The sequence below is a fragment of the Plectropomus leopardus genome, chromosome 17, assembly GCF_008729295.1.
Source record: "Plectropomus leopardus isolate mb chromosome 17, YSFRI_Pleo_2.0, whole genome shotgun sequence".
Taxonomy (NCBI): domain Eukaryota; kingdom Metazoa; phylum Chordata; class Actinopteri; order Perciformes; family Serranidae; genus Plectropomus; species Plectropomus leopardus.
In genome coordinates, this window is record NC_056479.1 from 24,787,313 (window position 1) to 25,041,453 (window position 254,141).

General features: G+C 39.1%; 15 protein-coding genes and 2 long non-coding RNA genes across 25 annotated transcripts in view; 10 read left to right on the forward strand and 7 right to left on the reverse strand.

Moving 5' to 3' along the window:
- The first annotated feature begins 3,100 nt into the window (after positions 1 to 3,100).
- Positions 3,101 to 39,080, forward strand: usp7 (ubiquitin specific peptidase 7 (herpes virus-associated)). Of its 3 annotated transcripts, none has more exons than XM_042504281.1 (31): positions 3,101 to 4,067; positions 8,292 to 8,396; positions 8,654 to 8,852; positions 10,589 to 10,727; positions 10,971 to 11,059; positions 11,190 to 11,298; positions 12,222 to 12,352; positions 12,684 to 12,738; positions 12,829 to 12,909; positions 13,382 to 13,472; positions 14,595 to 14,677; positions 14,968 to 15,077; positions 16,350 to 16,527; positions 18,776 to 18,920; positions 19,184 to 19,314; positions 21,629 to 21,763; positions 22,269 to 22,370; positions 22,912 to 23,017; positions 23,484 to 23,576; positions 23,693 to 23,760; positions 24,020 to 24,120; positions 26,440 to 26,593; positions 27,215 to 27,282; positions 29,435 to 29,543; positions 30,794 to 30,871; positions 30,962 to 31,062; positions 33,000 to 33,099; positions 35,062 to 35,181; positions 35,310 to 35,381; positions 36,430 to 36,520; positions 38,604 to 39,080. In XM_042504281.1, exons 1-31 carry the CDS (start codon positions 3,977 to 3,979, stop codon positions 38,708 to 38,710), a joined length of 3,342 nt encoding a protein of 1,113 aa, XP_042360215.1. In that variant the 5' UTR covers positions 3,101 to 3,976; the 3' UTR covers positions 38,711 to 39,080. The 3 variants fall into 3 exon arrangements, with proteins under 3 accessions (XP_042360215.1, XP_042360216.1, XP_042360217.1); XM_042504282.1 differs by having other exon boundaries at positions 29,441 to 29,543; XM_042504283.1 differs by having other exon boundaries at positions 16,350 to 16,506.
- Positions 39,081 to 41,444: 2,364 nt separating this feature from the next.
- Positions 41,445 to 52,324, reverse strand: LOC121956163 (lipopolysaccharide-induced tumor necrosis factor-alpha factor homolog). Its single transcript, XM_042504286.1, has 5 exons — positions 52,289 to 52,324; positions 43,376 to 43,431; positions 43,199 to 43,276; positions 42,923 to 43,118; positions 41,445 to 41,605 (listed from the first exon to the last, which is right to left on the reverse strand). Exons 2-5 carry the CDS (start codon positions 43,425 to 43,427, stop codon positions 41,467 to 41,469), a joined length of 465 nt encoding a protein of 154 aa, XP_042360220.1. The 5' UTR covers positions 43,428 to 43,431; positions 52,289 to 52,324; the 3' UTR covers positions 41,445 to 41,466.
- On the forward strand, positions 44,612 to 78,062 carry LOC121956166. Its single transcript, XR_006106680.1, has 3 exons — positions 44,612 to 44,664; positions 45,728 to 45,810; positions 78,002 to 78,062. It is a non-coding gene; the product is annotated as an uncharacterized LOC121956166 (long non-coding RNA).
- On the reverse strand, positions 54,657 to 62,835 carry LOC121956164 (cell death-inducing p53-target protein 1-like). Its single transcript, XM_042504287.1, has 5 exons — positions 62,747 to 62,835; positions 57,078 to 57,121; positions 56,862 to 56,951; positions 56,311 to 56,512; positions 54,657 to 55,181 (listed from the first exon to the last, which is right to left on the reverse strand). The coding sequence occupies exons 2-5, from the start codon at positions 57,115 to 57,117 to the stop codon at positions 55,064 to 55,066; spliced, it is 450 nt and encodes a 149-aa protein (XP_042360221.1). The 5' UTR covers positions 57,118 to 57,121; positions 62,747 to 62,835; the 3' UTR covers positions 54,657 to 55,063.
- LOC121956165 (cell death-inducing p53-target protein 1-like) lies at positions 63,791 to 70,054 on the reverse strand. Its single transcript, XM_042504289.1, has 5 exons — positions 69,948 to 70,054; positions 65,992 to 66,035; positions 65,757 to 65,837; positions 65,407 to 65,608; positions 63,791 to 64,321 (listed from the first exon to the last, which is right to left on the reverse strand). The coding sequence occupies exons 2-5, from the start codon at positions 66,029 to 66,031 to the stop codon at positions 64,204 to 64,206; spliced, it is 441 nt and encodes a 146-aa protein (XP_042360223.1). The 5' UTR covers positions 66,032 to 66,035; positions 69,948 to 70,054; the 3' UTR covers positions 63,791 to 64,203.
- Positions 76,997 to 83,706, reverse strand: slc2a6 (solute carrier family 2 member 6). Its single transcript, XM_042504285.1, has 8 exons — positions 83,487 to 83,706; positions 81,900 to 82,171; positions 81,404 to 81,500; positions 81,136 to 81,235; positions 80,794 to 80,987; positions 79,642 to 79,817; positions 79,204 to 79,502; positions 76,997 to 78,249 (listed from the first exon to the last, which is right to left on the reverse strand). Exons 1-8 carry the CDS (start codon positions 83,538 to 83,540, stop codon positions 77,921 to 77,923), a joined length of 1,521 nt encoding a protein of 506 aa, XP_042360219.1. The 5' UTR covers positions 83,541 to 83,706; the 3' UTR covers positions 76,997 to 77,920.
- A 1,735-nt stretch (positions 83,707 to 85,441) lies between these two features.
- On the forward strand, positions 85,442 to 92,049 carry LOC121957082 (pentraxin-4). The gene is made up of 4 exons (XM_042505593.1): positions 85,442 to 85,738; positions 87,101 to 87,279; positions 88,360 to 89,396; positions 90,859 to 92,049. Exons 1-4 carry the CDS (start codon positions 85,457 to 85,459, stop codon positions 91,536 to 91,538), a joined length of 2,178 nt encoding a protein of 725 aa, XP_042361527.1. The 5' UTR covers positions 85,442 to 85,456; the 3' UTR covers positions 91,539 to 92,049.
- A 1,087-nt stretch (positions 92,050 to 93,136) lies between these two features.
- clcn7 (chloride channel 7) lies at positions 93,137 to 112,846 on the forward strand. 4 transcript variants are annotated; one of them, XM_042504845.1, is made up of 26 exons: positions 93,137 to 93,378; positions 95,691 to 95,768; positions 97,591 to 97,656; positions 98,380 to 98,445; positions 98,623 to 98,755; positions 99,310 to 99,419; positions 99,946 to 100,026; positions 100,160 to 100,222; positions 101,033 to 101,116; positions 101,527 to 101,620; positions 102,299 to 102,363; positions 103,275 to 103,391; positions 103,493 to 103,547; positions 104,004 to 104,064; positions 105,735 to 105,876; positions 107,142 to 107,235; positions 107,427 to 107,599; positions 108,088 to 108,139; positions 108,326 to 108,453; positions 109,065 to 109,150; positions 109,324 to 109,456; positions 110,183 to 110,242; positions 110,332 to 110,508; positions 112,121 to 112,201; positions 112,354 to 112,486; positions 112,543 to 112,846. In XM_042504845.1, the coding sequence occupies exons 1-25, from the start codon at positions 93,265 to 93,267 to the stop codon at positions 112,438 to 112,440; spliced, it is 2,400 nt and encodes a 799-aa protein (XP_042360779.1). In that variant the 5' UTR covers positions 93,137 to 93,264; the 3' UTR covers positions 112,441 to 112,486; positions 112,543 to 112,846. The 4 variants fall into 4 exon arrangements, with proteins under 4 accessions (XP_042360779.1, XP_042360781.1, XP_042360778.1 ...); XM_042504847.1 differs by having other exon boundaries at positions 112,354 to 112,469; positions 112,526 to 112,846; XM_042504844.1 differs by having other exon boundaries at positions 112,354 to 112,846.
- A 4,166-nt stretch (positions 112,847 to 117,012) lies between these two features.
- arhgdig (Rho GDP dissociation inhibitor (GDI) gamma) lies at positions 117,013 to 152,469 on the forward strand. 2 transcript variants are annotated; one of them, XM_042505865.1, is made up of 6 exons: positions 117,013 to 117,090; positions 134,610 to 134,783; positions 136,116 to 136,199; positions 144,948 to 145,024; positions 148,119 to 148,182; positions 149,321 to 152,469. In XM_042505865.1, exons 2-6 carry the CDS (start codon positions 134,615 to 134,617, stop codon positions 149,518 to 149,520), a joined length of 594 nt encoding a protein of 197 aa, XP_042361799.1. In that variant the 5' UTR covers positions 117,013 to 117,090; positions 134,610 to 134,614; the 3' UTR covers positions 149,521 to 152,469. The 2 variants fall into 2 exon arrangements, with proteins under 2 accessions (XP_042361799.1, XP_042361798.1); XM_042505864.1 differs by lacking the exon at positions 117,013 to 117,090 and adding an exon at positions 122,419 to 122,708.
- A 5,598-nt stretch (positions 152,470 to 158,067) lies between these two features.
- On the forward strand, positions 158,068 to 161,346 carry rpusd1 (RNA pseudouridine synthase domain containing 1). 2 transcript variants are annotated; one of them, XM_042505267.1, is made up of 6 exons: positions 158,068 to 158,177; positions 158,843 to 159,087; positions 159,598 to 159,721; positions 159,872 to 159,974; positions 160,146 to 160,247; positions 160,685 to 161,346. In XM_042505267.1, the coding sequence occupies exons 2-6, from the start codon at positions 158,897 to 158,899 to the stop codon at positions 161,095 to 161,097; spliced, it is 933 nt and encodes a 310-aa protein (XP_042361201.1). In that variant the 5' UTR covers positions 158,068 to 158,177; positions 158,843 to 158,896; the 3' UTR covers positions 161,098 to 161,346. The 2 variants fall into 2 exon arrangements, with proteins under 2 accessions (XP_042361201.1, XP_042361203.1); XM_042505269.1 differs by having other exon boundaries at positions 158,854 to 159,087.
- Positions 161,347 to 162,721: 1,375 nt separating this feature from the next.
- On the forward strand, positions 162,722 to 169,510 carry slc25a17 (solute carrier family 25 member 17). The gene is made up of 9 exons (XM_042505751.1): positions 162,722 to 162,930; positions 163,383 to 163,443; positions 163,545 to 163,611; positions 163,772 to 163,923; positions 164,258 to 164,374; positions 165,803 to 165,951; positions 167,542 to 167,637; positions 167,846 to 167,931; positions 168,750 to 169,510. The coding sequence occupies exons 1-9, from the start codon at positions 162,874 to 162,876 to the stop codon at positions 168,901 to 168,903; spliced, it is 939 nt and encodes a 312-aa protein (XP_042361685.1). The 5' UTR covers positions 162,722 to 162,873; the 3' UTR covers positions 168,904 to 169,510.
- On the reverse strand, positions 165,920 to 169,598 carry LOC121957220. Its single transcript, XR_006106739.1, has 3 exons — positions 169,510 to 169,598; positions 167,608 to 167,669; positions 165,920 to 166,003 (listed from the first exon to the last, which is right to left on the reverse strand). It is a non-coding gene; the product is annotated as an uncharacterized LOC121957220 (long non-coding RNA).
- Positions 169,599 to 170,844: 1,246 nt separating this feature from the next.
- Positions 170,845 to 184,009, forward strand: znf598 (zinc finger protein 598). Its single transcript, XM_042504883.1, has 12 exons — positions 170,845 to 171,180; positions 173,153 to 173,265; positions 174,530 to 174,659; positions 176,345 to 176,556; positions 176,671 to 176,888; positions 177,013 to 177,106; positions 177,271 to 177,458; positions 177,783 to 177,861; positions 178,320 to 179,191; positions 180,357 to 180,540; positions 180,696 to 180,843; positions 181,027 to 184,009. Exons 1-12 carry the CDS (start codon positions 171,007 to 171,009, stop codon positions 181,399 to 181,401), a joined length of 2,787 nt encoding a protein of 928 aa, XP_042360817.1. The 5' UTR covers positions 170,845 to 171,006; the 3' UTR covers positions 181,402 to 184,009.
- A 5,747-nt stretch (positions 184,010 to 189,756) lies between these two features.
- On the reverse strand, positions 189,757 to 197,986 carry syngr3a (synaptogyrin 3a). The gene is made up of 4 exons (XM_042505443.1): positions 197,813 to 197,986; positions 194,391 to 194,625; positions 193,345 to 193,490; positions 189,757 to 191,294 (listed from the first exon to the last, which is right to left on the reverse strand). Exons 1-4 carry the CDS (start codon positions 197,912 to 197,914, stop codon positions 191,085 to 191,087), a joined length of 693 nt encoding a protein of 230 aa, XP_042361377.1. The 5' UTR covers positions 197,915 to 197,986; the 3' UTR covers positions 189,757 to 191,084.
- A 2,310-nt stretch (positions 197,987 to 200,296) lies between these two features.
- Positions 200,297 to 204,131, reverse strand: gfer (growth factor, augmenter of liver regeneration (ERV1 homolog, S. cerevisiae)). The gene is made up of 3 exons (XM_042505453.1): positions 203,727 to 204,131; positions 201,935 to 202,149; positions 200,297 to 201,147 (listed from the first exon to the last, which is right to left on the reverse strand). The coding sequence occupies exons 1-3, from the start codon at positions 203,937 to 203,939 to the stop codon at positions 200,985 to 200,987; spliced, it is 591 nt and encodes a 196-aa protein (XP_042361387.1). The 5' UTR covers positions 203,940 to 204,131; the 3' UTR covers positions 200,297 to 200,984.
- Positions 204,132 to 204,144: 13 nt separating this feature from the next.
- drg2 (developmentally regulated GTP binding protein 2) lies at positions 204,145 to 211,609 on the forward strand. Of its 2 annotated transcripts, none has more exons than XM_042505451.1 (14): positions 204,145 to 204,232; positions 204,441 to 204,533; positions 205,773 to 205,933; positions 206,155 to 206,244; positions 206,322 to 206,382; positions 206,599 to 206,689; positions 206,810 to 206,882; positions 208,119 to 208,209; positions 208,367 to 208,464; positions 208,700 to 208,776; positions 208,887 to 208,975; positions 209,090 to 209,148; positions 209,297 to 209,350; positions 211,234 to 211,609. In XM_042505451.1, the coding sequence occupies exons 2-14, from the start codon at positions 204,470 to 204,472 to the stop codon at positions 211,318 to 211,320; spliced, it is 1,095 nt and encodes a 364-aa protein (XP_042361385.1). In that variant the 5' UTR covers positions 204,145 to 204,232; positions 204,441 to 204,469; the 3' UTR covers positions 211,321 to 211,609. The 2 variants fall into 2 exon arrangements, with proteins under 2 accessions (XP_042361385.1, XP_042361386.1); XM_042505452.1 differs by lacking the exon at positions 204,145 to 204,232 and adding an exon at positions 204,234 to 204,307.
- Positions 211,610 to 233,476: 21,867 nt separating this feature from the next.
- The window catches only part of myo15aa (myosin XVAa), a 35,130-nt gene continuing 14,465 nt past the window's right edge, over positions 233,477 to 254,141 (forward strand). Inside the window, exons 1-32 of the mRNA XM_042504448.1 lie at positions 233,477 to 233,559; positions 234,367 to 234,430; positions 234,599 to 234,708; positions 235,089 to 235,163; positions 237,679 to 237,769; positions 238,895 to 238,998; positions 239,199 to 239,262; positions 239,351 to 239,464; positions 239,565 to 239,726; positions 240,651 to 240,764; positions 243,585 to 243,643; positions 244,089 to 244,212; positions 244,331 to 244,426; positions 244,649 to 244,780; positions 244,876 to 245,001; positions 245,574 to 245,651; positions 245,779 to 245,933; positions 246,023 to 246,068; positions 246,184 to 246,308; positions 246,593 to 246,710; positions 246,794 to 246,969; positions 247,876 to 247,960; positions 248,099 to 248,152; positions 248,269 to 248,354; positions 248,742 to 248,868; positions 249,614 to 249,709; positions 250,022 to 250,257; positions 250,710 to 250,900; positions 251,498 to 251,570; positions 251,848 to 252,039; positions 252,193 to 252,305; positions 252,457 to 252,551. Of these exons, the coding sequence (XP_042360382.1) occupies positions 233,477 to 233,559; positions 234,367 to 234,430; positions 234,599 to 234,708; positions 235,089 to 235,163; positions 237,679 to 237,769; positions 238,895 to 238,998; positions 239,199 to 239,262; positions 239,351 to 239,464; positions 239,565 to 239,726; positions 240,651 to 240,764; positions 243,585 to 243,643; positions 244,089 to 244,212; positions 244,331 to 244,426; positions 244,649 to 244,780; positions 244,876 to 245,001; positions 245,574 to 245,651; positions 245,779 to 245,933; positions 246,023 to 246,068; positions 246,184 to 246,308; positions 246,593 to 246,710; positions 246,794 to 246,969; positions 247,876 to 247,960; positions 248,099 to 248,152; positions 248,269 to 248,354; positions 248,742 to 248,868; positions 249,614 to 249,709; positions 250,022 to 250,257; positions 250,710 to 250,900; positions 251,498 to 251,570; positions 251,848 to 252,039; positions 252,193 to 252,305; positions 252,457 to 252,551 (3,564 nt within the window). The remainder of the gene's footprint in view (positions 233,560 to 234,366; positions 234,431 to 234,598; positions 234,709 to 235,088; positions 235,164 to 237,678; positions 237,770 to 238,894; positions 238,999 to 239,198; positions 239,263 to 239,350; positions 239,465 to 239,564; positions 239,727 to 240,650; positions 240,765 to 243,584; positions 243,644 to 244,088; positions 244,213 to 244,330; positions 244,427 to 244,648; positions 244,781 to 244,875; positions 245,002 to 245,573; positions 245,652 to 245,778; positions 245,934 to 246,022; positions 246,069 to 246,183; positions 246,309 to 246,592; positions 246,711 to 246,793; positions 246,970 to 247,875; positions 247,961 to 248,098; positions 248,153 to 248,268; positions 248,355 to 248,741; positions 248,869 to 249,613; positions 249,710 to 250,021; positions 250,258 to 250,709; positions 250,901 to 251,497; positions 251,571 to 251,847; positions 252,040 to 252,192; positions 252,306 to 252,456; positions 252,552 to 254,141) is intronic.

Here is a 254,141-nt window from a genome sequence, read left to right on the forward strand (position 1 = left end):
CTTTCTTTCTGTATTTTAATTTTTATTATTATAATTAATTTTTTTAAATATGCTTATGGATGGAACTGACTTTATTTTGCTTAATTCACATTTGTGATTTCATGTGACAATAAATTAAATATGTTTTGAAAAGTGTCTTATATTATATAGTATGAAATATTATGACATTATCAAGGACACAGAGAAAGGTCCATAGTGTTTTAGATTTTTTTATTTTTAAACAGTGAAAGTCTGTACAAAAAATACAAAAAATGAAATAAATACAATAAAAACAAGGAATAGATAACAATATATTAGATATAAATAAACTTTATCATAAATCTAATCTTTTATTAGCTTATTCATCTATCCCCTCTTGTTAATTGAGAGCCTTCAGGCATAAAAAAACTGTGTCAATGATATATAATATCTTTTGACAACACAGAGCCAGCCTCTAATATTAAGTGACACACAGTCTTAGTGTTCATACATGCAAAATAAAATTAGGCTAAAATTAAAACTAAAAAAAACTAAAAATGAAAAAACAGATCAACAAAAAATTATAGGAGTCTGTCATGAAAAGCCCACATGTGGCTGTGTCTAAGGCTGAGTCCAGGTGTAATACTGTTGTTATGCACTGAGTGGTGCCATTTACTTAAGTCTGAGGGCTTGTCTTATTGTCTGGTGTCAGCACTGCAGATATGGACCAACTAGGTGATAGTAACATAATAAACACTGCCTTGAGAGTAACTGGTAATGGTATTTGGTATTATTTTTTTCTGGTGAGTTTTATCAGTGAGTAAAATGACTTTTTCATTCATATTGGGGTTTTTTTTCACACCTGTGTTTAATTTGTTGTGTACTTGACTGATATTGGCATAGACTAATTTAAAAAAAAATCTGCATTCATTTAATTTGAAGAATCATGACCCTACAATAAAATGCAGATCACTTTATTGCTCCTGTCTCCTGTTAATGGAAACAATGTGTTTTATGGTGTTCTACCAAGGCATAATTGCTCATATGTTTTGCATACAAAATTTAAATTTGCAGGAATAACTACAGCTGCTCAGAAAAAAAAAGTATTTTTTGTGTTCACCGGAAAAAAAGTATGAGGTATTATAAATTGAATCACTTGAGTAAACATATTTTCCGACACTTATGTTCAAAAGATTGGAATCTCCTGCCCCAAAACTTTGACTCTACAATCAAATGGCTGAGAAGACTACTCTGTTTATATTTGAGAGGTACTTTAGTGTTGTAGAGAGTCCTCTTTCAATAGGCGTTATTTTATGTGCAAAAAAAAAAAAAAAAAAAGTAATGTTGTGTACATGGAGAACAAAATACTGTACAATGGCTTTACCAGACAGACAAAAAAAGGAATAAAGAGACAAAGATATCTCTGAACAGTTATATAAGAGGTGAAAAAATCACCGGTCATTGGTAAAGAAATTGGAAGCTGGAATCAAAATGTGTCCAGATTAAAAAAAGAACAGGTTCCTGTTTCAGTGCCAAGTGCACAATAATGCCAAAAACAAGCTGGAGTTGACTATAGTCTGTTTCTTCAGTCAAACTATTTTTCAAACTTCACAGTAAATAAAATGTAAGGTTAAAACTGGATCTGGGAATATCAGGTGAACATGGAAACTTGCAAATCACAGTTAAAACCTTTCAATCTAACCACTGTGCAGACACTGCAGAGGGCAGAAAACCAGCTTCTCAAATGATTTGACCCCAACTGCACCGCTGTGGTTCTCAGGTTACTATCACTTTTCTGAACTGGAGGACAAATTCAAAATCAAAGGGTTGTAGGTTAGAAAAAATAATTTAAGCCTCTGTTGTGCAACACTATGGGGACTTGCACCAAGAGGGAATGATAATAATTTAACCCTTTGAAACCTGGAGCGACATCACTTTCCTTGTGCTGCTATCAGACGCTTTTTACAAGTATTTAAACCATTACATTGTTTGCAAATTTGTGCAGTTTCCTCCAAAAACATGGGGAAAAAGGCAAGAAGCAACAATAAATGTTACACAAATTGAAAGAAATAAGTAGATTTCAGGGATAATAACAATTTATCAATAGATGAATTGCTTAAGAATTTAATTGAACATGTCAAATTTGAAGGATTACTCAGTAGACTATGCAATGCTGTCAAAGTATATGCAAAATGTTGTTGTGAGCTTTGATTGAGGAAAAAACACATTTGGTATTGTTTGAAATAAGCAAAGTCTTTATGTTTTGTTTTTTTCAAATAGTGAGTAGTCTGTGTTTAATTTTACCACTAATCAATTAAGGAAAGTGCTCACAATTTGCAACCTAGTAGATTTAAAAATTATGTTAAAAAGAGCTAATGAAAAATATCTATTGAAAAAATAAAAATACTAGGGGAACAATATAATTACAATTACATATTTATAATTATATTCCAAAATTATTATTTTTCCTTGTTTTTTTTTAACTTTCTTTTTTGTTTTATTTTTTATTTATTTACCTACTTTTCAGGTAAGTTTCTTGTTCTTGTTACTAATTTGGTCTTTTTTTTCGCCTTTATCCCATGTTTTGAAAGAAATCCAGCCAATTTGGTTAGGTGCCAAAGAGTACATATTTAAAACTATGTTACATATTCATCATTTTTCCTGTAAAATTTTCTTATTCGTTTTATTTTATTGGTCTAATTTTCAGGTAATTTTCTTGTACATTTTACTAATTTCTTCATCCCTTTGGGCGCCAAAACTTTGTCAAATCTGAATTTGCAGATTTTTTAAAAAAATATATGTTAATTTAAAAAAAAAAAAAAAAAATACAGGTGATTCCAAACTTTTGAACAGCAGTGAATTTCAGCACCACATTTACACAGCGATGTTTCCATTGTAAATCACCGACTGGGCCCTCAATACAACATGCAGCCATTAGTGTGCTCGGGCCTATGTTGTCATCGCTAACATTTACATTCATGTAATAACTGTCCGTACTTATATTTTTATATCCCCCGTACCCGCCGCGCACGCCTGATCCCTATCATTTCACATGGATGTGAACCTGGCCGGGGATGGGCCAGTGTTTGGATCTCCATGCGGATGTGACATTTCAGAGAAGAGCGCGACCGCCATTTTGAGATTTACCTCAGACTCAACACACATCACAAACCACGGGAGGAGCGGGCTGAGAGAGAGCCACACAGCAGCTCAGGCTAGCGTTGTATGACCGGGCACATTCCTCACCGAGAAACAAGAGGTTATAGCTAGAAATGCAGCGAGGTGCCGCGTTTGGTCGTTCAACGTGTTAGGGTGGTTTGGAGGATTTGTTTTATGTCGGGCCGTGGCAACTCTCGTCTCCGCGAACTTCCAAATTCGTATTGGAAACTGGTTTGAATGGATAGCTTTTTCCTCCGCTCTTCCCCAGACGAGGGACAATCGGAGGAGCACACGGACTGGGGATATCGCAGGCAAAGTTGTTGAACGTGTGTGTATAGCAAATGAACCGCTGTTTTCATTGTTGTTGTACCTATATCAGCAGTTGGCTGCCTAGTGTCAGGTAGCTTAACGCTAGCTATAAACAGGGTATTTGTTCCCCCAAGATACAGGTCGTGCTGTGCGTTGTCTTGTTGCCCCACATTTTAGCTCATTTCAGCGGGCCTCCCTCCTCGGAGCCCCCGGTCCATCCTTCCAACCCCCCGCCGTCAGCCAGCGACTCGCACCCACCAAAGGCGCCGAGATTGGGCGAATAGCGAGCAAATACGTCCGCGTTTCTCTACCCGCTCCCCCGCCGACCTCCCCTCCTCACTCCCCGGCGCTGACAGCGGACAAGGCCGAGGTCGCAACAGAGCAGGCCCGGCCGCCGAGGCTCGACCTGTCCACCCCACCTCCGCATCTTACCACACCTCACCAGCAGTCCAGAGCCCGGTTCCCCGCCGAACCGACCCTGGACAAGGTCGAGGGTAACAGAGATAGCAGGGAGCACCGCATCACCACCACCACAACAACAGCTGCCAACATGAACCACCACCATCACCACACGCAGCAGCAGCAGCAACAGAAAGCCGGCGAGCAGCAGCTCAGCGAGCCAGAGGACATGGAGATGGAAGGTATGTAATGCTCCTAAGAAGCGTCAACACACACTTTACAACCTATTTTATCATAAGTTAACACCTGCACGAAATATGCATGCGGTTTTATTTGTGCAAACGGAGCTCAACTTTACAGTAAACACGAAGGCCCGAAGCTAGCTAGGATAGCCGGCTGCGTTTTTGCTGATTGTGCGTCCGTTGCAGCATACTTGTGTGGAGCTGACCTCATTTTTTTGCGTTAATGGAGCTTGAATTTATCCCCCCTGCAATTTTCGATTGCTTGTAAACAGTCCTTAAATGAGCAGGTAAACCTCGCTGTCAGATATTAGCTACACAAATCATTCATTCTCATCGGTCACCGTATTTCCAAATAAACGGTTTTGGTCACGGACGTTTTTCGGTAACAATTTCTCAGATGCCAAATCATCGCAGTTTAAAATCCACATGCAGCCGTGCAAATCCAGGCCTGCTGATTGTTTTTAATGCTAAATGTTTGTAAACAGTGTGGCTGTTAGTCTGCAATTAAACATGGATCCATCACTGGGTAAATTAATCTTGCTAAGTTACTTTGACTACACAGTGGGTTGATTTTGACAGTTACCGACAACCGCGTTTTTCGACAAAGTTAGCTAAAACGCTTATAACGTGATCGTTGGGTTTGTAGTTGACAGCATGAAACAATGCACCCGTTTAATAACCGTTTGACAGCCTTTCTAAAAGATAGTGTGCTAGCATCGTGATGGCTTGTGCATTAAATACGGGCCTGCAAAGTACCGATATCGGTCAACAACAAGGTAAAATCTTTCCGTTTGGCATTTAAAACGCGACGTCAGTACATTTGACTGATTAAAATGTGAAGTAAATGTGTTTGATTTGGAGAGCGCGGGGTATCTTTTATCTCTCTGTGTGTTCGTTAAGCTGGTAAAACGCAATGCTAACGAGACAGCTAATTTTAAGCTAGTCAATTAGCACCGAGGCCCGCTTCTTTACATTGATTTTCTGGCTAGCATGCTAGTTAGCTGATCAGCTAACACTCACGGAGGGGGTGTGTGGCGATCCAAAATGGTGGCTTGTATTTTGCAACGTTCGATTCGGCTACTGCATAAATGTTAGGCCGCTCGCAATTTAGATTTTCCCACTTGTGTTAAATTGATGTTTAACGGTAAAATAAACTCATTCTTAGTGATTTTTTTGTCTTGCATTAGTCTCATCTTGTTAGCTTGTACTTGTGATTCCGGCTAATGTTGGCTAATAACGGCCTGCAGATGAATATGTGTGGCTAGTGTTAGCTAGGTGGCTAACGCAGATGCGTCAATCGTGATTTGCTAAATTGAGCGCTATAACAAGTTTAGTCATGCCAGGAGAGCAGATGACAATGTGACAGACGGAATGTAAAGTGTGCTTGGGTTTAGTTGTTTGCGAGTTTAATATGTTGATATGTCAAACGGCAGTGCTGGCAAGTAACGGTAGTCGCCGCTGCGGTAAGCCAGGCCCGCACAGAGGCAGCGCGGGGATTTGCTGCTTCATTGTATGGACGACCAAACGGCATGGAGCTCGCCATTTTTAATGATCTGTGTTTTTGTTAGTCAGCTTTTGTGGTCCGAGCCACCTATCTCGCTGTTTAGCAAGCGTTTTACCCACAGAATATCCACTCGATCATTGTATAAAGTTTTTATTAATGTCAACTTTGGGCACAGTGGAGGCTAGAGGAAGCCTTCAGCATCACTGCGTCATTTAGTCCCAGTGATTTTATTATTTGTTCACACACACACATCGTTTTTACTCGGCTGCACAGATCATATAGCATAACTTCTTTTTTGCACAAAAATAAACAAGTAGAAAGAACTCCAGGTGTCATTAACATTTTTTATTGTTATTTTTAATACTTGGCTCACTTGTAGCAGGTGCACTCACCAGACTTCCTCACCCCTTAGTTGCTGGTTCACCCTTGCTGGACTCTCTCCCAGTGCACTGCAGCCTTACAAGGACAGTGAAAACAAGTCGACATAATAAACTGTTCGTGTTTTTCCTGCTGCTTATAGCAACAGATACCAAATTTCCTTCATGGCATAAGACTCCATATAATTTCAGTGCAGTTAATCCATCATCTGCTCTGCATATCGCAGTCATTTTAGCAATTTTGTCATAGCAAAATATGCCAGGCTGTACCTGCCACACAATCAGTCTAGCGTTTGTGTCTGTAACAACTCTTCAGACATACAGGAAAATAATGGAGAACATAAATAATGCTATTTCTCAAAAGATACCTTTCTTTTAAAACTGAATTAGTCTGATAGGACAAGATTAAGGACTAAGATGCTTGAAGATAACTTTAAAAATCAAGGTTTCATCAGTTGGCTTTATATGTGACATGAAATAAATTTAGGTACAATTCCAGTGATATTATTTCAGGAGTATTTTGTGCTTTATCAGTCAAAATTACAGTCAAAAACAACTTCCAATGCATCTGATGCTTGAGGTTTGATGCATCAAACGGCATTTCTAGTGCCAAGTCAGTGCAACAGAATCAGCTGTGCTGTGTTAACCTTGTTGCTGTAGGTGAAAAGCACATCTGGGGTTGTTTTTCCTGTTTGCCTAGCATACAGTTATGTGACAGAAGAAAATTTGTCTTGATGAGGATGACCTTTATTTGCCATTTTCCCTCCAGATGCTGTGGACTTTGAAAAAATAGGAAATATTAGGATAATTCTTTTGTTGCTTCTCACTTGAACGATAAACGTTTTGTTTTGTTATTTACAGGAAATATATGTTTAAAAAATAATAAATCAGTGCCTAGATTCTTGTGATTTTCCTCTTCCAGACACCTGCGTAGTTTGAGTGACATGTAGTTCTACTTTAAGCCTTTGTAACATTTTTGTCCAATGTGAAAATATCTGAACTCCATCCAGCTCCAGATTTCAGTGATCCATTGGGATATACCTCTCAGAGGTTTCAGGATACACTGACACAGTAGGCGGGACAAGAAGTTGTCATGGAGTTGACTGACAGACCCCATTAGCAAAATGTAATCCACTTGAGGAAACGAGGTCAGTCTCCTGTAGGACTCGGTCAGTAACGTTACCTGGAGACACACACACCCAGCTGACATCACTGCGTCTGTCAGCTCGGGCAAAGACAAGGATCACAGATAACACATGAAATACAGTGTAAGAGACAGACTGACACATCAACACATTTGGAGACATACGCCTCGTATCACAGCTGTTGTTAATCTCAAGTCTGGCTTCTGTTGCTTCGTTGTCATCATCACAGCATCCAGATTTCACTCTGTTCTTGAAGTCCACTCAAAGCTCCTGTGTTTCACTGTGTTTTGATAGATGAGGCTGCATGTCGAGCCGTCTCATTATTCGGCTGGGATAATTGTTGTCCTCTGCGCGTGTGTGTTTTTGTTTGAGTGATGACTTGCAGTCTAATCCTGCATTGTGTCCATAATTACCCGGCCTACTGTAATGTCGCATGGTCTTTGTCACACACACACATACACACACACACATAAATTCTCTCTCTGTTGCCCTCTCTCTGACACACAGACTGGGAAAGAAGACTTGTCATGCTGCCTCAGCAGGGTTTTCCCAGGGAAATGTATGAAAGGGCAGAGGAGGGATCGTTATGTGTGGAGATGCAGGAAATAAAGACTGAGACTGTAGTGGCAGAATTATTTTTTTTTTCATTTTTAGTACAAAAAAAATCAATCTTGGTTATTGCAGTTTTTTATGCCTGATGGGAATGATCAGATTATAAATATGTCCTGCTCTTTAAAGCATGCTTATATTCACAGAAACCTAGCAAAGTAAGCTTTTAACAACTTGACTAATCTCCCCTTAAATTTTCCATCATTAACACAACCAAATTACTAGTTGCAGAAATATTGTAAGATTAAAAGTGATTTGTACTGATTTGTATAATACATTTTCTTGAAATAAAATGGTCCAGCGGTGGTGAAGAAGTAATCTAGGAGCTTGTCTGTTGACACAACTTTCACTTTTGTCCAATTATGACTTGTAAACATGGATGAAAATGAACATAATGTAAGAGGAAGCCTTTTTGTGTGGCTGTTTTACGTCTTGATGCCATAATCTGTTGATCTCGGTGGGATAGAGTGATGTTTTTGACACCTTGTTCCTGACTTGCTGATGTCACATAGTTGACAGAACATAGTCATCTTTCCAGCTCTCTGCTAGAATCATACAGTCTCATCATGTTGTTTCTCTCTTTGTACAGCTGGGGACACAGACGACCCTCCAAGAATCCCGGCGAACCCAGTGATCAATGGCAACGTGGCCATGGCAGATGGACACAATAACACAGAGGAGGACATGGAGGATGGTGAGGATGATGTGCACTTACATCAACAAACAAACATAACTACAAAAACTTGGCACTTTTGCTTGTTTTGTAGCATGTGCTGTGAAAGTAATTGTCATAATCCAGGTTCAACATCATCCTGTGAATTACTAAGTTTTATTGGCTGTGGAGTTATTAGTCACCAGTTGCACCTGGGCTTGTCAGTGAAAGCTGGAGGAAACCTGTTCACTCTCTCCAGCAGCTAACATGCCCCCTTTTCTTCCTCCGTCTTTACACAGATACCAGTTGGCGATCAGAGGCGACTTTTCGCTTTGTGGTAGAACGCTTCAGCCGCCTGAGTGAGTCTGTGCTCAGCCCGTCCTGCTTTGTTCGAAACCTTCCATGGAAGATAATGGTGATGCCGCGCTTCTACCCGGACCGGCCACACCAAAAGAGTGTGGGCTTCTTCCTGCAGTGTAACGCAGAATCAGACTCCACGTAGGTGTCTTGATGGGACATGGGATTTGGGGGACATCACAGAGATGCACAGCTCACATCTACACAAATTCATTTTTTTATTTTATTACAATCTCTGTACGCACAAGTGTTTAAGCATCATTTCAGACATAATCTCAGTCTATACTAACATTTCTGAAAACCCACGACCATTCATGAACACTGGGCGTGCACATGCCGATGTAAACAGGAAGCAGATTGTCTACTCTGCAGGTGGTTGCTTAGCTGCAGAAAAACTACAGAGATGGCGAAAAGTAAGACCAGAGATTTCACTGCCTGGACCGACAATGAGGTGGAACAGTTACCGAAAGTAACACATGAGTATAACGGACAGGTCACGCTGCTTGTGTGAGCAGCGTGCAACAGCTACCTCGCTAAACTGCTGTGATTCGCACACGTCTTGTTCACACAGGCTGTGATGCTGTTACGGCGCTGCAGCAGAGCTGCCTGCTGCTATGAGTGCTGTATTTCCACAATTAAAAGCCAGCACCCCACTCATTAATGGAGTTAATGTAATATTAGTTTCAACAGTGTCTTTCTCTTTGCTGGAACTAGTGAAGCACCAGTAAAATAGTTATCTGTGTAACCCTGCAGCTCCTTCAAAATTGCCAAAAGCCTCCTGGTGTCCTCACTCACTTGTGTCCTTTTCACATTTGACAAGCAGGGCGGCCTGCTCTTTGGAAGTTCACAGCTGTGACATATTCTATCCATTTTTTAACGATTGTCCCACTGTACTCGGAGAAATATTGAGTAGAAATGTGCTTCCATCGGTCCCTTAATTAGTGCTTTTTCAGTAACCTTGTCCGAGCTTATTTGGAACAGTCTTTTGTCTTTATGATGTAGTCTTGGCCAGGAAACTGAAAGTTGTTGGACCGTCCAGATGTCACAGCCTGATTACACACAGATGATCATTCAATTTACAATGCATTTTACAAAAACACTTGACTGCATGTGTGTGTTTTAGTAGATGGGGTGAATACTTGTGCCGACACTTCATTCAGTGTTTATTTTTGATTTACATCAGTTTCTTGCTGTGGTTTCATAGCTGAAAGAGATCCTCATGACCTTATCCTCTAGTCAACTAAAAGATGTAATCTCTATAGAACTGCCCCAAAGAGCAGTGAGGAGATAAAATCAGCTGTTGAGACCCTATTGCCATGTCATTCCTTTTTGGCTTTTAGATCATATGATAGTTTGCCGTGTTAATTTGCTTACCTGGCTCACAGTTCACTACAAGTTTGTTTTGCTACATTATAGATGCAATAAATCAAGATCAGAGTCCACTAACTTGGTCATGTGTTTCAGCTGCATCAAAACTTACTTGATTAAAAATGCGTCGTCTGTTTCATGCATTGCTGAATTGTTTCCAGAACCTACGGCTTTGAATTTTCTTGAGCGGGCTGCACATTAATTATGTTATGTGAAACACAGGATGACGTTTATAATTTCTCATGAACTTTAACAGATTCTAAACTAAATAACACTCATCTAGATGGCTCCTCCCTCCAACATGTTCACAGAATTCTTAAGAACAGAATGTGTTAATCTGACACTAGATCCACATCTGTTTGAAAAATACCCAGGAGGATGCATTTTTTAGAATTTCTTTATGTAAGGAAGCTTGCTTGTTTATGAGAAAATGGTAAAATAAGTTAAAAAAAAAACCTTGCAATGTTTATAAACTTTTCTAAGATACCTGGATTCTTGTATTGTTTCAGGTCATGGTCGTGCCACGCGCAGGCCATGCTGAAGATCATCAACTATAAAGACGACGAGAAGTCTTTCAGCCGCAGGATCAGTCATCTGTTCTTCCACAAGGAGAATGATTGGGGCTTCTCCAACTTCATGTCCTGGAGTGTAAGTACAGACACAGACAATGTAATTGATGGAAGATTAATAATATAAAACATATATTTAGTTATTTGTTTATTTCATGGGTAGAAGAGGTCGTGCTGCCATAGCTGTTGTATTTTTATGCAGCATAATGCTGTTGGTCATAGTCTACTTGAACCTCTTAATCATAAATAAATAAAAAAAAATAAGAAAATGCTTTTACATCTGGCTACTCTTTTTGATTTTAACTGTTTTGTTGTGTTTCAGGATGTGACTGATCCAGAGCGGGGCTTCATTGATGACGATAAAGTCACATTTGAAGTCTATGTCCAGGCAGATGCCCCACATGGAGTGGCGTACGTAACTCTTTATTTCTTGAGGGTCTTTTCTCTCTGGTTTGGGATTTCCACAGAGGTTCCAGGTTTAATTTTCTCTGTTGAGGTTTTATGAATTCTAATAATAACATGAGCCTTTTCCTGTAACCAGATGGGACTCTAAGAAACACACAGGTTATGTTGGGCTAAAGAACCAGGGAGCTACCTGCTACATGAACAGCCTGCTACAGACGCTCTTCTTCACCAACCAGCTACGACGGGTACGCTTTCGTCTTTGCATGCATTTATAAATTTGCTTTGTGTTATGTGCTGTGTGTATTTTACATGTTATTTGAGTGTGTTGGCTTAAGCTGAGCAGATCTGCATTTTCTTGTGTAATTGTGCACCAGAGCTTCAGTTCAGTGCTTGCACTCTTGTGTGTTTGTAGTTTTTGTCCGCATGTTGACACGTCACACAAATATTGAGGACCAGCCTCAAATATATTAGGGGTTCTGTATCTCATAAATAATGTTTTTTGACTGGAAAAAAACTGTTTAAGTCTGACATATTTAAACCTCTCACATGATATCGTCAAGGGGAAAACATTTTCTCAGAGATGCAGTGTTGTAAGTGAAAGTGACGCAAGTGAGCATCAGCAACAAAATCAATTTTATTGCATTGTTTTTTTGTTGGAATATCCGGATTGGCTGCAAGTGAGGCAGCCCTGCTGTTCTGAGCTGAGCTTTTGTTGGACGTTTCTATTTATTCCTGTCGCTGGCTTTGAAATGGATGAGGAACGCTGATTCATGAAGTTGAAATGAGGAGTTATCTATATCATACTTCCTCACTTCATGGCAAAAAACAAAATAAAGAGGCAGCTGGCTGAAGGGAGATTGCCAGGGAGCTGAGAGTTTCTTGTGAATGACCATCACTAATAATAATCCATTTGCTGTTACTTAAAATGTAAATGTGTATAGTCAATTTCTGCAAACATCACAGTATAAAACATGTTTTACACATGTAGGAAGAGAGAAATACTCACCCATCTTTACCTTTTCATGGCATGTAAAAGTGTGCACTTTACTTGAAATTAAATAAGAATGAAAATAAATAAATACAGTGCATTTCTTCACTCAACAGTAACAATTAGTAACCTTCGTCAGTATTATTGCCTGAACTAATCCTGGTGTGACTCTCTCCACAGGCGGTGTACATGATGCCCACAGAGGGAGATGACTCGTCCAAGAGCGTTCCCCTGGCACTGCAGAGGGTTTTCTACGAGCTGCAACACAGCGACAAACCCGTCGGCACCAAGAAACTCACCAAGTCCTTTGGGTAGTGTTGACTTTCTTTATAGACACCTCACCTGTTATTTGTCTTAAGATGGTACAGATGGAGGCTAGAAATATAAAGTAAAATCAGCGTTTAGTGTTTTTGACTCGTGCTGTAACATTTTCTCTGCACTACTTTGTTGGCTGTGTCCTGCTGTTGTTCTGTGACTTGGTTTGATGTCAGCGTCCAAATCTGGCAACAGATTATTTTTGACACATAAAGACTGTTAAATATTATTTTTAGTATAATTTTAAGTGGCTACCAGGCAGATATTTCCTGCTTGTGCAAGTAGTGTATCTGACTGTCATGCTGTTTTTCTTTTTCTTGTGTTAAGATGGGAAACACTAGATAGCTTCATGCAACACGATGTACAGGAGCTGTGCAGAGTGGTGAGTTCTCTCATACTCTTGTGAAGAATGTCAGTGTGTGTCTGCTGAATAATGACTGACTGACTGTGCGCGTGTGTGTGTGTTTTGCAGCTCCTGGACAATGTGGAGAACAAAATGAAAGGCACTTGTGTTGAGGGAACAATCCCTAAGCTCTTCAGAGGAAAGATGGTGGTATGTGTTCGCTCTTTCTACCTCCTCTTGTCATTTTTTTTTTACAGAAGTCCAGAAAGTCAAGACTGGTTTCTTTTCTGGTCTGGGCTGGTTTTTTGTTTTTAAATTTACTGTGGGGGAAAAAACAAAACAAATGCAAATTTTTTTCCGAGTCATTCTTCTTTTATTTCATCATTGAAAAAAGAATTTCCCCATTTTTCTATTTCTTTTCACCGTTGAGGGGAAATAAAAAGACAAAATCTTTAAAAAAAAGTGTGTAATGTCAGCCCTGCATGCATCATGTAAATACTGCCGTAGATGTTGTTGACACAGTAATGATGTGAAGTAGTCTAACTGAGCGCAGGATGTAGCCTGGAACAAGGTCAGTTTATTAATAGAGGAAGGTTAAATCAAGATGTGACCCTCTTAGAAATACTATTTTTGACATGATTATATGTATCATACAATCTGACCCGTGTGTGTTTCTCTCCAGTCATATATCCAGTGCAAGCACGTGGACTACCGGTCAGAGCGGATAGAGGACTACTATGACATCCAGCTTAGCATAAAAGGAAAGAAGAACAGTGAGTAGTGACATCTACACAACATCATGGCTTTGCTCAAACAGTGAAACACTGGAGCTGCACCCTCACATGTTTTCATTGGCTTAACTTGTTTTTTCACTCTGATATTCATGTTTATGCTCTCAGGCCAGTGTTAAAATGTGCACCTTAGAAGAACAAACCGCTACTTTAAGTCTTTCAATCCTGACCCTGTCAGGCTACTAAATGCTGACTATAGTCATTTAAAGTGACCTCTTTGAGGTCCCCTTTTATATTGATACTATTAGGGGTGACCCAAATTGTCAACTATTCACCGATTCAATCTAAGGAGCATGATTCGACTGCCAATCTCACAGCTGAATTATCACGGTTGGGCTAATTGTGGTCCTGAAATAAAGGGTCAATTTAGGCTATACGGGCGTGCTGAATGTGCTGAATTAATGGTTTCTGTCTAAAAGTCATAGCCTTTTTTTTTCGGTATAAATTTGTTGATCAGAGAACATGTGCGTTAGGTGCAATTTTAGTTAATTTTCATCATTGCAGTAAACCAAAACTAGAAGAAATACCAACATCAGTTCTGACTTTAAGTTTTGGAAGGTCCTAAGAGAAAGACTAAAGTTCTGCTTACAACCACAGAAAGCAAGCAGGAACGAAACTCAGTGACGTGTTGTGTCTGTCTATCGATTTGCTCTGTTCACTTTCAGTACTATGGACAGCGCTGCTGATGCACCTACACACACACACCCACACCCCCGACACAAAACCAACAGCGCTGGATGGAGCACGTCCTATGACAAAATACATTCATTTACCAAGTCAAGAAGAGAAATTGTTGTATTGTTTCAGCTCTTTTGTCTGGTGAAGGGAAAAAAGAAAGAAAACGAATGTTGCAAAATAGATTTGGATCAGTGAGGAAAAACATGATCTGGCGACAATAGGCAACACTTGACAAATCACATTTGACTGCTTAAATTCTACAGAGACACCCCTAATATTTTTTTTGTGTGCGTGTGCACACACGTGCGCCAAGAGCCATTTTATTTTATTTTGTGTTATTTTATATACAACACACTAGAAGCTGTTTTTCACCTTACCAATATGGATTTCTTCATGATCTCGTTTATTCTTTCTGCTCATTTCCAGTCTTTGAGTCATTCAAAGATTATGTTGCAACCGAACAGTTAGATGGAGACAACAAATACGACGCAGGAGAGCACGGCCTGCAGGTGAGGCTTCACAGAGACTGTATCTTAATTATTGATGTGTCTTTTTGTTCAAGTATATTTCAGTTTGCATACATTTAGTCTTATGTTTTATTTATGTACTCTACATTATAATTGTTTTTTAAGCCATGTCATTAATTGATAAAACTGGACCCTGCTGCCTTAACAAGGATAATGTGAAGTTCTGATTAAAATAAGTAGCCCAGTGCTGCAAACGTCAAGGGTTGCACCATGAATGTCAATGAAATGTCCCAAACAAATGACTGACATGTTTTTTTTTGTTTGTTTTTCAGGAAGCAGAAAAGGGGGTGAAGTTCCTTACCTTCCCTCCAATCCTCCATCTGCAGCTCATGAGGTTCATGTATGACCCACAGACTGACCAAAACATCAAGATTAATGACAGGTAAAGCAAAAACACGACACTCTCGCACAGCCGCATCTTTTTTTATGTTTACTTTCTTGTGCTACCTTACAAATATACACACACTGCCCTACTTGAATCAGATGTCTCCCTGTCAAGAAATATTTCAGGCGGCTGATGGTAAGATACAAGTCTAGAGATGGTCTGGTCCATATTAACCCTTTGAAACCTGAAGCGACATCAAAATCATTCAAATTCATCAAAAACATTATTCAAAACCATTGGGAAAAAAGTAAATGAGCAACTTCGTGAGAAATGTTCTATGAATTGCAAGAAATTAGTCAATTTAGAAAACTTTTTAAAAAGGGCAAAATGTCTAGGGAAAAATTAAAAAGTAATGGAAAAACTATTTAAAATTATGTTACAGAAATGTTCTCATTTTTTGAAGCGGATTTTTCAAGTCATTTCATTGTTTGTTTGCTTTTTACTTTTTCAAATAATTTATTTGTTCATTTTGCTAATTTTCTGGTAATTTTCTTGTACTTTTTACTGATTTCTTACAACTTTTGAGGTCATTTCCTCTCTTGTTGCTCATTGCCTGCTTCCCACGTTTTTGGAAGAAATCAAGCCAAGTTGCTCAGGGTCCAAAGGGTTAACATAGGTAAAAGAGAAGTCTTTTTCCCAAAACGGCAACCCAACCCATGCTCCCTGAACAGCATGCCCTGACCTCCTGCACTAAAGCACTGAGAGAGTGAGTCAGTGAGAGTGTTTCCTGCAGCCCGTATCATTCTGCGCAAAGCTTTGTGTGAGCTAATGGTGTTTTAATAATCCGCCAGGATAATGTGACACTTTCAGAACGCACACACACTCGCGCAGCCATCCAGAATAGCTAATTTTCCTTTTCACCAAGCTCTGAGTCATCGTTGTGACGCTGCCACTGGCACCTGGCCCCCTGAGGGCTTTGTATATGTACACACACACACACACACACACACAGCCAGTGTGTGGATGTGCTGTGTTGAACTTGAATCATGACAGCTTAAACTCTTGCTTTCTTTCTTGTATGAATTTTCCTCGTCTTAATATTTGACCCATTTCCATCCTCTTTTCTTTTTTTTTTAACCCTTTCATTTCTGCCTCCTTCTCTTTTTGTCCTTTTGCCTTTCTGTCCCATTTTCTCCTGCCTACCACTTCCTTTCCTCTCCATTCTCTGCCTCTCTTGTCCTTGTTTTCCATCTTCCCTTGCTTCTTCTTCGCTTACCTCCCCTCCATCTTTCCTCTCTGCTTCTCCTTTCTCCTCTTTCTCATCTATAGGTTTGAGTTTCCAGATCAGTTACCCCTGGATGAGTTTCTTCAGAAGCCAGACTCAAAGGACCCGGCCAACTACATTCTGCACGCCGTGCTTGTGCACAGCGGGGACAACCATGGCGGTCACTACGTCGTCTATCTTAACCCAAAAGGAGACGGCAAAGTGAGTGTCAAGGAGCCAATAGTGAGGACAATTTTTTTATTCACCTTACACCAAAAATTCTGTGGGCAGGGTTGGGGGTTTTGCACAACTAATACTTCTTTACTTGGGGTAGGCTAACACGGGGGTGCTCAGCTTCTTAAGATACGAGATATAATTTGTCATTATGATGGCTACACTTAATTTGACGATAGACTGCTGCACTGGTTCACTATAGAGGAGGACTGGGCGATATATCGATAGTTTATCAATGTTGTGATTGAATCTGAGTATCGTAATATTCCAGGTGTGTTCTTTCCTGGTTAAAAGGCTGCATTATAGTAAATTGATGTAATTTTGTGAAATAACTAGACTGTTCTGTTATTTGTCTTAACACGCTTAGTCATTTTATCCACATCGGTGCTGATGATCAAAAACACATTGTGTAAATATTTTGTGAAAGCATTATTGTTGCAAAATGGAGGTATGTGGTCAAAAATATTGTGATATCTGATTTCCTCCAAAGGGCCCAGCCCTACTGCAGAGTAGATTAAACAAAAAGCCACTAAAAGTAATCATGTTTATAATATTAGGATTTTTACCACATTTGAAGAGTGCATAACACATTTTATTGTATGGAATTATCATTAGAGATAAGAGCTTACCTGATGATTGCGCAGAAACAATCAGAGTCGAAGAATTCTGTCCAACTGAAGTCATACTCACTTACATGAAATAATATCCATAGAACTTTGTCATTTCTGCTTATGGCCTTTTAAACATAAATGCCAGAGCCTGGATAAAGAATAGATGCTGCCAGCTCTTTAGTGACAAATTATTCCAAAGATGTTAAAAAAACAGATGAAGCATTTGCTGAGCTGCCCACTCAGACTCAAAGCTGAGAGTTAATGGTCAGACAAGCTACTTGCCAGAAGGGCATCTTACCACTTAATGTCAGACCCGTGTTGAAGCAGCGACATAGGAGGTAAATAAATACTTTATCTCAGGAGGCTGCATTTGCACCAAATCAAGCTGCGGCAATTAGCAGCAGGGTTGTGCGGCGGTGTGGGAGTGTCACTCGATGCCCCATCTGTGGGGGAGTTGAGGGTTTAGACCAACTATAGAAAGCCAATCTCCCCATTCTCAGTGACTGAGTTTATGTCCAACAAGATTGTTTTTGTTGGCTTAAAAGAACTGTTGAATTTCTTTTGATTATCATTATAATATCGTTTCTGTCACAAAAGACACACCTGCACGTGCACAAAAACAAGCGAGTGCTGTCCTTTGCAGGAAAGGACACACAAAGTGTTACATATACTTTATTTCTTTTACTCATTGTAATATTTAACAATAGAAAGTGACTGTATTACTTGTTCTCTCGGTCTTCGGGTGTCTTTCAGACTGATTCCTGGTCACAAGATTGACCACTGCAGCATGACATCAGGTTGTGTTTCTTTTAAAAGTTGATACTTTTTCAACTTTTCGCCATAATCTTCGGCAGCCCCTTTGACCCCACCGTCACAGCCTACACACTTCCCACACTACCCACAATCAAATGAAAGAAAGCACTGGTGTTGATTTGGTGTGACTGCATCACTTAAGCTTAGGCATTTAATGTAAGTTGTAATGATAATAAACTTAATTTGTGTAGCAATAAAGCACAGTTACTTAATGCTTTCAAAATAAATATCTCAGAATATAAGATAAAGCAGAGTGTAATAAAGATAAATAAAAGTTATAAAATAGGGACATAAACTGGACAAGTAACACAGTAAACTTTTGTAAATGTGGGTTTTGAGGAGTGATTAAAAGAAGGTATTAGGTTCTTCAGGTAGGGTGTTCCATAGCATTAGGGCTCTAATGTAAAAAGTGCAGTTCATTTATCTGTTTTTTTTTACACACAGAATGTTAAATGTAGTAATCGTGCATTTAAAACCAAATCGCCTACTGTGAGCTAATGACTCCCACATTTACACTGAAGTAAAGTATAATGTTTATTTTATGAATGATAGATAAGGTCAACTGGTTGAGCACCCCTGCGCTAGTTACCCTTATAAGGGGAGGACAATGGGAAGTTTATGGATATAAGAACATAAAGTTATCTCTTGAGCATGAATCATTTGCATGTTTTGAGACTGATTGAAAGCCTGACATAAATGGTTGTCTTAAGTGCTCTCTGGTTTTTCTCTTTTTCTCCCATCTCCCTCCATGGCTTCATTTGCCCTTGTCCTCATCATCCCCTCTTGTCCGTATCCTCTTCCCTCTTCCTCCTCTCTTCTCCTCATCTCTCCAGTGGTGTAAGTTTGATGATGACGTGGTGTCGCGGTGCACCAAGGAGGAGGCCATAGAGCACAACTATGGTGGACATGACGATGACCTCTCAGTGCGTCACTGCACCAACGCATACATGTTGGTCTACATCCGTGAGTCCAAGCTCAGTAAGTGACATACTGCCTCTCCTTCCGCCTCTGTGGCTAATATTAAACAAAAGCTGGTGCTAGAGAGTCCTTAACAACACATGAACCCCACATGAAGATTCCCCTCAAATGCCTACGTGAATCAGTCCTTGAGTACACTTCATAAATATGCAGGGAAATTTAATTCCTGTTTCCACTTCATTTTGGTGACTGATTTACTCATGAAATGTTACTGTTCTGCACTCTGTCTGCTCTGTGATCCTCACTCTTTCCTTGTGTCCCAGGCGAGGTGCTCCAGCCAATGACTGACGTGGATATCCCTCAGCAGCTGGTTGAGCGTCTGCAGGAGGAGAAAAGGGTGGAGGCACAGAAGAGGAAGGAGCGCCAAGAGGCTCACCTCTACATGCAGGTCCAGGTAGGAAACCACGACTGCTGTTACGTGCTCTTAGGTGCTGTTATGCTTTACAGAGTTTGCGGGTGCTTTAGGAGTATACATCTGCCATTCTGGCAGAAGGAACCTAGAGGCTTTACAGACATTGTTGCAGCAAGTTGTTGAAGAAGTGTGGAACTAGTGGTGCCAAACCAGCAGATTGGGCTCTGGCAGGCTCTGATCTTACATACTGTGATGTGAGGGATGTGTTGCTCATTACATTAAGTCTGCAAGAGTCCATAAGTGCTAAGAGTTTTCAGATTCTTTTTAAATGTGGATTTTCTTGACCCTTAAATATAACTCTACAGAACAACAAATAAAAGATAAATGTCATAAAAAACGGATAAATTATATATATCAGGGCTTACCAATGCATTTATTTTATCGATTAATTCGAATTTGTGGTTTAAATTTAAAATGAAAATCTAGATTTTCTCTTAACCTTTGTCTGCCGCTCTCTCTGGGCTTCCATAGTTCATAGTGGGCTAGCTTTCTGTTGTTTTTAAGAAAAAAATGACTTAAAATTGTGAATTTTATTTTTAAGCCATATGGCCCATCCCTAAAACATACCACATCTGTTGTAGTGGCAAAGTATTAAGCTGTAGACACATCGTTAGCAGCCTCCTCGCTGCATTTATTATGCAGGGCAGTCAGTGAAACATGAGTGAGATGGTGATGTGATGACGCCAAACACATGTTTTTACCAGTTTCTTGAATCCCTGGTTGCTAACGGTACTGTCTGGGAACATGTCTTTTGCTGAAAAGAATGTGATGGCGTCTATTTGTCTATATTTTTGAGAGCTGGATGGTTAGGCAGTTATGTTATAAAGAGTGTCCTTCATAGATGTCTGTGTTGCAGTGAAAGCAGTCAAACAGGCTTTTCTTTTCACAGTTTTTGCTTCTTTATTGTTTTGTATATTGAACAAATTGGTCATATTGCCATGTGGTGCAGACAACACCGTGCAACAAATCTTGCACAGTATTTGTTTCTGTTCCTTGTCTGACTTCTTGAATCCAAAGTCTTTCCAGACAGCTGTATTGCTTTTACCTTTGTTGTCGACCAGAGGCTCTCTTTCTGTCATTTTGGCTAGAGGTGAACTAAACATGCCACACAGGCCGCAGCCTGGCTGAGTGTGAGTTTGGGCTTTTTGGAATGGCCGAAAGCACACTGGTCAAAGGAAAGGGGTGCGTTGGATTTATGTGAGACAAAACAAGAGCATCATTGAGAAATGGAATACAGCATAATCATTTTATCTTGATGATCATGTCGTTTTTTTAAACACTGAAAGCCAAAATAGTAACCTCTTGCTGTTCTTTTATTTGTCCTTATCCACTTAGTCATTATATATCCACATTACTGATGCTTATTTACCAAAAATCTGTGAAAGCACCAATAGTCAACCCTACAGTATCATTGTAATGTTGATATATTGTGATAATGCATTTTTCCATATTGCTCAGCCCTAATGAAAAGTGGCAACCTGTGTTTCATAGTTAGATGAAAACTATAATTTATCTTACCAGCAGGTTAGAATAATCAGCCTTGTGACAATAAAAGGCTTATTATGGGTGTGCACAAGCACCCAATCAATACCTCTTAAATGGCACCAGATTTACCAGTTTTATGTTTTATGAGTCAACAGTTGTTTCCTCTAGCTGAGGGTGATCTATCAGCTGCAGGCAGGAATGTGGGCTCTTTGAGCTGTGGCTGTCACAATGTTGTTGAGATGGTGAGAAGGGTGATAATAGAGAAACAGCTTGTTTAAATATTAGAAAGCTTTATACTGTTCAGACATGTCTGCTGCTCTGCCTTATGTTATTTGGTCAAGAACTAAGTCAGATAAAATGTCTATTTTCTCTTTATTACTTTTAGACTTTATTTTCTCTGGAGAGCCAGTAGGAGGAAGAATAGGAAGAAACTCCTTTTCTCTGTTGTTTAAACTGATCTCAGCAGTCTAGACAAAATGCGCGCCAGTAGTTCTTTTGTGCACGACACTGTGTCATCAAGATTAAGTCTGAAAAGTGTATTATGTGCCCTTAGTTACTTACTGACTGCTAAGTCATTGCTTGATGAAATTATGTGCAAGATACGGGCATTCCTCTTGCAGTTTTTATAAATTAAATATGTGGAAATGAAAAAATAAATAAGTGCAGTTGGAGTGTTATGGAGAAATGTTTGCTCATTATGTCGCCTTCTCCCCAAAGTTTTTGATTCTCTTTTCATTTCTTGCTTCTGTGTCCAGTTTTCCTGTCAGTCGCTAAGGTTGTTTTCTTCATGTTGTTTTACTCCCGTGGACAGATAGTAACAGAGGACCAGTTCTGTGGTCATCAGGGCAACGACATGTATGACGAGGAGAAGGTGAAGTACACAGTCTTCAAGGTCCTGAAGAGCTCTACGCTGCAAGAGTTCGTCCAGACCCTCTCCCAGACCATGGTGAGATACTCAGGAGTGTGTGTGAGATGAGAGAAATACAGGATGCTGTGTGTTTTTAATGCATCTCTGCATGACTGAAATGTGGTCATCCCACATACACCGAGTATTAAGTCACTGCTGTGCTCTCAGCATGTGATGCTTTGAGAGAGAAGGCTTGTTGATTTTCCTGTTTGCTTATAATGTGAAATCTTGACAGCCACTCACCAGTGTAGAGCGAAACATGTATACAGATGAATACTTCCTTACATTGATCAGCAGTTGCTAAGAGTATATCAGGACAAATGATATTTGGAAATGTCAGTCTTAAGTGGTCACAAAATGCAGTGAATGGTTAAAATCTGGAGTCCTGCCGTGACTGTTTGTTTCCTCCTCTCCTGTAAACCCCTCTTCAGTTACCTCCTTCATTTGTTTTTCTCCCATCCTGTTGCCAATTTCCTCCTTTTAGCTTTTTTTTTTTTACAGCTTCTCACAAATTAAATTAAAGTCACCTTTTGATCTGCTGCAGGGTTTTCCACAGGACCAGATGAGGCTGTGGCCCATGCAGGCCCGAAGCAACGGAACTAAGCGACCCGCCATGCTCGACTACGAGGCCGACTGCAACAAGTCTGTAAGTGTCCATGTCTGAAAGACCTGTTTGTGGGTTTAAAGTGTACTTACGATCGAATATGCATCTTCAAAGTGGGGTTTTAACCGTGACACACAGCCTTCTGGGTGTTGCACACAAGCCAACTTGCCAACAGTTTGCTTGGCTGTAGGGTAGGGATGCATGCCCCAAAAAAAGCCCACATTTCTGGTAGGAAGAAGAATCACATCTAGGTTTAAACATTATGAAAGATATGAACAAGGTTTTGGTTTGGCTGGCGCAAATATCGCTATGATGAAGCAAAATGGCTCAAACAGCCCCAGCTGTTCCACTTTTTCCATATTTTAGAGTGATAAAAGTTCCCTAAAATATTGTTTATCAGAGTGCGCACGGCTGCAAAATATCGTTGTGCACGTAAACATAGTCACAGATTCATGGCGCCCCTCCTGGTTCAGAACTTGATCCCTTGTGTCCATGGATGTGTGTGCTGGTCTGTGCATGAGAAAGGGTGTTCCACATTTGTCTGTAACCTATTTTTTAAAGTGAGTGCATGTGTGCGTTTCAGATGATTGACTTGAGCGACAATGAGAACCCCTGGACAATATTTCTGGAGACGGTGGATCCAGAGATGGCAGCCAGCGGGGCCACGTTACCCAAGTTCGACAAAGACCGTAAGTCTCACTATTTAACTCTCATCCAGCTCAGTGTCAGTTTCAGCAGCATTTCACAAATTGTGGCACTTAATTTTGTTAATGGAGTTTGATTAAAAGAGCTCAGTGACTCCTCCTCCCCCCTGTACAAGTCTGTCAGTCTCAATTATGATTTCTGTCATTTCTCCACTTAATTTTCAAGGTTTTATTTTTTTCAAACTGACTTTGTATTAAGTTTGTGTTCCTGCAGAACATACAGCAACTTATAAATGCTGCTTCACAGATTATGATCAGTGGTCTACTACTGTTAAAATTGTGGGACATGCTTATTAATATAAAAGTAGATTTACGTAGTTTTGTGTACTTTGAACAGCTCTTGAAAGTTAAAAGAAAGCTTCTTTTTGCTTGTTTAATATTTTAACTTTAACACTAGTTTTGGTCAAAAAAGCAATTTCCTTCATATGTATTGTTGACTCTCTTTTTTTAGATGATGTCATGTTGTTCTTGAAGATGTATGACCCCAAAACCAGAAGCTTAAATTATTGTGGACATATCTACACACCTATTTCCTGCAAAATAAGTGAGTAGCTGCAACATCCAAGTCTGTTTTAAGCACAGCACGTCATATTTTGCATAAAATGTCTGGAATGTAAAGATTAAATCATGTTTGTTTTGCTCTTTTCTCCTTGTAACCAGGAGACCTTCTACCAGTCATGTGTGAGAGAGCAGGGTTTCAGCAGGAAACTAGCCTTATCCTCTATGAGGTGATCTATTTTTGTATTTACTGGCACATTGCTGTGTCTTTTTCTCACTTGTTCTCACTCTGTACTTACTTCACACTCGTGCTCTTCTATCTAGCACACAAGCTTTATCTCACAAACTCTCTGTTTCATGCAGCATCTCTCTTTTTCTCGCATTTACACTTCTGTAGCTGCGCGTTTACACATCCAAGTGAATACTCCTGTGCATTTACCAGGCAGTGTCATACTGACTACATTTCCCATGATGCCTTGTGTATTACAGGAAGTAAAGCCCAATCTTACAGAGCGGATACAGGACTATGATGTCTCTCTGGACAAGGCCCTGGATGAGCTCATGGACGGGGACATCATTGTCTTCCAGAAGTAAGAACAGTTTTGTGTGTGTGTTAAATTTGGGATGTGTGGAGTGTGAGCTAAATTCTATCACAATATGTTTTTAATTTTAACAACTGCATGACTGAGTTGTTTTGATGTTAGCTGTGAACATTATAGCAGGGCAAACAAAAAGAATCAAAGGTGTGCTCAGTGCATGCAAGACCACACAAGTTTGCATCCTGCTGTCAGATTTTAATTCTGCAAATTGATACCTGTGTTTACGATGTGACTCCAGCTGAGCACTTGTGTTCAGATTTTGTTACTGTCTACATCACTCATGCCAGAAGGTCAAAGGGCTCAGGACAGCAAGACTCTCACTAGCATGCTGTCGTGTTAGCAGTTGTTTCAGTACAGCTAAAGATATTGATGTCGGCAGAATTCATCACAACCCCCTTCATATGCTAAAGCAATGGACTGTCACACAGCACTTCCTCCAACTCATCGTAAAAGTTATAGAGCGCTAGTGAACTGTCACCAGAGTAGCCTACATCCTGCACTGAGCTTAAGTTATGATAGAGTCCATCAAGACTCATTAGTGTTTCCACTACAAATGATATGCTGTCAAATGCGCCATTCACCATCTCGGCAAGTGGGTTTATCGATTGGATTTCAGTGTGTTGGTGGTCGTTTGAGCCGTCCCCTGCTGATCAGATCCCCCAAGACTCATGTCAGTACCAGGTGTAACAAAGCAAAAGACTGCAAGCAAGTAAACATGAATGTAAACAATTCTCAGTTTTTAAAGAGAATAAATAAATAAATGTTTAACCTTTTAAAACCTGGATCGACGTCAGTTTTCTTGTGCTGCATTCAGGCCCCTTTCACAAGCTATTTAACCCTTTGAAACTGAACAGATTGGTTCGGTTTCTTTCAAAAACATGGGAACAAAAAGGCAATGATCAGCTTGGAAAGAAATGTCCCACAAAGCTAGAAATTAGTAAAAGGTGACAAGAAAATGAGGTGAAAATTAGTTTTAAAAAAGGGGGGAAGAATTATTTTATCAAAAATCTAGGAAAAATGTCCAGAAAACGACATTTATAATCATTATAATTATACATTTAAAATTATGTTACAGAAAAGAATTATGCATATAGGTTGTTATTTACATTTCGTCTTTTGCTTATTTTCAGGTAATTCTCTTGTCACTTTTTATTCATTTTCTTCTAATTTTAGGGTCACGTGTTCATTTGCTCATTGCCTGCATCTCATGGTTTTGAAATAAATCAAACCAATTTGCTCAGGCTTTAAAGGGTTAATGTGGAAAGAAATGCTTTCAGCATGTTTGTTAGACCCCAGAGACACACACAATCTGTTTTGGTGAATGAAAATGGACTGTTTTGTGGAAAGAAAATTCTAAATGTCAAGTTAACCTGAGCTTACATGATTTGATTTAGCACAGTATCCCCTGTTATATTTGTTGTAATAAAACACCAGAGAGACAGGCAGAGGAACTACATGTCTCTGGACTCTTATTGGTATTTCTGATGAAATACAGAGAAACAACAGAGAGGTGGAAGAGGAGGGTTGTGTGAAGTGTTTGTGCATTTAGAGGAAGTTCTTTGTTAAAAATCTCGTCAGTAAGGGATGTGATTTTTCTGTGGAATTCAGGCATTCCCAACCTCAAAGTGTGACTCATGTGAATCATACAAATCCGTATTTTGTATCAGTAATTTATGTTTGTTCAAGTGAAATCAAAGAGGATTTGTGGACTTCCATATGCTTAAGTGTGTGAAGATTTTTGTTTCCCTTCCAAATATAAACAAGGAAATTTGTTTGTGTTTAGCTTGAGCTAATCCTGTTAAAATGCAAATCAGTTGAAGGAGAAACTCAAGCTACAAACTACCTTCATCTAAAGGGTCGACGCAAAAAGCAAAAAACCCTCAATTAACATTTTACAAAAAAAATGACAAAAGATAAACGACAACAAAGAGCAGAAAAAGAAACCACTCAGTAAACATTAATATAATGAAAACCAAGAAATATATAGAATACATTACAAAGTGTAAAAGAAACAAGGAAACATAAATACACATCCAGATAACCCAAAATATCTGAAAATACTGAAGACGTTACAGCTGGCATTCTTCCCACTTGATGGCGCAGACTATTTCCTGGCTTTTACCAACCCAGTGGGGCTGTAGGTGCAGGTCGCTTTTTTGTCCTTTGCACTGAGTTGTTTCACACCCTCTTCTTTAAGTCTCTATCGACCTCTCACCTGTAACTCTTCCCTCCCGCTGTCTTCTCTGCCCTCTCCTGTCATCTCTGCACATTCTGTATCTCAATTTATGCATTTTCTGCCCAATCACTAAGGGACGACCCAGAGAACGACAGCAGCGAGCTGCCAACGGCCAAGGACTATTTCCGGGATCTCTACCACCGGGTGGACGTCATTTTCTGTGACAAAACCATCCACAACGACCCCGGCTTCGTCGTCACGCTCTCTAACCGCATGAACTATTTTCAAGTAAGGGCCGATTCAGGCGCTCTGAATGAATGTTTGAGGTTTGGGAGGTGGGGTAAGGTGGCAGTTTCAGTGTGTTTGCATCAGCTTCCAAAAATAAATTGATATTCTCTTTATTTGATATTGATTTCTACTGATACTGAAGTGTCCAAAGAGATTTTATGCAAAGAAATGTATCCACGTTTATGTCACAAGCATCCTGAAAAATGGATTCAACAATCTAATTTTCATGTGTTAGAGTGGTCAATGAAACTCTGGCATACATCATTTATTTTGATTATTTAGGGACATTTTATGTGAAACTCCAAAACATCAGGTATAAATCACAGGAGAAAGGGCCTTTTGGGGATACTTTGGTTTCCAAAAACACTGTCAGGGAGTGTATCTGTACAGTATCTGTTGTAAAAAAAAAAAAAAAAAAAAGTTCTTTTGCTTGATGCTCTAAATGCTTCAAACCTGCCGAGTTTTAAACCTGATGTATTTTAAATCTCCTCTTCAGATGTTCGTTTTTCGTTTTTCCTGTTAGTCTCCCTGCTGGTGTTTCAGTTAGCAGACACAGATGAAGTCTGACAGGCCTGTGGTGATCCCTACTTCTAACATTTGTGTTGTTTGTTTGTTTGTCAGGTGGCCAAGACAGTAGCACAGAGGTTGAACACAGATCCCATGCTGCTGCAGTTCTTCAAGTCACAGGGGTAGGAGGCTTGTCTCATCCACACACACACACGTGTGCGCACACACACACACACACACACACACACACACCCACACACGCACTAGTCATATGATCAGTGGTGTTGACACAGACTCAAAAAGTGCATACTGTGTGAATGTAGTAAAGCTGTGTGTAATAACATTAAAAAAACAGCACTGATACTAGTCTTTCTCACAGTGTATCAGGCCAGGAGGAATAAAAATATGTCATATAAAACTGGTGCAACAGACGAGACATGGTAAAAAACAAAATAGGCGACGGGGGAAAAGCTTTAGTATTTGTTTTTTTATTGACTTGTTATTGCTTTTGCTGTGCACTAATCATTCCTGCTTAAAAAGCTTAACTTGCAGTGTTGCTGTGGTTGTTGTTTGAATGATGATTCACAGTGAAGGAAAGAGGAAATGTGGTTTTAAGGTCATTAGGGATATACCTGCATAAAATTTCCATGCTACAATTATTGTGGCAAAGAAATCAAGATAAATGGTTTCATCACAGTAATGATCAGATTTTTCTGAAATACTGCTATTGCTTCATAAAGCTGCAGTGTTTTTCCCTATAGTTGTTCAGGTCTGGCGGGCAACAAAGCCAACAGGAAGCCTAGCCGGGTCCACAATTATGTTTTAATGCCTAAAAGTAAAACTAAATATCCATTCCAGTGTTTTTTTTCCATTCTGCAGCAGCACACCGCTGTGGGTCTATGAACGAGACAAGTGTCTGGTTAGTTAACTTGTCTGTAATAACAGCAGGGCAGTTATGTGTTTGTTCTCTCAACTGCTAAAGTGAGTTGAAGTGAACATAATATTGTCTGAACTGGTTATGAACAGGCTCGGTGGTGAATAACACACGAACATGCTGACGGGTTCAGTGTTTTTGTGTTTTCAGTGGAGCTAGACCAGAGAATATTTGCTTAAAAGCGGATCTGTGATTCTATTTTACCCTCATTGTTCTCCATGAAGTTTGCTGGAGGTGAGCGCTGGGCTCGGTTTAAAAAATAGCCTTTTAAATGCCACGCCATTTGTCAGCAACCAGTCATATGGTAACTCTGGGCGGCAGTTTGGCGTGCAGTTAACACACCAGTCAAGATTTTGTTTGAACAAATTGCTCCTGGTGTTATTCACTACTTTTTTGGAACAATGAAATAACAGAAGTGACAGGCGAACCAGCTTTAGAAGTGGTGCACTTTCTTTTTAAATAACTACTGTGCGGTGGATCTAATTTATGCCGATGTGAAAAGAGCTTCATATGGATTACGACAAATGATAGATAAATTGTTAAATTGTGTCGGGGTGGATGGCTCATCTGCAAGGCCACGGCAGTTACAGCTGGATGGTATACCTGTTCATCCTGTTTTTGTCTTTAATAGTTTGTTCAGTTGACTGGTGAAATATATTATTGTTGTCATATCTCACTGGTTACTGCAGTCTACTATTTGAGTTTGTGAATGTTAATGACAGTTATCAGGACATAAAACCAATGATCTGCTGATGCTTACAAATCCACAATCGATAGTCCAACAGCGGCAATTCAGTGCTGAAGTAACTAAAAGCATCACAAACAAGAGCAGGTTGGTAAAGATTTCAAGACAGGTGACTAAAAGTAACTTTATTTTAGACTCTTTGCACCCATTTATGTTGTCACACATTACATTATCATATATGTAAGGTAAAATTATTGAAGAGTTTATGATCCAGCACACTTGTTTATATGAGTTTCTGCATTTGTAAATAATTGTTTTGAGATATTTTTCTTGTTTGACATATAGAAAGAAATGCATAGTGCAGTACATTTATATACCGTGTTTTCATTGTCACAGCTTGTGTCATGTTTGCCTTTAATTTGATTACTTGCAGTTGTTTGTAGAAATGTTGCGTAACCTGTCCCCCCCCACCTTTCTTTGTTGTTTTCCTCTAACTCCTCCCACTCTGCCTCCCTCCCGTCCTCATTTCTCCCCCCTCCATTGCTCCTCTGTTCTGCCTCGACATCTTTCTGAATTTTTCGTCTTTCCCTCCCGTTCAACCACCTCTTTTCTCTCCTTCTCTTCATTTTTTTCCACCCTCTGTTTCTCTTCTCCTGTCATCTTTCCTTTGTCCCCTTGGTTGTCCTCCCCCCCTGCCTGGTGGTGTGGTGGCCAGGTACAGGGACGGTCCAGGGAATCCTCTCAGACACAACTATGAGGGAACGCTGCGGGACCTGCTGCAATTCTTCAAACCTCGGCAGCCCAAGAAACTCTACTATCAGCAGGTAGGAAGTGTCTGCCAACTCTGGGACTTCTAGGGGGTGTTATATGTAGTGTATTTGTTTCCTTTCCTACATGTTTTTGGAAGTATATTTTGGCCCAGGACCGCCGCTTCTGCGCCAAAAAGAAGTGGCTTTAATGTCTCAAATAATTTTTGTTATCTGTGGTTTTCTTTTTTAATTTACTGTTTTTCACACTTTCTCATGTTGCTCATTTCACTCACACAAGTTTCTCAAATGTGTGAATTCGCTGCATCTTTTTTCTTACATTATAGTAAATTGAATATTTTTGGCGTGACTGTTCAACTTCTGTTCCAAAATATTGTGATGGGCCTTTTTTTTATAATTGTTTTCTGATGTTTCATCAACCAAACGAATAATAGTTTAATTGTGAAAATATGATCATTAATAACTCCTAATGTGAACTTCTGTCAAAATGAGGTCTGATTTATGCTTTATCATTTCTCTTACTCAAAGTTGCTTTCCTGAAAGTTCAGAGGGCTGAATCAAACCTGCGGCTGCTGGGACAAGGACACAGCCTCTGTATATGGGGTGCCCACTCTACTATCTGAGCTATTCGGCGCCCCCTTTCAATTTATCTTACTGGACAAAGGGGAAAAAAATCCAGTGACGTAAGGAGTGCGCCCTATATGCTGAGGCCTTTACAGCAGCCTGGGTTTGATTCTAGCCTGTGGCCCTTTGCTGCGTGTCGTTCCCCCTCTCTCTCCCTCATTTCCTGTCAATCTACAACTGTCCCCAAAAAAAGGGAAAATCGCCCAAAAAAAATCTTTAGAAAAGAAAAAAAACCGTGAGGGGCTCAGCATCACTGAGACCGTTATAAAAAGCCAGGCTGTTACAGCACGCTGATCAGGGCCAGATTACAGCCGTCAGCTAATGTATCAGAAAAAGACAAATTTTCAAAAAAGATGAGTCAGGCATTTATCACCTTTCATCAGTATTGTTTTCTAAAGAAAAGTTTGTTCCGGCCGTCTCCGTGGCAGTTTAAAGAACTTATTTGTAGCTGTACAGACGAGTGTGAAGGGAGATCTTTCTGCAAATGATAAACTGCTGTATTGTCTGCACACAGCTGGACCACTCATTCAATTTTGATTGGAACTAGTCGGATCTAAATTATGGAAACACATTTGACCACAGCACTGCTCGCCCACCATTAACACTTAACAGCTTCCTGCGTGGAGCTCACAGCGCAGCGCAGCTTCTCTTCTGATTGTTTCTCTGTCCTGCTGCATCCACAGTTAAAGATGAAGATAACAGACTTTGAGAACAGGAGGAGTTTTAAATCCATATGGCTCAACAGCCAGTTCAGAGAGGAGGTAACACACACTTTTAACACTCTTTCATACACTTGCATTCCCCCTGAGAAATGTGTCACAACACGTAATGAGTTTGTGTGTTTTTTGCAGGAGATCACCCTCTACCCTGACAAGCATGGCTGTGTGCGGGACCTTTTGGAAGAATGTAAAAAGGCAGTGGAGCTCTCTGAAAAAGGCTCTGAGAAGCTCAGGTAAACACCTTGCGGGAGAGTGTGTGTGTGTGCGTGTGCGTGCGTGCGTGCGACATTAGCGCCCTCCTCAAGGTGGGAATTCATGCTGATTTTTGACAACATGTTATGTGTGTGACCCACTGCTGGGAGATTTTTCAAAAGCTTTTAGTAGCAGTTAGCAGCTAACTCATAGATGAAGAACAGCGGTTAAAAACACCTGCAAATTGGGATATTTATTTATTTATTTATTATTTCTTTATTATCATTTTTTTAAATGCATGTCTTCCTTCCTTTGTATCGTTCTGTGGGTTTTGTGGGTCTGTGAATACAGTGTGGGTGGAGCTCTGTGAGATCTTTTTTCCTAAGCAGCAATTTGTGACAATTAACTGTTGATCAGATCAGTGGATGACAGAAGTAGCTGCTGCAAGTTAAAGCAAACGTTAAGGCCCAGCAGAATCAACGGTCCAGCTCCAAAAATAGAAAACCACTTTGTGGCTGCAGATACATTAACCGTGACGAGCTGCTACAAAGTGAATGTGTGGGAAACCTTGATTTCTCGGGGTCTTCCACAGTTAAGGAAAACCTGAAAAAGTCACACAAAAAACTGAAAGTTTCGGAAAAATCGTGGAATTTTGTAGTTTGTAGTAAAATTGTTTCAGTAGTCTTCCTTGGGTAACCTTCCGTGTAATGCAGCATAACGGCAAAACTTTTCTCTGAAGCTGTCGATGTCATGTAGCTCTCATGTACACTGATGTGTGACGGTTTGTTCCTCGTGACATTCATGTCTTCATTTTCCCCCCATGTTGTCCTGGTAGTTGTTTTATTTTTTTAAATCTGATTGGATTTTAAAAAATGTCTGACAGGAACAGAAAAAAACATTATGGTTCGCTGAAAAGTCATAAACAATTTTTGACATTTAGTCTGTGAAAATGTGATGGAGCCCTGAACGGAGATGGTAAATTATAGTTATTTCATTGTGATTGTTCATACTTCACTTAGAGGGCAGTACTGTTGTTTTTTGAATCACACCTCTTTTGCTTGTGGATGCCGGCATGCTGCCTAAAATCACTCTTAGGAGCTGCATGATGATGCCATTGTTTGCTTCTGTATAAAACCGCAAAGGCGGTGTAACAAAGCGTCGTTTTTGTGCCCTATTATGCAACCTTTTTGTAAAAAGGGTTACAGTTTCAGTGCTGTCTGGGGAAGGTTACATCCTTAAACCGATGCCCAGCAGTGGGTTTAGCCCAAATAATGACCACTGATCTCCAAACTTTAAGGCCAAGTGAAATGAAAAGTACATTTTACAAGTTTTAATCATGTGTCGCTGTGTTAATTGTCGATTCGTCTCTCGTCATATGTCAAATCATCATTATCGGAGCGTAAAATCCCATATCTTTTCTCTCCCTGTAAAAATGTTTGATGACTCATCCTGCACTCAGGGGAGCTTACAAAAGTTCATCCAATCAAAAGAGACTCTGGGCAAATAGCTAGCCACTCCGATCATAGAAAAGCACACCACCACCCCTCGTGTATTTTGGGGGAGTTTGGAGAGTGCAGTCTGGCCATTTTTAGACACTATAGTTGGCTGTCATTTTGGATTTTGTTGAACCGTTTTGATCTTTTTTTCTTTTCATGTAAAGTCCATCACTGTGTGCAAAATTTACTTAAAGCTCATCAGCAGAGTGACGATTACCCCCCCCAAATAATAATTTGTTAATTTTTCAAAGATTTTTACGGGGTACTTTACAATCATGGCCTCAGAGGTACTTGTATGTAAGAAAGCACCCAAAGACATTGTCTTTAACATCCCTGGGATTTTTCATATCTGCTTCCAATTATTATTTTTGTTGACTAATTCATGTTATCCCCTGTTTAATGTGATTTTCTGCTCTGAAAAATCGGTTTCTTTGCTGTAGAGTATAAATCCTGTCTCCCTCTGTCTCTCCCTCCCCCTGCAGGCTGTTAGAGATAGTAAGCTATAAAATCATCGGGGTTCACCAGGAGGACGAGCTGCTAGAATGTTTATCTCCGGCTGCCAGCCGCACCTTCAGAATAGAGGTATGTGCGTATGTGAGGCGTTCCCCGTGTCTCTGTTTTTAGTGCCTCTTCTCTTTTTGGGTTATTTTTAGTCATTTTTCCTCCTTCAGTCACTTCTCCACTTAACAGGCCTTCAGTGAGACACTTATAGTTTTTGATCTGATCAGTCAGTCTGTCTACACATGCAGACAGTTTGGCAGCCATCTCTTGCAGGGTTTAACTTTTTCAAAAGAATCTGTAATAGATACTTTAAAAACCAGTCTGAAGCACAAAACTCTCTTTGGCTGAAAGTCTGATGCACTTGAACTGCAGCTAACAGTAACGTCCACTTGTTCTGACAACATGAGTGACGCACAATGAAAACTTGAACCACTGGAGGTCAACATTAACACCATTTGTTAAATTGCTCTTGCGAGTTGCAGATAAATTTTCAGCTGACTGGCTCAACACACGTCATGGCCAGTAATTAGAGTAACCTGCTCTGAAGTTAGTAAGTGCAGAGTTTCCCACAGAATTAGATTCTGTTTGTGGCAGTAGCTGCCTGGGGGTTTGATGCAAAACTTTCTTTGATCATGAAGCTCAACATTTATGTATAAATCTCTGGTTTATCAGTGAAGTGACTCAAGTGCACTGCAGACTGGAGTCTACTCACAGTAGGCGGCTCTCATACTGCAAATTGAAATTGTGAATATAAAATACACCAAATGGAAACACGTCAATTTAAAAAAAAAAAAACGCTTGAATGAGGTGATTATAGGCAATTCTAAAAAGCCATATTTTGCAGACTGCAGTGGAAACACTATTTTCACATGATGCTATGGCTATGTGCTTGTCGGTAGGAACTGCCTCCCTCAGGTGTTATTTCATCGCATAACTTAAAAAGTTGAAGTTAAAAAGTTCCACAATTCCTCCACCTCCCAGAGATCCTTCACATGTGGCCGCTCCTACTTATAACGGGCTCGCCTTTCCATTATCGCTCACGTTTCCACCAGCCTTGGATTGGAAAAACTGACGGCAGAAACAAAGCTGCATGTTTTAACATCATTCTCCATGCTTCTCCGAGTGTTATCATGAGAGGAGAAGTCGCATAACATCACTCAGTGGAAACGCAGTATTCTAACAATTGTGTTAAATCGATATTTGGAAAATATCGCTTAGTTACTGCACAAATCTGTAATGGAAACCTGCTTAGTGACAAACAGCGTGACAGAATAGCAGACTTGGACTGAATGCAGATCGGCAGGTCCACGTTACATAAGTCTGGTGTATCAAATGTCTGTATCCTTATGAAAGACAACATAATTTACACATGAAATAAATATATAAATAATTCTACCCAGTTAAGGCCAGTGAAGTTTAAAATTGAATCGACTAACACATAAAATAGCAAAGGGGATAAGTTAGGCTTCAAGTCTGTCATTCCAGAAAGGCCTTTCTGGAAGACTTTTTTATTTTCAACTTAACCACAGCAGTCAAACATGCAGCAACAACATAAGTTAACAAAAGTATAACATACAGCTTTATAACTGTACAAGTTCATAGACAAAACAATTGTTAATGTTGCTATTCACCCATTATTAGCTTAAACACATCTACATTGCATACATTAGCCTGGTGGCCAGTGGGCTTTTCCTCTACTCAAAACTTAACAAATTCAATGTATTTTTTAAATAATTTATCTCACTCACTGTCGGTTAACGTCACTGCATCTCTCCACAGAATAACATAGCTGTATTTTAGGGTACCTGCTTGTTTTTTTTTCGCCTAATATTGTTGAAACAGAGCAGCTAATATTGCCATAGATGAGATGCCCAGACAGGCAGGTTTATTGTGCCTCATGAGTATTTTATCTCTTAAAGATGATGGTATGGATCGATGTCTTCACTTTGCATCAACAATTTTGGATTGTTGATCAATGCAAAGGAAACGCTGAACTGACTTGACTAAATCCCTTCACTCTTCATATTTCCCTTTTTCCCTCAGGAGATTCCTTTAGACCAGGTGGACCTGGACAAAGACAGTGAAATGCTAATCCCTGTCGCTCACTTCCACAAGGAAGTCTTCGGCACCTTCGGGATCCCCTTCTTGCTCAAGATCAGACAGGTGTGTGTGTTTGCACGTGTGTTTTCATGAGTTTCTAGTCTACTTAACATAATTCATGATTCAGTCACCTAACTTGCTCTGTGGGTGTTTGTTTGTGTCCTTCCTTGACCACGCCTGTCCCTGCACAGGGTGAGTCATTTCGGGAGGTGATGAGGAGGATCCAGACCATGCTGGACATCCAGGAGAAAGAATTTGAGAAGGTACAACACCACACACAACGACCGCACACTATTGAGTGCATTTTAAAGGACCTACTTCTAATTACCAGCCACCCAGTCCAGCTGAATGGGGGGGCAGTCCTTCACCCTATAAATGAGCTGTTTGTGATTCAGTCTATTCGATCAAAATAAGGCTGTTATCTTACGATCTTCACGTGTGCCGTTTGTGTATAGTTTACTTCATAGCTTACTTCGCTCAGTGTTAACATCGCCACAATAACAAGAAAACAGTCACATCGCTCCATTTAAAAGATTATCGCGAACCGTAAGCCTTTGTGTTGTCATTAGTTACGTTACAGATATGTTTTGGCAAATAGTCAATGTTAGATGTTACCAGTCTAAAAGAAACTTTGTGAGTTCAGCATCAAACCACCTCGTTTTACTCTCCAAGAGCTGTCTCCAGCGTTGGGAAGCCACACCAATATTTACTCTGGTTGTGTTTCTTCTTACATCGCTTCTTTTCTTTCCACGGAGCGTTGCTTCTCTCCGGGAGCTGCTTGTCACGGGGATAACGGTCGTTTTCTTGGAGCCTCTGCCATCGCGGTGTTTCTTACACACTTACAAATGAACTGAGACTGTAACTTATACGCTGTATCCATTGACTCCACTAGCCCAACTTCTTCATCCTCTGCTGCGGCACACAGTGGCTGCAGTGACTCAGGGAATCGCCTCTCAGACAGGATGTATTATTACAAAAGGGACAGCTGTCCCCGGCTGCTTAGCAGCACATATCTCTGCAATACTATGCATAGGCATTTTGGACAAAACATCAAAGGTGTTACTTCTTCACACTCTGTTGATAGGGTTAGTTCATTTTTTGAATGTTTAACAAATTATGACCAAATCTTACAAAATGCACCTTTAAATGTATTTGGTGTATTTGGATACATATGTTTAAAAAACAAAACAGAACTGGGTATAAGACTGAAGTGTGACAGAAATCTACTTCTTTTACAGTATTTAGTGTTCTGCAGGGAAACAGTGTTGGACTGTTGATTGACTCGTGTTTTTTTTGTTTGTTTGTTTTCAGTTCAAGTTTGCGATTGTGATGATGGGGCGGCATCAGTACATCACTGAAGACGAGTATGAGGTCAACCTGAAGGACTTTGAACCACAGCCAGGTATTTAATGCTTCTGCTGCTAACGCGGCTGCTGCGGTTGTTACTTTTACTGCAGTAAAGGCACACGTCATAACCCAGAAAGCGTAGTTTTGTCTATAATATTATGAGTGCAACGGACTGGAACCGAGCAAAAGGGAAACAAAAGCTTGGAAAAGCATCATAAAGACAAGCCTGTGAGATTAATCATTTGACCCTGAGCAAACTGGCTTGATTTCTTCCAGAAACATGGGATTAAGGTAATGAGCAAATTGCCAAAAATAGCAAGAAATTACGAGAAAATTACCAGAAAATAAGAAAAAGGAAAACGTTTTAAAACAAACAAGAAAAAAATGTATGCAATTTACAGGACATTTCTTGCAAAGTTGTTCATTATGTTTTTTCCTATTTTGTCAAAAGAAATCACAACAGTTTTCTCAGGTTTCAGAGAATTAAATGCTTGTGAAAAGTGTCTAAACGCAGCACGATCCAGGTGTTCAAGGGTTAAATGCACTGCATTGGCACAGCTCAAGGAAAAAAGGTTTACCTTCTGGCCACTTATTCTGCAAACTTAGTGCATCATCATCCAACACTGCAGCGTGTTGGCAAGAGCACATTTCTGGTAGATTCATAGGAATCAAAACTTCCTAATTTTGTACATTTTTACTGCTTCATCGCTGTGACAGAGAAAAGATTAGTTGGTGTCATCACAACTCTCACATCTGTGTCAAGCCCGCACCAACATGGCCTCCCGGAATATTTTTTGGGAATTTTTTTCCAGAGCTTTTTGCGTCTTAAAGTCTGTCTGTACACATCCTAACAGAGAAAGCTTGTTTTTGCCTGTAACTAAGATTTATGCTTTATTCGCATTTAGTTTAAGTGCTTTAAAGGGAAAATTCACCGCCTCTTATGTGGACGTCCCATCAGTGTTGATGGGAATTGTAGTTTTTCCAAGCCATAAATTACAGTAGTGCTGTATTGACTGAGAAAGCAGAGTTCTCCCGCTCGCAGACCCGTCCCGGCAGTACCTTCATCTACCAGGATGCATTGCAAGCTCCTGACGCCCTAACAGGAGTTATGGTGTGTTCCATTTGCTTTTGAGGATCTTTGTTTCCAGTCAGAAATTTCAACTGGATTGCCCCGAAGTCAGATTTCCGACTCAGAAAGTCTGACGAACCTCACCAACCCGAGCTTAAAATCCACGACGGTTTCTTTGTGCATCAACAGTGGTGAAGCAGCAGTAACAGTCTGTTTATTAGGTTCTCTGTCTCATTCGTGTCTCAGCGAAATTGCAAAACGCGGTACTGAAAAGTGCTTCCAGCACACCTGTCCATGCATAGCAATGCACACACAGGCGTCCACACTGAAACTCATTCCAGCACAAAGATTCAGTTGCTGGTGGCATCGGAGGGCGATCTGAGCAAAGGTGCAATCAGTCGGTGTTTGATCCCGGCAGCTCCAGTTCTGGAAGCTCCCCGCCGGCCTCTTTTGGGGTGTTTCCACCAGCAGGTCGGTCCAGTTCAGTTGAGTTCGGTACGCATTTTTTTGCATTCTCATCATGGACTGTATATAAAGATGAAAAACATGACAGTGTAGCTTTTCTGTCTCGGTCGCCCCCTGGTGTCTGACTGCTGTGTGGGTCATAAAGCCCGCCCCTCCACGTTAGTGAATGGGACATAGGCCAAACTAAAAACTCAAAGTACACGCCAAATACATTTTTCCCAAAGATGGTTTTTGTTTATTTGATCGTTTTTATGATAAGCGGGGGTAAGCAGGGGCACGCTGTTCATCTTTATTGACAGCCTATGGTCCTGTTTGGGGTGGTACAAAGGGACTTTGTTGGGGCCCTGTAGCGCGATCTTTGTGTAAAAACAGCTAAAGAGAACGCAGAGGTTATGTTATTGCATCCTGAGCATGCCCCTTGGTTCTTGGAGGCTGAAAATCCACTCTGAAACAGCCTGTAGTTCCTCGACCACATTTACCATCACCAGGGATCGGAAATTCACGTAAAAGATGGTGAATTTTCCCTTCAGATGCTCCTCAGTTTCACAAAGATAATAACTTATAATTAGAGACCTAACGATGTCCTTTTTGACTTTCCTCCCAGGTAACATGTCCCACCCGCGCCCCTGGCTAGGGTTGGATCATTTCAACAAAGCTCCAAAGAGAGGTCGCTACACCTACCTGGAGAAAGCAATCAAGATCCACAACTAAAAGCAGCCCGCCCTTCCTCTTTGTCCTCCTCCTCCTCCTCCTCCTGCTCCGCCTTCCCTACTTTAACACACCATAACCACAGACTGTAACCAACCGTGTGTGTGAGTGTGTGTGTGTGTGTGTTTGTGTGTGAGACTGTGTGGGCGTGCGTGCGTACGTGTGTGTGATCATCACTTTTAACACCCTGCCTGGACACCTCTACAGCTCTACACCGGCACTATGTCTTCAGCGATTCGGATCTTGCTGCAGCTGACGGATTATTCTTCAACCACAAAATAAACTGCACCAACCACCTCCTGACTGTCGATTTTGTTGTTTTTTTCTTTTTTTTTTTCTTCTTTTTTTTAAATCGTCTCCCTCCACTTTTTTTTTTTTTTTTTTTTTTTACCTGTTGACTGCCTGTTTTTTTGTTGCCTGTCTGGAAGTGGGAGAAATGAAATGGGATTTTAATATAAAATAAGCGGAGAAGGGAGAGGAAGTGGACACAGTATAAATACAAGTTTTATATATATATATATATATATATATATATATATATATATATATATATATATAAATTATGAACTTGTAGACTTAGTTTTCCTTCTCCCACCTCACACCAGATTTTTTTCCCTTCATATTTTTTGGGGGTTGTTTTAAACTAAAGAGTTGTGTGAAGAGGCGTCATGCTGCTGCTGTGTGGAGAGTTTGGAGGATGTTTGCGAGGACTAACTGACAGAAAAAGAGGCGAGCAAGGGTTGATGGTCTTTTTTTTTTTTTTTTTTTTTTTTTCAAGCTGCGAACTGGCGTCCATCCTGAGGCTCACTAGTTGCCCTGATGTGGTTCTTTATATTTTCTGCTCCCATCCTTTTAGTGCAACAAAACAAGTATTCCCAAGTTTACACGCAGTTCTTTCTCACTTAGTTTGGTTGGAGGAAAAATGAATTAATTTTTTGTCTCTTTCTGCAGATCTTGTATAATAAAATAAAAATCCACAGCATCTGTTTAAAAATAAATGGGGGAAAAAACAAAGGAGGAAATTTGTCTGTATTTCATCTTGCACGTTGGCACTTAATGTCAGAGGTTTCTCAGGACTGGCAAATGTACATTTCGGTTGTGGTTTGGAGTTGCTCAGTGACTTTGAAGGAACACACACACATGCACGGACATTATCCCCCCATGACTTCCTTTTTTTGTTGTTTTTCAGGGGGTTTTAATGTATTTCTCAGTCATTCCTCTGAACGCGCAAACACACACACACACACACACACACATACGAGCTTTGTCATCTTGACTGAAACTGTCGCCTCCAGGTGGTTGGGAGCAGTGACTGCGCTGTGCTTGCTAGGGAGCTGCAGACACTTCGAGCCCGCAGGTTTGAGGATTGTGTAGAGACAAAACCAGCATTGTAAGAAACACTTTAAGCCCTATGAATTTATTTTTTCTTTTTGTTTCTTTTAAAGCACAGATGGAATGCTCCCCTAATAGCGCATAGCTGGCTCTGTAAAGACAACATTTAAGAATTGTATATTTAAAAATATGAACGTGTAAAATTAAAGAGAAACACACGCCTTTGTTGTTGGGTACAGAAGGAGCCAGGTGTTCATATTTCTTGTGTGTAGGGTTTTCTTTTTTTCTTTTTTCTTTTTTGCGTTCCTGATGTACCATTGACGATTTTTCTTTTCTGTTACATTTGGATTTCTTTTTTTGTTTTTCTTTTCAAAACTAACTGCATTGGTTTTGTCTTGTTAAAAACGTGCAGTACAAAGATGACCTGCAGAATCACACCTTAATTTGATCTTTTCCAGTTTAAAATCCTCAGTGTAGCAGCAGTGTACGACAACTATTCCTGTATATTGCCTTTTTGCTGGAAAATGTATGTTGAATAAAATTTTCTATAAAAACAAACAAAAAAAACACCACTCTGCTGCTTTTCCACACCAGTGTTTTGTCTGAAACACTGTGAAGGAGTAGTCCAACATTTTGGGAAATACACTTTTTCACATATCACTTTTTTGATGGAGAGTTGGATCAACAGCCAGCAATAAGTTAGAATACCTCACAGGGTTCCTGCAGATCTCAAAAAGGCTTAAAGGCATTGAATTGGTATTAAATTGACTTAAATTAATAATTCAGAATGCTCAGACATGGGAAGTAAGATTTTATTTATCTTTCATTTCTGACATTTAACTACACTTAACAGTAAGAATATGACAATTTTGTTTATACATGTGTATTTTGGACTTATTGTAGGAGCTGAGCTGGAAATGACAATATTAACCAAAAAATTACACAATCTTGCCAAAATGTATGTCATATGCATGAACAGCCAAAATTACCAAAAAAAGGAAATCCCTTTTTGCCAACTGTCCACTCTAATCCCCGTTTTGTCTGTCTTTGTCTTGTTGAAGCAGTTACATCCAGCAGGTTCGGGTTTGTGGCTGTGACCTCTTTGGAAGACGGCAAAGAAAAAAAGGCTCAAAAACAGAATTACAGTAGTGTATACCTTATATATATTCTACTTTTATTGAAAAAAAGTTATAAATAGTACAAAAGAAAAGAAAAAAAGTCCAAGCAGTAGACACACAAACATTATTGTATTAGGAAAGAGGAAGATTTATTTTTAACTAGACCAAAAATAGAAAAATAAAATTTATTTCTCAGTAAAATACTTGTGACTTACATGACCAAAGAAGGATTTTAAACACTGTAAGTATGTTATATAAGACAAAAGTAACGGGATGTTATTTTCTATTTCTATGGCTCCGTTTTTGTTCTCACGGTTGTTTACAGCATTGTCTCTTTTCAATGTGCAGCACTCTCTCACAGCGGGGACACGTGTGGTACGCATCCTTGCAGCTTTTCACGCAGAAAGGAATCGGAAGCAGCAACATGGGAACAAGGCACATGAGTAGTCTGCAACACACACACACACACACACACACACACACACACACACACACACACACACACACACACACACACATTTTGCTTTGTTTTGATCATTATGCATTTGTAAGCATCTTGGTTGTAGTTCTGGCCATATTTTGCCATGACTCAAGTGGACCTTTGAGTTTTTACCTACAACACAGGTGCAGATTTAGGGAAAAACTCAGGCAACACACATCCCCCCTTGAAATTTAGAACATGACCCCCCCCCCCAAAAACACAAAGGTAGAAGACTGTAATAAAACTAAATTACCACAGCATTTCTACTATAAACGGATGCTTAAAAGGCTTACAAACGAATTCATTATAACTCAGGAAATTAAATATTTGAGATTCAGAATTTACTGGACTACGTACCCTCAGGCCCCCCAGCTCACTCTGTCCTCCCAAATGTTAAAAACAAACCCTTTGACCTGCCTTTGACCTCAATAATAAGATAGTTGAATTTACATCTTTGTAACAGTTTCAACAAGGACTAAACATTATAATTTTTTTAAGAGTAGAATCTGTTGTATTGGATATTAAATCATATTGGACCTAAGAGTATGCCAGGGAGTGTATGTTAATGTTTTGACATGTGGGCAAATTGGCTAGATTTCCTTGAAAATTCAGGGAAGAAGGGAATGTGAAACTTAAGAAGGAATAACCCCCAAAATTAGCCAAAAATTTAAAATAAATAAAAAGTATAAAGTACAAAGAAAATTACTTGAAAATTAGCACAAAAGAATAAAAATAAATAAATTAAAAACCTCAAAAAACCTCAAAAATAAACTATCAAAAAGCTGGACAGTAAAAAAAAAAAAAGCAAAATCAAAACAAAAAAATAATGAAATTGAAAAATATATAAAAAATGAAAATTATAAATATTTTTTCAAATAAGTTACAATTTTAAATATATAACTTTTTTAAACTGGAAATATGTTTTAGCTTTGGAGATATTTTCACGAACTTTATTTTTATTTTACAAATTTTTTTTTTTGCAAATTTCTTGCAAATTGCCAAATTGCTTATGCTTATATTATTATTATTATTATTATTATTATTATTATTACTGTTAATAATAATAATATAATAATGATGATGATGATGATTATGATAAGAATAATAAGAGTAATTTGTTATTATTATTATTTTATTATTGTTGTTGTTTTTATTATTATTATTTTAACCATAAATACATGTAGCCCCAGACTCATCACAGGTTTACGGTGATCTGTAGGGGCCACAAACACATAAATGTGGCCACACAAAAGGGTCAATAAGCTCCCTGAAACACACACTCACCCGAGGACGATGATGGTTGTGCACAGTATCCAGGCAAACTGTCCTGCTTTGAACGTGACGTTGGTCATGACCTGCTGCTGGCAGTGGGTGCACGTCGTCATGCCAGGATGACGCCCCAGATCCCTGTCGTCAATCACAAACATCTCATGGCCAGTTTTGCGACCTGCTGCCTGCGTGTTTCCTCCTGCAGTGTACACTGATGGAGGGGAGACAAGAGGGAGGATCAGACGGGGTTTTTGAAGTTTCCAGGAAGTGTAACATCAGGTATGAGTTCACCTGGCAAGGCCTTAGAGGGGGTCTGCGGAGGATGTAAGGGAGGGTCCAGTGGATTGTCGTAAACAGGCTGACCCTCATCTGGACCACAAGAAAAGGACAGAAAGAGACGAGTGAATGAGGCAGTCTGAAAATGATGATGATGATGATGATGTGTGAGCACAGTGTGTTCAGGTTTACCTGGTGTGAGGTACGTGTAGAGAGGAGGCTCTATTTGTACATCTGCACTCATTGTGCTGCAGAGAGACAAAGAGAGAGCACAGATAGAAAAAAATGGTTCCTTCTTTTCAAAGACAGAATACACTAATAGGGATAATTGGCTTGATTTCTTTCAAATAATTGAGAAGATGGCAATGAGCAACTAAAAATCTTAAAACTTAAAAAAAAAAAAGAGAAAAGAATGAAAGAAAATTACCTGAAATATAGCAAAAATAAACCCCCAAAAAACAAACAAACACTAACCAAAAAAAAAAAAAAAAAAAAAAGAAAAAAGAAAAGGAAGGGAAAGTTAAACAAACAAACAAACCAAAAATAAAGACAAACAAAACAAGGACGTTACCTGGGGGGAAAAACTGTTTAACTATTAGAATAATTCTATAAAATAATTTAACAATATGTAATTATGATAATTTTTAATTTAGTGCTCTGGCAATTTAAAAAATGATAAATGATCAGTGTCGAAATCTACTAATTCCTTGCATTTTTTAACCATGTTTTTGTAAGAAATCCAAGCAATTTGCTCAGGGTTAAAATGTTTAAATACTTGTTTACAGCAAATGCATGGCAAAAAAAGTGATGTTGCTCCAGATTTCAAAGGGATGCACATCCTATGATCTGATCTGAGAATTGTAAGAATTGTTTATGAGACAAATATGATGCTGCTTTCTGCCATCAGATGGAGCCAAAACCTGACTTAAAACATCTGTCAGAGCTTTCAGGACCTTCTCAACCATAGGGCTTATATGCATATTTCTGGTCACCTCTGACAGATAAGAAACTAAAGAATATGAATTCATTGTAAGTAAACTTAATTCTATTATCATTCCAGAGTAAATATAGATGCAAGAAAGGATGGCAGTATCACCAGTATCACCATTTTATATATATGTGTGTGTGTGTGTGTGTGTGTGTGTGTGTGTATTTAATTTTAAAGTGTTATTTTTATTTTATTTTTTTATGTATGCATGTGTGTATATAAAATTCATTAATTTATTCGTTTTTTAATTACTATTTTTTTTTCAATATGTCGGTGAGATCATTTCACATAAGGAGTCAAACGTAATTTTCACATGTCTTTTTCTACTTATGTCATGGATCATACCTTGAAAGTCCCCCCCCCTTTTTTTTTTAATGTGGATTTGGTTTCTTCCAAATGGTGCCACAGGTGCGCATGCACGCGGACACTGCTCCGGTGCACACATCCACGGCAGGAAACGTAAACCGCGGCTCACAGGTGTGTTGCTGAACAGGTTAGTAGAGCATCAGTCCTTTATTAAAGCGCGTAACAATTAAAATGTGATAAGTTACGCAACTTTATCGCAGCTGCATTTATAGTTGAGGAGAAAGCGGCTGAAGTCAGCAGCTGTTTCTAAATCCGGTGATTTAGCCTTCAGTTCTGCAGCTAGCAGTGACCTGTGATTTAGCACAGCCTCCGGTTACACATTTACTCAAGTACTGTACTTCAGTATGAATTAGAGGTACTTTTATTTTCATGCTGCTTTATTTTTCTTTTACCCCACTACATTTCAGAGGGAACTTTTGCACTTTTTACTTCACTGCTTTTATCTGACAGCTTTAGTTACTCTAGAATATTTTTTTTGCCTTAAAAAAAGCATGTGAGGAGTTCATATATGTTTTGTGATAATATAGACCACCAAACAGTTTGTACAAGTACAGCTGTAACTGTCAGTAAATCAACTGTTTTTGATAAACATATAAGTCAAACAGATACAAAAACAAACAACAATAGATGTACCGATGGTAATGTATGGAGAAACATAAAAGGGCACAGATTATCAGTGTGTGAAGAAAAGAATAAAGAAAAAAAATTCAAAATAAGGAAGAAGATGGGGAACATGAAGCAGAGGTTGGGGAACTAAGGTGAGTAAATGAGGTCTGTTTGGGTTTGGATCTATTTCAGGTGAGTTAAGGATCGGTTGGATTTAGTATTATAATTTCGTACCATATACACACATTCACTCTCCCACATAGACACGTTTCCCCAGTCGCTGAAGTTTCCATTCATAACTGGGTTGTGGCATTAGCAGTCGGATAGATTTGATATGTTGAATATATTTTATTGAACTGTTGAAGTTTTTTTTTTTTTCGCAGGGCTGCTTGTTGTTGCATTGTTTTCTGTTGTGTAAGTAGATCCGCTCAATGTGAGGATTTAATTTTTTTCCCCAGTTTTCCAGTTTACGAGTATTGTTGTCCTGGTGACAGTTAGGTACCCACATAGAGTTATTGTGATTTATAGTGAGCATGTCACAGGTTATATTTAGCAAAACACTGATTTCTATTTGACATCTCCAGGTCAAAATGCAGAGGAAAAACTCGCCATCCTTTGAAAAACTACAGAAAGTCCTGCCATGTCCTCAGTCAGGAGGCAACAAGAGGTAAGTTAACTTTTAATTTGAAGGCATACTTTGTTGATTTTGAACCAGCTTTGTGTCATAATAATGTGGGTAGTATGTGTAAACAAACTAAGGTTAAACATTTTTGTACGCCTGCTCGTGGTGGGCGATATGGCCTTCAAATGATATTAGGATATTTTAGGGTATAAAACAAAATACCGATAAATATTTTTTTTGATAATTTCAAGAACAATTGCAACAAAAAAGTGTAATAGTTTTATATGTCAACATAAACATAATGTTTTGCTTTCAAATATACATAAAAAAGTAAATAAAAATTATCATTTCTTTAGTTTGTAACCAACAGTAAACTCAGTGAGATTCAGATTCTGTATTAAATATAAATAGCACATCATAATAAAAAATGACTATAAATTAAACATCTAATAGTGCACAAGGCTTCAAAGCTTCATAGCTGCCAAATAGTATAATTACATTCATTAGGAGATGCCACAAAATGGCGATATGATATAATATGTTATGATACGATATGATATGATACAATACGATACGCAATAGTACGATATGATACACTTTATTGTCACCGCAGGGAAAATTTGTCTTGGAGTCAGTGCCACAGTCCTTTTTCTGTTTTCTGTTACGGCAGCCTAATTATATATAAAGATGCCACCTTTTTATTAGTGAAATTATGTCTATGTGCAATTTAACCCACTTGATGAGAGCCTTGCAGACAGACGGTAAGGTAGGCATGAAAATCTTTCACCTGGCTATTACTGTTGAAATTTATAGAAGGTTAGTTCCCAAACAATCTGATTGGTCCATAAGACATTTAAAATGTGCTCAAATTTGCATGTCGTCACACCTTCGTCATCAATAAAAAAATAATTACTGCGCCATTTCTTACTCATCGCTCTTAAATATATGTGACTATTGCTCCATTTATGGCAGGGGATGGAGGGCATTTTGGAATAGTATCCATGAATATCAATTTCACTACATTGAAAAGTGGAAACACCTGAACACCTAAAAAGCAAAAGCCAACTCACTAATGACATAAACTATACATTAAGACAAAGATGACAATATCCCGCATGAACCACCGTGTTGTGAACAGACACATTATAAATACTGACAAAAAGTCACGTTTGCGTGTATGAACAAAAAATGGCGAACTTTACTGCAAACTAAAAACTATGTCCAGATCTAGGCATGATGGGAAATATAAGCTAAGTGATTGAGACCGCAGTGAAATTTTTTTGAAACGCGAAACGCTTGACGATGATGCGCAAACGCCTCGGTCCTAATCAAATCACAGTCGTGCTTAAATGATATTAAAGCACACCCTTGTGTGTAATATTGCATTTTTCACATCTGGACCACATTGGACCAGGTTCTGATCAAAGGATTTAGACTTCTTATAGTCTTTTTTGCTTGAAGTGACGCTTGCGACTATTATTATAATTAGAGATCAAAAGTATAATGGTGCCGGTACTCAACTTGATTTTTTGAGATATTTTTTACTAATTTGAGCAAAACTCATTTGTTACATTTATGTCTTGACTGTAGCGCGTTGTAGATTTGAGTATGTCAGATATCATGCAATATACATACCTAATGATGTCTAAACTGCTAAAATATTAACAGATCAATAACTTCACACTGTAAAACGGGACTTTCACAAATTACCGCTTGTTTTGAGGCCCATGTTTTGAGGTCATGTGACCAGTCTGATATAATAATCCCATATAAACCGGCCTAAAAGATGCACATGACTCCACCTCTCTACATTTCTCTCTTCTTCTTTTGTCTCCCTTTTCCTTTTGTTTCTCTTTACGTCTAAACTAACACAAAAACACTAACATGACTAAAGCATCCGTTTTCCATCTACTTGCTTGACTATCGAGTAGCATCCTCTCTGTATATTCTACAGCTGAAAATCAAATCTCACAATGTTTTTGACCAAATACCTCAATATTCATACTACATCAATACTGTTGAGTAGACTACAGATGCTTTCACATAATATTCACACAGTCAGATTTTTGGTAAATAATTTTCATCCAGGAAACGACTATGTTTATGATATTATAACATATCCGAAATCTCAGAAGATATCTAGTCTCATATAATAATATTTATATAATATAATATATATTGCCTAAACTACTACATGACTTCAGATTCTCTCTCTCACACACACACACACACACACACACAGACAGTCAGGTTTTACTAGCACAGATGCCTTAAACATGACTCAGATTACGTGTCTCGGGTGATGCTTAGCATCAGGAAGAGGAGGGTTCAGTGAGATTGAACATCTGTGATCGACTCTCTGCCAAACTACCGGCTGTAGATAATTGCTTCATAACTTTCCTCTTTTGTGGTTTCGTAATTGCAGATGAATCTTTAATAGCCGTACCCATCAAAAACACTAATATGGCAACTATTAAGCTGCTGGACCTTCATATTCAGCTCAGCTATTTTCTGGCTCTGTTTCATGGTGATAGACAAACTGTTGTGATTGTTTTTAACATTCATACTTTAATGAAAGTAAAAGTATGAATTATAGATTAAATTCTCTTTTATTCAAAGGGATCTTAAATGCACCGTGACTGCTGCTGCCGCTTTGCAGTGCTTCGCCAAATATTGTTATTTCTCACTCATTGAGATAAGAAATTCTGCCAAACAATCAATGAATAGGGCTGTACCTAACTCAGAGTTATGTCGGTCAGATTGGATTTGACTGTTCAATCTATTTGAGTATGAGAATTCAAACAGTGACGTTCACCTAATACAGTAAACAAGCCAAACTATGCAAATTAAAGATTGGAAATGTGCAACATTTTTTGCAGATGTTAGATATCAAACCAAAAGCTAGAGAATGTATCATCTTAAGTTATTGTGAGCTCTGAATTTACCACTACTAAGCAGAGGATAAAGTTATATCTGAGCCTGACTATGCGAGGCCTCTCTGCCTGCAGACAGCAGCATCTGTCTCACTCAGACCCACTCAGGGCTTAGCTCTGCAGCATAAGAGTGCACTGTATGACTGTTCCCAAGAAAATTACACACCCCACAGGGGGTCCAGCACTGAGTCCAACCAGCAAAAGAGAGTTTGCTTTCACTCGCCTCTACAGCAGCTGCTCCTCTAATCTGTCGATCTGATTGATTAAATCACAAACTGAGGAAGTCTGGGGCTTGATGGCTTATTCACCACCAAACTGCTGCAGAGTAAAAAAAAGTAAACCCTGTGAAGAGTTTGTGCTGCGTTCTGCAAAAAAATCTGAGAGGGGACACAAAATGATCAGAAAAGGACACGCAAACAAGACAGATTGCCAATCCAGTGCAGATTTCTTAGTTTGATACATTTTAAATCAGACTTGACATTCTCAAAACTACTTTTTCAATAATGCTTCGGTGCATTCATGCAAATGAGAGGGTAATTTTCTGCAGTTTCATACATTATCAATTGCCCATATAATTCTGATAAAAGCGTATTACACTGGTCCTCTGTTGAACTGTCTTACACCCCAAATAATTCAGGCATTAGGACATTGCACAAAGTCGCAAAATTATAGTAATCTGTTAAGCAACGTTTTAATACATTTGAATCAGACTTTCTTTTGGGAATGTGTGACTTTCGTACTTTCACTGATTAAAGAAGTAGAGGACTTGACGACATCCTTCTCCTGAATGTCAGCAAAAGTAAGGAGACAATAGTGGATTTTCGGAAGAAGTAGCAAAGGAACTACGCCCTTTTGTATCCAAAAGTTTAATATTTTATTTCTAAGGTCACAGGCTTTTGCAGGTAATAAAATGTATGGTGCTGTTGGTACAAACTGTTTTGGGAAATGCAGTTAGTATTAACTAGATGTTAAAGATTATTTAAAATGTAACAAAGCTGAGAAAAAAGGTAAACAGAACTGCACAAGCAGCGCTTCATGGGGAGTTACACTGCAGTCTTTCCACACCTCCTGACATTCTTGTTTGTCAGGCATCAGATTTAGCCACAACATAACTACCTATCTCTTATACATACCTCCTCTTGTAATGAAATGCGGAAAGAATTTTTTGGAATGTTTAATTCATTAAAATATGTAACACACACCCATGAGCGATTACAAAAACTGCTTTAGAGAACTGGTTGATTATTAATTGGTCACACAATTCACGCATTCTCCTTCATGGGTGAAAGTCAAGATTTACCTGAGAGCAACTCATCAATTCAGGACACGTCTAAAAGCAGTGTATAAAATTTGTGCTTGACAACAACTGGTTCAACCATTTTGTGTCTAACTAGTCCATACCTGGGAATATGTGCACTGCAACTACATACAGACTCCAGGGGATGTGCAAACTCAAACCTTGTGCAGACCTCAGACTTATATGTGGGTGCAGACTTTGCCAAACACGCAAATAAACAGGCTGGTGGAAAAACTGGTCTTAGTAGTGGTCTGCAGCTTGGTAGGCATTTTACCAATGTGTCACACTGTCCACTGTCCCCTCCATCTCCCAATGACAAAACCAGGTCATATCCTACATTACTTTGCAATTGTTGATATGCTACGTATAAAACATACAAAAACAAAAACATCCATGGTTTGCAGAAATGGCAGCTGGGTTGAGCAATTGATAATGTGGAAAACAGCAGACAATCGGACACGGTCATGTGCATGAACGTGCCAATGACAACTTGTTTAAAAGAACGAGAAGATGCTTTTATGATGTGCACAAGTGAATAGATGATGTGACTGTTGGACACGCAATTTTGAGAATTTTGATTCTGATCTGAGAAATGTACTAAAGTGACTACCAAAAACTGTGATGTTGCACCAGCTGCTTATTGCACAGTGGAACCGCAGCCAACAAGTGAAACTCAGCCAGTTACCTAAGACCTGTGTTTCACTCTGACAATTAGCTTTTACCGTAACTCATCAGAACAGACACACACGTTGCTGCCGAGAATCAGGCTGGAAGAAATGCACTGTGAAATATTTTAGCCGCAGGAAACGAGGGAAAAACATTTTGGAAACACGTTTAAATCAACTTTTTTCCAACTGACGTATTTCTTAATTTTCGTGTATATTCCGTCATCACTTTCTAGGTGAATACTGTCAGCTTGATATCAGGTTTTATTTTTCTTCTTGAGATGAGCTCACTTGACAGATTTCAGATGCATTTGTGCAAGGCAGCATTGACACACAGAGAAGCATGCAGCGCGGTCGCATTCCTGCACCAACTTGTGGCATTTTCGGAAAGTTATGACATTTTGGCCGGTCCTTCACCTTCGGGCAGATTTTCAGAGGCCTGTCTGAGGGAGAAGTTTGAAGGTTCAGGTTACGATTAGGCTTAAGGTTAAGGGCAAGGGAACTGATTATGTCAATAAATGTGCAAATGTGTGTGTGTGGGTGTGTGTGTGTGTGAGAGAGAGAGAGAGACAGAGAGAGAGGTGGTTAATAACACATTACATGTAATGCACCTTGGGAAAGTGGGGAAAATTTTCTAAATGTAGCATATTGATATATATATATATATATCTTTTTGGTGGGCGTTTTTAAGCTGCCTAAAAACTAATTAAGGCAGTTCTCCACAATGCTGATTGATTTCATCCACCTGACACGAGGATTTTCTTCCCAGAAATTGTTGTAAATAAACATTTTGATTTGGTCTATAAAAGAGTGCTTAAAATTAACACACAGTCCAGTTAATGCAAGAGCATGCCACGTTACATTCACAATCACCGTCACAAAGTTTTCACTGCAAAAATGAACACGTTAAATTATAAATGGTCGTCAGAAGATGACGGAACGAAGCCTGGATACTTCGCTGCAAATTTTAGTCATATGACATCAGCTGATGTGTCAGAGGTCCAGTTTGTAAGATTTAGGGCAATATATTGGAAAAAATGGATATATCATATAATAAGTGCTGTCTTAAGTGTATAATCATCTTAAAATAAAAATGCAGTTACTGCCTGCAGCAGGAATGACAAAACACACATGCACTCAGAGCCTAACAGGTCGTCTTAGTAGTTTCACTTTAAACCGAATACCAGAGTCCCACAGAGCCAGAGCTGCGTGCACCCTGGGCTACACCCTTGGCTGTACATACTGTTCAAAACTTCAAGCATCAGTAAGAAAAGTAACAAAAGTGACTGGGAATAATTATCAAAATCAGAATTACCTACTGCTTGTAAATATTCCTGCAGGCTGAGCCAGAGCTAATAAAATAAATTTAAGACTCAATTTAATTTAAGTCTTGAAGCTAAACATTAATATTATGTCCTTGAGAAACTATATACACTGCTCTTGACAGCATTTTTTGTCTTTTATCTTGATTTTTTTTTTTTAATAACTCCTGATCCTTTCCAACCTGAGCATTTTATGTATTGATTATGTATCCAGACCTTAAACCTGTAAATATTGACTCCTGTTACGTGTTCAGCTTTAAATCCTGTCTTACAAAGTCAAGAAACACAGACTATGTGCAGTCTTACCTTGGTGGGGTGCTGCAGCCAGTTTGCAGAGATGTGTGTAAACTGCGGCTGATGTTAGAGTGCAGAGAGATGACTGTGACGTCCACCTGTCTCACCTGTACCTCTGCAAGTCTCCTCATGGACACGCCCACAGTCCCACCCATCTGCGGACTGCGCAGCACTTCCTTTTCTGCATGCTGGTACATTTTTTTGCACCAGTTTGTGCTCTCTCTGCATCAATTTATGTCGGAAATGTTTGTTTAACCAAAGAAAAACATTGTTTTCATTCTTGTAAGCATCATTGTAACTGATAATGATATTAATTCTGTAATACTGTGACACTGTTAAACCGCAATATTTTCTGATCTGGTTATCACACCATGAAAATCTCACACCTTTCCAACCATATGAGCATGTGGCACTTATTCACTTCTGTAACACATGAATTAATTTCAATTATAATTTTTATTTTAAACCCGTGGACATTAATAGCTCATATTAGGACTTCACAGTTATTTTGATTAATAATGAGATAACAATTTTTTATCATATTTAATTGATTTTAATATTTTCACGGCACTTTCACAATGAATAGAGCACTTTTTTTTGCTTCCACGGTGTGCTACAATTCTTATTAACAAATCTTACAAATCTTAACATGAAAGACTTAAAATAAGGTTTTACTTTATCAGGGCATCTCCTAGAAGCAAATAAATTGAAATTCTGCCCAAAACGTAACCAAAAAATAAACATGCCACCACAAATTAAGACAATGTTTATGAGCAGAACACACATGTTAAAAACATTAATTTCGCAGTTGATCATCTTCATTTAATTGTGAGAAGACAAGATTGTCGAATACTGTCGTGATTAATATTTGATTAATTGTGCAGCCGTAGCTCGTGTTTCAACAAGAACACTACTCATTTTCAGAACTCTGCACATTTAAAGCATTGCCCACATATCTTTGAGATTATAGGAATAAAGTTGTAATTTAATGAAAACAAAGTCATAATATAACAAAGTTTTTTTAAAAAACAAAAACAATAACACACATCTTCATGTCGGTTTGATGCATAATATTATTCAGATATTCCTTAAAAACTTAAGGTTTCCTGAGAAAAAATTCACCTTAGCAGTGTGTGGTATTTGGTGGCATCTAGTGGTGAAGTTGCAGATTGCAACCAAGTACAATTATTTTTTTCTTGGGCCTTCCTGAGAGCCTGGGGAAAAATATGTGACCCTCCCTCTACCATAAAACCTATATTCACATCAAGCGTAGGATTTAGGCCAATGCAATGAGCAAACAGCAAAAATGGAGTGAGAGTTATTTCCAAAACAAATTTATCTCCGAAGCAAATAAATCCTCACTTACAAATCACATCATCACATAATCTGTCTTTGCAGAATATGGGTGCATGACAGCCTCCTGTCCGTCCACACGATATCAACAAATTTAGTGTGCACACAGCCAGCATTAATGACGTGCAAAAAATGACTGTTTTCCCATATAAATACAACAGTGGCAGCAGTGGCGGCACTACCAGTATCTCTGCACAGTGACAGTTATCAGATTTAAAAACTTACACTTACACACTCAGTCCTGATTCCTGATTTTGAAAAAAAGCGTTGGTTTTTCACTGTTGTCATGCATGCAGGAGCGCAGAATTTAGTGTCTTTTTAAAGGATCGGGTTCGTGTAAACAATACATGTTTGGCAAAAATTTAAGTTTGATGTATAAAATGATTTTGATGAGATATCACTACTTTAAAGGGATAGTTCACCCAATAATGAAAATTCAGTCTTTATCTACTCGTCCTCATGCCAGTGGAAAGTTGGGAAAGTGTTACAGTCCACAAAACACTGCTGGAGGGTCACAGGGGAAAAGGCGCACTCATCTCCCAAACAATTGAAGCAAATAGTGGCCAGTATTCAAACGTTTCAATTATGTTCAAATTAGTGCAAAGCCTTTTTCCCATGAAATAGTAACACGATAGTGTTTTGTGAACTACAAAATTTCACCTGATTGAGGGTGAGTAATGACTGAATTTTCTTTTTTAGAAGAACTATCTCTTTATGCTTAGATTTGCATTTTGTCACGTATAATTTGGTTGTGGACTGTTGGAAATTTGAAAATTTGATAATAATGAATGTTTTTACTGCATATGACTAATAAATGGTGGTAATTGGCATATGTATATTTTTAAAGAAACATGCCATTAAAACCTGACAGTTTTGGGGTTCAGAGGGAACTTAAAATTGATGCAAAAAAGTAGTAATAGCCATGACTGCGCGAGTACTCGATCAGCATATGGATCACTTTCTTTCTCTCTGTTTATCATGAGACTAACGCTTTGTCCAAATTTCAAATTAACAATACCATCACACATCAAGTGTTTGATCAAGTTTATTTACAGTCCTTCATTTTTAACAAAATAATGTATGCAGCAGCAGTTTCTGTAAAAGATAATAGAGAGATATTTCTGCTGGTATGGAACAAAAATAAAATGGCTCCCACGAAGTGCATGGGGTATGCTTGACTTAATTTGCAGGATCTTTTAAAAACAAAACAAACAACAAGCGAGCAGATAATATTAAAGCTCTGACAACACAATAATTCCCAGTCTGTATGCTAATAATAAGATTTTACTTTGGCCAATTCAACGGCTCCATAGAAGTAAACTACATTTAAATTGTTACCCATCTTTGTCAGGTTCATAAAAATGCAGCTGATAAGACAAAGGTGGCAGGCTGTTATTTCTGACTTTTATGGCTCATTTTCTGCCCTCATGTTCGTCATTTACAGCATTGTCTCTTTTCAACGTGCAGCACTTTGTTGCAGCGGGGGCATGTGTGCCACGCATCCTTGAACTTGTTCATGAAGAAGGGAATCAGGCAGCAGCACAGGACTAACCTGCAAAACCCGCGTACACACACACACACACACACACACACACACACACACACACACACACACACACAGTTAGTGTCATGTTGCTGTATGCAAGAATCGGCTTTGTTTTGACCATTATGCATTTGTAGTTTTAATAATTTGTTGTTCACTTTTTTAGGGACTGTCCCAAAATTATTGGGGTTTGGAGGAGGACTGAATAATATATATTTTATTCTTTAAAAAAACAACTAATTTGTTTTGGAAAATAGAGCTCTGGTGCAGAGAAAGGATTGTTTCCTGATGCATATGGCAAAATGCATCTCAGGGGTCATTTATATGGCCATGGTTCTTGCATGAAACATTAAACTTTTGTTGCAGTTTGGCCTTTCGTTCACACAACAACAGCGTTTTGGGGGCCTGAAAACGTAAACTTTTGAAACCAGGTCCCAGAGTATAAACTTTTGAAAGGTAACCCCTTCTATTGCTGTGTAAACTTGCAATGCATGGATCCTTTGAGAATGGTGACGTTACGGCTGCACTTAATGCATGCACATGGTGTTATTCTCGTTGTGTCAATACAAAGTTACATTGTCAACACGTGGTCTGGAATGCATAACACAGCGTTTCCGGTTGTTTTTGCAGATCTGTGTGCACAAGGGTCGTTCTCACAATGTTATCATTTGTACAAGGATTTCTTTAAAAACACAAAGGAAAGACTTTTCATTTTTAGTTGGGCTGTTCTTATTGAAATGTGGCCTTAATTCCTTTTTTTCCCCCCAAATCTTGGGAGGGATGAATGAAATATAAATCTTTATATTTATATTTTAATTTTTGTGAGAGATTTACTGTCCAACAAAATGACACTTTTTGTCCTTAAACCCTCAATTTGAATTAGGAAAACTGCAGTACGATCTCTGCTAAAGCGTCCCTTTTCTCTGGTCATGCGCAAAACAATTTAGTATTTGCATCTTTCTACCACAAAGACATCCTAGTTATATTTAAAGGCCATCTTTCCAGCAGAGAAATACTTCTTTAATAGAAACTTGGAGCTAAAAATATTTCGTGTAAGTAGGTCTGCAGTCCAGCAGACACCAAACTCATCAATGTGGTCATGCCAAAAGGGCGAGATGCTCCCTGAGTGCACACTCACCCGCAGCAGATGAAGAGTAAGCACATCAGCCAGGCGTACGTCCCTGCTTTGTAGGTGACGTTGGTCATCACCTGCTGCTGGCAGGAGGTGCAGGTCGTCATGCCGGGAGAATCACCCAGAGCCCCGTCATAGCTCACAAACTTCTTTTTGCCATCTCCAGGTTCGAAACCCGCATTGAGGTTTCCTCCTCCGCTGGTGAACACTGATGGAGGGAGAGGAGAGGGAGAGTAAAGGAAGGAGGGTTGGATATGGGATGGGAAAAAAAGAGGATGAGAAGGCCAAAGGGAGAATGTTAACTCTGAAACAGAGCAAATTTTCTTGATTCAGGTGTCCAAACTTCTTTGAATGACAACCGGATTAATTCATTCAATCAACCGGATTGAATGAAATCAAACTTTTTTAAAAAAAATTAAATTTTTTTTTAGGATTCACAGGTTGAAACTGAGAATAAACTGATGATGATCCAGGTGTTGAAGAGTTAATTAGCTATGTGCTCGAGTAAGATTTTAGGCGTGTGTTTCCTGGAAGTGTAACATTAGGTGGGAGTTTACCTGGTGTGATAGTTTCGCTGGACGGTGAGGGTTCATTAGCTGGGGAGAATGGCGAGTGGAGGTGGTAAACCGGCGTCTGAACCGACTCACCTGGACAAGAAGACAAAGACAGAAAGACAAAAGGCAGAGGGGGAGAGACGGAAATGAGTTTAGAGCCAGGCGGATAATGATGAAGATGATGATGATGATGTGTGAGCACGGTGTGTTCAGCTTTACCGAGGTAGGGAGGAGGGTGCGTATGTTCAGGGTCACCCATTGTGCTGCAGAGAGAGCGCAGACAGAAATAGATTATAACAAATGTCTTTGTTTTTCATTAGCAGTGAAGAAGTTTGAAAAACATACTTTATTTTGAAGTGCAGACCTACAGATTTTTATTTAGATGTTTCATGCTGTAAAATACAGCTTTTTGATACAATATAACCAAAACATAACATAAAATTATGTCTTAATACAGAACAAAATAGAAAGAAAAAGAAAATAGAAATTGAAAAAATAAATGAATTCATACATAAACCCTTGACCTTTTAACTCTATGACACCAGAATTTATATCAGTTGTCATGTGCTATATTAAGACAACTTTCACAAAATTTTTAAAGATTGTGTTTGATTTCTCTCAAAATCATAGGAAAAGGCAATGAGCAACTTGGCAAAAAATGCTGCAAATTTTAAGAAATTAGTAAAAGGTGACAAGGAAAATAACCTGAAAAAAAGAGACAAAGACAGAGCGAATTATTGGAAACTTATCAAAAAATTGGGGAATAATGTAAAGAAAACTAAAGTTAATTCCACGTTTAAAATTATTTCACATATATGTGTATGTATGTATATACATACATACATACATACATACATAGTATGTGCGCGTGTGTGTGTGTGTAGTACACACACACACACGCACACATATATATGTATGTATGTATGTATGTATATAGTTTTTTGTGCAGTTAGGAAAGTTCTTTGAACCTTTATTGATTTCTTCCTAATTTTCGGTCATTTCTTTTAAAGCTGCTGCATTTTCTTTAAAGCTACATTTTCTGAAATAAAACTGAATATGTTGTAATTTATTTTAAATGTGGACCTTGAGCTAATGACAAAGGAGAAATCTGCCCCCCATGGCTGCACCAGTTAGGAACCACTATACTAATACCCTGTTAAACATATAAGTACCTTCTCAGTACTGTAATAATACTTTCTCATCACTCTCTCCCTCGTGAAACAAATGTAATGCTGCTTTCTGCCACAAGATGGAGACAAAGTGTGACTTTAAACATCTGTCAGGGCTCTGATGAAAATGTCTGTCATCTCTGTCAATTAGTCAGTTCAGGGAACTCGTTCTGCATTTTATGGATGTTTCTTGTAAGTATACCTTGTGGGCGGGACTCTGTCTGGTGTTTGATGGCTGACATGAGTTTAAAGCTTATTTTTTTTCCCCTCTTTGTTCATTAAACCATGAAGACTGCTGAGAGGACGCAGTCATACCTCGACATCTAAATCCGGTCTGATTTCCTCCTGATTTTTCTTTGATCTGTGTCACAATTGTCATCTTCTTTTTGTTAATATAACCTTTATAATACCCTCAATCTGGATTACAACTTTATTTAAATTCTATGAGAAGATGCCACAATATTCTGTGTCAAACAAAACATTAGAGAGAAAACAGTTAACCATCATTTATATGGTTTATTTTCTTGCTGCATTGTTGCCTGTGAAGCACGCCAAATGATGGACTCTGCCACTGTTAATGAAATCTACAATATAGACAGGGTCTCCACAGTCATTAAAAACTGGAAAAAAGGTCAAGGAATTTAACAGTCACTTCTTCCAGGCCTGGAAGAGTCACAGACTTAGTCAAAATCATTGAAAGTTTTGGAAAAGTTTACCTATTTCTAATATTTTTCAATTGTGTTTTACAGTGTTTTTACAGTGTTTGTAGTTTTGACGTTTAAGACGTGCGACCATGATGTAGTTCGTTTATAGCCTAACAAAAGCTTTTTACTTCTGGGGATTTCATTTATTCATTCGAAACACACAAAAATTGTGTTCATCTGTGAAGATTATCATGCTGAACAAAACGTGTAAGTCTCATAAACGCATGGTCATCACAGAGCTTATTTTTGGCAATAATCAAATCCCATTCAAACATCCCATATGGTTTTGGACGAGGGAACCAGTGTGATGCTAACTTCCTGGCTGGCCTACAAAAACACGTCATCCCTTCACCGCTCTATTGCATCTCAATCTTTCTTTTTAAAGTGACATTTACAGACTGCCGCCCCCTGCTGGTAGACAGAGTTATTTCCTCTCACACAGGCAGAGGACGGACACACTCGCTGGCCGTCGGCTGTAGTCTTCGTGGTGTTTAAGTCCGACTTTTTGGTTGACATACATGTGACGTAATGGTACGCAACAGTCAGCTTCCATCGCCACTATTTGCACAACTGTCCCTTGCTACCTCTTTTGTCCCCCTTGTCTGGTTGTGTCTTTCCTTTCATATAAAGAAACACAAAAACACACTAGCATGACTAAGCATTCATACCCACACAAACACACACAGTGCACACACCTGCTTATACTTGCATACACACACCCCCACCCACACAAACATGCACACACGCTTTCCTCCCGCTATTCATTACATGCTCTGAGGTGTAGCAGCAATACTTCTTCACTTGAGAAGATGACTGTTGTTTCATTGTGTCTCTCTCGCTCTCCCACACACACACACACACACACACACACACACACACACACACACACACACAGAGGGCCTGTATACACCCATATGTTGGTGCAGGAATGTGACTGAGCTGCATGCTTCTCTGTGTTGCAGTCCGAGGGTGTGTCGCTGCTGCCTCGCACTAATCTATCAGAAATCTGTTGAGTGAGCTCATCTGAGGAAAGACATCATGTTGACAGTTTTCATTTAAAAAGTGACGACTAAGTATACCAGCATATGAAAATTAAGGGAATACATCGCTCAAAGAAGTAAATTAAAATGTATTTCCCAGATGTTTTTGTCCATAACTTCAGCATTTTACGGCTCATTTCTCGTGGCCTGATCCTCGGCAGCAACCCGTGTGTCTGTTTTGATGAAGAGCTACAGTAAAAGGCTGATTGTCAGGGTGGAAGCACTGGTTTTGGATGACTGGCTGAGTCACTGAGCTGCGTTGCAGCTGGTGCAAAATTAATTGGAACGTTTGGGCGTGTTGGATTCAGGTTTGTCAAGGAAGTAGATGTTTCCAGCATATTCCTGTTTTTATGATGGTTTGACTTTTTTATCTTAGTTAGCTGTAGAAGTCATGGTGCGTTCAGGACCTGAAAAAAGAGTAAGTGTCAATCAGATCTCTCAAATAGTCGAATAGTCTACTCGAGGAGTTGCTCTTCTGGTGTTTCTGTCATCAGACTTGACGTGAGACTGCTGATGGAGGCAGCGTCTGGGTGCGGCTTCCGAAAAATTCATCTGCCACATTGCAGAGATTTTTTTAAATCCACAAAAGGGGGAAAGTTAGAGGCCGCTGGTCAAACAATGCGTCCTCTGTGAGAGAAGACCGAAGCACGTGACCAAGGCTCAGACGGCTTAAACTCTGACGCTTCATCACTGAAGCAGGTGGAGAAATGGAAGAACTGGGTGCGGCTGATCGAGAGAAACTGGCACACTTAATGAACCAGTTATGAAGTATAACTGTCATCCATCTTATTCTGGTGACAAACTAAAGAAACATCCCAAAGCAAGTGGATAAGTTAAAAAAATAAAAGGACGCCTGCCATTAAGACTTGTCTTTGTTGACATTTTTTCAACGTATTTAGTCTTAACAGCAGCCGTTCACACAGTCATCTTTCGTTAGATATTTTTGCGATCCATCTGTTCAACTTTATAAAGTGGGAATTTTTTAACACAAAAATAGAACAGAGGAAGGGTTTTTACCTAAATTTTCACTTGACTTCATTAAGTTGCAGGAACATGCTGTATGTGATGTTGAACGTTTTAGTTTTGATAAAACATTTGCTAAAGGCATTTAAACAACGTTTTGTGTTGGAGTTTGTTATATTCCAAATTTTAAATATTAACAGAAAGATTTCCATTTTTATTCGAAATACATATCTGTTCCAAATATCGGCTATCGGTCTCATTAACTACTAAAAATCTGTATTGGTAACCAATACCAGTCGACCCCTAAAATATACTATATTAAGTATGTTTTCTATAGTGTATAATCACCTGAAAATAAAAATCATTGTGTTTTCGTTGCCTTATTATATCTACATAGGGAGATGGTCCTTGCCCAAGTTTTTCCAAAGCTGAGTCTCTTTTTTTGGTCTGACCGCCATTCTGATCCGACACCAAATCAGCCAGTAACGCACAGAAAACATTTAATTTATTAAAATTTCACTGACACTTGAATGACATGTCAAACTAAACCAGGGTCCCGGCAGATCCGTAAAAAGTTTTAAAAGGCTGTTTTGACAGTGGTCTCTCTTTTCTCTTGCAATAACAAAAGTAACGTTATCTTTTAAAAAAATCCTGAAAGGTCTTAAAAATACTAAATAAAGAGAAGTAGGATTTTATAAATCTTTTTTTTTTATGAGATTGTATTGTTGAATTTCAGAATAATAGGTAAAATTGTTTTTTAATTTTATTATTAATATGTCCCCAAAAAAGTCATGTTTTATATTCTGATAAATCTTTGGGCAAAATTGTCCCTTCATTCATTCATTCATTGTCCATTGTCCATCTTTTTCTTCAATTTAGATTATTTTAAAATTGTATCAAATTTCCTTCTGAGTTACATTAAAAAGTCATAACAAGTCTTAAATTTAGCTTTGGGTACCCTGAACTAAACAGTGACTTTGTGTTAACTTTTAGTTTTTCCTCAACTCAATGTACCGCCTTGACTTTTTTGTTAAACACTAATGTGTCTCAGGACAGTAGCATGATATTTAGAAAGATATGGTTATAGTTTTTTTTTTGTTTTGCACTAAAACCTCAATCTAACAGCATCAAACAAACCAAAAAGTGGTATATGAATAACATATATTCTGGTATAGAGCTGCCGTTACCAAAAATACTGTGAAAACTACTATGATGACGATATTTCATATTTCTTTTATATTTTCTACACGTTAGGCATTCTGTGGACAGCAAAGTAAGAATTTCATTGTACAGGGAAACATGTTTCCATACTGTGCATATGACAATAAACACTTTGAATCTTGAATCTTTGAATCTTTGAATCTTGAATTTGTCGTAGTACCACTCCTGCTCAAGTAAATTTAAGTGAACATCTAAAGTCTGTTTTTCCTTTGTGTTGATGATAAGATTTGACAACAGACACGGTTACTGTCTTCAGCAGAAACATCATTCACACGTACATTCACTAGGAGCTTAATGTGTTAATAGTAGTTGAGTTTAAAGGGACGTTCACTGTACACCTGGAAAAACCAGAGTCTAAGCCACTGAACAAGAGCTGCATGTCCTCTGGGCAACACCCATGGCTGCACATACAGTAACTGCACAAATCAAAAATAGCAGAGCCACAAATGATAAAAGATTGCAAACAGAAACATAAAGAAAGAGTACACAAAGAACAACAAAAGTGTCCAGAGCTAAACCTCGAAATTAAAATAACTTCCTACTCAAAAATATTCCTGCAGGCTGAACTGGAGCTGATAAAACCAGTCATGTCTGTCATCCTGTTCCAACCGTAAAAAGACTAATTAAGAGTGATTTAAAGCTAATTTTTTGTCTTCTTCTATCCCTACTTTTTAATTATTACCAATCATTTGCATTTAATGTAGTATTGATTGGCTTCAAACCTTACACCCGTAAATATTTAATCCTGTTCAATTTTAAATTCAGTTTTAAACTCAACAAAGTTGACTTACCTCAGCGGGGTGCCACAGTCTGTATGCAGAGATGTGTGTAAGCTGCTGCTGGTGTTTCAGCTGTCACGTCCACCTGTCTCTCCTGTCTCACCTGTACCTCTGCAAGTCTCCCCTTGGACACACCCACAGCCCCTCCCTCACCAGGGGCTGTGGAGCGGGCCGTCAAACACATCATTTCCTGCATTCTGGTGCATTTTTTTGCACAAGGTGCGTCTAGAAGCTGGTAAAATAGTGCAACACCTGAATCTGAATCTACACTTGCAATACAGGGACTAAACTCAACAGTGGTCTTTATTTATTTATTTATCTATTTTACCAACACCAAGAAACAGTCTTAAAGGGATAGTTGTGGATTTTTGAAGTGGGGCTGTCTCAGATACAGTACCTGGCGGTCGATGCGCCCTCAGTTTGCAGCACAGGGTCATTTTCCTTGTCACCTTTTACTAATTTGCAAAACATTTTTTGTCAATTTGCAAAACATTTCTTGTCAAGTTGCTCATTGCCTTTTGGCCATGTTTTCAAAATAAATTAAACCAATCTGCTTCAAAGGTTTAAATGCCTGTGAAAGGTGTCTGAGTGCAACACAAGAAAAATTATGACAATCCAGATTTCAAAGGGTTAAAAACATTCTAGACTGATAATATGATTTTTAGATATGCCTTTATTCAAATGGAAAAATATGTTTTGATATCAACCCCTCTATAAAGCACGGTAACACTGAGCCGTCTGTTTCTGCAAACCAGGAGCGCACCAACCACCAGCTGCTGTGTGTAATGCACTGACTATACATGAACTATCACTGTAAGCATATTTGGATTACACAGGAGAAGTATAGGTACCAAGTTAAGAGGGTCTAAAAAGTCATGAGAAAGTTGGCAACACTGGTACTGCACTCTTCTGCTGCTGGCTCCTTCCCGTCTGTTCTTGGTGATGCTTTTTCAGTGCATTAATCCACAGTGTGCAGGGTTGTGCACAGAGTCTCAAATACTCTCAGTTATGTTCTGAACAGCAAAATTCCGAAGAACGATACCTTGACACGTGAAGTATTTGATCAAATTTATTTACAAGCCTTCATTTTTAACAAAATGTTTGCAGAAGTTTCAGAAAAGATAATAAGGAAAGATTTTTTTCTGCTGGTATGGGGAGAAAAAAAAAACGGCTACCAAAAAGTGCATGGTGTGTGTTTGATTTAATCTGCCAGAGCTTTAAAAACAAACAAACAAAAGAGCAATATAATAATATTTAAACTTCGACAACACAATGACTACCAGTCTGTTTGCTAATAATATGATGTTTGATTTTTACTGCGTCCATTGTAACGGCTTATCCATAAAAACAAGATGCTTTTGAACTGTGACCTTTCTCTGTCAGTTTCGTGAAAATGGTGCAGCTGATAAGACAAAGGTAACACAGTGTAATTTCTTATTTCTATGGTTCAGTTTCTGCCCTCATGTTCGTCATTTACAGCATTGTCTCTTTTCAACGTGCAGCACTTTGTTGCAGCGGGGGCACGTGTGCCAGGCATCCTTGAACCTGTTCATGAAGAAGGGAATCAGGCAGCAGCACAGGACTAACCTGCAAAACACACAGAAACACACACGCAGTTAGTGTCATGTAGCTATATGAAAGAATTTGCTTTGTTTTGAATTTTATGCATTTGGCTTTTCAATCCTTTATTGTTCACTTTTTTTAGGGGTTTTACAGAAATGATTGGATGTGGGTGAGGACTAAATCTTCATAAGAAAGCAAGACTCTTCCTAGTGTTAAAACAAAGTCCTTGTGCAGAGACAGGATCATAATAATAATAAGAAGAATAGCTTTATTTATATTGTATGTACCTGTTAAAAACAGCGTTTACAAAGTGCTTTGGCAAACAAGGCAAAGCAGAAGCAAAAAAGCTTTCTTGCAGAGGCCATATGACTATAAAAGCCAAACAATAATGCCAAACTAAGGCCAGACAAACCTGAAAGCAGAATTAAACAAGAGATATTTTTAATCATATTAACTGGACGACAGATGATAATGACAAATAGAGATAAAGCTATTATCAAACAAAAATAACAATAACAACCCATACCAATAAGAATAAATTCAACTACAAATGTGGAAATAAAAGTAATAATAGTTAGTGATTTTTAGTTGTTAATGAGATCAATAACAGATATTTAGAGCCAATATGAATTTACAATAAAAATGAAAGTCTTTGTGTCAATATTTAGAATTTGGAATATATCAAACTATCAAACAGACTTTATTTAAATGCCTTTTGAAAATGTTTAATCAAAACTGAGACATTCAACATCATACACAGCAAGTTACCAGCAACTTAATAAAGTCAAGTGAAACTTAAAAATTAATAAATAAAAATAGCTACCTGAGGTTTTACAAAGTATAAGTGCCTCCTTTGTGGACCTTTCTTTGCACTTTTTAATTAATACAAAAAAAAAAAAACCAAAATGCAAAATGCCAAATGTCAGCCCCCAAAAATCGCCAGGCCGATACTCTGGCAACCCCTAATAATAGATTTAAACACAATCAAGACAGAATAAATTAAAAGACAGACTAAAATAGATGAATCAAAATAGATGATTGTTTTGCTGGAGGTTAACCTCGTCAGTGTGGCCATGCCAAAAAGGAAGCGCTCTGACGCGCACACTCACCCGCAGCAGATGAAGAGTAAGCACATCAGCCAGGCGTACGTCCCTGCTTTATAGGTGACGTTGGTCATCACCTGCTGCTGGCAGGAGCTGCAGGTCGTCATGCCGGGAGAATCACCCAGCGCCCTGTCATAGCTCACAAACCTCTTTTTGCCATCTCCAGTTTCGAAACCCGCATTGAGGTTTCCTCCTCCGCTGGTGAACACTGATGGAGGGAGAGAATAAAGGAAGGAGTGTCGGAAATGGAGAGAAAGAGGATGAGAGGACAAGACGGACGAGCTTAATTAGCTTTGTACTAGAGACAGGTGTTAGATATGCGTTTCTAGGACGTGTAACATTACGTGTGAATCTACCTGATGGCTCATTTGCGGTCTCTTTTGTGGGGAATGGAGGGTGAGTGTTGTAAACTGCCACGTTACCCGCACCCTGGTCACCTGGACAAGCAAGAGAAAGACAGAGGAGGAGAGACAAAGACTAGTTAATGAGCCACTGTTATGATGATGATGATGATGGTGATGATGATGATGATGATGATGATGATGATGGTGATGGTGAAGGTGTGTGTGAGCACAGTGTGTTCAGGTTTACCTTGGTAGGGCGGAGGGATGGTTGGTTGTCTTTGAGCCATTGTGCTGCAGACAAAGAGCACAGAAAAATATTATTACAGCATGGTTTTTCTTTTACATCAGCAGTAAAGACAAAATAAACCGAAACCCTATAGAAGATCTTTGTCAGCACTGTAACAACACTTTCTCATTCTCTCTCCCCCGTATGAGACAAATGTGATGCTGCTTCCTGTCATTATATAGAGCCAAAGACTGACCTAGAACATACGTTAGTGCTGTGACAAAAATGTCTATCATCTCGTACTGGCACATATTCAGTCAAAAGTGATGCATTATGGATGATTGTTGTCAGTATCCCTGGTGGGAAACCAGGAACACCGGCTCACGCTTGCACAGTATGCCTGAATGGTCATGTGATATGCATTTTAAGGAGTGTTAGTATGGATGGAGATTAGAGCAGCTAAAACGCTCATATGGACGGGGATTGTTTTTGTTTAAAGACTCTGTGCCAAAGTGGTGAACTGGCATCTTGGCAACCCTCCGGTTCTCAAGCCAAGACCCTATGGACTGAGCTTCTGTCACCACAACATGCCACCCATTTTAACATGTTCACATGAATTAAATTGGTGGCAGAGGCTACCATACAAGGTGCCACCTGCTCATCAACTACACGCACTCACAATTTGGGGATCAGTATCAAGCCCAAGGATACTTTGGCATCAGAATTGGAGGAGCAGGGGATCGGACCAGTCTACCCCCTGAACCATAGCCATTCCAAGTAGCACGTAGTAATCAAAACTTCTTCAGTCAAACTATGCTTAAATTGTATCTTTTTTGTACCCAGATTTCAGAAAAACTCAGAAGAAATGATGATTTTTGTAGGGTTTTGCTTGCATGTTATCGGCTCAGTGCTGCAGCAGCTACAACCCATAGAATCTGTTTGCAGCTGTTTGAACAATTTCTATATGTTTTTGTATAAAAATCGTTTGAATGACAAGGAGTGTTGATGGCATTTTGTGCAAGTAAATGCTTACATTTGTATGATGGTTGTTGAATAAAGTAGAAAATCCCTGGCTGCGACTGAAACTGGCCCAGCTAATGAGACAGTAGTGAAGTATAACTCCCATCATTCTTATTCTGGTGACAGAAGCATCTCAACTCAAGTGGATAAGTTAAAAATATAGAACGGACACGGCCAATTTATGTCCCTGGTGTCTGTTAGCCATTTGTCAATGTTGGGCCGTTGATAAACATCTGTCGCCCTATATTTTTTCGGTGTTTCCTGCACCATTGTCTGTTGTCGGCACTTGTTGACTGTTTTTGCATCACGGATGGCAAAACAAGTTAGTGAATGAAATCAGTCTGATTGGCAGTTCAGCTGAGCTCAACAGAAGAAAAATATAAGTAAGGAACTCCAACAAATGGATAAACAAGATCTAAACACTTGTTTTATTGGGTATGATTATTTTTTTAGCCACTGGGGTCTTTTGCAGAAACTGCTTGTAATTATTTGTGTTATTGTTTTCTAGCACACCGTCATGTCATTTGTTCTCTCAACATTGGGTTTTGTTGTTAACATTCATCCTGAATCCGTCCTGTCGGTCATCGAATATCCCTTTTTGAATGACAAACACAGACTATCGCCGCCTGCTGGGATGAGTTATTTCCTCTCATGCAGGAGCAGAACAGACATGCTAGTTGGTTGTAGTCTTTGCTGTGTGTTCAACTTTTTGTCTTTAACATTGGCAACGTTAGGAGATGAAACAGACAGCATTCTTCGCCACTCGCTCTTTGATGACGATTTGTTTGGGCCTTGAGGGTGCTGGCATTGGAATTTTTTAAATGATGAACAGCCGTGGGTGTGACTGATCTAGACATCTGGCCCAGTAAAAATCCAGGTATGAAGTATAACTGCCATCTCTGTCATCTGATATATTCTGGTGACGAACTCAAAAAAACATCCCAAAGCAAGTACATGAGTTAAGACTATGAAATGTACTCCTGCCAGTTTAGACTTTTAGGTGATTAACTGATGTTATAATGTAGTTTGCCAGAGAAACGATGTTGAGTTCAGTGAAGCTCGCTCTTTCTGATGCTAACCTCGAGGCAAGTGAACACCCTGAGACACAACTATAGGTGTGGCCTAACTGTATGTAGCGTCTGTGCTGGTCAAACCTGACTCTCCCTTTGTGTCTTTTTGTGTGTGTGTGTGTGTGTGTGTGTGTCTGTGTGTGTGTGTGTGTGTTTTCGAGAGAGTGAGAGTAATATTCTCATCATGTTAACCTTCCTGATGTGTTTTAATGAGCAGCTGATGAAGGCAGGGGGTAATTTAGTGGAAATTAGTGGAAATTACCCGATAGACCGCTCACTGTCACTTAAGATATGGAAATAATCCAACAGCTGTTGGGCGTAAGTTTAACTCATTCAGAGCTCAAGAGTTCAACCGAAAGTCTGCTATTATAAATCTGACCTCAATTCTGAGTTGACCTCAAAAAACAAAATAAAAACAAAACAAAACAAAAAAACACACTCAGAAAATCCCCCCAAAATAAAGATTCAGCCCACAATGCTGGGCAGTATATTTACGTTACATTATTATCTATACCATCACAACGTATATAAGGTTAAAACTCACAGTCAGTTTAGACATTGTGCTCTTTTTCTTTGTGTTATTCATGTGACTACAGCTCTTCTTTTATATCCAGTATATAACGAAAAACACCAAACCATTTTTAGTACAAACATTTTGCTCAAATTCTCACCAACGTTTGAATGAGATGTCAAACTAAACAGATTTTTAAAAAGTCAATCAAATATCAGATTCAGTCAGATCTCTGAGTGAGTTTGTGGTAAACGCTCTGATGCTCTGAAAGAATGATGTTTGTTTTGAAGAGGAGCTTTTCTTAATTCGCAGTGTCGCCTTGCCTCTCCCTGAACTTGACATTTTGGGCACCACCCTTAGAAAGAGACAGTCACATGTCATTGGTTTTATGCACGGCATAACACCCTTCCTCCACTCAATCGAAAATATTTATTGATCTCTGGGGTGGAAAATGTAATTTGTTACAGTTTGTTTACAATTTGTTCAGTGTAAAGCATGTGGAACTAATAAAGTAGAAATAATTATGTAAATATGAAATAAAACAGATGCATTGTTTAACACTAGTGTGTAAAATATTAAGAAAATAAAACGTATATAATGTGCTGAATATGGAAAGTGTGTGAAAAATATAGAAACGTGCATTGTGCAACATTACAATGCACAAAACTAGAATGTAAAGTTTCAGAAATATAAACTTATGTATTATGTTACAATGTTCAAATAATGTATACGTCAATAGAGTTAATAAAATAAGAAATGTGCACAATTTCTGCATTATATTTTAAATATACATTTCAAAGATGTTGGTAAGAATAAATTAGTATACTGAAGAAATCTGACAGTATCGAACAAACAAAACATATTTTATCCAAGTGACCCAAGTGATATCCGATTATAGAGCTGCCTCTGCCAGAAATGCTGCAAAAACTACTACAACAACTTTATTACTACTGCAGTTACTACTATTCAAGTCCATTACAGTTACATCTTCAATTTGTTTTTGTGAAGTGCAGTCAAAATATTTGATAGCCGACACTCTCTCGTTAAAAATGCAGTATCACTGTCTGCAGCATAACAAGACACACGCACATACATTCACCAGGAGGTTAACCTCCTAAAAGTAGTTCAGCTGAAGGGCACGTTCACTTTAAAGCTAGAAATACCAGAGTCCAAGCCACTGAACAAGAGCTGCATGTCCTTGGGGCTACACTCATGGCTACACATACTGTTAAAAACCGTAAATACCAATGAATAATAACTCCTGTTATGTCATCATATTTAAATCCAGTCTTTAAAACTCAAGAAACACAAAATCTGAATCCATACAATCAAATCGTTTTTTTCTTTAAATCCATATTAACCTCTGACAGTCTTACCTCGGCCGGGTGTTGATGTCTTTATGCAGAGATGTTAGATGTTGCTGCTGATTAAAAATCCAGACAAACTGTCACTGTGACGTCCACCTGTCTCACCTGTACCTCCACAAACCTCTCCCTGCACACGCCTGCAGCCCCACCCTTACCCACAAAGACATCAATGAGTCACTTAGGTGTAACTATCAAAAGCTGTACTGGTCGTCCTTTTAACCCCATCTTTGTCTCTTGGAGATTATTAAGTGTGTGTGTGTGTGTATAACTCTCAGAATAGCCAGTTTCCCTCCTGCTGTTTCATATTCCTAAAGCAGACGATTTGACCAGACACATACTCGAGCCGATCATAGTTGTTGACCTGGAATGTGACCAGAAGGCCGACGACAACGTTTGAGTGACATAAGTTTACATGTGTCAGTATAAACTTATATTTCAGACTTTGAAACTTCGTATGGAAAACAAAACAAATCATCAAATATTTGTATTGAACCGCCAAATCTGACTGGACCGGCATAATTCTGAGTCCAGTATTCGGATTTGCTTTCAAAATTGAACCTTTTTTTCCTTGTCCCATGCGACACCCTTTCACCAAGTGTCAGGAAATTCAGGCAAGTAGTTTTTCAGAATTCTGCTAACAAAGAGATTATCAAACCAAACTGGAAACAAAGCTTCTTGGCGGAGGCAGTAAGGTGTAGAAAGAAAATAATATGAAATTCTGTTCTGTAAGGAATCAGAAAATGACCACACTCATTCGACCAAACACACAGTTTGCAAAAAATTTTAAGCAGGTGGTTTTTGCACCCAGGTGTCTGTAGCCAACAATGCTATTTGCAACTGCGGGTGAAATAGCCAATGGGGCTGATTACACCCCTCGTGTTATCCCTGGGCGTTGTAGCAACATTGAAATATGACATAAACACAAACAGGTCTAGTCGGCAATCCTTTAAGGTGTATGTACACTCTGTGCATTCAGCAGCTCTTTCTTTGCTTAAAATGGAAAATAATATGTCAACATTTGTTAATATTTTGTAATTGACATACCAATGCAATCTTAAAGAATATCCAAGATTAACCCTAACCTTTACTTTTTTTGCCTTTATCCAACCTTGGTGCGTCAATGTGACGGGTACTAGCCAATCACAGTACATAGTTGCATTCATAATAATTTGTTGTAGGGCCCGGTGTATATAGCTGAATAACTTCAATCTTTCTCACCTGAGTGTAAGTAGTGTAGTGAAGATTTTGTCTAAAAAATCCTCTTCAACAAAGGCTTTTGAGATTTTGTATGATTTTGTGAGGAATTAGGTAAGTGTCAATGCAGTTACTGTTACAATAAGACAAGAAACATTTGATCATGCAACTATTTTGTGGTTTCCTCTCATTGAGTATGATTAGGATCCCTAAGCTGGAAAAATGAGGTTAAAGTTTGACCCTTCAGGAAAAAGTGCTTATTTGCTTTCTTGTGCAGATCATTTGAGAAGATTGATACCACTCAAAAATCTGTTTTCTTAAATATAAGGCTACAAGCACTAATTGGTTATCCTAGCTACCCAGAAGCCTGGAAACAGGAAGACATAGCTCGCTAGGCTCAGTCCAAAAGTAATAAAATCCATCTTCCACCACCCTCAAAGCTCCCTCATTAACACATTCTGTTATATGTTTCATCTGTACAAAAACTGAAGCGTAGAAACAACCTTTTACTGTTTTTTAGGGTGTATTGTACCAGGATATTTTTTCCCGGTCCCAGCCAAGAAATAGCACAGGGTGGCCTTTTTACACTTTGTTTTTTTGTGCAGATTAAACAAGATATAACATTTAACTTGGCGAGCCTGATTCCGGTCTTTTTGCTAAGCTATTCCGAAAGCAGCTGACTGTACCTGTATACCTCACCCAACAGGTATGAGAGTGGTATCAATCCTCTCTTCTGGCTCTCCACTGAAGAGGGAATACGTTTATTTACAAATCTCAAACTATTCCTTGAAGGCTGGCATGATGCTTTAAATGAAAATTGAATTTTGCTTCACTCAAACTTTTTTTTATCATGATGCTGCAAGCAAATATTATGGAAGTATAACAAACACATGGCCACACATTCGTAGAGTATGTAAAAATACAGCTAATACCATGACATTATTCTGCTATATGTAGATAATAGGCTAGGCCAGGCGAAGGCATCTACGGCAGCGGAGCCTCATGCAGCTCTTTAGCCCCACTCCAGTGACTCCCCATGGCTCCCTGTGGCTTTGACAAAAAAATCATATGGAAATTTATAATGGTTATTTTTTAATCTGTCATTGTAGGTCTAAAGCGATTCATACATTCTCAGACTGTATAAATGTGTAGCCTATACACCAAATAAAAAGAATATTTTAACATGTTGTCAACCAAAACGTACGGCATACATGTATGACCTGTGGCCTTTAACTCTAAATTTTGCCAGACCTTTATAGCAGTGGTTCATCTTAAGTCTCCCTAACAAGGCTAGCTGTAGATATTTAGTCCTGTTAGTTATGTTGAGTAATTTAGATTTAATAGGCTGTGTTACTTTAATTATGAGGCTCAAATATGTTTTGCAGCCCCAGAGAGAGCATTTATCAAAGATCGCCAACCCCTAGGCTATGATGTGGTAAATGATGCTGTGTTGAAAAGTTTGACTATATACCGCAGTTTCCCCCCAGGGATCAATAAACCATCTTTATTTCTAATTCCGATTCTGATTCTGAAAAACTTCACATAATGCAACAATTGATGCCAAATTATGCCTTTTGGTTGCATTTTGCATGTGTTAATATGGCACATTTAGTTTAATGTGGAATAAAAACACGTATCTGATCTTCCTTTTGTCATTTTAACATCATTGAGTTTAATCTCAAAAAATGATTGGGAAGATTTGCATTTTGTTTCAGTTAGCTGGGAGCTGGCCAGTTGAACCACATTTTTCCGCTGGCGTTTAAGTGCCTTACCTATAAGCACACCCTAAGTGTACGTTAGTAAGGCTGGAGAATAATTGTATTAATTATTGATTTCCGTCATGTGCAGAGAACTGAATCAACGAACTTCCAAACAGAGCCCATTTCTAAAGGCAGACTGTGTCAGCCCCACAGTAATGCCACACATGTACACGTGCAAAACTATTTTTTTTCTGTAAGAGAGTAAACAATAAACAAATAAACAATCATCATTCCAAAATTTCCCTTCACCCCAGAACACCTCAGCTGGAGTTATGAAGGTGTTTGTGAAATAGTCGGGTGTTGCCTCTGCTAATGATGTCAACTGGGTGAGGTAGAAGTGTGTGTGTGTCTGCATTTGTGTGTGTTTCGATGGGCCTGATGAACAACATTCCAGAGAATAGACTAATCCCTACAGAGTTTTACATTCCATAAAAGACTGAGGTGTGTGTACTAAAATGTTTAGTATAAAGTGAGACATTTTTAAGTGATTACAGGGCCGGGGTTGATCCCTTTTCCCCTTAATAGCTTTATCGCAACATTAATGCTGATATTAATTCAAATGCCAAGAATGATTCGTCATTACTTTTTCATATCCAGTCATTTCTCATAAGGAGAGAACGGGATGACATTTTTGTTGGTCCTTCTGAGATTAGAACCAATTAATATATGGGGTGTCATATTTTAAAATTCAGTAATAATTTTCTAGCTGATATTAAGCTCATCATCCTCATTTCTTTCATATATAACAACATGCTATTTGCAATTGTTAACAATAGGTTTATATGTATATAAAAATGTTAAATCCAAATTAAATTTAGAAAGTTCCATTTAAATTTAAGATTCAGATTTAAAGATTCAACATTAGATTTAGCATTTAAATTTAACATTTAGATTTTACGTCTAGATTTCACACAAACATATTGGTAACAACTACATATAACTTTGTGTTACATGATGTGAAGAAAATTAAATCTGAGGAAAGTGTGCTAAATATTCAAAATATATCCACGAGAAATTTTTAACCAAAGTTTTACATTTCACACCCCATGTTAGTGATAGTTATAAAAAGTAGCTTTATCCATCTGGTACTTTTGAAACTGCAAGCAGGTAAAATTTATACCCATATTGAGATAGAAATAAAAAAAAGTTCAATATGAAAAAAAAACAACAAAAAAAACAAACAAAAAAAACAAAAAAAACAGCATGTTTGTAACAATGAAGACCTGAACTATGTGGAGAATTACAGTTTAGACAACCCGGCTCTGACAGCAGGGTGATCCATCACTTTTAGTTTTTTGTCTTTTGTCTTTAATCTCAGGTTGTCAGAAAAAGGGATGCCCAAAGCCTTAAAAACACTCTCTGATTTAAAAGGTATTTAGAAAATGTGTGATGTAGTTTTGAGTTCACCCCAGGGGAGTCTGATGGGTTATCAATAAAGCTACTGGGCTTTTACAGTCCTTAAACATCTATAGTGGCTTGTTTAAAGTGAATAAGCAACAAGGGGAGAAATTAAGTTGCCCATTTACAGCTATTTTTTTATACAGTATACTGCCTTGGTATTATTGTATTTGTTAAGATGCCAAGTGTCTGTGAAACTAGTATTGACATGAATCAAAAATGTCTAATATCAAAAAAACATAAATTAAATTATATTGAACAATTGTTAAGATTTATTGTTTTTATTTATTTATTTTTTATAATAAAAATAATAACAATTAACAACAATATTGTTAAAATCTGGCTAACTTGAGAGGTATAGTTGAGTATCGTCTGCATAACATTTGAGGTAAATACTTTAAATTTTTTCGTTTTGATTGTTTTTCACATGAGGTGTCCTTTAAAAAGAGAGCTCAATGTTGTCGTAGATGCTCTTAGTGCTGAAATATTAGCACATTTATCAGCCCATTGATTGTAAATATATTCACCTAAAAATATCACCACATGAGATTATTCTTTAGTTGTTTTGTGCTAATTTTGTTTTTGGAAAATTTAAAGACACTGGGCATTAAGCAATAAGTATTTGGTAGTTATCTGAATTAATGACTTGCAGTCATACAATTATAAGTAGCATTGTTTATTAGGGAGCACTTAACTTAAAATACTGAACTACAAAATGATAATTAATGAATACTGTGTCAAATACAGGCATAAATGTATATCAAACAGGCCACAATCTGACTCTCTAATACCATAATACCATATTACTCTCTAATACCATGATACCATATTACTCTCTAATACCATATTATTTAATAATTTAAGTTTAATGATTTAATGCATCTTTTTTGATGGTGGAAACGCTTACAGGCATCATAAAGGTCATCCACTGAAGGCAGCAGGCGGGTGGTGAAAGAGGAAGGCATTGATTAGGGGAAGGAAAGAAGGAGGAGGGTATAAGCAGAGATATAAAAATAGCCTCTGACTCAGCAGGTATATAAATACTGAATGAACAGGAGTTGAAATCTGTCTGTCTACTCACCTGTTTGCCTTCTAGGTCTGTCTTTTCGTTTTTCTTTTGCTTTGATGTGGAGGAAAACACAAAAACTGAACTCCTGGCTTGTTAGAAATGATCCATGCATTGTGTTAAGTACTACAGTTAGTTTATTATTGATTCCAGATTTGTTTTATGTGAAACAGATTTCTGAAACTTCTGAAAATAACACTGCAAAAGATATAAGTCTTTTCACGATGGTGTTGCTGGATGTTGCACGCACGAATCACCTTAAGAGATTCACATCTACCAATGCAACAAGTATCTTTTAGCAGTAGGTTATGTGTGTGCGTTTCTGACTCTCACCTGAAGGGTAGCCTATTATTGTAGGCAATGATTTCAAGAATGTGTCCTGTCTAACAAGCTGATTTAATGATAACCTGATTTTAAGGACAAGCTCAACATGAGTGCCAGTCTTTCCACTAGCCTCGGCTGAACATTACATGCAATTTTCTCATCAGCGATTTCTTTTATTGATCTTAGTCTAAGCTAGAGAACAAACACATGGAGTCTATACAGGTGAAGTAGTAAGAGTTCAATATACAACAGATATCCCAATAGTAATTAGCAGTCAGCTACTATTAACATTTTGTATGTTATTACATATTTGTATGTAACAGTAAACCTAAATTTAAATTAACCTAAATTTAAATCTGACATTTAGATCGCAATTTATTAGCCTGTTAAGATTTAAAATAGATTTTAGATTTTTTAATAAATATAAAGACATTAACAATTACTTATAACATCTTCTTTTATGTGCAGTGTGCAAAATACTCAAAATATATCAGTTCAAAAATTTTAACCAAATGTTCATATTTGGTGCCCCATAGTCAAGCAGCTATAGAACTGCACCAGTAAAACCAGTGCTTTTGCTACTAGCAACAAAACACCAATCTAAAACCAACTGCCTCTGCTGTGGCTGCTGGAGTAACAACACCATCTTTATTTGACTGTTAATACAATAAGAAAAATACACTGTCATGTGAGCTCAGAAATAAAATGTCACATCCCTTTCACTAAAAAAAAGTTTTTTTCCTGCTCTTATTGCGATGCATTGTACAGGCTATATTTCATTATATTCACTGTGTAAGAGCACAATGGTTTTGCAATCTAAACATTACTGCACTGATGCTGTATTAAAGCTTTTCTCTTGCCTGTCATAATTGTGCACAATGCTTCAATAAGGTGCGGCCAAAGGGATTAAAATATCACAAACAAACACACACACACACACACACACACGCACACACACACACACACTGAAACCAGTGCAGTATCCATCTTTGATAATTCTTGCCATGTCACTCAAACTGTACAGACTACACAGATTTGCTTAACACTGTGTTCTCAGCATTGTAAGTGCATTAATTCAGACTCTCTAAAGTAATATCTACCTGAAAGTGTAATCCCATATTTTGCAATATTACTGCTACAGAGCTTTTATAAGGCCACTTTAAAGAGGTGTAAAATGTTGCCCATTTTATCCATTAGTACTTCTAACTATGTATTGTTTTCTTCTAGCTAGTATAATCTACCTTAGGCTAACATACAATTTTTCTACTTATTACTTTATTATAATCTTTATTATAATTATTATTTTTTCATATTTGCTTTGCGTTTGCTTGTATGGTTTTAAACACACATAGGCCACTGTATTATAAATGGCAGCAATAAGCACTTGCAGGAATTCTTGTAACATTAGGCATATATATTGCTCATAATTGGTATATTGTGCACTTGTGTATTTGTGTCCAATTCAATACTGTGCCAGGTTGATTTTTTGTCCAAATTTAATTTCAGTGCCCGTAGTCCATCCCTACAGTAGTTAACTGCTTTGAGTTGGCAATATGGAGATGAGTGTTATGGTATAACTGGGAGGAGGGGCGGCATAAATGTGCATCAGTGGCTGTTAGTCAGACTCAAATCTATGACACTGTGGCATGCGACCTGGCCTGCTCAGCCACCAGTGCGTGCCAGCAGCATCACTTCCTGTCCTCATTTTTTTAGGTCCACAAAAGATGATGACCCAGTTTGTTTGTTTTTTACCAGACAACTGGCAACTTGTTTGTTCAAATAGTTAATAAACATATCAGGACATTGTTTTATTTATTAGCTTTACATATTTTATATATTACACATATTCTTTGCGTTTTGTAGCTGATGTTTTGAAGTCAGTTGTCAAGAAATGCAGCCTATATGATATGATAATACAGAGAATGTCTGTGATACAGCAGCTTGTGGAGTGTTACTGTTCAAATTAAGTCTGTTAATTTTATAAACAAAACATTTGAAAATAGTTTCGGTTCAAACACCGTTTAGGCACCCGTGCAGTTTTAAAAGTGAGTCTTTGACAGTTGTCCATCTGTGTTCGGCTATTCTTGAAGTCCTTTCTCAGACTGTGCAACATGGGTTAGGGTTAGGGTTAGCCTTAATACTGGTTGTTATATACTGAATTTAAAAATCACTTTGCACTGTCCCTTTTTCAAGGTCTGTTATTCAAATAACTCATTTTTTGATCAAAGAAGTCTTTAGGTTCAGCTTGACTGTGCAGTGGAATGACTCCGGTTGATCGTGAAACTACGTCCCGTCCTGAAATAATTCTCTATTTCCTCCAGCGAGCGGCCACGAGTCTCTGGGATACACACGGCGTTGAACAGCAGACAGAGCACACACACCACCGTAAAACCCAGGAAGGGCACATACAGGCCGTACTTGTCCTCCAGGTGTGTGAAGGCGTGTGTGAGCATGAAGGCCGTCAACCAGCTGACAGTGACACACAGACCTGAGGCCACACCCCTGGCAACCAACGGCAGCACCTCTGACATCAGCAACCATGTGATTGGGCCCCATCCCATGGCGTATCCTAGGAGACAATGGACAATGTGGTAAAAGGCAAGCAGCTCATATTAAAGCAGGTGATGTCACGTACAACAAAAGCACAGGAAGTCATTGATATGGCATGACCACATTATGCTCCATTTTTCAGACTCTTTTTGCTTCATTGGCTCTAAAAACAACAACTAAAGTGATTTGTTTTGTCCATTAGTCTTGATTTTGGACAGACGAGAGGAACATCCTTGAATCTAGGTAGCATCACATAACCGGGCTGTGTTGTTTTCTCAATTAAGGCGTTTTAGGAGTTTGAATGAGGAGATTGATGTTTACGTGTGACAGAAAGCAGTGAATCATGCTTTAAGAGCAATGACCTGAGGACATAACAGCTCTTAACATGTTGGAACACGATGGAAGCTGTGAACAACACATGCTTCGTTAAATACATAAACACATGACTGACAGGTTATTACGTCTTTGCCCGACAAACCAGCTGCTTGTATCTATGTATCCAAACGATGAGGCCAACTCATTCTTACTCCCAATGTGTCAAATGCTTATGTCCAATCAAAGGCAACGTAGGCTTGTTATGGTAACGATAATGGAGAGGCAAGCCCACTTATGGCCACTTATCAGGGGACAGTCCACGATTTCACAGAGGAATTTTGCATTCAAAACTTGCGGATGACTTTTGAAGAGTTGTGCGATGCATCATGCTAAAGGGAGCCAGTTCCCATCGACAAGCGTCACCTGAAATACTACCTTATGCGAGTGTAAAAACTATTTTTTGCGATAAAGGGGAGTATTTTTCGAAATTGATGTGTTTCTACTGGGCATATTTTATATTACATTTGTGCAGTTCAAGGGTTAATTGAAACCCTGCCTACTGCTCTCCATTGAGCCACTCTGCGAGCACAGATAAAAGCAAAGGTTTTTTTGGGTATGGGATGGATTTTCAACAAAATGAGTTGCATGCAGCACTCACCAAATATAAATACCATGGTGCTGATTAGAGGAATGAGGCTTGCTGCAGCTTGGTGGCTGGCAACAATAGTGTTTCCAATGGCATCATGGGAGCTGTAGTCCAAACTGACTGTGAGGTTAGGAGGGGCGGGGCCTGGAGGGTAGGGTGTGGTGTGGGAGATCATGGTCAGAGTCAGAGATGACAGGAACATCAGCATGCTCGACATGTACAACAGGGCTTTGCGTCCTGCCTTGTCCATTAAGCAGGCTGCCACGGCAACAGAAAAGAGGCGGACTGCACCCACAAGGGCGGCATCATACCTGACGGACACAGAGAAAGGAGAGGTCAGTATCTGGGGCAAAGGTTAAAATAACAAACAGATTTGAACTTAAGTGTATTTTATCATCATCACTAATATCATCCGAATCAAGATATAGATGAACAGAAAAGATGTCTAACTTTGGCTCCAGGGTAACTTTGAATTGGGAGAAGATGGGCTCCAGGTAAACCAGGATGGGTGTGATGCCGGTCATCTGCTGCAGGAAACGCATCACCACTGAGATGATGATTGGTCGGTAGTAGTTGGGAGTGGCCAGCTGTGACCATGTGACTTTACCCTGTGTGCTGATGCTGTGCTGCATGGGGAGGCAAACGAGCAAACAGACAAAAATAAAGTGTGTGAAGTAGCTTTTTAAAAAACTAAAATGGAATAGGTCTTTGTCTCTAGCACGTAAGTCATTGAGTAAGTATGACAGCCCGGGAAAAAACATTTTTCTGGTGACTCATGTTTCTGCGAACCACGGATATGTTATATTTGTACATTTCAGTCGTATCATATCAACGTTTCTAAACTGATGTAGTTCTGATTACACATACATTAGCTGACTTTGCCATCATAAGGTTTAGTGGATGGTGGATGGCGTGGCACCTACATCAGACAGCTGTCCGATCACTGTCCAAGACCAACAAACAGCAAAACAGGTTTTTTTTAGTAAGACATTGATGGCATCACAAGCCATGTTTTCACCACCAAAACTGTGTTTTTTAGTGTTTTTAGTAGGATGTTGATGGCACCAAATCAGGTGTTTTTAGTTAGACATGGGCGGCATTTCCAGTTGCAATTGTTCCACCTAAACCAGGATTTTTTTTTCGCCAAAATTTCCAGCCATCCATTTTCAGACTTTGGACTGAAACTGGCTTTCTAAGTGTTTTTAGCAAGACATCAAGTGTATTTCCAGTGTGATGGTGCCCCCAAAACTGGATGTTTTTTAGTGAAACATTGTTTGCATTTCCAGTTGTGATTGTTCCACAAAAACTGGCAGTTTTTGGCAAGGTTTTGTTTGCATTTCCAGCCATGATTTTGCACCTAAACTGGGTGTTATTTTAGTGTTTTTAGCAAGACATTGAGGGCATTTCCAGCTGCGATTGTGCCTCCAAAAATAAGTGTTTTTTTAGCAAGATATTGCTAGCATCTCCATCCATGATTGCGCCACAACCGAGTATTTTAAACACTATGTTTTTCTAAAAATAACCATATCCATGATTTGCAGAAATGTACAATGCCAACGTTTATTTGGGGGATTTGGTTGAGGATGATGTTAGACCTCTTACCTTTATGGCACTGAGCTCAATTTGTGTGTCATAGTGTTTTCCCCTCAGCCACTGGAGGGCCTTCTCAGCCTTCTGGTCTCTGCCCAGAACCAGGAGCCTCCTGGGGGAGCTCGGCATGAACGTCAGCAACACGACCATCAACACAGCTGGCACCTCCCCCGCCACTGCCAGCCACCGCCAAGGTACTACCAGACCTGCACATCATACATGTTACTCAGCTTATGATGGCATGAGTAAAAGCAGGAGGTAGAGTCGTGCCTCTACATTTTAAGGATAAGAGTTTCAGCTAAATGTATAAAAACAATGTGGTAAACTGTTATTTATGCAGCAGTATGTTCTTACCCATGGCATAAAGCGTCAGGGCCCCAAACACAGCCGTGATCTGAGGACAGGAGCCCAGAGCTCCTCTCACTGCTTTGTGGGAGATCTCAGAGATATATACCTGTGACATAAACACACCAAAGACACGTATATAGTCACATGAACATATCAATTCAGGTTAAAAATCCATGATACAAACATGAATATTCACATAATTGTTGTCAGAATTGTCATACAAAACTATGTGGGGAAAAAAAGGAAATTAGTTTCTCTAACTGCGATAACTTACAGGAATAGATGCTGCGGTCATTCCCCCGGCAACGCCTGTGAGGAAACGGCCCACGTGGAGCATCCACAGATTAAAAGCTCCTCCCATCAGCATGTATCTGAGACACATGATGTGAGTTTTTAAAACAAACAATACACGCAGACTTATATGTAGACACCATGACTCATTAATATAAAACAATCTATGGATATTAAATTACTCAGAATAGACTATAAATCTGTGCAGTGGTGAAATGTAACTAAATACATTTAGTAAAGTACTTAACTTAACTACAGATTCTAGGTACTTTACTGGTACTGTCCTTTACTAGTAAAGCCACTGTAGATGTCAAAACTGTAGTGGAGTGAAAAGTGCCATAACTCTCTCAGAAAGAATAAAGTGGCGCATCCTAAGAAATACTTAGGTAAAGTAAGACATACTTAGTATCCTGAAGTACTTAAGTCAATGTACTTTGTCACATTTAATCACACTTTGACATCTGTGTTTTGTGACTGACCCAATAGTCGACGGCACAGCCGACATCATGATGCTCAGCTTCCGTCCAATCATGTCGTTGAGCAGCATGGCCCCCAGCCCTCCGGCTGCTGCACCCAGTGTGTAGATGGAGCCGAACCACGCCGCCTGCTCCGTGTCCATCCTGAGCCGAGGGTCGGCATCGGGGCTCTTGAGCTTTGGCAGGACCGGGGACGAGTACACCAAGGAGTAACCAAAGCTGAAGTTCCCCAGGACGGCCGAGAAGACGGCCAGGAACAGTTTGGAGTTATTGATCTGGGATGGAAGGATGTGGACAAGTTAAAATCAGTGAGTAACCTGAATACAGTAAGTAGATACTATATTTTGTGATTCAGAGCTAATTTATTTGCACTTAAACTGTCATTGTGTTCAAGTTAAAGGGAAGTTGATTTTAGTGTTTGAAAACTGCTGCCTGACAGATTGTGAGGTCTAAGAACACAGAGGGGAAGTGTGTTTTTCGTTCCTGGTTTGACTCAAAGTTAACTCACAGAAAATGTAAGTATGAACTAATGACAGAATTGCCTGCATGATGACATGTGAACTCTGGGAAATGTCGTCAAAAGCTTTACAGAAACGATTACTTCACCAATATTTTATGAAGATAAAGAATAAGTGAGCCACAGTGTGACAGCAGGTTTTTTTTAATTGACTTTAGGCAGGTGCATTTAATTTAATCCCTTTTACTCCTGTGAAAGCTTCTGTTTCAGCCATGATGCAACATCTTAACCAGAGTTAAGCAACTGCAATTCAGCATCACTTTTAAATCCCGGTTACCAGCAGAATCTCGCAGTCTGCAAATCAGTTTCAAATGGGATAATCAATAACAGCTCAGTAATAAGCCAAATAAATTTAGCACTTGTACTTTTTTGAATTTCTAACAATGCATGCTTGTTTATTTGTTTTTGCCTGTACTCCAACTCCCTGATGAGAATTTGATTCAGTAGATTGTAGGATCTGTTTAAGGGAGTTAATGTTTAGGGAAGGATGTCCCTGTAGCTGCGTGCACGTGATTGTGCCTCACTTTTTGGGTCTTACTTTATATTTAAATCATTTGCAGTTTTTTGGGGGGTTTTTTTAGGAAAAAAAAGCCAAATTTTTCTGAGCCTCTTAAATTTGATTATTTTCTGGTTGGTTTCTTAACTCCTCTATTACTGAATAAACTGAATATCTTGGGTTGTTGACAAAACCAGACATTAGAGGACATCATCTTTGGCTTTGGTAAACAGTGACTGACATTTTTCAGCATTTTCTGAAAATGCTGAAAAATAAATTATTTGGTCTTTTAGACCAAATAATTTATTGACAGATTAACTGACATTAAAAATAATCATTTGTTGCAGCCCTAGTCTTGCAGATCAAAATTAGAACTGATCTAATGTTACAGACCAGTCTAAAATAACTTAGGGAAACTGGAGCCGTGTCAGACGCCCTCACAATAAATCTGTAATCCTTCAACAAGTGATGGAGAATTAATTTGTTTTTTGTTCATATGAAATCAGTCAATCCGAATAAATCTGTGGGCTATTATTGAGATCTGAAGATCCATTAAAATACGTTGAATATTTCCTACCTTTGATTCAGATGATGTTGGTCTTCTGTTCAGCAGTGGAGTCTCTTCTTCCATGTTTGCAGTATGCACAGAAAAGCTTTTTATCAAAGGTGTCTGATTTGTAAAATCTTTTTTCAGGATCTGTTTGTTCTCTTGGCGAAAGGATGAAACGTCACTGTCAGATAAAGTCCATCCTGTTCCAATGAAACTTCTAGTAAAGATTATCCTTCTTTGCAGACTAAGTTCGAAAAATCAGCTGGTGAAATAAAAAAAACTGTAGTGTTTACAACATCTGCACTTTTCCGGTGATGAAGCTGTGTGCGGTTCAGGGTTTTCCAGGCTGATAGACTGAACCTGAGCGTGGTGAGCTGCAAATACAGTCACAATGAAACTGAAACTAACAGCTGCCTGCGCTGGACTTCCACAAGAGAAACTGAACTACTGAATATTTTGAATAAGATGAATTTAGTAACTGTATAAAAGATCTGTTATTAAAAAATTAGTTTTGTTTTTTATTATTATTTTTGGCCTTTTTACCTTTAATTGACAGGACAGATTCAGCATCAGAGAGGGGGGTGACAGGCATTAAAGGGCCGAGGAGGGAATCGAACCTGCAGCTGCTGCTGCAAGGAGACATAGCCTCTGTACATGGTGCGCGCGCTCTACAGGTGAGCATGTCGGCACCCCCAAAAATGGATTTTTATTCAGAATTAGAATAATATCACAGAATTTGGATTTAAAATATTTGATATATTCCACTATTAATCCGAAAATGATAATATTTTTTGATGTGCATGTAAACAGCATAATCTGTTTGGAGTTTACAAATTAGGCTTTTTTTTTTTTAATTCATCATTTTCAAATTAAGACATGTAGGATATTCTGGTATTATTCAAGTTTCATTAGCATTATTTGGGCATGTGCACAGAGCATCTATATGCATATATGCATCTATATATTGGGTTATTTACCACAGTTTGTGGCACACGACCTCTTGCCCGTTTACAGTCAGCTCTGTGCGTTGCCATGGATACACTGTACACTAACCAAATAACCAAGAGTTTGCACGACTGGTGTAAAGATGCATGCCCCCAAAAAGGCTTCGATTTCTGGTTGAAAGAAGAAATACACCGTCATTTAAACATTATGAAAGACTTGGATACAATAAGATTTTTGGATATGCCCAAATATCGCAGTGCTGACCTTTTCAAGAAGGGAAATGAGTTTGATGCAAAACTTTGATAAAATCCTATTTTGGTTCAAAGAAGCAGACAACGTACAGTTTTCTATATTGTGCCGTGATGAACAACATGTTAGAGTATGTTGCACAGCTGCATGTATACAGTGTTATTGTTATTATTTTTATTATCATTATTATTATTATTATTATTATTTATATTATTTCTTTTTAAGCCCAGTGCAAATAAAGCCCAAGTGTTGCAACCTGGACATGTGCAGAAAGCAGAAGGGAGGGATGTACAACATGATTCCTGGATTGGGTGAGTCAAAGAGAAAGCAGAAGAAGACAGAGGTCAGATCCCCACCAGTTGAGTAAGGAGTAAGAGGAAAGTACAAGCTGCTTCTACATCAGCCCACGCATCATGACATTTATGGCTGTTATTAATGACACACACAAGCACACTAACACACTAACACAAGCTTCATCTTCTTGTGTTTAATGATATAGAATAGTTATAATTTGTGGTACAAATGTAATGAAAACATCTTTTTTCAGCTCTGTCAGCTGAGTGAAATTGGGATGATCCACTATTCTAAGTTTTATTGAACGCTGGACATTTCAGCTTTTTAGAAGTTCGCGTTTCTTTGTGTTCATTTGTGCAGCAGAGTGAGAGAGAGGCAGAGAGAGTACCTGTTAAATCCATCTGCATTTCCTCCCAGCTCCCCAGTGATGTTGTGGAAAATGGAAAGTGTGTTCTTGTCCCAGCGTGTGGGTGTGCTTTTGTGTATTATGTGTGTTCGTGTGTGTGCATATGTGTTCATTGTGTGTATACAGTTTGTGTATCAAGACCAGCCCTTTTCAGCTTTATCTTTCTGTCCTCTATTTGTTCTGTTTGTTCCTTCCAACCTCCAATCATCCAGACTCTGACCCAGGCTCCCTGCTGCATCTATCCCAGATCCAGTGCACCATGGGCAGCCTCAGGCTCGGCCACTGGTCCCTTATCCTGGTCTACATGCTTCTGTTGCACATTCAGCTCGTTCAGGTGCAGAGAGTCGATCCGGTGTCCCAGAAACTACGACGACTCAGTGAACAGGTCAGTTTGAATCAGACTGTGTATGTCACTGTGTTATTATTTTGGCTTTTTTTAAAGTATGCAAATTGATCGAAGGAGCAGTTGTAACAGTGCATGAAGACTTAGTGCTGAAGCAACTATAATCTTGTAACTATGTATTTGTTAGTTACATCTTTATTTTGAACATACCAAATAAAATAGGAAAACAAAGTAAAATATAAGCAAGAAAAACAACACTAGAATGCCCAGCGGACATATTCATGAAATAAACCTAACCTAAATTCATGTCCAAAAAGGAGTAGGAGGAAGTAAATACATATCAAATCCTACTACCTTTTTTTTCAATTTGACTTTCCTTTGCAAAAATGTGGCTCCCTCCACCTTCCTCACTGCTGAATTTACTTTGTTTTTCAATGGCTTAGGCCTATTTAATGTGTTCATACATACTTTAATAAAAGTTTAAGTTAGAGTGCAAACCCACATTCACTATAAATGCAAACATGCTGAACAATAAGTTGCAACTTTGCTGCACTACCCCACTGTATAATCTCTAAACCCTACTTTCCATTTTAAAAACCAAACTAGAATTTCACTAAAACAACAAACAATACAACTTTTAGATATAAATTATCTTAATTGTATGTACTTATATATGTACTTCTAATTTGGGTGCTGTGGATATAAACATACACACTCATGGAGAGAGTCATGGTAGCATGTGGTATTAGACTTAATTGAGCTGCCTATTTGTAAAACCACCAAAAACAGTTTGTCATATCTGCCCTACAAAGCCAAAACACAGTAACTATATATTCATTACATATTGGCTTTCTGACAGCTGTAATTATGTAAAAGTTAAGGTTATGACCAGGTTAGGTTAGCTGGTGGGATAACATTTTAGCTAAAGCTAATTGACCTGCTTTTTGCTGTTTCCTGTTTAAAAAAGTGTTTTCACTGTCCAACATCACCCAACACCATTTATAGCTTTAAAAACTAATAAAAGGATCTTAAAATAGATTCAAATGTATTTTGTAATTTGTTTTATGTCAGGTCTGTAACACTGATTAATAATCAGCCTAAAAGGCATAACATTCTGGTTTTACCAGTAATACCTCTGTTAAACAGCTAAGATAGGAGCTTTAATTTTACTCCCCGTTTACACCCCGTTTCTGTACACTTTATTTCTGTAGAGCACATATGTTATCATTTTGTAAAGTCCTGCAGGTATGCAGCTGAGATGATGATTGCTCAAGAGGAAAAGTCATCACAGAAGTGCATTGTATTTTTTTTTACCGTATTGAGATTTTGAGTTTTTTTCCTGTCCTTCAAATCAGTTACCAAACAGCTGCAGAAAGACTTGTGAAAACACATTTCTTTACACAGTTCCAGCAGTTCCAGGCGCTGACCCAGGCCCGATTGGACATGTTGGCCCAGAACCAGAACAGAAACTTCTCCGGGGGGCTGGAGAGCCGAGTTCAGGCCCTGAATGACCACTGGCACGACATGTCGCAGGACCTCGAACAACTCAAGCAGAGCACGACGCAGGAGATCGAGGGTCTCAGGTAAGAGCTCGGGTATGATTGTAAATATATGTTGTTGAGACAATTCTGGCAAGTAAAGGCCTCTTGGAAAGTAAAGAGTAGACTGAAGACAACAAACAATTGAAGGTAAAAGGTAAATCCAGTTTACTGTAATCTATCTTAGAAGATAAAACCCTTTTTCATGAAAAAACTAATGTTAATACTCAAACATTAGGTATAGTGAAGTTTAAAATGTGCAGTGTTGAGTTGGCTTTTCCTTTTAGGGAGAGTGAGAGGTAACAGAACAGCTTTTGGACAGTATACTCTGACTGGATTTCTTCTAATGTGTCAGAAATATACAGTATTTCCACATTTAAACATCTAACCTGCTGAGATATATAGAGAAGGTAGAGGGTATATTTATTGGTCATTTTTCAAACAAACATACAGCAACAAACATAGAGTTGTATTTGCATGTTTTAAAGTTTTTTGGAATATAAAAAATATTACATATGTAATACATTTCAGAAAAAAATTATTGATGCTTCTCATATATTATAAAATATATAATTGTTATGAAATACACAAAAATGGGTGTATGATTATCATGTTTTGAAGTAAGTCTCTGAGAGGGAGTGGAATGATATTTGCGCCTATTTAAAAAAAAAGTCTTCTTGTGTGTTTAAATGTTTTTAATGACATAATATTTTTCTAAAAATGTCAATACACTATAATTCCATAAATACTGCAAAATTTTTAATGTATTGCAATTTAAAAATCTCTCAAATCTAGTCTTCCAAGTGAGGCAAAATGATGAAATGTTACTATTTGGTTCCGGTCGGATTGTGCTACATTATGCATTTTCAAATATGATAAAGCTATGGAAAAGGGGAAAATGTAAGTGTATACATCTTCCTACTCCTTGTTGTACATGTACATATTTGACAATGCTTATTTATATCATTTATAAGAATTTGTATCTTGAGAGTTTGCTCTAGAATTATTGCTAATTTCTTTTTGCTTTTTTTATTTTTATTTTTTTTACATGTTAAAAAAAAACCCAAATTAAACAAAAATAAATAAATAAATAAAACAATGTTTAAATGCTTATTATCATATCAGGGAGTGGAGTAGAAAGCTTGAAAAGAAGAGTAAACGAATGGAGGGTCGTCTGGCTCTGATGGAGAGGAACCTGAGAGAGAACCGGCGCCAAGCCCAGAAACAGAAGCCTGATCCCGGTCAGGATTTTGCTAACCTCACCCTGGAGCTCCAGAGCCAAGAGGAGCGGCTGGCTGCCCTTCAGATCCAGCGTGATGAGCTGCTCATTGGGCTGAAGGGGCTACAGGAATCCCTGAAGAACCAGGCACTGCGTGTGACCCGGCTGGAGGGCCGGCTCGGTGAGATCCTGCAGCAGAACGGAGGAGGCAAAAGCAGAGGGTTGTGGAGGGCGGGAGAGCCCTTCAACTCCAACGTCACACCTCAGGAGTACTATGAACCCAGCAGAAGAAGCCAGACACAGAGAGGAGGGAGGCCTGGGAGGATACTGGACCCCCAACACAGATCAGAGGATATCAGCTATTCCAGGACTGAAAATCCTCTACAGCCGTATCAGTACCAGGCAACACCAAACCAGCCCAAACATTCAAAGACCCAGAGGATGAGACCTCAGCCAGAATCTGCTGTCCAGTATTCAAATCATAATCCCCCGTCCACAGATTACCTGCCCCAGCCTGAACCTTACCCTCCCCAGTCACAGATCCAGGTCCGAGCCCAGACAAGGCCTTATCCGATCCAGCAGGAGCAGCTCCAGTCTCGCCAAAACACACCTTATCGTCATGTCCAGGTCCAGCAACGATCCCAGCCTCAGTTATATCACCAGAGTCAACCCCAGTTACACAATCCCAGTCACCACACTTGGCCGCAGCCCCTTCCTCACACTCCAGCCCATCCTGAACCCAACAAAGACGGACAGAGCAGGACCAGTCCGGGGTCTCCACAGCCCCAGTCTGAGTCTCATCAGCCCAGTGTGAACAGGTGGGATGGAGGTGAGGAGGAAGAGAGTGACACAGAGGTAGAGTCTTCAGTGATCCACAGCTTCCTCCAGCATCCTCTGAGGCACAAGATCCCTGCACGACCAGTTCCCAAAAAGGATGCAACCAGTAAGTAGCCAGTCAAAGTGGGCTACCCTGGCTCTAAGGAAGTGCACCACATTGTAGTGGCCAAACTGAAATTACAGCTCCCTCACTTATGACGTGATGTCATGGGGCCCAAAAAAAGTTTTTTCCCCATTGACTTACATTGGGAAAAAGACAACAGACATAAGTGTATACATATTTTTGAGTGTCAAACCTCTGCAAAATGACTTGCTTTACTATCAGAATTTGATCCATTTGGTCTGAAAACATTTGGAAGGTGTTGAAACGCCGCAAAATTGAATCATTTTATCCATTCAAGTTAATGGATTGCTCAACAGAGTCTCAAGTGGGCTTGCTCTATGGGCCTAATAATGCGAATATCTGGGTAATTTAATACCACGGAAAAAAAGCTTTTTTTTTTGGCTTCTCGCACCACTGAGCAAATTTCACAGGAATGAATGGAGCCCTGCCACAAAAGCTGTATCCAAAAAGCTGTAGCCAAGAAGCTGTATCCACGAAGCTGAATAGCTTACAGGTTTATTTCTGCGGTATGCTGCCCACTGAATATCTGCAGTAGTGTTTTTTCCTGCTGGCCCCGCCCACGTGTTCCCCCTCGGCTCATAGATTGTGATAACGTCACTGATTTTTAAATTGTTTTACTCAACTAAAGGAAAATTTTACAAATAAAACCTTAATGGAACAATAATTCATAACTGAGAGATTCATATTTTTGGCTTTATTTGATAGGACAGCTTAAGTGTGAAAGGGGGAGAGAGAGGGGATGACATGCAGCAAGACAGGAATCGAACTCACAGCCACTGTGGTGAGGACGCAACCTCTGTACATGTGGCACCCGCTCTACCAGCTAAGCTACTGGGCACCCCAAGAGATTCGTCTTTTATATTATTGTTCTATTGGGAACATTATTTTTGGGTCCTGGGTGATTTTTTTCACTTCAATACTGCGAGTGGCCATTCAGAAAAATTGGAAGCGAGTCTGAGTGGTGTTCCTGCAGTCCTGTGTGGCACCAATGCTGCTTTGAAGAGCTGCTTAAAATATTAAAGTGACTGACATACACTGACTTGCAAAAGTGAGCAGTGACGCTCCGTAGAGTTGACGGCCCTCACAAACTTGCTTTTCTTTGTTTTAGCTTGTCTAGCCGACTGGTCAAGCTTGCTATTAAAATGATTTTTAAAAAAAAACACTACATAAACAAACAGTAAATATTATTAACAATATGTACAAAGCTAACTGTGAAAAGTTACGTGACTAACTTTTTTAATGAAAAAAACACTCTGATCACTAAGGCTGGAGTCAAAGGTAAAATTATTGTAGAGTTCACAGAAAGTAAACAGATGTGAAGTTGTAAATTACATGTCACACTATATTGTGCAAGTACAGAAATCTTTATTTTTTTGTTCTCTTAACTTTAGCCACCACATTTTTTATTAAATTAATGATGTCTTCTCTTTCCTTCTTGCTGTAGTCTGTAACGTGGACTCCATGCTTTTCTTCCCTTCGGCCTCAGCGGAGAACTTTGTCACCTTCTTCCAGACTCTCCCCGACCTTCCTGAACTTTCTGTGTGTTTGTGGCTCCGTGTCGAGGCCTCACATGTCGGCACGCTGCTTTCGTACGCCACAGACGACAACGACAACCAGTTAGTTCTGTATGGACGCAACTCCTCTGCCTCCTCCTCTGCTTCTTCATCATCTTCCCACCCCTTCTACACCTCCTCCTCCCTGGACTTCATCATCGGAGACCCTGTCTACCGCCGTCTCCCTGCGTCGTCACTCCTGGACGCTCGCTGGCACCATCTCTGCGTCCTCTGGTCCTCCATCCAGGGTCGTTTCTGGCACTACAGTGACCGGCGCCTCGCCTCCTCAGGCTCCAACTTCAGGAAGGGCTGGGAGATTCCCGGAGGTGGATCAGTGGTGCTGGGGCAGGAGCAGGACACTGTCGGTGGAGGGTTTGACCCTGCAGAGGGGTTTGCTGGGCGGATGGCGGGGTTCAGGGTGTGGAGCCGGGTGCTGAGTCCTAAAGAGGTGGAAGGGGTGGCAGAGGGAAGAGGTGTGCCCAGAGGAGTGGTGCTAGGTATGGAGGACATAAAGGAGGTACACGGGGAGGTGCAGCAGGTGGCGTGTGAATGTTTAGAGCACTGTGTGTGATCACGTTACAGAGGAGGATCATTTCTGCAGGGAATGCTAATTGTCTCTTTTCTTGCGTGCCTCTTAAAAGGCCAAATAAACACATTCTTCTCTCAGATTTTTTTTTTTCATATTAGCTGGATAAACACACAGCATTATATTTTTTTCTGGAATTATAGGCTATGCAATAATAAACTGAATTTGATACATCAGTCAGTTAATACACTACAAAGGATCCTAGAATAATACAAATGTGCTTGTATATGTGATGTTTATATTCATTACTTTCATGTCAGCAATAATTCTGAAGGGTGAGTATCACACTGTTTACAATAGTCGTCTTCTTTGGGGTTTTATATCCTTTAAGTTGCATCACTGCGTCTGTTTTCAAAAGTGGATAGTTAATTTGGAATTAAACTCTTCAATTAGTGGACTCGGTGTTTTAATCTGTATTTGTCACTCATCTCTGTATTTCATCAAAGACTTTGTTTTTATTTAATCTTAGATTTAAAGTTCGCTCATTTCAGAAACACATTGTTTTTCTGATCCTTAACATTATAGATTATGTAAAAGAACAGCCTATTATTATTGATATTTAGTGTGACTAATTTTGTTAAACATCATACTATTAAATGACCTTTTTGTGGAAGTCTCTGGACTTATTTTTAATTGATAGCCACTGTATGACTGTAGTTAAAGATATATGTGAATCTGTCTTTTGGATTGTGAATAGAAACTTATATTGCATATTTTTATATGAATAAATTTGTTAAAAACACCCACTTTGCTTTTGTTTTATCCTTTTGCTGCATCGATTGGTTAAAAAAATCCAGCAAGATTAAATGTGTGTATGATCTGGACTCCAATAAATGAATGATGAGAGCTTTACAAAATAAAATGCCCTGCACATTTGTTGGCGTTTTTACTTTCTGTCATAACCTAATAATAATAGTGTGATTTTCATTTAATTTAATGTACTTGTATATATATATTGATGTCTGCTTCTGTGTGCTGTTTCATTGTCTTTCTCTGATTTTTGTAATATTTTTAGTTATCTACAAATGGATTAACATACACACTGGAGGATGCCTTGATCAAGCCCCATTGACAGTTTTTTGCATCCCTCATCACATTTTTGTTGCTCTATATTTCATTTGTATATGAAAACACATAAACTAAACTAAATTCATCACATCTCCTGAACCAAGCATGATAACAAAGACAAGGTTATGTGTACCCCTATGTTTTAATGAAAAAAGAAAAAAGTATCAGTAGAAAAATAAATCTTAGAATAATAAAATAATATAATAAGAAGAATAAAATATATAGAATATACAATGTAAAGAATATGCTATAATACACTGTAAATAAACTAATGCGCATAAATCCTAAAAACATTTTAAATATATCCCTTGAATAACACACATATTATCCATATACATATATATACACATAAATCAATAAAAATACTTAAATGCTTGGTGAACTTAAGGCTTGTTGGCACTGGTTGTTTTCGCACTCAGACTTTAGTTTTCTACCAAAAAAACGGTAAAAACTACAAGTCCCAGCAACCAACACGCCTAGCAGTTATTTTGGCCCTACACGCGAGCCGTACAAAACGTCACGAGGTACCGGGGTGATCATGGGGAGCTGAGGGAGAATAACAGTAGTTAGCTAGCAAGTGCAACAACTGAAATTAATGAAATAAATCAGCGGCAGTTTGGGCGGCGAGCTACCGGAGGCCACCATGGCGAACATCACGAAAAAAGTGTCATGGTCCAGCCGGGCCGAGGAGTCCGGGGCCGCCGGGGAGGGGACCCCGCTGCTCAACGGCTCCGAGCAGCCGAGACACTCCAGACAGGTAGCTACAGCTAGCACGGTTAGCAACGTTAGCTAACAGCTGCTCCTCTTACGGCGTTAAAAATATGCTGTGTCATGTTTTTAATAACCGGTATAAGGTTACGTTGAGTCATGTTTTTATATGCTGCATGGGTCATGAATGCTTGAAGTTAATTTTTAATGCACTGCCGCGTACACAGCGTTCATTTTGGGGTGTGTTTTCATGTAATGTGTTATGGTATGTTTGCAGTTGGGCATCAGATGCAGCAACGAGCTTTGTTTGGGACGGAATGTAACTGCATGAAAGTGATTAAATTAGTGTTCACTAAATTACTTACACGATGCACGCAATTAGATTAAGCTGCATAGTAAAATAATAAAATTAGAGAGTTTTCAATAGCCATTGCTGATAGCTTTTTATTTGGCTTATTCATCAGCGAAATATTTATCATTATAAACATCTTACTTTCATTAGTCATAACCTTTGAGAGGGTGATGATGATATTATGTTTTATTTGTCATTGTGACAGTTCTCCAAATGGAGTAAAATCACAAGTAATAAGTCAAGTTATATTGTCTCACAGGTAATCTACCCGTGTTATAGTAACTACTCAAATGCTGTGTAAAATTGCTTTTAGTATGTTAGAGTGCAGTATAGGTTTTAAAAACAATAGTTAAAGGATAGTTCATTTTTAAGTGGGGTTGTATGGGTTATATATCTACAGACAGTGTATTATTACATTTAGTAGATGTTAATCGATACAACCCCAGTCTGGAGAAGCAGGCTGGAGTCCAACAGGGAAGCTATGCAATTTATTGCTGTTGATAAGGTCTGCAATAAAAATGTATTTTAGTCACCTAAAAAAACAATATCAATTTAATCGTGTGCTATGTTAAAAGTATTTTCAGCTTTAACTTTCATTCAGACTGACTGTTTAGATGGGGGAGCCGTTGATGGCTTCTTTTTCTCGTCTGTGCTCTCGTCAAATCCACCAGACTCCATAGAGAACCCAAATAATGAGTCCCAAAACCCAGATATGAAAAATGAATTAGCATTTCAGCACCTTTTGTGTCAAAGTGAGGCTAATATAGACTACAAAACATCATTGAGCCACGCTGCTTCGTAATGGTGGCAATGTAACCACACTGTAGTTTTTTTATAGGTAATAATAGCTTTTTACTTCTGGTGATTACATTAGGCTTCAAAAATCCTAAAAGTGGAGTTCATTTGTGAAGATTATCTTGTTGAACAAAATGTGTTAGTATCATAAATGTTTGTTAATCACAGATATATTCTTTTTCTGCAGTAATGCCTAATCCAATGGAAAAATCCCATAGGCTTTTAAACAAGGGAAACAGGGCATCATTATTATTAACAACAGTAATTTTAGCTTGCTTAATACAGATCTGCTGCTGCCATGATTTGTTTGTTAGTTTCAGTAATTGTGTGACTGATGAAATCTGAACTTGCAGTTTTACACACTAAAATCACACGATAACACAAACAAAATAAGTGTTAGAGACAGCAGTAGACAAGCGACTCTTGTGTTCAGTGATGTTAAATCACTGTTATTCTCAGTGGAGTCTGGCTTTGAAGAGAGTGATCAAACTGCTTCATTCAACAGTTGGAAATCACTGTCTGACATGAAGGTAAAACTTTGAAAATATTCTAAATATAGTGTATGTTTAAACTGATATTGATTTTTTTTTTCTGTTTTTTGATGGGACTTTTAATAAGTGGCTAACATACGTTTTGTTGCTGACCCCACAAATCCAACAGCGGTACATTTGCTTAGCTTCTGTGTCCGACTCCTATCTGTTTCTCCAAACTGGGGGCGTGCAGCCTGACATTTACTGAATGTGATATACTGTCAATGAATAAGTAACTCCTACAACCCCACTTCAGAAAATCTGAAAAAACTCTTTAGACTCTGATATGTGTAATGAGTTAGTAGACCTGCTGTCTTTAGACTGAAGGAAGTCGGCTGTCCAACTAATATAGAAACACACTGGAACATCCAACTTCCTTTTTCCTTCAATGGCACCAAGATTAGCCAATTACCTTCTGTACCATCAGAACCAAATGTGGAAATAAACAAATCACACTTCTTTTGTTTATGTACCTTGGTAGAAGATGATTTAATCTCAATAAAATAAACAGAATTTCTGTTTGAGTACACCTTCACAGTTCTCATTTGTCAGAAGAGTGCCATGTTGAACCCCGTTAACATTATTTAGATATCAACATCTGTGTGGTGTCAAAACATCAGCCTGGAAACTGCTACACATAGCCATACATCTATATATTTCTGTTGCTGTCTGTGGTGTCTGTAGCTGTCTGGAGGAGGCAGTATATTTCAGATAGGCAGACTCAGCACGGTGGATTTGGAGGAGGAGATGACGTCAGATGAGGTAAAGTCCGAGCCACGAAAAAAACGTCACCGCACTCTTTCTCTCTTTGTCTGTCGCTGCTATTGATCATCACTCCATCACGACCCCTTTTTCTTAGTTTGTAGTGATTTCATCAACTATAATAATTAAACTCCCACCTATGTACAACTGAATTAATAACATCTGATCAGTTATATTTCAGTTATACAAACTGAATTTAATCTCAGTTGCTCCCTTTCACAATAATTGAATTTTCCCTATAAAATAAGTGGGTATTCTTAAAATTATGAGTTAGCATCTTAAAATAATGTGAAGCTTTCTCAAAATTATGAGATGGTATCGAAATAAAGGGAAACTTTTTCACAATAATGATTTTTTAATGAGAAGCTCTCTGAAAATAATGACTTATCTCAAAATAATTTAAAAAAGATACTACATCATTATTTTGATAAGAAGTTTCTAATTTTGAGATCATGAGTCATTTCGAAAAAGTTTGTAATTACAATGACGAAATAGGATTTTTTTTCATCACAATGGCAGAAATGAGCTTCCAAACTAAACAGTTTATTCCTGATGTGGAAATCCCACACAGAAGTGACTCATTCAGTGTGCATGAGAGACACGTGTTTGGAAACTGTCTGAAGGTTTCCACTGTGATGAATCACAAACGATGTCTTAGAGGAGACCATGTGCTTGACCCTGTCCACTCAGCCATTTGGTATCTTGAAAGGATTGATCCCACACACTGCTCACTGATGAAAAACAAACGGATAAAGAAAGAAGAGCAGAGCAACAGATACTTTATACAAGACCTTATCAAAACACCCTCACTTTTAATTTGGAGCCAAAAATGTTTAAACCTGTTTGATAAATCAAGGGTTTTTTTGTATCAATTTTAACACAGTGAGTGAGTTTAATCAGGCAATAAAAACTCCTAGAAATACTGACATAAATGCCAAAAAAGTCACTTATTCAGTGTTAGATGCCTTTAATGACCAAAAACCAGAATGAGAAGCTTCAGGCCACAGTCAGTGGTGACCGCTCAGTACAGAAAAATAATACGACTGATGCTTGAAGCTGTTTTGCCGTCACTTAGTTTGCAGGACATCACATTCTTTTCCCTGCGTGAAGGAAACCATCAGATTCGGTTCTGTTTTCACTCCCTGATGGGAATGTGATGCCATGCTTATGATCGGCATGGATGCTGCAAACAAAAGTGTATTTGTTCACAGTTTTTTTGCTTTGTTTTAGTGAATGTTAGTCATCTCATGTAGTTTGCTTCATGTGCTGCTGATTGTTGCTGCACAGACGGGCCACAACTGTGACAGAAGCCGTCCTCACAATGCATGTAAATGTGATTTTAAATTGCCTGTAGCTCGCTTGTATGCATGTCAGGATGCACTCTTTTGCACCAGTGTTTCCTTCAACATTATATCATTTGCATTAACATTGAAAAACATGCAGTAATTCCCCTTTTCTTCATTTTGCTTATATTTTAGAGATTTTTATGCATTTTTCTGGAGGAAACACTGATGCTTTGTTTTTATTCACAGTCACTGCATCTTCATCCGCCTCATTATTAATGCTCCAGTGTCTGCATTCAATAATGTCTGTCAAACATAGTGCTTCTTTTGAAGTGACTTCTGAGAATAAAAATGGCTTTCTCGTGTTTGTTTAAGTGCTCATGAATTGCTGTCGTTGTTTCCAAAATGTTTGATTACTCTGATATCAGTAACTTAGTTCCCAGCTCCCTGTGGTCCCTCACATGATTCACCAAGAGGTCAGAGGTTATAGGTTAGTGTCGGTATTATGACCTCTGTTTTTTTCTGTGTTTTCCCTGCAGGACTCTCTGAGGGGGCGGCCAAAAGAGATCCCTCATAATGAGAAGCTGCTGTCACTTAAATTTGAGGTAAAACCGTCCACTTGCCGAAAAAAAGTGTTACATTGTTCAATGATTCTAAAGACCCCAGATTTTATTGGTCAAGTTTTTTATTAAAGCCTTGTTTATTCGTGTAGAATATTGAACTTTTCTGCATTCGTGACACATTGTAGGAGTTAAAAACCATAAAACAGGTATTGCTAAAATAAAGGAAACAATTAAACCATTGTATTGTATATTCTTAAGGTTCACGTTTAACTATATTATGTGCCTTTTTATCTTAATATTGTTTGTCCTATCCATTGTACCAATTGTACTTTTTTGTTATTTTAACACACATGACATGGGACATGGGACTTAAGATCTAAACTAGCACCCCGGTTAACTTGGGTTCATTTACATTTGTTTAAATGTGGATTCATGTGCATTGTCCCTTATTACATAAATACATTAAAAATGACTTATTAAATTAGTGACAGCTATAGAAAGTTCACTTCAGACCATGAAATTTAAACAACATGTTGGGGCAACCGAGAGGGCAATAATCTTAAACAGACCAGAAACCTACAACTGCTGAAAAATCAGCTTTGTATTAACATATTTTTGCTTTGCTGTGAACTTGCTGGCATTAATCAAATTTATGACATGAACACACAGTCACATTTTCAGGATCTATGTTCATTATGAAGCATAAAAAGAAGAACCATCACATTTATCTTTATTTTACTGATGTATTTGTGTGTGTTGTTCCAGAGTCTGGACTATGATAACATTGAGAACCAGCTGTTTTTGGAGGAGGAGAGGCGGATGAGTCACATGGTAAGATGAGCACGAATCACCTGAGCCTATGTCGTGCTACTTATTATATTTTAATGTATATAATTTCAGGAATTTGCATCTCCTTCTTTTTGTCTGTGCTTCTTTTCTATCTTTCTTCTGCTGTTTATTTAAACTCCTGTACTCTTCTCTCATCGCTCCCTCATCTTGTGTTTTCAGGGTTTCCGCTGTCTGGAGATCAGTCGCTGGGTGGTCTGTGGTCTAATCGGCTTTCTGACCGGCCTCATTGCCTGCTTCATAGACATCGCGGTGGAGGAACTGGCTGGGATCAAATATCAAGTGGTCAAACAAAGTATCCTAAAGTTTTGTGCTAGTTCGTCCTCAGTGTAGCTTCCTGGCACTTAATGGTGGAGCTTTACTGCACAAGGACAGCACAGAGACAGTGGAAAAATATATTCTAGGTATTGGAATTGCACTAATTTCCAGGAGGTCAGGTCAGGAGGTGAGGACATTGTTTGATACATTGTTTCAACTTCTGGGGTTTTTTTTGTTTTGTATATTTGTTCATCCACTGTGTGTACTTGTTGTAGAAATGCAATTCTCAGGAAATACTTAAGCATCTTATTTTTTAATTCCTGAAAACACTGTCTTTAACTTGTCAGGCTATTCGCAGAAATGTCTGGCAACTATTATGCTTAGCCTTGTTATTAAGAGTACAATTCAGAGCCTTTGGTATTATGTACTGAACCGGGTGATTGTTATTCATCTTTATAGCCCATCCTCTTAACATTGTTTGTTCATAATAGCTACCTAAACATCATGGGTTTCCTCTGAAAAAGTGTGGCAATGTTTGGTTAATTTCAGCCCCACTTCCCAGTTCTTTCCTTGACCTCTGACGCCTCACAGACATAGAGAAGTTTACAGAGGTGGGCGGCTTGTCGATTTCTCTCATCCTCTGGGCCGTCCTCAACTCTGCCGTGGTCATGCTGGGGGCCATTATAGTTGCATTTTTTGAGGTAAGACTCAATGAAAAATGATGTGACCTTTAAATTATCATCATGACTTCTAATTTGGAAACACAATCTGTATTTCAGTTGTCTTCCTCTTTTGTGTATTTGATCACATTCATTGAGTAAGAGAGCGAATTTGAAGAAGTATGTCACTTGTATTTCTGAATTATACGCCATTCAAACACAGGGAAGTGAAATCTTATTAGGCAACAGCATGTCGGCACCGGTTTGGCTCCAGCAGTGCGTAATACTGAAACTTTATTAGGATGAATGTGATTCTCTATTCGTGCCATTCTGGTCAACCACAGTTTATAAGATGGTCAAAGGGGACAGCTGAAAGTTTCCTCCAAAAATCAGAAGGATCAAAAAAGTGGTTCATTCATGCTTTTTATCCCACAACGTCTGCTGGTCATACCATTTCCACTTTCAGTCACATCCTCTGATATCATAAATACTCCAGGTCTCTTTATTTTCCATCTTCCATCTTTTCTTTCAACATAACTCTCCTCTATTTCTCTTTTGTCTCATTCAGCCAATAGCAGCAGGAAGTGGTATTCCTCAGATAAAATGTTACCTAAACGGAGTCAAGATTCCCAGGGTGGTACGACTCAAGGTACAGACACACAAAATACACACACACACACACACACACACACACACACATATCAACTGATGCATTTAAGCATTTTTTTTTTTTATCAGGAAGGACTTTCATATGCTTTACATGTGTGTTTGTCTCGTCACAGACGCTGGTGGTGAAAGTGTGCGGTGTTATCTGTTCCGTGGTCGGCGGTCTTGCTGTCGGGAAGGTAAAAAAAAAAAAGTTAACCCTCACTGACTGCCCCAAATGTATATTAAAATGTTCTCTTGGCTGAAAGCTCCTGCTAAGGGTCGACTTCGGTCAGCAGAGACAGATTCACAGCAAAGACCAGACATGATGGCCACCAGAGTTTAGCGATATGACTGTATACACTGTGTGATGGTAGAAATGTGTCCTCCGGTAGAGATTGGGCGATACTGTTTTTACTGCTGGAGCTATTCTGGGCAGGGCTGGATTCACGCATTATTTCATGATTTTCGCAAATCCAGCTGCTTTGCAGGGTTACTTGTTTTGGGCAGACATAGAGGAGGAGAGTGAAATTGTAAATGCAGAAACCTGTAACACTTGACGTTACAGTTCTTAGGAAACTTAAAGCTTCCATTTAGATAATGTTTTATTTTTATGGATTTGAGTTTTGGTTTTTAAATCAGGTGTTGTCTCATGTGAGGCAGTTGTTTTTCAGTTCATATGAAAGTGCCAAATAAAAGTAAGGATGTACCAATACTGAAGTTTAAAACAGCAGTTTGGCCAATACTGTTTTTTTTTGGTTGTTGCTAATTTTGTTTGTTGTGTAAATTACGTATACCATAACAAAAGTATTTGGCCATATCGCCATTACAGATATGTATGGATCTTCCCGTCCTGATGTTTTTTGTCTCCATGCTTGGAAATGTGGCGGTTTGCAATGATTTAGATCATTTCAAGTCCAAATATTATGTATTGTGTTTGTGAATAAATGCCAAGTCCAGACAAGAATTCCCTTTCTCACCTGTCTTCTCGTTTACCCACAATCCTTCAGGAAGGACCCATGATTCACTCTGGTGCTGTTGTAGCTGCAGGAGTCTCCCAGGGCAGGAGCACGTCTTTAAAGAGAGACTTTAAGGTCAGTGTGTGTAGTTTTTATCCCATGTGTGTATCAGGCTACTCAAAGAAGTATGTTTGATAACAATCATATTTTTTCTTATAATTGGAGTCACGTCATTACTAACATTCAATATATACTTGTTTTACTGAAGATGTTTTGAACAGTTTTTAGAATTTGACCCCGTGTCTAGACTGAAAACTTCTGCACGGAGCAGATTCAGACCGCTGCAGAGACTGAAATTAGATCGTGTCTGTTGCTTGAAACGCACCAGTGAAAAATGCTTCTGATGCGCTTGCAGTCTAGACACAGAGTTAGATTTCCTGAGTTCTCAGTATGATTGTCCATTGGTCACTCATAGGTGTGTACTATTGATAAGTTGTTAGAGTGTGTTAATAAGTAAAATAATAAGTGTGTGATTGTGTTTGTAGATCTTTGAATACTTCCGAAGAGACACAGAGAAGAGAGACTTTGTGTCTGCTGGAGCTGCTGCTGGAGTCTCGGCTGCTTTCGGAGCACCAGTCGGTAAATAACCTCACACCAGAGCGCAGTAAAAACATGCACTTTCTTATTAATCTGCCTTAGCTGTGTGGGCAGTTTAGCTGCTATTAAACCAACAGTCCAACCAGTGTGGCTGCATGCCCAAAATTAAAAACAAAGAAACCTATGAGGAAACTTTTGTTGGACTGGATTGTATCACCATCAGGCCTTTCTGAGAAAAACACTTAATTAATTGCCCTCAGTGAAGGTCATGGCAGTATTAAAAAAGTCTCATTTAATTAAAAAATGCTGTTTTCTGTTGCATGTTGTAATGATGGTCCTAAAATGTTGCATACTGTGTGCAGTCAGGAGACATCTGTAAACAAGGGAGCTGTAAGCTGTAGAGAAAAAGCCAGCTTGTAAATACAGATGTTTTTCTTTCACCAGTAGTGTGGGAATTCTTCACAGACTGGGTCTCAGTCTGTTATGTGTTGCTCCCATGTGAAAAGACTGCACGCAGTTCAACTGGTGTGAACCCAGTAAATGTTCAGCTCCTGCTGCGCACTAATCGGTCAACACACTGCGAGGAGGATGTCGTGTGATGGTGCCAGCTGACTTGGCACTGATGCTCAACTCCAGACAACTAATAAGAGGATCAAAGGGGTTGTTGAGTTGAAATGCTGCTGTGTTTTTTGACTGTGATTTTGTGTCCTTGGTCGACAGGCGGCGTTCTGTTCTCTCTGGAGGAGGGTGCTTCTTTCTGGAACCAGATGCTGACGTGGAGGATAGTAAGTCACTCTGTATAGCCCCGTCATGTCATTATTAACGATCATGTGAGGTTGTCGAGTAAATCAAATCAATTTGTACCCTGAATACCATCAGTTGAGAAAGCGAGGGAGATTAAATGCAAGGTTGATGGAGCAGGATGTCAAATGTTTCTAAATTAATTAATTTATTATTATTATTGCTTATTTAATTATTTCTGAAATGGGCTCATGTTTGTTGTGCTTTTTTTTTCGTTTTCTCTGTGTTGACCTACAGTTAGGTCGACTACAGTTACTGTAACATTACATGTTGTCTGTGTCACAGTAGGGTGAAAGTTGCGAGAGATGAACAGATGTTTGTGACTAACGTTGTTGAAGGGGTGCATTGGTCAGTGGTTTTCAATTTTGATTTTAGTTTTGGTTAGGGCGGTGGTTAGAAATAGGAGGACTCACTTTCCTAGAGCAAGAACAAATATATTCCAGGAATTAGGTATTTTAGGCATATATTTGCTTTTGTTCCATTTGCAATCAACATTAACTTGCACAATTCTTACATGCACTGTTTTTGTGGCACTTAAGGCTCTTAGTGATTGGAAATGACTGTGATCCCTCCTTTTATTGACACTTTTAGATGACTTTTATAAATAATTTTTAATGGGATTGCTTTTAATTAAGTTTGTGCTGCTATGATGTTCTGTGTGCCTGTTTATTGTATTTTTTAATTGTTTTGTACCTCCAACTGTAGATCAAATATCTCCTTGAAGGATAAGAAAAGCTCTGAACTTATATGCCGACGAATTGCTCGAATTGTTGTTTTTTTTCTGTTTGTGAGTCAAAAACATAAATAAATGTTTTTGATTATTTTTTTCAGTTTAGTGTCTCATTTCCTCCCTTTTCATTTCTCTCCATTATCCCTCTTTCTTTCTCTCCCCCAGTTCTTTGCCTCCATGATCTCGACCTTCACCCTGAACTTCTTCATCAGTATCTATCACAAACAGCCAGGAGATCTCTCCAGCCCAGGTCTCATCAACTTTGGGCGCTTTGAGAGCGATGTAAGACACTTAAATATTAATACATTGTGTATTTTTTCCAGCTTTGTGTTGTTTGTTAGTCGATGTAAAAGATGACATGATGAACTTTATTCTTTTTTCAGAGTGTGGCCTATAACCTCTATGAGATTCCCTTGTTCATTGCTATGGGAGCTATAGGTAAAAACTTTTTTTTAATGTGCCTGGAAATATGTGTAATTCTTTGCAAGATGCATTTAATTCTTGCATGACTGCATAATGATATAATGAAATGTATTTATTTATACAGTTTATGACTACAGGGACAATGTTCATTAATAATCAGTCATATTGTGCCAGTTTAGCCAGGTTGGTTATTTTTTTTACATTAAAATACATTAAATACATTAAAGCATGAACAGCAGTACTGTACATAGGACAGAGTATACTTCATAAGAACCCATAAAATATGTAAAAACAGGTTCAACAGTACATGAAACACATTTCAAGTTTTAAAAAAAGTTACAGAGTAAGGTCAGACACTTGATTGTCTTATAGTCATGATTTTATTTTATTATTTTTAAATAAACAGAACAGTTTATTTGATTCAAATACTGTTCGAAAGTCTGACAGTCTGTATGTATATTTCCTGTGCAGGCGGCTTGCTGGGAGCTCTGTTCAATGTTCTCAACTACTGGCTGACAATCTTCAGGATCAGGTATGAATAAACAAATGATCATATGATCACAAGTACAAAACAGATTTTCCCCAGCCTGAGAAGAGAATTTCAGCAAAGGGTCAGGTTACGAACAGCATGAGGAATTGCTTTGTATTTGTAGTGTGCCAAGAAAAACAACACATGCTGGCATTAAGGCTTTGCTGCTCCTTGTCTAAGACAGGGTGGGGTGCAAGATGAGGAAGTTTTCAGATGAACATTTAAAACAGCTTCTCAGAATGTCTTGTGACTGAATTGTGTAAAAATAGTCGCAGAGTAAGAACAGGTATAATCACCGGGAGACTGACTGATCTGGGAGGAGACTGCCGCTAAGATATCTGTGGTTTCTGCTTCCGTGTCTGTACTTGTATGACAGTAAATTGCTATGGCTTTGACAATAAGAGGAAAATATTGCTATATTTGTATGCTACAGGCAGATTTCTTGGTCCTGCAGCTTTCCTGAGAACCGCTCATCCAAAAAATATCACTGTCAACACTGCAATTCTCTGAGTCCTGAGCAGTACACCTGAGCCACAAACAGCAAGAGATTTATTACAATGTTTACATATGAAAAATATTTATTTATGTTGCTCTCCTAACCCACTGTACTCAGAAATAACTCAAAAAGGCCACTAAAGCACTTAAAAATATGAAACTTAACAGTATAATTAGTATAATTAAAGTGTGTACTTCTACTCCAGAGGAAAGCATTGCACTACATGATGTACCTGACAGAGAAATGTTACTGGTTTTGTTGCAGATTAAAATGGTGAAATATGCGAGGTATTAATTTTCCAATTAGCTAGATGAGTTGCTTGCTTTGGCACAACCACAGTGGTTATTAAGTAGTATGGATTAAATCAGAACAGAACAGATCGCCTTTATTGTCATTATACAGTTCATATATGGCATATGTTGCTCAGTGGCAGATGAGATGTTATTTTGCTGGTGGTGACATTATTTGTCATAAGGTAGTATGGCAGACTTGCACAATGAATGTAAGTAGTTGACGTGCTCGACTCAGTCTGCACCATTGCAGTTATAAAGTCTTGCATGTGACATTATTTTGCCAGTGGTAACGTGATTAGCATTATAAGTTGGCAACGTCCACAGCACAGGTCCTTGGGTTTCACGCCGTACACCCACCGAATGTGAAGTGGATCAGATGAACTGTTCCCAAGATATGCAAAGGATTCACATATAGAGATTCTTTGTTTTATAGTTAGATGAGTAAAGTGTGCAAGGAGATATCAACTGGAAAATTAAAAAATGATTCACATTAATGACACTTAATGTTGAAAATAAGACACTCTACACAGTATTTTCTTAGCTTTAAATTGAAAATCAAAATTAAATCATCTGACACAGTGAGTGAGTATGAAGATAAGGTCTGTGTTTGTGTCACATTTTGTCACAATAATTAGATCCTGCTTGGCATTTATAGAGTCACGTCGCCTGAAGGCACAGAATGGCATAAGTTGGCATAAAAAGTTTTGTTTTCCACTCTGCTGTTTTAATTGCACCAAAAGTTTCCTCGTCATGTTGGGAAAGTCCGTACTGAGGCGGGTAATAGGTCAACATTTTGGAAGTTTCAGGTTATTAAAGTCATCATGTGTGGGATTTAAAAATGTCTGACTTGAGTGCTATCGTGTTTGTGTGCGTGCGTGTTTCAGGTATGTTCATCGGCCTTGTTTACAAGTGATGGAGGCCATGTTGGTTGCTGCAGTAACCGCAGCCGTATCATTCACCATGATCTACTTCTCCAATGACTGTCAACCTCTGGGGCCGGAGCACACTGAGGAGTACCCACTGCAGGTACACGCACGCACGCACACACACACACACACACACACACACACACACACACACTCACACTCTCACACTCTCACACTCTCCGACAAACGTCAAGTATTAGCAGTCAGAAAACAATTCCCTCCGACTTTTCTTGTTTGAGATGATGACCTGTAATAAAACTTTAACTGGGGAAGTCACATTTATGTAACGTCACAGGCAGTCAGTTATAAAATGGACAGTTGGATGTGCGTGATTGAGCAAATTCACACGACACAAGTGCAGATTCAGATAAGATAAGCCCTTCTCATGGTGGATCTTGGTTCTTCCTTTTTTTGTAGACAGAGCAGTTTCAGTTCAGCAAGCTTCACCAACATTAATATCATGAGAACAACACTTCCAAAGGATCTCGTACAACATCTTTGACATTTTTGTTCCCCAGAGGATGAACGTCACAGACTGTAGTGATGAAAGAAGAGAAGAAATTGCAAAGAAAATGAAAATGCATTTGTCTTTATCAGTAACATAATTTTTAATATTTAATTAAGAGAATTACAAAGAGAGTTTTCTGCCCATTTTTTCGATAATATTTAATATCCCCCCCAATCTTTTTTTCGGATCATTTCCATGTTACCTTACTATTTTTTTGCAGTTTGTGGAACTTTTCTTGCCAAGTTGCTCATTATGTTGTTTTTTTTAAATTCAAACGCCATTAAAAGGCATCTCAAAAGCAGGGTAATAAAACCAGTATTGATCCAGGTTTTAAAGGGTCAAGTCATTTGGATTTATTGTTTTCATTTTGAATTTCTGGTGTTGTGACATGCCTCGTTTGCATTGTGAGCAAGTTAACATGCTGTTTTTGGGAAGTACAGAGCTGCTATCATGGCTGTACCCTTTCTTGGTTTTGTTTAAATAGCAGAGGCAGTACTAAACAGATTTAAATATTAAACATTATTACATCTTGGTTTGCTTTTTTCCCTCACCTTTTAATAGACGGCCTGAGGGAGGACATGTTGGGAGACAGATGGGAGTGGCATGTGACAAAGAAAAGATTCAAACTACATTTTCTGCACTTTGAACTGCTGATGCATGAAAACACCAAATGTAGTTGGCAATCCTTTACTGATTCTTATCTGTCTTAGTGCTCTTTATTCACAAATTGCAACTGTTACATAGCATGTAAAAGCTTCAACAACAACAAAAAACACCAAAACATAACAGGAAGTAAGGTTCTTTGTGTCTCCTTTTTCTCCTGCTGTGTCACTGCTATCATTCTCTGTCTCTCTCAGTTGTTCTGTGCAGATGGGGAGTATAACTCCATGGCAACAGCCTTCTTCAACACTCCCGAGAGAAGTGTTCGCAGCCTCTTCCACAACCAGCCAGGTAAAACTGTTCATGAGGGCAAGCTCGCTAAAAATAATTATGTACAAACATGATTCTGCACCAGCCATTTCATCTCTCTTTTATTTTTCACAAGGGCCCAAGTGGAGGGAAAGTGGATCATAGAAAATAAAAGTGGAGACATTTATGTGTTCATTTCTCATTTTCACCTCCCATCTCGGTCTTTCTTAAAGGGACCTACAATCCTTTGACCCTGGGTCTGTTCACGCTGACTTATTTCTTCCTGGCGTGTTGGACGTACGGCCTGGCGGTGTCAGCTGGAGTCTTCATCCCATCTCTGCTGATAGGAGCAGCCTGGGGGAGACTGTGTGGAATACTGTTGGCCTCCATTACCCCCGATGGCTCGGTTAGTGTGTGTGTGTGTGTGTGTGTGTGTGTGTGTGTGTGTGTGTGTGTGTGTGTGTGTGTGTGTGTGTGTGTGTGTATGTGTGTTTGTGTGTGTGTGTGTGTGTGTGTGTGTGTGTGTGTGTGTGTGTGTGTGTGTGTGTGTGTGTTATGGATGAGGGAAAGTTGACACCTTTTTTAAATCCCATTTTTTTGAAAACAGAACTTATTATAGTCTAGTTAAAGGGGACCTACTACACTTCTTTTAGTTCCCTGTCCTATATATAATGTTACAATGTTGGATATTTTTATCAAATGTGGCTTAAGTTTTAAATAATTAGATAAACATATGTAAATAATCTCTCTAGCTTGAGAGCATTTGGACGACTTTTATATTTCTACTTTTGTGACAAGCTGTTTTACTTATATTTTTGAATTGGCTTCCCTTTTAACATAACTATTATACCAGATGTTTTTGACGTACTGTTTGACTTTTCTGTGTGTTTTTAGATCTGGGCTGACCCTGGTAAATATGCTCTGATTGGAGCTGCAGCTCAGCTAGGTGAGTAGGGTTCATCTTACCAAGAATAGGACCATATTTTTCTGACCAATCACAGTGACAAATACACAGCCTGTTTTGACCTATCAATATTCTAAAATTGTCCTTTTAAATAAACTGCATTTACAGTTCTCTCCAGTTAAATCAAGACAATGTTCAGTAGCAGTAATGATGCTCTTATTTTCACAGGCGGCATTGTGAGGATGACTCTTAGTTTGACCGTCATCATGGTCGAGGCTACAGGAAATGTCACATACGGTCTTCCTATCATGCTCGTCCTCATGACTGCCAAGATAGTGGGAGATTATTTTGTAGAAGTGAGTAAACAACTTTCCAAGTTCAGATGAGACACAAACACAATACATTTATGTCCCAAATCCATACTAGCACATTATTTCTCAGCAATATTATACACGTTATAATATGTAATGAGTCCTATGTTTTTTACGTTTTGAGTATGTAATACATTAACACTATAATAGTGACAGATATTCTAAGACATATAATAATGCATGTAAAAACTGGTTAATTTTTGAGTGTGCTGCTGATGTACACTATTGTCCTAGAATACAATCCACAGGGGAAATGTGGGAGCCGCTTACAGCTGCAAAAAATAAATAGACAGCAGGTGGTGAAATGGCTCCTTAGATTTCTTAGAAAACAAAAAATCTTCCAAAATATAGTTTTCTTTCTCTTAGCGTAACATTTAATTGGCAGCGTTATACTGAGGTCACAGTTGGATTAATTTCTGATGGCACACATGTAGCAAAGTTTTCTGTTAGTACAAATCAGTAAAGTATGTTGATTGCTTGTACAACAGTACTAAAACTAATACAACACAGATGAGTATTTAGTGCATACTGTAGTTAGCATGTTGTATAAATTTTAGACACAGGCAGAGTCTGTAAATTGTGTCTTCCTGCTTCAGGGTCTGTATGATATTCACATCAAGCTGCAGAGCGTTCCCTTCCTGCACTGGGAGGCTCCTGCCACCTCCCACTGGTTAACCGCCAGGTGAGTTCCTCTCTGAGCGACAGCAGTGTTGATTTGATGATTATGAAATTATATTCAATTTGCTTTTTCTCAATTCTTGCTTTTTCCCGTTCTCTCATTACTGTTCCTGCGCTCTTTGTTTCCCCTCTGTCATCCACACTGTCCCTCGCCCTCTGTTTCTCCCTCACACGCAGAGAGGTGATGAGTTCTCCGGTCACCTGTCTGAACAGGATAGAGAAGGTGGGAACCATCGTGGACATCCTCAGCAACACGTCTACCAATCACAACGGCTTCCCGGTCGTTGTGCAGGTCGCTGATAGTGATGAGGTATTGTATGATGGTCGGGCTTCTGTATTTTGACTACGTTTGTTTTTTTATTTATAAAGCAATGAACTGAACTCGAAAGATAAAGATCATATTTTTGGATCCATCCATGATAAAAATGTATCTACCAGATGGTGCATTGAAAATTTTGGGGCTTCATGTGTCTTATTCCTTTGCAATGTGTGAAGTCATTTTCCAGTGTTTCTAGTACAGCTGCAGAGGAGTTTTCAGATGTAATAGAAAATCACTATCCTGACATCAACAGGCCATTTGCAAATATGAATAAGTCTGGGACCTCTCAGTGAATTTTTGATTTACAGCGGCTGTTATCAACCAGTTATCGACATGTGATGTAGCGTTGACGTAGCGCTCTGTGTAGATGGCCAATCACAGCGCAGTACAGCTGGACCCCTAATCACAATGTCGTGCAGACACAGGAGGTGTTTGAGGAAGCTATGGCTGCTCCCACGGCCCGCTTCCCTCTTGTACAGAGTCCACTATTGAATGGAAAAGGTCCAGTTCCCATTCTCTGGATCACATTGTGGCAACTTTAACAACGTAGATGAAACACCACACCTCGAGGCACATAGTCAGAGTACTTTCAGGATGACTTCTGGCACTGAATAACGTCATAAACGAATTATACTTTACCAGAAAGGGATAGAGCTCCAAGTCAAACAGAAACTTTCTTTCATTAATGACACCTTCTTTTGTTTGTCCCCAATTTAGCCAGCGAAGCTCTGTGGCCTCATCCTCCGCTCTCAGCTCATCGTCCTCCTCAAGCACAAGGTAACGTCAGCGATGGGAAGAAGATGTTTATCACTGTTAAATGATTTAAATGGAGTCATTCAGTGTTTGTTCCTGCTTCGTCTTGGCAGGTGTTTGTGGAGTTGGCCCGCTCCCGGCTGACCCAGAGGAAGCTCCAGCTGAAGGACTTCCGGGACGCTTATCCTCGCTTCCCCCCGATCCAGAGCATCCACGTCTCCCAGGACGAGAGGGAGTGTATGATGGACCTCACTGAGTTCATGAACGCAACGCCTTACACTGTACCGCAGGTAACACACACTGACACTCACTTTCATTCAATCAACCACCTGTCATAAAGCGCTTCACAGATGACTCAAAACAAAAAAGACAAAACATTTAAAATGATAAGACCAATGCAAGTGAGACAATAAAAATGATGAAAAGGAAATTAAATAGATTTAAAAGCCAAAATAACAGTAATAGTAGTAAAACAGGGCAATTAAAGCTAGATTAAAAAAATGGATAAAATATGTTTAAAAAAACAACAATATAAATGACAGAAACAAAATAGATGTTAAAGATATAAAAATAATAACTATAATGAAATATTAAAATAAAAGCTAAACTTAAACTAGATTAAATTGATTTTAAAAACAAAGACAAATAAAATCGATTAGGAAAACTAATAACATAAACTTAAATGGAATACAATTTTACAACATAAAGATAATGAAGTGAATAAAAAATATGTATATAATAAATAAATAGAAATTTATTTATATCAAAGTTTTTACAAGCTCAAAGTTTCCTCAGTTTTTAACTTGCAGCTGTTACACAGATGCTATATTACAAACTGATTGAAAATATTTAAATGTATGGTTGTCTCTTTCACTGTTCTGTTGTTTATCGTAGAACAGTAGTTGTGGGATTTATTGAATCTTGTGTCTTCTGTGTTCTTGTCTGCTTTCTCCTTTTGTGTCTCTCCATAAAAGCCTTTTTGAGATTTTTATTTTGAGGTTTGTGATATGGCTGGTTGACTGAAAGGATCTCAATAGGGGCTGCAATGAAAATTTCTGGAAAGATCTAACAGCCTATCACATCAGTCGGTCTGCTGCCTCTGCTGCATCACTTTAGAGCAGAGACCACAGCGGACGCAATAAAACAGACTACAGAATATATTTTACTGGAGTCAATGACAACAATGATCAATATCCATTGAAGCAACAAAAGGAGGAGCATGTGATCGATTTGTCAAAGAGCTGTTGAACAAGCAGAACACAAACTTGCAGAAATGTGACGTCTTCGGGTCGCTCTGCGCGCAGTAACTTCCTGCACAGCGCATCGGGTTTGTTTTCCGCGGCGGAGATTGTTGCCATAAAAAGGCAACTCCATGAGAATTATATGAAAGTCGTTTGGATATGTCAGAAGCGACGAAGCACAGATTAAGGCGGTCTGCAAAGTATGCCGTCAATCAGTGCCTACCAAGACGGGAGACAACAAAATTTTTTTCATCGTCTGAAAAGGTACAATCCCAGCGACCACACCAATATTTTAATAACTTTTAAGGCAAGATCACTTGTATTGTTTTGTTAAGGCAGCTAAATCATGTCTGCAAAGTTAAATGTTTACATTTAGATGTTAATCAATATATTCCTTTATCATAAAATACATTTAAACCAAGCGTCGTTTACACAGTTAAATGTTTTTTTATGTTATATAATAAACTATATTATAAAGTTTAACTAATGAGCATTTTGGTGTCTTCAGTCATCACCAGGATCTTCTTCAGACTAGCAGAATTATTAAAGTTCATATTGTTGATGTATTGTAATGTTGATAATTATGTAAAGATAATTATTTGGGTTATAGCTGTTTATTAATGAATAAAGTTGAACTAAATTTGAGGTGGTTTTTCTGCAGGAAACATCTTTGCCTCGTGTGTTCAAGCTGTTCAGAGCGCTGGGACTCCGACACCTAGTGGTGGTGGATGATGAGAACAGGGTAAGAGTGTGTGTTTGTGTTTATGTCTGAATGGCCTTTTTTAACATTTCCCCGTGTGTTTTTGACCTTCGCTATTCATATAACGATTAAAGTAAAGTTTGATCACACTTTTGCTCGGTGCCTTAATGACGACAATTGTTCTGAATCTGCAGGTGGTCGGACTGGTGACCAGGAAAGACTTGGCCAGATATCATATGGGCAGACACGGACTGGAGGAACTTCAGCTGGCCCAGACATAGTGTGCGCGCACACACACACACACACACACACACACACACACACACACACACACACACACACACACACACACACACACACACACACACACACACACACACACAAACACAAACTACGACCACCTGATGCCTCATAAGCTCTATGCAGGACACCATCAAGGGCCAAGACATACTTTGATGCCAAAATGGTCTCCATGACAACACAAGGAAATCCCGTGTACAGACCCGGGTCATAAACAGAAGACACTTTTAAAAGTCAAACTGCTCTTGGTGTAAAAAAGAAAGAAAAAAAAGACATCCCCAGGTGTGATTGAAATATTTTACTTTGAAAGGATTCTGACTTCCTTTATTGTTATCACGGTTTGTTTGGCGACTGCTGTGCTGAGTCAACAAAAATGACGCCCTCGCACAAGGCTTTTATATCATTTCTTTGTCATTTGGTTATATGAAAATAATGTACAATGGTCAGAAAAGGAAAAAATTGCCTTATCGGATGATTTATCCTGTGCGTACACAAATTTACAAACCTCACTCCAGACATTTTACGTAGAGGCCAAATAAAGTCAGAGCGACGGGAAATTTTCAAACTAAAATTAAACAGCTTGAATAGCAGAAATCAGGTGAGAGGAATCGGTTTGATGTACATTACCTGGTAAACAGGAAACCCTCCTCTTTTTATTCATAAAAACACACACACATACAGTTTGTCACTCAGTCTATTCTGAAGCCCTGTTCACACGGGACCTCATGTCTGAGATCTCGTGGCAGAAATTAGCCCCTCATGCCTGCAGGTCCAGATGTTGTGGAGAGTCATTTCAGTACCAGTATCGCAAATGCCTCTGATACTGCTTAAAATGCAGGATTCGATACCTAAAGTACTTCACACATGTACATAGTGGAAGGTTTCCTGGAAATCAATTCTTCTGTTGCTCTAACACAGAAGCAGCAAGTTACACTGTGCACCTTCTGGCAACTACTGTATAATAGCGACAAAAAAGATTTTCCAGTGAATGGTGTAACGATTGCTGTGAGCAAATGTCAGCAATGTGACAGTATTTTACTGTAGAGTCCCACCAGCTTAGAGTTTAACCTGAGCCATCATAGCAATCATTTCACGGTTCACGGTAAACAGCTGTTCCTTTTTTTTTTAACACAATGGGATTGGAGCAGTACTCTGTATTCACTGATACACAAGTTAAGGTACTCGAATTAATATTGGGCATAAAAAGGGTATCAGAATATCTCTACTTTTGTCAGGCATATTTGTATGGATTAACTGAGGTCTGTGTTTGACTTGAATTTACCGACATCCCGCAGATCATCCCGGTCATGCACAGTGCTAACCTCTTTATGTTAAACATTTATTCAACAAATATTAAACAAACACAACCGATGCTGCTGCAAATTCTCACATTTTTGAGGTTTCACTCTTCTGGTGAATTTGAGCTTGTTCTTTATGTGAATGAGTGTCCATGCTGTTTAGACCTTTAGACCTTCTTACACCCAAAATGATGCCAAAACTTCCATCTCACTTTGTGTAGTTTTTGACCGAGGAGAGGCTGAAGCGATGCACGCAAAAACAAAATCTAAATTTGACACAATTTGCCATGTCTTTGATAACTTCAGACATGGCAGATTCACACCGCATAAGATCACAGGCAACCTTCACAATCACTACAGTTTACCAGAAAATAATTAAATGACCCAAAAGAAGAAAATTACACCATAAAAAGAAACAACCTTTAAACCTTTGAGGCCATGTGGCTGGTCATGACTGATCCATGTTAGCATCGTTTCATGAGTATAAAGAATAAACATTACAGAAACCTCAAAGTGACCAAAACCCACAAATCCTGTGTGAATAGGGCTTTATTGTGTCCCCTCAATGTCATTTGAACGATATGCAGTGATGAATTATTGATCAGCAATGAATGACATTTTAAAAGAATTCAAATGGATGCTTTTTATGTCTTGGTTTTGAATTCAACAAAACATTTAAGCTAGTTTGCTTTAAAAACCTGATTTTAAGCCAGTGTTCAAGAGTCTGTTTCTTCACTGACAATTTAAGGTCTTCTTTTGGGTGTCAAAGTTTTATTCTCCATTCTTGGGTAGTTTTGCACTGAGCGAATGCTTTTATTTATTGTTAATGTTGAATATTTTGTGTGGTTTGGGCTCATGGGGGGTCAGGCAGAGTTTGGGGTTTTCATGTGTCACAAGTGCATTTCGAAAAGAGGAGAGACTGCCTGATTATTTTGAATCTTGTCTCTTTTGGTCTATTACATGAAGATACAGATCCTTCCTTCCTTCTCTTTTTGTCAGCTTTACTGAACACACACACACACACACACACATATAAATATATATGTATATATATATATATATATATATATATATATATATATTTGTACTACTGTCAGTGAAACATGGACTTATACTTAAAGGTACTCACATTATTTTTAACACCTTCAGATGTTTGCACTTTGCCTACTACTGGAAAAAAAAAGTCTCTTTCTGTTGAGAAATACCCACAAGTGTCCCTCATGAGACTCTATATGAATGTAAACCGTTGTTTACCACAAACCTTCTGTGTAAACAAATCAGTTAAATCCTACGTTACTCCAGTTAGCACACAAAACACAGACTAATTTAGTTATTTAATTTTTCAACTTGTAAATCTAACATTTCTTCAGTGATCAGTATTACTTGTTTTTCTTTGTGCAATTCACACATTTTAGTCCGATTTTGTCCTCTTTGTGGTCTTTGTTTTTGTTGTACAGTTCTAGATGTTAAAATATAGACTATGCTCTATTTTATAACCACTGGATGAGCCTTTTGTGAATTAATAAAGTTCAAATTTATCTATTGTTACATGATTTGTTTGTCTGTTTGTTAGGGAAATGTTTAAAACTTTTTCAAAACAGCATTTTTTTTTTCTCATGACAGTTTTTTGGTATTGTGGTATTAACACACACACACACACACACACACACACATATTTATATAATAAAGGTCATTATTCACTTTGGACAAAAAAGCATTTAAAATCTTTGCAGATTCACAACGTGAGGTGGAAAAACTCTTCCCGAAAATCCCTATAAAATGAAAAATACATTTTCTGAGTTTTACTCCTGTGTTAACTCTTTAAAACCTGCACAAACATCATTTTTCTTGTAAACCATTGAAACTTTTGTCCTTTTTTGGAAAATAGATGTGCGTAGTGAACACAGTGAGCAGCGGAAATGTAATCTTACAAGCAGTTCCACAAGAGAAATAATGCATCACTTGTAGCATTTTCTTACGCACCTGACTGGAATACAAACGGTTATATCCTGAGGAATTTTGTTATGACTATGCATAATAAAAAAAGTTCAGACACATGCACTCATCTTCCCATCTCTTCTGTCACTTCTCTTAGTCTCCACTAGATGTCAGAAAAAGTCCAGATAAAGACATGCTGATTAGACGGAGCACGCTAAGTTACTTCAGTGACAAAATATATGCATGTTTAGATTTTACATGCATGATTTTCAGCTTATATTGTTTTTAAGTGGCAGTCCATTAATGTTTTAATGTGGAGACTCATGCACGCATTCACACACTATAAAAAAATCCACCTAACACCTTCTCTAAAGCTCACTTATTGACATGTTTTTGTTAAATCTGTGCTTTGACTTTATTGGCTGAAGCTGCATAATGTTTCAGTAGCTTTTGTTTTGAAGTAAGTCTATTTATATAAAGGACAGAGAAATTACCCTTTTGTGGTATTAGTACACAATCAGCTAAAAAGAAACATTAAGGACAGTCTGACTGCCGCTGAGCCTTTTAAGCGGCCTGATATTTATGGACAAGCTGCTGTTAAGATGTTAGGTAATGGACACAACTGTCAGGTATTGAACCAGTGCAGGACATCAGCGTTACACAACAGAATGACTCCTCCAGTCTCCGAGGAAGCCCTGAGGATGAGTTAGCTTCGTTATGAGGTTTAAATTCTGCTGAAGACGCAGAATGCATTGATGAAGCCTTTTGTCTTTTGTTACATTCCTGCCCTGAAAACAAAAAAGTTAAGTTGCATTTAAAAAATGCAGCAGGAAAAGCAAAGGTTGTAGGTGTTACTAACACTGATGACAGCTCTGTAAACCAGTGTGACAGCATGGACCATACACAGACATAAAAAAATGAGCTTAAATAATAAATAAATGAGATCTTTTTAATATGTAATTATAATACTTAGAAATATAGTTTTCTGGACATTATTCCCTTGTTTTTTTTAATTTAATCCTTTCTTAAACTATTTTCAGGTCATTTTCTTGTAACTTTTCACTAATTTCTTGCAATTTGTGGCTCACTTCTTGCCAGGTTGCTCATTATTGTCTTTTCCCCATGTTTTTGAAAGAGAAATCAAATCAGATTGCTAAGGTATCAAATCATTTAACAAAGACAGGATTTTCTGTGACTTTTTTTAGGAACAAAATGAACAAATGTTTCCATTGTGTTTTTTACTGCAGTTATGATGAAACTGCCCTGAGGCCAGAGAGGGGAGGTCCAGCATTCAACTCTCATGTTTAAAAGTCTCCTGTCAGCGTGACGGCTGAGCTACGAGACCAGATCTTTGCTGCCAGAGCAACTTCTGAGAAGACTTTCTCATCTGACAAGGTAAAATTATTATATCATCATTATATCATCATATTAAAAGTTTGTTGACTTGTGCAGGAAATAAGTGACTTCCTCCGTATGTAGTAAAACATGCATGATATTATATATTATATGTGTGTGATGTAGTACAGTAAGCATTTCCAAACTATTTTCTAATTCCAGCTTCTCAAGTGTGAGAATTTGCTGCTTTTCTAACATTATAAAGTGAATATGACCAAACAAGCTATTTGAAGACCTCATCTTGAGATTTTGGATTTTGTGATGAGTATTTTCTGACACTGTAGACTTAAACGGTTAATTACTCAATCACAAAAAGCAACAAACATCACTGATAATAATTATTGGTTGCAGCCCTGATCCAGACATCTGTCACAATTTTCAATCTCAACCTCATGTTCCCCATTAACAGTCACCTCAGCTCCATGTTCCCTCAGTCCTTTGTTTCCTCAGTCTAAACCCTACGTTCTCCCAGCCTCATTTTTCCTACTACTATGTTGCATTTGTGTTGAGTGCGACTTTGTGTGTGAATGTGCACATTTTATCATGATATAGTCTGTTTTTGTGCCCCGTTATTGCTAATACAAGCCTCAGAAACGCCTCCTTTGCCTTTGATAAATTGAGTCATATACGTACACATAATGCTCACTCATCACCTGACAGAAAAAGCCTTTTACTCATTTTTCATCCCCTGACAAACTTGATTACCACCCCTGATCATCTCCATACTTATTCAATCATTCCTTGACAAACACCTTTTGTATGTATTCATTCATCGCTGGCCGGCAAATACCTTTACCACATTAAATTATTATTCATTCCCTCAGAGAATTAACGTCTGGGATATTCAGTCATTCTCCGTCTGACTAAATCAGGCGGTTATGGTTGAATGGGCTGCAAATGAGACGCGTTATTCTTTCTACACTAAGCAGAGATAAATGCTCCCCACCCAATACGCTGCTGGAAAACCATTTAGACACTTTTTATGCATGCAGACCCAATGTATAGCTTACATACTGTGAGTGTGTGTGTGGGTGTGTGTGAGAAAGCAATTACCAGACCTCATGTACCTACAGCTTAATGGAATAACTTGCCAAATCAATGCAGATTACACTTGCAAATCCATGTGATATCAGTCCGTGAATTCAATTTGAGGTGTGTTACTGTACGATAATTGTTTTTCTTCGGCCGTCAGCAGCACCCCTGCAGCTTTTTGGGATGACGAGCGACCTTCTCTTCAAAATAACTTTTGACTGTGAATTTTAGAAACAGCAATATAGATACAGTAGCAAAGATTATTTGTCTTTCTGGTACCCAGGAATAAGTAATAATGAGAAGAAAACAGGAACTTTAAATTAACAAGGTATTTGTGGTTTTAGAAGACTCCCACATATAAGGGGCTTACCTTTCCATTATTGCTCGCATCATACTCCTACGTCACCTTTTATTGGAAATAATGACTGCTAGTTTGGGGGCTTCAATAGAAATAAACCTGCTAATGTTTTGAACATCCATCGCCATGCGTCTTTGAATGTTATCGTGAGAGGAGAAGTCGCATAACATCACTCAATGGAAACACAGTCATCTCACAATTGTGTTTAATCGACATTTGGAAAACACGGCTTAACTTTTGCACAAATCTGTAATGGAAACCAGTCTAGCGAACAAGCGTATTTCCCTAAATGTCGTCTTTATTTTTGCATATATTTATGTTTAACTGAGTAAACTCAATTTAATAAATTATCTGCTGTTGACATTTTGCTAAGTCTTTGTTCGATGAGTGATGGACTTGTTGGACTTGATGGACTTGTTCAGTTGAGGGGAGAGCTATTGACTTCATGTTATCATGACATTACCTCAGCACAGCCGGTCCTCGGCTGCTGCCTGCAGAGCTTTTTATCAGGTTCTTCCTGTTTGAATAAAAAATGTGGGTCTGCGTGTTTAAACCCTGGAGGGGCTCCTAACGCAGAGACTCTCTTTATGACACCATCCTTGTTCAAGCACACATTTTTATAGATGCCACTCATCCCACCGGGGACCACTGCTGCTGATGATTTATATTTCCATAAAGCAATATGAATATAATGGGTTTATAGCACAGCTTGCTTTAGGACAGACAGGAGAGAGACCCACTGCTGCTGACACTGACAGGGTGATTGGTCGGGCAGGGCGACGATATTAAATCAGATTTTACTGCCGTTTACCATTTTAGGATGATGGATTTGTACAGTGAGGCTTAAAGGGATAGTTCAGAATTTTTTAAGTGGTGTCAGTAGATGGCTGTCGGCGCACTCCCAGATTGCAAAAACAGGGGTGCACACTATATTTCAAACATTTTCACTGCTTTACCATTGTGATGGAGCTGAAGCCGTCACATCCAGATATGCTTTCTTGAAGCCACTACACTCCTTTGACAAAAAGAGTAGTTTTACCTCACAGAAAACATTAGTTGCTGGTCTACTGCTGCCTCGATGGGTTGTTGTCCGTGCCAATTATTCATCCTACTATAAAATTAAGAAAACTCCTTTTTCTCCTCGATGGGTTGCCCAATCGATCTAAAATGGCATGTGGACACTGAAAATTGTCACATGTGGGGACTGATGAAACCCTTTGTCTCCTTCACTCACTACCCGTGCCCGTTTTTTTATAAAAATACTTCACATATAATGTTGGTCTGCTTCTTCTTCTGACAGCGCCACTCTGCCATTGTAACACACACTGTGGTCAAAGGTGGAGTTGCAGCTTGAATGACAAAAATAAAGCGCAATTCTTTCATTTTTTGTTGCTACAAAGCAGATTTCTTTTAGCCTGTTTATTTGCATTTTTGGCAAAATCTGCACCAACATATAGGTCTGTGGTCTGCACGAGGTTGTGCTGTGCACATTCCCTAAAGTCTGAATGCAGTTACGTTGTACATTTCCGTGGATATGGACTAGTAGGTTTATATTTTAGACATTTGCTTGGGCTCTGCCTTTTAACTTTCAGCTCAGTGTGTAAACTCTCCCAACAATAGTCAGCTGGGAATGTCCCAGTTTGTGCAAAATGTGATAGGATGTTACACATACTGGAAGTGTGCAAATTAAATGCTCTAACTTGTATATTTTCATCTCCTCTTGTAAAATACACTCATAGATGCTTGACGTGATGCCACTAGGGTCACTATTTGGAGCCAAGAAATTAGAAATAAGTGCCAATGTATATCATATTTCGTTACTTAAAGTTGTTTTCCCAAGAAACCTAGAGAGACTGTAGGAGAAGAATCTAAAACGTCAGTGTTGAACCACAGCTGCTATCTATTATTCAATGAATGACCTATATTGACCCATATACAGTGGTGTAGCTCTCTCGCTCACACCTATAAGTTTTCTGTCTGTTTCAATATGAGCTCACTGTTCTTTGCTGGCAGGAAGACAAACTATCGCCAAATTGAGTCTGTATCAAGACACAGCCTCTGCTCCGTCTCTCCTCTCGCTCTGTATTTTTATCTCACTTCCTTCCTCGCTAATTTTCATTTTCTTTCTGACCACATGAGCCGACGTCCCTCATTTATCAAACTAGCCTGTTTCACTAATGTCAGTCAGTTCCTCCAGTTGAAACATTAATTGTAATGTGGCAAAACAAATCTGGGTCAGTTTCATGTAAAAAAAAAAACAACAAAATAAAAAACCTATTATTTTCGTGACACTGCTTGTCTCATCGGGGCTGCTGCTGGCTGACGTAAAAACACGGAGCCAGTGTTTGGTTTGTCTGTTCTGGGCTACGGTAGACACATGGCAGTGCTACATGATGATAACCTGCTTATAAATGGCTCATACTACGGCAGCGAAAACACAATTCTTATTTTCTGGTGATTATAATAATAATAATAATAATGGATTTTATTTGTAATGCACTTTATATTTGAAACATATCTCAAAGTGCTACATGATAAAATAATTAGAATTAAAACTGATAAAAAAACAACGAAAATAACAGATAAAAAACGATCAAAAATAAAAGCATATTAAAAGTCATAAATAGGAGCTAAACACACCAAAGAAAGCATATTTATTATATTATATCCCCTTTCTAACAATATATCCCCCTAAATCTTACACACTAGACCTTTAAGTCAAGTATTATAAGCGCATTTTTCAGGTTTTTGACTACATACTGAATCCATACCACCAAAATTGTATTAATGAAAGCAAATGTATATATGTGACTGTAACGTAACACCATGCTGAGGTTTCCTGGAGTCTTAGAGAGTGAGGGACAGAGGAAGAGAAAAGTTGTCTCACATAACATGTTACACGACAGCTTCACAACCTGTGAGTGACAGATTAACAAGGTGTGTGTGTGTGTGAAAGGGAGTGTGTCTGATTGTCAAGTGGGGAGAAGCAGCCCCTTTTGTATTCTACTGAGAAAGAGAGGTAAAAAAGACTGAGTGGAGAAAAAAAAGATGAGAGTCATGATTGAAGCATACTGCTGACAGGGTGTGGTCAGTAAAGACAGAGGGAGATAAAGAAGAAGATGAAGGGGGTGGGAGGAGGATGGGGAGGGGGGATAAGATAAATAGAGAGACACGGAGAGAGATGGCGTGACACAGTGATGAATGGCTGGAGGAGAGAGTGGACACCGCATGTGAATTTGTGTAAGTGATGAAAAATGAAGAGGAAAATAAAAGCATGAAAGAGTTGGGGGTGGGGGGGTCGGTGGGGGGGGTGCGTGAGAAGAAGGAGGGGAGGCATGGAAGCGTGAATTGGGGGAGGGAGGGGGGTAAAGGATGAGCTCATTGCAGTCTCTGGGCTGATGACACGAGGAGGAAGGATGCAGGGGGGGAGGAGGAGGAGGAGGAGGGGAGGGGTTTCGCTGCTCGTCTGCGAATCGATAGCCAGCGTCTGAGTAACACACACACACACACACACACACACACACACACACACACACACACACACACACATACACAGACACACACACACACACACACACACACACACACACACACACACATACATGCTGCTGCAGACAGATCTGCCGGCTGAAGCAGCCACCGTCAGCTCCCGGCATCCTCGCTGCTGCTGCTGCTGCTGCTGCTGCTGCTGCAACATCAACACAAAAAAACCAAACAGTTTTAGCCTTTAGATTTCTTTCTGTTTTTGAGGTCTGACAGAGAAGAAGTGTAGAAAGCCGGCTGCCTCTTGCTGCTTCTCCCTCCTCGCTCTCTCACTCCCCACCCCCCTCTCTCTCTCTCTCTCGCTCACACACATCCCCATCACATCCACACCCACACCCAAGGATACCCTCCCTGCCTCTCAGCCTCTCTCACGCCCAGCTTTTTTTCCTTCTCAACAACATTTTTTTTTTATTATTTCCTCCCGGGAGGAGATGCTCGTCTGACCCCCACCACCTCCTCCGCCTCCGCGTTTGCCTTCCAATCCAAGACTTTTGTGGATGGTCTCTTCTTTAACCCATCCTTGTTCTGCTACTTTGTTGCTACCTGTGGAGGTTTCCCCGGTTTTCTCTCTTGCCAGCCGTCGCACAGAGTGCAGCCCCGCAGAGAGGCACCATGCTGGGATTGGACGTGTGTGAGTTTGGGGGTCAGGTGCTGGAGCTGCTGTGGTTAACTATGTGCTACAGAGGTGAGGCGATGGAGGAGTGTGTGTGTGTGAGTGTGTGTGTGTGTGTGTGAGTGTGTGTGTGTGCATGCACTAGTGAATTGGTATAACTTCACTTATACAAGTTATTATACTGTGCATGAGTGATCTATTTTATAGTGTATAAATTAAGCCAAAATATAGAAAAAAATCATAATCATGGGCATGTGTGTTTGTCTTTATGCATGTTCTTCTGTGTATGTGCTTGTGTGTGTGTGTGTTTGTGTGTGTGTGTGTGCCATATGTCTCTATCCTGGCGGGTGTGGACATTTTTATGTCTAACATGAAGCGCTGCCAAGACAAGCCAAAGGTGGCAGATCAATAGCTATCGATCACATCCTACACTATCTCCTGTACGTGTGTGTGTGCGTGCGTGCATGTGTGTGTGGGTGACTGCATGTGTGCTGCCGGCTTTTGTAATTATGTTTCTGCTCACATACATGCACACACACGCAAAAGGGTGTGTGTTCATGAGAAATACTAGCGGAGGGAGCAGCTCTCTGTGTGTGTGTGTGTGTGTGTGTGTGTGTGTGTGTGTGTGTGTGTGTGTGTGTGTGTGTGTGTGTGTGTGTGTGTGTGTGTGTGTGTGTGTGATGACACAGCGTATGTCAAATGATGGCACCATTGTCTGCTGTTAATTTGTAATACACCCACACACACACAAACACACAAACACACACACACACACACACAAACACACAAACACACACACGCAAAAGGGTGTGTGTTCATGAGAAATACTAGCGGAGGGAGCAGCTCTCTGTGTGTGTGTGTGTGTGTGTGTGTGTGTGTGTGTGTGTGTGTGTTCACTTCACTGCAGTGCTGAGCAGTTACAGATGGTGGAACAGTCTTGGGGTTTCCCTTCACAAAGGTGTGTATGTAAGAGTGTGTGTTTTCTGAGATGAAGATAAAAAGGCAAAAAGGGAAAGCGAGTGAAGTAATTTGAAAAGAGAGATTCAGAAGGAGAGAGAGAGGGAGAGGAAACCACAGTGACAATTACGAGAGAAGAAACAGGAGAAAATGAGAGATCATGTTCAAACGAAGGTCTCCAAAGTGGAAGCGAAATGTGATTTAAGATCTAAGGCGGCCGTGAATAATCTGTTCCATTAACTGTGTGAATTTCAAACAGCGATTTGAATTGATCGCTCAGCTCCAGTCAGGATCCAGAGAGTCACCGACAGTAGATATTCACGTCAGCCGATTTCAGTCCCAACTCCCTGAACTTCAACCATTTCTAATTTCTTAAAACATCTCAAAGAACCACATTTGAACCATCAAATCATTCAATGGGTGATCACTCCGAATATGTCATGACAAAAAAAAAAATCTGCTCTTTTTGCATCATTTCATCATGGTCAGAAACAAAAAACAGCTTCAAGCAGTTGCACACAGGGAATTAAAGAAGTGTGTGAGATTTAGGTATATTCAGTGGCATCTAGTGGTGAAGGTTGCAACCAGTGGAAACTTGTCCTGGTCAGAATTCCTTCAGTGTATATTTGGTTAGTAGGTTTTCACTGGGTGCCAAGTTATCCGCAAAGGTCTCTTCCTCTCCAAAACAAATGAAACAGGCAATTTAAACCAATGAAAACACTGAATAAAGCAGTTTTACCTTACAAGCCACTGTTTTTCCAGTGCTGTTTGGCATGTTGGATACAGGCCACTAGCACAGCACCAGCTACTGTGCTCATCCTTTTTCTCCTGATTCAAGATCCAGAAGTTCAAGAGGTTTTCACAGGGAGTCAGATAACCAGCCTGTTCTCATTCCCAACTTGTCAAATGCCGTCGCATGGTCAGTAATTTTGGGGTCAGACACTGACGCAAAAAGCCACCTTTCATGGATGATTAGCTGGTTGGCACCTTTTGCGGCAGTATGATAGTCAGTTTAAAACACTGCCAGTAACGACATAATACAAGGAGCTGGAAAGTCCCTTTAGGATGGGCAGGAAGAGAAGTGGGTGGGTCCGACAAACCCCAGACTTTCTCTCGGGAGCTTGCTGCACAAGAAAATAAACATAAATACAAGGTGTTTTACTGATATTTTAAGTTTATTTTGAAGAATACTGTTTGCATCTAAACAGGAAGAAACTGTACATCTCCTGTCAAAACAGCAGTGTGTTTTGAAAAGACCAAATGCATTTAACAGGCATAAATGAGACGCCGTCCTTGAATGTCAACAACAGATGCAGGAGGATACCTAGTGCATCATATGTAGATGTGACCAGCACTGACCAAGTGGCGATATTTGATGAGTTGAGATGAGACTTTGTTGCCAAAACAAACAAACCCAGTAATTTAAACTGGTAAAAACACTGAATACAGCAGTTCCATGGTTTAAAAAAAGTGTTTTTCTGATGCTCTTGTCATGAAGGAGCCGCTAACTACGATGGCTGGCGTGAAAACTTGAATGGGCCTATCTAGAGCCCGTGTTTGGTTTCATTCTGGGCTACTGTAGAAACATAGCAGTGCAACATTGCTGACTCCATGACAAGGACTAGACCCCAATGTAGATATGAACAGCTCATTCTACAGTAACAAAAAAATCTTATTTTCAGGTGATTATACACTAGAAAACATACTTGTTATATTATATTCCATTTCTGCCAATATATCCCCCGAAATCCTACACGCTGGACCTTTAAAGTGAATTTTGCCGCCTGTGCTGTTTTGCTGTGAATATATATGACACATCGAATCTTGTCAAGAACATTTGGCTGAGATTGAGTTTTGAAAAATGAGGAGGAGGAGGAGATTTTTGATGGCAACGTGGGAGGTGACTGAGTGGAAGATAAATGGCAGGAGTTGGGAGGTGAATGACGAAGCGAGGAGGAGGGAGGGCGAGAAACATCGAGGTAAAGAGGGTTTTTTTTGGAGAAGAGGAGAAAAAAGCAATGAGGAGGAGGGGAAGTTGTACAGAGAGGAGGAGGGAGATAAGTGGATAGAGGAGGATGAAGATGTGAGTAGGTGGAAGATGAGAAGGCGAGGAGGCAGGAGGAGAGGAGGAAGATGGGGTAAACACAAAAGGAAGGAAACAAAGGGAAAATGTTGGCGGTTGAGATCGACATGTTCTGTCAGCAGCTGTTACTAGGAAAGAAACTGAAGAAAGTGTGTGTGTGTGTGTGTGTGTGTGTGTGTGTGTGTGTGTGTGTGTTTGCGTATGTATGTGTGCGGGTGTGCGTGTGTGTGTGCGTGCGTGTGTGTGTGGCAGAGAGGGAGTGAGTGGGTGAGGCCCATGTGGCAGCACGCTCTTCATGAGCTGTCAATCAGCAAAGGCAGCGAGCAGCAAGCGTTCAAACAAGCTAATTGAAATCCCTCTTCTCTCCCTTATTTTTCTATCTTTCTATCTTCATTTCTATCCTTATTTTTCTATCTTTCTATCTTCATTTTCTCTCTAATCCTCCCTCACTTTTTACCTCACTTATTCCCTATTTATTTCTCTCTTTTTGTCTTCTTCTCCTCTTCCCTCCATCTCCCTCTGTCAGATTAAATAACCTCCATACCTCTCTCTCTAACCTCTCCTTCCTTCCCTCCTTACGTTCCCTCTCTCCTGTCCTTACCTGCTCACTCCTGCTGTCTTCGCACTCTCACTCCTGCCGTCAGATTGTCAGATGTGTTTAAGAAACTGTATCTACTCCTCATGTCATTCCTCCTCCCAATTTTTTCTGTCCCAGCAGTGATAAATGAGGTTGAGTGGGTGAGCAGACACATACGAGACCAATCAAGTCAGTCAATTAGACAACCTGCTGTCTCTACAGGGCTGACAGAGCAGCTGAGGACATATTACTGTGTGTGTGTGTGTGTGTGTCTCAGTGAGGAGGAGGTTGATTAAAGGGGCGAATTGCTGTCCATAGAGAGCTGTAGTGATGACGTCATGAGCGGGTTAGCCTCTGTTTCACCTGCTCCTGTAACTCGATGCAATCCCGGAGTCGATGTATAGATGTACAGTATTTAATCACATTTTTTTCCATACTGCATTAATACTGCACCATAAAATGCGAAGTGGTAAAACTGAACTGAATAACGAAAAAAAAAAAAGAAGCAATAAGAGTATTCAGATCAATCTCAAATTGAAAATAAGATGACACATTGAATTTCGATTTATTTCTGACTCGTTACAGTATGTTTGCTTCTTCTTTTGCTTAGTGATAAACCCACTGAAATGTTCATCTTTGACACTAAAATGTTGGCTTGCAATGATGAAACATAAGCCTCCCCATGCCAGAAAAGCTGTAGCAACAAAAAAATTAATTTAATTTAATTTAATTTTTTGCATATGAATGAATTCAACTATAACTTCCGTCACATATATTTACTGGTGGTCATTTCTTGGTGTTGAGTTTTTTTTTGTAATTTCTGTGCGACTAATTGCATAATAACAAAACCGCATGTGAAATGGATCACTGCAGCATTCAGCAGATGGATAATGGCGTTTTCAAACCGCAATAAAAGACATTTAAATGTGAGATGAAAAGCTGCATCATGCTACAATCACTATTGACAACTGCACCATTACGAGCAGAGCATATTTAATAGTGAAAGTGTCAGTTCTGCAGTTATACAATATGCCACAGAAGCTGTCATGAGCGTGTCATAAGACATCCTCGGTGTGTTGATATCACCAATAACAGCAGCTGGTATCATTTGTTTGTCATCGCGGCCTTTCATCAACACGGAAACATGAGGGAAATGAGATCTCAGTGATTTGCTGTTTAACATGATGAAGTGTCATGAGTATCTGCAGTGCTGACGGGGTGTCTGCAGCCTTACATGGAAATCTTGCAGGTGACATATTGATTCTGGTGGTGTTGTGGCGGAGAAGGCCACGCACTGACAGCAGCCTCAGAGATGGAGGTGAACCCTGCTGTATCATGGCCCGCTGCTGGGATGATATTATTTTGATCGGTCTTCTTTGACTGCCTTTTCCTTCACTGTGAGAAGGTCTTACTGGCTTTGCGGAGACCTGAAAGATCCCTTCTTATCTTCTGCTGCATGTGTGTTTTTTTATGTGTGTTTCAGTGTCCCAGCAGTCTCGTTATAGTATTAGAACGGAGCAGTGACAGCGGGCCTCGGAGGACTATAAAAAACAGCAAATCAACGCTTAGGGCAAAAACACACACATGCTAGACACACACAGTGAGAGAGAAGTGTTTTCCTGACACAGTGAACGGTTATCTGGGTTAAGGAAAGAGGAGGCAGACAGGGAACGATTATTTAAACAGATTAAGGCTGTTGAGGGAAAAAAAGCATTTGAATCTTGATTACTAATAATGCCCCATTTATGATGCAGTTTTTTAAATAGATGTCATAACAAGTGTGTGTGTTTTTTTTAAAATCCATTTCAACTTGATTTCATCCCTGCTTGTCACATTTTAACGTTTGAGCAGAATTCCTGTCATTATTATGATGCCGGAGTGTGTTGTATTTTGTGTTGTATCTTGATGCAGGGGCTCGGCAGTTAGGTTTTGGCTGCTTGGTTGGGCTCTGGAAAAGATCTTGTTCATGTTAGTCAACTCACTTGACAGCTGACTCTCAGGACTAATGACTGTCCGACAAGTGACCAACTATTGACTAACAACTCACTAATGAGCAACTAAAGACTCTCCTGACAGAATAATACTGACTTTTAGATCACTTTTCCACCCAAATTGTGTACGCAGGTGTTTTATACACGAGTAAAACTGCTAAAAATAGGTGATAGACTTTAAGAGCAGAGCTGTATAAATGGCTTTGCAGCAGACATACTGTATATGCCTTTCTGTGTGTTTTTTTTTCTTTTGGGTGTGTCACATTGAACATTATGGACAGGCTGGAGAACAGGTAAACATTAGTGAGCAGTATAGATGGAAGCCAGTGAAAACTTTACTCTGGTTACCTCTTTTTCTATATCTGTTACTTATTTTAGTGTCTTTTTTCAAACTCTGTGCCAACTACATTTGGGTCAGTGTTTGAGATCTGTTGGAGTGGAGACCGATAGTATATTGTGACGAAGCGTCCTGCATCTCGACAGTTAAGGAGCTCAAGGAGAAATTGCCGCATTCACCTGAATGCTGTCATCAATGCTGATCAGAGCTGGAGCGGATAAATACCCGTGAATACTGCAGAGTATTTTGACCCAGGTCTGAATGCTGATTGTTACCTTTCCAATTACATACAAAAGCCAGATGTTAGCTGTTTTTTTGTGCAGTGAAAAAGTGTGTTTAGCATTACACGGGACACAAACACCAGGTCAAGTCCTGTACTTGGCCGGCCTGACCTTTGCAGACTTTTTTGTGTCTTTATTGCATTCATTGCTCTGAATGTCAAATACTGATGCTGATGGGTTTACATAAAATTAAGTTGAAAACCCAGTGCATCTCATACAGACACCAAAGGGTGCATTGTGTCTGTTTCTGACACTGAGGGTCACTGCTGATTAAATAGCTCAGTGTGAAGGCTGGAAACAGCAAACCAGGCTCTGTCTTAAGATGAAAAAAATGTGCCAACCAGTTATGATAGATTTAGTCACAATCTGCATCCAGACATTTGTAAAAGTCTCACGTCAACACGGAACCAACAGAACAACATGTTCAGTGTGTGTGTGTTTCTGTTCAAACCTTGTCTACAGGAGCATACAGTGTGGTTGTCTGTGTGTTTTTGAGGTCTCGTGTGAGCAGTCCTCTCAAATCTGTCTTCCCCCTAAAGCCACCTCTCCTCTGCCAAGACAGCTTGCTGTGTTGGTTTTCACTAAACATGTTGGTTTAGTTTTAAATGTCAGCAGATGAACACTGAGTCTGTGTCTTGTAGTTGTACATACGGGCTGTGGATCCTCTGTCTTAGTGTAAAAGCTGTTCAAAAAATTGCTCTGCAAATGTAGTTTGAATTGGCAACTATGTTTTAACTCAGCATGCAATAGGTAAAAGTCTGAAAGATGTAAATTGATTTTATAGCTACAGACAAGAATATAAATCATTTTGCATGTAATAAAATAAGATCGACTGAATAAATTAACCCCAAGATTTTTTTTTTTACAGTTTTTTAGGCATTCACATGACACTGATAGGTGCCTAAAAATCCACATGAATAATAAATGCTCACTCAGTGGCGCAGCGATCAAGTCTTTTAGAGGTGACAAGGCTTGTATGTTTGTTTTCCAGTAGCATCCCTCCTCAGACTCATGTTCCTTCTCACTTTCTCTTGGGGGCAAAGAAAAAAAAATTCTCACCATTATTTTTTTAGCTTTTCTGTAACAACACAGAGCGCTGATTTACACTTGTAGCACATATTTTACAGCAGGCACGCGTGTAATGATGCAGAAGATGGTTTCAGAAGCTGCTGGGGTAATGAGGCAGTTTTATGGCCATCAAAGAAAATCCACCAGTTAATATCACATCACAGATGGGGGGCTGAACCAGTTGGAAGACCACTCACACACACACACACACACACACACACACACACACACACACATGCAAACACACTGCTGGCTTTTTGCTTGCTTGGTTCTAACACCAGATTCACACAATATGGAGGGTTTTAGCTGTGCATGTTTCAGCTTAAGACGGCTACTATTATGTTTGGGCAATAAGAGTAGTTGACGCCCCCCTGGTCTCCCCCAGAAAATTTTTGAAAAGTGTGTGACGTCTTTTTGGAGGATGAAACTTGTATCAGCTATCATTAGATCAGTATCAATAAATCAATATAGAATGTAGATAAATATGGGGATAAGTTAATAAATAGATATATAAATAAATACAGACATAAATAAGGCAGAGATAAGGACCTGCTACCTCATAAACATACTAAAAGAAAGAAAAAATGTAGCAATAAACACATACCAACAAAAATGAATGCAGAAATATATAAACATGGAAATAAATGAATACATGGATAAATAAGGGAATAAATGCAGAGGTTAGGACCTCCTACATCAGAAACATGTAGACATAAATAGATAAATAAATGTTATAAAAATGTTTTATTGTCCTGTTAAATTATTTTCCTTTATCAATTAATTTCCAAATGTATTTATTATTTTTAGCATGTATTTATGATTTTTATTCATTTGTTTCCATATTTATTTATTCCTGTATTTATTTACAATTTTTTCAATTTATTTCCACATTTCTTTGTTTATTTCAGTTTTGTTTTCTCCTAATGGGTCATAATTTGCATGTTGGTAATATTTGTATTTGTATACTTTTAAATAGTAACACAACAGTCAGTCTTTAGATCAGACTCATTGGTACAAACTTTGTATCTGATGAAACTAAAACTAAATTTACCTGGTTTAAACCATGGAGAAATTCTTACTACTATCACGTACTGCAACTTAAAAAAAAATCCATATTAAACACTCAGTTGCATCTCTGTGGGCCAAACCCTGCCTTTTAAAATAAATGTTAATTGATACGGTTCCTGTGACAGGTCAGCAGTCTGGAGATCAAAGAGGAGCTCTCAGATGTCAGAGCGGAAACTGGTTTTAACAGCAGCTCAAACACGTTTTACGCTGCAGTGTGCGTACATGTGTGCACATGCACGCTCCTGTGGGGGCGGGCTGCAGAGTTTGATATGTAGATACAGCTGGGTGAATCATTTATGAAGCCATGCATAGCCTACATATCGGACATACTATGGAGAGAAATGTGTGTGTGGATGGATAAAGGAGAAATCTGCACAAGATTTTTGAGTTAATATTTCATATTGTTTTCAGCTCATTTTGTGAATCAACTGGATCCGACACAAAGAGTGCGGATCCAGATCTTAAAACAACATTCTTTAATATTTCAAATATGCAGATTCAAGATGTTAATTTATGGCATTTTAGGTGTGAGTATTTAATCTCAGAATCAAAGATTTCTTTGCAATGTTGTGGAGGTCTCTCTCTCAAAGACAAAAGACAGCATTGAAAATGTGAAACCTCTCATCATCATCTCTACATCAATTTGCATTTCTTTTTTTTTTTTTACTGTAAACGAAGGAAACTTGTGCAGGGATAATGTCAATTAAGCAAGAAGTATTCAATGGTTTGGTAAAGGCAACAAAACTACTATACTACTCAACTAATATTGCAGATGTTGCTAAAAAACACCTGGCTTAGAGTGGCACAAATGTGGTGGGAAAGACAGTGAAAAAGATCATGGATGTTGCTAAAAAAAAACCTGGGTTTGAAGGGCACAGTCACTGGGTTAAGAAGAGGTTGGTGTTAAGGTTTAGGTCACAAAACTACTTCGTCATCGTAAGAAAAAGTTTGCAGATGTTGCAAAGATCCCCGCTCTCCTGGGTCAAAAGCAGGTGTTAGTTGGACCCTTCAAACTCCACTGTCACCCACAGTGGACTTCTATACATGTCTGTTGCTCTGAGCGTTTAATAATGATGAGTATTGGTTTATAGTAAAGCTGGTGCCCAGGCATCATTATAGTGATGCCCAAGACGCTGTCAAAGCGGCGTGGTTTTGATGCTCTGGGAGTGAGACCAGGCTGAAAAATTTTAAAATATTAAAGTATTATACAAAGCTTGTTTTATATTTTAAAAAAACAAAACATCCCTGTAAAAATTCACTTAGGTTGATTACCGATGGAAAACTACAACCAAGAGATTATATACATATAATACATATACAGTATATACATTTAAGGAGGAAAGAAGGAAAAGTGTGTGTGTGAGTGTGTGTGTGTGTGTGTGTGTGTGTGTGTGTGTGTGTGATGTACTAAATCTGATAAACCATGAATCTCTCTTGCTGCAAACAAAACCAAATGCTCCACTGTGTATATTAAGTCCTATAAAACGGATCCACAGCAAAGGTGATGTCACCGTGTAGTGGGTCATAACGTCCATTTGATTTTCACTAATGTTTACAGAATCCGTAACTCTGTTTGACTGTGCATTTATATGGTGTTGGGTGGGTATGTTTGTGACTTAAGTTTGTGTTTGTGTGTGGTGTGTGTGTGTGTGTGTGTGTGTGTGTGTATGTGTACTCTGTGCCATCCAATTACCTCAACACACAGCTCTGGGCTGATGTACACTGAGCCGCCTCATTATGAAGAGTAAAAACAGAACCAGAGGCTATTACACGAGGCTGTTACAGCACAATAAACAGATTTGCACGGCACAGTTTGTGTCTGTGTCCTGTTCTTCAGATAATTGGAGTCTAGAGGTATGCATTGTGCACTAGTGTCAGAGACCATGTAACATTATATAAAGTATCTTTGTGTGTGTGTGTGTGTGTGTGATGTTGATGAGGGAAGAACACTAAATAGGTAATTTATCTGTGTCTTCCACAACCTCCAAAAAAAGGACTTGCATGAGCGCTTTCTTATCTTAGCTCTTAAATTTATGGACAGCAAGTAACAGAGGAGCTTGAGTTCATTTATTATTTAGAATATGTTTTGGTCAGTTACAATATTGGTAATGCTAAACGTGCAATGGTGGAATGTACTGTACTCAAGCAGCCTACAAATATCAGGTACTTGCCTTACTTTACTTGAATATTTGCTTTCCATGCTCCACTACATTTCAGAGAAAAGTATTGTACTTTTTACTTCACTACATTTATCTAAAAGCTTTAGTTACTAGTTACACTACATGTTTTGCATAAAAACATTGGAAAACTAAAAAAAAGTTTGGTTTTATATTAAATTACCAAACAATTTGTACAAGTGCAGCTAAAATGGTAAATCAATTAGCCAGTTGACAGAAAATTTATTGCCAACTATTTTGATAAACTTTTTCTTTTTTTTCATAATTTTTAGTTTTTGGGTATTGATATATATATTTTTAACTTTAGATTTTTCAGACATTAATGCCATAAACTGAGGCACAAAGTGGTACTTGAAAATACATGATAATGCAGAAAATTAAGTGTTTGATGCTCAGAATTTTCTGGCAGGCCCCCAAACTTGTTATTTTAATTTATTATTATGTGTCGCCCTCAATGTTGAAATGAAGCCTAAATCTTTGTAAATGGGAGTCTGCGTTTTGCATTCTCTCTTTGGAAGAAATTTCTCCCCATTATTGTGATACAGGTTAAAAATGCTTGCTGTTCTGTCTTTAGAAATGGTTATTTTGTCGACCAGTTTTCATAAATCTGCCATGTTTTTTAGTGACTGTTTTGTCTGGTGAAATCCTTCCAGTCTACAAGTATTCACGCTCTGGAGGTCGGATGAGAGGGGGATGCTAAAATGAAATTTCAGCTTGCAGAACACATTATCGAATGTCTGTAAAATTCAATATCGAATCAAAATCCCTGATGAAATCAAACCCCGGATGGCTGGAGCTGGCCTACATAGAGTAATGTGCATCTTATCCCAGACAGTAAAGCAATCCTGCCTGTGCCGGTTGAGTTTTCAGTCACTGAAATATCACAGAAATATTGACTGCAGATGAGATCTGCTGCAAATACCATTTGCCTTTCCCTCTTTTTTTCATTTTCCAGGGTACAGTCAGAGAGAAGTCAGCTTTTATTTTTTTGTTTTTATCTTTTTCATAGTGTAATCAGAAGGCACTTATTATCTTTTTTAAATGTTCAATGAATTCAGATGGTAAGAAAACAGTTTTGAATTCAGACATTAAGCTATAAGCTATAAGTGCATGCTTTGTCAAACGGAAATTAGAGCAATAGATCAGAGTCAATTTATTTGCCATTTGCGGTAGAAACCACATCGGGTTTCAATGGTGCATTTTTTGCAATTAACAGTATGAATGTAACAATTGTGTTTACATAGTGTATTTTATTGTCGGAGCTGAGCTGGAAATTCAAAAGATTCAAAGATTAAACAGAAATAGTGGGCTTGCCAAAATACATGCCATATGCCTTAACATCGCCAAAAATATCAAAAAATAAAGAATGAAAAGCGCGTAAAATGGGCCAAACAGTCCCACAGGATTAATGGTCTCCTCTCTTCTCTCCGGCAGGTCTAATGGGTGACAAGAAGGATTTGTATTTGGAGGATGAAGAGGACGACAGAAACCTAAACTACGTTGCTCCGGTCCAGAAAACTTTGGAAGAGATTCAGCAACTGGACAAAGATGACGAGAGTTTGGTCAAGTACAAGCAGACCCTGCTGGGGACGACTCCCATGCTGGCAGGTGTGTGTGTGTGTGTTTGCTTACTGTTGAAGCGATGTGATAGAGGAGCTGGTGATACACCGTAGTATCCAATGTTACTGCAGCTTTAGTAAAACCATTCACTCAATATAACGACTTGGCGCATAGTTCCTCCTAGTCATCAACTTCTGATAACACATACACACACACCCACACCCACACCCACACACACACACACACACACACACACACACACACACACACACACACACACACACACACACACACACACACACACAGGACCAGACCTGCTTGCCTCAGCATCTCTAATCCAACAGCCGGCCCATGACAGCTGATATCAGTAGAATAGCTCCAACTCCCCCGCTGCTGTAACTCAACACCACCCCATCTACATCTTAGTAACATTGGAAACAGAAAGAATGTAATAAGAGAAAGGAAACGCAGAGAGGACTTTATTTTCAAACAGAGACTGTTTATTTTAGATCTGTCCATGCTGAATCCCGATGGCCAACACTACTGAAACTGAACGTTACCTTTTTTCTGCAGTTTTTGAAATGTTGATGGACTGTGTTACTTTAATTAATGAACAATTTTTAGCCATTTTTTTAACGGTTGTAGGAATTGTATTAGTCAGTCCACCACTTTGGTTCAGACTGAAATACATGAACAATTACATAGATTGCTATGATTTTTTTTTTCAGATAAACATGATTTCCAGATCCAAATCCTAATGACTTTATTTTTCCTTTTTTTCTTTTTTTTTTGAAGTTTTATTTACAGTCACAAAGATACAGGGATGACATACAGTTGTGGGAGGGTTTTGAGTCATTAATAACATTTGTGGTAGTAATAATAATGTAAATTATCAAATGGGCAGTCAGTAATACCTACATTTATACACACATATGTATACATACAGTATATGTATGCATATATACTTACTTACAAAGACACACACATAATTTTTTTTTTTTTTTTTTAAAGTTCCTCTTTTTCTGTAGCACAGTGATACACAGTGGCACAAAGCTCAACTTGACACTTAAAAGTTTTAACATCAACTTAAGCAATGGTTCCAGTATGCAACCTCCCACAAAACTACAATTTCTCACTGTGACATTTCAGTTTACTTATGGATTAAACAAATGTGCCTGACTGGCTATCCCCCCCTGCTTCCAGCCTTTATGCTTAGCTAAGCTAATCATCACCTGGTTCAATCTTCTGATATAATTCTGCAAGAAGGTGAATAAAGTAATTTTCCAAAATGCGTTACTATCCCTTTAATAGAATTATTAAAAAGCAAATTAAAAAAAAGAATGAATGCTTTTATAACCACTGACTGTTTTTTCTCACCAGACCCCAATGTGCCTAACGTCCAGGTGACCAGACTGACCCTGCTGTGTGACGATGCTCCGAAACAAATCACCATGGACCTGACAGGTGCTTCACTCTCATCACTCTTTTCTTTCTCTATCCAGCATCACTAGATGTGGATTTGTTTTGGTGCTGCTATACCCTCACACCCTCTATGGTGACACAAGTCCCTGACATGCTCCAGAGTGAGGCGCCTCGCCCCACATACTGCCTTTAGCGTGCAGTAAGACTGCAGTGGGTGGTCCGCGCTCCAGAGAGGAGAGACAGTTAAATGTTTGCTTAGTGGGCAGTATTGACGTCTTCCCCTGGGTGCAGGTGAAAGCGACATTCAGGGAAGGGGAGTGAGGTGTCTGTAAGTTTGTGTGTGTGTGTGTCGAATCAGACCTTATGTGTGTGTGTGTGTGTGTGTGTGTGTGTGTGTGTGTGTGTGTGTGTGTGGGTCTTTGTCTGTGTCTGCAGTGCATGGTAATCAGGTGGTCTCAAAGAGATTATGTCACTCAGAGGATAGAAGAGGATCGATCTGTGTGTGTGGGTTCACCTGTGTGTGTCAAGGTGTGTCACCATGACAACCGCTGCTGTGATTGAATGTGTATATAAGAATTAGTCAGTTGGATTAATGTAATGGCTGAGTACATCGTCTGTTTTTTTTTTTTTTTTTGGGTGGCTATTTTGCCAACAAGTGAGAGCTGCTGCTCAGCGAGCAGCCGAGAGAGACAGCAGGGAATCAGGGCTCAACATTTAGGGTCCCATATGATGCAAAATACACTTTTTCAATTTTCCAATGAAAATATGTGTCCCCAGCCTGTTAACAGAACCCCCGAAAATGAGAAAAGTGCATCTTCTCCCTGTCTTGTTTGCTCCTTTTTTCAAAAAATGTCTGGCTAGTTGCGAGCAGTTTTGCTCCCCTTGTGATGTAGAGAAGGGAATAGCCACCCCAGTTGACACCCCTCGTGCTTGGTGTCTGTGCCGTCTCCTGAATCCTTCTCTTCCTCTTCAGACTGTTTTCGACACACATAAATGCAACAGTAGCGAGGGCTTGATTTGTTTGGTTACATTTTGCTCTTACCACTACAGCAGTATAGATGGATGACGCACACCGATGATGGTTTTTTTTAATGTGAGTTGATGTCGAGGGACGTAGGTCGTAGCCTGTGATTCAGTAGTTGATGTCAGTGGACAGTCTGCAACATCAAACCTGATGTCGTACCCAATTTATTAGATCCACGTTGCTGAGCGTTGCTTGCACTAAACTCAAAAGATTGCAAAAGTCTCACAATCTGCAGGAGGCTTCAGGATTTCCCTGCCTGTCACATACACAGTTGCACAGTTGCACACAAAAGACACAATCACAGACTGCTGATAGGAAAGGTCACCTGGTTGCTAGGCAATGCTGACTTTGTACTACGCAGTTCCCTCTGATTCAAACACAGTGAGGGTATCGAGCAGCCTTTAATGTGCATGTTTCTCTGTGTAATGGAAGATCTGCTGAATTGCACAAAATGGAAAAAGCACAGCGCTGTTCTTCCACACCAGAAGGAGCTAATGCTTTCAGATCTGATCTCAATCATAGATGATGGAGGAAGTGAAAGGTGGATGAAAAAAATCAATTGAGTAATCTCAGCTTTGGCAATACAAATTTTAAACAGAAAAACTGGTTCTAACTGAGGGCGTGGCGTTTAAAGGGGCAGTCCACGGATTATATGCGTGAAGTTCATTTCACTCGTCACAAGGAGTACTTATCAGCCAATAAAAAAGAGTTGTATTTCGACTTCTGTGGCGCTGGAGGAACTTAGTATTGTGTGAAAAGATAACCCTGATGATGTCATAGTGATGTCAGCCTGCATTACAAACTGCAGATGGGGAGGTTTACCAGGCCAGGAGGATCTAATGAAAGATGTTACCCACCTGAATTATGGGAAATGCAGAATGCTGTGTTTTTGGAGTTTGACATATTCTAGTGACTTAAAGACATATGGATATCTTTGCGTCTGCTGCTAATTAGAATAAACAGCATATTTGTGGCCAATGCATGAGCTTGTGTGCACTTTGGCAGACAAAAAGTCTTCAGTGCAGTGTAGGAAATACTCTTTGACACTGTGGAGTTCTTTTAGAAAGACTTGATTTCACTGTTTCTAAATAACTGTGTGTGCAGTGTTGTTTATCTAGTGTCCATCCGACTGCTAAAAAAATGGAGAAATCTTATATGGTCCCTGGAAGCCGTTCAAATGAAGATTAGGTTTAGTTCAGATGGATGTGTGTGTTCATGTTTTCGAGCTAAAGAGAAAAAGAGAAATTGCTGAATGCTGCATGTGAGAAAAGCTTCTTTCATCATTAATCTACAGAATAAGCAGCGGCAGAGTAATAATCGGTCCTGCTGGTGTATCATGTTGCAGTTAGATAGCCGAGCCGGCACCAGGCTGGATGTGAAATGGACTTTCCATCGTTGGCTGAATGCATTAGAGACCTCATTATACGCTATAGGCTGTTACCAATGCAGCATGGTGCCCTAAGTGATGACGAGCATTTACTGCTCTGCATGTATGTGTGTTTATGTTGGAGAGAAAGAAAAAGTGGCAAAACAGGGGGGTGATACATTGCACTATGGTGGAGATGATTGCTCTGCACTTTGTAAGTGTAGCTGAGAAAAGAGATTCTCGCTCTAACTGCACGCTTCACCAGTTGTCCCATCAGAGACCTTTAACTTCTGCAAGGTTGTCTGGGTCCGTGTCAGCTTCTCAGTTCATAAGTGTTCCCATGTGCAGCAGGAGGTGTGAACTCTGTGAGTACATCCAGCAGCTGAGTCCCTGTCAGCGCTGACTACAACAGGACTCTGCTTTGTGATGTAGCAGTCCAGTCGCCGAGTCTGTAAAGCTGTAAAGGCGGCGAGTGGGTTAATGAGTTTCTGTGTCCGCTGTGATGACGTCTAACGTCCCCGACAAACACTGTAGTCCCATTTAGCCACTTGTTAGCAACCACCTTTTTAAAGACAAGTAAAACCTTGAAAGTTCAAAAAAATGGGTTTAAGCGGATGTATTTTATGTTGCAGAACAAAACATCTCAATATCTTTAGCCTGTGTCAACCACAGACCTTATTTAAGGCATTTTACCGAAAACCCATTCAAAAAACCTATAGACTTTAAGACAAGGAAACAGGAAGTGCTAAAAGGCTGACGGACTTCCGCGTTTTAGGACTTATTACTTCACCACTCTATAACCACTGAGAACACTCATTCAGTCAAGTCATAACAATCAAAGCGGGTGCTAATTATGTGACTGCTCATATTTTTCTTGCTTTAGATAATTGCACTGCCTCTTTCTGAGGTCATCACTTAATTTTTGCTTTAGATATCATCTTGTACATCACTACCTTTTTATTATTATCAGCGCTGCTAAACATTGCAGTCTCTTTGCCATTTCAGTTGTTGCTCGTGCTTAGATCAATGGCTTGTACATTGATCCATTGAAACATGAAAAATGCTGTTTTCCCCTCAGGCTGAGCTCGCAGCACACAAACATTTTTTATATGTCTCAGTGGATACAGCAATATGACTACCAGAGATAAGGATTCTCTGCCCAATGGAGCCACCCATGCAAAAATAATACGCACAATACTGTGACCTAGTTTGGCGAAGTGTAAGTTAAACGTCAAAGAAACGTAAACATTCTCTACGAAACGTGTGCTGTAAACCATCATTTCTGTTTGAGGTGATTTCTCTTTCATAGAATAGTATATGTCATCAATCTCCACCAAACTCACTTAATTTACATATAATTTATAGAAATCGTTAAGATGGCAACGAACTTATGTGAAACAAACGTAATTGTATTAAGCAATTATCTGGTCAACTAAGGCCAAGATAAAGACATTTTATTATACTGACTTAACTCAATTATGTAAAAACAACTCAACAGCTGGACCTGTGTTAGTCAGCTGTATTTAGTAATTAAACCATAGTTTCTACTTATTTGACTTAAATAAGTGTGGTAAGCATTGGATTTTGTTTTAGTCAACTAACTTTAATTGTTATAATGGTAATAATTTTAATTGGAATAACTAAACCTGATTCTGTAAACAATTTTCACACGTCACGCGTCCCTTTATGACCAGTGAAACACAATGATTGGAGTACACTAACATGTGTTTTGATTTTCTAATTTTGTCTCAGTTGATAAACATAAACATTTTTTCACGCTGTAAGGTTTTACGGAACATTTTGGTCTATGATATATAGTGTGTCACACAGTGTTCTGGCCTGCTGCCAGACTGCAGCACTCAAAGCAACATCCTTTACCAGACTTTTCAGTGCCTTGGTGCCCTAAATGTAAGCACCAGCTTTGTTAAACTTTCATGTTCCTGCAGGGTTGTTGTGCTGAGCACGCAGGCTGCTACACATTTACTCAGACACAAACTCACGCCAAGCCGGCGGCCTCACTACTTATCTTTACCCCACATTTATTGTGTGCTTTTGCAACAGTATTATTATATCCCTAGAACAATGTGATTGTATATAAAAGTTAAATTGTGCAGAATGGTCTTTAGAGAGTTAAATCGTTCTATGTTTTATAATACTGGATTTTTGCAGCTGATGCATCACGCGGACATGCTAAAGTAAGATGGTAAACATTACACCTGCTAAACATCAACATGTTAGCATTGTCATTATGAGCATTATGAGCATGGCTGCAGATTTTTACTTTTGTTATGTTGTTGCTGCTAAAGTGGAGCTATTATTATCCACTTTATGTCACGGATATAAAGAGATCTGGACGTTATTGGCGGGCCCCCGTTCATTCGTGTAAAAGCTGCTTAATGGTGCATGATGCCAAAAAAGCTTTATTTCTATAGTATGAAATTACCCAGATCTTCTGAGTTGTGCGTCCATAGAGCAGGTGCACTTTAGAGGGTGTGTTATGAATTGCATACTGTTTTTTTACTTTGAGTTAGTACTATTTTTGCCCTTACATAGTATATACCGTTGCATTTAGTAACTGTCCAAACGGGACATTACACCTTTTCATAACTTTGCGCCCTGAACTTTGAACCGCTTGCTTATTATTAAGATCAGAGGAAACTTAATTCACGGGGCTCGTCAGGGACAGAGATCAACCTGGAGAGCTCTGCTGTTGGTACTTTGCAATGTATGTAGTTTAACCCTTAAATTATAACTGTGTACATTGTGGATTCAAATATTCTATATTACTAAAGTTAGCCAAGATATCTCTCTATTATTGCTTTGTTCTGTTTTGTTTTTTTTGTTGGTAATCTTTATGATTATTTTGTTCTCTTAAACTATTAACATATATTACAGTTATATTACTATTTGGCTGGTCATCAGTCACTTTAACACGCTGTCATACGTCAGTGTGGCTTCTGTCAGCTGTCAGTCAGCTGTCACCTGTTTGCAGCTCAGTAAATGTGATGAATCTGCCACTGTGCAGAGAATTTGGGGTCAGAAGAGCCAGAAAAGCATGCTGGCTTGCATTCTGCAAAATCTGACCAGATGTAGTAGAACATCCTGGTATTTTTGGCATCTTACATATTATGTATTGCGACATACTAAATCTTTTCTGGCATGCTACATAGTATGGTAGTTTGGGTATTGGAACGCACAGAGAGACATACGCCGAACAAGTAGCTAACTTTCGGTTTAGTGCTCTGCTAACTGCAGCTTTTCTAGATTCTGGAAATGTTATCAGATGGAATGGAACAAATCTCAGTAGTGAAGAGAGTCATTTAGTAGACGCTCCCAAAAAATGAATCTACTGATTGACAAATGTCTCTTCCACAATGTGTGTGTGAAGAAAAACTCTTTTGGGCCCAATGGCGTCACGTGATGGACCTGCAAGTTGTATTTCCAATCTTTGACTGCAATTATCAAACTGGTTTCAAAACTCAGCACTCTTCCTGGAGTTTAATGTGCAAGACTGCATCACATTTTTAAGCAAATTAAATTTTGAATTAGGATTTTCCTCTAGGGGCTTTGTTCTTGCCGCAGTGATGGCGGGTTCGATTCCACTCTCCTGCCCCGCCCTTTGCACCATGTCATCCCCTCTCTCCCCCATGTACGCTGAAGCCATCCTGTCTCTAATAAAGGCCAAAAAATCTTCCCAAAATATAATCCTTTAATTTATTTATATTTTACTCTAAAGCAGCGGCTACAAAAATAAAAAATAAAAATGTTAAAACAAAATATGAATAAATCAAACATTTGTCATTTTTTGGCACACATTGTTAAATAGGCAACAAAGCAAACTAGCAGTGTGTAAGGGGCATTCTTCAGTTCATTTACTTTTTAACTTTTTCAGGATTTTCTGGCACCAGTACTGTAGGCGTATTTCAGTATTTGCCAAGTATGATCCTTGCGTGCATACTTGCATGAGCACAGTCTCTCACTCCCTCTGTGTGCGTGCGTGTGTGTGTGTGTGTGTGTGTGTGTGTGTGTGTGTGTGTGTGTGAGGAGAGCAGGTAGACAGCTCTCCACACTGACCTATTTTCTCAGTCAGACGCTCCGGGGGGAGGCCAGAATCTTTCCTCTTTTCTGTCTCCAGAGACGAGAGGAAGGAGAAGAGACAAATCAGAGGGAGGAGAAGCGAGGGGAGATTTACATACCACAGTTCTTAGAGGGAGATCGACCGAATAAAATAAAATGAGACAGCAATAGAGCAATAAAAATTTAAAAAATCTCCAAAATATCATCAATGACATACCTGTTTGATTTTTCTAATGGGAAATTGAAAGTGTTTTTTCTGGTGGTATAAAGCTTCCAAACCACAGGTAGATTTTCAATTAAAGTGAAAAAAATGTCAACATAAGCAGAGTTGGGAGATTTTTATCTGTAGCAATATGCCAATTCTTGGATGCTTTTACTTAAAGTGCCTAAATGTGCCAGAGTGCATATATATTTGATATAGGTGACACCATTGGGAATTAAATCTTGAACTTTTTACAGCGCCTCTGAGGACGTTATATGCTCTGTTTGCGTGTGTTATCTGTAGGTCGCTTCCTTTTTTATCCCTGTCTTCTGCATCTCTTCCTCCAAGCGTCGCCGCTGTCTGTTTTGATTCTTCTATCTCTCCTTCATCTCCTCTCCTCTCCTCCTTCCTCTGCTCCTCTCTGTCCATTAGGAGGCACTCAGGACTGATGGTTGGCTTTAAATTGAGATATAAAGTGATTAGACAGTGGATGCATTTCTGATTGCTGTGTGCTTTTACAATGGCTCAGGATGCTTTTGTTCCCTCAGTATGAATCCATTCAGCCCAACACAAGACAAGGACAGTTTTATTGTACAAAGACGCCAATTGTGGTTTTACCAGTAACTCTAAATAACCACAATGTCAGAGATTTAGTGGCGTATGAATGCAAAAGGCATCCTTCATTAATAGTAACTTTGTTTGGGGTTTTTTCAATCTGGTCCTTATCATGCCATATTTTTGTGACTAATGGGAACAACCATGTTTGAAACTGGTCCAGTATTGAGCGAGAGGGCTGCAGCCAGCAGCTGCAAAACAGGCTGCAATGTAATCCTTAAAGGCATTTGTGCATCAGTTTGCAATCACTAAAAGTGCGTGTTTTTTGCACTGACATGCTCAGATTGTTATTTTATGTGTTGGATGACATTATGAAAAGGATCTTTACAGTGAAAGACCTTTTTGGTGTTTTTGTTCAACCAGAAACAGCCCTGAAATGCTACTGCTAAAACCCATCAGACTCCATTTAAATAAAGTTGTTTTTTTTATTATTATTTATAGTGCCAGCATATTTTCACATATAACTGACTGAGGGGGTTATTCAACCAAAATAGAGCTGGTGATTATTGGAACAGTGGAGAGATGAACCAAGATTTACAATGATAAAATTGCTATTGTGTTGACAATAGCAATTTTGGGGCTCTTTTTGGTTCAATATAAAAGATCTTACTCTTAAACCGAAATCTTTATCTCTGTAGGTATTCTTCCTATAGGGTTGTCAGATACCTATAATAACAATCTGAGCCTATCATGGGCAAAAACAAGCACTTTTAGCGGACTTAAATTGACGAAGCCTTGTAACACTACATTTCAGTTTCCCTGCTACCAGCTGCAGTGATCTCACTCAGTACTGGAAGACTTTTGTCTCCCTAAGTCACCAAAACATGAGAAAAGAGGGGCCAGGTGGAAGAGTACCTAAGTTACCCTTTAAGCATGACTTTAATTCCTCTTATTTAGCCAAAAACATGAATGGGAAATGGTCGTAATCCTCTGAATTTATGTATCTTTGAATGATTGTATTTTTTATATTATTGACCACTAATAAAACTTGTTCATTGTATCATTGCTGTTGTATCAAACCCAAATAAGAATTAGTAACAACGTCTTAGAATGACAAAACTTTATTCATATTATGTATTTTAAGTTAACATAGTGGGATTAAATATGCAACTTTTTATTCCTCGTCAGTGACAAAACCCCTTTTTTGTGCATGTATTCTGTTTTTGTCTCTTTTGGCCATTTACGTACCTTTTTTCACTCATCTGTTCTGCTTTAAAATCTATTTAAAATCTTAACTGAAGCTCAACATACCACCTGTTATCTTGCATTTGCTTGGAAATCCAATAAATAAAGCCTGGAAAGAAAATGAAAAACAGAAGTACTGTCGAATAAAAACTAAAAAATATTTTTTATAAGTACATTTCAGGGAGTGAAGTTTAGAAATTTCTGCTTTATTTCTGTGTAAATCAGCAGCAGTGAGATCATGCAGTGAGTCATATTGAGATGCTGTTGCAGATGATGTCATTACGTGTCATATTGACCATGAGTGTTTTGTTGTCTGTGCAGGAGATCTGAGCGCTCTGAAGGAGAAGACTTTCTGCTTAAAGGAAGGAGTGATGTACAGACTAAAGATACACTTCAAGGTAAGACGGATGGATGTAGTCACAGAGGAATATTAAAGATGCAGAGATTTACTGTACATTACAGCATGGACGGATTACTGCTGTGTGTGTGGATGGAGTGAACAAACAGGTGGTCAGGTATTTACTGTAAGTGATAAAGAGGCCGTGCTGAGTAAGCCACCACGTACTGTGCAATCAAGCCACAATATCAAACGAGCCCATTTTCATATTTAATGAGTCTTTTCAGTGCTGTTTCATTTTATAGTGCCAGTAAGGATTAATGCTGAGAGGCAACTTGTCTTTTAACTCCAGAAGTTTCTGAAGTCTCACTATTGATTTGATTTTCTGAAATTAGAAATTCATTACCTTTTAATTGTTTGATAGCATTAATTGTCATGCTAGGCTCTATGGATGACAATTTAAGTAAGCTGAAATAGCCTTAATTTCTTTTAAAACATGGAAAGCAGGCAATGAGTAACTTAAAAAAATGACCAATTATCAAAAAAAATAGTTACAAGAAAATTACCCAAAATTAGTCAAACAAAAATAAAAATAAAAGTAAAATAACCAAAACAGGAAATTAAATAAAACTAAAATAAAATCAGAATTTCTGACAATTATTATAATTATAAATAGAGTTTTTTGGTATTTTTCTTTATTTATTTCAAATAATAATATTTTCTAATAATTCTTTCTCTTTTTTTTAGCTTATTTTTGAAGTTATATTCTTGTCACCTTTTACAAATTTTTCACAGTTTGAGAGACATTTCATGCAAAGTTGCTTATTACCTTTTTTCCCCATGTCTTTGAAAGAAATCACACAAATCTGCTTAATGTTTCAGAGGTTTAAATTCTTGGGAAGGGCACAAGAGAACTGATGACGATCCAGGTTTTAAAGGGTTAAATGGACTGAGATAGAAATAGACACCCAGAGGATGGCTCTCGCTAACGTTAGTGATCCCCCTGACTTTTTCCTCTAATTCCACCAGCAGGCTGACAAGTTTGGCTTTAAGTGAGATATCGCAGCAACTATTATATCGATTTCGTGTCTCACTTTTTGCTCCTCTCCCTCGCATCACCTTTTTTCCTTTCTCGGCTTCATCTTTTCTTGGTCTTTATCTTTTCTGTCCCTGCTCATCATCACTTTCTCACGCCTCCGTCCCCTTCCTTCTCCGTCTCTGCTACAAATAAACTTCTCTGCTCTCCTATAAACACACAGCAGCGATTTCCCACGCTGAATCTCCATCTCATGTCCACTATAAATAAATACAGACAAGGGACGAAGAGATTTTGAAAGGAAACACAGAGCAGTTATACACAAAAGAAAGAGCGTACCCCGAGGATTTAGAGAGGATGTTTATGGAACTGTTATAACATTAAGAGTTATTAAGTTTTCCTACATTTGCCCTGTTAGTTAGCCACAAGAACAACAAAACAAAGAAAACACATACATACAACACAGAACATGGAGGAGATGTTCACAGTAAATTCACATACTTATCATACTTTTGGCCTTTTCATGTCCATCTTCAATACTACTAAGTACATATTCAGTGGTAATATTACTTCCCAGAATGTACTTATTAATTCAGCATATACCTCCCACTTTGCGGTTCACAGTTTATATAAAAGACCACAAGAAATATGAAATATACAAATATGGCAAAACAACAACAATAATAATAATGATAATAAACTAAAGTTAAAAACAAACAACAAAACAAAACAGAAGCAAGGGGAAAAAAGGTAACTAGATTCCTGATCCTATTCCTAGTAACCTCTTAATTAGTCTTTTCGTATTTTTCCAGTAGTCCTGGATTTTTGGCCAGTCCCAGAATATGTGTGTGGTGTCTGCCACCAGTCTGCAGCCCCTCCGGCACATTTCAGATGTTTTACTGTGTTTTGAAGTAATTAATGGAGTTTTCACCTTCCATTTAAATTCTCTCCATACAGGACTTATAATTTAATTTATATCCAGCTTTGAATGTTTCCTCCCATTTGTCATCTTCAGTTATAATGTTCAAATTCCCATTTTTTTTTAAATTTAATTTTGATTTTGGATATGATTCCCTTTTCTATCCCCTTCTCTGTAGACAGAAAGTGTGTGTGTGTTTGTGTGTGCGCGGGTGTTTGTGCACAAGTGTGTGTGTGCGGGTAGACTAGAGGCAGTATACTCCAGGGACTTGATTCTGAAGGGAGAGGCAGATGTGCTGAAACTGACCAAAAAGCTCAGTGCGTGACTCTGCTCTGCTGCGAGGACACCTGCTGGACAAACAGCTCCGCTGCCGTCCTTTAATGCAGCCTCACACAGAACAAGCAAAGCTCTCGATAGTCTGCGTGTGAGAGCATTTTTCGTGGCATGGAAAGAAATCAGCATGGAAATCAGTATTTTGTGTCAGTAAATGTGGCTTTAACCTGTAGAAACATTTTGTTTTTGGATAAAACTTTCATCTTGAAATTATATAATAATAAGTCTAAAACACACTGTGTGAACAAAATTGTAGCATTCATAAGTGCAAAATATGCACTATTAAACCCATTCAAACTGCAGTTTTTGATCCCACAGCCATCAAAAACATGCATATTATTATTTCTGGCTGTCATTCTGAGCTTTTGCTTTGGAATTTGTAATTTTCACTGTTTTCTACCTGATGATGTCTTTTTTTTTTTTTTATATCTGACATATGAAGAAAACACATTTCCACTAGGTACACTGTTACAATCAATGTTGCTTCAATGTTGAATGATTAAAGTTTAGTTTACTTCTCACAAGGACTTCTGCTTGTGAAAACAGTCATTTGAAGTCTTCTGTGGCTCGGAGGGGAAGTATTGATGTCATTCTAAATTGAAATATTTAGCAGAAATCATGTTTAAAAACCTAAAGATTGAGAGGGTTTAAGAGAATGGTATAAAGGATTTGCTCTTAGTGCTTTCACACTACAAATCACATTCACCCATTCACACACACGTTCATACACTGGTGACATTTTGTGTGGTAGTGCCTGATAAGTTCATGTCACTTTAGGTTTATGCTAACTTTGCAAGTTTTGTCAGTAACTGACAGAAAATCCCACAATAAGATTTGAAGATTTGATGAAACTGTGTGTGTCTGCAGGTGAACAGAGAAATCGTTTCTGGCTTGCGGTACCATCATTCGACCACGAGAAAAGGAATAACAGGTAAGATATTTTCCAAATGACCTTTAAGACCATATGCAAGTCCACTCATCTAGTTTTCTCAATGATGACAAGATAGTCATAAGTGACAACAAACCAACTGAACATGTAATTTATGGCCTGCAGTCTGACCAAATGCACTTAAGAACAGATCACTTCAAATGCAGCTATGCATCCGTCATGTGCTATTGCAACATTAAGATTAGTTATTGCAGTGGACAAAAAGAAGCATGCAAACAGTTACCATTTATGACCTAAAATCTACCCATTTTTACATCAAAATATGCCATGTATTGTGCAGGTGTGTACATTCAGCAAGAAAGAGACATGAATAAAAGTACACATGTGCACATACCTAATCTTGTAAAATCTGGAGGGGTAGATATTCAAAAGGACATTTTTCAGGTAAAATAGTCCTTTAAGTCATGAGATATTTTAAAAACAGCTTTTATATTTAAATTTATGGTCTGATTGGGATTTGTGAACAGAGACGAGGAGCGATGAGGCTGCAATAATCTGCTGAGTTTAATTCTTTCACCACAGTCCAGATTTTTATTGTAGTAGTTTGTAATTTTCAGCCCCAACTGACACTTACTCAAGTGATATCACTACTAGACTTCACACAGCTCCATCTGGAGCCTTTGTCAGATTTAACCCTTTGAAACCTGATCAATGCGGCTTATTTTATTACAAAAACGTGCACAAAAAAGTAAAAAGTTAAACTTATTAGAAAATAAGCAGTAAAAGAAAAACAAAACACAATGAAAAAAATGAACTGACCTAGAGAACAATGTTAAAAACAAAAAAATCTTAAATATATATTCTGTAGCATAATTTTAAATATATAGTAATCATTAATAACATTTTCCCCTGTTTTATTAAATATAATTTGTAATAGTTTTCTCTCTTTTTAAAGACTCTGTCTTAGGTTGTTTTCTTTCCACTTTTTTTTACCAATTTATTGCTTTTTATTTGTGTTTTCAAAAGAAATCTGACTGATCTGCTCAAGGTTCATAAGCGTGTGAAAAGCATCTGAAATGCAGCACAAGAAATTAGATTTGATCCACGTTTCAAAAGGTTGAGCAACTTTTTCCATATTAGTTAGTGCTATCCCCCAAGTGTCCATTTTGTCTTCCTGCAGTGGACAAGGTGTCGTACATGGTGGGAAGTTACGGCCCGAAGGCAGACGAGATCGAGTTTCTATGCCCGTTTGAGGAGGCACCCAAAGGCATGATATCGCGCGGCCACTATCAGTTCAAGTCCCGCTTCATCGATGACGACAAGATTGTCTACTTGGAGTGGGAGTGGAACCTGGACATCAAAAATGACTGGGACGAATAGAGTGAGAGAGATGATGCTACTCTTCCCTTTTTCACCCCCTTTTTTTTCTCCTTTCACCCTCTCCTGTCTCGACCTGTGAAAGGAGGCTCTCCTTCTCCTCCTCTTCCTCCTTTTTCTCCTCTTTTACCTTTTCTTCCTTGTCTTTAATGCAGGTGTCCTGACGGGGACTTTCAAAGAAAAGAGTGCCCCCTCTCTCTGCCTTCTGTCCCTGCATTTATGTCCTTCTTCCAGATTCTTCTAGATCTAAAAACCCATCCATCCACAGCTGTCCACATGACGAAGCTTTTGAGATGTTTCCCTTTACTTTTACTTTCCTTTGTCCCGCCCTGCCTCCACGTATCAGCAGTGGAGGGTCTGCAGAAGCAGTTTGTGGCACAAAAGGAAATACAATAAATACAAACACTACATAATTACAAGTGATATCTGTAAAACAGACTTCCCCAAAGAGAAGAGGTGAAATATTTAAACTAAGTGCATTTGGATGCTCAGTAGGAACTAGTGTTTTAGATAAGACCATACTAACCGAGACCAAGACTTGACTGAGACCAGAGTATGCTGAGACCAAGACAAGACCAAGATGTGTGTACAATGTTCCTCTGATTGATATGAAGGGTGGCAGACGTTATCAGTGACAAAAACAGCAAACTGCAAATGACGTACATGATTGGCTGGATTTTTAGATCCAGTCACTGTAATTATGTTAACAAATAAATATGTTGTGATCTCGATTAAAAATCCAGAGTCTGCTACGTCCGAGACCCTCTAAAAGTGGTCTCGAGACCAAGACCGATCTCAAGTACCACAACACTAGCAGGAACTCTGGATTCACATGTCACAACATTTGTTAAAAAGTTTAGAAATAAAAGAGTAACACCAAAAACACACCAAGTTCATGTGTCTTATGGGGGGAAGAGATTCTTTTATACCATTAGTCAACATGTGACAGGGGTCATAGGAGTCTGCTTGCTAATGCAGGTACTGCTGCAAAAAGTTAAACTATCCCCAACTTTTAGTTTGGAGGCACTTTCTGCAGAATCACAGGGCCGCAGCTCGAGCAGCCGCTGCAGCTTTCCATAGATGTTGCATGGCAACTGGCTGCAGGACACATTTCATTGCATCTTGGTGTGTTTTTGGCATAAAAGAGGGCGCAGAGGGGAATGACATGAGGCAAAAATACTGTGTGACGACAAGCAGCTCACGGAGGCCTTAAAACTCTGAGGACACATACATGGTCCACACAAATGAGCAAATTTAGCTGACCCCTTCCATTTCACTTCTGCTCATGACAAACACAGCAAAGCTCGAGCTGAACATGTTTGTGTGCATTAGCACATTTATTTATGACACGTTGTCATTCAGCTCCCTTAAAACTCGCAAGTTTCACAATCAAAACAGCTGTCTCATACTAGGCACGTTACAACATCCTCTGAAGAACGCACGTTCAGTATGTTCAAAAAGGTAGCGTTTTTGCATACTTGTGTGGACCGTGTTTGTGCAATTGTGTCTGATTGCTGCATTTTGTGCCGAAACGTACACTTCTTCTCTTAGTCACAACTCACATATTTTTGATTCAGTGTGACTTACAGGATCTCCAGGGTATCATTATCTCTGATGTCCATCATGTTCATAAATCTACTCAAAAATCACTGGGAAGAAATGATATTTTAACTCCAGAACTTCTCTGAGCATCATCATGTTTTTAAGTTTTCTTCAAAATTTATTCAGTGATAGTTTTCTGTACAACCATGAAAAAACTGCAAACAGGAACTGATAAGAGCTAATTTCTTTAATGGATCCAGTTTGCAAAAATGTATGTGTATTGGCAAAAGAGAAAACTGGCCCTTAACCACCGGCAACTTTATACTCTCAGCTATGAGAGCTGTAGTCCCAAAATTTAGAGCATGATTATCCCCCAAATAGAGTCGAGACAAAGACTGATAAAATGGAGTTACATAATCCTTTTGTTTTTGTCTTTGGGGGAGCACAAACTGTCGGTCACTCATCATTTTATTTTATAATTACAAATTTTCTGAGAAAAACAGATTGATAGTAAAAATACATGAAGAATTCTACAGGACAGAAAGTAATGTTTTAGAATCCTTTAATAAGATCACACTCTAATTATCCAAATATTGTCTTTTCAAATCAATCAAACTGGTTTAAAAAGATGAGTCACCTCTTCTCACGAAGTGCACTACATGCATCAACATCGATCAAACTTGGACGTGGTGTTTTTTAACGTTTGCTCTCAAAACATCATTTTTCTCGAGTCTTTTGTGGAGCGTTTCATCAGAGCAGACCAATTAAAGACTGTAACTGAACTGTGCATATTGTAGAAAGAGATGCATGTCTGTAATGTAGGATTTGATACTATTCATTCCGTAAAAATGAAAAACCGGCCCTTTCTAAACCTCTCTCATAAACCAAGGACAAAGATGTGAATAAAATCTGCTTTGAACATTAATGAAACATTTTACGATGGTAGCTGAAAAATGGAGTACTTGCTGAGAAGTATAAGGGATGAATTATTTTCCCTGAAAAAAAAAAAAGAAATATTATCGTGTTGAGTCTTTGGATATGATATCGTCATTGTTGCTGAACATACTGAACACTGAAATACCATTTGAAATGTTCGTGATCTAAGACTAACTGTAAATGTTGGCTTGTTGGGTGTTGCATGGTTTAGCGAGATTCTCTCTTCCTTTTTTTACAACTTTATTGTAAAATTTAATGTGATGACAAAAAAAAAGATACTGACGCAATATCCAGATGTCAATGATTGCCATATACTGCAGATACAGTTATTTACAGGGATATTTTTAAAGGCACAGACAGCTGGAAACAGTCGTCTGTGTTTGAAGCTCCAGCCTGTAACGATCAAGTGCTGCATCCTCAAAATATTGGTGTCAAATCTAGTATCCTGTATCTTTTAATAAAGGCAATTCAAACAATCAGGAACATGTCTCTTTTAAAATATTTGTCCTGCATGCTCATAAAGCAACAGTAGTGCTGATTAGAGCTTAAACAAGGAAGATGTGACGTGTTATTTGGTGAGATTTATAGGTGACGGCAGGTGGATTTTGTCATTTTTGCACAGAGCTAGGCTAGCTGTTTCTATTTGTTTCAAGTCTTTATGCTAAGCTAAACAAAAGTAGCTTCATTTTGCCATGCAGACATCAAATCAAATCAGAGAGTTTGTTAAGAAGTTTATTTCCCAAAATGTCAAACTATATCTTCAAGAATAATAATAAAAAAAAGTTTTGCTTTTCAAAACTGATAAAAGTGCAATCTTCTGTTTCTGTCTTGTGATACTTAATGAAGTTATTTATATAGATATTTTATGAACAGGATGACTCAGTTGGTTAAAGACATGACCACATAATTAATTAATAATTTAACCAAACAGTGTGTAAAATCTTACATAAATGTCAGTTTTTACCATTTTAATATGCTTTGTGCCAGTTTTTTGACGTTGCAATCAAGAAATTTACATCTAATTCACTGAGATGGTTTTGTGAATCCTTCACCGAGACATGTAAAGAAAAAAAACTCTTTGAATTAAAAAGATAATACTATAACACTTAATTCTCGTCGTCTGAAAAACTGCAGTGTTGGTGTTTCTGTGATGAGATAAATTACTCACTCTTCCTCCTCGGGCTACAGTCTGAACGTATAATCATCATAGAGTTATACAACACACACACTCTCACCCTGTTTTCAGTTCAAGATAAGTTTGAATTTTATTTAGGTGATACAAAGCGATGAATATCCACCAGTACTCAGCTAGATGACTGATACATGCAAAAAACAAGAAGCAAATCCTGGTAGTTTTTGAACAACGTTACATAAGCTGACAGAGGCTGAACTCATTGAACTCATTAAACCCATTTAGGAGATTGATGTGATTCTTCAAAAGACGAAACTTGGCTAATATGGAAATATTGCTATGGTAATGATATATAATAATGATTAATAATAATTTAAAAAGTGACCCTTACTCTCTTGAAGTATTTCCATTCTACAACGTGGCAAAAAAAAGTGGAGCAAACTTTTAATACCTGTTTAATAACATATATCAATACCACATCTTATAGTTTTCAAGCCATAGCCTGCTTTTGGGAAATGTTTATTTGCTTCCTTGTGGAGAGTTAAAGAAGAAAATTGACCACACAAGCTGTCTTGTTTGTTTGTTTAAAAAAAAAGCGTAAAATTGTGGATATAGCATGTTTTTTCCCTGTTTTATGCTGAGCTGGGCTATCTGACTGTTGGCTGCTGTATCATATTTACCACAGATATGATCAATGTTCTTGTTCGGCTCTCTGCAAACTCATGAAATGAGTGTTTGTGCGAGTGCTCGCTATTATTTTTATCTTTGAGAAAGGCAAACAAAAAGAAAAGAGGTGGATCAGCACCTCCCCAAAGTAAAGTAAAGAAGACCAGGTCATTTTTAATCTCTCTCAACCTCTAGAGGCCACTAACAACAGTTACAGTAGAAGTTTGCTTCTCTCCTGTCAAAATATGATCATGCTTTTTCAGCTTTTTTGTTTTTCATGTTGTGTTTTAGCCCCCATAGGTTTGTCCTTTGATGCCATTCAGTCAGTTGTAGGTCATGAAGAGTGGTTAAAAATGCTATCAAGTTTAAGAAAAGGTAATCCAGTGTGTCCTCTGAATCTGTTCGTTTCAGATCAGTTTAATCAGTCTGCTACAAATTGTCATTTTGTCCTACAGGAGAGTAAAAACCGAATTATGAGCAGGTTAATCCACACAATCTACTCAAGGTCATAGCACCCTGCTGTCACATGTCCACTTGTCCGTTGATAAAGCTCTTCGTCTGTTTGTCATTACTCCTCTGTGAGCCAGTCCTCCTTGCCCGGTGTGGTCACTGCTGTGGTTGTGTTATTGCTTCTGAGCGCCTGCTCCAGCAGGGCCCGCTGAGCGGAGGCTGGCAGGTAGAGGAAGGTGTAGATCAGTGCCAGCAGCAGCAGAGCCAGCAGCAGAGGGACGCCCCAGTCTGATGTCATTATGGGCTCCTCACAGCGAGCCTGCAGAAACGACTTATTCTCCATAGTGTGCAGTCAGATCACAACACTGCAGGAGCCAGGACAGCTTGTCCACAGTTTGTATTGTCTTTTCTACGATCAACGTATCTGTTCTTTTCCCTCCAAAATAGCTATGTCCAGACAGCACGAATACTCACACCTGTGGAGGAAACCGACCAGTTTTAGGAAAGACCCAAGACACAGCTGATGTTGTAGACGCATTTATCAGACTAGTTCCAGTTCTGCACCGAGCTCCTAAACGCCTCAAAGAGTGTGAAGGATAAATCCAGAGAAGTATAATAACATCCGGGTACTTTTTCATTCACAGAGCCAAAAACAAAAGATGAAACTGAAATTTGGCAATATTTCCAGTAAATACTTAAAATTATATAGTTACAAATCAACAGAGTATCCAGTTTTAGACCAAGAAAAAAACAGATCCTTGTTGTTGCAAAAAGAGATCATAAAAAATGTCTTTAACATCTGTCAGCGAAGCCTCTCTCCTCTTTGTCCTCTCCGTTATCTGACTGAAACGTTTGTGATTTCCACTAAAACTGCGTGATGCCACGTGCATCTTTGTTTGTGTGTGTGTGTGTGTGTTTGTGTGATGCTTTCTTGTCACAGAGTGCATGCTCAGGTAAACCTGCCGATCTGCCACTCAGCTCTCTAATATGATTTGCTCTGAAATGTTACGCAACAATAACCAGAAACCCAACAATAGAGACACAACCCCACATGTCAGTAGTAACACCTGTCTCTCGCGCGCACACACACACAATGGAAAGCAGATTGGGTTATGAAATCCTAATTATATAATAATTCTTGATCTTCTTAGCTAAAAACAGATTCAAACCTGGCTGTGTTTGGGGATTACTTAATGAAAGAGGCTGCACTTTATTCAACCTGCACATTATGTCAGCACGATGCATTATGTCAAAAATCAGCACTTGCTAATAATGTCAAGTCAAGTCAGTTTTATTTATAAAGCCCATTATCAGTTGTAAATATTTAGTATAGTTGTTAAAATTACTAAATGCACTCTATGATAGCATGTTACGTTATGTGCAAATATATGTGTTCTCTATGAACTATCAGGGGGGTCATAGCGTGTGTTTAGTGTCATAGTGTTTAGATGATTATAATGAAGGACTGATTACAGAAGTTTTTTTTGACGTTTTGATCTTTTTTTTTTGCCTTGACAGACTCTTTCAGTATGAGATGCCAAATACACTTCACCTATTGTGATTTCACTTAATATCATTAAATATGTACGACTTGTGACTCCAAAGTAATAAGCAAAGTGTTATTAGCCAAGATCTTACTAAAATTAAGTTTTCATTTTTGTCTTTTTTACAGTGGTGTTTAACAAAAGCCCCAAAACAAACAACTATGCATCCCAGTTGCTTGAAGAACCATGGATAAAGTTACATTTGTATGTTTCATACACATCATATCAACATTTCGAAAGAGACAAAGCTGACACCATTTGAGACCAACAAACAGCAAAATCCACTGTGTTTTAGTGAGTTATTACTATGTCTTCTGCCAGAATAGCACCACAAAAAAGCATTTTTTAAAAAAAACTTATTTTGATGTTGTTTATCAAGACATTGCTGCATTCGCTGCTGAGTTAGTGCCACCAAAGATCGGTAATTTAAGCCAAAACCAAGTGTTTTTTGTGACTAAACTTAAAAATAACCAAACATTAAACACAGTTTTTGAAACATAAAGTTTCATTGTATCCATTACATAATGGCATATGTAAGCTATCTGTGGTTTGCAGAAACATAAATTGCAACATTAATTCTGGTGATTGGTTTGTTTCAGAATAATAAAAAGCAAGCAAATTAGTTGTTAATTAAACAAATGTATTGAAAGAATTAAACTGAGCAAAAAAGGCACCCATAAAAAAAGAATGATAGTAACCTTTTAAATTTTTCTACTGATAATCTCTTTTGACTAACTCAAAGATCCCAACATCGTGTGTGTGTGTGTGTGTGTTCATCACGCATGTTGACATTGCAATGACAATAAAGGAACGATATATTGTACAGCCCTAATTCTTGTTTTTGTTCATTCATATTCACAAATCAAGAATCTACTGCCTTCTGTTGGGGGATCCAGGAGTGGCCAATCAGATCCCTAAACTTTATGCATTTTGGTTGAATATCTAAGTTTGGTTCTTTGTCTCTGTCACCTAAATGCCCCTGCTCCAGGGTTACTACTCTCCGATGATCCAGGAAGTATCGGGGCAGAGTTTCATCATCATTTACAGCTCGAACAAGAAACAGAACAGAACACAGTCAAACACAAAACACAACAGCATTTCATCATCTCAAATACAACACGCTCACACTGCTGGATGGAGCGTGTCATCAGAGCCGGTGACCCCTGACAGATGGAAGTGTCGTGGTGAGGTCGAGGTGAGGGATTATAGGTGCCATGAATAATGTGTGAGTGACCTGGAACAATCCTGACAGAGCAGGAACACATGAAACTAGAAGGGCACTCAGAGAGCACAGACCCTCACATGACCAAAGACCCAAATGTTAACGAAAATGAAAAATGATTTGTGTATCCGCCTCGTGATTCAGATCTACTACAAATTTGAACTGTTTCTTCCTTGGTCCATTCTGCATCTTTCCACCAAGTATCATGAAAATTGGACCAGAAGGTGGAGTTAACCAATGCAATATATATATAATCCCCTGTATCAAGATTAAGGATTCCTATGTTTCATGTTCAATAATATTGCCATAATCCATAATGTGTCCACTGAAAAAAGTTCTTAGAAAGCTATTCAGGAGAGGAGATGAAATTACAGTAATCTGCTTTATTGAAAGGAATATTAAAATGGAATAAACAAAGTAGTTATGCTTTAATTCTAAGGGAAGACAAAACAGAAATCTGCAGTACAAAAAATATTTGTACTTAATATAAGTAATCAACAAGGGAAGTTTTATGGTTGTATGTATGGTTGTACATTTTTTTTTTACCCTATTGACCTTTTGTGTATTATTATTTTGTTAAAAATATATGGCAATTTGCAATGTATAACTCTATTTTTAAAGGCAAATTTCTTAAAACATTTTTTGTTCTCATACTCCACAAATGTCCACTTCAGTCACAGAATACATTCTAATTTTACTCCTTTCTATATTATTGAGGTTTTAACCATTATTTTTATTATTGTTGTTGTTATTTTAATTTTTACTGCCAGATGCAAAATGATTAACTTTCAAGGGTTAAACCGAGATCTTTAACACTGTCTGATGTAAGTGTTAAAGTAAGTATTGATTAACAAATAAACTAATTAACAAACTTAACAAATAAACAATAAAATAAGATTTAAAAAAACGTTTCCTCTACAAAGTTATCCATATAACTCAATAATCCTACTCATTGATCCCGCGGTGTTATTCGCTCCAGTACAGTAGGGGGCGCTGTTCACATTGGCCGTAATAATAAAGAGCGAAGAAGAAGAACATGCGGCTGCACAGCTGACGCCGACAGCGCTACTTGTGGTTGTGTTTACATCTGTGTTTTCTCACAGTTTTACGCCCACTTTGGCTACGTCGAGGAAATATACGACACACTATTCTCGGCGAATCATCAAAAGTAAGTTTTTGGGTCAGTTTGAATATCGCGAAGCTAACAAATAGCTATTTATCTCATGATATTAGCATGCAAGAGCTAGCAAAGCACCGGTGCTAACATGCTAAGCAGCGCATCATGTGCTGCTGCTAAACCAAAAAGTTGTTTTACAAGGTATTTGTGCTCTGCTTTAATGCGGCAGAAGTCACTTATGTATTTATTTACGATGATTCCTCAGACACGAGAGGCTACTATCAGCCTGTTCTCTCTCAGAGTCTTTAACATGGTTATGTGATGCAGCACTGTGATTAATACTCATTTTATGCCTGTTTACCAAGAACACAACTTCTCTCATTTTATATTATGGGTTTTCTAGACAAATTTCTCTTAAAAACTTTCATTAAATTCACGGAATTTTGCATAATCCCACAGCTCTAATCCCCAAACTGCTTACATTATGATTTTCAGTCTTTTTTATGTTTAGCCCTTTAAGCTAAATTCATATTTTTTGTTATTGGGTTTTAAGCCTCACCAATTACTTATTTTTCACTGGATTTGGTTGACATTTGTACTGAACATCCAGTAAATTTTAAGGATAATCTGCATACTTGCTCACAGTCAGATTAGGTCATAGTTACACAGTGAAATTCAAACCTTTATTTAAATAATTTAATGTATTTAATATCCAGACATCCTCCAGGTCTCTGCAGGGCTGTTGGATTTGTGTCAGTTAAACGCTGAACATGATGACCACAGAGCCCGCCAGCCTGGACAGCCTCAGTGTGCTATACCAGAGCGATGACTACATCGTGGTGGACAAACACTGGGACATCCGCATTGACAGCAAGATGTGGTACGAGAAACACACTGTGCAGGCGCAACTCCGGCACCGCTTCCCTCAGCTGGCAGACCCGAGCACCTACTATGGATTCAGGTCAGAATCACACCAACAACATCAGTTCATACACATCATGCTTATAATTGAAGTCAGTAACAGTCTCATCGTGTTTCTTTCCGTTTCTGTTTGTTGTGTGATCTAGGTGATATTGAGATTGAGGTTCATTTTTTGTTTTGATGCCCTGTTTATGATGACTTGAGAAATGTACTTTTTAGAAATGTATTTTTTACTAAAATGTTGTCAGTTTATACCTTGTTTTGGTTGGATGAATATGAAAAACTTGAGTTGTGCTTCAGGAAGAGAACCTTTTTAGATGCGAATTTTTTTGCACAAGCTTGGGAAAGAAGGCAGAATATTTTGTTTAAAAACCAAGCTGTAAAACAATTTCTAATCTTTGAAATGAAATGTAATGAATTATTTGACAGCTGCAGCTGCAATTTAGGTGTCTCATAAACCCATGAGGGTTGGACACATTGTCTACATGCAACGTAAATAAAATAAATCAGTCAATCAATCCATCAATTAATCAATCTTCCCCCTTAACAGGTTCTGTCATCAGCTGGATTTCTCCACAAGTGGAGCTCTTTGTGTCGCCCTCAATAAAGCTGCTGCCGGCCGAGCGTACCGCTGCTTTAAGGACCGAACCGTCACCAAAGCCTACCTTGCTCTGGTATGCATCTCAAAATCAGTGACACTCATGCTAACATTACAACATGTTCTTTTTGGCTATTTGTCCCAAGTAATTCCTCACATTCTCTTTTGTGTGATCATAAAGATCTGTAAGGAAATAGAATTAATTCCATTTTACTTTGCTTCAAAGCTACGGGGCTGGGTGGAAGAAGAGACTCAAACTTTGGACTTCTCCATCGGCAAGAACTCCTCAGAGGGAAAAACACACATGATGTGTATTGAGGGATCAGAAGGTAAATTAACCTTGTTTGGCTTGCACTGTTTGTTTATGGGAGTACACCTAATTTGCATTTAAAGTTTTACATATGAAACATTTGCATAGAATTAGTGAGAAGTACACTGTGAAGGTAATAACAGCCTATTTTTGTGTTTGTTGCTGATCCCCCACATCCTTCTCTTGTCAGGTTGTGAGAACCCCAAGCCTTGCCAAACTGAGCTAACGGTGTTAGAGTACGGTTTGTATGATGGAGAACCTGTGACCAAGGTGCTACTGCAGCCACTCACTGGTAATGATACTCATTTTCTCCTTTTCAGCTGAGAAAAACATTACACATTTATCTTGTCACCTCATTTTGAAACAAATCTTATTTTGACAGTTTACACTTCCAAAACTGCCATCAAGTTTTTATGCAGGCACATGTTTTTGGATTGTCCGTATATCCCATTGTCATATAGGCAGCATTTCACGAAGGCCTTGAGAAAATTCTTCAGATTTGGCACAAACTTATTAGATTTTGGTGGTCAAAGGTCACTAAGACCTCATGCCCTGCCCATTCTCGTTAATATCAAAAGCTCAAGAATGCCTTGAGGGAATTTCCTCAAATTTGGCACAAACATCCACTTGGACTCAAGGATGAACTGATTGGATTTTGGTCAAAGGTCAAGGTCACTATGAACTTTTGTCTGTCTGTCTTTCTGCCTGTCTGGCTGCTTTCCCTCACAGGACGAACCCACCAGTTGAGGGTCCACTGCAGCGCAATAGGCCATCCCATCGTCGGGGACTTCACCTACAGCTCGGGAACAGACGACACCCCCTACCGCATGATGCTGCACGCCCACCTCCTCCACATTCCCCTGGAACCTGAGCCCCTGCTCGTCTCTGCAGGAGACCCCTTCCTCCCCGCGGTGGACGCCAAGTGGCTCCCGCAGCGCTCATTACGGACACTGACGGCCACTGTGGGGGCGCTGCTGGAGCAAAAGATGGAGGAAGACAGAAAGATCAAAAAGGAGAAGAGAGAGAGAGCGAGAAAGGAGGAGGAGAGGAGGAAAGGATGCAGGGAACAAAGGACTGAGGAGGAGAGTGAGGAGCAGAGGACACAGTGTCAGGAGTGGCTGAGTGAATGGGCAGGAGACTGATGTGTTTTTTATTTATCTTAATTTATTTTAGCTTTTAACTAATAAAGGCCAAGTTGAGTATGCATGCTCCATCTCATCCACCAACTGCGTTGCATTTACATGGCAAACATGCAAGTGAACCAGCACCTGAATTCTCTCACAAACCAGTTCCAGACATGTTTGAAACAGCCTGGTCTCACTCCCAGAGCATCCAAAAAACCCCGCTTGGTCCGTGGCACTCAGCGTCAGATGCGGACGCACGATTCATCCTGTAGCGATGCACTGGGCTTTAAGCCTACTCAACTATCGACATCATTATAACAGCATACACTTTAACACTGAACCAGTAAGCAGCTCCAGTGCAGTTAAACAATAAGTGCCTTGTTATTAAAAGAGGAGTTGTGTTGATGTCATTCATTTGTCTAATACACATGTAAGAATTTTAAATGTTAGTGTCGTCACATGTCCCTGCTATAAATAGTCAGATGACTTAACTTTATTAATGCAGCCTGTGCAGCAGCAAATGTTTTTTTGTTCATGACCAAATGTGTTCGTTCATGTGTGTTATTAGAACAAGCTGCATGGCTGTAACATACATGGAATCACATGTAAAAGCATATAGAATACTACACCATGTGTCTTTGTTTTTGAATCAAACTCTTTGAACATGAAGAAAATATTTTATGCCGATTCATTGACAAATGTCCACAAATTAATCTCCTTTCAGAATTAACTTTAAAAAGTTAAATAAACAGTTGTACAAACATTCAGCCTCCTCTCTAAGTCATCACTTTTTTAAATAAAATTGTTTTTAGTGGAACATAATAACTTGAATGTATATCAAAACCTGTTGCTGCAGAAACACCATTAAAATTGTAATTACTTACGTGGCACACCTGTGCCATTTCAGTCTTATATTACAGGTTGACATCCTAAAGTTCCTTTGCTGCACCCTGAGACGACCACTGTGAAGGTCACTTACACCCTTTCTTTCATTCATGTCCATGTAAACACAGTGCATGATGCTCAGTAGCAAAGCAGCAACCTCATTAATAATAACACAAATAATACTTGGTAAATGCACAAAACCATAGCAGAGCACAGAGATGTGGACTAGCGTCACAAATTTGATGACTTAAGTTGCAGCAAAATCAAAAAGGACTTGCAACTAGACTTGGACTTAAACACCAACTCTTGCAGGTCAAGAATTACTACAGAGATGCAAAAACTTCATTTGGCATTTAAAATTCTAGTAACCGCAAAGTAGCTTTTTTAAACAAACTTAATAATGTAGCCTACAAATATTTAAAAAGCATTCATGACATTTGTCCATTTTAAATCTGTAAATTGTAAAAAACATTTTTCTTGCTATTAAAAATATGTTACATTTACTGAGGAACATAATGCAACTTATTTAGGACTCCATACTCAGAGTTTAGGACCTGGGACTTGAGTGCAAAGACATGAAATTTTCTTGTAACTTGCTGTGACAAATCCAGCATCTATTGGGACATTGTCCCCTAATTTCGTCATTGGGTGATCCTGCAAACATTTTAAAAGGTAAAACAACAAAGCGTGACAACTACATTACCCATAATGCCTCCAGTGTTCTGTAGAAAAACGTCTTCACAAGTCAGCACAAGAAAGCGAGTAGGCGTTTTAAAAACGGCCAGCAGCGGAATGAGGGCTCCACATCGGTTTCATTTTCCAAACAGGAGTTTAAGAAAATGGTCAGCGTGTTTATTGTAGTCGATCAAAAATGTTTAGAAGCTTAAATTAAACTGATAACTCGAGAAAATGAGTGACGCGATTTTCTCGTACGAGAGTTTGGTCCATGCTGTATCAGGAGCAGTGGTGAGTTAGCTTAACTTTAACTGTTTATTTCTGTAATTCAGTGTATAACGTTAGTGACATTACATTAGCTATGGCTGTACAGTTGGTGCTCGTACGCTTTAAATATCCCCACACAAAACTTCATTCAAAATACAACGATATTTTATGTTTTAGACCTAATCGCGCCACATGAAACATTAAATAGATAAAGGTCTCTAAATCTTGAAATGTCTAGACCAGCAGTTTGATTCGGCAATATGTGTTATTATCTAACCTAACAAATTTGCCGAATTTAACAGGGTTTTTGGATCATTGAGGAAATACAGTAGCTTCAGTCTTAGTCTATGTGTTGTCCTATGCATACCTTAAATTATAAGATTTTTCAATGGAGTTTGGTGCGAGACTTCTTCCATACTGAACCAAAAGGCGCTGTGTATGTCCCTTAACTGAATACTGATTGTTGCCTGTTTTAGGGAAGTGTGACAGCCATGACAGTATTTTTTCCTCTTGATACTGCCAGACTGAGGCTCCAAGGTAAGGAACAGTAGTAATATAGTCTTATTTACAGTTATTATAGTTATCAATTTGATTTTTTTTTTTAATCAATAAATAAGTTGTTTTTTATTTGTGTTCAGTGGATGAACATAGGAAGGCCAAATCAACTCCAACCATTCTGGCAGAAATTGTCAAAGAGGAAGGACTGTGAGTGGAAAAAAGATGATTTAATTTGTTTCTATGTGTTTGCTTTATCAGTTCCTATATACAACAAAACAGAGCCTCTCATGACATGTGTACAGAATGCATTGCTGCTGTCACAGTATAACCATAGTCATTTTCAATACTTCAAATCCCTCTTTTGCAGACTCGCTCCGTACAGAGGCTGGTTCCCTGTCATCTGCAGCCTCTGCTGCTCCAACTTTGTCTACTTCTACTGCTTCCACAGCCTCAAGGCGAGCTGGCTGAGGGGAAAGCAGTCGTCACCAAGTGCTGACTTAATCATAGGCATTGCTGCAGGTAAAAAGGGTCAAGTGAACTCCTACGACCACTTATTTTAACATAATTGAGGTGCATATGTGATGGAATTAAGGTAGAACAGATGTGATGTTGTGTACAGCGTCTTTTATGAATAATCTAATGCCTGTGTGTATATGATGATATAAATATGATGTACTGAATTTTGGACCACGGAAAGATTAGTTGGTGTAAGTGGCATTAGCTAATGGGGATCTTTTAAAATAAAAAATAATCAGTATCGATCATAAAAGCCTCGTTTTTGTGACTCAGATCTCAGATTTGAGTCCAATTCTTCATGACTGGTCTTGATTATCGTCTGTCTTCTTGTGTGCAGGAATTGTAAACGTACTGGTTACCACTCCTTTGTGGGTGGTCAATACCAGGCTGAAGCTTCAGGGTGCCAAGTTCCGCAATGCAGAAATCCGGCCCACCAACTACTCCGGCATTCTGGGTAAATAATCATTTTCTGATCATACTTAAATATTCAACCACCTTATTCCTGTCTTAATGATACCTGGTGTGAATTATGGGTGCAACCTCCAGTATCCTGTTTCTGAACCTGAACGTTTTCCAATGCTACAGGGTTCCCACGATCATGGGAAACCTGGAAAAATTATGAAAATTCACATTTTCCAGGCCATGGTATTTTTAATCGAGTAAGGAAAGTGCTTACAGTTTACAAACCTAGTGGATAACATCTCTCATGATGTAACATAATATTATACACATTTCTCCTTGCATTCTCCATTTATGTATGCCAGCCTGCTGAAATTATATTTGAATTAACTTTGGCAAGTGGGGGAAAAAATATTATAAATCCTTGAAGAGTCATGGAAAAGTTTACATTTTTGTCCATGAAAATGTGTGGGAACCCTGATGATGATGGTACCTTCCTTCCTAGAGCGATTAGGAAGTAAAACATATTATACAAACCACCTATTGCACCTCTAACGGGGTAATATGATCATATTTTCACCATTTCTTATAGCCATCTCACCGCGTGGGCGGTTTTCCATTTTTACCAAATGTGTTAACGATTAACTTGCCTTGTTCTGTTAACATATTTTTTAATTAAACAGAACTGAGCTAACATACGGTAAACATCTACTCCATTTTAAGATGTGATTTGTGATTTCTTACAACTCATAAACAGACACTAACATAGCATATTCATTTCAACTGGGTATTCATTTTAGCTCAATTTAAAATGACTACTCGTCTGCTTAAAAGATGCAAATTACATTTTTTTTTCACTGCTGATTTATTAAATCTGAGTTCTAATGACAGAGACATGGTGCCAAATTAAGCTGCACACTTCAGGAATATCAGTAAAGTAGAAAAATAAATAACATAAGGCATTTGTTTTTATATGATACGAAAGTTGTATGGTAATTCAGCAACACATTTTCAGTCTGGATGACTTATGGCATAATTCAGGGTTTGTTGTCACGGGTGTCATGTTAGCAGAGCTCACTGGAACGATGCTATGCTCCCGTTCTTTAAAAAAAATAGCAGTACACCTAACAGGAAAAGACGGGGATATTATATACTGATGAACTGACTGTCATTTTTAGGTAATTCAAGTCATACGTCATTCTTTTCTGCAAATTCTGATTTAATAATCTGCTATGTCTCAATAAACTTTTTTCATAATTTCTCATGTCATCTCAAGTATGTGAAAACGTCGCGTACGCATTAGATTAGGGGGAAAATAAAGGGAAAATTGCTACCTGCATTGGTAGAATCATAGACCGAGCATTTTATTTTTCATTTTGAGAAGATTCTTTGTATTTAACACACTGTTGTTGATGCCACATCTATATCTTACTCTGGTTGTTTGGAAATCTAATAATGGCTGATTTACTCTTGTTTTTCACAGACGCATTTGTGCAGATCATCCGTGATGAGGGCGTGGGAGCACTGTGGAACGGGACCTTCACGTCTCTGCTGCTGGTGCTGAATCCCGCCGTCCAGTTCATGATTTACGAAGGCCTGAAGAGGCAGCTGAGGAGAGGAGCTCCCAGGGAGGTGAGTGAGGAACGGAGAGAGGCGAGGATACAGATGGCCCTTTCCCTGCTGCCTGACAATGACAGTGTTATTTATTATTATTCATTGCATCGTTTTTACAAAAGATTCTCCAATCTTTGCGATTTTTTAATCATAAATTATTTGCATTGTTGTGCTTTTTATTCTCATTTTTGAGTTTTTCATTTTTGAGATTCACATTGAGTTTTAAAATAAACTTTTTACAATTGAGAATGTATCACTGGAAAGTGCAACATAAAACATTGAATATCCTTTAAAGCCCCAAATATCTTAAACAATGGTTTGAATGTTCAAAACTACACTGTCCTTGAATACCCTAAATATAATAATAATAATAATAATAATAATAACAACAATAATACAATATCACAGGTAAACAACAGTACCACATTATGGTAATAAAACAAATGAAAAACACAAATATTCTCTTGTAATTAAGTGATAGAAAAGTAAAAGAGGGAGTTCCCTTCAGGTCTTTCCATCATGTGGATGAGTAGACACTGGATATGCAGTAATTCTGTTCACATGATTTTAGCGTGGCTTCGGCAGAGGTGAAAGGCTGTTGAGGCAGAAACTGTGAACATGTGTGCTCGCCCAATTTCGTACCACGTGCCTTTTGACATTTTTGCGCTTCACCAGAGCAGTTGTGGATAAATGTATTAATTAAAGGGGATCTATTATGCTTTAATCAGGTTCATACTTGTATTTTGGGCTTCTGCTTTGAGTAAGACTTGTTTACATGCTCTAATGTTAAAAAAATCCTTTGTTTTCCACATACTGACAGTGCTGGAGCATCTGCATTCACCCCCTGCCTTAGGTACTCGTTTTTAGTGCCTGTCTCTTCAAGCCCCCCTCCCGAAAAAGCTTTGTATGCTTTAAATGCTCTGAGTGAAGCCAGTTTAATCTAAAGTAGGTTAAAAAAAAAAAGATGGACAACACTAGAAATAAAAGCACTTTTGGTCAAAGAATTAGAGGTTTCTATTTCTATGAGAGTTAATGAAGAGTTAACTTTCACTTTTTTGATTTGATTTGATTTAAATGTATTTCTAACATGTTAAAAGGAATTAGATTTCAAAAAGAAATGGTCAAACATTATGATTTGGTTTACATATTCGAAAACGGAGTGAGAAGTACAAACTTATTTAATCCCACCACTTCTCCACAACTCACTGAATTTTAATTAACCACCCTTATTAAAACATAAATAAACTAGGAAGGAAAAAATAAATAAACTAGAAAAAAACAAAAGAAAGTAAAGAATATCACTGTGTTCTGCGGCTCCATCTTTGTCAGGAGTGTGGTACAATGAATAACTGAACGATGTATATTCCAACAGTGCTCTCAATGAACGGTCCAGCTCCAAACATATAAAACATGTGTGCTGATATCATAGCGGTCCACCACAAATAAATGAATGTGTGTGAAACGCTGGTTACTTATTCACTGTTAGTGTGGACATTTGAACTTTGTAAACCCTCTGGAACGAGCCTCCTCCTCCTCAGACCTGTAAGCGACCACGTTTCACTAATAATATGAAATTGCACAAAAATGTTTTCTTCTTTTCCCCTCAAGCTGTCGGCTGTTGAGGCTTTTGTCATTGGCGCTGTTGCCAAAGCTGCTGCCACCGTTGTTACCTACCCACTACAGACGATACAGTCCATTCTCAGGGTAGGTCTCGTGTGTTTGTCTGTGGGCTTTGTCTACACATGTAAAAGAAGAAACTCGTAATTAAAACCTTCATCTCAAATTTTCCTCATTTTTCTTCCAATGAAATCCTTTACCATCGGAATACTTGAACATATGTTTCAACCATAAATACACTTTCTAAGCATTTGAGCTTTAAGGACGTGTTTGTTTTTTGTTTGTCAAACTACAGTTTGGTCAGTTCAACGAGTCAACAGACAAGTCAAAACTACTGTCCAGTCTCAGGACTATCAAGTGTCTGTTGGTCAACAGAGTGAGGTGGGTAAATACAAACACACACGCTCAAACACACAAAGGTTAGCCAGGAACAGCGAGCGCCCCATGTACAGAGGTTACGTCCTCACCGCAGCAGCCGTGGGTTCAAATCCAACCTTTGCCCTTTGCTACATGTCATCGCCTGTCTCTCACTCTGCCATGTCAAAGCTGTTCTATCAAATAAAGGCAAAACGCATCAAAAATAAAGTTAAAAAAACAATAAAAATTTTATTTAACTTGTTTTCAACAACATAGCAACTGAATTACAATCAGCGTGGAATATAAAAATATAAAAGCTTGCATGTTGTCCCTTTTTTTTTTTTTTTTTTTTAATTTTCACAAAATGAGGTTTTTGGAAACCCGCCTATTGTCTTGATAAACTAAAGAGCACATTAGAATTTATAGTCTTCCTCTATTGAATTTCACCGTCATATTCAAATTTAATGCTCAAATTTTGTGTATTAACATTTTCTATACACAGGTTTATGCGTTACCAGTGCCCCATCTTCATGTGGTTGTTACATGTTGTGTCCAGCAGAGGGCATCCCAACATCAGTACCTACTACTACCAGTAAACATTAAGAGTTACCAACAGGCGATAACATGCAGTGTGTTTGAGATCAGAGCGAGCTTTCAATAAAAGCCCATTTTAATACAAACCATGATCTTTTTCCTAAACCTGACCAAGACAAGAAGGCAAACTTCTGCAAACAGCACCACACATTCAGAAACACAGCCTCTGATTGGTCGACAGTCTTAAAGGCATCATCTCTTTTAACATATTTATAATCATTTTTTTTTTCTGTTTTAACCTTCAACAGGAAATATGGCATATTGGGTCTGTTTAAAGGCCTGGAGGCCAAGCTGCTGCAGACAGTGCTGACTGCTGCCCTCATGTTTCTTTTCTATGAGAAGATCGCCAGCTGCACCTTCAGAGTCATGGGGCTGAACGGCAAACACTACAAGAAACGCTAACTAGCCTCGCAACCAACGACATTTAACCACGATGCACTGAATTAGCTTCTTTATTAAGCCTGTCATGTGTGCTGTCCTGCTCTTAAAAGGGAACACCACCTAAATTCAGATTTCCAGTGTGTTATTTCCATGGCCGAGGAGAGTTCAATCAATAACTGTGAACATGAGCTACTCTCTCTCAAAGGCAGAAACCACAGAAGTAAGTCTCAAAATTTCGATGTCATCTAGTATAAAGTCGGGAGCAGCTCCTTTGACAATAAATAGGAGACTGATTTTGATGATCCGCAAAATTTCTGTTTTCTTTTTTAATACCCTTATGACATCCAGACTCTACACTTGATGACATCACAAATTTGAGCCTTAGCTTTACCTATATTTTCTGACTTTCTTAGACCAAAGGAATAACATGTATGAATTTTGAAAGTGGGTGTAGTTCCCCTTCAAAGCACTTAATGACTGTAGTGATCACATGCTTACAGACTCCCTGATGGGGACTTTAGCTCCTTGAAAAACTTTCTCATTAACATTTAATGTGAATTCTTCATTTTAGCAAGTCCTTATTATTCCTGAGTGTAGAAATATCAAGTGTAAAAAAATGGCCCTAACCTGAGCAGGAGACCTCCAGTTTGTAGAGAGAGAAATCTGAAATATACACATAGTTTTTATTCTGCTCTTGAGAATTCCTAAGTTTCATTTCTTTCATATCTCAGCACAGTGACCAACTCCACTTGGCAACATCATCAGGCTCTAAATTTAGAGTCAAAAAAGCAGTTAGTTTCATTATGACAGAAATGAAACCAAATCAAAGCTGCGGCTCCTGCAGTCCCCATCCCCAGTTTTACAGGGTCTGAAGAGAATGAAAGAAAGAGAGAGCCTGATCTCCAAAAGCTAAAGAGAGAGACTCTAGATTTAATTTTCTTAGCATTTCTTCATATCTTTATTATCTGTACATAGGAACATAAAAAACAAAATAATTTCTTCTCGTCAATATCTGACAGAAAACCTGCATTATAAACTTTGGTCAAGGAATTTGAAAGATTAGGATATTTTGTAAGCATGAATGGTTCAATGAAGGATGCTGTTGAGTTGCATTATGGGAATTGTAGGATTGGGTATTTTTGAACTGATGATGATTTATTTTTGTTTAGCTTTCACGTTTTGTGTTTTTCCTTCTGCCTGGAGTTCTGGGGAGACAAGTGTAAAATAAACATGCAAATATACAGACAAAAATGTGAATTTACAGACAATTAAATGAAAAATATTGATACACAGACCACAAGTCAGATTTATAAATGGTTAACACAACAGACTTCATGAAGTATAGTATTTCAAATAAAGTAACAATGAGCAAACCCAGAAGAGACTAACAACATTTAACTTGATTTTAAGATAATCTCAGCTTTCTCCAAAAATGCACATAGGTTGGGCATAATTCATGTAATTTTCATTAAAAATAATTATTTACAAAGCATAATCAATGGAAAATGGTGACATAATTGTTAATTTAGTAATTAAATTTAAAATTGTCGTAATATATTTTTATAACATATTTTTTTAATTTTAAAATACGTATTGCATTATTGTGATACATTATTGTTATTACATTGTATTTATTATATCATAATATATACTATAAATTCATTTTCAAAAATATACAGTAGTTAACTAAGTTTCGTATAAATACTACCATGCATTAAATCCTCCTTACCCTCCTAATCTTGGCATATTTGCTAGTTACATAATAAAAATCCAGAAATATAGCAGTATATATTTATTGTCTCGGACTTTCAGTACATGTTAATATTCCCAAAGTACAGTACTTCATATCAGCTCAGACCTATGGCTCAGACCGGTGTCCGGCACCTTGGGACACACGTGGAAAAGTCATGATCGCATGCGCAGATAGACAGGCGTGCGATAGGTCTAAGCAGCACCGCACCATAAGTCAGCTGCTCCATCCTTATACTTTACAGATCGGAGGAACATTAGTCGGTATGTGACGCGGCAGTAGCTCGGACTTTCATTATTACGTAAGCGCTCCAGCGGCAGTGTCTCTGTCTCATAACAAACAGTACGAAAGTTAATTTGTGCCTTTTCACCGCCATGGCTTCTAAAACCACAAAAGAAACCGAGAAACACTGCGTCCTGTGCTGCCAAGAAGTCAACATCTTCGCTTTGGGAAAATGCGACCACCCGGTTTGTTACCGCTGCTCCACCAAAATGAGGGTGCTGTGCGACCAGAAGTACTGCGCCGTCTGCCGGGAGGAGCTCGACAAGGTTCGCATTCCAACGCTACTGTGGGTCGGGGATGGCGCCTGGTGGTGCTAACTAGGCCGCACCGCTTTTATAGTCTTACTGTAGAAAAACAAAATCAAAATGATATCACATTAGTCTGATTATTAGTAAATGAAAGGCATTGTAATAAGACTTAGAGGTGTCTACCAACTGCTCAGACTGTACTTTTCTCTCGCTGTCACTAGCTTAGCTAAGGCAGCTCAGCTAACATTAGCGAGTTAGCGAGCTGGCTGTGCCATAAGTCAGGTAGCTAACAAGTTGATAGTCAAAACAGGCGCAACCAGGCTTATCGTGTTTAATTAATGTGACTATGAATTTGTGATTTAATGAACTGTCAATGCATTTAGCTGGTTGAACATGTCAGCTGACACCTTAAACAAATCAGCGTGTGCACGTTGTATGCTTCAGCGGTGGTTGCTACTTGCTGGTTTCTACTTCTCTGCTGCTGCTTATTTTGTGAAAAGCTAGGCCTTTTTGTAGGTTATAGTCTCTGCCTGCTTGTGACCAATTCCTTGTATGAATTGGTCTTCACGGGTAGCTGAATAGGTTTCAGTCAACTTATCAACTCAGCTGGACAGTGTCATACAAACTAGGGCCTCACCACCTGGCCTCACTTCCCACCACTCCCTTCAAAAGTAACGTTAGCTGTCAGCAACTTTTGCATGTAACGTTAGATGTTATGAGATGTTAATTGTCTACTAGTATAACAGCAGGTTTTTGTCAAAATTTGTTGGCCAAGTTTGTTTACACAACCTGGAGGACTAGCTCGGCCTCATGAGGTGACTGCATTCCCACAATTCCATATTACATGAGATCTTTGTGACAGGTGCAGCATTTTCAGTCTTTAGTTTTACCAAAATTACATTGTAAAACCTGCTTTGGAGTATCATCTTTAACAGTCAACTTCAAGGCAAATTTAGTTATGTACCACATTTCATACCTAAAGGGAACCCACAGTGCTTTACAGATTAGTCAAGTCAAGTTATTGCTGTCCAATCACAAACATGCCCCCAAGGACTGAGCAGGAGTTGTTTCAGTTAAATGCCTAAATGATCTATACAGTCCAATATCAAAAATTACAATCAGCCTCGGAGGGCTTGACAAAATCCAACATAACTCTGTCTTTTGACTGTCACAGTGGGTAAGAAAAACTCCTTTTTTTAACAGGAAAAAGTAGTAATTATTACTCCTCTACTTGCCTCTATGTATGTGTGTAGCATGATATTTTCAGCAGACAAGATTAGATAAAGTTTAATTTATCCAGAGGGATACTGCTTTAAAACATGCAATATACAAGGACTAACATAACAGCAAAAAGAGCAAATGTACAGTGAATATAAAATCCAATATGTATAAAGAAATATAAACTAAATATAAAACTAGTGAACAGTAAAGTGTAAAATATAACAAACAATAGCTAACAGTAAGGTGCAAATTAGGTTTGCAAACGTATGACATTTTTTACAGTATGATAACCGTCTCTGAAAATATCACAGAATTTTTACAATTGTCAGTCAACATTACCCTTAAACGCATGAAAACTGAAGGGTTATGATTTGGTTGAATAAAAGTTTTACTACTAAAATTGAAAATTGAATTGAAGTATGTGTAAAAGAGCTACATTTTGAAAATAATTAAAGTAAAGGTTAGAATCTCAGTCCATTTGCCTTTTTACAATAAGGTAGATAATCAAATGTACAGGTATGATAACATTTTTATTTTCATATCGAGGCATACCTTGAAACCAGTATATTGTTGCAACACCAGTACAAATAAGTGCAAACCATTATGTACAATGACACAAATAGGTTACCAGTATGAATGAGATATATACTGTGGTTACATGTAAATAGATCTGAGGTAGTTAGTCTGGATTGATTGCATGGCTAATACAGAATGTTTACAATTATGTCCATGATATTTTCTGACATTCTGACTGTCACATCGTTCTCAGGTGGTGTTCGTGAAAAAACTGGAGGCCTTCTCATCTCTGCCCTACCAGCAGTTCCCCTGCGAGAAGAAGCATGATATCTATTTCTGTGATGAGATGATCTATGCCCAGTACAGGTACTGCTTTGCTCCATTCTCCCCTCTTTATGATAGTGTTATTCATATGCTGTTAATAATTTTAACTCTGCTGTCTGATGATCTAAACAACTACACAAACATCCAAATGTTGGTAACACTTGGGTGGGTTTGTTTTTGCCATAACGTGACTGAGAATTGAAACTGAAAACTACTCTCACTGAATAGAAAACATCTGTGTTAAAGAAACTGTCGCTTAAAAGAGACAGAAGGAGAAAATAAATCAGAACATTATCATCGAAAAATAATATTAAAATATAACAGGGTGATAAGACTTTAAGTGCATAGTCAGAAAATGAAAGAGCCCCCTTAAGGGTCATACCGAGATTCACTTTTTGCATTCACTGGCAATATCTTTTCTGGTCTCTTGCAATAAGTGCTGCTCTCACTTGCGGTTACGTTTGTGTTCCCTGTCAGTACTTTTATTCTTCGTTTCCTTTGAGCCGTCTATTTCTGCTCAGCTGCTCCCAGCACAGTACCCTAGCATGGATCATCTCATTGGATTCCTTTGAACTGGGCATTAAGTATGCTCATATAAAACTGACCAGTCTGATTCTTTTTGTAGCAGTCCTGTCCTGTCCTGTATTGGTAAAAAATTGTTTTTTAAAGAAAGTTTTGATATTGTCTGTGACTCTATCTGGCTGTCAGCTGTGTTTCACAACATTTATTACAAGAGAATGCAAAAGTATTGCTAGAGAACTGCAAACATATTGCAAGGGAAAAATTAGCAAGTGTTACATTCATTCTTTATTGGTAACAAGTATACAAATGCAAGTGATTTGATGCCAGTGTTTCCTTCTAAGTTCTTTTTTTGCCATTGCGAAATTTGTTTCAATTCCAAACTCTGAAGTCACTGTCCTGTGTTTATAGAAAAGCTTTTGTCATCTCAGCATGCAGTAACCTGATGAAATAATCACTGTGGAAAGATGTATACAGTCACACACAGCATAGCACCATTTCCAAAGTGTCGACCAAATTGTGCAATCAGTGCATGTGTTTGATGTGCAAATATATAGCAGCCAGGTGCAGATAGATGGAGGGTTTAATCTCTGTTAACCAACAGTGGAAATCACCCAATAACAACAAAACAATGCGATGGAACCCTTGATTTACTTTTCTAGTCAACAAAAGTAAAATAATTTACAGTTTTAATCCAGACTGTATCTCCTCTGATTGTGTGTTTGCTCTGCCTCAACACTGATTGAATTTTGTGTGTGTGTGTGTGTGTGTGTGTGTGTTTCATCAGGCATCTGCTGTTGCCGGAGTGCCTCCGCTGTTCAGAGCCGAAGGTCTTCTCCAAGTTTGAGGAGCTGGAGCAGCACATGAGGAAGCAGCACGAGCTCTTCTGTTGCAAGCTCTGCTCAAAGCATCTCAAGGTATTCACAACCCCAAGCAGCTGATTAAGAGGCCTGTCGTATAACAGAGTAGTAAAATCACAAATATAGAGCCAAAGCACAAGCAGTCCTCAGCAAGAGATTTGTTCATTTTTAACAGACCACTTTTGAGTATATTCGCTCAAAAGATTCTCTGTGCTTTGTCATGTGCAGCTTCGCATTGGTACTTTTAAGAATGGCCACGTTCTCAAAACATATGATAGACTGCCAGTATGAAGAATTAACATTTAGGAATCTGTCTATTCTTGAGTTTTCTCTTTCGACTTTTCTCTCTTCAGAACACGCCGTGTTTTTTCTGACTCACTTTTTCTGTGTCTCACTCACTTCAATATAAAGCACACATTTGATTGGCTAAGCAGCATCACAGGAGATGATTTAACACATGCAATTAGTCTGTAAGTTTCCTGATTGCTAAACCAGTGCTACAGTGTTACACTGGATGAAATGCTTTGTCAAAATGTAACAATTCTCAGTGGTTTATTAGTTATAGGTCTGTTTCTAGATAATGTGGTGTCTGGGTCAGGACTCGGGGGGTGGAAAGGGGTGACAGGTTAACAAGTGGGTCACGTTTTGGTCATTTAACAACAAGAGGGATAGCTTTCCCGTTTAAACAAACTGATCAAACTCGATGCACTAAGTAGATTGACCTGTTTTTTTTATGACCAACGATAGAATCGATATCTGCTAAAATTTCAACAGCACACATATGGCTGTAGACCAGGTCAGGTGATGGTAATGAAGAGATATGGTAAAATGTCACAGATGAGACACTAAGGAACATTTAAGAATCCCACTTTGGGACAAATATAATCAATTATTGTTATTATAATTTTGTGAAATTGCAAATTTGTTGGTGTTAAAGCCCTCATGGTTCACCATGTACTTTACTTTCGCACCACTAGAGGGGACCGTAGCACTAACCTTGACAGTGGTACATGAGCACATTGTTGACCTGATATAAATTGGAAATGTTTCTAATCTTGTTGCTAATTGATGTAGACACCATCATGTTGTCAAGCTTACAAAGAACAGCTCAGCCTTCACACACTACAGCACTGGCTTGTAAATGATATTTAGCTGCACATATTGTAGATGCAGTTTTGATGATGAGACGATGTTGATGAAAGGGTGACAGTAGCAGCACATATTGTACTTGTGAGCTATGTTGCAGCATCAACCTTTATGGTGCCGATCCTGATGCTGCATCATTGTGACTGTCATGACCAATATTTTTTGGCTATATCTCGATGCACTATATATATATCTTGATATTTTTAAATCCCCTCAAAAGCACTTCATTAATGCTAGAGCTGGGAAATGGAATTGAACATCACAATTTTTATTTTTTAAATTTATTTTATGTATTTATACTTACCAAATTCCCTCTTTGATGTGACAGTATTCTAGGAATGACTATTGGTACTTTGAAAAAAAAGTATTATAACAATTCCATTTTTGATCAGTAATCATTAGTAATGTAGATATGACTGAGTAGGTAAAGGCAAGTATTAAAGCAAGTAGAGCTGTGTTTTTACACTTTCTGCAACACAAATTGCCCTCTGGGACAAATAAAAAAATTGTATTTAATTCATTAAATTAGAAACTAGAATAAGTGTATTACTTTTCTAGATTTGTTCTTTAGACTTTACCTCTCTCACCACCAATAGATCTTCTCCCATGAGCGCAAATGGTACAACCGTAAAGAACTGGCACGTCACAGAGCGCATGGAGACCCGGACGACACCAGTCACAGAGGACACCCGCTCTGCAAGTTCTGCGATGACCGTTACCTTGATAATGATGAGCTGCTTAAACACTTGCGCAGGGACCACTACTTCTGCCATTTCTGTGATGCCGACGGTTCCCAGGAGTACTACAGGTGTGTACAGCCGATTTACACACACACACATACACGCACACACACAGACATAAGCTTTTTTTAGTCACTCTAGTGTGGTTTTTGAAATGTGGTTTCTAACCCTGCTATCTACAGCGATTACCAGTACCTGAGCGAGCACTTCAGAGAAAGTCACTACCTATGTGAGGAGGGCCGCTGCGCCACAGAACAGTTCACTCATGCATTCCGCTCTGAGATCGACTACAAAGCTCACAAGGCTGCTGCACACAGCAAGAACCGAGCAGAGGCTCGACAGAACCGCCACATCGACCTGCAGTTTAACTACGCCCCGAGGCAGCAGAGGAGAAATGAAGGTCAGTGAGGACTTTGTTTTGTGCATGTGAGAGACTGACATCATCTTTATATTTAGAGGATTACTGTTGGTATCATTTTAGTTCAAAGGCAGTGATGTAAATAAAATGTGTGTGTGTGTCTTAGGTCTGGTGACAGGGGAGGACTATGAGGAGATGCGTCAGAGTCGAGGGGGAAGGGGAAGGCTTCATGGGGGACAGAAGAGCTGGAGGTACTCTCGGTGAGTCAGAATTAACAGTGCTGTGTTGATCGGATGGAGGGTTGTGAATTTATCATAGATGAGCATCAGACTCACCACTTAACATATCATGGGGTGGAGTTCTTTGTAAACAGCATGAAAAAGCTTTGCATAATAAGAAAAATGATGTGTGTTTGTCCATGCAGAGAGGAAGAGGACAGGGAGATGGCAGCTGCTATGAGGGCATCAATGGCAAAGCGCAGACAGGAGGAGAGAGGAGCAATGCAGGAGAGGAGCGCTCCCAAACACTGCAGAGAGGAGAGGACTGAGAGACCAGAACCAGAAGAGCCCAGAAACAGGACCGGAAACATCAAACAAATAAGTAAACCTCCAGGTAAAAAATCAAAATGTTCAAAGTTTACTTACAGTTAATTGTATAGTTAATGTATTGTTTTTGTGTTAACCATTTGGTTTACTTACACAGCAGACCCCCATATTGTCTTGTTGCATCACGGGATGGGAGTATTTAAGCTGTTAAGGGCTGATACAAGTATTGCAAGTCAAACTCAGTCAAACTCTCACACACCTGAGAATCATTAAACAGTCTAAAAAGACAATGAATTCATTTATCTATAAATAAGGCCTTAATTTTGGTCAACCTCTATACTGTATGAACCCTGTCACAGTGCTGATGTATCTCTTGTCACCTCTTTAACAGTGAGAACAATGAAAAGCACCAGTCCAGGGGAAGAAGAGGACGACTTCCCAGCTTTAGGAGCCACAGCTGCCCCATCCATGTAACTTTTTACACACAGATCAAACAGAAATTCTCACAAACCACAGTGGGATGAAATGTTAACCTGGGCCATCATCAGTTTTCAGGCACTTTTTGCAAGCATTAAAACCTCTGAAACCTGAAAAAATAGTGGTTTCTTTAAAAAAAAAAAATATATATATTGTAAATGTAAATGATTATAAGTGTGTTAGAAAACATGGGGAAAATTTTCAGAAAATATAATAATATTTACGTTTAACATCATGTCAAAGAAATATGTACGTGTTTGCATATCAGCATGTTTTCAAGTCATTCCTTTTAAATGTATTTTCTTTTTTTAAAATCTCTTTTTGTGCTTTTTTTTTTAGTGATTTCTTGTCAAGTTGTTCTTTACCTCCTACCAGTGTTTTTCAAAAATCTTCTTTTTTTTATTTGCTCAAGTTTTAAAGGGCTAATTTTCTGTTGTTTGTATCCCACCAGGGTGAAGTCAGCTCCAGCGATAACAGCAGCACATGCGGCTCTGAAAGAAGACGACTTCCCGAGCCTCTCAGCTGTAGCTGTATCATCCCCCATGACCCCAGCTTACTCTGCGCAGCCAAGGAAGACTTCGTCCTTCCAAGAGGAGGATTTCCCCGCTCTCGTGTCCAAAATCCGGCCTCTCAAACACACAGCTAGCACCAACTCCGCCTGGTCCAACCACACTGCTGCAGCTAAACCCATCTCCCAGCCCCCTCCATCCTCCAGACCTTCCCCTCCACTCTCCTCTGCGCCCTCAGGCCCTCAGCTCCTCTCGTCCTCAAACTCTTCATCATCACGGAGGAAAAAGAAAGTCGGGGACAACGGAAAGGCACCAACCACCCGGTCTCCTCCTTCCTCTGATGACGATAACGGAGGATTGACGCAGCAGGAGTTTCGCTCAGTGCCCACCATGTTGGATATCTCCTCTCTGCTCACTGTTAAAGGAGGCAACAACAAATCCTCCTCCGTTGCCTCCAACCCGACCGCCAGCACTGATCCTCCTACCTCTAAAGCCAGTAAGAAGAAGAAACAGCAGAAGAACACGGCTGCTCCCTCCACTTCTGTGTCTTCAACATCAGGGACGACACAAACTGTAAGTACGATCTCAGTGGAAAAGGCAGCACAAAAGGAGAACGTCCCTGAGAAGACCTGGAACAAACCGCCCTCCAGTTCTGTGACGCCGACACTCCTGAGTGGGTTGGCTAACGGCCACTCTGAGAAATCACCACCTGCCAGTAAGAAGCCAGCTGTGGCAACCTCTCATCCCAAGGCAGACCCCCCTGCTGAACCAGAGGAAGAGTTCCCTGCTCTCACGACCAAGAACCCGCCACCAGGTACAACGACACTTATCCCTCAGGGCCTGCTTTGATAATACACACACTCGTATCGCTCTGAGCACAAAATGTGCTTTTCAAAATTTAAGCTTTAAAAAATGTTATACATTAATATGATCTCCTTTCATTGAGTCAATTTTTTTAACCAACCATTTCTAATCATAAATATCGAATATTCATCAATTTTCAGAATTTTAACCTTTTAAATTGTCTGATTTTTGTCATGATGCCACTGTGTTTTTTCGATAAAAAAAACAAACAGAAAATGAATTATTTTCAATATACTACTTGCAAAGTAGTTGATTATCACAGTCTGGGATATGTCAGTGATGAGCAGCAACACTGATTGTGACAGTGCACCTGATGGAAATAACGGGTTTTCTCCATATGCCAAATATGGTAAAAATGACATCATCAGATGGAGAATAGTAAAAATTAGGCATTATGCAAAAGCCTAGAATGAATCCCAGAAATAATACTATGCTTGTTTTAATGCTTTGGCGGCTGTGAGATCAAAAATCGCAGTTTGAATGCGTTTCAATGGTGCATTTTTTGCACTTAACAGTATGAACGTAACAAGTGTTTTTAGACTTACTGTAGGAGTGGAGCTGGAAAGTCCAAGATTAAACAAAAATTTTTCAAAAGTTATGCCATACGTATGAACACAGCCAAAATAATAAAAAAAAGAGGAATGAAAAGCGCGTCAAACAGTTCCCAAGGGTTAATGAAGGAAAAGGAATTGGTTTCATCACTAAGAAGTTGGAGGTGTGCAGCTCTTCATCAAACAGCTCACTGTGGCTGTTCCTGATTGTTACATTGCTCCCGGCAATATATGAAACTTGTCCACTGTCTGCATTCTTGATAAAAGATAGCAGTAGGCTACTTTCACTGACAAACACATTGTATCACTTATGCCAACTTCACGATAAAACTCAACTCATGTTTTGTCAGTTAAATGTGTTAAATGTGAAGCTGCAGCAGTTAGAAATGTTTGTTTTACATCAGCAGTGACTGAATACATCGCTCTACAGATAAGCGTCATCAGTGAATACCTTTTCACGTCAGACGTGCGGTGTAATAACACTGATGTATTCACAAGTTTAATGCCAGATGGGCAGATATCCTCAGTGTTGCATTCCTAGCTGACATTATGTTTATCTCTCAGGCTTCAAGTCTTCCTTCCCGCTGAAGGCGTCAGCTTCTGCCCCATCTTCCACTCTGCCCCCATCTTCCACTCTGCCCCCACCTCCACCCGGCCTGGGAGTCTCAGCCACTAAACCTCCTCCAGGTTTCACTGGGATCCCCCTCAACAGCAATGTGGTGGAGCCCGCTCCGACTGCAGTCAACCTGTGAGACACTCTCCTGTTATAATACATGATCTCATTCTGGTTTATTTGTGTTTAACAAAGATTTTGTTGATGTCAGTGTTTGTAGTACCTTATGAGGTATTAAGTGGGTGAATGTGTGATTTCTTTTTAATTTTATTTTTTTATCGATGTGCCAGGCCACCGAAGGTGTCGAGCAGTGGTTACCTGGTGCCAGATGACTTCCACCAGAGAAACCTGGATCTGATCCAGTCCATTAGAAAGTACCTCCACAACGATGAGTCAAAGTTCAACCAGTTCAAAAACTACTCTGCACAGTTCAGACAGGTACTCTCCACGTAATAATCAATTGGCCCTGAAAAACTAATATTGATTGACCCTTAGTTTTTAGATGTGGATACAAAAATGGACACAACACCACAGTTCTGGAGCCCCAAGTAAATGTTTGTGTGTCGATAACTCGGCAGCTTCCTTTCTGTGCTTCTCCTGACTGTCTCTCTTTGTTCCCAGAGCGTGATATCAGCAGCGCAGTACCACAGCAGCTGTAAGGACCTTCTTGGAGATGACTTTAACCGCATCTTCAACGAGCTGCTGGTGCTCTTGCCGGACACTGGCAAGCAGCAGGAGCTCCTGACTGCCCACGGAGACTGTAAGGCGCTGGAGAAGCAGTCCGGCACTGGAGGAGGGAAGAAAAACAAGAACAAGAAGAACGCCTGGCAGACGCCGACCACAGTGGCCAACACTGCGGCTGAGCTGGATTGCCAGGTGTGCCCCACTTGCAGACAGGTACTTGCCCCTAAAGACTTTAACTCCCACAAGACCCTGCACATCAGGGACAGTGAGGAGTTCCCTTCCTTGCAGTCAATTAGCCGTATCATCAGCTAGCCACCTCTTGTTTTCTTTTCTCCGCTCCGTTTGCAGTTGTGGGGCGATTTATCAGTTTCAGCCAGAGTGGAAAACAGTTTCCCATGTGACCACGTCCCAGTGGAGTTTGGGGCTTATAGCTCATGACGAATTGGAATTTAAGATGGTTTATGGTGTTTTTGCGTTTAAAGGGGATCATTTTGATAGGTTCGTGTGAACGATTTCACAGTTTAAACACACAGGGTCGCTCCATTACAGCTCTTATTTCCGCTTTGAGGACGTCTCCAGCTGGCACTGGCACTGGCAACGTCAAACTAAAACTGTTGATTTTATTTAATGAAAGAGGACAGACAAGCTAAGGCGTTACTTGAATTCATCGCTCCCTGACACAAAAATTGTATTGATATACATTTTTTACCTTGCTTTGTGTTTTCACCTTAACAGAGGACGACAAAATGTATTTTGTTAACATCAGAACTGATAAAGTGTGTATGTCTCCCCCAGCGGGGCCGCTAGGTTAAACAACAAAATAAACACAAAGGTTCGGTTCAACGTTCAGCACCATATTTATTTAAATGCAGCTGTTTAATTGCTTTTAATTGTTCGTTGCTTCATGCAGAGGAAGGCATGTTGAGTGTTTGAGTGGGAGGATTGTTCCTGTTGTGTGGGAGGGTGAGTGACAAGTTATGCTGCTTCAGGAATTAGAACAATTTTTTTAATGTATACCAGCTTTTTTAATTGTCTTCACTCACCATTAGACATGATTTATTGACAGATGGATTGATTTATTCGGTGATGACCAAACAATAAGAGTGTCCTTGCATGCTTTTTACGGTTAGGTTTTAATGATACATCTACTTTTTTAAGGTTTACTATGCAGGATTGTCTGTTGTTTGTAAGCAGGCTCGCGCAACCCCAGATTCATTCTCGTTGGGTGTTTTGCCTCGCTGTAATTACAGTTTTTTGATCATGGTGTCTCTTAAACCCCTTTCACTTCCTGTTTAAGGGGCAATATTGCATCATTGTGCTGCCTTGCCGTTCTGTGGAAAAGGTATGATTGCTGAATAGGGGATAGAGTTGTCAAGCAGACAGCAGAGGTAGTAACAGCACCAAAACGACGTCTCCGTAAACAGGACAGCCAGCAGGACGGGACTATAGGCTGGACAGCGTTACACATGCGACCCACTGCGGGAAATGAAAAAGCAGCTAGAAGCAGTTAGCAGTAGGGTTGTACCCGAATCAGAATTATGTCCGTTAAATTAGATTCGGCTGTTCAATTCAAATATTTGATGGTGGCATTCATTTAATATAGTAAACAAGCGAATGGTGCTAATGACAGATCGTAAATGCACAACAAATTTTTTTGCAGATCGTAACGTGTTAACTTGCTGTGAGCTGTAAATTCACCACTTCTTCACCTTATGGTGCTGTCGCTCTCTCCCTTCGTGCCGCTACGTGAATGTCAGCAGCTGCTTGTACCAAAGAGTTGTATGAAAGTCAAGAGCACTCACTCTGCAGCAAAATCTGGGGACCAAAATGTTCCCAGAAGCACACTGCTTAGCACACTGAGCAAAACAAAAAACAAAAAAACAACTGCTTGACTTGAAGAAATCTAATTCGAATGAGGGGTCTCCGACTGATCATTTAAATCTCCAACTTTCTTTAGGCAGCCCTACTTAGCAGCTAACTCAAAGAAGAAGAATAGCACTTTCAAATGTCAGCAAATTAGGAAAAAAAGATTCGGGAGCTCCTTAACCTTCTGGGAGATCGACCGCCATGTAACAGGAACAGTAAATGATTGTTATTGCCATGTTAATACCCTATTTATTATTTATAAATCTCTGCTGAAGTGTATGTTATATTACACATTCAGGGCCGATGCCGTTATGTCACAAACAAAAAAATTCCGCACCGGAGCGACATGATGCCACTGTTTTTTGGTTCTTTGTAAAAATGTGAAGGCAGCGCAAAAGGAGGGACTTAGCGTCCCTATAGCGCAATCTCTGTGTAAAAACGGCTTTGGATGCCTGCTTTTTGCAATCTGGCACCTGGTCATTATCTTTTTGTAAACGTCCTGAGCACGGATAATAATTTCTTTTTAAAAAAAGGCAGAGGACAGGATTTCTGCAGAAAAATACATTGTATAGACATTGTTATTAGGGAAATCCTGCATAGTATACCTTAAAGGATCTGTGGTGAAATGAGACATTAACCATTGAAGTTACCAGTAGCTCTTTTCATTCAGATTTTATTGAGGTATACATATTACTATAATGAGTTTATCATTAACAAATGAATGCTTGCAACACAAAAAGCACTGTAATTTTCACACTCTCCACTCCTCTGCCTCCATTTGATTTCCAGCTTTGACACACTGGGCATGTTTACTCTGTTAGAGGGGGACTGGTCACATCCAGTACACAATCTGTTCATCTTCTCTCTCAGGACCCTTCGCCTGCACCACTGCCCACCTGGGTGTGTGTCTGTCCTGCGTGTGTCTGTCGTGTGTGTGTATGTGTATGTGTGTATGTGTGTGCCTGAATGAGTGTGTAAATAGAGTTTGTCTATACATCACACAGCAGCTCACACTATTTTCTGTCTGGCTTCAATAAAGCTGTTTCTGTCAGCACTGTTTGTTTCTGTATCTTTGTTGGTGTGTGTGTGTGTGTGTGTGTGTGTGTGTGTGTGTGAGAGAGAGAGAGACAGAGAGAGAGAGGGAGAAATGTATGGTGATGGTGTCACACGGGTGTTTTATATTATCCTGTAGTTCCTGGGACAATACTTGCCCCATAAAACAAACTGTGTGTCTTCAGAATCAGCTACGTGCCAGTATATCAACTATGTGTGATGTATTATGGGGAAAAGCAAAACTACAAAGTAATATGCTCTTTTCCCAGAAACACAATGTTCTACGTTTTCTTAAAATGTGGAATAATTCCTCTTTTTCATTCAAGCCTTTAATAATTCTACCAAACATGGTAATTCCTCAGTTTTTTGGATCCATACTGTACCGTAATGCCTCAAATATTGAACTATGTCTAATAACTCAAATTATGACTGTCCATAAATGACTTTAACGCATTCATTTTTTAAAAGTGACTATCCCAAGTTGACTACGTGCAGACTTTGGAATCTGCCAAACTCACTGAGTCAAAGTTGACTGATTCTGGAGATGGACACGAGTCTGTATCTGTAACTGTAGTTCATTCAATAATTTTGTTTTTCTTAGTTAACTTTAGAGGAGATTTCAAATATTATATGTATATTGTGTAATGTCATATAACCTAAAAATGTCATCACTAATGATTCCTCCTGTAATCTGGTACCTACTCTGAAATAGAGGCTGGGAAAGTCCCTTAAAAATGGCTTTCTAATAACTAAAATTATAGCTAGGTCTTGTGGTGCATCAGAATGAAAAGTTCCTCCAGTCCAAAAACAGCCGTTGTTACATTATTCTGCATTGTCATTTTAAGCATGGGTGTACTTTGTTATGAAATATTGATTATATCGGCTTTAAAAATAATACATGACACATTAAGTCAGGGACAGAAACAGGCAGTCCAAAACATGTTTTCTTTTTTATTCGAGTGACGGTCAGACTGCAGTCCAGAGACATTCAGGTAATAGACAGTGACACACATCTCTGTACACAGCGTTTTTACACTGAAGAGGTCAAACACCCTCCGAACAGGAAGAAACAACTCAGAAGAAACATGTTAAAGGGGTAGCACGCTACAAAATCAATGTTTACTTGTTTTTTGATCGATGGGGATTCAGTTTTTATTATCAATATTATGGGGGGAGATATTGTAACATCCATGCAATGTGTTATTATACTGGAAACCACATGACTGATGGCGTCCGCGTTACTACATATCACCTTTTTATAATCTCAGTCTAACAAAACGACAGCATGATCACATAAAACTTTGATTTTGGCGCCGATGGCCCCTTTAAGAGTGGTCAAACAAAGTATTTCCAACAAAGAGTGCATTCTAGTTAATAAATAATCATTATTAATATCATTTTTATATTTTCAGTAGTACAGGACAAACCATACCCGAGACAGCATCACACACAGGTTCCATTTACTTCAATAACGTACTGAATTTTACAATCAACCAATACCACGGTAGTGTACATGGGCCAGAGCACAAAACATAGAGAATGCTTGTAATATTATTTTTATCTACCACACTGACTGAAGAAGAGACCGAAGCACTGAGGACAATAATACAACCTGACCTGACAGTACCCCAAATGACCTTAAAGTACCCCGACAATACTCCAATACATCAGTCAATACCCTAGTCTTACCCAACCACAGGTTACTAGCTGTCCGGTAATATCCAATATTTAACGGCCCAGTCTCCAGAGGAAAATGTATGCATTGTACGTTTCTGCAAACCACGGTTATATTTTTAAGTTCCATCCGTATCGCACAAAGATTTCTAAAATGATGCAATTCTGTTTGCATGTACTGGCTTTGTCAGATTTGTGACTTGCTGTGCATCCCAATATATAGTATGCCAAAAAAAGATTTAGTAAGTCCCAATACATATTATGTCAAATGTAGTATGCTGAAAAATATACCAGGATGTTCTACTATATTTGGGGGCTTTTTGCAGTATGCAAGCCAGCATGCTTTTCCGGGTATTCTGACCTACAGTCCTCTGCATGGCAGCAGATTTGTCACATCGACTGGGCTGCAAATAGATGTCATCTCGTTGACAGCTGTCAGATGGAGCAATGACCGATAATAGCGCGTTCAAATGACGAATGACTAATAGGAGTATAGATTCTTTAAATGAACAAAATAATCATAAAGATTATCAACAGCAAAAGGATAAAACTATGAAATAAGATTGACATAGAAATTCATTTGTGTTGTGAATATAATTTTAGAAGCTACAATGTAGCTTTAACTTAAAAGCTTAAAGTACATACATACATGGTTCCTAAAGTAACAACAGCAGAGCTCTGTGGGTTGACCTCTGTTTCTGGTGAACTTGGCAAATGTCGTTTTTGTTGTATTTTCCAGGTAACATATGAGCAAGAGGGTCAAAGTCCAGAGTGTAATGTTACGAGACAGTACATAGTATCTCCAAATTGTGTGCATACTGCATGCAGCAGTATGTTCTTTTTAAGGACAGCTGCAGTACCTACTAAAAGTAAAAGAAAAATTATGCAAGTCAGAACACAACCTTTGATAACAAGCAAGCTGCAATCTGTTAGAGACCAACAAACAACACGGGTTGTTTTTAGTGAGCTTTCGCTGTTTCCAGCAGCGATTGTGCCGCTGAATGTAGATGATTTAAAAGCGTAATGTTTTCCTAACCATAACCAAGTGTTTTTTGTTAATTGCAGCATTGCTGATGTTTCAGCATATCAATATTGTACAAATGTTACATATCGATGGTTTGCAGAAATGTAAGATGGCAACATTTATTCTGCAGATTGGGTTCGATTCAACGAACTAAACCAGAAGTTTTTCCAATTCTAGCATAAATGTTCACATCGTAGTCCCAGAAATCTCGTATTCACATTCATATTAGAATGAACAAAAAAAAGCAGTTGCTTCAGGAAACAGTTGGCAGTGATGTTCACACAACTTGTGAGCTACAACATGAAAAACAACAAGAATAGTCCTTTCACCGAAAACACTTCATGGCATAACCACTCAACCTGAGAGCAGTGGTGTAGTGGATGGTGTACACACCTCTTTTTCTGCAAGTACACAGATGTATAGAGTATATACCCAATTCCTCCTCTGAAACCTACCTGTCTACGCTGCAGTGCACCCACTTCAACTACCATGACACCACTGCCTCAGAGTGTTTGGAAAACCCAACCTGAAACCCCTTCCAGTAATACTCCAGCAGTGTTGCACTGAACCAAAATCCTAAAATAAAACTGTTATCCCTCAATTTTGAACATGTACTAACCTAACTATGCACCCACTGACAGACAGTCAGGGGAATTAAATGTTTATAAAAAGCCATGCTTACAGGTAAATCTTACACTGAGTGGCCTCGGCTCGGTTTTACAGTTTTAAAACTTAATCCTTTTTCGTGCTCGAGCTAGAACAAACAGAAATTTGCTTCATTTTTATTTGCTGTAAGACTAAAGGCAGAATCTGCATTGTTAATTTGTGAGCCGATATTTCAGTATCACCTGTTTTGTGTAGAGTAGGCCACCCTTTTTAGAGTTTTTGGGACCATGTATGTACTTTGTTAGCCCGAGGCCCTACAACCTTACTACACTTTAAAGTTCAGTTCCTAGGTGCAGAAAATTACAGACAGCATTTTGGGCAAGCTTCATCCAGAAGCAGTGACACACGTACACACTTGGGCATTTACATGTATTATTAATAAGATCATGAGTTGAAGATAACGTCACTGACTAAACAAAGAGTTGTTTGGGGTCACAGATCTGGCAATAAACTGTGATTAATTAAACACAAAAAGGAATCCTGTTATCTGCACTGATGGCTGGCGAATCTCACTTTGCAAAGCAACTTAAGAATTACATAGTATTCATATATATAATGAGATCTATACAATTATTTCATGCATTATTATCATGATTACTTTTAGAAAAGCCCCAGTTGTCACACTGCTGCAGTACCTTAACTGGTCTGCAGAGGGCGCAGTTTACTCTGTTAGAATAGCAAGCAAGGCGTTCAACAGGTCAATTATATCTTTAACATGTTTTATATTTGGCTCTGTTCATTAAAAAACTCTTTAATACATTGTAATTCAGATATCTTGATAGTGACACTGATAATATATTAAGCAGAAAGACTATTATTTTTATTTGGGGGAATAACTAAACGTTCGATTTCTTCCTCTGCACTAAAACTTTGACAAACACATGTTCAAGAAAATAAGTTTTATGCACCACAAAATATATCGAACGCCACGCATTCGCACGCTCTCGCACACATCTCTCATTCATGCTAATATACGGGCACACTTGTTGCACGTGGACGCACTCCTCAAACACACACACACACACACACACACACACACACGCACGCACACACACCAAAACTACAGATTTGCTCATGGCGAGTGTACGTGAACCACAACACAGACACTGCTACACACCGACATGGTTGGCATGGTTACTATCTACATCAGGGCCCTTAGTGACCAACATCCACCCAACCCTGTCCCTGTCACCATGGCAACAAATTCAGAGCCCCCCACCCTCCCTCAGTGGCAGGACTGCAGGATCGATGAATTAGCCAGCTAGCGATCCTGAACATCCCACAAACAGATTTTTCTTTTTGCCTGAGACTGCACTGAATCTTCCAGCAACCCTCGCTGAAGAAAAGCTCGTCTGTCGCCCCCCCCGGCTTTGTGATTACATAAAATCCTATAAGACAGTAACAACATAGTAGTAACGCAGTAATCAGAAAGACAGCAATAAGAACACAGGGCAGTTTGGCAGCTTCTAAAACGTAAACATAAACAGACCTGACTTATCCAGAGTCTCCCCTCTCGCCCCATTTAATACACACAACACCCAACGTAGGACACTGTCTCAAATCACACTGCATACATTCTCTGGTGCCATGGACAGATTAAGAGATTTAAGGGCCCCTGGACACAGACAAGTTGAAGACCCCCCACGTCCTCTTGGTGGTGGCCTTTCTGAGTCTCTTTGTGGTTGTTTTGCATTGTTTTTAAGTCTTTAAATGGTCTTTTTGTGTGTCTTTTTCATCTTTTTGTCTCTTTGTAGTCATTTTGAATCTCTGTGGTGATTTTGCATTTCTTAGTCGTTGTTTTGCTCGTCCTTGTCCTTGTTTTGCATCTTTTTGTGGTCATTTTGAGTCTCTGTGGTCGTTTTGCGTTGTTTTCAGTGTGGTTTTTTTGTGTGTCTTTGTAATTGTTTGCATCTCCGTAGTCGTAGTTCGTTGTAGTTCTGCATCTCTTTGCAGTTGCTTTTACATCTCCTTGGAGTTGTTTTGCTTCTTTTTGTTGTTTGTGTCTCTTAGTGGTCATTTTGTGTCTCTTTGTAGTCTTTCTGTCTCTGTAGTCATTTCAGATCTCTTTGAGGTTGTTTTGAGTGTCTTTAATGGATGCTGTATGTCTCTTTGGTCATTTTGAATCTCTATCTTTTGAGTCTTTCCAAATCTCTTTGAGGTTGTCTTGTGTCTCTGTGGTCATTGTGTATCTTTTTGTGTTTGTTTTGAGTCATTAGTGGCAGTTTTTGTCTCTGTTGTTGTTTTGTGTCTCTATTGTTTTGCATCTGTGTCTCTTTGCCGCCTTTTTATCAAGTTGCAGTCTTTAAAAATTGAGGTTGTTTTGAGTCTTTTTGTGGTCATTTTATGTCTCTGTGGGGTTTTTTTTTCCATCGCTTTGTGGTCATTGTGCATTTCTTTGTAGCTTTTTTGTAATTTTGCTATTTTGCTTGTTCCAACAAGAAATATTAAAAATCACTTCAAACAGAGGCTCCGTCTGGTCCAGGGGCCTCCTGAGCCCTTGGGCTTATGCTCCATGGGCCAATCAAATAATCCATCGCTGCCTGGCACAGAAAAATAACAGACTGATAAGTGATTCATTGTGGATTAAATTTTCCCCTTTGAAATCTGACCCTTTTTGCATGAACAAACCAGAATCACGCAGATTCAGCTGTTGTGACAATGTAGTCGAGAAATATTTGCATTGTGACGATGTTTTTCTTTAAAATGTATTAAAATAATGATTCCACCACACAGAGGAAGACCGTCAGTGCTTGACAAGATGCTTTAAGAGCTTGCTGACAAATATTAATTTAATTTAAATTGGCAACAAGCTTTTGTGGATGTGAGATTCAGACATAACTTCCATATCTTGCAAACTTCAGTCAAGTAAGATCAACGATTTTAATTTGGAAATTTGCCTGAGATTTGTCGTACAGTTCAAAGACTAGTATGTAATTTGAGACAATGCCTAAAGTTGGTCTCATCTGACGGTACTTATCCTACCTACAGTACAGTATATAACTACCTACAGACCTACATAAGAATGTGAGATATTGCACTTAGTCACAAAACGTTTTTGTTTTTTACAGCATGTGGAAATCTACTAAATTAAGTCACTGTCTGAGACACACAGTACAGTATGGCACTTAGTTGATCTCTAAGTTTGGAAACATGCAGATTCAATACACATGATCACTTTTAACTGCAGCAGGGAGAGGGGGAGGAACGACCAGACCGTACTGTAGCTTAAAAAAAGAAAAGAAAAGATTCCCCGTGCTGTTTGTATGAAAGGGGATTCTGATACTCGAAAGAATGAAAAGAATAAGATGAAGGTGGCGTATGTGAGTGCCTTCTGCACTATTTTTATCTAACTCTTGCTTTGTGGTGGAGCCACTCACTTTTTGATCCCTTCATCTCTTTTTTTGTTGTCAAAATAGTGGCCTCCTCTCCAACATTTCCTCCTCTTGTTTTCTTTTTCTCTCATCTGCTCTGATCTGAGGATTTGCGAAAAGTTCAAGAAAAGTGCAGATAAAGCTGGAATGTTACGGAAGGAAAGGGAACGAGAAGAGGGAACAAAGAAGGGGAGGCCTTTTTTTGTAAAAGAATTATTGAAAACTCAGCCCAGATCAACACATGAAACGACTGCAGGTTTAACATCAAAGAAAGCAATTTTCTATCACTTTCCTCTCATCCATCTCCCGACCTTCCTCTTCCACCATCAGGTCTATCCTATCTAGTAAATGGGAACCTGGTATGTGGGTGCTGCGTTGTTCTCGGTGAATGGGGGGCTCTGGTAGGCCTCTGTGGTCTCGGTGGTGCTGCCTCCAGGTGAATTGGACGGGTACGGCTGGGTGGGCGCGCCGCCGTCCATGTGCTCCGTAGTGAACAGAGTCATGTCTGTGCCGAGCAGATACTTCTGGACCGCACGCACTGTTAGACCAGCCTGCAGGGGGAAGACAGAGGGGGGATACACGGTAAAGATTAGAGAAAACAGCGCTAGATACTGCAGTAGTCAAAGTAATAATAAGCCATAATAAATCATGAAAGCTGGATTTTAGCTGATTGCATTTGCCTCTATAGGAATAAAGTTACCTCGACTTGCCTAAAAGGAAAAGTTTCATTTTGGAAAAACTGCTTATTGGAACATCACTCTCATGTCTGTTCAGCCCAAAATCAAAGAAACACATTTTTCCTCTTACCCGTAGTGCTATTTATCAGTCTAGGTTGTTTTGGTGTGAGTTGTATATCATATTTATTATTCATTATTTTTACTAATTAATTTCTTGCAATTTTTGGGAATTTCTTGCTCATTGCCCTTTTTGAAAGAGGTCAAATCTGTTTTCTCAGGGTTCAAGGATTTCAATACTTGTGAAAGGTGCCTGAATGCAGCACAAGAAAAGTGATGTCGATACAGGTGTTAAAAAGAAATCAATCTTCTGATCTAACTCTCCACAAGAAAGTGAATAAGGGTATTTCCCAAAATGCAGAACTATTCCTTACAAGAGTTGCATGTGACAATGTTTAGATGGTAACAACGACACCTCTAAACTTAATAAACCTCATTCACTAGTTAAGTAGGGGCAGCATAAAAACATCAAGCCCAATTCGGCAGATGCATGACCAGTTTCTCATCATGTCAGAAACAGATTAATGTTGATAGTTTAGCTCATGGATAGATTATCATGACCAGGCACTGCGGGGCCGAACTGGTCAGGGTGCGTTTTAATCCAGAGCCTCTGTTTGAAGTGCTCTTAACTTTTCTCTTTGGAAAGTCAGGTTGCTCAGTCAGATTGGTCTGATTATGTTTCTCCAGCTTGGCTCAATATAAAGACATAAATCTGAATAAAAAAGAAATTTAGTGTGTGATTTTGTATCTGGCAGCCTTTCTTTGTCTTCACTGTGATTTTCAAACCAACAGAAGCACTTTGAAGTCATAGCTGACCTGCCAGATGTGGTTAAAAAATATGAAAAAAGAAAATACCCAGAGCCCATTGTCTCATAATCTGTCTGTGATCTAGGTGTTATTGAACATTTATCCAACAGCTGTGTGTATTTTCTGTGATCCTGATGTGAAAAATTGAGTACAATGGCTTGTTTTTTAAGGTGCAGGAACAGTTCATTTTAACATTTCGGTGTAGGAGAGCAGCTGTCACTCATCTATAGGCCGGTCTGCGCTTATTAACAATAACCCTCACCCAACCAAAAGCCTACTGACTGACTGAGCCTAAATCAGCCCAGTGTTAAGGGAGACGGCCACAAAACAGGCTGCAACGTAACCACTCTGGGCACCGGTTATGTGCATCCACTAAGTGTTTGTTTTTGCCACTGACAGGCTCAGATTGTTATTCTAAGTTTCTGACAACATCATGGAAAATATCCCTACAGATACAGACATTTTTTTTAAAGATTAAGATACAACCTTGAATTTGCTATAGCCAAACCACCAGACTCCATTTAAATAAACAGGAATTTAAGCATTTATAGAGCCAGCAGATTTTCACATCTAACTAGGTGAAGTAACCCTTCGAAACCTAAACAAATTCTTTCAAAAGCTTCGGAAGAGGGCAGTGAGCTACTTCACAAGAAATGCCCCCCAAAAATGCAAGAAATCAAAAAGTTAGCATTACCTAACTAGGGACAAAAAAAAGAGTAAAAAACAAAAACATCAAGAAAATGAAATGGACTGTGTGGTCATGCCCTAAATGTTTACATTGCAGCCTGTTTTTTGGCCGCCCGCTGCAGCGTTCTCACTCGAAATGGGACCTGTTTCAAAAATTGTTGTTAGTTAGGCTTTCAGACACAAAAACATGGGAAAATAGGGTCCAGGTTTACAAATACCAAAATTAGCCTTTAAAAATAACTTGCCAGAAACAGGTAATTAGGTTGATAATTCTATTTAAATAGAATTTGTCTTTTTGTGTAACAAAATGATCATCTGACGTTGCATGTGAGTGTATATGTGTCTCTATGTATATGCAGTTGCTTGCTCTCACCCAGGTGATTATGGAGAAGAAAGAGAAGGCGATGGCGGCCCGCGCTGCGTCTGCACCCTGGTTGAGTGGCAGCTCATCAGGCGTAGTCCGAGACCACTGATTGGCCAGGAAGCAGAAACTTACAAAGTACAGGAAGGTCCAGAAACCTGCAGGAGACCAACAGAACAATAACACTCTGTTACAACAGACAGAAAGGTAATTTCCATGTTAACTTTCCACATGAAACACAACAACCTGCAGGTGCTGATTTCTAAAATCTGGGCCAGCTGAAGCATTTCTTTGTTCCCTTTAAAAACAGAAATACTCTCACTTCTCTAATACCTTTTATGTGGGTTCACAGGCTTGTTTTCTCTGGATGTCTTGTGGTGTAAGAAAGCTTTCATCTGAAACAAAGACGCCGCCCAGTTGGGCTACTTTTTGTGGTATTTTGGGGAAACCCAGCCTTTTTAAAATCCAGAAGTAAAGCACAGGCCAACTATGAAATGTCCACAGTGCAGATGCTGTGTCTTGCACTTCCTGACTCTTAAAGACATAAGGGGCTGTTCATTACTATTGAGAGGGGAGGGGGTGGTGCAAAACTGAGGGGGCACTTTAAATATATTTTTAAGCACTTTTTTTTCTTTCTGGCTGAGTGGAGGGAATATCAACTTTAAATTATCATACCCTCAAAGCCCCAAAACCCACATGCTGGCTTTAAAGGCATGTGTTCTTTAAACATTTCCAAAATTACACCATTTATCGTAGCCAGAAAATGTGAATTAATTTCCCCCAGTCTGTTTAAAATAAAAAAAACTGCCAAAAATATTTTCAAAGAAAAAGAACAAACGAGGAGTATTGATGGTGTTTTATAGAGAATGTGTGGTCGCTAACATTTGCCTCAAAGTCATGGAAATCTATTGGTTAAGTTGTGTATGAACCTGAATATATAAAAAAAAACAGTCACAACGCAGCCAATCCCTACTCTGATAAAGCACAGTCCCAAAGAAAATTTTATTCATGTCATCTGTGTTTTCTTGTGTGTGTAAATAAGACGATCGCCTCCTCACCTGAGAAGCCGATCTCAACCATGATAGCCTTCTTCCTGTCTTTGACAGAGCTGATGGAGGAGAACTTGTAGTCGACCAGGAAGAAGAAGGAGGACGCCAGCAGGCCCACCAGGCCCACGAACACGCCGTAGTTACAGGCGTCTGCGTTCTTATTGTAGACGCAGTAGAGACGCTCGCTGCCGATGTTGACATAACCTTCGTTCACGATGGAGGCAAAGACCACCAGGGAAAATATCTGTGGACGAGGGACACAAGTAAAGGAGGTAAGATATTAAAATTCAAATTATTCCCTAAACTTTAACTCCTTAAAATTTGAGCAAATTGGCTGGATTTATTTGAAAGCAATGAGCAACTTTAGAAGAAATGGCCCCCAAATTTGTAAGAAATTAGTAAAAAGTACAAAAGGGATGAATTGAATTAGCTCACACACAAAAGGAAAGCAATTTAAATATAAAACAATAAAAACAGGATTTTACCTGCAAAAAGAGTGCTTAAAAAGTAAAAAACAAAACACAAAACTGTAGTATAATTTTAAATATTTGATTATGATAATCATAAATATAGTTTTCAACTTGATTACAATAACCACCAAAACTGGCTTGGTCTCTGTCAAAAAACATGGGAAAGAAATGAGAAGAAAAGAAGAAATGACCCCAAAATTAGCAGGACATTACTAAAAAAGAAAAATACCTGAAAATTAGTGGGAAAAAAGTTTTAAAGAAAAGACAAAAGAAAAAAGGGAAGTGACCTGGAAAAGGAGCTTTCTTTCTCTTTTTCCATAAACATTTTCCCTTGCTTTTTAAAAATATTTTTCAATCAACTAATTTCTTTCAATTTGTGGGACATTTCTTGGCACGTTGCTCATTTTCTTTTTTCCCTTTTCATTTGAAAGAATTCAAACCAAATTTGATCAGGGTTCAGACTTTTAAATATCTGTGAAAAGCGTCTGAAAGTAACACAAGAAAAAGTGATGTTTATCCAGGTTTCAGAGGGTTAATTCTCTTCTTTTCTTTACATACAAACATTGTTGCAGAGTCACTGGAAACAGGACTGTAACTGCACTGCTCGAGAGCGCCTCTTCGAGCGTGCTCAGGCCAAAGGCATTAACCTAATTTCACCCTTTTTCTCTCTGACTGACTGAAGAGGTGAATGCTTCATTTCCCCTCAAGAATCACATCGTCCTGAGGCGATGTGTATACCAAAACAGGAAGTGCGATAAAGGTTGCTACAGCTTTTTCTATAAAACTTCCCCCCCATTAGTTCATCCAGTTTTTATGAACAACACCACGTCTTTATGGTCTGATCTGTATATCTGTGTTTCCTCCTACCTCTGATCTGGACACACTGATGCTGATCAGCTGACTAACACTCAGTGGCAGAATAGGGCCATGTGACACACACATGCACACACGCAGAAATGCACTCACACTTGGGGGTGTGGGTCATATGATGGTGGAGGGACACACAATGGGATAATGTCCGGTCCACATTTTAAACTAATCACATGTGTGGATTTAATCTGAGCAGAGACACTCAGGTGCCTCTCAGTCGATCAGCACGCTAAAGCTGCTTATGTATCAAAGTAATGCATCTCTACGTGAAGAGAGAAACTAAAAAATACTACTGCATATTGTGTGTATGTGACATTTTTAAACCCAGTTAAAGAAAAATTCTATTACTGACTATTTTGGCAGTGATATTTCTCTAATTTGTGATATTTAGTGCACTAGAGAGTCATTTTCTAATTTGTAATTTACTTATTTTAGTCCGCTCAGCCTCCCTGTCTCATGCGCTTCACTCTTTCTGTTACTTATTTAGTAAAACTAAGAATTAAGAGAGCTGGAGAGAGCAGCAGCATCTTTAGCCAGTGGTTAGTCACTTTAGGCACATTTAAGCGCTACACTCAGGTACAATTTTAAGATAATTTGAAGAAATTTTGCTTTTCTCACATGCTTTCACGAGAACGAGGAATCCAAAAACAAAGATAATTGTTGATGCATTGGAGTAGTAGGTGTTTAACAACAGCAAAACTTTATCAGAACATCTGTTTGCAAACTCTAATTTTGGGGTACTTTCCTTTATTGTTGCTTATTATTTTTTTCCTTTTTTGTTTTAAGAAATCATGCCAATTTGCTTAAGTTTCAAATGGTTAAAGAAACTGCAAGAAATTAACACATTTAGAAAAATATTTTTTTAAAAACTAGGGAAAAAAGTTTTTTATGATCATAATTACATATTTAAAATTATGTAACAACATTATAATTTTTTAAACATTCTTCTCAGGTCACTCCCTCTTTGTTTTTGTTTTAATTTTAGTTTTATTATTACTATTATTATCATCATCATCATTATTATTATTATTGTTGTTGTTATTTTAGTTGGTGTTATTATTTTAACCATTTTTTAGGTAATTTTCTTGTATATTTTTCTAATTTCTTGCTAATTTTGGGGCACTTTCAATGTGTTTCTGAAAGAAATCATTCCGGTTCGCTTAGGTTTCAAAGGGTTAAAGCACATCAGGCCAGATTGTTTCAAACTGATTGATGTTAAATGATTGAGGCTAAACGTATTCAGAGAGCTCAGTGGTAAATCATGTTTAACACCACCTCCACTATAAAAACCCAAATATGATCGCAAAGAAAACATCCACAGTCACCGGATACTCATTAATTATTCCTTCCCATCTCGTGATCAGATCCTCCTCCTCTGTGTTTCCCCGCACTGTTAAAGGAAGACCTTCTGTGTGTCACCCAAAGGTGATGCGTTACATCAAACGTCAGGGCACGACGCGTCTCCGCGGCTCTGCGTGCGTAATGGTGATCACGGACCAATCACAGGTGGGATGACGGACGACGGCCGTTTAGGGTAAATCAGCAAAATCATTAGCTGGAAAGATGATTTGCGACATAAACGAAGACAGTGTCATAAATAATACATGATGTTTGATATAAAAATAATAATAGTTGACATGAAAAAGAGGAAACAGGAGGCTGAGGGTGAATCGGATCTTTCTTATTTTCCACACAATCCGCTCTTCTTCACATCTGATTTTATTTATAAAGCACTATCAGTAGAGATTTTGAAAAAAGAATATGTCGTTTTTTGTGACAGAAAAACATCTGTAGCGAAACCAGTTTGATGGTCAGGGTGTCAGACAGCCACAGGCCTTGGTTACACCCTGCACGCTACATCTTTGACATAAATACTCCGATATAAACATCCATTCTTTGCTTTCTATTCACACACCCTGCTTATCAATTATCGCTGGATTTCTGGGCTCTATATTTGCAGTGAGAACACGTCACGGGTCTCGCGCAGCAACGACAACAGAGAGCCCCCCACGCACGCACACACACACACACACACACACACACACACACACACACACACACTTAACAGCAGTGAAAAAAACGCGCTCTCACCCAGGTCAGCACTCTGAGGATGGTGGTCGGCTGTTTGGCGAAAGTGATCGGGTCCACGGTGGTCCCGGTCCGGCCCGCTCCGAACGATCCCACTCCGTCCATCTTCTGTCTCTCTCGGTGCGCTCCTCGCGGCTCCACGCTCCCGGCTCCACGGCAGGATGGATGCGCTGCTGCTCTCTGCTGTAGGGACGGGTCCAGCGCGCTCACACGCACGCACTCACGCAGGCACAGGCGCGCGGAAGCAGAGGAGGACGCCGCGAGTAGGGAGCGTGCAGGAGCGACGTGACCGCGCTATATAGCCTACTGTGAAAAAGCCCTATGAGCAGAATTTAATATTATCAAGCCAATATGTAACATTATGGACTGGCTTATTGAAATAATTTGGGCTACCATAAGAAATAAAAGAATCGCTTTTTAGTACCACAATAAAAAAAGGCTGTTGTTACTGGTTTGTGGAACCATGGTCATATGTTGGAGCTGTTAACCCTTTCAAACCTGGATCAACATAATTTTTCTATTCCTGCCGTTATGCCTTTCACAAGCTATTTGACCCCTGGAAACCAGAGCATATTGATTTTTTTTAAAGACAGGGGAAAAAAGCAATGAGAAATATCCCACACATTGCAAGAAATCAGTAAAAAAAAAAAAAAAAAGAGGAAAATTTGCTTTAAAAAAAGAGGGTAGGATTATTAGAAAATTATCCAAAAATATATATACACTGTAAGAAAAAATCTTGGCAGTTGTGGTTGCCAAAATAATTTTGCAAAAATGTGAAGATGTAAGCATCTTTAAAGAACAACCTTTACATTTTACAAAATAAAACTGTTAAACTGTTGTAATAAAACCTTTTTAAACTGTAAAATATATGCTGTCCATCTGGAAGACAAAAATAAAGAAATCTGCAATTCCATTATCAGTTACCTATGTGTAAAAACCCTCAAATTAAATAAATAATTGAATATCCATACATTAGAAGATCATAAAGATTTTTCTTTCAATTTCAAATAGCTATGGACAGGTAAAATAACTGTTTTTGTCAATGTCCTAATTATTTCAGCAATTAATAATTAATTAAAATTAATTTTCTTGTTTGTTTTATTATGTTTTAAATATATATTATTTTCAGGTTTTTTTCTTTTTGGCTAATTTTTGGCCATGTGTTATTACATTGCCCGTTGCCCTCTCCCCATGTTTTTGTAAGAATTCTAATCAAATTTCTCAGATTTTCAAATATTTATTATTATTATTATTTTCCATGAACAAAGTCAACACCTTACTGTCCTCAATGGCAGATACAGTCCTGCATCTGAGTCAGATCAGAACTAAGTATGAGGCACAAAGTCCACAAGGACTGCAGGCTACAAACAATATACTGAGTGAAAATTCTTCAATCGTTCACCAGCTACAAACATCAAGTTATGAAATGTGGCATGGTCAAAAGTCTCATGATGACGTACTTGTGCCAAATACTAAAATAAAGTAAAGTCACAAGTCGCTTATTAAAGGATATTTGCCCATCAGTGTGTCCATTATGAGCTTCAGTGGCAGCGATAAAGTCGTCGTCTGCCCTGGTATCATGAAAACTCCATTTTTCCTTTTCTCTACTAATATTACATTCATTCTATTACCAAGCTCACACCACTAGAGGTCAGTGACATCTACCTCAAAATTCAGTAATATTCATTAACCCTTTGAAAACTGAGCATTGATCTGATTCCTTTCAAGAACATGAGGTGTAGAGGGATAACTTACCAAGAAATAACTCAAAATACTGGCAAGAAATTAGTGAAAAATAACCTGAAAATGAGCAAAAACCATTTTCTGGATTTTGCACCCTAGTTTTTTAATTCGTTTTTTTTTTTAATTTTCTTGCCAAGTTGCTCTTTGCCTTTTTTTCAAGTGTTTTCAAAATAAATTAAACCAATTTGCTCTGGGGTTTCAAAGGTTTAAATGCTTATGAAAGGCATCAGAGCGCAGCATAAGAAAACTGATGTCAATCCAGGTTTCAAAGGGTTGAAACAGATAAACAGTTTCGGACAAGAAGTAATTAAAACCACAGTTGATGATGATTGTAGTTGTATGTGGAACAAATACAAATAACAGGATCATGATAACAGTACAACAAACAGTAGCAGCTGAGCATTAGACCTGTGTATGTGTGTGTGTCCTCTACTGTTTCCTTAAATAACAAATACATGATCAGTGTTTTATTAACAGCACACAGATCAGGTCACGTGTCTGAGTTGCTCAAAGGCCCTTGACTGACCCTGCAACCAACAGGTGTTTTAATTACCCATGAGCCCACTAATTCATTATCTAATTTTATTCTATTACAAGTCAAAATAACATGTGACCAGAGCCTAAAGCAAGTCTTCAAACACACTCATTTGTGCAACCAATAGCCAAAAAAACCCCCAAAACAATACAGTGACAAGAATTAGAGAATGCAAGTAAATTATCACAGAAGCTTTAATCCAAAAAATATAGGTATTTGTACATTATTTATTGACTGAAATAATCAAGAAATCATCACTGTAATCAGAAAATTACATATTTATCAATCCAAGCACTGCAAGTTATGCAAATAAATTAACAGCAGTTTTACCACAACACACACAGAAACACTAATTAAGTGAGGTAATACAGTGAAGAAACATTCTGTGATCAACATCATCAATATGTAAAATATATATTTCTCTGACACAAAGTATTTGTGATAGCTATAATTAATCGCTGACAAAATGAGAATTGTGTAACAATTTTTTTCCCCTAATTTAGGAATGGGATATTTTGTGTTGTAGTGATTCTCCTGGGCTAAACAAGACCTCAAAAAAAAACAACATGTTTGACTGCTGAGTTTTCAAGGTTACTCTGGTCAAAAATCTGTTTCAGATCAGATGCAAAATTTCAGTAAACATTTATAATGCAAACTTTTAAAGCTCCCCAGTTACTTTAATATTTTACCGTGAGTTTTGGTTCTAGCCTCAGAAAGAGAGAGAGATTCTAATTTTTTGCATATTTTATTTCTATTACCAGATCAGTTATATTAAGTAACCAAAAAACAAGAAATGAGCAAAAAGCTTTTGTCTCGCCACGTAAAGTTTCTCTGCAACAGAGTCTCCACTTTAAGTTTTGCACTGACGGAAATAATTTCTCCTCTCAGGTTCATCGCTCAGTCACAGGAACCGTCTTTCCATCCGTCTTTCCACCTCTCGTCCACACGGGAGCAGTCGAACTCGGGCTTGCCCAGCCGGACGTTGATGTCATTGTGGATACGACAGAGCCACTGAGAAAGAGCGTGGCGACTCCTGGTGTCCGGCTGATTGGTTTTCAATCTGCGGAGAGGAGGAGGTGAGTTCAGAGATGGCCTGATAATATCGTAAAATGTGACCGTTCTGTTTGCTGAGATCAGGGACGCTACAGTTGCTTTGCTTTAAGGGCCACTTTTGCAAAATGACAGAAGGCCAGGGGCCCGTCGCAGCAGCCCCATGCGTGTTTCTAGGATTTTAGGACATTTCTAAGATTTCAGGACATTTTAGGGATTTTATGACGTGTCAAGGATTTCAGGACATTTAATATACGATAAGATAAACAATCCTTTATTAGTCCCACAGTGGGGACATTTGCTGTCGAAGACTTCATGACGTTTCTAGGATTTTAGTGAATTTCTTGGATTTTTTAGGACTTAACCAGGATTTTATGCTGTTTCTAGGATTTTAGAACATTTCTAGAATTTTAGGACATTTCTAAGATTTTAGGATGTTTTTCAGATTACAAGACATTTCTAGGATTTCAGGGCATATCTAGGATTTTAGGACATTAGGAGCTTAGCTGAGAGGGTGTGGGGATCTTCCGCTAGCACCTTTTTTGATAAACAAGCTCTATTTTGATGCTGTTTCATGCACTCTGGCACCTTGTGTGTATTAAAAGTACAAAAACAATTTGTGAGTGACTTTATTTTTATTGTGAATAAGAAAATGCTTGAGGGGCTGCCCAGCACTCTATTGGGGGCCAGATTTGGCCCACAGGCCATAAGTTGAGTATCACTTGCTTGGGTGCTACAAGACCTGACATGTGACTGCCAGGCTGCACAATACATTCATAGAAGCTCTGTGTTCTGACCTGCTCCTGAGGTCTTCTGCACATTCATCACACGGGAAGAACTTAGAGAAAAGGTTGATGAACTGGCCCATCTCCTGCTGCTGAGTCGAGGACGGACGATCGGGGTAATATGCCGCCATGGTGTGCAGGAAGGACCAGGTGTTACGTCCCAATTCTTCCCTGTCCAGCGGGCACTGTGGCTCTTGTTGTGGCTCTGACTCTGCAGCTTTGGTCTCCTGGAGAATCACACAGACACACAGCAGAGTCAATCAGCTGGCAGCCAACTGCATTATGGTGGAAATTGTGGTTTCATGCATTGCTAATATCCTGTCCAGAGAAGACAATTTGTCTCTTGGAGATCAGGATCAAATAACTTAATTCATATTAAAAGCCTTAGACCGGATTTGAAGACTATTTTCTTCTGCACAGAGGCTTCAAATGGCCTCTGGCATTAAAGGGGTAAAACTAATTTAAGCAGGCATAGGTGTTGTGTAAATGTTGTGAAAAATGCTAAATCTGCAGAGAAATGCACCCAGTCTGTATTCAGAAACAGCGAAGCAAAATCTGAGAACTAACAGAGATGAACTGAGGACTTTAAACATTTTATTATTCAGCACTGAAGAGGGAGTTACGCTTTTTTAAATTTGGCTGAGGGTAGGGACATTTAACTTCAAATGGCCATATTTGGTATATTTTCTTTTAAGCCTTTAACACCTGGATTAACATCAGTTTTTAATTTGCTGCATTCAGATGCCTTTTACTAACATTTAAAAAAAACATAATGTGATGACTCCTGGATTTTATCTTTGCTTCTGTCTATTGCTGTTTTTTTGGTGCTGCTCTGCATGGTACAATATTTTCTTGCTTCATGCTGCATGTTTGTGCGAAAAAGCTATATGTTGTAGATTAATGTTAAGTGCGTGGCTATTTTGTGCTAAAATGCTGCTGTGTGTTGTTGCTGTGCTATTGTTTTGTACTGTTGTTCTGTTGTTTCATGTTGCTTCACATGGCTTGTGATCTGTCTTGGGAGTCTTCCCGTAATTTTAAGGAAAATCAAGCCAGTTTGCTCAGGTTTCAAACTGTGACTGAGCATGAAACATTGTGCCATGATAGCAAACTTATTAATGAAGCTCAAGAGAAAAACAAAACTCAAGAACATTTTTAAAAAAATATATAATGGTATAACCCATTTTGTATTAAATCCAGGCTTTTCTATTGTTTTTTTTGCTGAACTTAATTGGTCATATTTTGTGTTTCTTGTGAACCTTTAACAGCTGGATTTACATTAGTTTATTTGTGCTGCAAACTGAAAAAAGTAAAGGTGACAGTGAAGTGGTGTAAAAATGATCAGATATTATCAGAAAATTAGGGGAAAATATTCAGAAAACTATTTAATTCTCTTAGTTATATTTCAAATTAGAGGAAAAATGTATTTTAAGCACTTTCTTTGAGTCATGTTTTCGTTTGTTTGTTTACTTTTTCCCCCTTATCTCATTTCCACGTTATTTTCTCTAACTTTTTACTTTTTTTTGCACATTTTTGGTCAATCTCTTGTAAGGTTGCTCGTCGCCTCCTTCCCGTGTTTTTGAGAGAAATCCAGCCAATTTGTTCAGGTTTCAAAAGGTCATCGGGTATGAAATATTGCGTCATGATGAGTAAAACTTGCTGATGAAGCTCAAGGGAGGACAAAACTCCAGCACATTAAAAACACATATATATAAGTTTATAACTCATCTTGTAGTCAAACCAAACTTTTCTACTATAAATGAATATTTCTTTATCTCCTCAAAGACCCTCGTTGACCTGCGGTCACCTGTACAGCAGCTGTCGTCTGTTTCTTCTGGATCTTCATCCATGACTTAAAGTCCGTGCACGCTCTGCAAGGCTTCTTCTTCACCTCCCCGGTCTGCTCGTGCTCCTTACCGGCGCTGTCCTCCGGTAATTTACCGGCCACTGCAAACGGGAAACCTTCAAACCCGGGCGGGCTGGAGGCTGCGGGTCCTCTCGGTCCTGTGGGCGCAGCCATGTTCGCTCTCCTCAGATATTACCTAATATTTTCACTGACTTATCGATGCAACATCAGGAATCCCCGGTTGTTAAAAAACGGCTACACATTATATTTTATTTTTTTAAATCTGTATTTTACTCTCCTTTGCGGAAAATGTCAGACTTCCCGGTTGATGTGAGCGAAAACGATACATGGGACAAAATGCGGCGAGTTTCCTTGTTTCCGCCCGGACGTTTCACAGGCACGCAACGAGTTCCGGTTGGTGATGTCAGTTTTCTGTGCATGCCGCGGAGTGTAGCTTCTGTCAAAGTGTAAATATCTAACATTTTACTTCACATTTGACAGCTGACACTGCGTGTGTCTAACGCAGATGCTAATCTAAACCTGTATGTGTTGGTTCGGTGTTTTTAACTCGGGTTTGTGAACTGTTACCGGTTAGCAGGTTAGCCGGGTGGCTAACAAAGCTAACAACTGTGGAGTGACACGTTTCTGTTTTCTGCTATTTTCTCTCCCTGACAGTGTAGCTGCTGCACAGCCGACCTGCCGACATGGGGATTTTGGAGAAAATCGCGGAAATAGAGAGAGAAATCTCTCGGACACAGAAAAACAAAGGTAAGAGAGGGCAGGCTAACACGGCTAACTGTTAGCTTCACCATTTACGAACTTGAAGCCACTTGTGTGTGTGTGTGTGTGTGTGTGTATGTGTGTGTGTGTGTGTGTGTCAGATGTCAGTGTTGTGTTACTCATTAATCAAACAAGGAATCAAGAGGACGCGCGCTAACTGACACCCAAAGCTTGATTACAGTTGGCACCACAGTTGGCTTGATTTTTTTCGTCAAAAACATTGGAAGAAAGCAAAGTGCAACAGCAAGAAACGACCCAAAAACTAGCAAGAAATTAGTGAAAAGTGCAAGAAAATTGCCTGACAATTCGTTAAAGAGAAGAAAGAAGCGAAAAAAATTGAAATCATGAAAAAAATATTTTAAAAAATGATTTGGAAAAAAGTGCTGGACATTTTTAACAATTCATTTTAAACATGTCATGATGATTAGCTGTAAATGTATTTTCCCCTAGATATTTAGCCTAGTTTAAAAAAAATCCTGAATCTGTTAATTTCTTGCAACATTTTTTTACCAAGTTGCTCATTTTCTTTGTTTTTTAAAGAAATTGCACCGTTTTTTTCAGGGTTCAAATGTTTGAATGCGTCTAATAATACGCCTTTAATACCTCTTAAAGGCGTCCAAAAGCAGCGCAAGAAAAGTGATGTCGTTCCTGGTTTCAAAGGGTTTAAAGCAACAATATCATAAACATTTTTAATTTCAAAGTAGTTGCTAATTCATTCAAATGATTCCAGCTAAACTCTGGAGTGGTGATCGTGCAGGTGTTACAGTTTTATAGCAGCTCTTCTTCACTTCTCACCAGTGTGTAGGATTTAGGGAGAAATATTGGCAGAAATTGAATCAGATATAATAATACATTTCTTTAGTGTATGATCACCTGAAAATAAGAATTGCTGTGTTTTTGTTATGATGTCTGGATCTTAAGTTATCAGAGCAAAAAGGAAAGCACACCATCACAGGTGCTGGGCTAGATGGGCCGAACACTGTCAGAGAAACACAGATTTTTAATGTGAAACTGCTTTATTCAGTGTTTTTCCTGGTTTTAAATCACCTGGCTTGTTTGTTTTGAAGAGACTTCAGCTCACAGTAAAAAAAAAAACCTCCTGAACAATGAACACTGAAGGACTCATAATGGGAGAAGTTTCAGTTTGCAATCTGCAATCCCCACAGTAAATGCGTAATTCGTACATGCTGTTTCTCTAACACATTTTGTCACGTTTTTCCTCTCCAGCCACTGAGTACCATCTGGGTTTGCTCAAGGCCAAGCTAGCCAAATACAGAGCTCAGCTCCTGGAGCCCTCCAAGTCAGCGGGGGCCAAAGGCGAGGGCTTCGATGTCATGAAATCAGGAGACGCTCGTGTTGCTCTTATCGGTTTCCCCTCTGTGGGTAAGGTACGTCACCGTGGGTTATGTCTGGATCAGAAAAAGATGATGTTCTTTTTACTTTCATAAAAGTGTGTGCTAAATCCTGCGGTGTACCTCAAATAAAAACAAATGACAAACACTCGAACCAAGCAGCCAATAATCCTCTCATATAAATGCACCAGAATTGAAACATAATCCAAAGATTGAACACATGCTCGTGTAATTGAATCCTCTGTTGTGTCCCGCAGTCCACCTTCCTTAGTTTGATGACGTCAACGGCCAGTGAAGCGGCTTCCTACGAGTTCACCACCCTCACCTGCATACCTGGTGTCATAGAGGTACACACATTCACACTAACACATATCTTAAACACTGCAACAATCTGCCACTTACACTGTTTTCTGTCGCTCTTCAGTACAAAGGGGCCAACATCCAGCTGCTCGATCTGCCAGGAATCATCGAGGGTGCTGCCCAAGGTACGATTAGGTTTTGTTTTTGTTTGTTTAAACCCAAAGTGAGCTGACGTTGGGCATTTGTTGTATCTATTTAATTATTTTGCCACTATTAGAATTCTCAGAGTTATGAACAGATGATTTGTGTTCAGTTTTATAATTTGCTTGCTGCTGTAATTTACAGTAATGAGAAAAAGCCCCACAGTGATTTTAATACTTTGACTCTTTGGCTTTTCATAGGTAAGGGTAGAGGTCGGCAGGTCATCGCTGTCGCCAGGACAGCAGACGTCGTCATCATGATGTTGGATGCCACCAAAGGGGATGTTCAGAGGTGTGTGATGTCACTGTTTGTGTTTGTGTGTGAGTGTCTGTCAGAGGGCGTTTGAGAGGAATCTGAGCATTTGAAACTAATTCTTGCCTTTAACTTCTTTTTCTTTTTTTATTTTTCCAGAGAACTTCTAGAAAAAGAGTTGGAGTCAGTGGGCATTAGACTCAACAGGACAAAACCAAATATTTATTTCAAGGTACATTTTCTTTCATTATCCTGATCAGACTGTGAACATCAGCAGCTTATTTCAAAGAGATGTGGCTCTTAGTCTTTTTTAGACGTCATGGCAAGTAAAATGTAGCCTGACATCGCCAGACTAAATCGCAAATGGGATTTAGTCTGAAACATCTCAGTTCGTTTTGGATTCTGTGGGGTGTTATCAGCAGCTGTAGACTCGGGATGTTATTAGATTGACCAGCAAACAATCAGAGCAACAGATCGTGACGTAGTGGTGAGTGATGGACAAATGTAAACAGGCTACAGCGTGCAGAGACAAGCTGTGATAGTGTGCCATCAATACATCTATAAAAAAGAGAGTTTTTGCCATCAGAATTTACAAATAGTATTTCAACAGAAAGATCTACATCAGCAGACATCATCTTGGTTGTTTTTGGAAGTGCCTCAAAAGTGCTCCTGTTTACTAAAGTAGATTTCTGCTCGCCATCATGTCCCAATCCGCAGGAAACAGCGTCGGGCTTTGAAGCAAATTTGACATAGTGGCCAAATCATGGAAACACAACTTTTGGGTCTGTTGCTTGATGCCATGGGCCAGAGACTTGACATCAACTTCCCAGTACGAACACTTGAATAGCCTTTATTCAAATCATTCAGTCCTTAAAGTTGTAAAATTCATTAATAACCGAATCCAGAGTTGTTTTACAGTCATTCGTAAAAGTGAGCTTGTGATCGATCGGTTGGGAGGCAGGGCGAAAGAAAAGTCCAGTGTTGTGCTCTGTGGGCTCTTGGATGTGGAAGATCTGAGTATTTTTATACCTGGATGTCAAACTTTCTTTAGCTTCATGCGGCACTGAGCAATTTTCATAGGAATGAACAGAGCCCCGCCTCCAACACTGAGTGTTTCATGTTACAATGACTGTCTCAGAAAATATCGTGGTTATATGGTATTTCAGTGTTTACAGAATTATCATTATTTACAATTACTCTTAAATGAATGAAAACAATTTATTTTTTCGATTTCAACAAACATTGTATTGCTATAATTGAAACGTGAAACTGTTTTTTTAACGGATGTGTTAAAAGTTTCTCTTTTGAAAAAATAGCAAAAATAAAGGTGAGATTGTCTGTCCAGTTCCAGACGTTTGCAGTAGATAATCAACCGCTGGAGGACCCTGCGTATAAATAAATAACAAGTCAACGTACCTTTCTCTGACATTAATTGGTCCAAAAATGTAGCATCTGTTTCTCTCTGCAGCCCAAGAAAGGTGGCGGCCTCTCCTACAACTCCACTGTTCCTCTCACCCACTGCTCAGAGAAACTCGTCCAGCTCATCCTTCACGAATACAGTATCCTCCACTCTGTCATTGTGGCCTAATGATTTAATGTCTCTTCCTCAAAGAGACGCTCTTGTCTCTTCAGCTCAGGCCTTTTCTGTCCTCTCATCATTTTCTGTTAAAAAATCACAGCAGTGTTTGGTTGATTTCTTTAACTTACTCTCCTCAGAAATCTTTAACGCAGAAGTCCTCTTCAGGGAGGACAGCACACCAGACGAGTTCATCGATGTCATCGTCGGGAACAGAGTTTACATGCCTTGTCTTTATGTATGTCAGTGTCATCAGCTGATTTGGGTTATAGGCCTCATACCTCTAAAATCTTAAATGTCCAAAGTCCAAAGGTGTTTTTTTAACCCACAGAAACTCTTTTGTGTGTGAAAACGAGAACAATACTATATTTGGAGTAATGAGGTTTTAACAAATCTCTCTAACTGTCTTTTTTTTATTAGCTTCTATACATTAAAGTCTTTTTGCCCCTTCATATTATTTGTGGCGCTCACAGGTGTACAATAAGGTGGATCAAATCTCCATCGAGGAGGTGGACCGCCTGGCTCACAGACCTCACAGTGTCGTCATCAGGTCTGTTATCTGTATGCATGTGTGAATAACAGCGGTTTTAGTTGGAATCTTGTCATCTTTTTTTTATGTGTGCATGTGGGAGTTAAACAGCTTCCTCATGTATATTTCAGTTGTGGGATGAAGTTGAACCTGGATTACCTTCTGGAGACGTTGTGGGAATACCTGGCTCTGATTTGCATTTACACTAAGAAAAGAGGAGGTGCACGCACGCACACGCAAACACACACACACACACACACTATGATTTACTCATTAGACTGACACAAACACAGGAATACCCAAAAGATTAAATTTGTGTTTATTTTTCCATCAGAGCGCCCAGACTTTACTGATGCCATCATTATGAGAAGATCAGCATCTGTAGAACACGTGGTAAGTAAAAAAACATGGATTCACACAATTTCTGTCAATATCAAAATGAATATTTTTGGAACATTTGTACATGAATAATATTGCTACTATTAGCAGACCTGCTGTTTTTGCATGGTGTGAATATGACTGTTCTGCTTTCTACCCACAGTGCCATCGAATCCACAGAACCTTAGCCAGCCAGTTCAAATATGCCCTGGTTTGGGTAAGTTAAAGTTTTCAGAGAAAATAACCTTCAGAAACTTAACTCATGTGCCTCTTGTCCTATAAACTGCTAAAAATAACTTCCTCCTGTTGAACTACTGAGTAAAATAGACAAAAACTGTTTGTAGATGTCATGGATATGCTTAACCTTTTAATGGGGCTTCTTTTAGTAGAGGTGTAATAGTATATAAAGCATTTTTTAGGTCATGATTCAGTATGTTTTTGTTCCACTGGGAGACAAAAAACACTCTGTTTATTGAGGAAAACACAGCACAAATACACACATTTGCATAAAGAATGGAAGCAAATCAGATGAGAGGTTTTAATGGTGTCCAACAACAAAATGTTCATGAACATTAAAAGTTAAGTTAAGGAGTGAGTTACGACGTTCCCATAAGTTGGCAGTGAAGGTTTTTGTGTGGCGGTTTTACTACACCTTAACTCCAGCCATGCTTTGAATAAGTGGCAGTTTCACATTAGAAAAACTACTAAACCAACTATACATCTGTGGTAGCATGCATATAAACATTGCAAAATTATAATGCCTTAATGTTGGTGACAGAAGCACTATGTTTTCGGGTTATCCGTCTGTCCTTCACATCCATGTGTTTGCAATATCTCAAGGATAAACAGAGGTTGGTGGTCAGTCATTAAATTTAACCATAAATCAAGAATTCATACACTAATTTTGGCAAAATTTCATAAAAATGTTAAATAGGATAAAATGATGAAGTGATGACATTTTAGATTCAGAGTCAGCTTTATGGCCAAGTAAGTGTGCACACATGCAGGGTATTTAACAGAGTTTATTGACTATCTATCTATCTATCTATCTATCTATCTATCTATCTGTCTCCATCTATCTGCAATAGTTGTATGATGCTGAGTGCAAAGGGTGCTGGAATAAATAAAGGGATGTTTAATGTTAACAGTTTGCCTTATAAACATGAGGTATGGGGGATATGATAATATACAATATATATAATATATGTACAATGTGTGCAGCAGTGCTTATATATATATAATGATAATATTAACATGTTAAAGAACCGTTTGTATTTAGACTATGAAATAAATAATTTACAGGTGAAGCGGCTGCTTACAGGATTATTACACGGGGATTGTTCTGGACACTATAGACGGGTGTTAAGTGTTCATCAGAGTGACGGCCTCTAAAAAGACACTGTTCTTGTGTCTCTGTAGCTGCACATCCATTTATATTCATGAATTTTGAAGCATCTGCATTTCACCAAAAATACTCAACAAAAATACACTTGATAACTTTAAAAGTGTTCACTGCATATATTCTGATCCGTAGATTGTATAAAATAATAGACATAGCCTGCATGAAATCACCCATTGGTTTTTAGACTCCTGTTTTGAGGCCTCAAGTTCAAAGTTTCAACAAATGATGTGATCGTTAAAACTTTTTTGGAACAAATGGGAGTTTTTACATAATTGACGTGTTTCCATTATGAAGACTTTATATTTTCAATAACAATTTGCACAGTTTTAGGGTTAATGGAAACCCGTCTATTGACTGTAAGCTATGTATGTACTTTAAATTCTTAAAATGTTGATACACACATCAGTAACTACAGTTATCACAGCTGCTACTCACTGATATTATAACTGCTAGTTTTGGATGAGGTCTGTGAGGGTAAAAGTCTCTAACAATAACACTCACTGTTCACAGTTTGCTCAGTTGACTTCCTAAATTAAAATCACCATTTGAGCTACAGCTGTGTTTACTGTCCTGTGATACACGAGAAGCAGGGCAGAGTGGATGCAGGTCACTATATCACCGTGTTGTGATTCACTACATTTAAAACCCAAACAAATAATAAGGAACGGTTTGAACTGTTTAATCTGTTGTTCTTCCAGGGAACCAGTACCAAGTACAGCCCTCAGAGGGTCGGTCTAACACACATCATGGAGCACGAGGACGTCATCCAGATCGTGAAGAAGTAAAAAAAAATAAAAAGCTCCTGATTGGACAGAGAGACTGAGGAGGAGGTGTCAGTCGGGGGAGTTAAGACGGAACAAAAAGACCCACTGTACAGTAGATATATACAACAATAGTCGCAATTCTTATTTTGTATATGAAAATTAACAAAAGACGCTGAAAGAGACGACCTTATTTAAGTCGGTTGCGGACAGGAAATGGTGTATTTTACCTTTGATTAAGATAAAAAAGATACATTGATTCAGAGAGAAAAACAGGAAGACAACGAATAAAGAACATAAAATCTTTAATGAATCTTGTGTTTGTTTTATTCCTTCAGTTTCATGATTGTGTATTATTTTGTATATCCTACATGTGTGGCATATCTGTAACTGCATCTCACCTGGATTTGATGAAGTCACATGGAAACACCTCACCTGTTATGTCTGTACCTTTTGTCCTTTGGAGAAGCTGATGTTTAAGACATAAAATATGTAAATGAATTAATTAATATGTGAAATAATGTAAGAAATTGTTTAAACTCAGTTCATTATTGTAAAATGTTATGTCATCATTATTACCTCCAGCACGGAGGTTATGTCCACAGTGCAGTTGTTTGTTTGTCAACAGGATTTGAGAAAAACTAACGGCCCAATTTCCTTGAAACTTTGTGAAAGCGTGAAGCCTGGGCCAAAGAAGAACCCGTTCAATTTTTGAAATGGTAAATACACACATTATTTCTCACTTTTGTTAACATTGTGAGATCTGCTTTCTCTGAGTACCCTTGTTTTCTGAGATAATTTTTTGTTCAGATTATATTTAGGAAACACATTTTTAAATTTTAAATGCTGAACCTGCAATAACTAATCTTATTTGGTCTCTTGGCAGCGAAAACAAGCTACTGGCACAACACTGAAATACACAGTGTATGATGAACGGATGCATCCTGCAGTTATGAAGCACCATTTTCACACATTTGGAGTCGTGTCTTTGACCACCTCGAGAACGTGAGTCCACTATTTACTCTAGCTCTGATTTGTCACCTCTCACGCCTGAGGGAAATATCTGACTCTTAAGCTGCTAAAAGCAACAGTATCCTCACCAGCTAGTTAACTGCAATCCCTGTCTGGGATCATTGCGATGTTCCCAAGAGCCTAGTCTCGCCTTGTATTGGGTACCAGCAGTATAAGACATTTATGAGGGCTATTTTTACAGTTAAATCAGTTATTAAAAAATATGCATGATTCAAATGCAGATTGAATAATAAAAATCCATTTGCCTGTACTATGTGTACTCTGTACTCTGTACTATCAGTGTCTAAAAACTGTCTTGCCTGTCAATTTGAGGGCGTAAATAAAAGGATGTAGTCTACTCCAAAGAATATCAACAATGTCTCTCCAAAATCGTTGATGCCACCTTCAAATAATGCTGCTAAACTCTCTGATATGAATTTAGATTTTATAGAAATGTAACTAGAAAGTATACAATAAAAATAAAATGCACTGCTTGGTCTCACTATAATTTTATGTGTGACAGGAATCCCTCAGATGAGCATCCTGTGCCCCTTGTGAGGGTCAGTGACCTCTGACCCCTCCCCACTGCCTCCGACCCTGCTGCCCAGCTGTTTGTATGGCGGCCGGTCTCCAACGCTCCAAGGTAGGCTGACCAGAGAGTATGGACTCCCAGCCAAATGCTCCCCATTCACTCGCACACACACTGGCACAATAGCAGCATTAAATATTCACTAGCATCTCTTCGGGTTAGGAGAGGGGGACAGAGTGGGAGGCTTTACGAGAACAGGAGGGAGAGAGAGGGGCTGTGAGCTGACACACTGCTGGCCTTTAAAGATGCACTAAAGATGTCTGGTCAGACTGAGTTGTGGATGGAGAGATTCTGCTTCGGAATAACCTGAAGAGGAGAGGAATGATGGAGGGATAATATTGTGGAGGAAAAAAAAAAGAAACAAAGGTACGGTCGATTGGGTGTGTATTGTGTGGAGCAGGCATGACACTTGATGCTGCTTGGCTCCATATGGCGTGGCTAAGAGTGTGTGTGTGTGTACATATGTGTGTGTGGTGCTGCTAGTGCACATAAGAACTGGGTGTTTCTTTAGAGTGCTTTTATCAGCCTTATTTTTATGTAGTTTGGTGCCATCATATGTTTAAAGCTGTAAATTGGATTTCCGAAAGTAAGTTTAGTCTTAAAGGTCTGTGTCTGTGTATTTAGTGGCATCTAGCAGTGAAGTTGCAGAACTGAAATTTCTCCCATGTGCCAAGCATGTAAGATTAGATTAGATTAATTAACTTTATTCATTCTAAAGGAAATTGAAATGCCAAGCAGCTCACAGTAAAAAAAGATTTAGACAAGATAATAAAAAGATGTTAAAAACAACCGATGAAAACAAAAACGGATAGAAACATGCCATCTGCAAACACGAAAATGCAAATTGCCCCACAGTGTTTGATTTGTCCATTCTGGGCTACTGTAGAACAACATGGAGGACCTGCTCCATAGATATAAACGCTCATTCTAAGGTCAAGAAAACGCAATGATTCTTTCTTTCTGGAGATTATAAACTAATGAAAACATAGTTCTGAGTATGATAAACCATTTCTGCCAATTTATTCCCCCAAATCCTACGCACTGATTCTTTCATGAGAAAAAGTAGTTTGCAGTCTTGCCACTCTTTTTTGGATTGCCATAGAGCTGCAGTGATTATTTGATACCTGATTTGTCAATCAACAGGTTAGCATTTAGTTCTTGAAGTTTTTCAAGCAAATATGCCAAAAAAATGCAGTTTTCGTCTTCTAAAGTAGATCCATGTAGGTCTGTGTACCCTCCATCCACCGCTGTGTTCAACCTTGAAAACAGGAAAAACAAACATACAACACCTTGTTTTGTTTATCTGTGTTTTGCATTAAAAAAAGGGAAAATGTATGTGCTTTACCATTTTTGTCCTCAAATTGGCAATGAGAATAGAAGTTAAACCAAAACAGAAAACAATTTGTTTTTTTACTTGTATTGTCATATCTTCAGGGTCCATTCAGGTGCCCCTTATAAACTTTCCTTCCTTTTGTTGAAATGCATACATCAGTCATCACGGTCATGTTATTTGAATACAGCATTTTTAATAATAATATGCTTAGAGCTTAACATTATCCTCATCATTTCTACAGGGGCAGATTAAATCCATATATTTATTGATACATACATATATATGTTGTGGGTTTTCCTCTGTGTTGTAGTGACTATTGGATGGTATTCAATGAACCAGTGTGAATACCTGATGGATGATAACTGAGGTCATATGACTTTAAGAGCCAGCAAAGCCTCTTAACTGCAGCACAACAGGGTTAATTGACTGAAACCTGAGAGCTCCTTTATTCTGGTTTTAACAGCAATAATTACACACCAGATGTGTGTCATGCTGTGGCACAAATTGCACTAATATGCGTCAGTCAGTACCTCCTGGAAAACATACATCTTTTTACGTTAGTACTGCTTTGCCATGATATATATTACTTTTTCGATAGCCTTGTCCTTATTAAATAGACATAGACATAGGTCTCTCATTGCAGCTAACATGGTGAGCATTTTAAACCCACTGGGTACGAGGATTATTTGAACAGTAATTGGCTCACTTTGGTCCTTTTTTTGTAGAAGTGCATATTTTAGTAGAGTTTAGATATGATAATAGCTGTTGATTATCAGGAGAACAGAAAGTCAGTTTAATCCTTTGATACCTGGACTGACACCAGTTTGTGCAACAATCAGATGCCTTTCGGGGCACCTGGTGGCTCAGTGGGTAGAGCGGCGCCCCATGTACAGAGGCCGTGTCTTTACCGCAACGGCTGCGGGTTCGACTCCAGCCTCAGCCCTTTGCTGCATGCCCCCCCACCTTTTCACACTCACACTGTCCTGTCAATTAAAGGCAATAAAATACCAAAAAAATAATCTTTAAAAAAACAAACAAACAGATGCCTTTCACAAGAACCCAAACCTTTAAAATCTGAGCGAATGGATTTGATTTCTCTCAAAATATGAACAAAAGGTAACAAGAAAGAAATAGGCAAAACTTGAAAAGAAAATAATCACAACGTTAGTTTTTAAAAAAGAGATGGAGAGAAAATTATTTGGAAAAAATAGGGAAATTGTCCACAAAACAGTATTTATGATCATAATCATAACAAATAAATATATATACACACAAACACACATTTATTTATTTTATTAATTTATTTAATTAATACATGTATTTCTGCATTTCTTGGATGATAGAGTAGAAAAGATACCCACCAGCCTGTGAGACGTCTCTCTGGTCACTGATAAGTTTGTCTCTTCTGCCCTCTTCTGCTTCAGTCTGCTCATTACACAAAACTGTTCACCTGAGCTGAGTCTGGTCTTCACAGTGTGTGCTCTATCTCAGCAGTGAAAACTAAACACAGGAGGGAAACGTCTGACTTAGCTTTAATTAATTCTAGACTCACAAAGGGGTAAATATCATTTTTATGAAATACAGTTGAACCAGAATAATAAAATGAATGAAGAGCTAAATTGATTGATAGTAGCAGCTTTTATCCCTCTAATGTTAGTGTGGACCACTACTGGCTTCATATTATGCCATGGAAATAATTAATATATAATATAATATTAATTAATAATATAATTATAATTCTATTATAATTCATACATGTACAATAGAACATTTAGTGACAAAGTTCAACAACCTGAAATGTACAATTATTTGTCTTTTTTATTTAAACGTAGCTACATCTTTTGGTATCGAAGGAGGAGTTTATGAGCCTCACAGCCTGGGGAAAGAAGCTGCTCCATTGATTGTAACATCCACCAAACAAGTGCAAAATTTTCACACTTTGATACTATAACACTAAAAAAACATAGAGCAAAATATGAATGATATTTAGTTTGTGACTTTACAATACAATACAGACAAAGAGCAGACTTAAGCTGACGTATAGACAGAACATCACGGTTTATTTAGCCTGTTTCAGAGCAAAGTTTTGCTGCTTTATGTTTGTTTTTGTCTGCACACTAACCTAAGAGTACATTCAGTGGTACAAAAGACTCAGAAACAGACCTGCATGGAGCTGCCAGTGGCTTATATTCTATAAGCAAACAGGGTTTATGAACAAATGGATAAATAGTCTTTGTGTGCATGCGCTGAGCGTGTGTGCATACGTAGGCTAACAGACTTCACGGTGTACTATATTTGTGTTTATGTTAAGATAATCTCCTTTAAGGCCTTTAACAAATAATGGCATTGTTTTCTGTGCGTCTTTTGCACTGATGTTTGTCTGTGGGATGGATTAACTCATTCATGTTCAAAAAGAAGCAGGACTAAACAGAGAAACACTAATCCACTAAACACTTGCTTATTCATAGATTCCCACACAAAAGCTTAAATGTCCTTTTTTAAAGAGTCAGGTTGCATTATGAAAAGTGGTGGGTTGAGTACTGAAAATGTTATAGTCCCACTCAGGTAAAAGTACGTAATTTACATAAAAATGGACTCAAACTAAAGTGAAAACGACCATTTGAAAAACATACTCAAATTAAATTTAAGGTGTACCTGCTTTATTAATTATTCAAAGTATGGGTTACTGTGCAATTTTGATATTTTTTAGGGTGCCAGTGCAAAAATAATGACAAAAAAAACTGCATTTGCTGAAAATCTTTTAAAGATTATTTTTGGGCTTTTGGCTTTTATTTAAGAGGACAGTTATATTGAGAAAGGGGGAGAGTGAATGGATGACATGAGACAAAGGGCTGAGAGCTACCCCACTTTTATTATTATATTATTATTATTATTATTATTATTATTATTATTATTATTATTATTATTATTATTATTATTATTTACTTGACAAGAAATTAATTTAAATATAACAAGAAATTAGTTAAAGTTTAAGAAAATTACCTGAAGATTAGCAAGAAAAAAACCCAAACAAACAAAAAACAGAAAAATACAACAAAACAAACACAAAAAAACAAAGAACTGACCTGAAGTGCTTAAAAATTATAATAATTCTGTAAAATAATTTTAAATATAAAAATTCTGCTGATTAGAAAATATATATTTTTTTGTATAGTTTTTTTTTTCCTAGTAATTTTTCCTTAGCTTTAGAAAAAAACTCATTGCCTTGTTCCGCACCTTTTTGAAATGTGTTTTTGCTGAAGGTTTAAAAGTTTAAATACTCTGAAAGGTGTCTGAAAGCAGCACAAGAAAAGTGATCCATCCAGGTTTCATAGGGTTAAGGATAGCCTATTTAATTTAGATATGATCTATTCTGTATTATAACATCAAAAATTAATGTTACACATTAAAAATGACCATAGCTAATGTTAGCTATCATACAGCATTTTTACCCACAGTACCTTCAACTTACTTCAGTGTGCAAAGTCAGAAGGCAGAGGTTATAGAGGTGTTTTTAAAAGCAAGGATCTTTTGACTGACAAAAATTTTTGCCAGATGGTGGTCAGGGATGCTTCTTCTTCTGGGTTTTGCTCCGTCATCATGGACTCGTGGTCAAAAGACAGGTGGAGCTTCTTTTTTCCTCCAGGCAGAAATTTGGCATGTAGGGTGAGGTGTTGCAAATTCATACTTGTTTACCGCCTGTCTGATCTTTTGAGTGCTTGCTTGATTTACCCTGCAGATTTGGTAGCCCCAGTGTGGTCTCCATGGCTACGGCCTTGGAAGATAGTATTTAGTTCTTGGGTAACATTTAACAGCTCTATCCACATGCTGTGTGGGTGTGAGAGATGCTCTCTGTGGTGTGTGTTTGTGAGGAGTCCTGATAAGGCTCCCCAGAACACACACACACACACACACACACACACACACACACACACACACAGACACACGTTTCACAACCTATTGTCACTGAAAGGGTTTATAACAAATCACTCTGTAGACTCTGACGCAGGGACACCAGTGTGGGAGGATGATAGCGGGAGTGTGTGTGTAATCCTGCCATTAATGCACAATAGTCCTGCACAGTTGTTTACTTACACTTATGCAGAGGCGGAAAAGGCAGCGTTACACACAAGTGCAAGTGCAGCTTGTTTACAAAGAAACCTAATTGGTGCACTACTGATGCATGGACTGATGTAAAGAGTGGTCTTATTATACGTACCTGCACCGACTCCTTTATTTACTCACTATTGTACATTTGTACTGTAGATGTTCAGGTAATCACTGAAGCCTCACTAAAGCAGCAGAGGGGATGATTACCATTGAAGGCCCATTGTTTGTCCAGATGGGCTGTTTAATTTAAGGAAAGGTGTGTGTGTGCGTGTGTGTGTGTGTGTGTGTGTGTGTGTGTGTGTGTGTGTGTGTGTGTGTGTGTGTGTGTGTGTGTGTGTGTGTGTGTGTGTGTGTGTGTGTGTGTGTGTGTGTGTGTGTGTGTAGAGGACTATAAAACATCAGCTGAGGGTCCAGATGAGAACAGGAGATGGTGCAGACAGAAGCCTTTAAGTTTGATTTATTTTTTTACTTGTCAGCGAGAGACATTTCGGTGGATATTTGTGGATATAAGAGCTTTAAATATCAACATATATAAAGACAGATAAGGTAAGCTGCTATAAACCCAAACACTGACTGTAATTAAGAGTGTGTGGCAGTTTGCATTTGTAGCATTAGTCTCTGTGTTTGATGTAGCTCAGGAGGGTTTACGACCACAGATGTTGAAGCCGCTCTGCAGCCCTCTGGAGAAATAAAAAAGAGGAGAATTGGGAGCCAGTTAACATTGAGAGACGTCAAAATGGTTTTATTACTCATTTTTTCAAAGTGGCAAACTATACAACTAAGAATACTGTTAACTTTATTTGCAAATGGTATTTACCGCTACATAAATAATTATTAACTGTTAAATAATTAACAAGGTAATATTTTTCTTCCAACTTTCCAACTTATGTGATGAATATTAATAGTCATTAACAGATTAAATTCCTCTTTGGATGAATCTGCATACGATCAGTTAAAGTCTGTCAGCTAGCTTGATGCTGAGGGGAGTAATGCTTTTGGTGCCATATTTAGGCATTAAATGTACTCAGTCTTGTGAGTAAAAGCTGGCCTGTTCATTGTTTGGCTTAATATTATATTTCAAGGTTGTTAGGACATCTGGAAAGTCTTTCTTTAGTTCACACCCCTGTGTATTGGGCTACTTCTTGTAAAGAATGAAGTGAATTTAATGTGTGAAGTCGTTACATCCCTTTTTAACACTTTTGTTGACTGTCACCTCTGTCCTGAAAAATGTAACGATGTGAGCTGTCATCTTACAAATAGTGTTAGTCAGGGATCACAGCTAAATGCCTGAAACTTCCCTCCTTTAACAAATATTTTGTGATCTTATTGATGTCGGATTTGATTAATCAACCAATTTAAATGACCCAAATCTTGGTGATTCATTTATTTTTTTATGTATTTGTATTTGTGTTTAATACTGCCACTAAGCACTTGTATTTCAGTTCACTTCTAACAAAACATTAAGGTCAAAGTGAGCGTCTCATATTCAGGTTTTTATAGCTGACTATCCGGTCCAATGTGGGTGTTTGATCCTCATGTGGCAGGTCATCAATGTGTTCACAGCCCCTGGCGTCTCTCCATTGTTAAGTCACAAAGTAATCTTGCAGCGAAGGTTAAGGTCTGAATGGGGCTTAAAGGCTTACAGGAAACCTGAGTCCAGCCTCCTCATCCTCCGGCCTCACCTTCTCCGTCTGAAAAGACGCTCTCCCTCTGTCCCTCTGTCCCTTCGTTCCTCCTCATTGTTTTCATGAGTAAAACTTAGTGAGTAGTGTTGATTAAATATTGTATGAGTGCATATCGTGTCTTATTATCATTGCACTCTGTCTTACATCGTATACATATAATCCAGTAATTTTTGGTTTCACATTGCAGTGATGCATGCACACTAAAGAATTATAAATGGCATACCTATGTCCTGTTGCCATTACTAATGTGCTGCATTTCCCTATACTTGACATTGATTGGTCTATAGATGGGCTCTCCCATCCTTTTGTATCCCCTTTCCCTCTCATCCTCTCAAAAAATAATTGAAAAGTTATTATGTTGCATTGTTCATTGACAAACTGAAATCTACGCAGTACGTTAACTACTACTTGAAAGCGTAACTGCTTATTTCAGCTCTGCTCCGATCGCCAAATGTCTGCTCTGAACACAGCCACAAACATCGTCTCTCTCTCGCCATACCACACACAAACACCATACACTCAGACGCTGCAGTGCTCTAATCACCTGACCATACACTGCCAAAACCTCCTGTAATTTGTCTGAAAGTCTGAACCATCCAAAAAATGTTTTCACACCAGAAAGTTCAGTTTAGTTATGTGAGGTGTGTGTGTGTGTGTGTGTGTGTGTGTGTGTGTGTGTGTGTTAGTTAGAGAGAGAGAGAGTCACTAAACTGTGCACTGTTAAGTGGATGTAAAATATATGACATGTATTTGGCTCAATCCCCCGGTGTGTGTGATGTATGTGTGTGATGTATGTGTGCAGTGTGTTCAAATGTATTACATCTGCAGCTGGTGTGTGTGTGCATGGCATGCTTTCAATCCTCCAATTAATGTGCGTGTGTGTAGCTGTCAATCTCCCGTCTCTCCAGATGATTCAGAGTAGATCCTGCATTCAGTGATCGCATGCAATCTCCATTATGAGATATACTGCCTGCGTGTGTGTGTGTGTGTGTGTGTGTGTGTGTGTATGTATGTGTGCACGTGCACGCCTAGTCATTAAATGAGCCTGTTGGCTGTGCTCTGCTCAGGTGATCTCCTTTATTAGTTGTGTGTCGCTGAGTGCGTCTGCTGAAAGCGCGTTGTCAGTGATTGGCACGAAGATGAAGAGACTCTCCCCTTCATCTCTCACTCTCTCGCTCGCTCTCTATTGTCCCTCTATATCACTCGCTGTCACCCCTCCATCTTCTGTTTCGCACTGGCCCTTTTCACACAGAGAACTCGCTATGGGGCCCCTACAAGGTCCCTTCTTTATGCCGCCTTTGCATTTTTAAGCAGATACAAACAACGGTGGCTCCAGTGTGTGATTTTAGACAGCATGCCGACATTCTGGAAGCAAAAGAAGCATGGCGGGCGTGATATATAGCAAAACAGCGTCGACTTCTAGAGTAACATATAATGTACGTGTTTTAAAAAAAAAGGGTAAAACCATGGCAATAACAATCATTTACCGCTTCTGTTATATGGCAGTTGATCTCGTCCTCTGATTGGAGGGTAAGAAGCTTCTTGACCCCATTTTTGTATCAGTTTGGGGACATCTTTGGCTGTGGTGCCTCAAACAACATTTTTCTTAAAGTGAAATAAAAGCGACAGTCAACAATGCGAAAGAAGGTTTTTCTTTTATGCAAAGGCAAATTTGGACTTGAAATTGAACATATGATCTCTTAACAATTTAAAGTACACTAAGATATATACAAATTAATTAAAACAACCTGCTGCAAATTCACGATAAATTCATATAATAAATAAAATCGTAACAAGAGACTCGACAGCCAGAGATTTCTCCATTATCTGTTCATGGGTCACTGTGAGAATAGCTGGTCCACTTTAACAGTCCACCTTAAGGGAACCTGGTCAGTTTGCAAACTTAGTGACCAAACTATTTCCTTTAACTTGCAGGTGGCGAGCAAAACACGGCGTGGTTTGGGTCCTGAGGAGTTGTAGTATTTATTTACAAACGCTCATTTTCTTCTTTTCTTGGTTGTACACTCGCTATGTAAACAATCTGGCACCAAAACGAGGAAACGAAATCTGCGTCATGATCCAGTCTGGCAGGTATCAGTCATATAGGTGCCATATTTGCTCCGATTTTCGGTACCCAGCCCTCCTGCTAACTGCTGCTGGCTGCTTTTTTATATCTTCCGAGGTGGTTGCACACATATTGTAGTTAAAAAGTTGCACTGTCCCATCCATGGTCCCATCTGACGGCTGTTTCTTTGACATGTCCATTCGGTATTATTACTTCTTCCACTGCTTGAAAGTGAGACAGCTCTGTCCCCCCATTTCATGATTTTATAAAAACAGTGAGGTGGAATAACAGCGTGATATTCCCGCCTTGAGCAGGGGCTGTAAAAAGGGCTACAATAACCATCTTTCTCTCTCATTTTTCTTTTCTGTCGTTCCCTGTTTTAACTTTTAGCCCCTCTTTAAATCCTCTTATCAAGTGAGTCCCTTTCTGTCTCTCTCCTTTTCACTCCCACTTTTATTTCTGCTCTGCATTCTTTCAGCATTTATGTAATCTGCAGTTCATTCATCAGCAGTTCGTTGATGCACCTCTCTCTGCCTCTGTCTCCCTTTCCCTCCTTACCTTTCCCCACCTCCTCCATCTCTGTCATCCGCACTCTATTCATTACCAGTTCACTCAGTCAACAGACCACGTCAGCCAGACAGCAGATACATATCACACATATCAAATAGATCTCTTCATGTGTCTCTTTCGCCTGTTTGGTGACCAGCCGCCTTCACTTTGTGTGTGTGTGTGTGTGTGTGTGTGTGTGTGTGTGTGTGTGTGTGTGTGTGTGTGTGTGGGTGTGGGCGCGCACGTGTCTGATGAGACAGGAAGGAACTTTTGAACTTTCGTCTGTGCCCACTTGCTGTCTATATCCTCTTATCTCAGTCTGCAGGTAGACGACACCGACAACTGCTGTTGTTGTTATTGCTGTGCAGGCTGCAGACAGTTTAGAGTTTTGTCATGGTTGGTGCGCCCGGGGATACATGATACAGATTTCTGCTCAGATCCTATCTTAGGTCAAGACTATTAGTTCCTCCAACTCTGGCTGGCACAAAGAAAAGCTGGAGGTGGACCTGTTAACTGTAATTGACATTAATGATCAAGATATTTCTTCTGTTTTTGATAACTTAAAATACATAATTTACTTTTTCCATTTTCCAAAAGAAACTACAGCATTAGAAATGTTTTTTTCTTTCTTTTGCTATTTGCTCTCTGTCCTCTCTCTGCTCTGTGGTGTCTGGCTGTTAACCCCTGACACCAGCTCTATGTATAATATATTGGTAGGGAAGCAGGCCGGGGCAGGGTTGACCCTTTGTGATATATTTAGAGCAGCCTGCGATGAATGTTTTATCCATGCTGGGTAGGCAGAACACAGGGCAGCCATTAAACATTCATATCTGCCACTGAGATGACCTCCTGGAATATCAGCCCGTCATCAATGCATTAACATCAGATCGTCATCAATGAGCGAACATCAGAGTGTCCTCAATGAATCATGCCATCACACCTCACATCCGCCAAAGTTACACTTACGGTCTTCCACTGAAAGAGATGAGATGTGTGTATTTGTGTGTGTTTTAGCCACAGTGATGAGGAGATAAATCATAAAAAATATTTGATGTTTTTTGATTGTCCTTTATACATTTTAATGGACCTTATAGGTATTAAATTACCATAAGTGATAATTAGAAAGATGCCTAATGGCTACTGTAGGAGCATGAGACACACATTTATGGCAGCATCAAGACAAAGAAAATTACAAGAAACAACTGGCGCGTTCATTTTGTTTTTAAAGCTAATTTATGCATTTTGAGGAGCGGACTTCACTTAGATGCAGGGCTCCTACAGTCATGAAATTCCTGGAAAAGTTGTGAAATTATAAAAACTGTAAGTATTAATTATTTTTTTTTTTTTAAATATTTTTTAAGATTTGTTCATAAAAGTCCCAAAACATGTCTTACTTAAAAGGAAATATGTTCCTAGTATTATTTGTTTAAATTTGGCGGGCGGCTGTGGTTCAGGAGGTAGAGTGGGTCATCTACTGATTGGAAGATCAGCGGTATACCCTGGCTTTTCCAGTCTGCATGTCAAAATAGTCTTTTTTAGTCAATTTTATTTAATTAACGTATTGTGAATGCACAAGTTGAGGCAAGTTTGCAAAACAATTATTAGACAAATATTTGTTTAAATGCATAGAAAATTATCAAAATTATAATCCAAACATGTCAAATTGCAATGACACCTACAGGATCTTTGGTTTTCTATCCCCCCAAAAAGGGGTGCAGCAACTTCTGTGATATACCCGTATCTGCCGGTCTGGTCTATTGGCATATGCATCCTGTTGGTGGCAGGAATGTCTAACAAGCAAGTAAAGTTGGCAAGTACTACCTGTTTTCTTATCCACAAAGTCTTGGAAAATGCATGTCTTATAATCTCTGTTACCATATAGGCCTACCCAATTTGAACTACTTAAATAAAGTTAAAGTTGAAAAGTTTGGAAAATTTGTTGGTAGAAATGTGTGGGAACCCTGTGATTGGAGAATTGCTGAATTAATGGCTACAGTTAGCTGGAGTGCTACACTGAATAATTCTTAATTTTAAAATCTTTTTATTTGAATAGTCTTCGTAAGTTGGCAGTTTGAAGTCCTATGTTGAATCTTCTGCATTAAACGTGACCATATGCACTGTTGGTGTGTGCAAATACTGTTGAATGCTTGTGTGGAAATTTAGCATGGATCACTCTCAGCTGTGGTCCATGCTGCTCTTGCTGGTATATGTGTTTTGGCTCTGCGTGGCTTCGCCTCTCAGACACAGTTTAGCAACAGCTCAGCCAGCTTGCATTATTCATACAGGAGCGAGCCTGCAGATAGGGTTACCCCGAGGCAATATAGCTGCTGCTTTAAGGTGCCCTTTGCACCTGTATTATAGGGATACACTCTGATGCATATCCACACACATGGACATACAATACATATGCTCATATGTGCATACACATGAGCTGAGGATAATGATGAGGCCTCAAGTTGAGGCGAATAGGGGATGCATGAAGCTACGGTAACCAGAGAGAGATGCAGAAGGTTGCAGGAGGTCACAAAGGCAAGCTGACGTGGATGTGGGAGGATACAACGCGCACACACACTCTCTCTCAGACAAAGAGGAGGACACCCCTGAAGGCCGAGACTCACACAGACGCACGCACATCAGCTCTCCTTGTTGGGGGGGACGTCCTGCCAAAGTTGGTGCGGTGGCCAAGATGAGGATTCACTGCTGGACTCACAGGACGCACTAACAATGGGAGTCACACAAAGGACTACACAGACCCTGTCACAGGGATAGCAGGGTCTTTTATTCATCGTGTGACCCTGGGAAGTTACTTACAAGCCTGTTAAGAAGAACAAGAACAGAAATGTGCAAGTATTTTTGCTATGCTGGATGGACTTCAGTGGAAAAACTCAAGAGGCAACAAGTGGGTAAAACTGAGAGAGACTTTAGCTAGTGAGATGTGTTTTTCTCCTGTGTAACATTTTAAACTCAGTAAGCATCTTCTTTTTTTATTTAACACTCTTAAACCGTTTTTCCGTCTCTTTTTACTCACACAGAGACAACAGCTCTTTTGCCGAGAAGACGTACTGTAATGCGAGCGAGCACTGATGGCTGAGATTCCGACTCCATTACTAGATCGTGTTTTGAAGGACTGTGGTTTGTGTTTGTCTCTCTGTGCATTATAGAACAACTGACCTCGTACAGAGTGTGCCACTGTGTGTGTTTCTGGGGCGTCACAGGGACGGATCAGATGGAGGAAAAAGGAGAGAAGACGTGAAAAGAACTGGGAATGAGAGCATGTTGCTACTATTTGGACTCTTCTTCTCTAGAGTACATATCAACCTTGACATTCTGCTTTAGCAAATTATGGGAACTCGTTCTTCCTTTTCTTGTTTAGAATGATTTGAGTGAGGAGACATCATGCCACCTAAAAAAGGTGACGCAAAATCAGCTGCCAAGAAAGGCAAGGCAGAGGAGCCAAAGAAGGGAGGAAAGGATGAGAAGAAGGGAGGGAAAGATGACAAGAAAGGGGGGAAGAAAGCAGAGGAGCCATCAGCTAAGGGGAAAGGGAAGGATGATGGAAAGAAGGGAAAGGGAAAGAAGCCTGTCAGTGAGTCAGAGGAGGGGTCAGAGGAAGAAGAAGAGGAGATGAAGACTGAGGAAGAAGAGGATGATGAAAGTGAGGAAGAGGTAGTTGTCAAGAAGGATAAAGGGAAAGGGAAAGCAGCTCTGAAAGGTGCATCCAAGGCCATGGCTATGAAGGGATTTAAGCCTCCCAAAGCCTCACCGCCGTCTAATAATGATGATGAGGAGGAAATAAAGGGCAAAGCACAAATGAAGAAGGGGATGGGTGCAGTAAACCTGAAAAAGATGAGCGATGTCAACATTAGAGGAGCCTCCAAGGCAATGATGGGCTTTGCTGCAGAGGGGCAGAAGAAGAGCGTAGCTCCAGCAAAAGCCCAAAAAACACCAGATGTTAGGTCTCATCTCAAAGGAGCCTCCAAAGCCCTCACAGGCCTCACAGGGAAGTCCACTCCTTTTACCTTGCCCTCTAAACAACCAGCAGAGAAAGCAAAACCAAAGAGAAACCTCAAAAGCACCTCCCGTCTCTTCCTACGACTCTCCAAGAAAAAGAAACCCCCTGCTGGTGGTAAACCACTCCTGGGAACCAGCAAGCTTCTAGCTGGGTTTGGGGGCAAATCATCCACTGACAAAAAGCCAGGTCTGTCTGGGTTCAGTATGTTTAATAAAAAGGAAACTCCAAAAGAAACTACACCACCTAAAAAGACAATAAATCTTGCTGGTTTAGGGAGCAAGGGGAAAATGGCAACAGAGGCAAAAGGACTGGGAGGCAAGTTCAAAGGCATGTTTGGGAAAAAGAAAGAAGGATCAAAGTTTAAGAGTAAAGGCTGGATGTTAGGAAGGATAGCTGCAGCGTCTAACTGGTTGACAGGGAGGTTTCTTACTTCTAAAGGCCAAGGTCGGCTAGGGGCACGAGCAGGAGGACAGGGACGGAAGAGTCTGTCATTTGCTAACAGGAACACTAGAGGGAGGCAGACTCATTATTACAATGAGGCCTATGAGTATGATGATGATGAGTATGGATATGATGACGATTACTACAACGGGGGGAGACATAGAGGCTACCTGAGACAACCCATGTCCTATGATCCATATGACCCTTATGGAGACGAACTGGATTACTATGATGATGATGAATGGGAAGACGAATATGGGTACTATGATGATGACGGCAACTTTTATTATGATGATGAGCTGTACTATGAGGATGACGTGGATTATTATGGTTACCCTTATGGCTATTATGATGATGAATATGAAGATTACTACGGTGATGAAGGGGTTGAGTATTACTATGGTGAAGATGGCATGTTGTATGCAGTGGAGCCAGAACCATATGGATACTACGGTAATGCCATGGATGGTTTCTATGACCCATATGACCCTGAGCTGTATGGAGATTATTTTGACCACAATATGGGCTACAACTATGGGAGAGATCCATATGGCATGATGAATGGTGGTTATGATGTAGGCCTATATAATGACCCAATGCTGGGATATACAGACCCTGCTGCTATTTATAACCCCTATCAACAACCTTTCTATATGGATGCTGGGCTGGATCCAGCTGACACAGGACAGCTATATGGACAGGAGCAGCTGTCTTACCCTCTTGTCGATCCATTTTCAGCAGAGCAGTTCAGGGTCCCAAGGCCCCAGGTCAAGATATTTGGAAAAGACAGACTAGAGGTGAAAACCCTGCCGCCACCTCCTCCTCTTGTTTATTCTCAGCCCTCCTCCCCAGTGTTTCCCCCTCCCTCCCCAGCTCTTGCCCTTAACAATTTGGAAATGATGTCAGATATAAGTTATGAGCAACCACTTCCCACATATCCTCCCGCACAGCCCCATTACCCCATAGCCATGAACCAACAACAAAACCCTATTCTTCCCAGACAAGCCCCCTTGCCACAACAATTGGCCTCTCAAGTGTACCAAACACCCCTCCAACAAGACCCACAAATGTTCCAGATGGGGCCAATGCCACCAATGGTTGCACCAATACAGTCACCGATGCCTCCAGTGATGCATTCACCACTGCATTCACCAGTGGCCTCACCTATGCCAGTGCGACGAATGAGTCCACTTCCATCCCCACAGCTATCAATGAGGCCAGGTTCAGTTAGGGCAATGGCACCTCTTTCACCCCGCTTCCCACCTCATCAAATGGACTTCCAAACAGGAATCCAGCCAGACCCTTATCTCTCCCCTCGCTTACATAGGCGAGGGCTTCCTCAACGGGCCCAAATGGCAGGCCGAATGCAGACTTCTCAAAGGCAAAGGCCACCCAGTCCACCTGGTTCTCCATCACACCAAAGGAGAGGAATGTCAGTTAGAGCTCAGCCATCACTGCCAAGAGGAAGAGGGCGAGCTGGTTTGCGTGGGGCTCCATCAACTGTCCGACCCCAATCCCCCCTTTCTAGTCCTTTAGCTTCTCCCCGGGGATCACTGCGGAGGAGAGCAAGCCCACCACCTTCCCCACGACTCTCTTTCAGACAGCAACCCCCTCCTGATGCTGTGCCACTGCCGCCTACTAGACCGCCTTTTTTCAAAGGTAGAAAACAAACATCCAAGATGAGGCGTTCCCCGTCTCCTCCCCTCCCATCCCCACAAAGACGGAGCCCCCCTCTACCTGAGAGATCTCAGTCCCCCCCCCAAGCTTTCCGCCCAACCTCCCCTCATCGCCCTCCCTCTCCTTCCCCATCACGTATCACCAGTCGCCCTCTCCCAACCCGGTCCTCTACTCGCAGGCTAAGGGGTGGCGCTGGAGGCCGGGCTCATGTGCCCATGGGGGCCGTGAAGCCCTCCCCAGCTAATCCCTATTTACAGAGACGCAGTAGACATGGACCCCCAGTCACTCAGCATGTAGCCCCATTTAGGTCCTCAATCCATAATGGCCCAGCTCCTCCCACCGGACAGATAGGGGGTGTAGCTGGAACACCCATGTTAGCCAGGGCAGGCTCCCGCCCTACAGGGTTAAGGGAGTCAAAGCGAATTGGCAATCCCCAAGGAGGCTTCCATAGACCTGTAGGTAGGGGACAACCACTAGTTCGTATGCCCAGAAACCAGCCCTCCCTTCAATCTAGGCAATCATTCAGAGGACCTCCTCCAGTGCCTCCTGCCTCTCCACAGCTGTCTTTGAAACAGAGTGGCCCTCTTTCTCCTCAGCCCTCTGTGCGTAGGCTGCAGAGTAGACCTCCGTCTCCACAACCTCTGCCCCATCCATCTCCTCTGCCCTCCCGTTCAGCCTCCCCAATGCACCATATGTCTCGCCCACAGTCTCCCTTTCCCCACAGGGCGATGAGTCCCCAGAGTCAAGGGCCAACATCTTTTCAGCATCCAGTACATCACCCCAGTTTTCCTCCTGGTACTATCCAGCCATCCCAGAGTATCACACAGTATGACTACTCAATGATGGAGCCAGGACCCTCTCCAATGCTTACGAATGCTTTACCAAACCCTCAAGTTGTAGGGTTACCAAACCCTCAAGTTGGTCAACCTTCCTCCATCCCCGCCACTGCATACTCTTCTCCTTTACAGAGACCCTCTTCGCCCCAAGCACAGTATGAGGCTTACCCCCAAAACCTCCCTCAACTTGCACCCTCATCGCCTTATCTGGGGCATGCGCTCCAAAACCCTTATCTGCATAATGCCAGCTACACCACACCGTTACAGAGAAGCCCTTCCCCCATACCTGGTGCCCAGGAGGAGATATCAGCTGATATACAGATGAGTCAGGAGGGGCACCCATATGCCACTCCTGGTCTATCCAATGCTTTGATACAGAATTCCCACCTACGTAATGCCTCCTACACCTCTCCTCTACAACGCAATGCCAATGTCTATACAACTGTCCTCACACCTCCTCAGGCAGCAGCCCCTCTTGCCCCCTCTTTACCCTCCTCCCCACACTTGTCTTCTGCTATGCTTAACTCCCAGCTACGTAATGCTTCTTTTGCCTCACCCCTTCAGCGACACCTTTCCCCCATTTCTCTAGCATCTCCCGCTCCTCCTCCCACCACACCTCAACAAGGAACTGTCAGAGGTACGTCCTCGTTTCTCTCTGGTGGATTGCGGACCTCCCACATCCAAGGATCCATGTTAAGGCTTCCCAGTGGCACTTTGGCAATGTCCCGTGGCCCTGCTCAGTCTCCAGTTACCACTGATGGTGGAGGTGGTGTCAATGGTAGGCTGTCACCCTCTATGCTCTCCAATGCCCTGCTGAACCCAAGTCTACGTCAGGCTACCTATCGACTACCAGATGGCACATTGGTCACCAGAACTGAGCCTGCTGAACCTGCCCCAGGTCCATCACCCCTCTCATCCCCAATGCTTTCCTCTGCCTTGCTCAATCCCAGTTTGCGACAAGCCACATATCGTTTGCCTGATGGCACTCTTGTTACCAGGACAGAACCCACACCTGCACCCTCCTCTTCCTCACCTATGCTTTCCTCTGCACTGTTGAACCCCAGTCTACGTAAAGCAACATATAGGCTGCCAGATGGAACTTTGATTACAAGAAACGAGCCAGCATCAGAACCCGTCACCCCATCAAGTTCTATGCTCTCTTCTGCTCTTCTCAATGCCAATGTCCGTAAGGCCAATTATCGATTACCAGATGGTTCATTTCTAACACATCCATTAGAGGAGACACAGACTCCTGAGAATGCAGTATCGTCACTAGGACTATCTAGTGCCCTGATGAATGCTAACCTGCGCAATGCAAAGTTTCAGCTCCCAAGTGGATCATCATTGTTTTCACAGAACAAAACCCAAGCTTCCACCTCTGCCCCCTCTGGTCCAAACCTCTCTAGTGCAATGCTAAACACCAGTCTTCGAGGTGCCTCTTACAAACTCCCAAACACATCACTACTGAAGCAGCCTGGTTCTGCTGATACCACTGAGTCCCGCTCCCTTGACCTTTCTAATGCTCTTCGCAACCAGAACCTCCGATCTGCTACCTATCGTCTTCCAGACGGCACTCTGATGACCCGCCCTCAGCCCACTACTGCACCCCGAACACTTGATCTGTCTAATGCTTTATCAAAGAACCCAGGCCTTCGTGGGGCAAACTACCGTCTCCCTGAGGGTAATATCATGACACGACTTGGTGCCCCCAAGACCCCAGAACCTCGTTCACTTAATCTCTCTGGTGCACTGCAGAACCCTAACCTCCGAGGGGCCTCTTTCCGCCTACCTTCATATGCTGTAGTGTCACCCCAGGTCCAGGGAACTGGCCCTGAACAGCACTGGGCACAGGGGTCCGGAGTTGAGGGCTTGGGACTGCAGCAAGATATGGATGTGTGGGGCGCAGAAAGAGTTCTACCTCATGGGACAGTGCAGAACCTCAATAAATGGTCCATGTATAGAGATGGGGAGCTGCTGGACCCCCAGAGCCTGATGGGACAGGGACAAGGGGGGCCTGAACTGGGGGAGTGGAATCTCAGCAGGGAGGGAGAACCACAGGGACACTGGTTTGACAAGGTAAAAGTTTTGGAATATAATTAATATGGAGGGTTTATAGTGGGTTTGTTTCTGTGACAAGGATATCCCCACATTACCATTAACTAGTAAGCTAATGTGACGCTATCTTAACAGTGTGCTGACTATACAGCAAACAACAAGCTCACAATGATGCAGTGATAAAAGCACAACACACCAGCAACATTTAGTGTCTGCCGGTCGATCTGCTCCCACAAATGGGTTTTCTCTCTTTGTTGTGTCTTTGGTCTAGCTAAAAAGTGGCAGTGACATCACCAGCACCTTTCTGAAAAGTTCTGAAATTTTCAATGCCAGCTCCTCAAATGGAACAATTGAAAAAAGATGCTGGCGCCAAAAAAATAATGCTAGGTGGGCTCAGGCCTAAACTCACACTAGAAGTAGACATGGGCCTAGGTAATGTAATGTGAATCTTTTCATACCAAGGTCAAAGTAAATAAGCGACTCTGATTGGCTTGAGGGTGTTCATTAATTCATGATAATAGACACTGAGTAACCATTAAGTAATCATCTTATATCCGATGCATTACTCAACTTTCAATTTCAGGCTGCAGCTGAGAGTACACATGGCCTATTATTTGTCTGAAAAATCTTGAGATTGATTTGGGAATAATGACATGGCTGGACAGCTAGTTTTAAACATATTGTCACATTATTCGTCAACCATATGCAATGTTATTGACTTTTAATGTTGCTAGCATAACTTTAGCTTTCTGGCTCATAGCTGAAACAAAGGGTTATATAAGATGAGCAGACTAGACAAATTTCTTTTTGCTAAGTCATATCTAAGGTTTGACCAATTTACAGGAGTAGTTAACAACATTTCCATTGCATAATAACCTTAAGGGGTGGTATTGATTGTTCCAGGTATTAGTCAAAACTTATGTGATAAGGGACACTTAGTTATGGCTTGTTGGTCAAGATTCTCAGTCATCCAGGTCATGGGAATTTTAAGTGCTCTGTTGTAGGCTTGGATGAGAGGTGAAATAGCTTCATAAAACTCAAGCAAGTCCAGTTGCCAGTGAGTTATTGCTTGTGAAAAACTAAAGATCTTGATTGCAAAGATCATGAAAATGAATGGCTTAAGTTGCTTTTTCTTTGGCAAGTAGCCGTGGTATAAGTGTCCATAATCAGGAATTAATGGATTATTAATTCCTGATAATGGAAACCTGTGGGCATTATCCCTTACATGAGGTGTAACCTTGCAGCTGCAAGTGTAATGTTCAGGTTAAAGCTTGGCACAGTTGTAGATTTCCAGTAGGGAGGAGTAATCAGAGGGGTAGCAGCTTATTTGGTTGATAATCTATTTTTTTTAATACAATATCTTAATTGGGGTTTTCAATTATAAAACATATTACATGTATATAAAATAATCTTGTCAGCAAATATGGTATATCATAAATTGAAAAGGCAAACCAAAACAAACAAACAAACAAAAAAATGCTTTACTGGTCTTTATCAACATTTTGTTTCAAAAAGTCCATGAAACTCTCATAAACAGCCTTTTGTGATATATGTAATTTTTTTCTAAAGCAACACGTGTTGATAAATCCTTGATATAGCTGATTTTTTTTTTTTTTTTTAAAAAAAGCAGAATATATGGTTAGAATAGGCCCATTGGAGAGTTAAGTATGTGTTAAGCACATTTCTTTGGGTGAGAGAAGAGAAAAGAGGGACTCTAGATACAATCATTATTAGAAAAATCCTATTAATGCATGAACACATTTTGCACAGCTCTATGAATAGGCATCTTTTCCTCATTTCTAATGTTTGTATTCTAGATGTACTCAATCAGAAGCCTGCCCACCGTGGCTCAACGGGACCGTCGAGAGGAAGATGGAGTGGAAGATATGACACAGTTAGAGTAAGTATAAAATAATCACACAACTCTTTGTCCTAAAAGAGTCCTTACAAGAAAAAAAACTAACCTAAAAAGTGTTGAAGTGAAATGTAAAAAAAGTCAGATTCAAGGCAATTCATCACTTAAAAAAATTAAATTGGTTTATCATAATTTAGTGTAATAAACAGCAGTCATTTTTGCTTTTGTCAGAGTGTGGATAATGAGAAAATGCTCTTGCATACAATGCTCTCAATTAGCAGTCTTATACAAGAACTGTTTTTTTTCTTATAATTAATAATAATTGAATAATTGATGTCTCCTAGAAACTACAAGGTACCTAAAGATTGATCAAAAAGATTGTCAAGAATCCTTAGTGAAAAATGGCCAGATTTTAATGACGCACAGTGCAAAAATGCAGAAATGGTCCTAATGTTGGACAAGGTCCCCATGGATCCTTAAAAAGTCTTAAGTCACTGAATTAATCGATCTAAAAATAAGGCCTTAATTGGTCTTAAAATGTCTTGAAATTTTTCACAAGTCTTTAAAGTGCTAAGACATAAAAGGTATGATTTATCTGACATTGCATTGTTAAATCTCAAAATAATAGGTAAAAAAAAAAGATAAAAAAATTCTCAGAATGCCACTTGCACTGCTTACACCCAAAGTCCTGTTTTATATTAAAGTACACATTCGGGCAATTTCATTCTGAGTGACATTGAAAAAGTTTTAAAAGTCTTGAATTCCACTTGCTATTAGCTGTAGGAACCGTGGGTGAAGTGATTTGAGTTCTTAATCATCCTTAAATACCTTTGACCTTCTACTTCTGTGCAGGGAGATGCATGAAGGGGCTGTTCTGCTGAACCTGAGGAAAAGATCTGAGAGGGAGATTATTTATGCAAGTATCTGAGCAGCACACACATCCCATATGCCACGGTTATACTACTGAAAATGTCTTGAACCTATAAATCTGAAGTCAGATCACTTTATTTTGAGTTTGTGTGTTTGTTTACAAACCTATGTCCCTCTTTTAACTTCCATCTCACTCTCTCTGCTTGTTTTCCAGACATACATTGGCAGCATTCTGGTGTCTGTGAACCCCTACAAGATGTACAACATCTATGGGACGGACATGGTGCTGCTGTACAAGGGTCGTGCTCTGGGAGAGAACCCTCCGTAAGTCGTGTTCACTCTCAAACTGTGGGGACCGTAAACTGAAAACCAATCAAACACTAGAATTTGTTAGTATTATGTAAATATTACAGTAAAAACAGAACAGAAATGATCAGATTTTTAGAATTGAGATCATCTGTACTAAAAAATACTGTTAAATAATGTTCAATTTTCAAGCTTTTTGCTGGAAAAAGCACTGAAATGTTTTCAGTTTAAAAAAAAAAGGCATTGTGTGAGTAAATAATTAAGAAATGAAAGTAAAAAAGAGAGTTAGAAATATAGAAGATAAGGATAGAAAAGAAGAGACAGAAACTTAGATTTTAAGTTTATTGCTGTCATTTCTTTTAAATCTGAGCCTGATGCAGCTGCTCTTTATCCTTCAGACATTTGTTTGCCATAGCAAACGCTGCTTATTCCAAATTGATGGATGCCAAACACAACCAGGTCATTATAATCAGGTAAGACACCATCAGCACACCACCAATCCTCATGAGTCATCAGGTGACCCTTTCTCCAAATGAAGCTCGGGAAAAGCTCAGCTTTTTAAAAATATTAATTGATATTAATGTCGACCTGAAATTTAAAAGAAAGGCAGTCATAAAGCCAAATGCAGAGATATTTGTAACATGTTTTCTCGCGCATCATGAGTAACCTTCCAAGGTTTTGTAACGGTTTAACCTTGGTGGAAACAGTGTCCATGAAACTTCTTGGTCAGTTAGGTTTCCATCTCCAGTTGGATTAGTGTTTGTAAATTCATGAGTGTCTGTCTGTGGTTTTCTGGCCAGCAGACTTAAGACAGAGTCACCTCTCAAGGCTCTCACGCTCCGTCTATCTGTCACAGCTGCCTCGCTCATCGTCAAAACGGATCTCCAAACACAAACGTACCATCACTCAGAGCCGTTTTGCATCTAGATCACATGCAAAAGCATGAACAATGTATACAACACATCCACACATTTGCACAACTGTGTGTGCTTTCAGAAATTAGCCAGAAAAAAATCAAATGAAATACACAAACGCCGACACTCGCACACACCTGGAACACTCTAGCCGTATTCGGAAGGAGACACCTGTAAGGAAAGCCCAGCCAGGTCTGGGCCAGCAGCAGATTATCTTTCAGAGGTATGTGTGTGTGTGTGTGTGTCCAGGTGCACATGTGTGAACCCTGTGTTTGTGTGTGAGTCACTGAGTGCGTTTAGGGGAAACTGAGGTCTGGTGTACAGTGACCAGTAATGGCCCGGTTTTTAGCCAACCAGCCCGTGAGCTGAAACCTTATGCTGGAATGTGGTCAAGGTGCCGCTGTCCCTAAATACACACACACACACACACACACACACACACACACACACACACACAAACACACTCCTGCCCCCCTTTGGCCAAGCTTACATAATGGGGGTATTTAGCGCTAAGCTGTTGGCAGTGTTGAAGCAAAGTGTGTGTGCGTAAGAGCGTTTCAGGTGGTTTAACGCAAAAGTGGAATTGAGGCCTTGCCTAATGCAAGGTAAGCTTGGTCTCACATCACTTAGTCAATTAAGTCAAACAAGCACCAGCAGGGAGGTGAGAAGGGTCATTAATGGACGATCTAAGTGATTAATAAAAGCCGGCTGTAGCGGTGCTCAGAGTGCGGATAATGTTCACTCCTTAATGAGCTTACACTTTTACCTTTTAGCAAATGGATTAGCATGCTTTTGCAGCCCAGTATGCAAAGAAAGTTCATCCAGCCAACCATTGAATAGTAGCACTGCTTTTTGGCACAAAAGTGTATTTGGATAGTAAAAGTACAGTGTTCTGTAATAAAATATCGTTTAAAGGCCTGCAGAATCAGTGACATCTTTTAAATCACTTCTTAAAAATCAGTTTTATAGACTTGCTTTTATGTGATGTAGCCTTTATTTATTCATTTCTTATCTCTCTTCTTCCATTAATTTTGCTGCTTTCACTCTATTTATCAGTTCCTTTTCCTTCTGATGTCCTGTTCTTACCATCTTTTCATTTTTAAATTATATACTTGTTAATCTATCTCTTATTCTTCTTTTTGTCTTCTTACTATCTTTGTTTTACCCCCACTGATGTGATGTCATCTTCTTACATTAGTTCTTATTTTTATTGTCTTTTTTCGCTTTTATTCTAATATTTTCTAAACCTTTATTCATTTAGTATGAGGCTGAAAACCATATTTAAGTTTGTCTTTTAAAATGATCATATTTTTCATGCCTTCCCATGCCAATGAAAAGTTTACTCGGTACTCATTTTCACAATATCCTTGCATACAAAACTTTATTACAGGATAGTCCCTTGAGGTGGACTATCTCGTTTTCGAGAGGCTCCAACATAAACACACAATACAATACGGTACAACGATCATACATACATGCAGTTACATACACCTACCCACACACCATTCCCATTAACCCAGTACACCCACATAGAATGAGCAAGAGTAAATAACGCAACAGATAGTAATAATAATATTTATAGTAATAGTTAAAGTATCTATAATGTTCTGACCATACTATATGCACATATGTACACAATAATGATTACAAAAATGTTCACTGAATGCACTTATATATATGCATATTTGCACCCGCATACACATATACATACACACATGTTTACACACATTCACGTTTACACAATAGTATCAGCCATAATAATAATGGTTATAAAAAATAACAAAAGCAATATGATATTAAAGGGGTAAGGAGGCATTTCCATTAGAAGCAGTGGAAAGGCATTTTGAGGCGTGAGATCTTAAAGAGCTGCAGTGAGTTAATTGATCTTATTTTAAATGGTAAGTTGTTCCAGTCAGAGGGAGCTTTTAATTTGAACGCACGTCTGCCAATTTGATATGGACTGAAAACTGTTGCGACCTCTTTAGCAGAGCACTCAGACAATTGATTTTACATATAATGTATCTGCTGAGTCATACTGATGGGTGTTATCTGAGTGTGTGTTTCTGTGTTTCAGTGGGGAGAGCGGTTCTGGGAAAACAGAGGCCACCAAATTGGTCCTTCGCTACCTTGCAGCAATACATCACAAATGCAATCTTGCGCAACAGGTACGTGCACAAACACACACACACACACACACACACACACAGAGACATGTTCCTGTCTTGCAGGATGACTAATGCCTCTGCACGTCTTTTTTTTTTCCATGTCTTTGTGTCTCTGCTGGATCCTCTCGGGTGCAGATTGAGGTAGTGGGGCTCCCCTGCATGACTTGTGCTTTACATTTTACAGCTCATCTTCACATATGGCCATAAGAATAGCAGGTTGCTGTGTTTTGCTGTGGTGTGTGACAATATTCATTAGAGATAATATCTTTTGGATTTTTAAAATATTTTTTGAACTTGCGCTTTTGAGCCTGTCAAGCATCCGTTCAACTATCTGACTGCTCAGTCTCTAAGTTAACTGTGTTAACTTGTCAAGTGGGCATTAGTTAATCAGTTTTTAATAAAAGGAATACTTCACCTCCCAAAATAATCATTTGGATAGCAATTACTCAGCCCATTTTATGCTGAATTTGTGAAGATTTTTTATTTATTTATTTTTTATTTTTGGGGTTATTTTTTTACATTTATTATTTAATACATTTAATAGCGTTTATTTTTTTAAGAATCTAAAACTTTTTTATGAATGTAGTCATGGGCCACTACATTAGACAACAAAACTATATCAAATCATCCATTCACAAACTCTCACGCAACTCATGCAGTATGATCCAAGTCCTAAAACACTCATCTGTGCTTCAGGCTGTTTATGCAGTAGTGTTTTAAATATTAAAAAAAGAAGTGAAAATGCACGTCATGTACGACTGGATAAATGAAACTGGGATTACACTGTAAGATTTCTGTGACTGTAAAAGAATGTTTTTATATAGTTTTATTTTTATTACGCAGACCCTTTTTACACCAATTCATCAATCATTTCTTTGTTCACCATGAAGGCATGCTAGAAAAACAGTTTTATTTGTCATAAATTCAAGGTAACACTGGGTGAGTAATAAAAATGATCATTTTAAGGGTGAAGTATCCCTTTCGAACTAACAGATTACACTAAAATGATGTACACTATAGACCAGCATTAAGTAATGATGCTAAACAGGCTGCTATTAATGTGAGATATTCTGTCACCCAGCTGATGACGTGTTGTGAATTAATGTATGTTTGGATGTTCGTTAGATACTCGAGGCAGCTCCTCTCCTGGAATCTTTTGGAAATGCCAAAACTGTACGGAACGATAATTCCAGTCGCTTCGGGAAATACATAGAGGTCTTTCTGGAGGAGTGAGTATGAAAGTCTCTTTTCCCATCTCCCAAGTGAAAAACCCACTTTTTAATTTTGTTCTGTTTAAATTGTAAAGCATTTTAAAACTGTGTTGTGAAAAAATGTAATGTAAATAAAGTTAACTGATATTAAATTCTAATCTTATTTTGTGTGTTTTGTGTTTCACTCTTGTTCACTTCGCTGCTCTCTCTCTGTCCAGTGGTGTGATCAGCGGTGCCATAACCTCTCAGTATCTACTGGAAAAGTCCCGTATTGTCTTCCAGGTGACACAAGCAGACACATGCACAAGATGCGCATTGTATCTTAAAATTTTCTGTATCTTAAAGTGTTAAATGTGTGTTTTCCACTCAGGCCAAAGATGAGAGAAACTATCATATCTTCTACGAGATGCTGGCAGGTCTTCCCTCGCAGCAGAGGCAGGCTTTCTATCTACAGGAGGCGGAGACCTACTATTACCTCAACCAGGTAGAAGAAACAATGCAGCATGATCACCAAGCTTTTCATTGTACTGTAGGTGTCCTCAGCTCCAAAATATCGTGCGCTTTTTCTCTTTTTCTCCATAAAGGGAGGGGATTGTGGGATAACAGGAAAGAATGACGCAGAGGACTTCCTGCGTCTGCTCGCTGCCATGGAGATCCTTCACTTCGCCCCTGAGGACCAGTCGGCCATCTTTAGAGTTCTTTCTTCCATTCTGCACCTGGGCAACGTCTACTTTCAGAGATATGAGGTCGTTTTTCCAACATGATTCCATTTTTTAAATCAATATTTCTTAATTAGAGACTATTTAGGCAATTCACATGCTGCTTTAGATATATCATATACAGAACATTTTTTTTGGTACATTTTTTTAGAATATTTTGGACACACGACCATTTGTATATCAGTTACTTGGCCTGTGTTAATTTGAATTTGTGAAGAAAACTTTGGTTTTCTCACATGCCTACAGTGAAGAAAGAATACAAAAACAAACATATGAGTGTGTATTAAACAACAGCAAAAACTACATCCAAACATGACTTGTGCAGTATGATTTAGTATGATATGAGGTCTTTTTTTATCTGTTTGTATGCTCAGTACTTCCCATACAGACAGCCCTTTTTGACAGGTAACTGAACTAAAAGTGAGACTTATCTATGCTCCCTTCAAAGCCAGACTCCACTGACAAAAACAGTCATTTTAACTTGTTGAGCACAGGAGCTGCTGGTCTGCTGCTGCCTTGATTGGTAGTTTGTTTGTGCTATTTTGTGACTTTTGGTGCATCGGAGCCAAAATGACTTGATTTGTCAATGGAGTCTGATTTTGAAGAGAGCATTAATACATTTCACTTTTACATCAGTAAGGGCTGTTTGAAAAGTACTGTTGTTAAATGCACTCCCCTTTTACACCAAATTATCATGAATGTTCTCTGTTTTTTGATTCGTTGTTTACCATTAAGACACGTGAGAACAACACGTGTCTTAATGTTTTTTTCTCCAGGATTCAGGGTAACACTGGTCGAGTAATTGATAAACAAATGATAATTTTGTGGGGGAAGCATTCCTCTAAACTTTACTATGAAAAAATAAAAAATCATTGTAGATATGTAACTAGAATAGGATGATTATACGCACAAGTCAAGTGTTTTTTTGTCTCTCTCTGTGTTGCACGACAGGCCGATGGCCAGGAGGTGGCGTCAGTGGTCAGCGCTCAGGAGATCAGAGTGGTGGCAGAGCTGCTGCAGATTTCTCCAGAGGGACTGCAGAAAGCCATCACCTACAAAGTCACAGTGAGTGTCAAACTGCATTTTATGTATATAAAAATGTTGGAGGTCGGATTATTTCGAATTTTTATTATTTTTTTTTATTTCAAATCTTATTCTTCCACTTGTAACAGATGTGGAAAAAAATGTCAAGAAAACACAATTGCACTGCTGATTAGGTGCCAGGGACCATTTAAAAGCGATAATATGAGGGCACTGGTGATAAATCAGCCCTAGAGGGGGCCGTTTTCACAGGCCAGGGATCACATAAAAACATTTTATGATGCTATTTTCGGCGTGACATTTGCTGAAAGTAATGAGCCTTACCTATATTGTCATCTGTTCTCTCACCTGTGTCATTCTCCCTCACACATCACTGTGTCTTTGTGTCTCGGGTTATAGTAACGTGTCTTTCCTCTAACCTCTGACCTCTTGTGATGCCCTCATTCATTCATTCATTCATTCATTCAATATGTTTTGAAAGACAAATCGTAACTTAAATCTGACCTCAGCGATTTAGTTCCGTCGTAACAGAATCACTTCATGAAATAATTGTAAGAGTTTCCATTAGCTTCTCAGAGTGTAACTACACATGTGACTTTGACATGTCAGCATTCATTATTTGGGCGTATCATTTACACTCTACACACACATCTACAAATGCATGTTGGCACACAGACACTCATCCTTTATACACATAGTGCACATAGCAGCTCAGCTGCCAGAGGAAAATGTTGGCATTGTACGTTTCTGCAAACCACGGATATGTTACAGTTATACATTTCATATGTATCATATCAATGTTTCTAAAGTGATGTAGTTGAGATTACATGCATATGAGCTGACTTTGTCATCAGGCGGTAGAGAGGTTTGTGGATGGTGTCACACCTACGGTAGATGAGACAGCTGCCAAGCTGCAGACCTCCGTTTGAAACCAACAGATACATAGAAATGGATATTTTTTTACCGAAATATTGCTGAGTTTCTAGTCGTGGATGTGTTGCCATGACTCAGCATCTTTAGCAAAACATTAACTTTTCCTAACCATAACCAAGTTTTTGTTCCGAAACATAACATCACATTAACCACTGTTTTGTTGAAATGTAAAGTTTCAACATATTCATTACATAGAAGTGTATAAATTTAACAAATCTATGGTTTGCAGAAACATACAATGCTAAAATTTATTCTAGCGATTGGGTTGAAATAGACATACACAACATTTAACACACCTGCTATTAAGCTATTATTTTTTGAGTTTTTTTAATGTAATGAAAGCCTCTCTTGACTCCTTTTATTTGCAACTTATCATACTGGATAGTATATATTTTTATACATATAATAGACACATTCCCTAGTGTGAGGGATAAGACTTATAGCCCTGCTTCTTTTGTCCAAAACTAGGACTCCTTATTAGCTTGACTTCAAGTTTACTGGATTAATGTTACATTACATTTAGCTCATGTTTCTGTATGAGGATTTGTGTTGATCCTCTCAGTTACGAGGCTTATAGTGGCTGGCTGTGTTATCTATTACCGTGAATCAGCTGATGAGATGGCCCTCTCAAATCCAAAAATCTTTAGGGGACAGTGAAGAAAATGAAGTGCTGCGTTGTGCTCCTTTGCTTCAGAAATGGGTCACTGGTGGTATCCAAGGAGCCATGCCAGCACAACGAGATGCAGGCTAAACAGGAATTACCCCGGTGGCTTCAGTGGATCAAAGTGAAAACAAAAAACTCCCAAAGAAACTGTCGAAAAAACAAGGAGGAAAGAAATATAAATGTTTTCAACCTAATGAGTATTCTCGTTCTTCATCCACTGCGTTCACCTTGTTGCTCTATTTACATCCTATGAGCTGACGAAGGGGAAATCCTCAAAAAAAAAGTAAATTTTGCACCCAAATTACATACTGATATATTCCAGTACCTGATTGGCCATAAAACATCCTGTTTTACTCTCTTTACGCTTTCAAAGAAGGAGCAGACTCCAGCTGTCCTGACCGTCTGTGATGCTTCTGATGAGAAGCGAGGGTGATGAGGGAGACGGAGGAATACATTAAAAGTACATCTGATCACGGCGCACCTTATGCCCTCCACACTCTTATACACTAAAAGCCTTTAGTATGATTGAATTTCTAATCACAAAGGCGGTTCCTATGGTTTCTATGTAACAGGAGAGGAGTCAGCCGTATCCACTAGTTTCCTTTGGCCAGTAAAGGCATGTGTACATCTGTGTGTGTGTGTGTGTGTGTGTGTGTGTGTGTGTGTGTGTATACGTGTGATGATCTAGTGCCTTTAAGCAGAGGAAGGTCTCAAGTCTCAGAACTTTCTTTATCTGATCAGACCCGGAGTCCCAGACACTCACGTCAATGAATAAGAGAAAAGAAGAACTACAAGTGGGAGAGTAGAGAGGAAGGAGGAAAGCAGAGATGTTTGGTAGAGGAAAGATAAAAGTGGAGGAAAAATAAGAGGTGAAAAGAGAAGAGAAAGGTTGGGGGGTTTGTAAAAGTTAGGGTCAACAAAAAGGCATTAAGCAGCACAAAGTTGAAGTTTTCCCACTGTATTTCGTGGACTGTAGAGTGAGTAATGACTGAATTGGAACACAGCCACAGTCTCAATAGGAGGTTTAATCTGGCAACAAAATTAAGAACACTTTTGTGTGTGTAGGACCTTTAAACATTTAAATATAAACCTGAAGTGATAAAACTAAAATATAAGTGTATAAGGAGGTGAGGAAAGTCCCCAGGATCAAACATGGAAAGAAAGCTTAATAGTTTATAAAAGTTTTTTTTTTTTTTTTTTTTTTTTTTAGCAGCCACATAATTTTAATTCTTCTGTCTTCTCTACAGGAGACAATGAGGGACAAGATTTACACCCCACTGACTGTGGAAAGTGCTGTTGATGCCAGGTGAGACACAGCTACATACTCATCACTCAATGGGTGTCAGGTGTCAATAATTCCTTCTTCAGGCTCCTTCTGAAAAAAAATGCCCTCTTTCAAGCATACAACATCCTGCCCCTCTGCCTGGATCTGGGTTTCCTGAAAAAATGGTAGAAAATTGAAGGAGGCAAGTCTTACTGTCCCCTGAAAAGGAGACATGGGACATGTTTTTGAAAGTCTTAAAATTAACAGAACCATTTGAAATAATAATAAAATAGGTTATGAATCTCTTAAAAAACAGCATGAAGAGCAGAAATAATATATCTTTATGAATTTGTCAATCTGTCCAATAAAAGACTTTCCCTGCTTCTTAATATCTTCTTTCTCACACTTTTCAGATAAAATTTCCATAAAATATTCCTCCTAGCCCACATTCTTGTCTGTCTTTCACACACAAATCTTTGTTCTCCAGAGATGCTGTTGCCAAGATCCTGTACTCGCTGCTCTTCCATTGGTTAACAGAGAGGATCAACGCTCAGGTGTATCCCCGCCAACACACACTCTCCATCTCCATCCTGGACATTTACGGATTTGAGGTACAACATGCTAACAAACGGAGCATCTTATCACCTGTCTGCCACTGTCTTGTGTTGCACAGCAGAATGACTCCTGTGTGTGTGTGTGTGTGTGTGTGTGTGTGTGTGTGTACAACAGGATCTGGCTTTCAACAGCTTTGAGCAGCTTTGCATTAATTATGCAAACGAGTACCTGCAGTTCTTCTTCAACAGGATTGTATTCAGGGAAGAACAGGTGAGTCGACGTCACACACGTGCAGATACTCAGTTACTAACAAACACACACCTCATCAAAAATGCATGCACAAAATATACATAAATGTTTGTATTCACATATGCAGACAAGGATATATTCGGTGCTGCAGGTATTAGTAATGTATTGTGTTGATTTACAGAAACAATAATGAGACGTGAACTCACTGTTGAGAAAATTGTTCTGCATGTGATCTTCATGCAGGAGGAGTACAGCCGGGAACAGATCCCCTGGCAGGACATCCCATTCAGTGACAACCAGCCCTGCATTGACCTCATCGCTGCTAAGCCTCATGGGATACTGAGGATCCTGGACGACCAGTGCTGCTTCCCGCAGGTGATGCAGAGTAACCTTGAGCCACTGACACATCTACTGCACCCACAGATTAAATCATTGCACATGTCACTTAGTGTATGCTGTTTTGTCTCCAGGCAACAGACCACACCTTCCTCCAAAAGTGTCACTATCACCATGGCAACAACCCACTGTATATGAAGCCAAAGATGCCACACCCAGAGTTCACCATCAAGCACTTTGCTGGCCGGGTCACCTACCAGGTACGCAGCTCCGCAGTGGCTCATCTCAAGTGACAAAACCTGTGACTGTCCTGCCACTTGGCAAAAATGTATTTGATTCACTGACATCAATAATGTTACTGATAACCTCTGATCTGTACCACAACTATTCTTCTGTTTTTAGGCATACTAGCAGCGTCACTCTCTAAGCAGTAGGCGATTTCTTAGTTTAGCTAAGTAGTTTTGAAAATGTTATAGATTCAAGATGAAACTGACAGAAATTTACAAATCCATCTGCTACTTCAGCACCACGGACAGCGCCAGGGGTTTATCAATACACAGTACAGTAACTGTACTTTGAAAGTTCACCGACATGCGTTTCTGTAAATATTTGAGGCGGGAAATAAATTATGCAGTTGTTGAATCTGTCTTTATTTTAGATCAGCAACTGTTATTTTAAAGTCCTTACGAGTTTCCCGAAGTGGAAAGTCACACTAGATGCCCCTGATTTGCATTCACTTAAAACAATAATGTCGATGTAGTGGTGACACGACAGGAAAAGTCACTAAAGTGTTCTACTGACTGACATTGTGATTGTGATGTCAATGCCGCAGGTTTACAAGTTCCTTGATAAAAACTATGACCAGGTCCGTCAGGATGTTCTGGACTTGTTCATTCAGAGCAAAAACAAGGTGAGAGGAGCGTTTTCATCAACGTATGCATGCATGGTCACCCTGAGAGACTTGATTTAATTCATGTTAACATGAAACAAATGCAGTTAAAATGTGTGAATGTATGCGTGTATTTGTGTGTGTCCAGATGGTGTCAAACCTCTTCCTGGTTCACGCAGAGGTCACGGGTCAGCAGAGAGGTCACATGAGGAAGAGCAGCACAGTCACCAGGAAATACCAAGCTCCCACCGTCAGCAACAAGTTCCAACAGTCGCTGCTGGAGCTGGTGGAGAAGATGGAGAGGTGAACAGATACGAACTTTATAAAGATTTGGTATGATGAATAATAAACAGAAAATGCTGTTTACTTGTTTACTTTTTCTACTCTTTCAGGTGCAACCCTTTTTTTGTTCGCTGCATCAAGCCAAATAATCTGAAGGTAGATTTTCGGACATTCTGTGTTTCTACTGATGATACTGGTCGTTAACATGCATGAGTTCAGCCTCACTGTGTCCTGTCTGTAATGACAGTCCGTGTTTTACATGTGCATTTAGCAACCAGGTGTGTTTGAGGACGACCTGGTCAGCTGCCAGCTGAGACACTCAGGTGTCCTCGAGACCATCAGGATCCGTAGAGAGGGGTATCCTGTCAGAATGCCATTCTACATCTTCCTCTTCAGGTACCATACACGCGATGTTAAAGGAACAGTATTTTTTTCAAATGTACTAGTTTTTCAAATGTATTTTTTACACTTTGAGCACCAAAAACAGAGTGCAATCTAGTTCATGCGGAAAAAGGGTGCCACCTGTTGCAGCAGTCCTCTTAACTGCAACAGATAATCGAAACAAATAAATACAATATATGTAGATAAAATACCCTTTTCCTCAAATCATGAATTATTTTTTAAAGCTTATGGATTTGTGTGTGTGCCTGTACATGCATGCCGATGTGTGTCATCTTCAGGTATAAGTCCCTGGTGGGGATACGAGAGCCTCCAGCAGCAAATGGCGAGAACTGTGTGATTATGCTCAGCAAACTGTGTCTTCTCAGACCAGGAGCATACCATGTTGGGGTCACAAAGGTGAGGCGCATTTGTTGTTCACAAATGAAAGCGAACCAGCAATACAAACTAATTTTGTGTGTGTGTGTGTGTGTGAATGACAGATATTTCTGAAGGAGGACATCTACCAGTTGTTGGAGTGTAAAAGGGAGCGAGCCCGTCAACTTGCCGCTCTCACCCTGCAGCGTTACACCCGAATGTTCTTTGTCAGGAAACGCTTTTTGGCCTTCCGCAAAAAGATCATCGCGCTGCAGGCACAGTGCCGAGGCTTCCTCACGAGGTCAGCTCCTCTGCTGCTGCTAGTTTCATAACTACGCTATCAGCTGATTTATAAAGATCCACCAAGTAAAAACCCTGATTTAGCTGATTTGACAGACAAGCATTTATGAAAAATAAATTGTGGTACTTTAACTATATATCATATTAGTGAGCAAGACGATATAATAGCAACAACAAAAAACAGTTAACACCAGTTCACTTTTCTAATTGGGAACACTGATTTTAAAAAGATGGTACATCTTTGAACTTGAAGGGACGGAAGGTAATTTAAACCAATACTAGGCAAAAATATATTTTTTCAAGTTTTCTAAAATAACACCCACAAAAATAGACCAAGGGTAGCAGTAAGAGTCATTCCCAATCAAATCAGCGTAGCAGGATGGTCACAGTGGCTGCCATTTTTATGTGTGTCATTGGCCAAAGGACTGTGACTACTGTTGCAGGTTAACTTCTGCATAAACCGAGTTGATGCAAGTTGCGGACTCGCTGAGATTTTGAAGTAACGACCAAACGCGCAGTGAAGCACAGAGTGGCGTGTTTTGCTCACTGTCCGCACTGACATTTGTTGTCACTATAATACATAACAAAAATCTGCAATTTTTCTATTTTTGTGACAGCATCTTTCTGTTTTGGTCATATTATAGGAACAAACATGCTCTAAATTGAATAGACCTGTACATGTCAAGAAATAAAAACTTTCCGATGCAAATGGATGCAGTTACCCCGATTATCAAACTGCATTTTATCCAAAATGGAAATTCTTTATAAAACTACTGAAGTACTTGTAGCATTTGTCTCTTTTACTGCACAATATGGCAAAGGTTTTTAGGAAATCGGATCAAAACATGATATTACATACGAGACGGGTGTTAATGGTCATACTCTAATTCTTTATTCTGTCCTCCAGGAAGCGCTATGTGAAAATGAGGGAGAGTCTCGTTCGGTTTCGCTCTCTCGTCCACATGTATGTCAACCGCAAACAATACATCAAGGTACGTGAAGTCTGCTGTCAAAGGACAATATATTTCCTTTCCATCATGCCCACTTAAATCCCCCAGACATATACTGTTGAAAATACTTCTCACTTTTGTTCCAGTTTGGTGCTTTAGATTTCTGTGATCTATTTGCAGATGAAGTTTGAAGCTAAGAGGAAAGTTGAAGAAGAGAGGAGGAGGAGAGAGATGGTAAGATGGAAATTTGAATGGGATACACATTTCTGTTAAACACATATCTGTAAAAGTAGCATTTTTGGTTTTGGCAGTCGGTAATTAAATAAGAAATAAAACAATAACTGTTTCAGGAGCTGACAAAGAGGGAGGTGGTGAACGTCACACACTTGGTGATCCCTGCAGAGCTGGGCGCATTACTGCAGGCAGCAGGAGGTCTGTTGATGTCTGTCGTCCTTTTTGTGAAGTCCACATTAGTGCGCACACATATTATTCATGTAAGAAACAGCTGAGCGCTTTTTTTCAGCTCTCTAAATGTGTCTCATCTCATCAGCACTGACAGTGCCGCTCCAGGAATGATCTGAATCGTTCTGACAGAGCAGGACTGCAGTGTCATCTGTCGATAAATAAACCATGAAGGAAAAATTACAGTCTTTTAAAAAATTATTTTCAGATGTATGCCCTACAGGTTTCATATAGTTGATTAACTCCAGTTTATTTTGTTTTTTTTCATACTTTAAAGGACGTCATGCTCCCACAGCATATGTAATGTACGCCGAGTGATTTGTCATTTGCCCTCATCCCCCCCCTCTCTCTCTCCAGTCAGGAGGGAGTTGCACTCAGATTGTTTGGCTCTGCTTCAAGCTCCTCACATCCAGGAGGAGGCTCAGCTCACTCTGCCTCTAGACATCAACAACTACCCGTTCTACCGCTACGTGCAGATCTACTTCAGGGTGAGATGTGCATCAGTACACTTAGAATCAGCATAGGTGAAATTCACGGAGGGACTGCCATTTGCACATATTTAAAATAAGTAATTTGCAGCAGTTGGCACAAATTGGCTCCTTTCTTTTAAAATCAGCTTGATGCAAAACTTAATGGTCATGTTTGCACTGCTATATCATCAGCACAATATCTTTTGGGAATCAGACCTTTAGAGGGGGAAGATAGAGGTTGCAAGTGATTCACAAGTGGTTCCCAACTGGTCCAGCCACAGGGTCCAGATTTCTCCTACGTCATTAGTTCAAGGTCCACGCACTTTACTATATTCAGCGTCATACGTTCGTTTGGCCACATAGTCAAGCTAGTTTACTGTGTCTGTTAAGTAGCTTTTTCATTCATTCTACCAAAAGAAACAACACTTAAAAGCTGTGCGCTGGAAATTCATGGAACTTCAAAATAAAGTGCATTTTTTTGTCAACTTGACACATTTGTGAATCACTTGCGGTCCATTCAGAATTAAATGGTGAAACATTTTTGGACCAAAACCCATCAGTTAGGGAACCGCTGCATTAAGCTGTCAGCGGCCAGAATCATTCTTTATGAATTAGACCTCCCACAGTTTTGTTTTTCATTATTCACACCGTGGTGTTAATGGATCCTGAAGTGGATTTGTTTTTTAAATTATGTAGCAAACATGTACGATGTGTTTTGTTACTGTGCTTCCTAAAAAGAATATGAAACTTTCTATTGCTGCAGGAGCCAAAGTTTGGGATGTTGATGTCTCCTCTGGAGTCACCTCTGACTCGTATAGACGAGGACCTGAGAGGAGAAGCTTTGGAGCTCTTCATCATGGTATGCTGACTCAATTTATTGATCAATCTGAAATTTCATATCATTGCAGCACTGCAGTTCTGTCATTTACAAAGACACAGTTTCACAGAATCACACTCTTTTACCGCTGTTACACACCAAGACCAATCTCTAGTGGCTTACTGCTTATATCTACCATGCTATTCCTGCTTCCATCTAATTGTTGTTCTAAAAAACAACTTTTTGAACATTACAAAACAATTAGTGAATCTATGATCAAATGGCTTTCTTTCCCTTTTGCATCCAGGACCTTGGAGTTAGCTGTAATGTTTTTTGCGTTTATTCTGTTTTCAGGTGTTGCGGTTCATGGGGGACCCTCACCTGAACGGGGCGCAGGAAAACATGTTTGGGAATTACATCATTCAAAGGGGCCTGTCATCGCCAGGGTTACAGGACGAGATCCTGGCTCAGGTCGTCAACCAGGTGTGGAGGAACGTAAACGTTGACAACGCTGAGAGAGGCTGGCTGCTGCTGCTGGCGTGTGTCTGCAGCTTTGCCCCGTCGCCAAAGATGGACAAATATCTGCTGAAGTAAGACATTATGTCTTACGTGTGTGCAGAGATCATATTGATGAAAATGTACCTTTACACACATTTGCATGCAAATGTTAGCTGGGTAGTAATGAAATACATGTAAATCAAAGAGAGAAGAAACATAAAAATAATTGTGATAAAGTATTTCCTTGAATAATTTTAATGTGAAATTTAAAATCAACTTTAAAAAGCTACATGATACTTGAAAGTAGCCCAAAATTACACTTGAGGAAACTTGAGGAATTTTTTTACCTTTAATCCTCCATTATGGGAAAAAAATTATGAAAATTCATTAAAAAATGAATATGAAAATGAATTAAACTGATCTAAATACATTACAGTTAATATTACAAAGTGTAACAAAAAAACATGAACAAACTGGGTTTGTATGGGAAGTTTTTTCTTTCAATAAATAAAAATTATAACCTCTTTTGACCTTTGCTTTTCAGGTTTGTATCTGACCACGCCCCTGCAGGTTGCCAAGCGTTGCTGCAACACAGACTCATCCAGGCCAATCAGAAGACACAGCTGGGCTCAGGCTCCACCCACGAGACTGCACGAACCTATCCGCTGTCGCTGCTGGAGTGGACGGCCAATAGGAAGAAGGCTAACATGGTGTTGCACGTGCACAGTTTTGACGGTGAGATGGATCTTGCTTTTTGTTGTGACATTATAGCATGTTGTTTTGTTTAATGCCAGAAAAGAGTAAAGCGTTTGTTAATTTTGTTGCTTCGTTAATAAGGACTGCTAACTTTTTTTTTTTTTCTCACAACATGGGATGGAAGGTGGTTGTTAAGGGTAGTGCTTGAGTCGGCATTAAACCAGATAATAAAAAAAAATTAAAAAAGAAAGCAAATATATCTCTTTCCTTTTTTACAGTACATTGACTTGTACACCAATTCAGTCTTTATTTTAATATATTCATTTTCAAATGAGCTCAGCAAAACAAAATATTTTATTAAGATGTAATGTAAGTAGCCTTTCCCACCTGAAGTTTAAATGAGCACACACCTCAACGAATAACAAGGAGTGTGCGGCAGAGACTGTTGGCATTGTTGTTATGGAGTGAGATCAGTTACAGCCTTTGATCATTGATTATTTATTGCTCCAGTCAGGATCATGTGATGGAGGACAAGGCGCTCGGCCTTTAAATTGGGCAGTTTATTGCAGCTTGCTTTGGTGTGATGTGAAAAGAAACAGCTGAAGACACAGCGTTCTTTGTTTGATGTCTCTGTAGGAGGATCATTCCTGTGTCCGGTCCATTCCTGGACCAGTGGGGAGGATTTGGCTGGAGACATACTGCGCCACAGGTGCCGATAATCTCATACTGAAGTATAAGACTCAAAAGTTTAACCGATTTATTTAGTTCAGTTATTTTTATCTTGTTTTTGTTTATGCGTTCAGTATTAATACGTTTTCTTTATTTCTTAGTCTGTGTACTTAAACAGATGCGTCTTATTTGTATTTATTACAAACTTTTAATTAATTCACTGCAAATAATCCAAACAGTTGTTTTGTAGAGCGCATAATGCTTTGATTAGAGTACTATCAGGTAAAGGCGAGTGTCTGAAGTGTGTGATGTTGCAGGGGAGTGTCGGACTGGTGGAGGGGGAGTTCGGTTCTGATGAAGGAGCAGGGCCAGTGGGTGGAGTTAGCTGGTCACGACTACGTGATGGACCTGATTGCAGATCTGGAGCTTCCGACTGACTTCCCAAAACAGAAGAGCTACTTCGTCATCAGCACTGACGACCCCACCAGAGTCCGAGCCAACGCCAGCCTGTCAGTACACGGAACGACCACAAATACCACATGCATGTACAAATATTTGAGTTATAAACACAACAAGAACTTTATTTCTGTGTTATTAATTTTCCTTTCTCCTCTCCTCTCCTCTCCTCTCCTCTCCTCTCCTCTCCTCTCCTCTCCTCTCAGTGCTTTGTTTGGCAGTGGGTTTGAGTCAGATGAAGAGCTTCCCTCTGCCTTTCTTCTCCGTAACAGCAGACCGGCCTACAGTTTGCCCGACTCTGACGGTTATTACAGCCACGGTACACACACACACACACACACACACACACACACACACACACACACAGCAGAGCAGCTTTAAACATGGCCGTCACACTTCAGGGCTCATAATTACACAAAATTGTGTGTGTGTGTGTGTGTGTGTGTGTGTGTGTGTGTGTGTGTTTCCAGTTGAGTCAGATGCATTCAGTGACGGTCAGACTCACAGAGGAATGGACCGCTACCTGGACAGCCTGTTTGACCCTGTGCTGTCAGACAGCAGCATCGTGAGTACTGACAGGAAACATCATACATCACATCCACATATTTGCTTCTGCTTTGAAAGCACATTAATGCTGAAACAATCAGTTAATCAACTGCACTGTAAAATCTGACAAGTTGATTTTACTTTTTAAAAAATCTAGGGAACTGTTTGTAATGTAAGTACATATAACTATTCGTCTTAAATCTTTGCACACATTTCTGATATTTTATTGGGTATTAAAATAGAGTAAATTCTTGTTAACTGCAGCTCTGAAATGCAAAAAAAACGTCCTGTCAGACTCCCTTCACCTGATCCGCCATCTGAGTGTGAATGGAGGGGAGTGTTGATGGATGGATGGAACATGTGATCCACGGCTTCTGTTTGTGTATGAATGGAGCAGACAGGAGGGGTGATTAGGTTACTGAGTGACCTACCGTATTTGACCGTAACAGCAGGCAGCACCTCTGCACGGCTCTGTGGGCATTACTGTTCCGTTAACAGCTTCACATTTTGTATAAAACTAAAAATAAAAAAGGAAAATACGTCATCATCATTGGGAGGAAACAGGAAGAAACGTCGGTCAGTGCAGGTATGTTTAGCGTGTTCATTAGAGTTCTCAATGACACTATGTCAAATTGAAAATATATAAAAACCATAATTTGTATTTTTTTGAGCATTCACTGTGAAAAAACAAAAACAACTTCCCCAAAAAACAAACAGTGTCCATGAAATCCTTGTTATTGAGGTATTTTTTTTCCAGTGTCTTTTGGTTTCAGTATCCAGGATGTCTGCAGGTTCTTAAAATGTCTTAAATTTGGTTGAATAAATATTTGTCCTAAAAAGTCATTCAATAATCTTACATTTAAATTTGTGATATCATTATCATTTTACCTTACTTCATTTAGCCATCTTTTAATTTATTTTTGCCAAAATAAATCAAGCTCTTTTGAGTGAAAATTGACATTTCTGATGCTACTGATCTTTAAACCACTGAACCTCTTTTTACTTTATATGCACTTACCTGTTGGGAAAATGTAGATTAACCTAATTTACTCTAATAACCATATTCCTATACCTTATACATACCTGCAATGATTGAATGAAAGAAAGATGATCTGTCCCAAAATCTGCTCTAAATTTGGTTAAAAAATATCCTGAAAAGCTCTTTAAAAGCTTTAATCAAACAGTGTGGGTGGTCACATTAGATCATTTCCCTTGGACTTTCTATTGATTAAGTTCAAGCATATTCATGTGCAGCAAAGATTTTTACTGAGAAAATAATTTTTTTGTTTTTGTGTTGAGACAGTGGCGTTTGCAATGTTGCAGATCATTTTTGTAGGAGACTCACACCTACATACTTTTTGTGTCTCTGTCACTTTTGTGTGTGCTGGAGCTTCTCCTCCAGTGTGTACGGTACTTCCTGCAGAGTATTCAGTTCCCACAGACTGTCTGACTCACAGAGGGTCTGAAACAACCAGCACAACTCACTCCTTCTCCCTCGTTCTCTATCTAACACACTCATTTCTCTTCATGTCTCTCAAACTCCGCTTTCTCAGCATCTCCACTTGTCCTTTTCCATCTACTGAATCTCTGTTTCCTGCTTCTCTCTGGC

Bases quoted from the DNA above. Each gene is read 5' to 3' on its own strand.
- slc2a6 (XM_042504285.1), bottom strand. From the start codon at position 83,540: ATGGAAGAAGAGACTCCACTGCTGAACAGAAGACCAACATCATCTGAA. The intron at 82,172-83,486 runs GTAGGAAATATT...CTTCCATCCCAG, and splicing joins CAACATCATCTGAATCAAAG to ATCAATAACTCCAAACTGTT. The intron at 79,503-79,641 runs GTTAGACATCTT...TGTGTCCGTCAG, and splicing joins AAAGTTACCCTGGAGCCAAA to GTATGATGCCGCCCTTGTGG.
- gfer (XM_042505453.1), bottom strand. From the start codon at position 203,939: ATGGCTGCGCCCACAGGACCGAGAGGACCCGCAGCCTCCAGCCCGCCC. The intron at 202,150-203,726 runs GTGACCGCAGGT...GTGATTCTCCAG, and splicing joins AGACGACAGCTGCTGTACAG to GAGACCAAAGCTGCAGAGTC. The intron at 201,148-201,934 runs GTCAGAACACAG...TCCTCTCCGCAG, and splicing joins GCAGAAGACCTCAGGAGCAG to ATTGAAAACCAATCAGCCGG.
- arhgdig (XM_042505864.1), top strand. From the start codon at position 122,636: ATGCTGGGATTGGACGTGTGTGAGTTTGGGGGTCAGGTGCTGGAGCTG. The intron at 134,784-136,115 runs GTGTGTGTGTGT...TTTTCTCACCAG, and splicing joins GACGACTCCCATGCTGGCAG to ACCCCAATGTGCCTAACGTC. The intron at 136,200-144,947 runs GTGCTTCACTCT...TTGTCTGTGCAG, and splicing joins AATCACCATGGACCTGACAG to GAGATCTGAGCGCTCTGAAG.
- LOC121956165 (XM_042504289.1), bottom strand. From the start codon at position 66,031: ATGGCTCAAAGACAACCAACCATCCCTCCGCCCTACCAAG. The intron at 65,838-65,991 runs GTAAACCTGAAC...TTGCTTGTCCAG, and splicing joins CATCCCTCCGCCCTACCAAG to GTGACCAGGGTGCGGGTAAC. The intron at 65,609-65,756 runs GTAGATTCACAC...TCCCTCCATCAG, and splicing joins GACCGCAAATGAGCCATCAG to TGTTCACCAGCGGAGGAGGA.
- LOC121957082 (XM_042505593.1), top strand. From the start codon at position 85,457: ATGTGTTCATTGTGTGTATACAGTTTGTGTATCAAGACCAGCCCTTTT. The intron at 85,739-87,100 runs GTCAGTTTGAAT...TTCTTTACACAG, and splicing joins TACGACGACTCAGTGAACAG to TTCCAGCAGTTCCAGGCGCT. The intron at 89,397-90,858 runs GTAAGTAGCCAG...TTCTTGCTGTAG, and splicing joins TCCCAAAAAGGATGCAACCA to TCTGTAACGTGGACTCCATG.
- znf598 (XM_042504883.1), top strand. From the start codon at position 171,007: ATGGCTTCTAAAACCACAAAAGAAACCGAGAAACACTGCGTCCTGTGC. The intron at 176,557-176,670 runs GTGTGTACAGCC...TGCTATCTACAG, and splicing joins GGTTCCCAGGAGTACTACAG to CGATTACCAGTACCTGAGCG. The intron at 177,107-177,270 runs GTGAGTCAGAAT...TTGTCCATGCAG, and splicing joins AAGAGCTGGAGGTACTCTCG to AGAGGAAGAGGACAGGGAGA.
- slc25a17 (XM_042505751.1), top strand. From the start codon at position 162,874: ATGAGTGACGCGATTTTCTCGTACGAGAGTTTGGTCCATGCTGTATCA. The intron at 163,612-163,771 runs GTGAGTGGAAAA...CCTCTTTTGCAG, and splicing joins ATTGTCAAAGAGGAAGGACT to ACTCGCTCCGTACAGAGGCT. The intron at 164,375-165,802 runs GTAAATAATCAT...TGTTTTTCACAG, and splicing joins CAACTACTCCGGCATTCTGG to ACGCATTTGTGCAGATCATC.
- drg2 (XM_042505451.1), top strand. From the start codon at position 204,470: ATGGGGATTTTGGAGAAAATCGCGGAAATAGAGAGAGAAATCTCTCGG. The intron at 205,934-206,154 runs GTACGTCACCGT...TGTGTCCCGCAG, and splicing joins GTTTCCCCTCTGTGGGTAAG to TCCACCTTCCTTAGTTTGAT. The intron at 208,777-208,886 runs GTCTGTTATCTG...TGTATATTTCAG, and splicing joins CCTCACAGTGTCGTCATCAG to TTGTGGGATGAAGTTGAACC.
- usp7 (XM_042504281.1), top strand. From the start codon at position 3,977: ATGAACCACCACCATCACCACACGCAGCAGCAGCAGCAACAGAAAGCC. The intron at 22,371-22,911 runs GTAAGTGTCCAT...TGTGCGTTTCAG, and splicing joins AGGCCGACTGCAACAAGTCT to ATGATTGACTTGAGCGACAA. The intron at 23,018-23,483 runs GTAAGTCTCACT...CTCTTTTTTTAG, and splicing joins ACCCAAGTTCGACAAAGACC to ATGATGTCATGTTGTTCTTG.
- LOC121956164 (XM_042504287.1), bottom strand. From the start codon at position 57,117: ATGGGTGACCCTGAACATACGCACCCTCCTCCCTACCTCG. The intron at 56,513-56,861 runs GTAAACTCCCAC...TCCCTCCATCAG, and splicing joins CAGCGAAACTATCACACCAG to TGTTCACCAGCGGAGGAGGA. The intron at 55,182-56,310 runs GTGAGTGTGCAC...CGGGTTTTGCAG, and splicing joins TTACTCTTCATCTGCTGCGG to GTTAGTCCTGTGCTGCTGCC.
- syngr3a (XM_042505443.1), bottom strand. From the start codon at position 197,914: ATGGACGGAGTGGGATCGTTCGGAGCGGGCCGGACCGGGACCACCGTG. The intron at 194,626-197,812 runs GTGAGAGCGCGT...CCTCGTCCACAG, and splicing joins TCCTCAGAGTGCTGACCTGG to ATATTTTCCCTGGTGGTCTT. The intron at 191,295-193,344 runs GTGAGAGCAAGC...TTCCCCCTGCAG, and splicing joins TCTTCTCCATAATCACCTGG to GCTGGTCTAACAGTGCGTGC.
- LOC121956163 (XM_042504286.1), bottom strand. From the start codon at position 43,427: ATGAGTGCAGATGTACAAATAGAGCCTCCTCTCTACACGTACCTCACA. The intron at 43,119-43,198 runs GTGAACTCATAC...CCCCTCCATCAG, and splicing joins CCCCTCTAAGGCCTTGCCAG to TGTACACTGCAGGAGGAAAC. The intron at 41,606-42,922 runs GTGAGTGTGTGT...TGTGTGTTGCAG, and splicing joins ACAACCATCATCGTCCTCGG to ACTACTCATGTGCCTTGTTC.
- rpusd1 (XM_042505267.1), top strand. From the start codon at position 158,897: ATGATGACCACAGAGCCCGCCAGCCTGGACAGCCTCAGTGTGCTATAC. The intron at 159,975-160,145 runs GTAAATTAACCT...TTCTCTTGTCAG, and splicing joins GTGTATTGAGGGATCAGAAG to GTTGTGAGAACCCCAAGCCT. The intron at 160,248-160,684 runs GTAATGATACTC...TTTCCCTCACAG, and splicing joins GCTACTGCAGCCACTCACTG to GACGAACCCACCAGTTGAGG.
- clcn7 (XM_042504844.1), top strand. From the start codon at position 93,265: ATGGCGAACATCACGAAAAAAGTGTCATGGTCCAGCCGGGCCGAGGAG. The intron at 101,621-102,298 runs GTAAATAACCTC...CTTGGTCGACAG, and splicing joins TGCTTTCGGAGCACCAGTCG to GCGGCGTTCTGTTCTCTCTG. The intron at 110,243-110,331 runs GTAACGTCAGCG...TCGTCTTGGCAG, and splicing joins TCGTCCTCCTCAAGCACAAG to GTGTTTGTGGAGTTGGCCCG.